This window comes from Loxodonta africana, chromosome 1, assembly GCF_030014295.1.
Source record: "Loxodonta africana isolate mLoxAfr1 chromosome 1, mLoxAfr1.hap2, whole genome shotgun sequence".
Taxonomy (NCBI): domain Eukaryota; kingdom Metazoa; phylum Chordata; class Mammalia; order Proboscidea; family Elephantidae; genus Loxodonta; species Loxodonta africana.
The window spans coordinates 184,238,912-184,482,132 of NC_087342.1; the positions used below are offsets into that span (position 1 = coordinate 184,238,912).

At 38.8% G+C, this 243,221-nt stretch overlaps 1 protein-coding gene across 2 annotated transcripts; it reads right to left on the reverse strand.

The window, feature by feature from the left end:
* Window positions 1–16,916: 16,916 nt before the first annotated feature.
* On the reverse strand, window positions 16,917–154,348 carry FAM184A (family with sequence similarity 184 member A). Of its 2 annotated transcripts, XM_003404248.3 has the most exons (18): window positions 154,093–154,348; window positions 96,111–96,965; window positions 91,944–92,079; window positions 89,902–90,083; window positions 87,420–87,617; window positions 78,460–78,582; window positions 67,315–67,476; window positions 64,292–64,413; window positions 63,675–63,825; window positions 47,616–47,828; window positions 45,374–45,527; window positions 37,797–37,924; window positions 35,987–36,171; window positions 35,389–35,535; window positions 28,662–28,779; window positions 21,621–21,725; window positions 18,909–19,111; window positions 16,917–17,259 (listed from the first exon to the last, which is right to left on the reverse strand). In XM_003404248.3, the coding sequence occupies exons 1-18, from the start codon at window positions 154,258–154,260 to the stop codon at window positions 17,178–17,180; spliced, it is 3,432 nt and encodes a 1,143-aa protein (XP_003404296.2). In that variant the 5' UTR covers window positions 154,261–154,348; the 3' UTR covers window positions 16,917–17,177. The 2 variants fall into 2 exon arrangements, with proteins under 2 accessions (XP_003404296.2, XP_010594120.3); XM_010595818.3 differs by lacking the exon at window positions 35,389–35,535.
* Between the last annotated feature and the right edge of the window lie 88,873 nt (window positions 154,349–243,221).

The following is a 243,221-nucleotide window of genomic DNA, read 5'->3' on the forward strand; positions in this document are numbered from 1 at the left end:
TTCTCACTCAGTTTGTGGGATTTGGTAGACTTGCAGTTAGCTGTAAGCCTTACATATTATAGGTGTAGCTATAAAACTAACTCAACTTTCTTCATGTTCAATTCCAAATTCTTGATGAGAGAATCTGATTTATCCTGTTAGAGCTCTGTGCTAGCTGATCTTCGGTCCAGTCAGCTACAGCTAGGTCATCCATGTCATGTAGTTAAACATGACTGCCAGGTGCCCAGCCCCAATCATTAAGGACAATTTTTGTGTGTGTGTGTGTATTGGGGGGAGGTGTTTAAAGAAAACAAAAGTGTTACTCATCAGCTGGACAGTTACCTACCTGTTAACTCTGAGGAGCTCAAAAATGTCTAATTTTGTGGAGTCTACACACACAACCTACTCATTCAATATTGGGGCCTGGAACTTTTCCTGCCTTAACTCATTTTATTAGCCATCTAAAATCGAGTGAACTACCAGGTGAAGACCTTTTATTACTACCCATTTAAAAAAAACCCCATTGCCGTCAAGCCAATTCTGACTCATAGCGACCCTATAGGACAGAGTGGAGCTGCCCCATAGAGTTTCCAAGGAGCACCTGGCAGATTCAAACTGCTGACCCTTTGGTTAGCAGCTGTAGCACTTCGCCACTACGTCACCAGGGTTTTCCTTTTGTTACAAGAACACTTTAAAGCCTGTTCTGACTGCTGGGCTGTTCTTTGTGGATACATCAACCTGATGCGTGCCTAGCTGCCATAGCAAATAGAAGAATGAATCTCCCTTATTTGCTGATAATGTTTTCAGAAACAATGGTCATGATCCTAAATTTTTAATAACGTTTTAAGATAAATTAAAATTTTTAATTAGTAGAGAAAATGGCTCCACATCAACTACAAATATATTTTGAATAGTAACTGGCACGTAAGAGTTATTCAGCGATGGTATTAACTGAAAAATAAAACCAGTGACTCTTCCAAAATACACATTGGGTTTATAGCAATGCTGCACAGAAGTTGAATTTTAGTTTTCCGGAAGGACATCTTGCAGCTAGCTCATACACCAGGAAGTTTTGGGGCTCTAAACAGATGCTTCAGGGGCGCATGAGTGAGGCTTTTTGGCCATGGTGGGGCGTATCAATAGCTTCTTTAAAAATGTTCCAGCAAAATTATTTCAGCTTTGTTTTATGAAATCCAGTAAAGAGTGATTTAAAAAACTAAAATAGACTCAGTTAAAAGCAGCTTTCTGAGGGAAATTTTCATTTTGCTTGAGATGAAATCAAAGGATACTAACAGGTTATCTTAGATCTCAGGATTCCAAATCTATGATTTTTGAAGTAGTATGGTCTATCAGAAATATAAAATAGTAGCATTTCAAGTCTTGTCATTAGTAACATGTTGGATTATAACCTCTAGTAGCCGAAAACCAAGCCAGAGCGGTAGTATTTAGGGAAAGCTGTCCAAGAGAATTTTCGCTTCTCTCACAATCCTCAGTTCTATCCTTGGATCAGGTTAGACCACTGACAGCAATAAGGTTAGATCACACTACCCAGAAACTTTTTGCAGAATTTCTTTCACTGAGTTATTCTTAAATGCTGTAATCCCCCCTTTTGTCAAAGGTTGCTTCAAGAAAATAGCTTTGTGAAATTCACCCCAGCTTTTGTTGTAAAATTGAGAATACCATTCACTGCGTCATCCAAATGTCTGTTATAAAGTTCTATATGAGGAACTCCTTTTAAAATCCAGAGTTAAGAAAGTTTATTCTCTTCTCCAAATGCTCTTTTCTGAAAGAATCACGTATATACATATATACTTATATAAATATATGTAAATTGAATGGCAATGAATTTAGAGTTTAATAGTACATGTGTATGTGGAACTACACATATGTGCATGTACATAAACACATGTATGCACATACATGGAAACCCTGGTCACGTAGTGGTTAAGTGCTACGGCTGCTAACCAAAGGGTCAGCAGTTCGAATCCACCAGGCACTCCTTGGAAACTCTATGGGGCAGTTCTACTCTGTCCTATAGGATCGTTATGAGTTGGAATCAACTCAGTGGCACTGGGTTTGGTTTCTTTGGTTTATGCACATACACAGATATACACACAGCAGCAGTTTCTCTTCTAAAGATATAAATTTATTTCATTTGATTCATGTAATGACCAAGTAGGTGTTGAGCATTGTACTAGAAGGGAAAGACACTAGGATAAATTACATGGTGTAATTGACTTCAAAATCATTTGGGGAGACAAAACAAGTCTTTGCTCCCATCTTACCTATTAACGAGGCAAACCCTGACCATTCTGTTTAACACTGCAGCATTCCCATCTATCTTACCCCCTGCACTCCTGATCTGTCTTACCCTTTTTTTTTTCCATGGCACTTATCACTCTAATATTCAATATAATTTACTTATTATATTTATGTTTTATTGCCTGTTTCTCCTGCTTCTAAGATAAACTCCATGATGACAAGGATATTTTTCTGTTTTGTTCAATGACGTATTTATCCCACCCACCTTAAACAATGCCCGGCACATAGTAGGCACCCAATATTTGTTGAATGGGAATAATTGTAATACAGAAGCAATGAGTGCACCAAGAAAAGAATGTCTAATTCACTGTGAAGGCATGGAAAGAGCCTCACAGAGATGCCACTAGGTGGCAACAGAAAGATGTTTAGGCACAAGCCCAAAGACGTCAGAGATGAGAAGTGTAAATGCCTTAGTAACACTAAAAGTAGAATCCATAAGGTGCTCTGTACGTGACATTCTCCTAGTGTGATGGTTAGTTTTATGTGTCAACTTGACTAGGCTAGACTACCCTGCTAGTCAATTAAATACTAATCAAAATGTTGCTGTGAAGGTTTTTGTAGACATGGCAAACATCTACCATCAGTTGACTTTAATAAATAGATCATTCTTGATAGTATGGGTGGTCCTCATCCAAACAGTTGAAAGGTCCTAAGAGCAAAACTGAGGTTTCCCGAGGCAGAAAAAAATTCTGCCCCAAGACTGCAGCATCAGCTCTTGCCCGAGAGTTTCCAGCCTGCTGGCCTGCCCTATAGATTTCAGACTTGCCAACCCCCACAATCACATAAGCCAATTCCTTAAAATAAACCTCTATCTTATATCTTCTTCCTGCTAATTCTGTTTCTCTGGAGAACCCTGATACACCTAGTGTCTGAAGCAATCTTAAGTCATTCTCCATCTCCCTGACTGTACTTCCAGCATCTTCTGTTCAGATACTGAGATTTAAACATATGCCGTGGTACCAAATAGTAGAACAATCATGCAACAAATAGTACGTAGAAAAAAGCAAAAGAGATGAATCTTAACATAGCAATGATTTCACCTTACATCATTTGTAAATATAGCAATTTATGTTACAATTTAAATGTGTTTATCAATAAAAATGCAATTTTGTATTTTTTTTAAGACAAGCTTTAGCAAAGAAAACACTAATTTCTGGTTTTGTGGCAAAATTTTTAGCAAATTTTAATATAAGGCTGCAATGATTTGCCATTATTTCCTCTGAAAGTTAAGGGTTGCATATGTTGTATCAAACATAGTAAACAAGCTGTTTAATTTATAGGCTATGGATTCATTTAAAACTGGTTTTAATGGAAGATAATTAAAACTCTTCGTTTATAATGTTAGGCTACGTTAGAATTAGACATTTCATATGTGCAATAGCCTGACGAGTTGAGCCAGGCTATTGCACATATGAAATGTCTAATTCTAACGTAGCCTAACATTATAAACGAAGAGTTTTAATTATCTTCCATTAAAACCAGTTTTAAATGATTCCATAGCCTATAAATTAAACAGCTTGTTTACTATGTTTGATACAATATATGCAACCCTTAACTTTCAGAGGAAATATTGGCAAATCATTGCAGCCTTATATTAAAATTTCCTAAAAATTTTGCCATAAAACCAGAAATACAAAATATTATTTTTATTAATAATAAACAGCATTTAAATTGTAATATAAATTGCTATATTTACAAATAATCTGGCTTTACTTAATTTATAGGAAACCCTGCTGGTGTACTGGTTAAGTGCTGCAGCTGCTAACCAAAGGGTCAGCAGTTCAAATCCACCAGGCGCTCCTTGGAAACTCTATGGGGCAGTTCTACTCTGTCTATAGGGTCGCTATGAGTTGGAATCGACTTGATGGCACTGGGTATTGGAGTATATTTTTACTCCTACAGAGTTTTAACTAATAAAAGTAAACTAAAATTGTTAAATATAGCTACATCCAGGAGATTATGAAGATATTACTAGGATTACCAGAAGTGGTCAATATGTGGTAATCTTCCAAACTGAAATTAATAGGGTGTGATCCATTATCTCAGTGGGGTCCTGTGACAAAGAATGTTAGAACATTTGTAAGATCGTAAAAGGAAAAATTATATCATTATTTTCAAAGAACATTTTTATTCCAAATTGTTGATCTTGATAGAATATGTTCTCTTTAAAAAACAACGCTTTGCCATCAAGTCGATTCCGACTCATAGCAACTGCGGTACAATTAATTAGTTTTGTATGTGGAAACCCTGGTGGTGTAGTGGCTAAGTGCTACGGCTGCTAACCAAAGGGTCGGCAGTTCGAATCTAGCAGGCGTTCCTTGGAAGCCCAGTGGGGCAGTTCTGCCCTGTCCAGTAGGGTCACTGTGAGTTAGAATTGACTCAACACCAACGGGTTTGGTTTTTTTTTTTGGTTTGGTGGCCTTTCTAGCCATGGACTTGTAACTCCCACCCAGGTGATTATGTGATAGGGTAATTGTGGCCTCCTGAGGGGACTGGTCAGTTTTGCCTTAAAAGAGCCGATTTCAGAGCAGAGGGGAGCCCACCACCACCACCACAGAAGAAGAGATCCCAGCAGCAGACACCTGGCAGCAGGAGATGGTGTGATGGCCTTCCTAGCCCACAGAGAAAGCTGAGAGCCTTTGGGCAGAGACTGAGTGCCACGGAGAGGCTATCCTGAGGGAAGAGCTGTATCCTGAGTGTTCCTGAGTCTGAATTGTAACTGTTTCTTCCCTAATAAACCCCATAGTTGTCAATATGGTCTGTGTGTTCTGTGTGGCCATTGCAATGAATTATCGAACCCAGTAGAGAGTGTTGTGGGAGGGACAGTTGGTGTCTGAACTGGTAAAGATGGCACACAGGAGGCTTGTCTGGCCTCCGCCTCATGGAGTCAGCCTTGTGCTGTTGATCTTGGTTCTCTTTCCCCTTTGTGGGGTTGGAGGAAATCAGATACCTCCCCCACACTGTTCTTACAGCCACCCTATAGAACAGAGTAGAACCATCCATAGGGTTTCTAAGGAGTGGCTGGTTGATTTGAACTGCCGACCATTACTGGATAACAGCTGAATGTGTAACCACTGCACCACCAAGTCTCCATTTTCTCTATAAGATTTATGAACAGAAATAAATTAATATTTAAGAGACTTCATATGGAAAATTTTTAGCTGGGCCCAAAGAAAGATACTGTCCTCAAAATATTTTCATATGCATTTATAGTCAATACATTTCTGGAATCTAAAAACTACTAAACCAGTTAGTGACATATTACCAAGTATCTAATTTGTATTCTTTCTGACAGAACTTTTCCATATGGGTCTGTGAACATGAAGTTATAAAATTCAACATTACAAAATTTTCCTTTTCCATTTCCTAGTCCACATCAGAGCCCTGGGGGCACAGTCGTTAAGAGCTACTGCGTGCTATGGCAGTAGCAAAAGGCGGGCAGTTCAAACCCACCAGCTGCTCCTTGGAAATCCTATGGAGCAGTTCTACTCTGTCTTATAGGGTTGCTATGAGTCAGGATCAACTCAATGGTAACAGGTTTGGTTTTGTTTTAGTCTACATTAATAGTCTCTACAATATGATGAAAGACACAGCAAAATAAGCCAGTCATGGATCAGCTGTTGAAGTACTGTCTCTGCTCTAGCTCTAGGACAGAGAGCCATATATGCAAAGAGAATATTCCTTATGATTCTCCTTAGACCCATCTCTTTCACCCCAGTTAAAAGATCACTGGGAAAAAAAGTCATGTGTTAGAAACTTACTGTTTGATGATGATGAAAGATCTTAAGGTGGATATTTTAAGATATGATGTTAATGACGACAATAGCAGTGTTTTAACCATAACTACATATGATTGGGTATGAAGGAGATGACGGAATGGGATAATAAACATTTTGGCCTACATGTAAAAATCAATTTGATATCTTACCTAAGGATAAGGCAATAAATAGTATTTGTCCACGATGGTTTTATTTCCAAAATCCCAGTGTACAGTTAATTACGGTGTTGATAATGATAAATAGCATTTGTCATCACTGTATGACAGTAGTTTATACCTTTCTTAAAACGTTTCAAAAACTATTGCGTATTATCTTCACAGGAAGACAGTGCAGGAGCTAGCATTTCATTATACAGCCCAGGAGGCAGAGTCTAAGATACTCGTTGGTGGCAGAGCCAGTGGAGCCTCATAGTTAGTGAGCTTCCAATTCACTGGAGATATAAATGCCACCAACTCACACCAATTCTACATCTTCTCTTTATCCCCTCATCTCCATTCCCATTAACAGTTCTTCAGTCCTCATCTGAACCAATTCAATAAATCCATAACTGGTCTTTCCAAAGTCAGGCCCTCCTCTCTTCTGAACCACTCTATAAAGAGTCAACATAGTGATTTTTTCTGAATTTTAAATCTAATCATGCTATTACGTGCTTAAAATTCTAGAGGATCAAATGTAATTCCTCAGTAGGCATAATGGAAAGAACACAAGTTTTAGCTCTTAGTTGTATGATTTGGGGGGTGGGGGGAGAGTACTCAGCTTCACCTGAGTTCATTTTGAAGGGTTTAAAATATTACTATTAAAGTGTCTGATACAAGGTCAGTTCTCAAGAAATGGATGCTTTTGTTCTTATGCCATCTTCTCCAGCCCTTCATACACCTTAAACATTAGTCCTGTGGTATCACGCACAGTTCTCTGGATGCAGCTGGACTGTTCTTTCTTGACTCCTGTTTCAGCTTGTGCTTGAAATACCCTTACCCCTGGTCTGTCTGGTTAGTTCCGACTCTCTTTAATAGTGTACATAGGCATCACTTCCCATGTCAAGCTTATATCTGCCACCATATATCTGATAAGGGTTTAGTTTAACGTATACAACATATAAAGAACTAAAACTCAACAACAAAAAGACAAGCAACACAATCAAATAACAGACAATACGCTTGAAGAGACATTTCTCCAAAGATAATACAGATGGCCACTACATACATGAAAAGATGCTCAACGTCATTAATTGCTGTTGTTCTTGTTAGGTATTGTTGACTCAGTTCCAACTTAAAGCGAAGTTATGTACAAGAGAATGGAAACACTGCCCAGTCCTGTACCATCCTCACAATTGTTTTTATACTCATTGTTGCAGCCACTCTGTCCATTCATCTTGTTGAGGGTCTTCAGCTGTTTCTTCTCATTTTGACTCATGCCACATCAACAAATGAAGGTCCTGAAAGCTTCATCCCATCCATGTCATTAAGGTCGACTGTACTTTGAATGGGCAGCTATTCCCAGTCATATTTTGAGTGTCTTCCAACCTGAGGGGCTCATCTTCCAGCACTATATCAGATAATGTTCCTCTGCTATCCATAAGGTATTCACTGGCCAGTTTTTTCAGAAGTAGACCACTAGGTCCTTCTAGTCTGTCTTGAGTCTGGAAACTCCGCTGAAACCTGTCCACTCTGGGTGACTCTGCTGGTATTTGAAATACTGGTGGCACAGCTTCCAGCATCACAGCAACATGCAAGCCACCACAGTACAACAAACTGAGAGACAAGTGGTGGCATTAATCATTAGGGAAATGCAAATCAATGGACCAGTGGAACCACAATGATATACCATTAGGGGGTGGTTATTATCAGAAAAATGGAAAATGTCAAGGGTTGGCGAGGATGTGAAGAGATTGGAACCCTCATCCATTGCTGATGGGATTGTAAAATGGTGCAACCACTGTGGAAAACAGGTAGTTCCTCAAAAAGTTAAAGAATTACCATATGAGCCAGCAATCCCATTCCTAGGTGTCCATCAACAGATGAATGGATAAACTAAATGTGGCCTATTTATACAGTCAAATATTATCCAACCATAAAGAGAAATGAAGTTCTGACACATGCTGTGACATGGATGAGCCCTGAAAACATTATGCTGAGTAAAATAAATCAGACACAAAAAAGCATTGTATGATTCCACTTATATGAAATATCTAGAATAGATAAACACCCTCATCCAGTTTTATTTGTAGTTACCAGGGGCAATGAGAGAAGGAAAGGAGGAATTCTTGCTTACAAGGCACTGAGTTTCTATTAAGGGTGATGAACGATTTGGAAATGGATAGTGATGATGGTTGCACAATATGGAAATGGAAAATGTTTTGTTATATACATTTTACCACAATTAAAAACAAAACAAAGGAAAACTGAAATGAATAGTCAAATGCATAGAGATAAAGGTTAATTAGTGGCTGGAAGCCAACTGTCACATCTTTCTCCCGTGGAGAGGCTGTTGGGTTCGAACCACCAAACTTTCGGTTAGCAGTTGAGAGCTCAAATCACTGTGCCACCATGGCTCTTTGGTAAATACATAGAGATGAAATTTAATTAGTGGTTACCAGGGATAAGTTGGAGGGGAGGAATCGGGAGTTATTACTTAAGGGGTATGAGTTTCCCTTGAGGGTGATGACAAAACTTGGATAGTGGTGATGGTTGCACAACAGAGTAAATGAATTCAATGTCACTGAACTGTACACAGAAGAAATAATTGAAATGGCAAATGTTTTGTTATATGTATTTTGCCACAAAAAGTTGGCCTGTAATATTATTATAATCATTCATATATCATGTAGTTGCATTTATTTAGTGCACCCAGATACTTCCAAAGTTTACATTACTGAATTGACTAAACTGGACGCTCTTAGAAATGGAGGCAGTCTTTCAAGCCACTGAATACAATATAACAGCCTGCCAAGATGGACTGAAAGCATAAAGGAATAAAAGATCTCAACAACATGTAATACTGAGGAGGCAGGGCTAAGTCGGCAGAGTAGTCAGACACTTCTTGTGGTCCCTCTTAAACCAAACACCTGAAAAAAACAAGTGAACTGATTATATATGACAGTCTGGGGGCCCTGAACATCAAAGGCAAATTTGAGAAGTCAGACTGAGCAGCAGGGGGAGGGAGAAATGGTTCAGAAGCAATGAAGAGTTGCCAGACCTGACTTGGTATGAACTGGTGCCCCACAGGCCGGATCCACTGGCGTGAGTGTGCTGAGGTGAGCAGTGGTGTTTGGGACACATTTTCCACATCAGGAGAGACTGAGCGGTGTACAGTCCACTCATGCCTCCAGTATCAGCAAAAGGTGGTGCTCAATTGGCAAAAGATAAGTACATGTGTCTAATCTACCATGCAGATCAAAAAACATGACCTTGGGAAAAAGCGCTCTTCTATTTACCTGGTCCCTCCCCACTCTCCACTAGGTCCCGAGCTGGCTTCAGTGATAGCCAGTTTCCCTGGTCTGAAAGTAGGACCTGTCGCACGCCCTGAGCCATTCTCCTGGCCTCAGAGAAGGAACAAATTAACAAACAGGGAAAAATAATCTGCCAGCTCCCCTGAGCCGGGAACTCAGGGCAGAAATAGCTCCTTTGCCTATGCATAGGTATAAGGGGCTCATGGCCTTTGAATGCCTTTCACCCCTGCAGAGACCTGTGTGGGCTCATTTCAACAGCGTAGGCCCTCATTAGCACAACAGGGTATATACCTGAAATCTAACTTCAATTATTTCAGCTATGCGGTGGAGAGGCAGGTTTGTGAAGTTTGACACCGCTCTGCCTATTTAGCAGGGCCCTCACCTACCCACATCAGGGGCTTGAGGACTGGTGGCTCCACCCATGCAATGTAGCCACCCGTGACAAGTGTCCAAGGATAGGGGTGCCTCCCAGTCCTAATACTAATAGCATTAGGTGCCCACAGTATGACTTAAAATCCACACACCTAAGCGCTTGAGGAAACATGGACACACTTTCCTCAGAGACACTCCGGGGTGGTTGTCATCCCTCTGGCTTGCTCAGCACGTGACTGTCTACTGCAACCAGATGCCTGTGCCTATACCAATCACCCCTGCTTGTCTAGGACTGTAGGTGAGAGCCTGTACCACACACTTGGTGACCAACTACCTGAACACCTAAGCTTAATCCATACAAGAAAAGTAAATGGACACCTGGGCTCATCCACCTAGTAACAGATCTAACCATCTGGTGACAGGACATTAGAGCTTCAAAGTCACCAATAATCAAACTAGCTAACTCAAGCAGCCTATTCAGGCATATCAAAACAAAAAAGGAGGAGCTGGGACACAGTAAGCAAACATAAAATAAATAAATACAATAACTTATTGATGACTTGGAGACAATGGTCAATATCAAATCACATAAAGAGGCAAACCATGATGACTTCAGTAGGCTCTCAAAACAAAGACTCAAGAAATCTTCCAGATGAAGAGAACTTCCTGGAATTGCCAGGGGTAGAATACAGAAGATTAATATACAGAACTCTTCAAGAGATCAAGAAGATCAGGCAAAATGCAGAACAAGCCAAAGAACACAAAGACAGAGCATTAGAGCAACTTAACCAGATTAGACAAGAGCATAATGTCAAATTTAATAGGCTGCAAAAATCCAAAGAGAGACAACAAACAGAAATTCAGAAGATTAACAAAACTTCAGAATTAGACAACTCAATAGAAAGTCATATATGCAGAATTAAGGAAATGGACATCACAATTAGTGAGACTGAAGATAAAGCACTTGAAACCAACATATTAGATGAAAAATCAGATAAAAGAATTAAAAAAAAAAATGAAGAAACCCTAAGAATTCTGTGGGACTGTTATCAAGAGGAATAACCTGAGTGACTGGAGTACCAAAATGGGGGGATAACAAAAAATACAGGGGGAGTTGTTGGCACAAAACTTCCCTGATATTGTGAAAGATGAGAAGATATTTATCCAAGATGCTCACTGAACCCCACACAAGGTAGATCCCAAATGAAAGCACCAAGACATATTAGAATCAAACTTGCCAAAATCAAAGAGAGAATTTTAAGAGCAGCTAGGGATAAACGAAAAGTCACCTACAAAGGAGAGTCAGTAAGACTAAGCTTGGACTACTCAGCAGAACCCATGCAGGCAAGAAGGCAACGGGATGACATACATAAAGATATAAAGCCTTGAAGGAAAAAGATTGTCAGCCAAAAATTATATATCCAGCAAAACTGTCTCTCAAATATGAAGGTGAAATTAGGACATTTCCAGATAAACACAAGTTTAGGGAATTTGTAAAAACCAAGCCAAAATTACAAGAAATACTAAAGTGAGTACTCTGGTTAGAAAATCAGCAACATCAGATAAGAACCCAAGACTAGAACACAGGACAGAACAACCAGGTATCAACCTAGACAGGGAAATCACAAAAATAAAGCTAAAACACTCAAAACAGGGAAATAGATGTCACTGTGTAAAATCTGACAACATTAAAACAAACAAAAACAGGAACTAAAAAATGTAGTCATAGATCTTTCATATGGAGAAGAAGTCAAGGCGATATAAAGAACATTCTCCAGAACAGACCACATATTAAGCCACAAAGCAAGCCTTAACAGAATCCAAAACATCAAAATTTTACAAAGTATGTTTTCTGATCATAAAGCCATAAAAATAGAAATCGATAACAGAAAAAGCAATGAAAAAAATCAAACACACGGAAACTGTCTTAGTCATCTAGTACTGCTGTAACAAATATCACAAGTGGATGGTTTTAACAAAGAGAAGTTTATTCTCTCACAGTCCACTAGACTAGGAGTCTGAATTCAGGGCGCCGGCTCCAGGCGAAAGCTTTCTCTCCCTGTCGATTCTAGAGGAAGGTCCTTGTCATCACTCTTCCCTTGGTCTGGAAGCATCGCAGTACAGCAACCTCAGGTCCAAAGGACATGCTTTGCTCCCGGCACTGCTTTCTTGGTAGTATGATGTCTCCCTGTCTCTCTGCTAGCTTCTCTCTTTTATACCTCAAAAGAGATTGGTTTAAGACACTACCTAATCTGATAGATCTCATCAATATAACTGCCACTAATCCATCTTATTACATCATAGTGATAGGATTTACAACATATAGGGAAATCAAATCAGAAGATAAAACTGTAAACAAACAAGGGAATCATGTTGACAGATATTTTTTGAGAGCACAATTCAACCTATGACAGAAACTGAACAACATCTTGCTCAAAAATTACTGGGTTATAGAAGAAATTAAGGATGGATTAAAGAAATTAAAAGAATCAAATGAGAATGAAAACACTTCCTACCAGAACCTTTGGGACAGCAAAAGCAGTGCTCAGAGGTCAATTTATAGCAATAAAAGCACACATCCAAAAAGAAGAAGGTGCCAAAATCAAAGAATTATCCCTACAACTCAAACAAATAGAAAGAGAGCAGCAAAAGAAGCCTTCAGACACCAGAAGAAAGTAAATAATAAAAATTAGAGCAGAATTAAATGAAACAGAGAACAGAAAAACAACTGAAAGCGTTAACAAGCCCAAAAGCTGGTTCTTTGAAAAGATCAACAAAATCAGTAAACCACTGGCTAAACTGACAAAAGAAAAACAGAAGGGGAAGCAAATAACCCGAACAAGAAATGAGATGGGCAATATCCCAACAGACCCAACTGAAATTAAAAGAACCATAACAGAATACCATGAAAAATTGTACTCTAACAAACTTGAAAACCTAGAGGAAATGGATAAATTTCTAGAAATTCACTTATGTAAACTAACACAAACAGAGGTAAAACAACTAAATAAACCTGTAACAAAAGAAGAGATTGAAAAGGTAATTAAAAAACTCCCAACAAAATAAAAACCCTGGCCCTGACACCTTCACTGGAGAATGCTACCAAACTTTCAGAGAAGAGTTAACACCACTACTACCAAAGGTATTTCAGAGCACAGAAAAGGATGGAATACTCCCAAACTCATTCTATGAAGCCAGCATAACCCTTATAACAAAACCAGGTAAAGACACCACAAAAAAAGAAAATTATAGACCAATATAAAATTCTAGCCTATAGAATTCAATAACATATCAAAAAAAATTTCACCATGACCAAGTGGGATTCATATCAGGTGTGCAGGGATGGTTTAACATTAGAAAAACAATCAATACAATCCATCACATAAATAAAACAAAAGGTGAGAACCACAGGATCTTATCAACTGATGCAGAGAAGGCTTTTTCATCAAGTCCAACACCCATTCATGATAAAAACTCTCAGCAAAATAGGAATAAAGGAAAATTCCTAAACATTATACAGTCCATTTATACAAAGCCAACAGCCAACATCATCCCAAATAGAGCATTATCCTTGAGAACAGGAACCAGACAAGGATGCCCTTTATCACCACTCTTATTCAACACTGTGCTAGAGGTCCTAGCCAGAGGAATTAGGATGGAAAAGGAAATAAAGGGCATCCAAATTGGTAAGGGAGAAGTAAAAGTAATCTCTTTTTGCAGATGATATGATCTTATACACAGAAAACCCTAAAGAATCTACAAGAAAACTATTGAAACTAATAGAAGATTTCAGCAAAATATCAGGATACAAGATAAACATACAAAAATCAGTTGGATTCCTCTACACCAGCAGAGAGAGCATCGAAGACAAAATCACCAAATCAATTCCATTTACAATAGCTCCTAAGAAGAAAAAATACTTAGGAATAAATCTAACCACAGAGGTAAAAGACCTATTCAAAGAAAACTACAAGACACCACTGAAAGAAATCAAAAGACACCTACATAAGTGGAAAAACATACCTTGCTCATGGATAGGAAGACTCAACATTGTGAAAATGTCTATTCTACCCAAAGCAATCTACAGATACAATGCAATCCTGATCCAAATTCCAATGGCATTTTTTAATGAGATGGAGAAACAAATCACCAACTTCATATGGAAAGGGAAGAGGCCCTGGATAAGTAAAGCATTACTGAAAAAGGAGAACAAAGTGGGAGGCCTTGCACTACCTGATTTTAGAACATATTATACTGCCATTTTTTTATGGTAGTCAAAACAGCCTGGTACTGATACAACAACAGATACATAGACCAATGGAACAGAGTTAAGAATCCAGACATAAATTCATCCACTTATGAGCAGCTGATATTTGACAAAGGCCCAAAGTCCATTAATTGAGGAAAAGACAGTCTCTGTAATAAATGGTGCTGACATAACTGGATATCCATCTGCAAAAAAAAAAAAAAAGAAAAAAGAAAGAAATAAGACCTATACCTCACACCATGTATAAAAACTAACTCAAAATGGATCAAAGACCTAAATATAAAATCTAAAACAGTAAAGATCATGGAAGAAAAAATAGGGACAACACTAGGAACTCTAACACTTGGCATAAACAGTATATAAAACATTACTAACAATGCACAATCACTACAAGACAAACTAGAAAACTGGGAGCTCCTAAAAATCAAACACCTATGCTCATCCAAAGATTTTACAAAAAGAGCAAATAAGACAAACTACACACTGGGAAAAAACTGTTGGCTACGACAAATCCGATCAGCATCTAATCTGTAAAATCTACAAGATACTGCAAAACCTCAACAACAAAAACACAACTAACCTATTTAAAAAAATGGGCAGCGGATATGAACAGGCACTTCACCAAAGAAGACATTCAGGCAGCTAACAGACACATGAGGAAATGCTCATGATCGTTACCCACTAGAGAAATGCAAATCAAAACTACAATGAGATACCATCTCACCCCAAGAAGGCTGGCATTAATCCAAAAAATACAAAATAATAAATGTTGGAGAGGTTGTGGAGAGACTGGAACACTTACAGGCTGTTAGTGGGAATGTAAAATGGTACAACCACTTTGGAAATCGATTTGGCGCTTCCTTATAAAGCTAGAAATAGAACTACCAAAAAAAACAAAACAAAAAAAATCCAGCAATCCCACTCCTTGGAATATATCCTAGAGAATTAAAAGCCCTCATACGAATAGATATTTGCACGCCCATGTTCCGGCACTGGTTTTTTTTTTTTTTTAATGTGCATTGCACCAGTGTTTACAATATCAAAAAGATGGAAACAACCAAGGTGCCCATCAACGGATGAGGAATGGATAAATTATAGTATATTCACACAATGGAATACTACGAAATGATAAAGAACAATGATGAATCTGTGAAACACAACATGGATGAATCTGGATGGCATTATGCTAAGCGAAATTAGTCAGTCGCAAAAGGACAAATAGTGGGTGAGACCACTATTATAAGAACTTAAGAAAAGGTTTAAATACAGAAGAAAACGTTGATAGTTACAAGGGTGGGGAAGGAAGGAGAAGGGTACTCACTAACTAGATAGTAAATAAGAATTATTTTATGAGAAGGGTAGGACAACACAGCATACAGGGAAAGTTGGAACAACTGGACTAAACCAAAAGCTATGAAATTTCCTGAATACAACCTAACATTTTGAGGGATAGAGTAGCAGGGGTGGGGGTCTGGGAACCATGGTTTCAGGGGACCTCTAGGTCAACTGCCATAACAAAATGTATGAAGAAGACGTTCTGCATCCCACTTTGGTGAGTGGTGTCTGGGGTCTTAAAAGCTAGCAAGAAGCCATCTAAGATGCATCAATTGGTCTCAACCCACCTGGAACAAAGGAGAATGAAGAACACCAAAGACATAAGGAAAATATAAGCCCAAGAGACAGAAAGGGCCACATAAACCAAAGACTCCATCAGCTTGAGACTGGAAGAGCTAGATGGTGGCTGGCTACCGCCACCGACTGCCTTGACAGGGAACACAACGGAGAATCCCTGATGGAGTAGGAGAAAAGTGGGATGCAATCCTCAAATTCTAGTAAAAAGACCAGATTTAATGGTCTGACTGAGACTGGAAGGGCCCCAGAGATCACGGCCCCTGGACTCTCTGTTAGCCCAGAACTAAAACCATTCCCAAACCCAACTCTTCAGACAAAGATTAGACTGGACTATGAGACATAAAATGATACTGGCGAGGAGTGTGCTTCTTAGCTCAAGTAGACACATGAGAGTATGTGGCCAGCTCCTGTCCTGAGGTAAGATGAGAAGGCAGAGGGGGACAGAAGCTAGTTGAATGGACACGGGAAGAGAGGTGGAGAGGAGGAGTGTGCTGTCACATTGTAGGGAAAGCAACTAGGGTCACATAACAATGTGTGTATAAGTTTTTGTATGACAAACTGACTTGAATTGTATGCTTTCACTTAAAGCACAATAAAAAAAGATAAATATTGATTAGTTGTCTATGTTCATATATCTACTAAATTGCCTGTTTAGAAAACTGATAAACTGGCTTTTAAGACAAATGAAAATAGAGTTGACTTTCTCTTTAGCCAGTCATTGTTGACCATAAAGCATAATATTAATAATAGAAACCAACTGAACTAGAAGTTCTAGATCCTCAAGCCTCAGAAACAATACTTGAGAAACCTATAAGTCAGAAGTATTTTATATACTTCAAAGTCTACTATTTACACAAGTGCTTTCATTCTGGCCTTGCAAATTTAGAGAACCCAGTTTAAAGTTATACATGGTAACAGAAGAAACCAACAGATAATTTCCCTATCCTGATTTTTTTGTGCGTGATTATCGAAGTCAAATAATTTGATATTATATGATTATTATGCAGTAAAGCTTTTTGGCAAGTGTTACCTGAAATTAAAAGGTATTTAAAACTTAAAAAAAAAAAAAAAAAGAAAACTTACTAGGGAAAAATGAAAAGCACCATTGTTTGCTCTAACAAAATTTATTATGCAGTAATTACAAAGGTTAAAGACTTTTCCATCTCAAATAAAAATAACTGCTATAATTACACACATAATATAGTACCTAATGGAGTACTTCCAATAAATATCACAAGAAATACAGTGCATTTTCAAATTAGAGACAAATACTTTCTCATTCACAGTGTTTGACACAGGAAAGCCTGTTGATGTAATGATTTGTATAAGGTCATGCTCTTAGCATCGGTCCACACAGAGCTGTGGCAAGACAATTCCTTCAGAATGTGAAGTACCGGGCAAACCACTCCTGGCGTTGGGGATCTGGAGAAGGTACCGGGGAAGCTTCACTCTGAGGAGGACTGAATTCATAAAGAGAGAGACATGTAACCCAGCATTAAGGTGTTTTGCAAAGTGAAGGTAAAAGCACCTAAAACATCAGTGTAGACTACCACAACTGGTCCTCAGTTTAGAAGCTGTGTTTTAAAATACTTGCTATCTCCTCTAGAGTTGTTTCTCCACTCCATGAGACCATGAGAGTGCATCAGCAGCTCAGATGAAGTCAGTTAAGGAGGAGCCACATAACCATAATTACAAAAATAAAAATAAAAAAACAATTGAGAAAAATAATGTCAACTTCTCTGAGTAGAAGAACTGAGGAGGAATTGTGGAGAATAAGAGAGAATAAGATAAGGTTCCTCTATAGTAGTACCTTTTCCCTTTCAATTAATTAAACTTTCAGAATCTGATACAAGCATTTGATCTTACAGATACACCCTTAAATATAGCTGAACTAAGTAACTAAACCAAGATATAATATTTTTTTTAGGTATAGTATTTTTACTGTATGCATACTTAGGTTAAACTTTCATAATTCCATAACAAATACTCTAGGGGAAAAAGGGTGCATTAAAAATCCAGTTTCCCTCTCCATCTTCAAAGTTATATAATTTATACTTATCTTAGTTATAACTAAAGATTCTTTGGGTTATTTGAGAAAACAAAAGGATCCCTACCGTCTTTGGGGGAAATTACAAGGCACGCAACATGTGTAATGGAAACTCCAGTAGTCATGTTTCTTGAGCTCATGCACATGCATCTTACTGATACCTGAACATACTCATGCACAAGGAAAAATAAGCAACACAAAATATTTAGCAGCAGACACGTTTAAAGGTGCATTTGAGTATTTTTCAATCTTTTTTTTTTTTTTTAACTTTTTCAAATAATAATTTCAAAGAATTATGTTGAACACTTTGCCAAAAAACAGACTGTCTACATGTTAAGACTTGCTAGTGACACTGCTGGGGTTTAGTAAGTTAAAAAAAAAAAAATTAAATTAAAGCAGCAAAAAGCCAGTAAACAGTATGATGAGCATAAAATGGCAGTACTTTCTGACTTTAATGGTTATCCAATTGCATTTCTTTAGAAATTCACTTGTGAATATACTTAACTCTGAGGTAACAAAACTGGTCTGTTGATTAAGAAATATTATCATATTTCTAAATTTACTTTTTTGCTTAAGTATTTCATTAAGTTCCCAGAGTTTACATATACTTTATTTTGGCATTAAGTATATATATTTATAAATAAGACTAGTAAGCAAGAAAGGGAAAAAATGAACATATATAACATAGGAAACATAAATAAAACCCCCTTAATAAATAAAAAATATATTTTAAAATTCTACAAGGATTCTTAATAAAAAATTATTGATAATACTAAATATGAAGCAACTTCTCACAAATATTAAAATTCTAAGCATATAAATTACATTAGCACCTCCTGAAGCATTTAGAAAACTGGTGACTAGTAATTAGAAAAAATCTTTTCAATACAGTCAAAAAAGGAGTTCTCTAGAGAGATCATAAATATATACTGAAAATATTTCACAGTAATATTTCTTTTCCTATGCTGTTCTTAGAGTAGTGGGTTTCTGCAAATGTAAGAAGGTAAATTTCTCAAGTTAAAAAAGGAAAAGAAAAAAAATCATTGGTGAGGCGGGGCTCACCTCAAAAATGTCTTGGGCTCTTTGGCTGGCACTGGCTGTGGAAGTGGTTTGCTGCTGTTGAACTCAATATCGTGGACTGGAGAATTAGGAATGGGATCCAGGCGATTAGGATGTCCATTGCCCACTCCACCAGATTCCAGAGCACTTAGATTGGGAACACTCACAAACCTGTTTGTTGGTGATTTATCATTCTTCTTCTTTTGCTGCATTAAAAATAATAAGTGTAAGGATAGTAGTCCTTGCGTAAGGACACATGAGAAAATAGGCAGAGTAGAAGATATAAATTTGCCATGGGAAAACTTTGGAAGCTTTTGTAAGTTGGAATGTTGAAATTAACCAGTGTTACCCAACGTGTGGTCTGGGGATCCTTGGAGATGTTCTTTATCTACATGGAATCCTCATAGCCAGACATGCTGCCAGGAGAGGAAGAATGAGGAAGAAACGTTGAGGAGTGGTTCATGGGGAGGGGAAGAGGAGGTGTAAAGAATGCCAAGGAGTAAAAGATATTGGGAGGTCTTGCAGGTGCCACGAGGTTAAATTGATTTAGGCTAAAATTAGAAGAAGGGAACAGTTAAAAATAATTTTAAAAGAGAGGTCCATGAGCTTTAGCCATCTGTCAAAGGGAGGAAGTCCTTGCCTAGGGGGGGAAAAAAAAGGGAATAAGAAAATGCTTGGCAATCTAGTTTGACACAAATCTCACATTTCTACTTAAGATATGAAGCTGATTTGGAGACCTAAGTTGGTTTTAAATTCACTGTACCATCTTTCTGAAAAGCGAAAATTAAATATGCAAAATTCAGTCTAATTTCTCAATCAACTGGTAATATTAATTTGGTCACAAATTTTTTTAAAAAACTTAAAGGTTACAAAACAAAAATGATCAATGTTTTGTGACTGGCCATGAGATAGTTGCCTTTCAAATTAAAAGAGATGAGAAGAAGAATATATTTACAGATTACCCAAATCTACCAGCTTCCAAATCATTAAACTAAGCCTCAAAGTTAAGTATTTTATGGGTGCCTCTAGAACCAATGAGCACCATCTTGCTCTGCTGAATAAAAGTTAACAAGTTTTAAAATATTTTGAATACTCTCATCTTCTGCTAATTAAATGTATGGTAATAAAATTTCTGAAATAATTTTTATCAAATGCTTCCAGAGTTTGAAAAAAAAATGCATTTAAGTGACAGTTCTTTACTTATAAAGTAGTATCTGATTATCTAGACATCTTTCTCTATGTCATATTCTATGAATGATGGAGTCTCTGACAAGGAGCCTATTGTAGTATAATTGAAAAAAGGAAGAACTGTCTTCTCCATAGCCATTTGTGAAAACTGAAGTCACTATTAGGAGTCAAAAGTAGATTGAAAGTTCTTGCAAATTGCATTTTCTTTTTCTAGTTATCAGAGGGCATAATTAAACCTATTTAAGATTTCTATTTTAAGTAGTCAAAGTATTGACGGTAAAATTCTAGTAATGATATCATAGCTAAATATTGCATTTCAATAGAATAAATAATAAAGGAAAGGAAAATATTTCTAGTAAATCTTGTTTGAACATGTCTCATAATTTTGCTTTATAACTGAAAGCTTATTTCACCCTAATGATACTTATGAATTTATAAACAGAAATTAACTATATTCATTCATTCATCAATTACTTATTGACAGCCTTCTATGTGCCACGTAGTATGTTCAGTTATGGAAATACAGCTATATGGTCCCCTACTTTAAAAAAACCCACTGCTGTCAAGTCATTCTATTTTACAAAACATTTAAGTTTAAGGTCTGGAACACTTTAACTTGTGAAGGAAGGATAGAGTCAGAGTTCTTAAGAAAGTTCTATAAGTGTTAAAGAAAAGTTTAAATACGTTTCCAGCTGAGTACCTAAGAGAAATTAGGAATGATGTGCAACTTAATAAAATTTGGATCAGATATTATTTATGCTGCTATTAATTTCTGCCAAAAGATATATAATTCCAGTGTGGCTAATATATACAGTTATTATTTATTCTTTATTATGTACTTTATTTCCTAAGATAATTCATGGTGGCTTATAGAAAATATGATGAAATTTTCTAACTGAGCAAATATCTGAATACCCAGTATATGCAAAGCACTAGTTTGGGAGCCATGGGGAGCTGGGGTACAAAGACATGTAAGACTTAGCCATGTCCATTTCATTTGTCTGCAAGGCAGAGAGTAATAAAGTTAAGTATCAGAATGGGACATATTCGATTTTAATTGTCAAGAAAGGTCAGAAGACTGAGAAGTAAAATCCTTCTCTGAAGATTGGTAGGGAACAAAATAACACATTCAACCCAAGGTCCACTGAGATCAGAGGGCTTCAATTAGAGATAGCAATTGGGTATCCAGGGCTTGAGTGACTTTTTGGACCCCATAAAGAATTCTGACTCCAAAGGAAGCAATTAGCTTAAGGTGATTTAGAAGTTTAGTTTTCTTTAGACATAGGAAAGACAAAATGGTAAAACTAAGGTTTCATAATATTAATATTATTTTAAGGAGTATAAATTATTAATAAATATATAAAATGATTAGTCTGATTCTGCAAATAAATACATAAAAATTCATACAATTTATTGTTAAATTAAAAAAAAAAAGGAAGCTTTGTCTTCTGCTACTTTAAATATTTTCTTACATTTTAAATCAAGTTTAAACCAATTCTCTATTTTCACAGTGTTTCCAGCACATACCTTTGTCAGTGGATTAATAACACCAACAGTAGGACTTGAGTTAAACACTTTGTTGAAGTTAGTTTCTCGATTGACTAATTCCAGCTGATAAAATTTATTATCCTCCTAAGCAAAAGAATTTCAAACATCTTTTAAACATTTTTGATTGGCTATTTAAAAAACTTAATTTATAAATGTCGTTTCGTAAAAAAATTTAATATAAAACATATATGAACATGCCTATACCTTCTTAAAAAATTTCCAGACCTGGTTGCTGATGTGTTAAATAGATTGCTGGTGGGTAAGTTTTCAACACCTTTCAAACCCTATACCCCAGGGTCTTTTCTCTACCCTCCAGCCTCTCTTCCTCCTAGACCGGATCTGTTTTATTTGGTCCCATCTCTTCCACAGGGCTGGTTGTACAGTTTGAGCAGGCCCAACTTGCACTCATGGAACTATGTGCATGGCTGAGGAAAAAGACGCTATTCTTATCCTGGGGTGCTGGAGATGGATTTGAGTATATGTGATCTCTCTGAGACATCAATGTTTTATACCATTGGGAACTATAGAGCAGAGAAAAAGAATGGGCCACATAGAGATAAAACATTCACCTTTTGCCTTCACAAACAAAATAATTAAACTAACCTGACTGAAGGAAGGCCATAAGCAGTATGTGTGAGAATGCAGTGCTGTGTTCAATAAAACTAGATTCTTCATCCCTCACCTAGTTACCACTTACTGCCACCCAGTAAGTCATTAACCTCAGAGTCCACAGAATCAGGGGGTCAGCAGGATACAGTAGAAAAAGAATAAATGGGCTCTGGTGTGGGACGACGCCTGGCGAGATTCCTGGTGCTGTTATTGTTACTTTAGAAAATCACACCTCTCTTTTAAGTCTAACACTTACCGAAACTAACTCAACAGCACCTAACAACAACTTATCACATTGTGAGGATAAAATACAATTATATCTGTAACACCTACTTAGTAAGAACTTGAAAATCAATAGCTATTTCTATGAATTATAGCTAAAACACATTTATCATGTTTGCTAATTTCATGTGTAAAATATACAGCAGTTTTCCATGAATCTACTGCTATCAGCAAGAGGCCCTGGTGGCACAATGGTTAATCACTTGGCTGCTTACTGAAAGGTTGGTGATTCAAGCCCACGCAGTTGCTCCTCGGGAGAAAGACCTGGCTGGGGATCTGCACCTGCAAAGATTGTTGTTCTCATGTTGTTAGGTGCCACCGAGTCAGTTCCAATTCACAGCAACCCCGTGTACAACAGAAAGAAACACTGCCCAGTCCTGCGCCATCCTCATAATTGTTGTTATGCTTTAGCTCACTGTTGCAGCCACTACGTCAATCCATCTCGTTGAAGGTCTTCCTCTTTTTCACTGACTGTCTATTTTACCAAGCCTGATGTCCTTCTCTAGGGACTGGTCACTACTGATAACATGTCCAAAGTCTGTGAGACAAAATCTCACCATCCTTGCTTCTAAGGACCATTCTGGCTGTACTTCCTCGAAGACAGATTTGTTTGTTCCTCTGGCAGTCCATTGTATATTCAATAGTCTTCACCAACACCATAATTCAAAGGCATCGGTTCTTCTTCAGTCTTCCTTATTCATTGTCCAGCTTTTGCATGCATATGAGGCGACTGAAAACACTACGGCTTGGGTCAGGCACACCTTAGTCCTTAAAGTGACGTCTTTGCTTTTTAACACTTCAAAGAAGTCTTTTGCAGCAGATTTGCCGAATGCAATGCATAGTTTGATTTCTTGACTGCTGCTTCCATGGGCATTGACAGTGGATCCAAGTAAAATGAAATCCTTGACAACTTCAATCTCTTCTCCACTGATCATGATGCTGCTTATTGGTCCAACTGTGAAGAATTTTGTTTTATGTTAGGGTATAATCCATACTGAAGGCTTTGATCTTCATCAGTAAGTACTTTGAGTCCCCTTCACTTTGAGAAAGCAAGGTTGTGTCATCTGCATATGGCACGTTGTTAATGAGTCTTCCTTTAATCCTGATGCCACATTCTTCTTCATATAGTCCAGCTTCTCGGCTTATTTGCACAGCATACGCATTGAATACACATGGTGAAAGGATACAACCTTGACTGACATTTCTCCTGATTTTAAACCACTCAGTATCCCCTCATTCTGTTGGAACAACTGCATCTTGGTCTATGTATAGGTTCCTCATGAGCACAATTAAGTGTTCTGGAATTCTCATTCTTCGCAGTGTTATCTGTAATTTGTTATGATCCACACAGTTGAATGCCTTTGCATAGTCAATAAAACACAGGTAAACATCTTTCTGGTATTCTCTGCTTTCAGCCAGGATCTACCTGACATTAGCAATGATATCTCTGGCTCCATGTCCTCTTCTGCATCTGGCTTGAATTTCTGGCAGTTTCCTGTCGATGAACTGCTGCAACCACTTTTGAATGGTCTTCAGCAAAATTTATGTGTGTGTGATATTAATGATATTGTTCCATAATTTCTGCATTCTGTTGGATCACCTCTCTTTAAAATGGGCACAAATATGGATCTCTTCCAGCATGTTGGCCAGGTAGCTGTCTTCTAAATTTCTTGGCATAGACGAGTGAGCACTTCCAGTGCTGCATCTGTTTGTTGAAACATCTCGGTGTTGTCAATTCCTGGAGCCTTGTTTTCTACCAGTGCCTTCAGTGCAGCTTGCACTTCTTCCTTCCTTACCATTGGTTCTTGATCATATGCTACCTCCTGAAATGGTTGAACATTGGCAAATTCTTTTTCTTATAGTGACTCCGTAAGTACTTTCCATCTTCTTTTGATGCTTCCTGTGTCGTTTAGTATTTTCCCTGTAGAATCCCTTAATATTGCAACTTGAGGCTTGAATTTTTTCTTCAGTTCTTTCAGCTTGAAAAATGCTGAATGTGTTCCCCCCCCCTTTTTTTTTGCACATTATAATACTTTGTCTCTTTGAGCCGCCTTTGAAATCTTCTGTTCAGCTCTTTTACTTCGTCATTTCTTCCTTTCACTTTAGCAAGCTTCAGAGTCTCTTCTGATACTCATTTTGGCCTTTTCTTTCTTTCCTTTCTTTTCAATGACCTCTTGGTTTCTTTATGCATGATGTCCTTGAAGTCATTCCACAACTCATCTGGTCTTTGGTCATTAAGTGTTCAATGTGTCAAATCTATTCTAGAGATGGTCTCTAAATTCAGGTGGGATATATTCAAGGTCGTACTTTGGCTCCTGTGGACTCGTTCTAATTTTTTTCAGCATCAACTTGAACTTGTACATGAGTAATTGACGGTCTGTTCCAGAGTCGGCCCCCTGGCCTTGTTCTTCTGGTGCCTGACGGTTTCTTTTGTTGCTCACTTTCTATTTGTTTAAGTTGTAGGGATAATTCTTTTATTTTGGTCCTTTCTTCTTTTTGTATGCGTGCATTTATTGATATAAATTGACCTCTGAGCACTGCTTTCGCTGTGTCCCAGAGGTTCTGATAGGAAGTGTTTTCATTCTTGTTGGATTCTATGAATTTCTTTATTCCATCCTTGATGTCTTCTATAACCCAGTCATTTTTTAGCAGGGTATTGTTGTTTCCAGGTGTTTGATTTATTTTCCCTGCTTTTTCTATTATTGATTTCTACTTTTATGGCCTTATAATCAGAGAAGATGCTTTGTAATATTTTGATGTTTTGGATCCTGCTAAGGCTTGCTTTGTGACCTAATATGTGGTCTATTCTACAGAATGTTCCATGTGTGTTGGAAAAGAAAGTATACTTGGCTCCCGTTGGGTGGAGTGTTCTATATATGTCTGTGAGGTCAAGTTGGTTGATCATGGCATTTAGATTTCCCATGTCTTTACTGAGCTTCTTTCTGGATGTTCTGTCCTTCACCAAAAGTGGTGTGTTCAAGTCTCCTACTATAATTGTGGCACTGTCAATCTCACTTTTCAATGCTGTTCGTTTTATGTATCTTGCAGCCCTGTCATTGGGTGCATAAATATTTAATATGGTTATATCCTCCTAGTATATTGTCCCTTTAATCATTATATAGTGTCCTTCCTTGTCCTTTGTGGTAGATTTAACTTTAAAGTCTATTTTGTTAGAAATTAATATTGCCACTCCTGCTCTTGTTTGATTGTTGTTTGCGTGATATATTTTTTCCCATCCTTTGAGTTTTAGTTTGTGTGTCTGACTCTAAGGTGTGTCTCTTGTAGGCAGCATATAGATGGATCGAGTTTTTTTTATCCATTCTGCCACTCTGTCTCTTTACTGGTACATTTAGTCTATTTACATTAATTATGGATAGATATGAGTTTAGTGCTGTCATTTTGATGTCTTTTTTTGTGTGTTGTTGACAGTTTCTTTTTCCCACTTAATTTTTTGTGCTGAGTAGTTTATATATTGTGTTTTCCTCTTAGTTGTTTTATTTGATTTTGTTTCTGCTGAATGTCTATTTTTTTCTTGTGTTTTATTTTGATGAGTAAGATTATTAGTCTCCTTTGTGGTTATCTTAACATTTACCCATATTTTTCTAGGTTTAAACCAAAGTTTTATTTCTTTATATTGCCTTTAATGTTATCTTCTTTTTCATAAAGACATCGCTTTTTCCCTGTTTTGAGCGGTTTTTTTTATCTTGATTTATTTTTGTGATTTCCCTATCTGGGTTGACATCTGATTGCTCTGTCCAGTGTTCTAGTCTTGGGTTGATATCTGATATTATTAATTTTCTAGAGAGAGAACTCCCTTTAGTGTTTCTTGTAGTTTTGGTTTGTTTTTAATGAATTCCTTGAAATTCTGTTTATCTGGAAATGTCCTAATTTCACCTTCATATTCGAGAGGCAGTTTTGCTGGATATATGATTTTTGTCTGGCAATTTTTTTTTCCTTCAAAGCTTTATAGAAGTCATCCCACTGCCTTCTTGCCTGCATGGTTTCTGCTGAGTAATCCGAGTTTATTCTTATTGACTCTCCTTTGTAGGTGACTTTTTATTTATCCCTAGCTGCTCTTAAAATTCTCTATCTTTAGTTTTGGCAAGTTTGATTATAATATGTCTTGGTGACTTTCTTTTAAGATCTACCTTATGGGGAGTTCAATGAGCATCTTGGATAGATATATTCTCATCTTTCACGATATTAGGGAAGTTTTCTGCCAACAAATCTTCAACAATTTTCTCCATATTTTCTGTTATACCTCCTTGTTCTGGTACTCCAATCACTTGTAGGTTCTTTCTCTTGATAAGAGTCCCACATGATTCTTAGGGTTTCATTTTTAAAAATTATTTTATCTGATTTTTCTTCAAATATATTGGTGCCAAGTACTTTATCTTCAAGTTCACCAATTCTGCCTTCCACTTGCTCAATTCTGCTCCTCTTTCTGTTGTCTAATTCTGTAATTTTATTGTTAATCTTCTGAATTTCTGATTGCTGTCTCTCTGTGGATTCTTGCAGCTTATTAAATTTTTCATTATATTCTTGAATAATCTTTTTAATTTTTCAACTGCTTTATCTGTGTGTTCCTTTGCTTGTTCTGCGTATTGCCTGATCTCCTTCCTGATGTCTTGAAGAGTTCTGAATATTAATCTTTTGTATTCTGTATCTGGTAATTCCAGGAAGGCACCTTCATCCAGAAGATCCCTTGATTCTTTGTTTTGAGACCTTGTTGAAACGATCATGGTCTGCTTCTTTATGTGATTTGATACTGACCGTTGTCTCTGTGCCTTCTGTAAGTTTTCATATTTGTTTATGTTTGCTTACTATAGCCTAGCTTCTTGCTTTGTTTTGTTTTGATATGTCCAAATAGGTTGCTTGAGTTAGCTAGCTTATTTCTGCCTTTGAAGCTCTAATGCCCTGTCACCAGATGGCTAGAGCTGTTACCAGGTATATGAGGCTAGGAGTCCATTCACTTTTCATGTATGGCTTCAGCTCAGGTGTCCAGGTAGTTGGTCATCCCCTGGGATTGTTTTAACTGCTAATATTGAGGTTTTCCCATAAAGATTAAAGCCTAGAAAACCCTATGAGCAGATCTACTCCATCACATGGGGATGCTATAAATCGAAAATCGATTCAACAGCCCCTAACAACAACAACAGCTGCTATCAGCTAGAGCAATCTGTGAGGTCTGTACTCGCAATGCCTAGAAAACTGCGTAGTTAGTCGTTGAGGCAGCACATTATCTCTCCAACACCTGCTTCTGGGTTCTACCTATGGACCCCTATCTACTACCTGTTTCTCTTGACACAAATTTCTAGCCCCAGACAACAGGCTGGCTTTCCTAAAGGCTAAAAGAGATACATTAAGAAGAAAATAAAATATTGTTCTTAGGCTCTCTTTGCATACTAATTTCCAAAATTTTTAGTTGAAGAGATAACACATAGATTGATTAGCACTGCATTTCTAGTTTTACTGTGAAAGATTCCTATTTGTTAGTGGTAGTAAGAGGCAATGTTTTAATTACTGGTCAAAATGTATAATTTTAGAAGGCTGAAATATTTTATGAATTTCAAAAACTTCCCAGAGTCCTTAACATCTCAATGTGAATTGAGAATCCCTAAGAGAGAGCCTACTGGTTGTCTTAGGCTAGATCGTGGAACTCCTTTTCCATGGAGTATCTCTTAGTGTAAGTATTCTATGGAATATGTGTCACGAAATTAACCTGATTAACCCAGAAGTTACATTGCACGGATGTGTTGACTCTCCCTTCCTGTCCAATTCTAATTCTACATTAAAATATGTACACATACGCACACATGTACTATAATAGTGTATTAGCCATATATTGGCAGTAACATGTTATTGAACATTTGATGTATTAAAATGACATTTTTTTAAAAGAAAAATACAGAAAAAGCAGCACATACACTCCCCTTACCCTAATATTAAATTTAAAAAATTTAGATTACTTTACAGGCAATCTTATTCTCATTCATAAACATTTTAATAAATTTCAATCATAATGCACATTTCGTAATTTGTGTTTCATTTAACATTACTTAAAAATATTTTCCCAATCAACAGTCTTTTGGTTACTAACACGGTTACACCCAAAACAAGGTATCTTACAATTAGCTTCTTTATGACCTGGTCTCTCTCTGTAAGCATGGCTTTTAGTTCTGTAATCATCTGTATATCTTCCGCTTTTGATTCTCTTTGTAGATATTTTTCTTCCATTTCTTCTAGTCTAAAAACAAGAAAACCTTTAATTCTTTGATATGGCTCAGACATGTTCTTTTGCAATGTCTATGTTTTCAAATTAATCCAGTTGAAAACACACATTTAAAACAAATTTTTTTTTCTTGAAACCTTTATGCATAATGAATGATGTGATTGTGTTATTAAAAGGCTTTTCAGGAGTTGATGAAAGCTATTTGTTTAAAAGAACTCACTCATTTTAAGTCATTTAAGAGTATTTGGATATGAGGTGAGGGCTCTGCACAAACTGAATGGGATATGGTTTGATCCTAGAAATGCAGGCTCACTATTAGGCGCACTTACCACGAATACAATATTGTGTGATGACACAAGGTTTGGTAACATATATAAAAGGGAAAGGACAAGATACAGAGGAAAGGGGAACAAGGAACACATATATACAACATCATTCTTTTGTGGTTTATGAGAAATGTAGCTTAGAGATTCTATATTATCAGCCAATACATATAAACTGTAAAAAAGGTTCTTTAGGTAAGGGAAGAATTATATTCCCATGCAGGTCTGTTCTGTCCAGAACGAGATAGTAATTGTACTGAATGCCACCAAAGACTCTAGAATAGAGGTCACTTTTATGAGGAAAGGCAATGCTGTAGAATCTAAAGATATAAGACAGACCAAAGATGATGCAAATGGAAAGTGCTGGCTGTGTTTGGGGAAAAAAAGGGCACTTTCAACATAGTTTTAGAGAATTAAATAATTAGAATATTTTTTAAATCTTACGGTTGTCAGAATATAAAGGATAGAACTTAAGTTCAATAAAATTACGACCAATAAATATTCACAGATGGATTCATTTACTCAACAAATATTAAATAGCTCCAATGGGATTATCTTTTAGGAATCAGTGATTCTTGTCCCTGCCACCACATCCCAAGATCAAGATCACCACATCAAGATCCCTGTGTATTTTAGTACATACCAAAAGCCTGTTGCTATTGAGTTGATTTCAACTCATAGTAAACCTACAGGACAGGGTAGAACTGCTGCTCCATAGTGTTTCCAAGGCTGTAAATCTTTACAGAAGGAGACTGCCACATCTTTCTCCCACAGAGAGGATAGTGGGGTCCAACTGCCAGCCTGTCAGTTAGCAGCCGAGCACTTAACCACTGTGCCACCAGGGCTCCATTTTTAGTACCTTAAAAAAAAAAACCCAGTGCCGTCGAGCGACCCTATAGGAGAGAGTAGAACTGCCCCATAGAGTTTCCAAGGAGTGCCTGGTGGATTCGAACTCCCGACCCTTTAGTTAGCAGCCGAGCACTTAACCACTGTGCCATCAGGGCTCCATTTTTAGTACCTTAAAACACACTAAATCAACTCAGTCTAAGGGATTTAGAGATAATTAATTTGGCTTCCTACCCAGCCCCGTGGCTAGAGTTCTAACCTGGGGGTGGGAGGGTTTGCAGCAATAAAGTGTGGGGTTAGGAAATGATTATCTCAGATCATCTGGAACTTTGTCAGTTAAGGGTGAAGTCAGTTGTGCAGTGTGTAAGTCACTGTCTTTAATTGTCCTTTAATGACAATGGGAATTCAGTGAAAAAATGTTGTGATTCACTAAGTTTACAATAATGTGACCTTGTTTTTTATCAAGTTATGGCAGGGTTCATTCTTTATGTATTCTGTTGGCGAAGGCTTTAGGAAGGTTGAAAATAACTGATCTAGACAAGGAAAAGGATATTTGGGTTTTATACTCAGAGTAGCCACAAGATGTCACTGCAGCACTTTCTTCATCATTAAAGCAAAGTACAAGATTCTGAATTGCAAAAAACTAATTTTAGTTTTATTTAAAGCTATTTATAGTGATGAATTGTTATCAGTTTAACCCTCTTCATAAAATATCTTTACTGAAATAAACAAAAAATACTCAAAAAAAAAAAAAAAAAAAAAGCCTGGATAATAAAGGGAAAAAAGAATTGATTAAACTGAGAAAACGATCCATACAAACAAATGGGAAAGCATTAAAGGAGAGAACAAATAAGCAGTAGGAAATACATTAAACTTGCAAATATATGTCCAAAATCATTAGACCTTCAAAATTCTGAAAAGAAGAAAGCACGGTACCATTCTAAGATCTATTTAAAGCCAACGTTAGTCAGTATTTTCCCACGCAGGCATTGCTTCCTCAAGACCAGGTGTGAATGACTGGTGATAGAAGAGACAATTTTAAGTTCCTTCTCCTTTAACCTTTATGATCACAAGAAGGAGAAAGTCTCAGTTCACTTCTAAAAATGGTCTCAGTAAAATGGGCTTTTTACTCTATTTCACAAAACACAGGCAAGCCTTAGCCATCAATGCTAGCTAGAATCTAATACCCTTGTTTTATTTTCACAGAATTTATATTTGTGTAATTATTTTTTAGCTTCTGTTTAGATAAAGCTTTTCATTAGTGATAATGGTTTTATTTAGTGATATAAAATGTTCCTGTTAAAATTTTAAGTTAAATGAATTCATTTAAAAATATAAGAAAATATTATAGGTTGCCAGAAATGACAGAATTCCCAATGGTCACATGAAATCAAACCAAACCCATTGCTGTCAAGTTGATTCTGACTCATAGAGTAGAACTACCCCATTAGGTTTTCAAGCCTGTAATGTTTTATTGGAACAGACTGTCACATCTTTCTTCCACAGAGCAGGTGGAGGGTCTGAACCTCTGACCTTTTGGTTACAGCTAAGTGCTTAACTATTATGCTACCAGAGCTCCTGTGTTTTCATATAAACCAAAAAAAAAAAAAAAAAAAAAAAAAACCAAACCCACTACCGTCGTGTTGATTCCAACTCATAGAGACCCTCTGCAACTAGGGTTCCCAAGGGTTCCCAAGGAGTACCTGGTGGACTCACACTGCAGACCTTTTGGTTAGCAGTCGAACTCTTAACCACTATGCCACCAGAGTTTCTGGGTGGTCATACAGGAATGATTAAAGTCTAAAAACACTGCCTTGAGTGGACCACATAAGTTTTATTCAAAACACAGATTTCCACTGAAAGTAATGCCAAGATAGTACAGAAAGGAGAGCACATAAAATTACTAATTAGAGTCACTCTTGGATTCTCATCATGCGTGCATGCCCTAATTGTTTTTGTTTCATTTTTTTTTACATTGAGGATATGTAGGTCAATGTCTATGGTTCATAGATAACACAGACATAAGATATAAATGCCTAAAAATTCAACCTGTATAAAAAACTTTCCAAATTAATAGCCACTCCCATTCTGATTTTTAAAACAAATAACTGATTTAAAAAAAAAAAAAATCAGTGAATCAAGATTGCAGAGCCAAACAACAGTCTTATCAGGCACACATATATTTTAGAACTTTCATTTTATAAAGATAAAAAACTATTATACCACCCTTCTCTATAGCCTTAAGGAAATATAGTAACTGAAGAATCTGAGTGTTAAACTTTGTTATCCCACAAAGTATGAGCTCAGACTCTGATGTGAATTACTGATACCTGCCCTACTCAGTGTCAAAGTTTTGACAACAGGAGTACTACTTCCTTACCTCACAAAACTATAAAAATAACCTAGCTGGTAAATTATTGTGGTTTTGTTGATAAAATAACTTGAACAACTTTTAATTTTAAGGTGGAGGAGTGGTTCAATTGGGAGTTACTCACTTATTTAAAGTAAAAAAGAGTACAATATTTCGCTGAAGAAATTTTTTTTGTTCTAGTATAGTGGTGAGTTAATGTAAAGTGAGCCTAAAACAGTAACAATCTCTGAACCACCATAATAAAGATCTGTCCTAAACCCAAGTTCTATGTATGTTTTCATTTAGCTTTGCCATTCTTTTAACTATACAATGAAGCATTCAGATATAATCAAAAAGCGCATTCTCTGCTTTTTAAAAAATAAAAACCATGACATTTTTATTAAATCTAAGGTTTTTACTAAGACACTGTATCACTGAGGAAAATCAAATTTCTGTACAACTATCTAAAAATCTAAGACTTTAATACCCAGCAGTAGAGAAGAAGATTTCTAATAATGATTCCATAATAGATACAGAACTCATCACCATTTCTACAATGCTTAGATGGTGCTTTCCATCATTTAAATTTGTTGCCCACTCTCTTCCCTGGGGAACCCTGGTGGCCCAGTTGTTAAGAGCTGTGGCTGCTAAAGAAAAGGCTAGCAGTTAGAATCCACCAACTGCTCCTTGGAAACCCTATGGGGCAGTTCTACTTTGTCCTCAGGGTCCCTATGAGTCGAAATCGACTGGATAGCAGTGGGTTTTTTCTTTTTTTTGGTTCTCTTCCCTGGAGTCTCTGACTCCTCAAAGCTTGGACAAAGCAGAAGCAAGACGCTTCCACACTAACTATAGGATGACAGCAGATTTCCAGTGGAACAAAAAATACAGCTGGTTAGCACGGACCCTGGTCAAAGTGTAAAATGAATGGTACATCTAGAAAAGCAGATAAAATATTTTACTTACCACTAATACTAAATCTTCAATTATTAAAAATGGTCATGACATAGGAAAGTTAAAAGTTGTTAATTCACTACTTATGGAAAATCCACAATATGCAAAAACATATAAAACAGCATAAAGTAAAAGCAAAGACGCAGCCTTTATTCTTTGTAAATTAACATTCTTAAGGAGACAGGACACACAGACAGACAGAGGTTATTCTTTTTGTGTGTGTGTGAGCATGTTTTTTCAGAGTATGAAGTGATGGTTTCTTGATTTGGGGTAGGGTGACACAAAATAAAAGAAGCATGCCAAAAAGGAAGATATGGGGATGCCGGGACTTTTGCCTCTATCTGATAAATAATAATGGTGAGGCCAGGAGAAGTAATAGCCAAGCACTGAGGTTTACTTGTACCCGAGTTTTGCAAAATTCCTGTCATTATGAGATCTTCTACAAGGCAGATACCTGAGCCCTTATTGTGGCTCAAAAGGATTAAAAATTACCTTCAATAATAGCAAACACCAAAGTCACTGTGACTAGAAGAAATGATGCCATGAGTCTCCTTATCATTCCAAGGATAACTTCACAAAGTGGTAAATATTATAGGAAATGCTCATAAAATTCATTCAGAAAATATTTATTAAGTGCCTACTAATGTGAAGATTCTGATAAGTGCTATATGGTCATCAAAAAGAGCACCTCACCTCAGAGGCCACTAAAGTGAATGCCAACCACTGGTGGTAGTCTGATTTCTACTTCTGCTTAAGCGAATGTAAGTGGGTGCACACGCACACGTGTAACAATATTTACTGTGAGACTAAGTTAAATAGATGAAATGTGAGATGTTTTTAGACTGGAGGAAGGTTATTAGGTACTCTTGATACAGAAGGTTATTTTAGCCATAAAGAACATTAGAGAAGATCCTAAAGGAAACAGAAAAGTCAGCTTGGTTGATACAAAGGCAGTAAACAGGGCATTGGGTAGCCGATGGATGATGTAGAATAAGGTACAGTGGAGCTAAAGAATATAAGTTTAACTTTAAAACAGAAAGTTATGAGATTAAGCACTAACTGTGACCTTATCGGAAACCCTGCTGGTGTAGTGGTTAAGTGCTATGGCTGCTAACCAAGAGGTCGGCAGTTCAAATCCGCCAGGTGCTCCTTGGAAACTCTATGGGGCAGTTCTACTCTGTCCTGTGGGGTCGGTATGAGTCGGAATCGACTCGACGGCAGTGGGTTTGGTTTTTGGTGACCTTACTGAAGTATATGGAGATATGGATATATATGTGTGTATATATATAAATACTTTTATCTTTATGAGTAGTTTTTTAAATTGATTGGAAGAGGGAAGACTGAAGGTGAAAAACTATCAGCAAGAGCTTAGAGTAGATAATTCTGACAAAATGAAGCTGGATTAGGGTTTGAGCCACAGAGATGAACCAAATGCTAGCTAGCACCATCGGCTATAGCAGTTTCTTTTAGTGTCTTAGGAAAGGAATAATCAAAGATTTCGATTTTAGCAATATTGGAATTACTATGTATGAGCAGTAACTTTATTTGTAGTCTTTTTCCTTTATTGGTTTTTTTAAATCATAAAACAATGAAATGTTTGCTGTAAGAATAATTCAAACAGTACCTAAGTGGGGTGTATACAAAAGGAAAAGCCTTTGTTCTTCTTCTCCCCTAATACCTCCCAATCTGCCCCCTAACGGGTAATGACTATTATTAAAATTTAATTTTTATTTTCTAAGATCTTTTGATATTTCTGTAAAATACATATTAATAGTGTGTTTATGTATGTGTATAGCATCATAATTTTCCTGTTGTTCACAATATGCTCTTTAATGTAACATTACATAATGGACAACTTGTAAGTTCTCTCCACTGTACTGAATAGTTAATGATGCTGGGAGACATTCTTAGGTAAGTATTGTCTTAGTAGAGCTGCAGGAGCAGCTGATAAAAAACATTCAACTGTCTTGCAGATTTATCCTAACTAAAGAACGTATCACACTATAATTACCACCTGCAATACAGCACTTAAGTTTTCTTTTTAAAGTATCATTAAATTGGAATAAAAAAAGTAGCTAGTGTGAGGTTAGACACAGTGCTCCTCAGTTTATGAATTACCTGCATATGAATTTTCTGTAATACAACATGACTTACGACACTTGTAAAGCTGCATTTATTTCCTTGAGTAGCTCGTTAGTCTTATTAAAATCTGCCCGCATGATATTTTTCTCTCTGAGGTGGTCTGCTGTCATGACATCCAGCTCTTTTTCAAGTCTCTTGTTTAAATCTTGTTCATGCAACCTGTTTAATTTATTTTTAGTTAAGAAAATGTTATTTGGAAGTCAAGTTTTCAAAACTTTCTATATTCTACCAGATTTGAAATGGTTTTAGGTACAATACATAGAAAATTAATGGAACTAGCCTAAATTGAGCTACTTATGTTCCTCTAATCTTCTAGCTTGTTAAAGTTGTCTCCTTTAATGTTTTTTATTTTATAAAAATAACATTTAAAAAAGGTTTTAGTATATTATATACAATTTTCAAAGTTAGCAAATACATACATATCATCCAAAACATAAACACTCCATCTATGTTCTGGATTATAACATAGTCAAATAAAGTAAAAAGTGGTCTTCAACATCTTAACTAGAAGGGAAGTCTAGTCATAAAAACAGGCATGTATTGCTAAATATCACGAGAACAATCTTTTAGATAACACTGCATACTTCTTCTGTTGTAATTAATACGTTACCTCATCTGTTGGTTAGATTCGCTTCGTATTCTGAGTACTTCCTTCCCCTTAAATTCCAATTCTTTCGTTAGGGCGTTTATATTCTCATGAAGGTGCTGTACCTCCGAATCCAAATCGGAGATGTGACGATCTCTGTGCCTTAATTCCTCTTGGAGGTCTGTTATTCTGCACATGTGCTCCTGACTCTGTAAAATACAAACATTTCTTAAAAGTTTTCTACGTATCTGCTTTCTGTGTCTATTTGAGGGAGAATAAATGACAGACCTGAATGTCAAATGTACCCATTCTGACATTGCTGCAAAGCAAACTGCTGAAACCAGATAACCTCAAGGTCTCTCTCCTCTTTCCATACATTTAAGAAGTATTTTTATGGAGACATAGCTCCAATAATGTCAGGGCAAAAAAGGGACCCAAAAGATGATAAAAGCACGTTTCCCTCATTTTACAGATGAGGAAACCAATACCCTAAAAGATGATTTGCCCAAGAATGATATATAATCAGTGGCAAAGCTGAGGTTAGAACACATGGCTCTTATATACTCAGTAAGTTATATATGGTTTTATAGCAAGATGTTGGCACCACTGTCTTTTAAAATCTAAAAGAACCTGCATCGTCAGAGGTCCTTCAAGCAAACACATACATACACACACACACTCTCTCCCCCTCTCTCTCTCCATGCCTTAGAAAGCAGATTCTATCTGCTCAAGGATGCTTCGGCAGTTATCTTATCTGGCAGATAAGCTCCCTTCCATTTTCCTAGAAGTCACTGTTCCACAAGTTTTGCAGGTCTAGACATTGTCAATTTCAGTGTAAGCCTAGCTGGAAGTAAGTGTAACTTGGTAACAAGGTGGCTCGCTTAAAACTTCCTAGCAATGAAGAGAAAACTTGGGTTGGCTGCTGAATATCGGTGAAGACTAACAAAGTGAAGGTCACAGATCTAATAAACTAATAATTAATAGCCTTTCCTGGTGGTGTAGCAGTTAAACACTTGTCTGCTAACCAAAAGGCTGGCAGTTCAAATCCACCAGCCGCTGCTTGGAAACCCTAGGGGATAGTTCTACTCTGTCCTACAGGGCCGCTATGAGTTGGAACTAACTCAACAGTAACAGGTTTTTTTTTTTTCCCTGCGCTATGCCAAAAAATATACATAGCATACATTCACACATTCAGAAAATATACACAGCATACATTCACACATTCAAGATTACAAACTACCTAATTAAAGGAAAGTATACTTGGTCGAAGAGCAGAGTTTAAAAAGTATGAATGGATAGTAACTGTGCTAGGGTTATATGGAAATAGAACTTATCCTTTTTCTTCTTGAGGACCTGCTTCTTCTAAAGCTGTGCTATCCAGTACGGCTCTTTAAATCTAAGTTTAAATTAATTACAATTGAAAATTCAGTGCCCTCATTTGAACTAGCCATATATGGCCCATATGGCTAGTGACTACCATAGTGGATTTAGGATGGGTTCATCATCATGAAAAGTTCTACTGGGCAACAACGCTTTTATAGTATTCTGCCCTCAAACTTCACAATATGTGTATTTTATTGTTCACTTTCCCAAGATGAAGTAAAACTCAAAATATTCAATTAAAAGTTCATAAGATAAAATGTAATTTCATGACCAATATATACTAAGGTCAAATCACTTATTTCTCTTAAAAATAAACTCTCCAATAAAGACAGTAAATGATAACTAGTAAAAGCACAGCACTAGTTATTACAAAATAAATTTTTGGAAAATTGTGAACATTCAATTTATTCACATTGAAGAAATCTTCACAGAACAGAATGTTCTCATTTACCTGCCTTCTGCTGATGTCTACGCTTCTCTCTAGTTCCATTTTGGCAGCTGCCAATTCTTGATGATGACTATGCCGTAACAAATCAATCGCAGCTGCATGTTGATGGTTTAATTCTGAGCGTAAGGAAGCTGGTAGCCAAGAAATAAGAGAGGTTTAGTGTATTTCGAAATATTATCGATATTTCAGATAAAAATTATAAAAGTCACAGATTATTATTACTTTAAATAAGGGCATCTATATATGCCTACTAAGGTATTATCTACCATATGTCTGTCAGTTTGTTTTACTATGGTTGCTTACATGTTGCTATGATGCTGGAAGCTATGCCACTGGTATTTCAAATACCAGCAGAGCCACCCCATGGTGGACAGGTTCTAGTGGAGCTTTCAGACTAAGACATACTAGGAAGAAAGGCTTGACAATCCACTGCTGAAAATTAGCCAATGAAAACCATATGGATCACAACAGAGTACTGTTCTATATAGTGCTAGAAGATCAGCCTGCTAGGTTGGAAGGCACTCAAAATACACAGTGGCTACAACAATGGACTTGAGCATACCAGCAATAATGAGGATGACATGGGACTGGGCAACGTTTCATTCTGTTGTACACAAGGTCGCCATGAGTCAGAGCTGACTTGATGGCAACTAACAACAACAGCTTTAACAAAGCAGACTTCAGAACAAAGAAAATTACCAGCGATAGAGAGCAACATTCTATAATCACAAAAGGGTCAATCCCTCAAGAATACATAGCAATTGTAAATATATATGCACCAAACAATACAGCTGCAAAATACACAAAGCAAAAACTGACAGAAAATAGTTGGAGGCGTTAACATTCTGCTTTCAACAACTGACATAAGATCTATACAGAAAATCATCAAGGATATAGCAGAATTCAACAACATTAACCAAAAGGATCAAATCAACATTTATAGAAAACTCCAACCAACAATAGCAGAATATGCATACTTTTCAAGTGCCCATGGAACATGTACCAAATAGATCACAGGGTTGACCCTAAAATAAACTTCAACAAATTTTAAATAATTGAAATCACAGGGTGTATTCTCCAACCACAATGGAATCAAACTAGAAATCAATAATAGAATGACAACAAACAAATTTCCAAACACTTGCAGGTAATTAACACACTTCTAAATAATCCATGGGTCAAAGGAAATTAAAAAAAAATACACTAAATAACAAAAATGAAAGTACATCATAATTTGTGGAATACAGAAAAGGCCGTGCTGCAAGAGAAATTTATAGCACTAAAAGCATCCATTAGAAAAAAGAAAAAAGTCTCAAGTCAATAATCTAAGCTCTTATCTCAATAATTTGGAAAATGAACAACCAAAAGCCAAAGCAAGCAGAATGAAGGAATTCATGAAATTTTAAACACAGTAGAGAAAATCAGTGAAACAAACAGTTGGTCCTTTGAAAACACCAATAAAATTGACAAGTTTATGACAAAAAAAGAGGAAGACACAAAATACTAGTATCAGGAATGAAATGAGGTCCATAACTACAGACCCTGCAGACATCAAAAGGATAGTAAGAAAATACTATGAACAACTATGCCTACATACATTTGACAACACAAACTAGCATAACTCATCCCATATTAAATAATTGGAATAGCCTCACAGCTATTAAGGAAAATGAATTAAGAATTTAAAACTCCTAAAAAGAAATCTCCAAGCCCAGACGGTTTCATGAGAGAATTCTACCATACATTTATAGAAGAATTAACACAAATTATACAGAATCTCTTGCAGAAAATAGAAAAGTGAACACTTTCCAATTCATTTTTTAAGCACACTAAACAAAGAGAACACAGCAAAAGAAAACTACAGACCAATATTACTAATGAATATAGACACAAAAATCCTTAACAAAATATTAGTAAATACAATTTATTAATATACAAAAAGAATTTTACATATGATCAAGTGGGGTTTATTCTAGAAGGGATATAAGGTTGGTTCAATATTAAAAAAACAATGTAACCCACCATGTTAACAGGCTAAAAAAGAAAAATCACATGATCTTATCAATCAATACTGAAAAAGCATTTGACAAAATTCAACAACAAAAACTCTTAGAAAAATAGGAATAGAGGGGAACTTCTTCAACTTGATAAAAGAGCATTTACAAAAACCTAAAGCTAACCTTATACTGGAAAACCTGATGCGTAGCAGTTAAGAGTTCAGCTGCTAACCAAATGGTTGGCAGTTTGAAACCACCAGTCGCTCCTTGGAAACCCTGTGGGGCAGTTCTACTCTGTCCTATAGGGTTGCTATGAGTTGGAATCAACTTGATGGTAATGGGTTTGGTTTGGTTTTGGTTTTTAACCTTATACTTAATGAGGAAAGACAGAATGCTTTCCAATTAAGATCAGGAGGAAGGCAACAATATTCACTCTCCCACGCTTATTAAAACAGTGCTGAAAGTTCTAGCCAGTGCAACAAGAAAAGGAAATAAGTGGCATTACAGATTCAAAAAAAAAAAAAAAGGAACTCTCCCTATTTGCAGATGCCACCACTCATCTGTCAGTTTGCCATACTGTGGTGGCTTGTGCGTTGATGTGATGCTGGAAGCTATGCCATCAGTATTTCATATGCCACTGGGATCACCCAGTGAAGACAGGTTTTAGCAGAGCTTCCAGATTATGACTGGGAAGAAGGATCTAGCGATTTACTTCTGAAAAAACTGGCCAGTGAAAACCTCATGAATAGCAGTGGGGCACCGATATAGTGTGAGAAGATGAGCCCCTCAGGTTGGAAGGCACACAAAATACAACTGGGGAAGAGCTGCCTCCTAAAAGTAGAGTCAACTTTAATGATGTGGATGGAGTAAAGCTTTCAGGACCATCATTCGCTCATGTGGCATGACTCAAAATGAGATGAAACAACTGTAAACATCGTTAATAATTGGAATGTAGGAATCTAGGAAAATGGGCAGTCATCAAAAATGACACAGAATGCTTGAAGGCCAATATCCTAGGCATTAGTGAGCTGAAATGGACCAGTATTGGCCATACTGAATCAGACAATTACGTCGTCTGCTATGCTAGGAATGACAAATTGAAGAGGAATGGTGTCACATTCACTGTCAATAAGAACATTTCAGGATCCATCCTGGAGTACAACACTGTTAGTGATAGGATAATATCTATATGCCTACAAGGAAGACCAGTGAATACGACTATTCAAATTTACACACCAACCACAAATGCCAAAGATGGAGAAATTGAAGATTTTTCATCAACTTCTGCAGTCTAAAATTGATCAAACGTGCAATCAAGATGCAATGATAATTACTGGTGATTAGAATGTGAAAGCTGGCAACAAAAAGAAGGATCAGTAGTTACAAAATATGGTCTTGGTGGCAAACGATGCCGGAGATCACATGATAGAATTTTGCAAGGCCAACAATTTATTCACTGGAAACACCTTTTCAAGAACATAAACAGCAACTATACACACAGACCTTGCTGGATGGTGTACACAAGAATCAAATCGACTACCTCTGTGGAAAGAGACAGTGAAAAAGCTCAATATCATCAGTCAGAACAAGGCCGGGGCAGACTGCAGAAGAGACCATTAATTGCTTATAATCAAGTTCAAGCTGAAGCTGAGGAAAATCAAAACAAACCCCCGAGACTCTAAATATGTTCTTGAGCATACCCTACCTGAATTTGGAGAAAATATCAAGAATAGATTTGACCCATTGAACACCAGTGACCGAAGACCAAACCAGTTGTGGGATGACGTCAAGGACATCATACATGGAGAAACCGAAAGGTCATTAAAAAGACAGGAAACAAAAGACCAAAATGGATGTCAGAAGACACTCTGTAACTTGCTCTTGAAAGTAGAGTAGCTAAAGCTAATGGAAGAAATGACGTAAAAGAGTCGAACAGAAGATTTCAAAGGGCAGCTTGAGAAAACAAAGTAAAGCATTACAATGAAATGTGCAAAAACCTGGAGTTAGAAAACCAAAAGGAAAGAACTCGCTCAGCATTTCTCAAGCTGAAAGAACTAAAGAAAAAATTCAAGCCTCAAGTTACAATACTGAAGGATTATACGAATAAATACTGAACAATGCAGGAAACATCAAATGAAGATGGAAGGAATATACTGAGTCACTGTACCAAAAAGAATTGGCCGACATTCAACCATTTTAGAAGGTAACGTATGATCAAAAACCAATGGTGCTGAAGGAAAAAGTCCAAGCTGCACTGAGGGCATTGGCACAAAACGAGGCTCCAAGAACTGATGGAACACCAACTGAGATGTTTCAACAAATGGATGCAGGGCTGGAAGAGCTCACTTATCTATGCCAAGAAATTTGGAAGACAGTTACCAGGCCAACATACTATAAGGGATTCATATTTGTGCCCATTCCAAAGAAAGGTGATCCAATAGAAGCAGGAATTATCAAACAATATCATTAATATCACATACAAGGAAAATTTTGCTGAAGATCATTCAAAAATAGTTGCAGCAGTACATCGACAAGGAGCTACCAGAAATTCAAGCTGGATTCAGAAGAGGACGTGGAATGAGGGATATCACTGCTGAGGTCAGATGACTCTTGGCTGAAAGCAGAGAATACCAGAAAGATGTTTACCTGTGTTTTAATGACTATGCAAAGGCATTCGACTGTGTGGATCACAACAAATTATGGGTAACATTGAGAAGAATGGGAATTCTAGAACACTTAATTGTGCTCATGAGGAACCTGTACATAGACCAACATAGACCAATAGGCAGTTGTTCGAACAGAAAAAGGAGATACTGTGTGGTTTAAAATCAGGAAAGATGTGCATCGACGTTGTATCCTTTCACCACACTTATTCAATCTGTATGCTGAGCAAATAATCTGAGACGCTGAACTGTATGAAGGAGAATGCAGCATCAGGATTGGAGGAAGACTTATTAACAACTTGCAATATGCAGATGACACAACATTGCCTGCTGAAAGCGAAGAGGACTTGAGGCACTTACTGATGAAGATCAAAGACTACAGCCTTCAGTATGGATTACACCTTAACAAAAAGAAAACAAATATCCTCACAACTGGACCAATAAGCAACATCATGATAAAAGGAGAAAAGATTGAAGTTTTCGAGGATTTCATTTTACCTGGATCCACAAACAACATCCATGAAACAGCAGTCAAGAAATCAAATGACATATCGCATTGGGGAAATCTGCTGCAAAAGACCTCTTTAAAGTGTTAGAAAGCAAAGATGTCATTTTGAGGACTAAGGTCTCCCTGACCCAAGCCATGGTATTTTCAGTCACCTTGTATGCACGCAAAAGCTGGACAACGAATAAGGAAGACCAAAGAAGAATTGATGCCTTTGAATTACGGTGTTGACAAAGACTACCACAGGATGCCAAAAGAACAAACAAATTTGTCTCGGAAGAAGTACAGACAGAACGCTCCTTAGAATGGAGGAAGGCTAGATTTCATCTTATGTACTTTGAACATGTTATCAGGAGGAACCAGTCCCTGGCAAAGGACATCACACTTGGTAAGTAGAGGGTCAGTGAAGAAAGGGGAAGATCCTCAATGAGAGGGATTGACACAGTGGCTGCAACAATGGGCTCAAACACAGAAATGATTATGAGGATGGTGCAGGACCAGACAGAGTTTTGTTTTGTTATATACACGTTCACTGTGACTTGAAACTGACTCAATGGCACCTAACAACAATTTGCAGATAACATAATTATCTACATAGAAAATCCCAAGGAATCTACAAAAAAAGCCTAGACCTAATAAATGAGTTTAGAACAGTCACAGAATATAAGATAAATATACCAAAATCAATTGTATTTCTATATACTAGCAATGAATACATGGACACTGAAATTAAAAATACAATACCCTTTATGACCACTCAAAAAGAGAGAGAAACGTTTAGATGTAAATCTAATAAAATATGTACAGGATTAGATGCTGAAAACTACACAATGCTGATTAAAGAAATCAAAGATCTAAATAAATGGAGAGACAGATCATTTTCATGGACTGGAAGACTCAACAGAGTAAAGATGTCAACTCTCCCCCTATGTGATATATAGGTTTAATGCAATTCTCCATATCTCCAGATATAGAAAAGATTCTTCTAAAATTTATATGGAAAGGCAAAGGAATTAGACTAGCTAAAACAATCTGCAAAAGAAGAATAAATTGGAAGGAATCAGTCTACTTGATCTCAAGATTTATTATACAGCTATAGACCGTGTGGTATTGGTGGAGAGAAAGACACATAGATCAATGAAACACAAGAGGAGCAAACTCAGAAACAGAGTTCGAATAGAAATAGAAATATGCCCAACTGATTTTGACAAAGGTCCAAAGGCAATTCAGTGAAGGAAATACATCTTTTTCAAGTGGTGCTAGAGCAAATGGATATCCATAAACAAAAAAAAGAACTTTAACCTAAGTCTCCCACCTTATACAAAATTTAACTCAAAATTAAACCCAAATGTAAAATGTAAAAATATAAAACCTTTAGAAAAAAACAGAGGAGATCTTCAGAATCTAGTTCCAGGCAAAGAGTTCACCTTGGAACATCCACACCATGGAATACTACTCAGCAACAAAAAGGTACCAACTACTGGTACATCCAATAACCTAGATGAAGCTCTAGAGAATTATGCTGAGTGAAAAAAATCAATCCCAAAAGGTTATATATTGTATGATTCCATTTATTTAAAATTTTTTAAAATGACAAAATTATAGAAATGGACAACAGATTAGTGGTTGCTAGCAATTAAAGGAGGAGAGGAGGGGGAAGTGGGTATTGCCGTAAGAGGGTAACATGATGGATCTTTGCGGTGATCCAAGTGTTCTGTATCTTGGCTGGATAACTGCTGATACCCTAGTTTTGATATTGTACCATAGATTTGGAGATGTTATCATTGGGGAACTCTGTGTAAAGTGTACATGGGATCTCTGCATTATTTCTTACAACTACATGTAAATCCACAATAATCTCAAAATAAACATTTTAAATTAAAAAATGACAAAAAAGTCCTTCTGCCAACAAAGAGGTGATTAAACCATGTTTCAATGGATTGAAGAACAGCTCCAACGCTTGGTTTGGCTTTACCTCTCCTCACACAGCTGTGGAAACGGTATACTCCCCTTTGGCCACAGCCCTATAAAGGCCATCTCACGTGTGACTATCAGCTACTGGAGTGCAAATACAAAGCAACAGTTCATTTTTAATTCCTTTTCCTTACCACAATCTCTAGCACATAATAGCTATTCCACAAATCTTTGATAAATGTTTGCAGACATTTGATGACAGAAGTATCACTGGATGTTGCTTATACAGCCCAAAGCCAGAGTATAGAAAAAGATGAACAGAACTCACTGTATCGTTTGTGCTCTACCCATTCTACTTCACCATGTAGCTTTAAATAAAACATGCAACATATATCCACTTTGAAGCTTTAAAACTTAAAAATAACACTTGGTGAATCTGTTGAACTTTAAATGGAAGACTATACAAATAAATATGGCAAGATTATAATCCTTCCAAAATACCAAGCATAGCCTTTCCTTCATCTTCTAATTCAAACCGGAGAGTCTGCAGTTCCTGTTCCATTTCTATCCTGAAGCCCTCCATTGACTCTCTGTGTGCATCTTTTAATGACTGAAGCTCTGCAGAATGTTTCTGTTGTAAATGATTTTCAAGAGCCTAGAACAGGAGAAACAAATTCAAATTATTATGCTAGAATATAGGAAGGAAAATGCAAACAAAATAGAAAATAGTTACTAAGATGCATTTTTATAAGAAATACTAGGCATTTTGAGTTCATTTTTAAGAATATTAGATATAAGATAATCACCATTAGAAAATAAATTAGACTCACTTCAGTAGCACAGAATAAACTAATCATAATGAAACCAGTTTGAGTCAACGTATTTTGTTTGAATTGAAATACAGACCCTTTACCTAAGGCAGCTGTCACACAAAGTCATTTTCTAAAGCTGCTAAGGGGAGTAAACTATCTAAAATTAATGACTAATTCCTTCGTGTACAAAGACTTAGTCGTAGCAAAGAGGAGGAGGAGGAGGACATTAACAAGAAAGGATTTATTTTAGATCAGGAAAAGAGAGATGAAAGCTTTTATAACTCCAGCCATATCAAATATTTTGTAGCTATTTTCCACAGTCATTCTTTGCCCCTGCACATGTGAACAGAAACAAAAGCTCTGTGAGTAGGTAATGGGAAAAGTAAACTACAGTTTTATATGTGATCCGCTTAAACACCTAACCAGAGAGAACAGACTACATGTGGCTCAGACTAAGAGAAGCTATGTAGTCACAGGATTAAAAAGAGAGCCCAGAGTACTTAAAGGCTGACTTTGCCAGCAAGGTGTTTTTAAAAATATAATCTATAACATGGAGAAAGATATACTGTAATTCTGGCTTTATTTCTTTAAACACTACTCTAGAGGGCTGTTTTTTCAAACCTGTATTTAGCTATTTAAGTTCACTGTTTTAAAAGCGTTTTATTTCTGAAAAATAAAGCTCTGGTTTCCTTGAAAATAGGTAAATAAAGGACTTTAAGTTTAGACCCTGTTGCTGAGGCAGGTTGTCTACAAAGCGACAGTATGGTAAAATTGCAGGTTCTGATTTCTTGTGAAGAACAATTTATTTAAGTTCCACAAAAGATTAAATGTGCAAAACTACTGACATAAGAGCTTATGTGTTACTCTGATTCATGAACAGTATCCAATGGGTACATTATTTAGCACTGTAAGCATGCCTAATTTTTAACCAAAGGAACTTCCTTGACTTTCTGGACAAGATCAACAGAACATAACTTATTGCACAGGCAAGTTAATCATTTTAAAAAGAACATGCCTTTATTTTAAAAAATAATTTCTTCGTAATATTCCATTTGTTAAAATAGTACCTGCACCTAAGTAAAGGATTAAGGAACACCCTAAATCAGTAAAGACTATACATGGTCAAAACTGTGTTTTTCTATTAGCTCTTTATTGTAATTATAAGATCCTTGGAAGAAATTTAAAAAAAAGTATTAAGACATGAACTACGCCAAAATTTATCACACTAAGTTTATATCAAGCTAACATTTTAACTAGAACTGAGTATGGGGAGATTTGGGCATATGATTAATCCAATTTATTTAAGTATCTTCTGACTGGGTTGTTTATGTCATTATTCTTTATAGCCTTTGGGACTGTATATAAGGGACTATACTATTTTTAAACGTTTCTAATTTAATTTCATTGTGAATTTCATACATAGGATAAACAAGTGTATGAGGAAAAATCTATTCTAAAATAGAAATCTATAAATATATATATATATTCCTTGGATATATAGTTTCTGTAGATCAAGCCTGAAAGAGAAAAATTAAAAATTTGATAAGATATTAAATGATTAGAGTGGTGATAGGTCAGTAGAACCATGTTAAAAGATTTAACTGAATTTATTTCATGACTGTAACCATCTATAAACCAAAACCAAACCAAGGGCTCCATAACCATCTATATGACAAGCCAAATAGTGTATTAGTTTCTTCACTAATTTGGAGTTATGGTAGGAAACAAAACGTTGGCCTTAGTCTAATCTGTCTGCTGCAGTATTAATTAGTGTACATATTCCATCACTATCAGCCCTACCAGAATCCACATCTGGAAAAACACATTTAAATAAAGCAATATATAATTTACTTTTTAGCGAAAAACGAGTTCTTAAGAATTTTCAAGACTGATTATTGGGCTGTTGGAATACATATGAACATTAAACTTACTCTTTGTTCCTTTTCCTTTTCTTCTTCCATAGTTTGGAATGCAAGGACATGCGCCTCTTTTAAGGACTTATGTCTTTGCTGGTGTTGCTCTTCTAATTCTTCAAGCTCTTGTGTAAGCCGTTGTCGTTCTTGTGTAAACTGGGCTTGCAGTTGCTGCAAAGAAGTCTGAGACTGGGAAAGCTGCATCTCCAGATTCTGTTTCAGCAAGGAAATCTACGCCACAGAATGGTACACAATGAAGAATAAATACAAGGCATATTTCACAAACTGCCAATCTAAGGGAAAAAAGCATTTCAAAGATATTAACTAAAGTAAAATAATTGTCTTAAGTAAATTTCCACTTAAAATGTTTTACAGTAGCATAAAAATCTAAACATCAGGTATCAGAACTTTTAATTCTATTTTTTAGTTGGGTTAAGTTTGTAGACTCTCTAAAGAAAACTGCAGCCCACATTTAGAAATACAATGAACACTTATATTGCATGGCAATAAAAATTCATGATATGCAATATAAACAGAAGACAACTAATGGTATTTGTTAGGTTACAGTCATGTCAAGTAGATAGTATGAAAAGTTAAACTGCTTGTTTGTGAGGTACTAAACAGGAGTTGTTAAGACTGTGAGCTCTGAGTTAAGATCCTGGCTTGGTCCCTGCTAGTGCCAACAGCTCTCTGGGCTGTGGTGACAACTAAGTGTGTTATTACACATAGTTCACTTAGAACAGTGCCTGGCACAGAGTAGACATTCAATAAATGTTAGCTAAGATTATCTAAAAGATGTGTCAGCTCATAATTTAGAATCCTTGTATAAAAGATTTTTATTTCTGAATTTTATTTCAAAAGGACCTGCAAACCATTCAGCTTTTTTAAAAATCAGAAACACCCCACAATCCTCTAGTTTTAACTTTATAACAACATCAGATGCTTTATTATGGAAAATTGATTTGTCATTCCTTTTGAATACAGACAGCATCATTCTTAATTTGCCTGCACCGTTTCTGGATGTTTTAACATACTTAAAATGATGTCTTTGTAGAAGTAAAGGTATAAAACATGTGTATATGTATATACAATATATGTTCATATACACATTTGATGAAATCATTTCATTCAATCTATTTCTATTTTCATTTAAAGGATATTGTAACTTGTCGCTCTATACTCCAACCATGTTTTAATAGAAGTTTGAAGCTGAGAACTTGGGACAAAAAGTTGTAAAATGTGTTCCATTAAGAAACTTAAGATACTATGTATATCTATATGCAAGTAAAACTTTTTTGAGGCCAAGAAAGCCAATGAAAAGAGGAAACTTTAAAGTGAGTTTCTTCAAGTGGGAAAAGACTTTCTTTTGACTTCTTTGGTTGTTCAGAAGAAGATGACGGGCTGCCTCACATGTCTCACAAAGAAAGATACCTGGTAAAGAAAGAGGAAGGCTAGGGAATCACCAGAGATGCAATATAAAGAAGGAGGAAAGAACTGTTCACTAGAAGATGAGAAAGGTCAGAAGCCAGGAGCTTTCTCCCTTTTAAACAGCAGGAAACAATCACAGAATGCAGGCACAAAGTGAGCTCAGGGTAAATGATTAGCTGTCTGGAATGGTTTAGGACAAAGTTATAAATTACGGTTAGTGGTTAACACATGCCTTCATGGAAACAGTCAAGCCCTGATAAGAAATGACACAACTGATGTCTTAATATATTTCCAAAGGAGGGACTCTACCTGCTGAAAGTGATATGAATTCCACTTATTAATTTCTACAGAAAACTAATAAGGTTTCCAAGATTATGTTTTATGTTTAGAGCCCAGATAGAACTGCCAATGCTCTGACTCCAGGCAATGCAACTTCCCACACTCTAAATGGTAGCAGTACTCATATTTACAGACTGACATAAACCCTGCAGGAGTAAAAATTGCATGAGAATGTCACAGCAACAGCCAGGGTCATACTTGTATGGAACATGAAGCCCAAGACAAATTACACATCATGTGACTTCTCACCATTTTACAGAAAGAAAATCAGATTGAAATTAATATTAAAGACAGCCCTGAAAGGAAAAAAAAATCATAAAAGGGTAACAGGCAATAAAAATATGTGCCTGCCAACATTGATATGTAATTGGTAGAGTAATTTTCTTCCTATCCAGCTGGTTCAACCCTGGTACTAGTTCCAGCATGGAAATTACTTTGTCTCTAGTAACAACTTGTTAAAACATATATGGAAAGTTAGGGAAAGGGTGTATTACATGTAGAATAATGACTGATATTGTCCAAGCTATTACTTGGTACGTAAGTGAGACTGAAATTCACGTAGAATTCTTTGGTCACCAAACTGTCTGCCCTGGTTGTTATGGATTGAACTGCATCCTCTAAAAAGATATGTTGAAGTCCTAATCCCTTTACTTCTGAGTGTGATTTTGTTTGGAAATAGAGCTTTCTTTGGTTATCAGTTAAACTAAATGAAGTCATACTGGAGTAGAGTGGGTCCTAATCCTAATCCTTTCTGAGTGATGTTTCACAAAAACGGAGAACAGACATGGAGGGAAAATGGCACACAAAGGGGAAGATACCATGTAAGGATCCATCCCCAAGCCAAGAAATGCCTGTGGCTACCATGAGGCTGAAGGAGGCAGGGAAGGCTCTTCCCCTAGAGAAAGCGCAGTCCTGCTGACGCCCTGAATTCAGACTTTTAGCCTTCAGAACTGTTTAAGACAATAAATCCCTGTTCTTAAAAGCTACTCACTTTGTGGTATTTTGTTATGACAGCTCTAGAAGTTATGATATATCTGTATCCACCCAAAAAAGAAGGGGTATCTTTTTCTGATTTGCATAAAGGCATCATATGGGGTAGCAGTGGCCCTGGATCTTGATTGAGCACGCACTTAGTAAGAAGCTAATCAGTTCACGGTAGTGAACTTATATTCTGCAATACCCACAACATTCAAAAGTTTACCACATCAGAAGGTCTCCCCATGTGTTAAATCGAATATGTGATTCACACTTAAACTACTTAAGGATGATAGTCATGAAGAAATAAAAATACAAGGAATGAAAGGAGTACCAAAGCCATATAATTGTTATACATTTACTTTCGGACCTCTCCAGCTTAAGTAAAAAACACTTAAATATTTTACATCATAATATACGTTACCTTGAAAGAACTCCAAAATAATATTTTGCTTCTTAGGATATATGGTTAATCTCTGCATCTTTACTCACGAAATTAATAAGAACTATATGCAAAAGACACCATCATGCAATTGAGTGTTCAAATCTTTTATTTGCACATTTTGTATAAGAATTCTGAATTTTGAAAGCACACCAAAATAATAGCAAGGCTATCTAAAAACTTTGGATTCATGCTCAAGACAGTAAAATGAACTATATGCAGAAAGCCTTTATCATGCAATGTAGCATCAAAACTTATTTGTTCTTTTTATAAATAAATTAGTAGAATTGCATTAAATTATCAGCCTTTATTCAGCATGAAGATTATACAGCACTTTAAAAGACAGAAATAATGAGCAAAGTGATGCAAAATGAACTAATACTTCAGAGCTAAAATTTAAACAGCTGACTTTAATATACTCTATGTAAATACTTATTAATATAAAACTTCATTAATTCAAAACAAAAGAGAACAAAGATGGGCTTTGCATTAAATGGTCTGGACAACTTCGGTCAGTACTTTTATTACAGAACTATGGAGTATCTAGAATAGCATTTATTGAGTAGATAAGGGCGAAACTGTAGTTGCTTCAAATAACATAGTACTTCAAATTATGCAGTATATATAGTATTCGTTTCAAAAACACTCATTACAATTAAAAAACGTTTAATGCCTTTTTGTTTGTTTTAAATAAACCAAAGAGAATCCTTATTTCAAAAAAGGTTTAATTCTCATTTTTAATTACCATATCAATTTAAATATGAACTGTATAATATATTCTGCTGATAAATAGGTAAGAGATTACTTTGTAAACAATTTTAAGGCCAACTGTACTGGCTGTAACTGCTACAATCTGATCTCTACCACTGAAAATACTGTTGTCTCATTTAAAAGAAAAATAAAGTTTATAAAACTTTCAAAAAGAAAAAGCTAAAACTAAAAATATATGGATATATTTTTTGAAGAACGAAAAGCTTTACCTATGTCCTATAGAGCAGTTTCACATGGATTCTGTTACTGAAAATATCTCCATAGTGGGGCTATAGAAGAAATTCCTCAAAACAGAACCTTAAACATTAAATCTGAGGTACTGGATGTGATAGGATGTCAACATGGACCATGTCATAGTAATCACGCACATCTGACCTACATCCTTTGGCTTTTGATCCCATCAACATTGGCATATTTTTCCTCCAAAAATATCACTCTCCTTATAGAAATAAAAGAATACTGAAAGTATACAAACAAAGCATGCCTTGAGATGATAAATGTCATCTCTGGTTCTCAAATCTGGCTGTGTATCAGAATCATCTCCCGAGGTTGGAACTGGGCTCAGGTAGCATAATATATCTTTATTCCCAATTACCAAAGCTGTACGTGTTCATTGTGGACAACTTAAACGTACACAGGAGTATATAAAATAAAAAGGAAAAGTCTCCTTCATTCCCTTTCCTTGCCAAATCCCAATCCCTAAAAGAACCTGTGTCAATGCCTTATATTCTCTCTTGAAATAATTGCCTGTCTTGTTTCCTTTAGTTTTTTTTTTTCTACAACATGTACAAATGGCTGGACAATTTTTGCCAAATATAGAGAGTACATCTGTCATGATTTGATGAAATACAGGCTACGTCTTATACACAAAAGTTGCTTGGGAGCTGCAAGACATGCCTCAAAGAGACCAATACTTACCGTCCAGAGTAGCTGAAACAGGGACCCACGAGCCTCCTGATCCTGACATTCCATATGTATCACAGAGAGGAATAAACATCATTTCAAAGGTAAAACTGTAAGGGTAGGTGCTCTGACCTGTAGGTGCTGATGTGTGATGGACTGGTTTCTCACATACCCAATCTATGTAGCTTCCTCTAAGACAAATATATCCAAGTATTTATTTAATGACATTTAATGAATCTCCCATTGAGGAAGCCAATTAGTTCATGTTTTATAGTTTTGTTTTCCTTCAAAAATGGTCTTTATAGAGTACATATATTCACAATATTTAGATATTCCCATTCTTTTTAACGGCTACTTAGAATTCCCATGGCAGGGACTGTTCCTTGCCTCCCCAACAGACATTCTTCCCCTTTCCCTTTTCCCAAACCAGTCACTGTCAAATGGATTCTGACTTGTAGCAAACCTACAGGACAGAGTAGAACTGCCCCAAAGAGTTTCCAAGGCTTTAATCTTTACAAAAGCAGACTGCCACATCTTTGTCCTGGTGAGTTCGAACTGCTGACCTTTCGGTTAGCAGCCAAGCGCTTAACCAATGCACCACCAGGGCTCTTTCCCTTTTTCCCAGTTAGCCAAATTCTGAGTTTGTTCAGGGACTGCATAGAAAGTCCTTATGCTTAATGTAGGCAGCCCCCTCTTCTAGCACCATGCAATTAATTACAATTGGGATAAGAAAGTCATAGTAATCTAATTCTAAGGGCATGTGACTCCATTTTAGTTAACAACGCCTAAAAAAGAAAAAAAAAAATTGTGGGAAACCTTTGGGAAAGATTCTATTTCCTGATAAAAGCAAAAAAAAAAAAAAATGCTTAAAGAGAGCGTCCTACATTGAGCACACCACCACTCACTGTTCAAGAGGACAATAGCTGGAGGTGGGGCAGCCATCTTGCAGCTATAACATGACAAACCTAAGGTCAAAAGCTAACACAGAGGATGGCAAAACAGAAAGGGCCTGAGTACTTACTAACAAATAACACTGTTAAACTGTTGCACTGAATCTGGAACTACCTATTTCTAGAATTCTTGACATGTAATATAATTAAATATCTTGACTGCTTAAGCCACTATTAACTGGCTCTTATGGGTTTTTGGTTTTGATGCTGCTTATAGCCAAATGCATCCTAACAGACATAACTCCTTATTACAAATATTACAAAAAACTTGTTTGAACACGCACCTGTGTGAATATATCAAAAAGCTGGTTACATCTGAAATCTGTAAAATCATAGATGGTTTTAATGCACAGTCACAGTTGAGAACCACTGCCCTATACCAGGACAAATTGTTGGAATTCATAACCCTAAAGAAGCTATAATATTTATTCCAAAATATATAGTTATCTTAAAGGCTATGTCTAGAGAAGTCTTTGAAGCCCTGGCCTTTTATTTGTCCTCAGTTCGTTTCATGAGATCAGAGGAAACCAAATACACTGGTATTTTCTTCAAGTAATATTATCTACTGCCTTCCCTGTTGTGGCTTTTATCTATTTATCAAGATATTGGTGAAGAATTTATCAACGTGCTTCTGTGACTATATATTTAAAGGCAGACAGCAAACAAGTGAGTTTTCTGAAGAAGACGGTATGCAAACCATGGCTTTTCAAACACAGTTTGCTTTTTGGGCTAAGAGTTTGCGTCTGAGAGGGTACACTTTTGTAAATGCAAGAAAACTAGTTAGAAAAAAAATAAGATGTGTAAATATAATTTTGTAATTGGATAAATGGTAATTATGGAACTGTGCTGAACCAGAATACTTAACAATTCTGACGACAAGAAAGGTCAACGTGAATTATTAGGAAGCCTAAATTGTATAATATTCAGTTCAAGGCATTCGAGCATATAAAGCAACATTAAAAATTGCTAACCAAGGCTTAATAGAGGATATGGGAGAATTAGCCTTAATAAAACATTAAGGAAAATTTATTAATATATCAACAACTTATGTACATGCTCATGTAAAATCTTTGAAGGTACTCAAATATTTTAATTATTTTTCTATTGACTTTTTCTATTTTGCTATTTTTGAAAAGTCTAGCTAAGAAAAATAAAGTTAAGCTTGTAAAATTATGACCATTCTGAAATAATTCTGAAGTTTTCATAGTTTTCTGGTATTTACTAAGACTCATAAACTGAGTTTATCAACTAAGAACCACAATAGTGTCTACTTAATGTCTTTAAGATATGTGTGAAATATGTTTCTAAGTATATTCTAATTCTTAAATTAAAAAATTAGAAAGCTATACAAAGTACAGATACATACACAGGACTTTTTTTTTTTTTTTAAAGAACAAGAGGCTATATAAAGGAAAACTTCCCAAGCACTGAACTCTTACATGGAAGGCAGGGGCTAAGGCTATGTGAAGGCAGTGGGTGGAGCCCTCAGCCTGCTGCACAGGACACTCTAACAAGGTCATATTTTGTTTTGGCATTACAAAAGAAAAATAACTGTTGATTTCATTATATCTTACCAACTTATTTTCTTTGTAGGAGAAGAATCAAGGTATTCCCACTCTAGTTACTAATTGAGTTAACCTCAATAAGGTTATTTTTATTTTAATGAATACCTTTTCATTTAGAACTATTGTGGAAAAAGTGGCTATGCTGTCACAAGCATTTTGAAGTACAATTCAAAATACTTAATTGTACTTGAAGATACTTAATTTTGACAATACCTGTTGCCATCGATTCCGATTCATAGCAACCCTATAGGACAGAGTAGAACTGCCCCACTGAGTTTCCAAGGAGCACCTGGTGGATCTGAACTACCAACCTTTTGATTAGCAGCCATAGCTCTTAACCACTGTACACCCAGGGTTTCCAGTTTTGACAACAGTCATATGTTATCTGGGTTCCTATTTCTATCCCAATAGCACACGTAGCCAAATGTCTGGATTGATATGGCTGTCATGCTGAAATTCTTACCATATCCTAACCTGAAACTGTTAAGAAGGATTTCTAAATGCAGCCTTCTTTCACCAATGTTGAGATAAATATTTTTGTTGCTTATGTTTAAATGTATTAAAGAAAATACTAGGTATATTTCTAGTTATTTTTTATGTTGAAAGGAAAGCTAAATATGAAAGGTAGGTATATTTTTTCTTTTCTTGTAGAGTAGAAAGAAATTAGGGAGGTATGAGGAAACAGTTTCACTCTAGAAGTAACAAAATCTCACAGGACCTCTCCAGACTCAAAGCTTTGAATCCTCTAGGACAGGGGTCGGCAAACTACAATCTGTTTTTGTAAATTAAGTTTTATTGGAACATAGCCTCGCACATCCGTTTACATATTGTCTGGCTACTTTCACAGAGCTGAGTAGTTGCAACAGAGGTTGTATGGCTCACAAAGCCAAGAGTATTTACTCTCTGACGCTTTACAAAAAAAGTTTGCCAACCTCTGCCCTACGATATCAAGAAACATATTCAAAGATGTTCTATTCTCTGTCCTTTTAAAGAATCAGTTGGGTACGGATTTCATGTGGAAAAAAAACTCATTTTTTCTCTTCATATACAAAGAAAAAAATTTTTAATGAGTGCCAAAATGAAATATTTTGAAATTTAAGTTCTGCATACTTCCGTGTACATACATAAAAACAGCTTTACCAATTCTTATGAAAGGGATTTATTCCATATGTCTTTATTTTTTAATAGTTATAACATTAAAATGTAAAATATGTTCTGAATCTCATGAACCTTCATTAACTACCTAATTCTTTTTTAAAAAGTCTATTGTTACTATTTTTTCAAGAAAATAAACTAGTTTGACAAAGGAAGAAATACATTTTTACATTCAACTTTTATTATAGTTAACTTGTTAATAGTTTTTCAAAAATATTAACTATCTTTCACAGTAAACATTACAATACTGAAATTTATGTTTGAGATATAAAATCTTGCTTGGCTTTATAAAAAGTATATGCTTACTAGTACAATGTGGTAGATGTATGCACATACACAGATGAATGGCTGAAGGTTAGAAGCTTTAATTAACCACATACAAAACATTTCTTATTGACTGCCAAAGTGGTATTTTTTTGTTAATATCACAAATTAAAGCTTTAAAGCAGTGATGTTGTTTATGCAAAATCAAAAGTGCAACATGCCCTTGCGTACAAACTGTAAGTGCAGCTCACTTACATTGTTGATAGATTTATGCAAAGCTTCACCCAGAGAGTGCCGCTATGAAGAAAAGATCACAGGAATAAAGGGAAACATTCAGAAATCAACTAAGTGAAAGAAAGAGGGATAAAAAGGGAGAGTAAAACACAGAACGTTAATTATAATATGCTTAAGAAAAAATAAGTTGAAAACAGTTCTGAGAAAGAAATTAGACAAACAGAAATTTAAGACACATAGTGTAAGTTCTACGTAGTCCCTTAAAACAGTTCGTGGTCTGTTAGACTTACCTATGAAAAACACCAAGGACTAGTACAGACAAGTCAGAGTTCAGTTTAAAAAATGATTACTGAAGGACCTAGAGGGATATTATTGTTCTAGATTCCTCCCAGAAATCTATAATATCATGCTCCAAAGCACTGTGCCAAGTAGGACTGAGGTAGGTTCGTGGAGGATTTCTCTTCAGAAAGAGATACAAGCAGATGAGAACAGCAACAATAACTTGACTGACTATAAGTGATGGGCCAGAAACAAATATGAGCTAGTCACTGAAATATGTGAAAGTTTAATAATATTCTGGTTTTGTACTCAGAAGGAAGAAAGAAGGGATACCTTCATATCCTTTTAATCTTATTTTCTAGGATATATTTGATAAACTTATGGTCTGAGTTCAGTTTTCAGAAGCTCATTGAAATTTCTAGCAATAAACCACTGGAAAAAAACATACATACACGCCCCAAATAAAAAAGGATAACATGCGATTTCATTTTCAATAGCCTCACTCTTTCATCTTCTAAAAATACATAATCCTTTTTTTAGTTTATATTACTAATTCAAAGAGAAAATAGTTTTAATTTGGACACTGATCAAATTCTTAGACAGAACATAATTACCTTTTTTTGTTGTTGCATCAGTGTGATTATTCCCTTGAAATTATAAACTAAAGCTAGTTTTCATTTGGGAAATAATTCTTTACTAGTAACACAAACTAACATATTCTAGGATATAATGTTTAATAGGGTGAAAAAATAAGTTGAGAAAAAATAACTTCCTTCCTACTTGGTTATTCCATAAAATCTTGATCTAAATTTCTCATACTTTTATATGAATTACATTAATTTTATTTTTACTTTTTCTTTATTCTTTTTAATATTCGTATTCTTTTATACTGAGACAAGTAACTTCTTCAGACTTCACAAAACTTAAGAAAATCTGAGGGACTTCTTTTAGTTATAGTTTTTTATTTTTTACCTCTTTTGTGTCTCAGAACTGATGTCCTAGAAGTTAATCTAAAATGTATGGTATTTACTTAAGAAGTAAATCTTATTTTTGACTCTTCATGTTATTTAAGATTCCTGAGCTAGTCAACAAATTAGACTTGAATGTTTAGAATCTAAACTCATATAGCTGCTAACTCTGTCAACATTCAGTTGCAGGCCATGGAAATATCTAAACCAAATGGCATGGCTATGACCTGGCTACGGCAATCAGTAAAGGAACAACTAGTGCTGCTGGGTGGCAATATCATTATTGGTTTATACATAAATGATGAAATAAGGTTTATCTTTTCATTCAAAAATGTTTATTGGAATAATATGATATGCCAAGAAAATTATAATTGCTGAGAATGGAATAAGATAGTAAAACAAAATAAATAAAAAGTTAGTAAGATTAAATATCGTGATAACAAAAAGGTTGCTGTGATAGAATGTGCTGGGGATGATACTGGGATAATGGTAAAGAAAGGTCTTTTGGAAGAAATGACATTTAAACCGGAACATCAATGAAGAAGCCACGCACAAAATGATCTTGGGGAAGAGTGTTCCAGGCAAATGGATCAGCTAGCATAAAGGCCCTGAAGTGGAAGGAAGTGAGCAGGGATGGTGGGAGAAGGGGGCTGTATATGAGAGAGAAGAGGCTGAAATGGGATGAAAACATCAGCAGGGGCCAGACCACTTAGGGTCTTGTAGGACAACGAAGGAGTCAAAATAAGAGCCTCAATTCAATGGAGTACCCTGGGAGAATTTTAAGCAGGGGAATGACTAGATGTGATTTACACCATAAAAGATCATTTTGAATATTGTGGGAAAAGTGAAATTGGGGAGGCTAAATAGGAGGCTAATATAGTGGTGGTTTGGAATAGTGTTTATTAGAGGAGATGGCAGTAGATGAAGCCAGGGTATGTTTTAGAGGTGGAATCAACAAGACTGAGTGACAGATAATAAAAGAAGTAAAGGAAGGAGAGAAATCAAGAATGACTCTCCAGTTTTTGTCTTAAGCAACACACAATGCCAAGAAGTGAAGATGTGGGGATGAGTGATAACAAATGGGAATCAAGATTTCTGAGCCAGACATACTAAGTTTGAAATGTGCATTAGCCATCCAAAGGAATGTGAGTTCAGAATAAGAGGTCGGGGTAGAGATATAACTTTGAAAGTTATTGGCATATTTAAACCACAAGAGTGAGTGACATTCCTAAGTGAGTGCTTGAAGGAAGACTGGATGAACTACAAATTTATGTATAAATATTACTTGGCAAGCATTTTATAAGGGCAAGATCCATGTTAACAACAAAAAAATGATGCACATTCAATTTGTTTTTAAAGTATCTCAAGCTTCTCGTTAATTTTCAAGATAAGTGAAAAGGATCTCAAACTGATTGAGAGTACTCAGAGACTTCACAGAAAACTTGCTGAATGTGGTTCAGAATTTCTATTCTTGAAGGATGAATATAAGGCTTTCAGAAAAGTGAGGAAAGAAGAAAACTGAAAATAAAAGAGTTACTGTGCTTAAAAAAATTTCAGAGTTTTATACATATAAAAAAAACTATGCTCTCAGGAGTTTTCTCATTGTTGTAAATTTTACTTTATTCATTTAGACAACAGAACAAGGTTTTACATGTTTGCAATCTGTAAACATATTGCTGTATAAATTCACAAAACTGTAAGCTCTTAGAGGATCCCAGAGTTCAGAATGGATTTCCAATGTCTGTACCATGTATTTTCCTGCTCTCCTCATTTCTAGGGGGAGGATTCAGAACCTCCAGGATCACCTTCATTGATCTACCATCTCTGCACAGGGTTTCTGCCAAACTCTTTGCCAGAGTTAGCTTGGGAAGAGATGATTTTTCTTGGTCTCTTCCCACTCCTCAGAATCCACTTGAATCTATTCTTCCATTAAAAGGTAGTGTTACTCACTTAGAAAAGTAAGGACTTAAGAAAAAGTATACAAAATCTGATGGAAGTATCATGGTTTTTTCCCCCCTCATAGGGGACTGGGTCAGAATTGACTCGATGGCAACAGTTTTTTTTTTTTTTTGGATAGGTAGAAATACAATTTCTAAAGAAACAGAATTCCTTCCTAACATAAAAGAAAGTTTGTATATTTAAAGCTAAGAGATGGAGCCAGCAGAATGAGTACTAAGCTTTAATGCCAAGTTTGCCCAATACTTTTGTGGTTTAGATAGTATAGACCAGTGTTGCCCAATAGAATTGAGAGCACGAATATGAGCTCAGTGTGCAATCTTACACTTAATAGCCATATTAAAAAATTAAAAAGAAAAAGGTAAAATTATTTTTAGTAATATATTTAACCAAATATATCCAAAGTATTATCATTTCAGTATGTAATTAATATTAAAAAAAAAAAAAAAAAAAAAACTAGTGTGAGATTTTATATTCTTTTTTCAAAACCTATGTTTATGAAACTCAATGTATATTTTAGGCTTACATTTCAATCTGGACAAGTCTGAATGACCTGTCTCTTGATTTTCTTAGTCCAATGCCCTGAGTGAAGCTGAATAAATAAATCATCAATATTGGGCCTCAAATAAAATATGCCCTGAAAAATGTAAAATAAAGGAATATATAATGGGAATTTAGGATTAAAAATAGAAAACAGACAACAGAGGACTCTATATAATTACTTTCCTGTAGACAGAGCTGAAGAATAAGAATGTAGTTCTTTTTCTTTAAAGGAATTTACATGTACACATTGATTAGCCCAGAGAGAATAATTAACCTTGGACTAAAGTATAATTAACGGACAGAAAACTAGAACATGATAAAATATTATAAAAAAAACTAAAAGATAGGAAATTGATTCTGAATCAATTCAGAGTACAGAAAGAAAACACTCATTTTTTAAAAATTTCATGAAGTTAAAAAGTCTGATTCAAGGAAAGTGAAAATCTTGTTTTTCTATGCCCATTTTTAGATAAATAGGCCATAAGAGTTGGTTTAAATCAAATGTAACTTTGAGAGTTTAAACTCACATGAAAGAAATTATTTTATTTTATTACCTCACATAGAATGAAACACAGGTAACCTAAGGCACAAAAATATTCATATTCAGCTCACTCAGAAATAGTTAAATACAGATAGAAATAGTTAAATACAGGTCCTCTGTTACTTTTCATAGTATGTGTTCTGCCTAAACCCTAGCTGTTCCAATTCTCTTCACCACTCTGACTCCTTTAATATCACCAAGCCCAAGTCAGGCCTGTTCTCCCTAAGTGCTGAGGGGTGCTGACAGTGCTAGAGCCAAAAGGCACTGATCAGGAACAAGAGCAGTGAGTAGAGCAAATGGCTGTAGGGGTTAGAGATGGGGGTGGAGATTGTGAGGAACTATAGCAGGGTCAGGCTAGTAGAAAGTGGTAGAGTAGACTTCAGAGCACAGGCTCCAAGAACCCATCCAAAAGAGTCAAGAGAACAAGATCCAAAGGGCCAGGAAGAAGGAGGTTCTTTGTCCAGAAGGAAGTTCCATTTAAAAAGACCACTAGTTCTTCCATTTGTCTGTCAGTTTGTTGTACTATGGAGGCTTGAGTGTTGCTATGATGCTGGGAGGTATGCTACCAGTATTTCAAATACCAGCAGCATGGTAGACAGGTTTCTGCGGAGCTGCCAAACTAGGATAGGCTAGAAAGGAAGGCCTGAAGATCTACTTCTGAAAATTAGTCAGTGAAAATCCTACAGATCACAGAATATTATCTGAGGCTTAGATTCGCTTACTTTGGATGAATCATTAGAAGGGACTGATCATTAGAGAAGGGGATCATATTTGGTAAAAGGGACAGCCAACAAAGATAAGGGAAATCCTCAGTGAGACAGACTAATGCAATGGCAGCAACAATGGAGTCAAACATACCAACGATCATGAACATGGTGGAGGACTGGGCAATGTTTTCATTGTGTTATACATGGAGTCACCCTGAGTTGGAGCAGACTGGACAGCAATTAACAATAGCAGCAAAGTTCTGCTATTTTTGTCATCTCTTATGTCTGGAAAGAGTTAAACCTTGAGGACATAATACTTTCACTTTAATGAGGAATCCTTTTGTTCACTCATTTTCTTAACTTTCTATAGGCATAAACAATCCAGAAGTGCAACAACTATTTGCCAGTTTATGTATGGTAATGTGTTTGACTTACATTTTTTTTAGAGGTGAGGAGAAACAAAGCCACTGAAGTCTTGGAAATGGCCTGATAGAATTTAGGCAACACAACTGGTTAATGATTGATCTACTTTGAAAACTGGTTAAAAAAATTCTCTCCATAAAGCTGGCAAGACTTGGAGCTAATATGTAATACAGCCTTTTATGATACACAGAGCCACAAATGCAAAATATGTCCTCTCAGGGATGAATTTTGCAGAACAGACACCAAAAGAAGCATCAGACAAGCGCGGATGAAATCTGACAACTTAATACAAGGGAGATGAAATTAAAAAAATGAATAAAATAATTTAACAGAAAATAGGTGGGAGAAGTAATGGACCATCTTTACCATGCCAACAAAACAAAACAAAACAAAAAAAATGCCAAACCCAGCCAAAAAATGCCTGTGTCCAACACTTTCTGGTTGCAAAACAGGGCTGACTTTCATTGATGTTTTTAATTTTTATTATAGAACTGAACTAATTCTTTAAGATTTAATTCTTAAGATTAATTCTTAATATTTAACTAAATTAAATCTTCCCAGGTAGAGACCATGATATAGGAACAGGGTAACAGAAGTACCACTCTACAAAGTGAAATCTGTCCTCCTGGGCCCCGGCATAGGACTGTAAAATAAGCGTTCAGAAGGTAACTAATAAGCAATGCTAAGGTGGTCCAACTTTTAGGGAGAGCTGTTTCCTGGTTTTTATTTTTATGTCTGAGTTTCCAAGATTTCAAATTTATTTACAAAATATTCCCTATTCAATGTAACATTATAAATTATCATGAAATACCCATACACAAATTGGCCCTAAGTGTTCTTGAAAGTCACTGCATGTATGTATCTATGTAATAATTTATCTTACAAAACGCCTATTCTGTTGATTTGAAATTCATCATGATCACAAATAGAAAGATAACAGCGGATTTCTAGCACTGAATTACTAAGCTGCTCCTTGTCCAAGTATCACACTTGCCTATCAACTGGTGACTCATGTAGTCAGTCCTATATAATTACTGGCTCTGCAGGAGAATGTTAAGAATTCATAAATTTAGAAGATGTGTAAATGAGCGAAAATGTGAAAACTCTTTTAATTATAGCTGTAAATGTTGTGGAAATAAGGAGCATGGCATCTGAAGACAGACTTAGGAATACCATCACTTTTCATTTATGTTAGTCTTTCCAAGGGGCTAAAAAGGCATTCTGAAGTTTAACAGGCTATATCCCGTTGGTAACAAAAAAGTAAATTCATCACTTTGGGTAAATGGTTTAAGGCAATCATTTACATTTAGTAAATTTTATCTTCCGTTGCACAGTGTCTAATGGCTTGAAAAAAGGTTTTGTGCTTTCAAAAAATAGTTGTTTCCAGTTTAAAATCTCTAATGTGATCAGTTCAAATACTAAACTATAAATTCACAGCATTTAGGCCTGTATATTTAACATAATTACTTAGCACAATGTTTCATAAGTTTATCAATGTCCCTTTGACATTTTTTCATTTTAAGTTTACGCCTCTAAAAAATAACAAAATACAGTAAATATTCCCCTAGCTACAAGGTATCAAGGAAAATGAGCCTTCATAATGTAAAAAAAAAAATGTACATACTATTAATTACCTGGTTTAAGAGATCTTCTACTTTCTTCTGCCATGAATCCTTGGCTGCATTTTTCTCTCGCTCTTTTAATTGCAAAAGTTGAGACATTGCTGACTTCTTATCCTCTTCATGTTGAAGTCTTAACTCTTCACGAAGTTTAGAACACTCTTGTCTAAAATTAAAAAAAAAAAATGCCTTTACTTTGTAAACGTATAAATATTCTTCTCAATAACTGTAGTACAGTTGTTCACAGGTTTTCTAAGTGCATAATCTTCCCCAAAGTTCAGTGAGATAGAATAAAGACAGATAATTTTACAGTTAAGGGCTGTAAGATAAGTTGGTAACTTATCCAAGATCATTGATTCATCAATTCATCAATGGCAGAATAGGGACTAGAACAACTCTTCTGACTCAGGTTAGTACTCTGCCTATTTATATGCAAAGAAATGGAATCAGAAAAAAGGTAAATTTGTATTCTAGCAGAAAAAAAAGAATTGATTTCTCTGCATTTAGTCCAGAAAAATTCACTTAAAATGCAGCTACTATATCTTTAACAATATGAGGATATAATCCATATAACAAAAAACATTTTGTGCACATCTGTATTGATAAGACTAGTGACAGAGGAAAAAGCATACCTAAGGTTTTCAGTCCATTTGATTTCTAAGTCATGGGCCATTTTGTCCACTCTGAGCTTCTCTTCTTCCTTCATGGCAGCAAGTGCTTCTTCATGTTGTTGCCTTTCGTGTTCTAGCTCACCCTGAAGAATAGAAACTTTTCAGTGAAGACTAGTCTTCAAAAAGCAAAGTCACTAGAATAGGCAAATTCATAGAGACAAAGTATAGCAGAGGTTACTAGGATCTGGGGACTGGGGTGAACGGAGGCTATTACTCAATGTGTACAGGGTTTTGTTGTGGGTGCTGAAAAAGTTTTGGAAACAGTGGTGATGGCTGTTCAACATTGTGAATGTGGCTAATGGCACTGAATTGTACATTTAAAAATGGTTAAAATGGCAAATTCTATGTTATACATATTTTACAAAACATAAAACAAACAAACAAAAAAGTCACTGCTGGGTATTTCGAGTAAGCGGAGTGCCTTCATTATAACTTTTATATTCTTACAGCACAAAAATTGATAGTGCTATCAATGTCAATTACTCAAGATTTTCTGACAATAAAATATATAGAACTCATATATATTTTAAATGTCTCTGTCCAGACTATATTTTATTAATGTTTATAATTTCACAAATTATTTTAAATAGTTTAAAATCTGCAAAATCAGTCATCTTAACCTTCCATATCATGAATATCTAATAACAGATTGATAATTATCTTCATATATATACACACAGGAGCCCTGGTGGCACAGCGGTTAAGCATTTGACTACTAACCAAAAGGTCAACAGTTTAAATCTACCAGTTGCTCCTTTGAAACCCTATGGGGCAGTTCTACACTGTCCTATGGGGTCACTATGAGTTGGAATTGACTCAATGGCAATGGGTTTTTGTTTGATACATATACATACTGCACAGACATATATGTTATTCAAATCCACATTAAAAAGTATGTTATTTATTAAAAAAATAGGTTGCTGTTTTACTTTGTTGAGATTTTCCTATTGCCAGTAAGGCTCAAGGATTATAGCTGTACCCCACTGACATGATTAAAACAATTATCAGGAATTTTTATCATACAACTTTAATCCAGTGTTCCATGTGCAGTGTTATGATAATATATGATAAGATATATATGAAATCTCTGTAGATTAGCACAGATCAAGTGGCTCTCTGATGCCTGGGGCTGGAGGTGACCTGTTTGGACAACACTGGCAGCCATGGTCTGTGCTAACAGTGTAGCTGCTCTCAGAGCACAAGGCAGAAGAGAAACAGGTGATGGTCGATCCTCCATCCCCCTGTTACCACAACCCCCGTTTCTGGAGCACCCACTAACAGCCTGTGGTGCAGCATTTATTGAGGGGCATAGCCACACTGATGGGAGAGAAGCAAGCCAATGTTAAAACTGCCCACCTGGCTATTAAGCAGTAGTACTGAAAATTAAATTCAGCCATCTTGGCCAACCGTGCTTTTCACTGTTAATCTGCCTCTAGAACCATTCTATGCACTAAAGGTTGCATTAAATGTAGTATAATTAGTTTACTGTTTAAACAAGTATTTATCGTACCAAATGCAAAGCACTTAGTAGACACTCCAGTAGGGGTAGGGGGAAACGGGTAAAAGAAAAACACTTGCTCTTAAGACGCTTACACAAAGATGTAATAAACCATGACGCAGCCATATTTTCTCAATTAAAACTGTTCAGCCGAACAGAAAAGAAACAGTTGGTAGGATTTTCCTTAACATTTTTACTGTTTTCTAGTGTTGATAGAAGAACAAGGTAAACATGAGAAAGGGCCTTAAAGAAATGAAACTGAATCCATAATCCTAATTTTCAGTGCCAGGACAGTGTAAAGAGGCAACGAGTGTAAAATGCCCTGAAGGCAGGAACTGGGTATACAGCAAGGCGAGTGACTCAGAACATCATGTATCATGTAAAAACAGTCTACCTTCAACTAGCATTCAGCAGAAATATTTCAACTGCTTTTAATTTTTAAATACATTTTTATTATCATAAAACAGATATCCATCATCTTCCTGTTGACTTTTGACAATGGAAAAAACACTTGTTCATACAGTTTTGCCATACAGTTCAGCTTTACACCCCAGAATGATACCACTGAGGTTATAGTCAATGTATCTGGCATCACATAATCGAGTATATCAAGTTGTATTATATTAGCTCTAAATTCAAACCTATTCCTTGTTATCTGTTAACAGTCATATGACATAGCAAGCCAAAGGAAAAGAATTAAGTAGGATAAGATAATCTTCTATTTTGTCACAGAATTCAAAACAGAACATAATTATCATTCAATATACACAGAATATAATTATACCTTAGATAAAATGTAAATAGAATTACAGATGCACTGTATACAAGGTCCGTTCACTAAAGTGCCCTGATTTGCATGCTTTTGAAATGCCACCAATTCTAAGCTTCAAAAATAAAATTTGAAATATTATTAATAAAGGGCAACATTAACTAAGTGCTTACTATTTTGCTAAGTACTGCTGTAAATAGTTTACCACATTCAATTATTACAATTGCCACATGAAATAGTATTAACCACACCCCACCCATTTTGCAGGTCAGGAAACACAGGCTTAGAAAGGCTAAGCAACTTGCCCAAAATTACCCACTAAGAGATGGATTCAGAATTCACACCCGTGCAACCTGACTTCAGAGCCCACATTCTAAATCACTAAGAACCAGATTTCCCAACTTCTATTTCTCTCCCTGCAAATCCCCTGGCTCCTATCTCTTTGTTTTATGGATTCATTTCTCCACTAGCTAAAAAAGGCAGTCTGAATTTTGTTCCACTTCATGAGAATGGAAGGGGAAAGGCAGGGCCTTTTTGAAATTTGTAGATCACAGAGAATCACTTAGTTGCTATACATGCACATTCCAACTTTTACCAGTAAAAGAAGCATGCATACTATTATATACAATATGACGTTTATAATAAGCTTTAAACAAAGCAGTTAAATTATATTTTTCCTTTAATGATGTTTAGATTACAGTAGGATTATATAATTACCTCAACATTTAATAAAGCATCTTTGGTCTCCTTTAGCCTGCCTTTAGTCAAGTCAAGCTCATTTTGAAGCCTTTCCTGGGAGTCCTGAAGACTAGCAATGAGTCCTTCTGCAGAGCCAAGACCTTGTTCACTCTGCCTTACCAGGTCTTGCAGATGGTCAACCTGCAAGTAAATAGAGTACCTTTAACACAGCTCATTGTAATAGACTAGCAAACAGTCACGTTTGTCTTCTTAGTTTCTTCTTTAGTTGTAATTTTCCTTAATAGTTGTTTCTTGATGAATGTGGAAGAAGCACTCACAAAATCATAAGATCTGTCATCTGCTGTGTTTTTGAAAAGACCTCCATATTTATGATTTCCCTTTCTCCTGACAACTGTATAAAGATATGGATTATACCTCCACCTCCTGGTTTTAACAAACGTCTGGTTCTACCATATAATCAAATACCTATAAAAGGAATTGAAGCAAGATAAAGATTATATCAAAGACTGAAGAAAATATTTTTTAACAAAAATATTTTAAAAACTGCTTTTAAAAATTGAATCACATATTCCATTTGAGTCCAGAGTTCCTGCTATTTAAAAAGATGATCAGCTTAGGTCGATACTGATAAGCAGGTAAATGTATCAAACAAAAATAAGTTGGGATCTCTGTGTTTTTATATAAGATTCATTTTATATAATTCTTATGAGTTGAATTTGTATAATCTTAAAATTAGGAAATAATAGATAATTTGTTAAACAGTTTCCTATCCTCAAATTATGAGAACTAAAGTCTATAAATGAAATAGTTTAAATTATCTAGGAAAATGCCAAGAAGTAAAAAATCTCATTTTTATAGAACAGCCAAGCCCATGAAATTCCACAAAAATGAACCCTGATAATTTAAAAAACAATACCTGAATATTTCTCACTGTAAATATAGCTATCACAAAGAAAACAATGAACATTCTCTAACTTCCTTTCCAACTCACAATTCCCTCCCCAGGTGCAAAGCCTTCCTGTCCCGTTTCCACGCATGTATGTGCTGATAGACGTATCTGCAGAACAAGTGTGGGGATGCCAGTGTTTTATCTTTAGTGTCTTTAAAGGGATGCGAATCTCATAAATGAGCTGGGGAACTTCCCATTGTCTTCTGTGCTCTGAAATCTTTTCATGCCACAAAATTAAGTCCTTCTTGAAAGTTTGGTAGATTTGGTCCATTAAATCCTCTGGGCCTGGTATCTCTCTAGATACATGTTGGATTACTTCATGGTTTTAACTAGCTTGGTCAGGTTTTTCAACTACACTGAGTCATCTTAGAAATTTTTACCTTTTTATACAATGACATCTTTTTCCAAATTTTAAAAACTTACTGGCATATTTGTACATAATATGCACCTGTAATGTTTTAAAATTTTCTGTCGCTGTCTTTATTTCCCTTTCTCTACTTCATATATTGCTTACACATACCTTCTCCACTTTTAGTACTGATCTGACATGCCATAAGTGTATATTACAGTGGTGAATGAATGTAAGGAAAGCAACTGTAATACAGTTGAAAGACTACTGAATTTAGCAGAAAATCTCATTTCAAGTCCTAGGTTTTTACTGTAAAGTAGTAATAATATCTACTTCACAGTGACCACAATTAAGCCAGAATTAAATTCAAGGACAAATGGGAAAGGATTCTTTAGAAAGCAACATGCAAACATTATGTACCAATCAATAACAAAGGAACAATGATGGAATCTGTCAGCACAGAATCTTCTCCCACAGAAAACTTTCAAGTGAATAAGAGTAATGTACACAAATGCAATACTGTACCTGAAAAAACTTATAAAGAACAGTATATTCTAGTTACTAAATAATTAAAAGAGTCTGTTGAAGAAACTAAGAATATAATTAAGAGACAGAATTAGTATGTAGTACACAGTATATAGGCAAAATTTTATTATAGAATATAATAAAATATCAAAAGCAAATAAGTAATTAACATAACTGAATAAAGTTTGTATTCTAAAATATAATAAAAGTTGGTATGTGTGGAAAATATCTGTTGGTTGTCTCCCAATATCCAAATCTCCTTTTGGCATATGGGAACCCTACTTCCCTATCAGTTCATGTGGTCTTGCAACAACACAAACTTCAGGATGCAGTACCTGATCAAAACATAAGCCAGTAAGATCGTCTCATTCTACTGGCCATAGGGATTTTGGTTCAGTTTCAAGCATGTGATTTAAGCTTATCTATTGAAAAAAAAAAAAAAAATTTTTTTTTTATTCACAGTAATCTCAGGGCTCTTAAAGGGGCTTCATAAAAAATCTTCTTCCAGCTGCACATATACATGAGAGAATGTATGGCTGAAGAATGAAGTCACCACAAAGACAGCAAATCTAACTCAAGAGAAATTGAGTTCCAGTGTCATCAATTTCAGCACTGAATCTAGTCATGCCCAGTGCTAATACTACCCTTAGACTTTCTAGTCAGATGAGGCAATACATTTTCTTCTTCCTGAAGCCGGTATGAGCTGGGATTTTTGTCATTTGCAATAGAGATCAATACTCAGATTCCTCTTCATAATGACCAAAGAACAGCAGTGTGCACACCAAGAGAATACAGTAAGCAGAAGCATCCTCCCTGGAGTATCTATTCACATTAGTGCTTCTCTAATCCATTCGCCTTACAACAGCCAGAGTCGTTTTTTTTTTTTTTAATACAAATGTGGAAGGGAGGGTAAGCCCTGTCCACCAAGGAAATATCCACACAGTCACACTTAGCATCTTCCAACTGCTTCCTGTTGCCCTCAGGATAACATCCAAAATCTTTCACAGGGCTTATAGGGCCCCCATGGCATGACCCCTGCCTAACCCTCCAGTCTCACTCAGCCTGTCACTTCTTCTCCTTGGGCTTTACACTCATTGGGCAGAAGAGTAGCACACTAGTTAAGAACTGAGTCCTGAAATCACATTGCCTGGAATGGAATCCTGGCTTTATACATTATGTGACTTGGGCAAGTTATGTTACTTTTCTGAGTAGCAGTAACTAGGGTAATAATAGTATCTACTGCATAGGGGTGTTGGGAGGATTAAAGGAGAGTCCACTACAAAGGAGAGACTGTAACAAACAATGCCTGGGGCACAGTAAGCACTAAGTAGATATTATTGTTTTGCTATCACGCTGCATCCATATTGGCATTCCTATAATTCTATAAATTTCTCTTGCCTCAGGACCTTTTCATAAGCTTGCCTCAGTTTATTCTTCTTGCAAGCCCTAGTAATCACTTATTTATCACATTTTTGCAATACGCGTCAGACTTGTAATTGCTTGTGTCCATGTCTTTCCATGAAAGTAGGGACCACGTCTGATTTATTCTTCATTGCAACCACAATACCTAACACAGCGATTTGGTGTCTAGTCAACAACAACAACAACAAAAAAAAAACAAACCCACTGACCCATTGCCATTGAGTCGATCTGACTCATAGCGATCGTACAGGACAGAGTAGAACTTTCCCATAGGTTTCCAACGAGTGGCTGGCTAGTGGATTCAAACTGCAGACCTTTGGTCAGCAGCCGTAGGTCGCCACGGCTCACTTACTAGCCACTCAATATTTATTAAATAAATGAATGAACCAATTAATCACAGGAAAAGTTTATATATGCTTACTAGCAATCAGAAATAAAATCTCTTTAACTTTTCAATGTGTAAGTATTAAACTCCTGGAAGAAATCCTCAATGCCTTTACTTTCTTGACCTTTTATTGTACGAGGGCAGCTGCCAGGCCATATGGCACCTCTAAGCAGAAAGAAGCAATCCCCCTGGGGTGGGAGCAGCCCCAGGGCATGGAAAGGGGAGCAGGTGATGCCTCTGTGTGAATTAGAAAGACACTCTCCTCTCTCTGGGCAAACAGAGACCTGTGAAAATTTGTTTCTAAATTTCTTCTGTTATAAAGAGTACTAAATTTTTGTCAAAAATCCTTAATTATTTGCTCAGGTTAAATACTCAGAAATGAAACTGCAGAGTTGAAGGGCCCGCCCATCTTTAAGGGTTTTGATACATGCTGCAAGATTTCTTTTCAGGAAAATTATACGATTTTATATTCCCATCAGCAGCTTATGAGTGTTTACTTCTTACCCTTATATCAACACTGCATGGTCTCATTCAATTTTTATCACTGTTAATTTTATGGTAGTAGAAATGGCATTTTGTTGATTTCATTTCAAGTTCTTAAATTATAGTGAAGTTTTTTTTTTATGTTCTCCCTTAGCCTATTTTTTTAAAAAAGGTAATTTTCCTACCATTTTTAAGCACACTTAAAGTGTTCAAGAGGTTAACGCTTTGTTAGTTCTACAATTTGCCAATCACCTCATCCCAGTTTTTCTTCTCATGACTTTATCATGTGTTTTGATACATATAAGTTTTAGCTTTAACTATACAGATATTCTGTGTTTTTAATCTATGATTTTGGTGCTTTGTTTCAAAAAGCCTTCTTCATCCTAAGATTTGTCACCTATGTTTTCACATTTTAATTATATTCAAATTCATGATTTCATGCTACATTTCAATCCTTAATGCACCTGGACCTTTTTTGTTATGAGGTTGAAGAAAGGATCTAATTTTATTTTTCCCCCTCCTTTCCATTCACACGTCATCTTAGAAGAACAGTGTCCCTCCCTTATTAATGACATTAAACCTATTAACTCTAGCTTTCATAGTACTTTTCTATAGAAATTGTAGAAAGATCTTCACAGAACTCTTGATTTCAAAACCTAGTGCCCTCTTTTCAGATCTCATACCCTCTGGCTTCTAAGCATTGCATGACATTGTGAGGTATTTCTACCCTCTTGAAAGTATCTGCTTTCATGGTTTTCTGATAGCCATTAACCCTGTTCTCTTGCTTCTGATTTCCCCTTAATCACTTTCCCTAGCTCTATTAACACTGGTGCTCCTCTTTGTTACCAGTTCTTTTCATCATCTCTGCCTGGGTGAGCTCCTCTACTTACATGGCTTCAGTGACTAGCCAATCAATTTTTAGCTCCAAGTCTGAATTTTCTACTTAGTTTCAGCCTAAAAGAATTGCAATCACCTTAAAGTCAGCATATCCAAACAACTTCATTCTTGCCGGTCCAATATACTTTTCCTCTTACAATTCCAATTTTCCAAAAGTGGCATCATTATCTGCCTAAACACCTGAGCTACATACCTGAGTCACTTTCCACTACCTACCATATCAAGCCCTGTAAATTCTATTTTTGAATAATCCTCTCCACTCTTAGGTTCACTTCCCTAGGCAGAACTCAGATCATTTCTTGCCTGGAAGGACAGCATCTTAAGTCAGCTATCTACCTCTAATCACCACCCTCCTCTCCCCATAATTATCCTTCAGCTGTACTAGAGTTCTCTAAGAAGATCATCTGATTATGTGATGTCTCCACTGATACCACTCTATCATAAGGATAAAGTCCAGTCTTTGGCATGGCACAAGAATCTCTCACCGCTTGGCTTCAACCTTCCTTTCTATCACATCTCTCAACAAGCCCCACGTGTATCCTGTGGTCTAGTGCAGTAGTTCTCAACCAAAGTCATTTTTGCCCCCAGGGGACATTTGTTAATTTCTGGGGCCACTCTGGGCTGTCATAACTGGGAGAGGAGTACACTACTGGTATGTAGTAGATAGAGGCCACGGATGCTACTAAATAGCCTACAGTGCACAGGACACCACAAAGAATGATCTGGTACAAAAATTACAATAGTGCTGAAGTTGAGAAACCACGATGTAGCAACACTGTACTTGTTCATGGTTCACCAAAACATTGTAACTTTTATACCAGTATGACTGTATGTTTTTTCTCATACCCATATTATCTTCCATCATTCCTATATCTGGCAAATTTATACCCACCTTTCAAAGAGCATCTCCCATACCATGTTTTTTTCATCTCCAAAGTCACATTCTCCAGAGCCTTTTTTTAGCCCTTATAGTCAGCGAATCACTCCCTGCACCAGGCTCTAAAAATACATTGTATTTATTACTGAATCATAATCACTTGAGACTATAAGTTCCTGGACATTTTGTGAAGGTTTCCCCACCACCTAGAAGACATGCAGTCAATAAATATTTCCTAAATCATTAAAAAACAACAACAACAATAAAAACAACTATTACTGATGTTACTAGAATCTAATTCCAATTTTTCTGGAGACCAATGTAGTAATAACTAGCACTAGCTATAAAATTATTCCTATCCTTTGGCCCAGTGATTCCATTTTCAGCAATAGCTAGACGAAATGAAAAAAAAATTTTAAATGAACAAAAGTGTTTACAGACCTGATAACTTATTCATTTATCAGTAAAAACAAGACTCTGTTGAATAAGGTTGAACAGGAGACCTCATTAATATTCCAGCTCTTCAGCGTCTCAAGGCCAGTGGCTGAAATATGCCTTAGCTAGTTACTGATCAGGACAGAGAACCAGACTTAGAAAGGCCCCATCTTGCTATTAATCAGACTGTAGGCTTTGTGTGACAACACCCCCAAATAAGAAGGGTCATGTGCCTTAAAGATATCACTATTTATAACAATAAAAAATTAATTAAATGCTCAACAAAGAAAATGTTTAAGCAACTCTGGCAAAATATATGATGGAACACTATGTGAATATTTAAAATGTCTAATAAGTAGTTAATAAGTGGAAATGTTTATATGAAATAAAGTCATGTAAAACAAGTACAAAAAAATTTGTAAGTACAGATTATAATTACATTAAAATATATAAATACATTTAATGTCATTAGAGAATAAGGAATGTGGAAATATTCTTTATGTTCTTAAGTTGTTTCTATTTTTGTAAAACGACTTAAGTTTATAAAAAGCAACACTCAGAAGTTTTAGCACCTACCAGTCAGTGACTCTGGATGACATATATTATAGATATCATAAGACAAAGCTGAGAAAAAACTGAATCATTGTTTTTTTTAATCATGTAATAGATATGTATCATGCAATATGATACCCTGTTAAGTGAATGTTGATACACCCTCTATAGGAGCCAAAGAAATAAACTGTTATCATCTTGCACTAGGTAGAATTCTAAGATGATCTTTACTGTCCCTCTCCCTTACACGGTCCCCTCCTTTTAAGTGGGGTGAGATTTGTGCATATGATTGGGCATCACATCCATAGTTAAGTTATATAGCAAAAGGGATCTTGTAGATGTAATCAAGGTCCCTAAGCAATTCACTTTAAGGATCCCTCTACAGGGTGGCAATGAGTAGGAACCAACTGGACAGCACCTAACAACAACAAAAAGCAGTTCACTTTAAGTTAATCAAAACGGAGATTATCTGGGATGGGCCTGACCTAATCAGAGAAATTCAAAAGTAGCAGAAGTTTTCCTTTTAGCTTTGAAGGACTAAACTGCAATGTTATGAGAGAAGGGGATCAAAAAGCAAAATTTGAGGGGAGCATGTAGGAGCTAAAAAACAGTCCCCAGCTGTCTTAGTTATCTAGTGCTGCCATAACAGAAATACCACAAGTGGATGGCTTTAACAAAGAGCAATTTATTTTCTCACAGTCTAGTAGGTTACAAGTCCAAATTCAGGGTGTCAGCTCCAGAGGAAGGGTTTGTCTCTCTGTCAGCTCTGGATGAATGCTTCCCCTGGTCGAGGAGCTTCTCAGACACAGGGACCCCATGTTCAAAGGATGTGCTCTGCTCCTGGTGCTGCTTTCTTGGTGGTATGAGGTCTCCAACTCTCTGCTTGCTTCCCTTTCATCAACATGAGAGATAAAAGGGGGTGCAGGCCACACACCCCAGGGAAATTCGGTTTACCATGGTTTGGGGGGTGACCTGAGTGATGGTGGTGTTACAATCCCACCCTAATCCTCTCAACATAAAATTACAATCACAAAATGGAGGACAACCATACAATACTGGGAATCATGACCTAACCAAGTTTATGTACACATTTTTCAGGGGACGTAATTCAATCCATGACATCGGCTAACAGCTAACTAGAAAACGAGACCTCAGTAATGCAAGAAAATTAATTCTCCCAACAACCAAAGAAACTGGAAGAGGGCACCTAGCCTCACAAGACTGCAGCTTCGGCCTACTGAGACTCTGAGCAGAGGACTGAGATAACCCATACCTGGACTCCTGATCCACGGAAGCTGTGAGATTAAAAAAAAATGTGGTTTTTAAGCTGCTAAATTTTGAGGTAATTTGTTATATAGTAGTAGAAAACTATACACTTGTTTATAGGAACTTGACTTAGTTTTCAATGACAAATTTTATTCATTCAACAAGTATTTCATTTACAAATACTTATCTTCTACCACGTGTCAGCATTGTACCAAGTGTGATATAACATTTTATCATAAACAAATTCAAACGATTTTCATTTTAACAAAATAATGAGTTATACATGTGTATAAAATCTTATGTCTAGAAGAAAACGTACAGCTTAAATGTTATAAGAACATTTACAAAAAAAAAAAGGTCAGATCTATTGTCTATTCAGCCTAGTATTTTATCTTTGAAGGTGGCTCCAGATAACATTTTATAGGATAGGATGGTTATCCTATACCAGAGACTTTGGAAGTACTAGCTTCCTTTAATATTCTATTTTGATTCTGACATTCATGAATTAATCACCTATTTCCATAGTTGACCTATTTATATTTTTAATTTGTATCACAAGGATATCAAGATCCATCAACTTATGAAGATAGTGTATTCTTTAATCTTTTTTAAAACAATCACTTATTTCTTTATGAAATACTCCTGTCTTTTTATAGATTTATCTACCATTCAGCCAATAAATGTAAATGGACTAAACTCTCCACTTAAAAGGCAAAGATTTCAGACTGGATATATATTTTTTATAATACAGCTATACGCACTTTGCAACAGAAACACTTAAGCATACCCAACTACACATAAGCATAAGGATGCAGAAAAACTAAAATTCACTGATGAAAACAACATAACAGCCACTTCAAACTAAAAGAAAGCTGGTGTAGCTATACAATATCAAACAACAAGACTAAGCCAAAAAGGGTGATTTACTAAGCAGCTAAAACAATTCTGTATGTATATCCACATAACAAATTCTCTAAATACACAAAGCAAAAACGGACAGAATAGAAGAGAAACAAATCCACCATCATAGCATCAGTGTTTAGTTACTGATAAACAGATTAGAGTCAGAAAGATACAGAAGAGTTTAAAATCTTAATCTAATGGACAGCCATACAGACTACAATACATAAGATAATGGGATACACCCTGAACAACAAAGTTCTTTCATGTGCTAGGTCACAAAGCTAGTCTAAGTTTCACAGATTTTTTCATGCAAACCACAATTTCTAACCATAATGCAATTAAGTTAAAAAAATAATTTCAATCTTACACAACTTTTCCAGAAAACAGAAAAGGAAATATGCCCCACTTCATTTTACAAGGCTAGAATAACCTTGATTCCAAATCAAGAAAAAAGATGGTATGAGAAAGGAAAGGAAAAGTACAAAACAATCTTACTCAAACTTAGGCTCAAAAATCCTGAAACAAATATTAGTAAACCAAATCCAGCATTATATTAAAAAAAAGATAGTTTATCATGACTAATTTGAACTATTCTAGAAATTCAAGGTTAATTTTTAACATTAGAAAATCGGTTACTAAATGGTATCATATGAACAAAATTAAAGAAAAAAAAATCTCAAATAGATGCAGAAAAATAAACACCCATTCATCATTTTTTTTTTTTTTTTCCTGACTAGGAAGTTAGGATTAAAGAGAATTTCCTAAACTTGACAAAGGGCATTTTTAAAACAGAACAAAACTGTACTGAAGCACTGAAATCCTTCCCTTTAAGAATGTTTTTTATCTCTGGAGGTTCTAGTCGGCAAAATAGGACAAGAAAAAGAATGCTCAAGGCTGAAGGAAAGAGGTACATACAATAAAACGGTTCGTTCAGATTCTTAAAGAGCCGTTCTAAAGGGGTACCAAACATTATCAGAGTGCTAAAAGATAATTGAAAATGTAGCCAGAAAAAAAAAAATTACATATTTATTAGAACTCTTCTCAGTGAGAGCACAGTTATGTTGGTTAGAGGAATGCATGGATAAGCTATTTGGAATTGAGAATGGAACCCTGGAGGGCCTGTGGGAGAAACACAGATAGTCACTTAACTGCCTTCTAATGACAGAAAAAAAAAAAATTTTTTTTTTTTTTTGACAGTGGGATACAGTAAAGACAAGGATCATGTTTTGCTGAGAGAGGTGTGCAAATTTAGAGCCAGTGCTAAATTATCTCGGATAATAGAAGAGAGGCTGAGTTAATACCAATAACAATCTTTCTTTTCTATGATTCCCACATGTAGTGCTTGGTATTGTCTCTGATTAAGTGTTGAAAAATAATTAAAGAATACTGGTGCAAAATATTAGCCTGCCCAGGGGCACTCATGTGTTTTGGTGTGGTTTCCAGTGAGCAGAAGCAGAGTGGTGAGAAAGCAGGACTTAAAGCTCTTGGGGAAGATGACGCTGGTGAGGTAGAAACAGCTGATAAGGTGAGAAGTGTCAAGACACTATCACTCCACAAGTCATGTGACAGAGGAATCAGAACAAAAGGAAAACGGGACAGTTGCAAGGCTGTTCTGAGGCAGACTAAACAACGGCAAAAGAGAGAAGAGGATGGAACAGATAATATTATGATTTTAAAATATTTTTACTTTTTTTTTACTATATTCTATTCTTAGCCTTTTCTTTTCCATGCTAAACAATACTGTTTTCATAACAATTTAAAAATTATTTTTGATAACACTATCTAGGACTACAAAGTTTCTCTTTTCTTTTTTTTTAAACTGAGATACAGTATAGAGAATACTAAGCTAATATTTTACAAAAGGGTAAAGAAATTTTTGTTTCCTTTCTTGTAAGGTGGTGTTCTGATTTGTTTTGCTTTTCCCCACAAGAACCATAGGTCTGTTTTTTGGTGGGCCATAACCAATGGACAGTTCAAAATTCAGTATCAATTAAAGCATTTTAGATTATTTTTACTCTAAATGTTACCTTCACTGAGGCTCACCTACCTATACATTGCCACCAGAATAAAATATTATCATTAACGTGTAACATAGATGATAGGCCTAAAAGGATTCTTGCCTCTTGATTGGCTGTATTCAGCTTGTCCTCCAGTTCTTCCTTCAGGTTTTCTAGCTTTTGTTGAAGCTGATTTTTATCTTCTTCCAGGTTTACTTTCTCCTTTTTATATTGTTCCTCCAATTCCTTAGGAAAAGAAATTAAAAAAAATTACAAAACTGAAATATCACATATTTGGGAGACTCAAAGAAAAGGAAAAAGATTATTCTCCTTTATACTTCGATACTTTGCACTTCAAATTGGTCCTACGCTGATGTAACATCAGAGTTAACAGTGATTCTAATTGGTCCTAGTAGCTTTGATTCCATTATCCTCAATCACTTAAGGTACAGAGGTTACCCAATATTTTTAAATGATGAGAATATTTTACTAGTCTAGATCAATTTATAGACAAAAACAGAAATCTGCAATATAAATAATTTGGTAAGATAAAAAAATTCTAACTACCTCTTGAATTCAGAATCTTTTTTAGTTAAATAAATAAATAAATAAATAAATAAATAAATAAATAAATAAATAAATTGTTACACAAACTAAGGACACGTGCCCTAAAACTCCTACCAAGGGCTTGGTGACTCAATCTTTTAAGTGATTAAGCCTATGACTAATGGATCCATTCAACCACTAAAGCAAAAATCCTGTCAGCTTGGGCTGAAAGGGAGACAGACAGTACAAAATGAAGGAAAGCTGCCTGCCTTCTGGAATTCTACAGGCAGGAAATGTGCCAATGGAGCAACATGGTTCCAAATATCTTTTGACCTCCAAGAAAAGAAAAGAACCACCACTGGAGTAGTTTAGAGATCAGCAGAACTGTTGGAAGGAGCATAGAAAGCAGGGTTGCCTCGGTTTCAGAGGGTGGAGCCACGGCCTCCGAGGTTTCAAAGGTGGAATCATGGCCTCCTAGGTTTCAAACAATGAGCCACGACCTCCTTGGTTTCAAAGAGTCAGATGTCCACCAACTAGATTCCAGAGTGTGGGGCTGCCGTTCAGGTGGGCCAAGAGAATGCAGCCACTGCCCAAAGCTGAGGAGGCAGAGCTGTCATACCCAAGAGGTAGAACTGAGCCTTGCAGGGCTAAGGGGGTACAGTCATCACTAGGATAGACTAGAAGAATGGGGCCAACCAAAGGCAAAGGAGCAGAGTTGTCAGCCCAGTGGGCCTGGAAGGCAGGGCTGAAACCCAGGGCCAAGGAGCCTCCACCCAGAATCCAGAGAGTATGGCCAAGTTCCTGAGTCCAGAGGGCAGGGCTATTGCCCAGATGGTTCTGGATAACAGAAGACTATTTTCAAGCCTTTAGAGCTAATGTAATTTGTTCTGCTGGATTTTGGACTTGCTTGGTACCCGTTATTCCTTCTTTCCCTCCAATTTCTCCCATTTGTAATAGAAATGCCCAACTCGTGCCTGTTCCATCACTGTACTTTGGAAGCAGATACTTCATATTCTAGATTTCACAGGTTCACAGATGAAGAGGAATTTTGCCCCAGGATGGAATACGCCTAAAAGTCTCACCCATATTTGATTTAGATGGTTCAGAAGATGAGACTTGGGGCATGGAATTGATTTAAGACTTTTGGGATGATGCGATGGGGTAAATGTGTTTTGCATGTGGGAAGGATATGAATTTTGGGGTGCCAAAGGGTAGAATTTTATGGATTGAATTGTGTCCTCCAAAAATATTTACTGTGAATCCTAACCCCTATCCCATAAAACCACTGCCACTGAGTCAATTCTGACTCATGGCGACCCTACAAGACAAAGTAGAACTGCTCCGTAGGTTTTCCAAGGAGGAGCTGGTAGATTGGAACTGCTGACCTTTTGGTTAGCAGCTGAGCTCTTAACCACTGTGCCACCAGGGCTCTCTACCCCGTATACCTGTGCTTATAATCACATTTGGCAATGGATTTTCTTTGTTATTTAATAAGGCAGTATTAGTGCAGTGCGTGTCTTAAGTCAATCTCTTCTGAAACATAAAAGAGTAGATTGGACACAGAGAAGCAAGTAGAGATAGGGGAAGACAGATGCCAGGCTACAGGAAGATTACCAAGGAAACAAGGAGCAAAAGCTGAAAAGAGACAAAGACCTTCCCCCAGAGCCTATGGACAGAGAAGACCAGCACTCTGAATTTGGATTTCTAGCCTCCTAAACTATGAGAAAATACATTTCTATTTTATTACAACCACCAACTTGTGGTATTTCTATTATAGCAGCACTAGACAACTAAGACAGCAAGTACAAAACTAAGGCATCTGAAGAGTAAAAGAAGTAAAATTGATACTTATTAAAGAGCATCTACTATTTGCCAGGCAAATTACTTAATAACAAAACCACAAAGACAATAAAACATGGTACTGCCTTCAATAAGCTCATGGTATCAAGTAATTACAGTGTAATTAAAACTAGAGGGAGTACACCAATGTTCACTACAGCACTATTCACAATACCCAGAAGGTGGAAACAACTTAAATGCCCATCGGCAGATGAATGGATAAACAAAATGTGGTACACACAGTCCCCAAGTTACAAATGTCTGACTTACGTACAACCTGGAGTTATGAACCAATCCATGTGAAGTCTATTATTTTATAAATTCCAGGTACATACAATGGTTCATAATAACAAACAGGTGCTACTTTGAGATGCTCATCAAAACACTATTCTTATTACTGTATTATTATGTTAAATATGTTTTAGTGTATCTAGAAGTGTTTCCTTAATGTTTTTATGCATAGAAATGTACACTATATACTATATACTAAGACAAACATTTGAGTAACTGACATTACATATGAACTATACCTAACTGTTCTGAATTATGCACAAATTCAACTTAAAGACAGATTTAGGAATGGAATTCTTTTGTAATCCAGGGACTGCTTGTACATAAATACAATGGGATACTACTCATCCAGTAGGAGAAATGAAATCTTGATACATGCTACAGTATGGAGGAAGCCTGAAGACACTATGCTGAGCAAAATAAGCCAATCAAAAGGTCAAATACTTATGATCTCACATAAAAAATACAAGAGAAGGCAAATGTAAAGAGACCAAAGTTTATTGGTGGTCACCAGCAGCTGGAGAGAGGGGGAAAAAAGAAGTTAACGGTGATGGAAAAATCACCTTGATAAACGGTAAGGCTGCACAGCCAATTATCGTAATAGCTGTCAATAAGTTACACACCTATAAAAAGTTGAATTGGCAAAAGTGTGATGGATATATTTATAACAACAACAAAAAAAAAAGAGCAGCTGCTGAGGCTGTTTATGTACAACCAAAACACCTCACGGGATTTGGTTCCTTGGTTTGGAGGTTTAGGGTCAGGGTTTCATGGGACATCCCAGTTAACTGGCCTAATAATGTGTTTAGTGCTTCTGTTGTCTCCTAGTTCATTGCTTACAGCCGGAGGTCTTAAAAGCTTGGACGACCTATGCAAGGCCTAAGCCAAAAAAAAAAAAAAACAAAAAACCCGAAGCCCAGTGCCATCAAGTCGATTCTGACTTATAGCAACCCTATAGGACAGAACAGAACTGCCCCATAGAGTTTCCAAGGAGCACCTGGCAGATTCAAACTGCCAACCCTTTGGTTAGCAGCAGTAGCAATTAACCACTACGCCACCAGGGTTTCCAATGCAAGGCACAAGAACTGGTCTCTATTCACCTGGAGAAACAGAGGATCAAAGAGTCAGGAATAGGAGGAGGAGATGGAATGGCTAGCTAATTGCCTCCAGGAACAACTGCCTCCTTTTTTCATGAGACCAAGAGAACTGGATGGTGCCCAGCTACAATTACTGAACATTTTGATCAAAGATTCCATAGAAGAATCCTGATCAAAATGGGCAAAATGCCAAACGGAATTTCAAATTCACATAGGCTTCAGACTTTCTGGATCCACAGAGAGTAGATGAATCCCTGAAACTATTTCCCTGAGATAATATTTAAACCTTAAATCAATAATATCCTGAAGTCTTCTTAAAAGCGAATAATAGTTCTGCAAAACTATTAAAAAAAAGGTCTGCCTTAAGCATTATGCTCTTTTAAGAACTGTCTATATGGGATCAAACTGACAAAAGATTAGATAGGAAAGATCAGATAGGAACCTTAGGCGGCACAGTTCATGTTAATGGAGAAAGAACAACTTAGAAAAGGTGGGTGAGAATGGCTGCACAACTTGAAGAATGTAATCAATGTCACTAAATTGTACATGTAGAAATTTGAATTGATATATGTTTTGCTGTATATATTCTCAACAATAACAACAAAATAAATAAAATTTAGAAAAAAAATGTAGAATCCAGATTTTCTGCTGCCATGGAGGTTGGACAAACCCCTGAAACTACTTCCCTGAGATAATCTTTAAGCCTTAAACCAGAAACAATGCCGAAGCGTTCTCAAAACCAAACAATAGTTTAGCTTAACTAGTAAAAGTTGTCTGTTTTGAGCACCAAACTCTTTTAAGATCTATGTATATGGAATCATATCAACAACAGCAATTCTAAAGATTAGATAGGAAACTTAGGGGGCAATGAGTTTATGTTAACGGGGAGGAACAATTCAGGAAAGGAGGGTGAGAATGGTTGAAATACTCAAAGAATATAATCAATGTCACTGAATTGTACATGTAGAAATTATTGGTGTTTTTTCTACTGTGTATATTCTCAACAACAAAAATAAAGTAACTTATTAAAAAAAAATGGGCTCAAACACAGCAACAATTGTGAGGATGGCGCAGGACCAGGCAGTGTTTTGTTTTGTTGTATATAGGGCTGCTATGAGTTGGAACTGACTCAATGGCACCTAACAACACACACACACATACAAACTAGAGAAGTCACTGTTCAGGGAGCACTGAGCTTCTGTTAAAGGTGATGGAAAAATTTAGAGAGTGATGATGGTTATACAACATGATGAATGTAATTCATGTCACTGAATTATACACATAGAAAGCGTTAAAATGGCAAATGTTTTGCTATCTATATTTTACCACCAAAAAAAAGACTAGACATATGTGTGGAGTACAGGAGTATATGGATGGGGAACTGATGAACTCTAGCTTGGTGGGAAAACTTTTACAGAGAAATTAATTCCTGACTATGGTTTGAAAGCATGAACCAGTAAGAAAAGGCAGAGGAACAAGGGGGAATAATAACATGCTAGGCAGAGGAAAATAAATGTGCAAAAAACCACAAAGGTACAAAACAGCATGGTATGTTACAAGTAGTTCAGTATTTCTATATTGTAAAGTGAAAAACGCAATAAATAGGGTTCTATGTCAGAGGTCCCCATGACTATCCTCAATTCAATGATTTGCTAGGAAGACTCACAGGATTCAGCATATAGTTGTATACTCATGGCTGTGACTTATCACATCAAAAGGATAAAAAGCACAATCAACAAAGGGAAAAGGCACATGGAGTGAAGCCTGCAGGAAACCAGGCACAAGCTTTCAAGCATCCTCTCACACAGGTGCACTTAATTCGTCCAGCAACGAGTTCTGACACCTGTGAAACATCTAGGAGGAAAGCTCATTAGAGGCTCAGTGCCCAGGTTTCTTTTATTAAAGGATGGTCATGTAGACACCCTCTGCCCACCATGTAACAAATTGCTAGGCTCCCAGGAGGAAAGCAGGTGTTCAGCATAAATCACATTGTTTACATAAACGCACAGTGAGCCATTCTTATCAGGACACAGTGGGAACGCTCCTGAAATCCAAGTTCCCAGATGCCAGCCAACAGCCCATCTTGCAAGCAGGACTTTTTAAGGATGGCAGTTTCAGGGCTCTATGTTAACCCTTTTCTGCACAGATTCTCTGTATATCACTTTCTGTTGGGGTGAAGTTAGATAAAAATATAAAATTTTTTGATAACTAGTGAATAAAGAATGGAGCATCACCTTTAGCTAACTGTTCTTTAAAAGATAATTTGACAGTAGAGAAAGACTATTCTGGAAGGAGGCTGGTTTTAGGTTAGGTTCACACATGAACTAGATAGGCAAGAGAGAAATGAAGCAACAAGTGATAAACAAGTTATTTTAATAAAAGAGAAAGGTACAGATAAGGCTGTCATAAGAGATTTCGACTGTGTTCACATAAAGAAAATGTGATGTCATCTATCGTTCAGCAACTGTGTTTTAAAGAAAGATTGTAAGAAATGTAGGTGGCTTAAGGAAGGCTTTTAGGTGGCTCAGACGTTAAGATTTAATAAGGTGAGAAAATGATAAGGAAGAGGCAAAAATAATATTGATGAAAGATGCTTTGATAGTAGCACTCAGAACTTAATGCAGAGGTATAAAGGCTAAAGGCAGGACACCTGCAATTTAAATATTCCATTAAGAGAAGTCAAGGCTTAGGTGAAAAAAGGATGTGGAAACAAAAAATAACAAAAGATAGATATGAAAATGAGGTTACAGGAGCAGCAGACAGTTGCCACTAAATACTTTATGATAAAACCTTGAACACTTGGCACATACATACATCCAGAATCCGTAAGTGCACACATGTGTGCACGCGGGTGCACACGCATGTGCACACACACACACACAATTAAAGCAGTACAAACCAATTTTGGTCTTGTGATAATGAGCTGGCAAGGAGAAAACTGCAACCACAACCCTGAGAATAACATATCATTAAGTTTTGTCTCTACTGTGTAAACATACAATAATAAACTTAGATAGAAACAACACTCCAACAGAAGTGTTATTTAACTTTTTTTTTTATTAAGTTTAGGTCTTAAGTATTTTTTCCAGCTACCTGTGTTACAAAAGGAAGGGACAATGAGGCTGAAGATCTCAATTCACATCCCACCTCTTCTGCTTACTAGTTTGTAGCCCTGATTAGAGATCATTTAGGTTTTCTAAGCCTATCTCAGAGGAGCACTGGTAGTACACAGTGGTTAAGTGCTCAGATGCTAGCTCAAAGGTAGGCAGTTCAAACCCACCAGCCACTCCACTAGATAAAGTCTACTTCTGTAAAGATTTATAGACTTGAAAATCCTATGGGGAGTTCTACTCTGCCCTACAGGGTCGCTGAGTCAGAACCAACTTAATAGCAACAGATTTGGTTTGGTTAAACCTATTTCATCATCTGTTTTGTTGTCAGGTGTCCCTGAGTCGATTTTTGATTCATAGTGGCCCCACGCGACAGAGTAGCACTGTCCCATAGGGTTTTCTAGGCTATAATCTTTTTTTAAAATAATTTTTATTGTGCTTTAAGTGAAAGTTCACAAATCAAGTCAGTCTCTCACATAAAAACTTACATACACCTTGCTACATACTCCCAATTACTCTCCCCCCTAATGAGACAGCCCGCTCTCTCCCTCCACTCTCTCTTTTCGTGTCCATTTCACCAGCTTCTAACCCCCTCCATCCTCTCATTTCTCCTCCAGGCAGGAGATGCCAACATAGTCTCAAGTGTCCACCTGATCCAAGAAGCTCACTCCTCACCAGCATTCCTCTCTAACCCACTGTCCAGTCCAATCCATGTCTGAAGAGTTGGCTTAGGGAATGGTTCCTGTCCTGGGCTAACAGAAGGTCTGGGGGCCATGACCTCCAGGGTCCTTCCAGTCTCTGTCAGAACATTAAGTCTGGTCTTTTTATGAGAATTTGCTCTCCTGCTCCCTCAGGGATTCTCTGTTGTGTTCCCTGTCAGGGCAGTCATTGGTTGTAGCCGGGCACCATCTAGTTCTTCTGGTCTCAGGATGATGTAGTCTCTGGTTCATGTGGCCCTTTCTTTCTCTTGGGCTTGTAATTACCTTGTGTCTTGGTGTTCTTCATTCTCCTTTGATCCAGGTGAGTTGAGACCAATTGATGCATCTTAGATGGCTGCTTGCCAGCATTTAAGACTCCAGACGTCTAGGCTTTAATCTTTACCGGAGCAATTTCCAGGTCTTTCTCCCACAGAGACGCTGGGTGGGTTTGAACCACCAACCTTTCAGTTAGCAACTAAGCACTCAACCGTTGTGCCACCAGGGCTCCTCATCTATACAATAAAAATCATACTATCCTCCCAGTTGCAAGAATTAAGGAATATATAAGAAAGTTCTTTGGAAACTGTAAATCACTATTATATAAACTGTTATAATTTTTTTTTTTAATAACAAATATCATTACTAAATTTATAAATGGTGTGGTGGTTAAATACCTTGGGATATGATATCTGGGACTTAAGTTCAAGGTTTGACTGATTCTTAACTAGCTGCATATGCTTGAACCAGTTATTTAACCTTCCTTGACTCCATCTCGTTACTAAAATGGATATATCAAACCAATAGCAGTGTTAGGTCTAAATAAAAAATACATGTAAAACATTATTGTACTGTCTGGCACATAGTAAAAAATACTGATTTTTATTTATTACGACATACTAGGACAAATCTGGACACTTAACACTTCATTTTACTTAATTCTCACTGTAATATTATAAAATGGATCTTATCTTCATCTGTCAGAAGAGGAGCCTGAGGAATAGCTTTCAGGTCCAAGATTAACAGCTAGTAAGCAAAGTGCTCAGTGTAAGGCCCACGTCTGCTAGACACTTCACTTTTGCCAACTTGTCTCTCACGTATTACTATCAGCAAGCTGGTTACTTAACTGAGGAACAGCAACAACAAAAACCCAAACCATTTAAACCATTTTCACAGAGAATGAAAGTGTGTGCAGGAGAATACGTGCTTCATCTAGCTCCGGCTTCCTGAGGAGCACGCCTACCATTGTCTCATGAAGAGACAGCTCAAGATAAACGAAGTGTTTCCATTTTGGCTTATACAAAGTAGGAATGTCTCACCTCAATTCAATAAGCTACAGCCCATATCAAGAACTTTCATGTATGTTACTCTGTGGACACACAATGATTACAAGACAGCAGCTCTCAAACTGAAGGAAACCATGACTCCACATTATAAGTCACTCCTGATGATTACAAAAAAACCCACTAATTTACAGTACAATGTTAAGCTGCATGTTTACTCACCATTTGCAGTTTCTTCTTATCCTTAATTGCATTACTGTGGACAGCCTCAATTGCCATATGGTGCTTCCAAGCTAATTCTTCCAAAGTCTTAGAGTGGGCCTCATTTAATTGCGCCACCTCCTCTTCCAACCTATTTTGCAGCTTTTTAAGCTCTGTTTCATAATATTCTTGCTGAGTTTTCTTTGCTTCATTTACTTTCTAAAATTAAAACAAAGTCCAATAATTGGCACCTGCTTTTTAAATTACTGCCCTTATTATTTTGCATACCCAGTTAATATGTAACCCTGAATGAATACAGTGCTTTGGGATCTAGCCTATGAGACACGAGAATACATTATTGTTGTTTTCAGAATGTGACAGAGTGGCAGAGGCAAAATGAATTAATTTTGAAAAAAGAGATGAAATAGACTGTTATCAGGTTAGAACCCAATGTGTGTACATCTTCAAGCTTAAGAAAGGCTTCCTAAATGTCAAAAAAAAAAAACAAAAAAAACAAAGTAGTATATAAAATGGCTTATCAATTCACCCACTCAAATGATACTATTCACTACAATTTATTGAGTGCCAATTTTGTACCTTTTAAGTATTTACAGTCTAGTGATGAAAACCATAATCAAAAGACAGTTTTGAAAGAGTTTTAAGTTCTAGGAAAGGGGCATACATTTTGTGTTGTGACAGCACACAGGAAGAGGCCAAACCTGGGTAGAATGGAAAAGGGTGTGTGTGTGTGTGTGTGTGTGACACTGAACTGATGAGACAATCCCTCATTTAATTCTCACAAGTATTCTTTAGGGTTGTTCATTTGTAAACCAAGGATTAGAAAATATTAATGAGAAAATGTCAAACCTAGGTGTTGTCAAAAGCCTGCCTTTATAATCATTTAACTAACTTCCAGCATTCTGAAAAATGAAAAGTAGTTAACTTGGTGACAAAGTGTAGGGAACTGGGTGACAGTACGTTCCAGGTAAGCAGTTTGGACAGAACATAGGATAAAAAAAGGCTGCGAGTGGCAGGAGGCGAGGCTCAGAAGTAGGCAGAAGTCAAATGATTAGAAGAGGCCTTCCATGTCTTGCTAAGGACTTGATTTTCTTTTGAAGGGAATGAGAAATCACAGGAATTTATGTAAGTGACATATTTTTTAAAACATTCATCTTGGCAGCAGGGTAATGTGCTCTCACTGGAGAACAGAGAGAGCAGTTAGGAGGTTGCGGCTATAATCCAGGCAAGAAACAAGCACCAAAACCTAGAACCTGTGAATGGGTAAGAAGAGGAGAGGGTGGAACAAAATTATATTAAGGGAGCAGAACCAATAGTACTTGGTAACAGATAAGAGGGGGGTAAGGAAATAATAACCAAGAACGACTCTCAGGTTTCTGGCTTAGCAACTAGACAGACTGTGGTGCCACTGGATGAAATAAGAAGGAAATATAGCACTTCTAAAGAGAGAGAGTTCTGGGCATGCTAATATGACACATTTGTAAAAAACGTAAGTGGTGGTATCTAGTAGGAAGTTGGATATATGAGACTCAAGTTCAGGGAAAAGAATCTGGCATAGACCTACAGATTTGGAAGTGATAGCTGAACTAGTGGTAGTTGATGTTACTAGAACAGATGATGTGTGAAATGAGATGAAAACCCTGGGGAATACCAATGCTAAGGGTACAGATGGAGGAGGAAAGTTCACAAAGCAGACTGCAAGGCCAGACAGGTAGGAGGAAATGCCAACAGAAGTGAGACAGTCCAGAATTAGTGTATCGTACGTACCACAATTAGGTAAGTCCAGCAAAAAGGATGTCACTGGTGGCTGAGGCAAAAGTGGACTCTGTAGATTGCATTTGTTGGGCAGTAAATGGGACATAAGTAAGGAGCTAGGAGAACAGACGTTTTTTAACATATTTAGTTGTTAAGGGGAAGAGAAAGGGTGTTCAAAACTTCCACTTCGAGTTGTGGGCCTCTTAAAAACTGGAATATTCAGCAATTATTCTATAAATGATATGTCTTATTATTTGTTGAATCTACAAAGTCAATATGTTGGTATATGGATTTTCAGAGCTTGATGCTCATCACCCCTTTCAGTTTTATAAAAATGTCCTAGGTGCACAGGCAATTAACGTATTTCATTAATAGGAAAACAAATGTGATTAACCACGAATGTACACGCCACTGAAATAAGAGTTTATTCAGTTCCTGGCTTGAAATATAAATATTAAATTTTTATAATTGTTATTCATATATTTTGAACATATACACAATATAAGATAGTCCAGCCTTATACTTTTTTTTCCCTCAAAATAAAAACAAAAAAACAACTACTAGAGTAAGAAATGTGCTGTCACTGCACAGTGGGAGCAAACTCATCAAACACTTCAAATCTGAAAAAGCAGAAAAACGAATTTTTTCTTCCTTTCCTTTTTTTTTTTTTGGTGGGGGGTGGGGTTGGAGGGAGGCCGGCATGGTGGAAGTGTCTTGTATTGCTTTTTACCTTCTCCAGTTCCACAATCTGCTGCTTCTGCTCTTCATCCAGACTCTGAGTTTTGCTTTGCAAAAAAGCTCTTTCCTCTTCAAGCTGAGATAATCTCTCGTTGGCCCTTGATTTTTCTGATTCCAGATCTTTAATTGTAACTTCCTGGGTCATTTGTGTTGCTTGAAGCATTCCTATATGACCTATTCCCCAAAAAGAAAATCCGTTCATTTAAGAAATATGTTGCATTGTGGTACAAAACAATTATACTTAAAAAAAAAAAAAATACTTAGAGACACAATTATACTCAATAAATAAGTAAAATAAATGGTCTGCATGAAGAAACAATTCTTTGGTGACCTCACCATATAACATAGGAATACTCACCCTAGGAACACTGCCTATACAAGTAGAAAAACTCAAATCAGAAAATCCATTTTCACATCACTTCCATTGCTCCCTGTGCCCAGAACCCTCCCATTCGGTCTTGTTTTGTTTTTAAGATTGCTATACAAGCTGAAGTAGAAGTAACTTTTGAGGAGTGAATATAAAGTCTCCTGGGAGAAAAACAAGGTAAGAGACAAGGCACTGACTAATGACTACGGAGCCAAAAAGGAATAATTTGTTCTTTCCTAATCTATTCTTTCCAATTCATAGAGACCCTAAAGGACAGAGTAGAACTGCCCCATAGTGTTTCCAAGGAGTGTCTGGTGGATTTAAACTGCCAACCTCTTGGTTAGCAGCCTAGCTCTTATCCATTTTTGTTTTTGGTATGGGTTAATCTCTTCTTTTTTCAAATTCTAACATAAAGAGGAAGAAATATGTATCCAGGGAATAAAGGTGATTGAAACTGGATTGTTTTAGACAAGAGACCTGATAAGAGTAACAGATAAGGACCATAAGTTATGAAAGAATAAAACGAATAACAAAAGCAAACAGAAAGAGGGAAGGGAGGAGTGATGAAGAAAAAGAGACTGAGAGACCCAGAGAGATGAAAAGATCTTACAGAAAGCATACTTCAGGGCACTGGTTCTCATAATGTAGTTCCTCAATCAGAAGCATCAGGGTAACCTGGAAACTGTAGTTAGAAATGCAAATTCTCATCCTGCCTGAGAACTACTCAATCAGAAACTCTGAGGATGGGAAGCAACAATTAGTATTTTTACAAGCCCTACAGGTGATTCTGATGCAGCTAAAGTTTGAGAACCACTACTTTAGGGAAGGAGTCTCTAGTGGTGCAAATGGTTAAGTGCTCAACTACTAGTTAAAAGGTTGACGGTTTGAACCCACCCATAGGTACCTTGGAAGACAGTCCTGGTAATCTGCTTCCGAAAGGTTATAGCTTTAAAAACTCTATGGAGCAGTTCTACTCTGCACACATGGGATCGCCACGAGTTGGAATAAACTTGAGGCAATTAACAACAACTTAAAAAAAAAAAAAAACCATTGATGGAGTGTCCATTCTGACTCATGGGGAAGGGAAATCTAAGATTCAGTGATGAGCCAATAAAAATCAGATGATACCCTCAAACAATCAGTTCAAATAGCTTCACCTGGCACACCAGAACCTCAACAAAATGTGACTTCAGAACTGACATGAGTCACATACCTCCCCTAGTAAGGACTAAGTAGTTAGCATATCAGTCAATCAGGATAGACAACTCAACTTTAGTATGCAAAAATACCCTTAAGAATCAGCTCAATGAAATGAGGCGCTGCAATTTACATATAGCTCCCTGATTTAAATACTTTAAAATTTATGACTTAAAGGACAAAGTCTTAGAGTGCTTTATTTCCCAATTACTGACTAATTTATTGGCAAATTTACCTGTCGGCTCTTAATTTTTCTATTTAAAAAATTAATATATTTTTATATTAAAAATAAAAATAATTTATTATTTACTCATGCTATGATAAATCACAAAGATATCAGAATCCTTTAAAATATTTAAAGTCTAAATTATTTAAAAATATGAGAAGAAAAGATGAATTTTGTCTTGAGTTGGCAAATTCAATTATTGGTCTTAGCTGAGGAATATACCAAAAACTGTGGTCAGACATACTAGCTTTGAGGACAAGATCTGAAGCTTGCTGTTGTAAACGTTCCCTGGCAGCAGCTAGCTCACTTTCCACTTCCTTGTGCTTGCTTAATAAGGCCATTTCTCCCTCCTTGGTATCATCAAGCTGTTTTTGAAGAACCTAAGAAAAATCAAATAGCCATTATTAATATGCAAGAAGGTAAACAATTCATTTAAATTGCAATCATCAGTTGGAGCAAAATGGTGGCATAAGCAGCCGAACCCCCACAACTAGTATAGAAGAAAACCAAATATTGAAAAAAATTGATAATATTAGAACTGTAGACATCAAATAAAAGACTGAAGGACCAAAGGGAATATTGAATCAAGTAAAAGGTAACATACTGGCTACAGGGAAACAGAGGTTCAGAAAGCACCCTCAACCGACTCGCCTCATGGTATGGCCATCTTGTGGCAGTGGCAAGCAGTGCAGAGTGCAGTGAGGCACAGAATTTGCAAATAGCCAGGCCTCAGTGATGGCAACATGGGCAGGGAAGCCTAAGAAAGCAGATCTAAGAAGCAGCACCTTGGTACACTGCAAGCCTGGGACTGTGTGGGCCTCAGGCCGGGAGAAGCATGCAGCACATAGTGAGATCTGGAGTTTGCAAACCGCCAGTTCCTGGTGAAGGCACTGTGGACAGAGAGGCTTGAGAATGTGTACCTAAGAAAGGACACCTTGATAACTCACTCCCCAAGACGGTAATGTGACCTGAAATGCGGCTCAATTTCTCTGCAACAATTATAGAAAAAAACCCGGCAAAGTAGCACCAACAAGGAGATACAAATGCAAATGTTAAACCCTGAAAACGAATCCGAAAGTTAAACCAACAAGTCATGTACTGAAGGAGGAACAACAAGCAGTTGACAAAAGAAACCTACACAGAAACCAATTTTGGGGAATAAAAAAATCCAAAATTCAGAATTACCTCAACAAAGCATTCAAATGCTTCAGCTTCAACAAAAAATTGGAAGGCATACAAGAAATCAAGAAAAGATGGCTCAAGTCAAAGAGCAGCACAAACAAGCAGAAATCGCTTCCATGGATGTAAGGATAATAGAAAAAATACAGAACTTTCAAACAACAAATTTAAATATGCTCAAAGATCTCAAAATCACACGGATAAATTAATGCAGATCTCAAAACAATATGAGAAGCTTAATAAAGAGATAGAAAACATAAAAAAGAAACAAATACCGGAATTAAGGAACAAAATAATACAACTGGAAAACGCAAGGCAGGGATACAATAGGGTCAAGCAGACAAAAGAAAGGGTACGTGATTTACAAGACAAATCAACTGGCATTGTTGAATCCTAAGAGATATATATAAAAAAAGAGATACAGGGGGGTAAATACACAAAGAAAACTGAACAAAGCCAAATGGAATTGTGGCACACCATCAAGAGAACCAATGTACATATTATGGGAATTCCAGAAGGTGAGGAAAAAAATAAAGGAACAGAAGGAATATTTGAGGAAATTGTGGCAGAAAACTTCCTAGACACAGGTAGGAAAATGAAACTGCAAATCCAGGAAGCTTGTGGAACTCCAAATACAGGGACTCTAAAGGGGCCTTCACCAAGACACATTATAATCAAACTCCTGAAGACCAAAGACAAGACTCTTGAAAGCAGAAAAACACAAAATAACATATAAAACCAAAAACCAAACCCAGTGCCGTCAAGTCGATTCCGACTCATAGCAACCCTCACTACGAGTCGGAATCGACTCAACGGCAGTGTGTTTTAAATAACATATAAAAGGGGTCCTCAAAATGAATTCAATGGCAGCGAGTTTGGTTTGGTTTTGGTTTCAATAAGTTTAAATGCTGACTTCTCCACAGAAACCCTGGAGGCCAGTAGGCAATGCAAAGATAACATACAAAGTACTGAAAGAATTGTCAATTAAAAATTCTTTATCCAGCAAAACTATCCTTTAAAAACGAAGGTGAATTCAAGACATGCCCAGATAAGCAAACACTGTGGGAATTTGTTACCAAGAGACCTGCCTTGCAAGGACTGCTAAAGGGTGTCCTTCAAGTGGTAAGGAAGGAACATCAGACAGCTATACGATCTAGTACACACAGGAGAAAATTTAAAAAATAAAGGAGAGACTGCCAATAAAGGTAATGGCATAGGCATATAAAAGGCCTGTTGCAGGGTATTTTCAGTGGGTAAATTTAGTTGTTACGTGCTACAAGCCTTATATCAAATGTATAAGAAATAAGTACAAAGTTATCCTAACAGACCTGAATGTATGATGTGAAAAGTGATATAATAACAGAGATGGGGGGGAAGGAGCAGAGAATTAGGATTATAATTTAGGTATTTACTTGCTGTTTGTGTATTATTTGCTATTTGTCTAAGTGTTGGTATCAAGGTTAAATATTTGTTGTAAATGTAGGCTTTCAAATGTAATTTCACGGTAATCACTAGAAAATACTTCAAAAATATACACGGAAGGTAGGAAGAAAGAAACCAAATAGACTCATCAGAAGAAAGCAATTTAACACAAATAAAGATAAAATTATAAAAAAGGTAGGACAAAGAAATTATAAGACACACACACACAAATAAGTAACAAATGACAGAAGTAAATTCTTCCTTATCAATAATTACCTTAAATGTAAATGGATTAAATTCTCCATGCAAAAGGCAGAGAGTACCAGAATGGACAAGAAAACATAAGCTATGTACAAGAGACACATCTTAGGTCCAAGGATGCCAAAGGACTAACAGTGAAAGGGTGGAAAAGAACATTCCATGCAAATAGTAACCAAAAGAGAACAGGAGTGGCCATATTGGTTTCAGATAAAATAGATGTTAAATCAAAATCTGTTATAAGAGATGAAGAAGGACATCATATACTAGTAAAAGGAATAATCCAGCAAGAAAATATAACAATCATAAATACATATGTACCCAACATCAATGAACCAAAATATATAAAGCAAATACTGACAGAACAGAACTGGAAGGAGCTAAAAATTCCTCAATAATAGTAGGAGACTTAAATATACCACTGTGAACACTGAACCAAACTTTCAGAAAGAAGATCAGTAAAGGCATTAAGTACTTGAAAAATACCACGTATAAATCACATCTAGCAGACATATATATAGACCTGTCCAAACAATACACATTTTTTTTAGTGCACATGAGACATTCTCCAGGATAAGCCTTGACAAGTTTTAAAAGACTGAAATGATACAAAGTATCTTCTCCAACCACAAAAGAAAAATACTAGAAATTAATAATACAAAGAATGTAGATTACATATAAATATGTAGAAACTAAGTCACACAGTATAAACCAAGTTTATCTAGTTTTTAATCTCTAACTATTGATGACAGAACATGATTATTATAAATCATGATCCAATCATAAAAGGCTATTTATGCTTTCTAATCCATTCTAATACTACACAGGTATTAAAAACAAACTATAAAATTTTCTATGCCAATAAAACAAAACTTGTAGAGACTTTTTGGCTCTTTTTCAGACTTGTGCTATATACCACTATTTATTTCAGGTTTGTAAGACAATCTTAACTTCCTGTTCAGCAGTGAAATAGCATCTGATGGGCAGACAATTATTATTGAGAGAAAGAAAAACATAATTAAAACCTAAGCCCAATATTTTAACTGTCCCAAACCACTTACGGAAAAAAACATGTTATTTTAATAAAATCTCTTCATAAACAAGCAGCAAGATTTTATCTTCTGGGGATGTTAATATCTGAAATTCTAGTATGAAATAATATCTACAACCCATTGGATCGAGTCAATTCTGACTCATAGTGACCCTATAGGGTAGACTAGAACTGCCCCACAGGGTTTCCAGGGAGCACCTGGTAGATTGAAACTGCCGACCTATTGTTTAGCAGCTATAGTCTTAACCACTACGCCACCAGGGTTTCCATAATAGCTATAAAGGGTAATATAAATGATTGTTTCAGTGATTTTCTCACAAAAGGAAAAGCAGGAAAAAATAGAAAAAAAAAATGTTTAAAGCAGTCTGAATGAAAAGCTGATCCTAAGCCAGCCAGACTCCTCTTCAGTCTACAAAATTAATGTATTTAAAGAAGAAAACTGGGGGGGGGGGGGGGGGGCAGGAAGGAATCTATGTGTTGAATGTAATAGTCTTTACTTACCTGAACATTGTTCTCTGCTGTCGCAAGTGCCATCTGTAGCTTTTGGCATTTGTCATGAAGACTTCCAGCTTCATCCTGTACCATCTGTAATTCTGTCTTTAATTTTCCTATGGTTTTTCGTAAAATTGCTTCTTGTGCCTGAAATTCTTTTCTAAGATTGGTTTCCTTTTCTTTGCTAGCTTGTAGGCTTTCTGCTGTAAAAAGTTGTGACCTTTTCAACGTATCGAGCTCATGTTCGTAAAAAGACTGGGCTTTATTCAACTTGCCTTCATAATCCTCAATTAGTTTTTTCCGCTCAAGTCTTAGCTCTTCAAGTGTTTTGTTTAAGGCCTCCACCTCCATTCTGTGTAGCTCCTCTGCCTTCTCCTGCCCTTTATTTACCGAGGCACTATGATCCTGTTTAGACTTCAACAGCTCTTGGATCTCCCGTCTGTGAGCAGTTCGTAAATCTTCCAGTGCCAATCGTTTATCTTTTTCAAACTGTACTTGGAGTTGTCCAAAGCTCTGTAACTTTTCCTCAAATTTCTTTCTAATCTCTTCAACTTCTCTAGACATGGTTACTATGCGTTGGACGTGCTGGGCTTCCGCACAAAGCTGCATGTCCTCCACTCTCTGCTTATAAGCTTCAAATTCTGTCAAAGCCTGCTGCTTCATTTTTATGTGATCTTCTAATGAAGCTTCCAAAGCTTGAATTTTTCTCTTAAGGTCTAACTCCTCTGTTACCTTGCTTTTATACTGCAATATTTTTTCTCTTGTTTCTGCAAGAATTTGTTGGATTTCTTCTTCATGAGCATCTTTGAGAGCTTGCACTGCAGATTCATGCTCATCATTTTTAGTGTTCAAAGCATATATTACCTGCATGGTTTAAAAAAAAAAGTGGAAGAATTGAATAAACCACATTCTTTTCTAACGTGAAGTTAATTCTTTTATTTGGATTGGTATTTTTCTATGCACGTAACACTGGCTAGAGTAAATGTTAAATAATGAAACTTCATGCAATTGCTTTTGGAATCACAGGTTGATTTGCTCAGCAAATTTTTAGCATAGCACAATCTTAAGAAGGTTTGCATTTGAAGAATTTTTAATTGTGACTTTAAAACATTCAAAATACCTACCTAAACTAACACATTCAGAAGTAGAACAACTAAATAGACCCATAACAAAAAAAGAGATTGAAACGGTAAGCAAAAAACTCCCAACAAAAAAAAGCCCTGGCCCGGACGGCTTCACTGCAGAGTTCTACCAAACTTTCAGAGAAGAGTTAACCCCACTACTACTGAAGGTATTTCAAAGCATAGAAAATGACGGAATACTACCCAACTCATTCTATGAAGCCACCATCTCCCTGATACCAAAACCAGGTAAAGACATTACAAAAAAAGAAAATTACAGACCTATATCCCTCATGAACATTGATGCAAAAATCCTCAACAAAATTCTAGTCAATAGAATACAACAACATATCAAAAAAATAATTCACCCTGATCAAGTGGGATTTATACCAGGTATGCAAGGCTGGTTTAATATCAGAAAAACCATTAATGTAATCCATCACATAAATAAAACAAAAGACAAAAACCACATGATCTTATCAATTGATGCAGAAAAGGCATTTGACAAAGTCCAACACCCATTTATGATAAAAACTCTCACCAAAATAGGAATTGAAGGAAAATTCCTCAACATAATAAAGGGCATCTATGCAAAGCCAACAGCCAATATCACTCTAAATGGAGAGAACCTGAGAGCATTTCCCTTGAGAACGGGAACCAGACAAGGATGCCCTTTATCACCGCTCTTATTCAACATCGTGCTAGAAGTCCTAGCCAGGGCAATTAGGCTAGACAAAGAAATAAAAGGCATCTGGATTGGCAAGGAGGAAGTAAAATTATCGCTATTTGCAGATGACATGATCTTATACACAGAAAAACCTAAGGAATCCTCCAGAAAACTACTGAAACTAATAGAAGAGTTTGGCAGAGTCTCAGGTTATAAAATAAACATACAAAAATCACTTGGATTCCTCTACATCAACAAAAAGAACACCGAAGAGGAAATAACCAAATCAATACCATTCACAGTAGCCCCCAAGAAGATAAAATACTTAGGAATAAATCTTACCAAGGATGTAAAAGACCTATACAAAGAAAACTACAAAGCTCTACTACAAGAAATTCAAAAGGACATACTTAAGTGGAAAAACATACCTTGCTCATGGATAGGAAGACTTAACATGGTAAAAATGTCTATTCTACCAAAAGCCATCTATACATACAGTGCACTTCCGATCCAAATTCCAGTGTCATTTTTTAAGGGGATAGAGAAACAAATCACCAATTTCATATGGAAGGGAAAGAAGCCTCGGATAAGCAAAGCATTACTGAAAAAGAAGAAGAAAGTGGGAGGCCTCACTCTACCTGACTTCAGAAGCTATTATACAGCCACAGTAGTCAAAACAGCCTGGTACTGGTACAACAACAGGCACATAGACCAATGGAACAGAATTGAGAACCCAGATATAAATCCAACCACATATGAGCAGCTGATATTTGACAAAGGCCCAGTGTCAGTTAATTGGGGAAAAGATAGTCTTTTTAACAAATGGTGCTGGCATAACTGGATATCCATTTGCAAAAGAATGAAACAGGACCCATACCTCACACCATGCACAAAAACTAACTCCAAGTGGATCAAAGACTAAAACGATAAAGATCATGGAAGAAAAAATAGGGACAACTCTAGGAGCCCTAATACAAGGCATAAACAGAATACAAAACATTACCAAAAATGATGAAGAGAAACCCGATAACTGGCAGCTCCTAAAAATCAAACACCTATGCTCATCTAAAGACTTCACCAAAAGAGTAAAAAGACCACCTACAGACTGGGAAAGAATTTTCAGTTATGACATCTCCGACCAGCGCCTGATCTCTAAAATCTACATGATTCTGTCAAAACTCAACCACAAAAAGACAAACAACCCAATCAAGAAGTGGGCAAAGGATATGAACACACACTTCACTAAAGAAGATATTCAGGCAGCTAACAGATACATGAGAAAATGCTCTCGATCATTAGCCATTAGAGAAATGCAAATTAAAACTCCGATGAGATTCCATCTCACTCCAACAAGGCTGGCATTAGTCCAAAAAACACAAAATAATAAATGTTGGAGAGGCTGCAGAGAGATTGCAACTCTTATACACTGCTGGTGGGAATGTAAAATGGTACAACCACTTTGGAAATCTATCTGGCGTTATCTTAAACAGTTAGAAATAGAACTACCATACAACCCAGAAATCCCACTCCTCGGAATATACCCTAGAGATACAAGAGCCTTCACACAAACAGATATATGCATACCCATGTTTATTGCAGCTCTGTTTACAATAGCAAAAAGCGGGAAGCAACCAAGGTGTCCATCTACGGATGAACGGGTAAATAAATTGTGGTATATTCACACAATGGAATACTACGCATCGATAAAGAACAGTGACGAAATCTGTGAAACATTTTATAACATGGAGGAACCTGGAAGGCATTATGCTGAGCGAAATTAGTCAGAGGCAAAAAGACAAATATTGTATAAGACCGCTATTATAAGATCTTGAGAAATAGTAAAAACTGAGAAGAACACATACTTTTGTGGTTATGAGGGGGGGGAGGGAGGGAGGAAGGGAGAGGGTTTTTTTATTGATTAATTAGTAGATAAGAACTGCTTTAGGTGAAGGGAAAGACAACACTCAATACATGGAAGGTCAGCTCAATTGGACTGGACCAAAAGCAAAGAAGTTTCCAGGATAAAATGAATGCTTCAAAGGTCAGCGGAGCAAGGGCGGGGGTTTGGGGACCATGGTTTAAGGGGACTTCTAAGTCAATTGGCAAAATAATTCTATTAGGAAAACATTCTGCATCCCACTTTCAAATGTGGCGTCTGGGGTCTTAAATGCTAACAAGCGGCCATCTAAGATGCATCAATTGGTCTCAACCCACCTGGAGCAAAGGAGAATGAAGAACACCAAGATCACACGACAACTAAGAGCCCAAGAGACAGAAAGGGCCACATGAACTAGAGACCTACATCATCCTGAGACCAGAAGAACTAGTTGGTGCCCGGCCACAATCGATGACTGCCCTGACAGGGAGCACAACAGAGAACCCCTGAGGGAGCAGGAGATCAGTGGGATGCAGACCCCAAATTCTCATAAAAAGACCATACTTAATGGTCTGACTGAGACTAGAGGAATCCCGGCGGCCATGGTCCCCAGACCTTCTGTTGGCACAGGACAGGAACCATCCCTGAAGACAACTCATCAGACATGAAAGGAACTGGACAGTGGAGGGGAGAGAGATGCTGATGAAGAGTGAGCTAATTATATCAGGTGGACACTTGAGATTGTGTTGGCATCCCATGTCTGGAGGGGGGATGGGAGGATAGAGAGAGTGGGAAGCTGGCAAAATTGTCACAAAAGGAGAGACTGGAAGGGCTGACTCATTAGGGGGAGAGCAAGAGGGAGTACGGAGTAAGATGTATGTAAACTTATATGTGACAGACTGACTTGATTTGTAAACGTTCACTTGAAGCTCGTTAAAAAAAAAAAAAAACATTCAAAATAGTGTTCCACTACAAATGAGACAGTGAGGAGGAAAGGGACAAAGGAGGTAACCTGGCCTAAGAGAAAGGAGATCTCCATGGGACCAGTCTAGCTCACTTGGGGGAAAAGCCTTATAGTAGTCTTTAATCTACACTGATGTCCTTGAAGTAAGAAAGATTTTGCACAAGTGGAAACTCTAGGCCCTAAGTCTCCCCAAAGGTCCTCTTTCATCTATTTAACATCCTGTACCTTTTAAATTTTGAAATTTTCTTTCTAATTCCCCCTATAACCTGTTTTTAAAGCTGATACTCTTCTCTCCTAAGTTCCTAGTGGTTTCCATACAAAATCAAATTAATAATTTTCTGCTCACATATCAAATGCTGTAGTTTTACTTACTGCCTCATTGTCCTTCTGCCTTCACGCAAGTCTAATTTCTAGAGCCAGGGTATTCCAGACAGGGGTCTTTATTTTCATTTTATTCCTTGGGTTTTAATGATTCCATTGAGATTTCCCCAACCTTAGCTCCAAATTACAAAATATTCCCTGTACAATAATGCTCCCGTTCTTCTGAGACATTCCTTGATACCCAACAACACACCTCTTTGTCAAACAGTACAATATTCATTACTGTTACTTAACGCTTAGAGATGTGCCCGTTTTCTTTCTCCTGCAGTAAAAAGGAAGAAATGCTAGGGTACGGAACCCTATACAATCGAACAATCCAAAGGCTAAAAGTCAGCATCCTGGAGCTTTGCTCATTTTAATGTGATCTTTCATTGGCTTTAGAAATGAATTCCAGCACCAGAGTCCAGAAAGTGAGATTAAGACGCAAAAGTGTTGCCGTTATAGTTGTTCACGTGGCCTGAAGCAATCGAGACAAGCTGCCTAGCTCTCCAAACATCCCTGGTAATTCCAGATCCTACTTGCTAAATGCAGGCTGACAGCCTCTAGGTCTACAGCTGCACTTGCAGGAGGAATACACAATGCAGGTCTATCATACTGCAGGGATTTCACTCTCTATATACAGGGCTTTGTTTTCCAGACCCAGCAGATGCAATCATACCAAAGGCATACAGATTGAGAAATGGCAACAACCCATCTGTCTTGCCACAGCTACCCCTTTTCCTGAGAGGTCTACAAAGAGAATATGTGCACAGAGGGAAATAAATGCTTCTTCACTGTCTGTCTCTTTCTCTCTAACCCCAATTCCAAATTTCAATTTATGTCTCCAACAAGTTAACACAGATTCCATGGAGGACTCCTTTTATCTAGACTAGGGGCAAGCTTAAAGCTTAAAGGTAGCCTTAACCCAAGAAAGTTGAGTGGTTTCATTTTCCCTTCCCTGGGAGCCATACCAGGCTACCATGACAATGGTGAGAAAAGACTGAAGGGGCACTAAGGAAAAAAAAGCCAACCAGCCAGAGAGAAGTCCATTTGTCACAGTACCTAAGGCAGAGCTGGTCTAAGCCACAGGCCTAAGGCTGTCCCAGAGCAGGTCAGCACACATCCCCCACTTTACTAAGCACATGGGAGAAGAGATTATCCAAAGAAATGGAATCCCAAGACAGAAACAAGGCACACTGTTAGTACTTTGCTCCAGGACATGATCTTGAAAAGAATAAGTTCATGGTGGATTCTGTATGTTTGGGGATGAAAAGGAAGAGGGCTCTAGTATTTAATTTCCCTTCAGTCTTTGAAGAGTCAGCACAAGATCTGCCTCCTCTAAGAAGCCTTCCAAGACCACCCAAATCCATGGGAGTCTATTTTTTCTTTATTTCCACCACCTCAATTACCTTACCATCCACTTACTCCTGAAACTCAGTAAATGTTTGATTAATTAAATTTGGGAATGGATTTTATAACAAGATTGAAAATGTGAAGATGTTATAATAAGGCCTAATAAAAGAAGTTGATGGTATAAAAACACAGTAGCACACAAATATGTAAATAAAAGAAGAAAGAAAGTATTAAATTAGAAAGAATAGGATTTAAGCAAAGTAAAATATCCAATAGATAATAGGAAAATACTATGGTGAGGAGCTCTATTTTACTTTAAATTCGAATCCAGAGGTCAGTAAACTACAGCGTGGCTGCTGCTTGTCTTTGTAAATAAAGTTTTATTGGAGACAGCGACACCCATTTGTTTATTCACTGTCTATGACTGTGAGGATAGGCAGTGTTTTGTTCTGTCAGACCCGACTTGACAGCACCTGAAAACAACTTTCCCACTACAACAGCAGAGCTGAGTTGTTGCTGATTTCTACTCATAGCAACCCTACGTACAACAGAACGAAACACTGCGCAGTCCTGCGCCATCCTCACAATCCTTGTTATGCCTAAGCCCATTTTGTTGCTGCTACTGTGTCAATCCATCTCGCTAAGGGTCTTCCTCTTTTTTGCTGACCCTCTACTTTACCAAGCATGGTGTCCTTCTCCAGGGACTGAACCCTGGAGAGCTGAGTAGCTGTGGAAAATACCTGCTCTAATCTATACAGACAAGCCATTTTCTCAGCCAAACTTGGCAGGGAGGAAAAAAAAAAAGAATGAAAGTACTGAATTTGTACTAGTTTTATTTACTCTCTACTAATGTACACAGTTCAGAATATAAGCAACATCACAAATTTCCTAACATTTTAGATCTGAAAAGGACACTGGACATTATCTACTGCCACAGGGTTGCAATGAAGAGAACTCTTGGGTTCAAATTCTGTTCCTTCACTTTCTAGCTGTGAGACCTTGGGCAAGTTAACCTCTTTGCGCCTCAGTTTCCTAATTTATAAAATGAGGATAATAATGATAGGGTCTACTGCAGAAGGTGGTTGTGAGAATTAAATGATTTATACATGTAAAGCACTTGGAACAGCCTGACATATAGTATCCAATAACAGTAGTATCATCATCATCTTCATATTAGCACAATGAAATAAATAAGACATAGGATGTTAATACTATATCCAAGGTCATATTATAGCAACAAGTAGTAGAATTAAGACCACAACCTAGGTCTTCAGTTTCGGCCCAAAGCTCTTTCCATTACAGCTCATACATTGAGAAAACAAATGATTATGATTCTGGAAGCATATTACATTAAAAAAAAAAAACAGTCATATTGATCATATATTAGTATCTCCCCGTCTAAAACTGTTATAACAAATTTCTATAAACTTAAGAAAAATAAAAGGATGCCAAGTATAATAACAAAGTAATAGTGCTCTCATAAATGATCACCTGAAACATATCAGCATTAAATTATTTTTTAATGAGAATGCTACACGAATTTTCAAGTTGACCTTAACTGTTATAAACCAAAAAAAAAAAAAAACCAAACCTAGTGCCATCGAGTCAATTCCGACTCATAGCGACCCTATACGACAGAGAAGAACTGCCCCGTAGAGTTTCCAAGGAGCACCTGGCAGATTCGAACTGCCGACCCTTTGGTTCGCAGCTGTAGCACTTGACCACTATACCACCAGGGTTTCCTACCTGGTACAGTATTCTTTAATTGTTCACTTTGTACGTAAGTATAAAGGTACCATGTCTTAGTATCTTTCTCTGACTCATTACTATTTTTCAGAGCAAGTAATATAAAAACTTCCATTCTCATTGCTGTCAAGTTGACTCCGACTCATAGCAACCCTATAGGACACAGTAGAACTTCCGCATGGAGTTTCCAAGGAGCACCTGGTAGATTCGAATTGCCAGCTTTTCGGTTAGCAGCCGTAGCTCTTAACCACTATACCACCAGGGTTTCCATAAAAACTCCCAATGTTCTACGAATACATAGAAGACATGACTTGAAGTAGCAGTACTAACTTTAACTAAGGATTTTTGACGTTAGGTAAAATCACTTCTCTAAGCTTGAAATTTCTCAAATATATAGAGATCATATTTATTCTACCTCATCATATCATTATTATAAGATCAACCTATCACTGAAATTTTTAAAAATTGTCTTATAAAGATATTTTGAAAAACACAAAGCATTGAAAAATGGTAAGCCTTCCTGGTTGTTGGTTGTTATCATTTATTTATGGAGAGAATTGAGACTAAATTTTTTTTAAAAAACTTCAGTAAGTGATCATGTTGTTAGGTGCTGTCGAGTCGGTTCCAACCCATAGCGGCCCCACACACAACAGAATGAAATGCTACCCAGTCCTGCGCCATCTTCACAATTGTTCCTACACACGAGCCCATTGTTGCAGCCACTGTGCTAATCCGTATCATCATCTGCCTGAGAATGCTGACTCAAAATGACCAACACTAAGATGATGTTGTTATGTCACTGAGTCGATTTCAATTCATAGTGATCCCATGGGACAAAGCTGAATGGCCCTACAGGGTTTCCTAGCCTATAATCTTTAGGAGAGAAGACTGCCAGGTCTTTTTCCTCCAGAGCCACTGGTGGGTTTGAACTGCTGACCTTCTTCAGTTAGCAGCCACGAACTTAATCACTGTGCCACCAGGGCTCACCTGAGTGATCATAACCATTCATAAAATTGATAATTATTTTCCCATGAGAAAAGGAAACTCTCTAAAGTCTCTTTTCATAAACTATTTTAAAAGATATTAAGAGGCATTTGCAATTTTTCTAGAACTATTAACATTTAAGAATGGGATAGTACAATCAACTGAACAATTTTATGCAATTTCATAGTTCCATTTTCTACTAAACCAAAAACCCATTGCCATCGAGTTGATTTCAACTCATAGATACCCTATAGGACAGAGTAGAACTGCCATATAGAGTTTCCAATGCTCTAAATTTTTACAGAAGCAGACTGCCATATCTTTCTCCCAATTTTATACTAATAATGTATAATTTAAATATTCCATCATAAATAAGAATAAGTAATTTTTTTCTATGAAGATCTTCTGATAATCTTACCCAACAGATAGATAAAATGAAAACTATTCTAGATCCTCATTTTAAAAGTGCTACTTACATAAAAATAAGTCATTTCTGAAACAGTTTTCACTGTTGCTAATATAGAAATACGTTCCAACTAAAATCTAACTCGTTAGTAATTAAGTAAATTCACTGAAAAGTATGTCATGTTAACTTAAAATATTTTAATTGGACCGCAATTGTTGCATGTTATACTATCAGGCTTAATCCAGGCAAATCTAAATCTGACGGTACATTCATTTGATGTAATACCATGAAACCACTAAAAAGCACATCTCATTTAGAAGAGTACTTCATGATATAAGGAAAAGCTTGTAATATAATGCAAGCACACAATGTTATACACAATAAGATACAATTTCACAGGGGAAAAAGAGGTGAGTATGCATGTTGTGCAGATACTTATTTAAAAGTGTGTAAAGAAATAAACCAAGTTTTAAGTGGGTCATTTAGTATTTCCAAACCTTCCATAATAAACATATGTTACTGTTATAACCAGAAAATAATGAGCCATTTTCACAAATCAACATTAAAAGTGCTAAAAGAATGAATCAATACTCAAAATGCCTTGCCTTTAGAAAAACTTAAGAGTGAGAATGGAAAAGGATAATTAAAGAACCATTTTTTAATTACCGAGATGGAGAAGGAGGGAGGGGAGGAAGGACAGATGAAGAGAAAAGAAGATGGAGGAGAAGGGCGGGAAAGAGGATTCACCAACAGTGTACCTAAGTACTGCATGAGGCACGAGGGGTTTACAAAGTGATAAAGGAGCAATCGTGATTCAATAAAATTTTCTAAAGATCTGGTACATTTTAAACAAAGGAAAGATATGTTTTTATTACTCAACCCTCGGTTCTTGTGGTTGAACTAGTCACCAAAAGTTACTTGGACCTTAAAATATGGAAGTTAAAAGAATAATGTAAAATCTCTCAAACTTCTTTTCAAAAGCGGTGGGTTATTGACCTCTGCAGTGTAACATCTGTTCTATCTGTTCTATAGCAATAACATAGACCAGTGCTCTGTGCCTCAATTCATATTCAACAACACTTCCGAACCAGCCCTGTAAGTAAAAATTTCACTAATTATCAAAAGTAATCACACAAGTTATCAAATATTACTGATGAGCTCTAAGTAGCTTACTGAAGGAATCTTAGGTTTCCACAAACTGGTTCACCTTTTAGGGCCTGAATATTAGCACCACACTCTAATATGTTACCCTTACATTAATAAAATCTGTTCTTAAGCTATTTGTCCTTTAGAGGAGATGGAATTTCACAAATCCATCCATATTTCTTAACTATTCTACTTATGATCAATGATCAATAGCATGCATTTATGCCACCTAGATTACCTGGACTTCAAGGTTAATCATTACTGTGTAAGAAAAGAAGCTAAAGGGCTACAGTCCCAAGTAGTTCCACGCTAGGAAAACAAGTGGACAAAATGAAAAAAAAAAAAAAATAGGTCACAGATGAGCTAGTATCATAAAGAAAAAAAGCAAGACGCAAACTCACAGAACATTATTTAGTGTAAAATGAATGTCAGAAAGTAAAAATCCCCAGCTCTTTCAAGCACCAAGCATACAGGGTACATGCATGCATGCGTACACACAGACACACATACACACTTTCCTTTTTCTGAGCCATTTGAAAATGAGTTGCAAATATCAGGACTCATCACCCCTAAATAGTTTAGTATGTGTTTCCTAAGAACAAAGAAAAATTTAACGTACTAGAATATTATCTAATATACAGTTCAAGTTTGTCCATTTATTCCCATAGTAAAATTTATAGTAGCTTTTCTTTTTCAGTACAGAACCAAACAAGCATCTGCATAGTCATATGAATTCAGTGTCCTTTAAAAAACTTTTCTAGTATTATATCAAGTTCCTCTGCGTGAAAATTTTAGGTTGTGTTTTCTCTATTCATCCTGACTACTTGTGTATAAAACCAAAACCAAACCTGCTGGCATTGAGTCAATTCCAACTCACAGCAACCCTACAGGACAGAGTAGAACTACCCCAGAGGGTTTCCAAGGAGCAGCTGGCAGACTGGAACTGCTGACCTTTTGGTTAGTAGCCAAGCTCTTAACCACTGACTCACCAGGGCTCTGTCTACTTGTCTGCTTGTATAGATACATTATGAGGGTACATTTACCAGCCAGCTTTTCCTATACTAGGAGGCCTGGTGGAACAGTTGTTAAGTGATTGGCTGCTAATAAAAACGTTGGCAATTCAAACTTACCAGCTGCTCAGTTGGAGAAAGATGTGGCAGTCCGCTTCCATAAAGATTTACAGCCTTGGAAACCCTATGGAGCAGTTCTACTCTTTCCTATAGAGTTGCTATGAGTCAGAACTAACTCAAGGCAGTGGGTTTTGGGGTTTTTTTTTTTTCCCCCTATATTACCCTTCCCTCCACCTTCTTCAAACCCAGTGTCCTGTTTTTGATGTCCTGCCCAGTTTAAAGCCATTAAGAAATAAGGAAAAAAAGAAAATGAATTTGATGTTATCATTTATAAAAGGTTTAGTCCCCACGAAAAACCATACTATTTAGGTGTGGAAAGTGCTCCAGGGGGAACTGTTTGAGTAACAGTAACAGAGGTCCCTGTGGGATACCTGTCCTTTCTTTTCCCAAATGGGGTTTGTAAGCCAAAGGCCAGACTTGAACTGCTCATGACGATGGAGGAATCATCTTAAGAGGCTGTGAGAGTGGTGGAGAAACCAAGCAACTGGCAAATTTGAAATTTAAAGGGGACTTCAACAGTGTTTTACAATATGATGTGAAATGTAGACCCTTTTAGCCTACAGTCTCACCAAATGTTCAGCCACGTAGTCATTTTCCATTAGTGACTAGAGAGCCGGACCTACTAAGGTGATGCACTGCGGATCTGGAGCTCAAGGGGAGCAGAATGGGAATAAGCGCTATCCACACAGAGGAGTTCAGTTCTGAAAAGGAATTACTTCCATTTTTTTAAATTCTTGCTCCAGTTTCTTTTGTTTTAAATTAGGAAGGAAAATCAAAAAACAAAGGCTGCTCTCATACATTATGTAATCAAATTAATTCCAGCAATAGACTGGTATCCAAATGAAACATTTAAGAGACAGTTAACAAAAAAACGAAAAAAAAGAAAAAGTTCATTTGGACTTACTGAAGCCGAGAGCACTACAAAATCCTAATTTTAAAAGAACTTTAAAATCCAATTGCTTTGAGAAATGATTACCTTTAAGGATATATCTATTCTCTACATGTTTTTATAATTATTGTTGGGAAAATCTTTAAAAAATATATTTATAAAGTCCAATAATGCTGAAGGTAATTTCCTCCATGGTAATGTAGAATACATCTGTTTCCCCAAAAGATTTAACTTGATTTCTGAAACAGCAAATAGAGGTCTTAAAATAAGGCTATTATTCAGGGTCCATGCAATGGAATCTGCTACCAAACCGTACACTACCAAAAAAATCAAACAACAAACTTTTAGTAAATGCCTACCATGTGTTTATCACTTTTTTATATGCATTCTGGCAAAGTATAAATGATGTGGTTTAATCTTAACAGAACTGCTCAAAATAAAATAATGGCAAATGATTTCAGATATTACATATTTTGCATCAAGTTGTAGAGTACTGAAATACTGCATACAGCTCGAGAACTTTTCATGAGAGAGAACTAGATGAAGACTGTAGTAACTAGAAAGACTTGTTTTAAGGGCAAACGCAGTTCTGGATAACTGTAAGGAAAGCAACTTGAGTTAAGGCATAAGAAGAGTCCGGGTGTGTGGCATGGCCAGGTAACCCCAAAGGGGGAACCAAAAAAAAAAAAAACAGTTGCCATCCAGTCAAGTCCGACTCATAGTGCCCCTACAGGACACAGAAGAACTGCCCCATAGGGTTGACAAAGAGTGATTGTTGGATTCAAACTGCTGACCTTTTGGATAGCTCTTAACCACTGTGCCACCAGGGCTCCCCAAAGAGGGAAAGCCAGTAAAAAATTAAAAGTTCCTGGTGATTACGAATATTAGAACCCACCTCCTGGAATTCTTATAAAGATAACCTAATATGGTTATCAAAGCATCTACTCTAATGCCTGGCACATTACAGGTCTTCAAAAAACGGCAGTTAACACATCTGGAAACTCTGGTGGCATAGTGATTAAGAGCTGCGGCTGCTAACAAAAAGACCAGCAGTTCTAATTCACCAGGCGCTCCCTGAAAACCCTATGGAGTAGTTCTACTCTGTCCTACAGGGTCGCTATGAGTCGGAACTGACTCAAGGGAAATGGGTTTGTTTTGTTTTTTATCGGGTATCCACCTCCTGAAATGATTGAACGTTGACCAGTTTTTGTTTTTTTTTTTTAGTACAGGGACTCTTGTGTATTCTTTCCATCTCCTTTTGATGCTTCCTGAGTTGTTCTGTATTTTGCCCGAAGAATCCTTTATTACAGCTACAGGCATGAATTTTTTTTCAGTTCTTTCAGCTTGAGAAATGCTGACCATGTTCTTCCCTTTTAGTTTTCTAACTCCAGGTCTTTGCACACATGTCATTATAATACTTTACTCTGTCTTCTCGAGCCGCCCTTTGAAATCTTCTGTTCAGCTGTTTTACTTCCATCATTTTTTCCGTTCACTTTAGCTACTCTATATTCAAGAGCAAGTTTCAGAGTTACTTCTGACATCCCCCATTTAGGTCTTTTCTTTCTTTCCTGTCTTTTTAATGGCCTCTTGCTTTCTTCATGTATGATGTCCTTGATGACATTCCACAACTTGTCTGGTCTTCAGTCATTAGTGTTCAACATGTCAAATCTATTCTTGAGATGGTCTCTAAATTCAGGTGGGATATACTAGAGGTCGTACTTTGGCTCTTGCAAACTTGTTCTAATTTTCTTCAACTTAAAATTGCATATGAATAATTGATGATGTGTTCCACAGTTGGCCCCTGGTCTTGTTCTGGCTGATGAAATTGAGCTTTTCATCATCTCTTTGCACGGATGTAGTCAATCTGATTCCTTCGATTTCCATCCAGTAAGGGCCATGTGTACAGTTGCCATTTATGTTGTTGAAAAAGGTATTTGCAACGAAGAAGTCGTTGGTTTTACAAAATTCTATCATGCTATCTTGGGCATCATTTCTATCACCAAACCCAAAAAAGCCAAACCCATGGCCATTGAGTTGATTCCGATTCATAGTGACCCTAAAGGACAGAGTAGAAATGCCCCATAGAGTTTCCAAGGAGCACCTGGTGGATTTGAACTGCTGACCTTTTGGTTGGCAGCTGCAGCACTTAACCACTATGCCACCAGGGTTTCCCCCCTTCTATTACCAAGGTCCTATTTTCCAACTATCAATCCTTCTTTTTTCTAACTTTCATATTCCAATCACCGTGATTATCAATGCATCCTGATTGCATGTTGATCAATTTCAGACTGTAGAAGTTGGTAAAAATCTTCAATTTCCTCATCTTTAGCCTTAGCAGTTGGTATGTAAATTTGAATCATAGTCATATTAGCTGGTCTTCCTTGCAGGCATATGGATATTATCCTATCACCTAGAGTGTTGTACTTCAGGATAGATCTTGAAATGTTCTTTTTGACGATGAATGCAACCTCATTCCTCTTCAATCTGTCATTCCCGGCATAAAAGACCATGATTGGCTGATTCAAAATGGCCAATACCAGTCCATTTTAGCTCACTGGCTTACTAGCCTGTAAGAGAACCAATTTCTTTGTTAAAGCCATCCACTTGTGGTATTTTTGTTATGGCAGTACTAGATGACTAAGACAAGCATTTATACCGCAAAATACAGATTGGGAAAATACATAAATATTTTATAACTGTGCTTTTTTTTTTCTCTGCATCCTTGCCAATATTAGTGATGTGCCTAGGATGCCTTCCCTTTATCATACCTAGTTATCAAAAACCTATTTATCCTAACAATGTAATCGATAAGGGTTATTGAATGCATACACACGTGTAAAAACTCTACAATTTAACAAAAAGACAAATAACCCAATCAAAAAATGGGCAAAGGTCATTAGCCATCCAAAGAGGATATTCAAAGGGCCAACAAACACATGAAACGATGCTCAAGGTCATTAGCCATCAAAGAAATGCAAATCGAAACCACAAAGAGGTATCATTTCACTCCCACTAGGATGGCTAAGATTAAAAAAAAAGAAAAGAAAAGAAAATAACAAATGTTGGTGAGGATGTTGGGAAACGGTTATCCATTGCTGATGGGAATGCAAAATGGTACAGCTGTTGTGAAAAACTGTGGTGGTTCCTCAAAAGCCTAAAAACGGAACTACGATATGACCCAGCAATTGCACTCCTAGGTGTATACCCTAGGGATTTAATAGAAATGACACAAACATACATATGCACACCTATGTTCACTGCAACACTATTCACAATAGCAAAAAGATGGAAACAACCTAAATGGCCACCAACGGATGAATGGATAAGCAAAATGTGGTACATACATACAATGCAATACTACTTGGCCATGAAGAAAAATAAGTCCCCAAAACATATTGCAACATGGATGAACTTGGAGAACATTATGCTAAGCGAAATAAGTCAATCACAAAAAGTCAAATACTTGTAATCTCACTTTTATGAAATGACGAGAATAGGTAAATGTAGAGACCAATGCTTACTGCTGCATACCAGGGCAGGACTGTAGGGGGATGGGGCGGGAAGAACATTATCTAGGTAGTAGACACTTATTTTTTATGTTGATGGGAAATGTGGCACCAAATGTGGGTGGTGTTTGCACAGTCTGACTAATGTAACTGATGTCAATAAGCTGTATACAAGAAAAAGGATGAAGCGGCAAATACTGTTATATATGGAGCCCTGGTGGCATAGTGGTTAAGAGATTGGCTGCTAACCAAGAGGTCGGCAGTTTGAATCTACTAGTCACTCATTGAAAACTCGATGAGGCAGTTCTACTCTGTCCTATAGAATGGCTATGAGTCGGAATTGACTAGACAGCCACAGGTACATGTAATTTTGTAACATAACAACTCAAAAAGGGGGGGGGCTGCAGATGCTGATACTAATTAGACATAACCAATTACTTCACAGGGTTACTTCTCTTGGTTTGAAGACTTAGGGTCATGGTTTCATGGGACAATCCAGTCAATTGGCATAATAAATTTCTTAAAGTTTATGTTCTATGTCCCAGTATGGTCAGTAGCAGCTAGGGTCTTAACAGCTTATGAGTGACTCTCTAAGATACAATTATCGGTCTCTACTCACCTGGAACAAAAGAAAGAAAAGGAAACCTAAGGATCAGAGAAGGATCTGGATAGGACTATCTCCATGAATCACTGCCTCCTCTACTTTGAGACCAGAAAAACTAGATGGGCGCCTAGCTACCACTACCAAACGTTCTGATCAGGCACACAATAGATGGATTCTGACAGAAAGGGAGGGGAAAAAAAACCCAAAAAACTTCAAATTCTTAAAGGATCCAGGCTTACTAGACCTACTGTGGCTATAGAATCCCAAAGACTATTGCCTTGAGCTACTCTTTAAACCTTGAACAAAAACTATTCCCTGAAGTCACCTTTAAAGTAAGTAACAGTTTAACTTATTTAACATTATATAACACATTTTATCTCCATAACCAAAAAGAATAAAGCAGTTGCCATTGAGTTGATTCTGACCCTATGTATGTCAGGGTAGAGCTGCACTCCATAGAGTTTTCACAAGCTGTGATCTTTCAGAAATAGACTGGCAGGCCTTTCTTCTGAGGTACCTCTAGGTGTACTCAAACCACCAACCTTTCAGTTAGTAGCCAAGTACTTAAGCATTTGTGTCACATAGGGCCTCTATATGTCATTTTTGTGTATCCTGTATTTGGTATCTTTGTAATAACTGGATATTTAAGATAACCTTATATGTAAACACGTATTGAGAAGTATTAGTGAACTGTCAACTAACATTTTTATTCATGCCTTAGAAGTTTCTATGACAGATAAACAAAAAAGGAGAAGAATAAGATATTTCAAAGATCCTATGCTGTTGAAACAGGACGGAGAGTAAAGGGCCAGGAAAAGGGAAGATGAAGCTAGTCTAACATTCCAGTAGTGACTGATACCTTCTTTTTGGTAGGCCTAAACAGGGAGCTGATTCTTCCCTGTCTTTGACTTATTTGCCTCTGACTTTGAGAAGCAATACATCAAAAGCATGAATTCCATGTGCCACACACAGGTGACTGAAACCATCATGACTGCTTCCAGTATTTGGGAAAGGCCATATTAGACCCCAACTCTGCTCTTATATGCCCTGGTACTATGCCTCTGATTGGCCAGAAATGCAGAATAGATCTTAAGAAGAGCAACTCCTACTACAACTGTTACCTAGTACATCACAGGATCCAGAAAACTATAGAATCTTTATTGGTAAGAACACCTTGCCACTGGACTGAAAGGTGGGGTAAGAATGGCAGGGCTATACTGTGTTGTCTTGTCTGATCACTGGTGAGCCGGACTGAACTGTGTCCTCGAAAAATGTGTCAACTTGCTTAGGCCATGATTCCCAGTATTGTGTGGCTGTCTGCCATTTTGTCATTGATATAATTTTCCTACATGCTGTAAATCCTAATTTCTGCCTGTGGTTAATAAAGCAAGACTGGATTATGTTGAAGAGGATTAGGGTGGGATTTAACATCCTCGCTCAGGTCACATCCCTGATCCAATGTAAAAGCAGATTCCCTGGGGCGTGGCCTGCACCATCTTTTACCTTACAAGAGACAAAAGGAAAGGGAGAGAGCAGAGAAGGGGGAACCTCATACCACCAAGAAAGCAGCTCCAGGAGCAAAGCGCATCCTTTGGACCCTGAGTTCCTGCACAGAGAAGCTCCTAGTCCAGGGGAAGACGGATGACAAGGACCTTCCTCCGGAGCCAACAGAGAAAGCCTTCTCCTGGAGCTGATGCTCTGAATTTGGACTTTTAGCCTACTAGACCGTGAGAAAATAAACTTCTCTTTGTTAAAGCCATCCATCTGTGGTATTTCTGTTATAGCAGTACTAAATGACTAAGATAACCAGGCATAAATAAACAGGCTCTGGTTGGAATTTGAATGGTGGTTAAAATTTAGTTAGGTGAGTTAGATAGGATTGGAATAAGGTTATTCTATGCAACACATACAAGTGCTACAGAATCTGGATGACTTCGTGAGATACTTATCCATCTGAGTCCCAGGTTCCCAAATACCAGTATCTATGCATGACTCAGGCCCTGAGCTGGGATGCAGATCTTTGGGCAGTAGGAAGTAAGACTCCCTGACTGTCTCCTGAAGCATGACTGCAGTCTCTCAGGAAGTAGCCTCTACTATATTGGCCTTTGACTGGCCAATGTTCTCGAAGTCACATATTTCCTTCTAATCTTTAACATTACTTACCTAACTAGCCCAAGCATAATCAAGAACTTAAAATAATTTTAATGATCTTTTTTTTTTTTTTTTTTAATAAGACACCTATATTCCAATTTTCTCCTCTGGATAAAAAAAAAAATTTTTTTTTTTTTTCAGACACCTATTTTCTAATTTTCTTTTCATTTCTTCCTTCCACACCTAAATATGCTGTTAAAGAATCAAAATAAAGAAATGTTATCACGTAAGAATTCTTCCTTCGACTCTTTCCCACATGCCCCACACCCAAGCCATTAGCGGGTCCTATCAGTTCTACCTCAAAAATATGTCATGAATCTCCTCACATCATCTCCACTGAAGCACCCTAGGGCTAGCCACCATCCCTGGCTCTAGGGCCTGGACTACTACAGTGGTCTCCTAACTGATCTCCCCACCTCCACTCATGTGCAGCAATACATTCTTCACTCAGTAGTCAAAGTGATCTTCTCAAAATATAAAATATAACATAACAGTTGCTTACAACTTTCCAAAGGTTTCCCATCATACACACACACACGGAAAAAAAAGCCGAACTCCTTTTTATGACCTTCAAAGTTGCATCTGATCTGGCCCCCTACTCCTGACCCAAGCCTGAACCCATTTTCACCAAATGTATCCAAAAATGTATCACTGGCAAAACTGAAAAAGAAGCCCTGGCCATGATTAAAGCACTTGGCTGCTAACCAAAAGTTCAGCAGTTCAAACCCACCAGCTCCATAGGAGAAAGGTGTGGCAGTCTGCTTCTGTAAAGATTTACCACTTTCGAAACCCTATGGGGCAGTTCTACTCTGTCCTACAGGGTCACTATGAGTTGGAATCGACTCAAGGGTAGTGGATGGGAGAGACTGACAGGAAGTAGCCCTAGCTGAGAGAGACCACGTATCACACACAGACAGAGACTTTGCACAGAACTCATGGGGAATTTGAATTTTTATATATTGAATTTTCTTAAAGGAAGGTGTCATGGATTGAATTGAGTCCCCGAAAAACATGTCAACTTGGCTAGGTCATGACTCCCTGTATTGTGTGATTTTCCTCCATTTTGTCATCTGATATGATTTTCTTATGTGTTGTAAATCGTATCTCTACAATGTAATAAGATGGATTAGCAGGAGTTATATTGATGAGATCTACAAGATTAGATTGTGTTTTAAGCCAATCCCTTTTGAGATATAAAAGAAAGAAGCAAGGAGAGATACTTGGGGACCTCATACTACCAAGAAAGAGCAGGAGTACACATCCTTTGGATCTGGGGTCCCTGCGCAGAGAAGCTCCCAGTCTAGGGGAAGACTGATGACGAAGATCTTCCTCCAGAGCTGACAAAGACAAGGCAAGAGACAAGAGCTGACTGAAGGATTATTCGGGAGGTCATAGCAAGGGAATCTGGTGGCTGATGGAAAGTGGGAGTGGAAAGGTGTTCAGTCTGTCGATGACGTTATGTACCTCTACAGATTTCATTCTATCTTCAACCAGGGTTTATCTCTTATCTCTTATAAGTCCCAGAGAACTTGTATAACACCTACAAGTGAGATTACTTGCATGCCCCTTGGAATGGGATATACTTCAGGAGCTTTTGACTCCCAGCTCTGTTCTTAGATCCTGTTTTCCCAGAAAAGCATCACACTACACTTCTCTGTGACAGTTTGGGGCTAATTGTGCTTAGCCATTTTTCTGCCTCAATGACCAAGGGGTTGGTTATCACACCCCCACTAATAACTTTTTATCGCTATAGCAGGCATTCCTAATTTGAAATAGGGATGGGGGGTAGTATAAGAATCACCAAATGGCCTTTTAAAACACAACACATTCATTCCCCCTCCCCCATTCTGATGGCCACCTACACAACCACCAACAGGGAGTGACTGAGGGGAGAAAAGATTGAGAACCACCTACAAAGATAAGGGCCTATAAAATTAATCCAGTAATTAAAAGAAGAAATCCTATGCCAACTTACAAGAATATAAATTCTAAAATGTAACAGTAGTATCCCAAATAGAATTCTAAGAGAAGTTACTCTGTGTTTTTGAAATACTTTTTTTTGTTGTTTGCTATGGTGATAAACATTTTCAGGTCTCAATCCACTTCTCAGCAGGCAACTACAAACAGTTTAATGAGATGAATATTATTATGCTCTCCCTACTGAGAAAATATCAGTGCCATTCTGAAAGGATTTGAGGTTAAGAAAGGTAATGAAGTTCTGGGAAAGAACTTCAAAGTTATCAATATTCAAATCTTTAGAGAAAAAAATCCTCATATTTAACAATCAAAAACCGTATTTCATTTTCTACTATCCCATCTCTTTTTATATAGAAAACTTCAAAGAAAATATTGAGAGAAAGGGAAACCTAAGGCAAATGAATAACTAAAATACAAATAAAGCACATTAACTTGGCAATTATATACAATAATTCAGAATTTCTAGTGTGGCACAGGAGACAGACTTTAGGAAATCACTATTTTCATTTTAACATTTATACACTTACCTTAATGTTCATTAAAAAAATGAACATGTAGTCCATCAAATCTGTGAAGTCGTGTATCACTGCCTAGGACAAGATTAAAGTAGGCACAGGCATTCACACAGACTTCTTGCCTCACAGGCTCTGTACGTAGGCACATCCTTATGTTTTGAGTCTTGACTTCATTCTTTTTTTTTAATAACAGCTTTGTTGAGATAAAATTCACATACCAAAAAATTCACCTTTTTAAAATGCACAATTCAGTGGTTTTCAGTAGATTTAAAAGGTTGTACAACCATCACTGCTATCTAGTTCTAGAACATATTCATTCTTCCAAAAAGAAATTCCATAACCACTAGAAGCTCCCCTATTCTCCCATCTTTCTAGCCCCTGTAGGCTAATCCATTTTCTATCTCTACAGATTTGCCTACTCTGGGTGTTTTATATAAATGGAATCATACAACATGTGGCCTTTTGTTTATGCCTTCTTTTACTTAGCATAATATTTTTGAGGTTCATCCATGTCAGAGCATGCATCATTATTTTTTATGGCTGAATAATATTGCATTGTTGTAATTGTTGTTAGGTGCCATTGAGTCAGTTACAACTCAAAGGGATCCTATGTACAACAGGACAAAACACTTCCCGATCCTGGGCCATCCTCACAATCCTTGCTATGCTTGAGCCCACTGCTGCAGCCACTGTGTCAATCCATCTTGTTGAGGGTCCTCCTCTCTTTCGTTGACCTTCTACTTTAGCAAGCATGACGTCCTTCTCTAGGGACTGGTCCCTCCTGATAACATGTCCAAAGTACATAAGAAAGCATCCTGGCTGTACTTCTTCCAGGACAGATCTGTTCATTCTTCTGGCAGTTCACGGTATATTCAATATTCTTCGCCAATACCCTAATTCAAAGGCATCAATTCTTCTTCAGTCTTCCTTGTTCACTGTCCAGGTTTCAAATACATACGATGTGACGAAAACACCATGGCTTGGGTCAGGCACATCTTAGTCCTTAAAGTGACGTCTTTGCTTTCTAACACTTTAAAGAGGTCTTTTGCAGCAGATTTGCCTAATGCTATGTGTCTGCTGATTTCTTGACTGCTGTTTCCATGGGTGCTGATTGTGGATTCAAGTAAAATGAAATCCTTGACAAATTTCATCTTCCCTCCCGTTTATCGTGATGTTGCTTACTGGTCCAGTTGTGAGGATTTTTGTTTTCTTTATGTTGACATATAATCCATAATGAAGGCTGTGGTCTTTAATCTTCATCAGTAAGTGCTTCGAGTCTTCTTCCCTTTCAGCAAGCAAGGCTGTGTCATCTACATATTGTAGGTTGTTAATGAGTCTTCTTCCAATCCTGATGCCCTGTTCTTCTTCATACAGTCCAGCTTCTTGGATTATTTGCTCAGCATACAGATTGATTAAGTATGGTGAAAGAATACAAGCCTGACTCACACCTTTCTTAACTTTAAACCATGCATTATTCCCTTGTTCTGTTTGAACAACTGCCTCTTAGTACAGGTTCCACACGAGCACAAGTAACTGTTCTGGAATTCCCATTCTTCACAATGTTATCCATGATTTGTTATGATCCACATAGTCCAATGCCTTAGCATAGTCAATAAAACACAGATAAACATCTTTCTGGTATTCTCTGCTTTCAGCCATGATCTATCTGACATCAGCTATGACATCCCTCATTCCATGTCCTCTTCTGAATCTGGCTTGAATTTCTGGTAGTTCCTTGTTGATGTACTGCTGCTACCACTTTTGAATGATCCTCAGCAAAATTTTACTAGTGTGTGGTATTAGCGATATTGTTCGATAATTCCACATTCTGTTGGATCACCTTTCTTTGGAATGGATAGAAATAAGGATTTCTTCCAGTCAGTTGGCCAACTGTCTTCCAAATTTCTTGGCAGAGACAAATAAGTGCTTCCAGTGCTACATCCATCTGTTGAAACATTTGAATTGGTATTCCATCAATTCCTGGAGCCTTGTTTTTTGCCAATGCCTTCAGTGCAGCTTGGACCTCTTCCTTCAGTAATATTGGTTCTTTATCATACGTTACTTCCTGAAATGGCTGAATATCAACCAATTCTTTTTGGTAAGTGACTGTATTCCTTCCATCTTCTTTTGATGCTTCCTATGTCGTTCAATATTTTCCCGGTAGAATCCTTCACTACTGCAACTCAAGGCTTGAATTTTTTCTTCAGTTCTTTCAGCTTCAGAAATACCAGCATGTTCTTCCCTTTCAGTTTTCTATCTCCAGGTCTTTGCACATTTCATTATAACACTTTACTCTGTCTTCTCAAGCTGCCCTGTGGTATTTTCTGTTCAGCTCTTCTACTTCATCATTTCTTTCATTTGCTTTAGCTACTCTGTGTTCAAGAACAAGTTTCAGAGTCTCTTCTGACATCCATTTTGGTCTTATCTTTCTTTCCTGTCTTTTAATACCCTCTTGCTTTCTTCATGTATGATCTCCTTGATGATATTCCACAACTCATCTGGTCTTTGTTCATTAGTGTCTAATGCAGCAAATCTATTCTTGAGATGGTCTCTAAATTCAGGTGGGATATACTCAAGGTCGTCCTTTGGCTCTCATGGACTTGTTCTAATTTACATCAACTTGCATATGAGCAATCGATAGTCTGTTCCATAGTCGGCCCCTGGCCTTGTTCTAACTGATGATATTAAACTTTTCCTTACCTCTTTCCACAGACGTAGTCCATTTGATTCCTGTGTATTCCATTTGGTGTGGTCCATGTGCATAGTCACCGTTTATGTTGTTAAAGAAAAGGTATCTGCAATGAAGTTGTCAGTCTTGCAAAATTCTATCACATGAGCTCTAGTGTCATTTCTATCACCAAGGCCATATTTTCCAACTACCAATCCTCCTTCTTTGTTTCTAACTTTCCCACTCTAATAGCCGGTAATTTTCAATGCATCTTGATTCCACGTTTGATCAATTTTGGACTGCAGAGGTTGGTAAAAATCTTCAATTTCTTCACATTTAGCCTTACTGGTTCAGTTAATAGTTGAGCAATAGTCAAATTAACTGGTCTTCTTTGTAGGCATATGAATATTATCCCATCACTGACAGCGTCATACCTCAGGACAGATCTTGAAATGTTCTTTTTGACAATCAATGGGACACCATTCCTCCTCTACTTGTTATTCCTGGCATAGTAGACCATAAGACTGTTTTAAAATGGCCGATGCCAGGCAATTTCAGCTCACTAATGCTTATTTTTTTTTTTTTTTAATGCCTAGGATATTGATGTTTATGTGTTTCATTTCATTTTTGGCGATTTCCAATTCTCCTAGATTCATATTTCATACATTCCATGTTCCAATATTACTGGATGCTTGCAGCTGTTTCTTCTCATTTTGAGTCATGACATATCAACAAATGAAGGTCCCAAAAGCTCGACTCCATCCATGTCATTAAGGTTTGAGAAGGAAGCTCTTCCCCAGTCGTCTTTTGAGTACCTTCCACCCTGAAGGACTCATCTTCTGGCACTATACCTAACGATGTTTCACTGCTATTCATAAGGTTTTCACTGCCAATTTTTTCAGAAGTAGATTTCCAGGTCCTGCTTCCTAGTCTGTCTTAGTCTGGATGCTTAGCTGAACCTGTCCACCAACGGTGACTCTGCTCGTATTTGATATATCAGTGGAAAAGCTTCCCGTATCACAGCAACACACAAGCCACCATGGTACGACAAAAATGACAGACACGTGGTGGTATTGCATTGTATGGATATACTATATTTTGTTTACCTATTCGTCAACTGATGGATATTTGGGTTGATTCCATTTTTTGGCTATTATGAATAATGCCGCTATGAACATTTGTGTACGAGTTTTTGTGCGGACATATGTTTTTAATACTCTTGGTTATAAACCTAAAAATGAATTGTTGGGTCATGTGGTAACTGCATGTTTACTCTTTTGAGGGATTACCAAGCTGTTTTTCAAAGTGGCTGCACCATTTTACAATTCCACTTGCAACATATGAGGGCCCCAACTTCTCCACATTCTCACCAACACTTGTTTATCTTTTTTATTATAGCCATCTTAGTGGGTGTGAAATGGTATCTCGTTGTGGTTTGAATTTGCATTTCCCTTTTAATGGCTAGTGAGGGTAACCTAAGTCTTTGAAAGTACGCATTCTGAATACAGTATGCAAGTCTACGTTCTATACACGATGCATAATGCTGGTGTAAAATCTCATATGCTGAATTTCTGTGAACACTGCAACATGCTTTTTAGCCCTCTGCTACTCTCAGCAGTGGGTGTAGGTTATTATGGGCTCTTTCCAGCCTCGTCAACCCCTACCTTGGTTGTTGTTATTAGGTGCCGTTGAGTCGGTTCTGACTCATAGTGACCCTATGTACAACAGAACAAAACACTGCCTGGGTCCTGTGCCATCCTCACAATTATTGGTATGCTTAAGCCCATTGTTGCACCCACTGTCAGTCCATCTTTTTGAGGGTCCTCCTCTTTTTTGCTGATCCTCTACTTTATCAAGCATGATGTCCTTCTCCAGGGACTGATCTCTCCTGGTAACATGTCCAAAGTATGTGAGATATGTCTTGGTTACACCTCCCCAAAAGCTATGCCCCTGCTCTCTTCCTTCTCCTACAAAGCCTGCAGTCTCCACTTCTTCTCTGAGGTCTGGCCTTTATTATGTCCTTCCTCCTATCCTGACAGCCCATATTCAGCTTTCCCTACACAGCTCTGCTTCACCAGAGCAGCCTGTCACCTCTGCCTCTTCTCCTCAGTTCCTTTTCTGCTCCCTGTCTCACATTCCACATCTTCAAAGTCCTTCTAATTTTTCCACATACCAAATCATACCTCCCCTTGAACCTAGACTCCCCTATGACCTTAGGGTTCTCTCCATGTCCCTTCCTCCTAATACTCCTTGGGCTACAAGCCCTGCAGGCCTAGTCCTTCATCTCCTCTTTCTCCCTGGCCCCATTAAATTTTATCCCATTCTCTTTCTCCTTTTTCCAGTTGAAGACTCACTATAGTCTGGACCCTGTTTGTCATTTGATTTGTAAGTGAGGAAAAACAATGATTGAAGAAAATCTTTTCTAATTGATGTGTTTAAGCCCTGGAACTCTCCTATCCCACAAACAAATAAGCAAACAAGCAACACAGATGCAGAGGAAATTAGATTTGATGTGAACAATAAGTAGAAAATGAGTAATTCTCAGGGATTGCATTTATTAATAGTTCCATAGCACCAAGCACGGTAACTTGAAATAGAGACAGTATGAAAGACAGGGGCTTTGCAGAAATAAGGCCTCCATTCTTGGGGAAAAAAAAATGAAAAGGAAAATCTAAAAGATACTTGAACAGAAAAACAAAAACCACTGAAAAGGAAAAGGAGAGAAAAGACAAAAATTTAATTACAAAGTTTCAGTCTAAAAGATTGAGTTTAAGGTAGGGCCAGAGACAAATGCTAGAACTGAGAAAGGAACCTAGGTTTTTTTTTGTTGTTGTTTATTTCTTTATCCTTTGGCATGAGGGAGATGTCTGATGGAGAAGATGATTAATTCAATTTTGGACATGTGGCATTTAAGGTGATGGCAAACATCCAAGTACAGATGACAATTTAAAAGATGAAATGGGCAGAAGCTTCCTAAAATTAATTTAGGGCTCTACCATCCCACAGCAACATTTTATGCTCGCCAGAACATATTTCTGGTCTTACCCAAGGGCATCATTTGGCATCAGGCATCAAATTAGCTGGCCACTAAATCACGGTTCTCTCACGTAGTTTATCAGCTCCATCACAAAAATCTTTCAATATATCCAAAGACGAAAGCCATTACATATAATCTACTAGAAACGTCCTTATTTCTTTGTTAGGAACTTCCTTCCTTTCTAAAGTGATGTGAATTTGGGCACTCACAACATTCCAAGCTATATATTGTGTTAAAATGAAGCTAAGAGGCAAAAATAAGAACTCAATTATCACAAATATTCAGTATCAAATACTGTTTAACCCTTCAGACCCCCATGGATGGGACTATGTCCTATACAAGCCCAGTCTAGTGGGCACTCAACAGTGTGGAAAATATTTGGGTTTCTTCCTTCCTATCCAAGCACTACTTACATCATCATCTGCCCCTTTCTCAAAGGAGATAAGAAAAATAGAAATAAAAGCTTAATTTGACTGAGAAATTTCTTCCACAGTATAGTTAAAAATTAATGCAGCACAACTCAAAACCAAGACTGCTACCCAAATGTACACATATACACCATGACTACTGAAGTAAATATCCAAATATTCAAAGTAATTTCCAATGGCCTTGAAATTATGGTTCTTTTTCTTATCGTCCCAACAGACAGTAAAAGACTGGCAAGTGGCTGAGCAATGACAATACCCAAAGCGCACACTAATATATAGTGTAAGTTCTAACTTTCTGCTACGTTTATAATGATGTCTTCCTTATTACCATATATCTAAGGCCGCTTTTGTTGTACCTGAGTATGGGATCAAGGGAAAGTATCTCTGCTAGTCTGGAGAGCCTATATTTGTGTTTAAAAGGGCAGGGGAGAGTACTTTCCTAATAACATATTTAAGGTTATCAGCTGTCAAGCGAAATGAGCAAAGAGAATTAATAAGACTCAAACTATAATATTTTATTTTACACATTCCTTTAATAAATGAAATATTTTGTCACACACACACTCAGCAATCTACCTTATTAATTCTATAACGGATCTTTCAAAAATCTGACATTATATCTAAAATACATTAAGTATTTACTCTCTTAAAAGTTTATAGCTAATCACTGTAAAAAGTTGTAAATAAGGATTAATTTTTTTCTCTTTTCCAGAAAGTCTTCTGTTGTGGCAGATTTGCCAAATATGACCACAGTATTTCTCCAACCCCACATGCTCTTCCCCAATGTGACCTTGCCACTTCCTCATCAAGAAGTGGAGTCTAATTTCCTTCCTCTCAAGTCTAGGCTTACCTTAATAACACGATTGTCACCTACGGAATGTGGCAAAAGTGATACCGAATGACTTCTGAGCTAGGTCAGCAGAAGGCTTGCAGCTTTTTTCTCAGTCTCTTAGAGTACTCAGCCTACAGAGGCCACCACGCTGTGAAAAGCCCAAGCTACATGGAAAGGCCTGTGTGAGTCCTCTGGTCAACTGACCCAGCAGAGGCCAGACCTTGAATCACCCCAGTCCAGGCGCCAGGTCTGTGCATGGAGAAGTCATCTGGGAAACAGATCCTCCAAATTTGGCTATTTCAACTCCCAACTGATAGACTCATACCCAGCTATTTGAGTCTTCCCATCAGAGGCCCCAGACATTGTGGAGCAAAGACAAACATCCCCACTGTTTCTTCTCTGAATCCCTGACCTAAGAATTCATGATGATAAAATAGTGGTTGTTGCTTACACAAGATTTTGGGGTGGTGTGAAAAGTAGCAATAGATAACCAGAGCAGCAATAGATACTGGAGTGTATGAGCTGAATAACACAGCCGCCTCCATTTGATGACAACCATATTTCATTTTTCTTCTCCTTACTGAAATTCTTATTCCCAAATAATCTTAGGGGGGCCAATGATAAATGTTCACTGTTAATTTCCCCATTCATTTTGATAGTTTAACTTTAGAAATTATCATACCCAACAAAACCATTTTCTACGGTTTGACTGCCAGCTTAATTGTTTTAAAAGCTTCTTTCTCAATAGCCTCTCCACTCATTGGAATTATTTCGGTATTTTCATCCTTTTATTCCAATCTATGTTTGAATTAGGTCATGACTAAAAACATAATTACTTGAAGTGAGATGCTGTGCACCCAGCTACAACCATGATAAGTAAACATCTTGTCAGGTGTAAGAACTATTCAGCACTTATCGTAAACAAAGCATATACCAGAACTTCAGGTGTTTATCCCTATAAATGTTTCATTGATGAGAGCTGGCTATATCAAATGTATATATCTACTCTCATCTATAAGCATGATTTTTCCAGAAAAGCACATTTTAATGTTTTAAACAAAAAAATCACTCTTGTTTGACACATAAACACTTCAAACTATATTACTTTTATAAATGTAGTCTATTTTACAACTTGCTACTACACTTAATAGTTATAAATTGGTCACTCAAAAATCACAGTGTAAGAAATCAAGCTCTTCATTTTCCTGATAGAGCTTCACTTTCTTTATGAGCTTTTATAATTACCTGGCAGAGAAAAGCTTAAAGTGTTGCTTCTAAGTGTTTCGTCACTTCTAGATTCAAGTTTAGATTTTTCAAAAGGTACTCAATTAAAATCAGGTATTATCATCTCAGTCACAATTCAAAGCTTCCTCCTAAAACTCTTTCCATCTAAGGATTTCCTCTTCCTGTGTCACTTCTCTTTCACCCTGCTCAGCTGTGCCCTTCCAGATGTGGCTTCATGGGGATTCTGCTTTTTTTTTATTGCCACATATTAAAAGAGAACAAGCTGTACATCTGGTCAATGTGATTCTCTTGCTGGCTCTGAAAGGTGTGGTGGTAAAACACAAAGCAAGGCAGCTGAGGGTACCAGGAAGACAATGGATGAGGAAATAACCGAAGCAGTCTAGGACAGCTAGAGAATGAAGTGAATACAGGAAGGACTGATGAATAGGAAGAAAATGAAGGGACCAAAGGACCACAGGGACTTGAGAATGGGTAAAATTTGAAAAAGAGCTGAAAGTTTAAGAAGTTCATTCATGTAATCAACAAATATATGCAGAGTACCTTCCATGTGGTTGTTCTGGAGTTTAAGATTCAGAGTATAAGTAGCCTGAGTACAGGCAGAGATCACACAAATTGAGAAGGTCAAGAAATGTGAGGTGAGGATGTTAGATGTGCCATCCACATGGACAATGGCTGTCCGCTGAGAGTGAAAAGCAACAAGGTATGCAGGCTGAAGAGCCTAGGCCTCAAGATAAGGGTCAAGGAGTAATGGTTTACAAGTTGCAATGGGAACTAGAAGATATTACCTCCAGAGCCTCTGGTTGATGAAATATGTGAAAATGAGCAGTGGTCACCTGTAAAGGCTGCAGAGAAAGCAGTATCCTGGGGAAAGAGCCAGGTTTTCAATTAAAGTAGAGGAGATAGAATATTTTATGAAGAGCTATGACTACAGAGAACTTTGTTCAATACGGAATAAGAGTTTCAGAAAGCAACTAGAAAGACCTAACAGATCTCCAGGAAGAAGAAACACACAACTGCCTGACAATAAGCTAGATGACCAGAAGCCTGCCAATCTTTGGAGCCAGGGTCCAGGGAGACAGAGATGGGCAAGATGAAATGAGCTGGCTTGAAGGTGCCAAGAGGTTTTACCATTTTGAACCTAGCATCTGGGCTTTTTGCATAGGATTCCATATATATTGGAGAAAAGATGTCTAGGTTAGACTCCTTCTTACAAAGTGTATAAATCTGAGAAAATTATTTAAAACATCTCCAAGCCTCAGTCTCTTTTTCTGCAAAATGAAGTGAATAATATTAACTTCAAGAAGTTATGATTAAGCAAGATAATATATGTAAAGTGCTTAGTACAGGGCTTGATACACAGTAGTGCTCACTATGCTCTTTGGTTTAATTTTTATTGTTGTTAATTGATAGGATTTTCTCAAGAAATTGTAACCAGGTACACATGGCACAAGATTGGTTAGTTCTGCTGACTCCCACCTTGTGGTAAAAGCAGCTGTGGTTGGTTGAGGAAATGAAAGGACTCAGAACATTCATACTAAGCTGGCCAGAGCTTCACTCAGGTAAAACATTAGAGTGGTATCAAATACCTGTTTCATAGTTATTTTCAATTTTATACATCTGTTAGGCTGCAACCTCCTGAAGAACAAGCTCTTTGATTTAATTTTTGTGTCCCCCCCCACAGTACCTAGTATTTATTAGGTACTCAAATGCCTACTGAGTGACTATCCCTATGGGCAAAAGGTAAAACAAGCAAAGTTCTACACCTCAGAGATGTTAATTCTAGACGCTGTTTAATACAATATCTCTTTTTATTACATAACTTCTCTGCTAGCTGTCTAAAGTGTCATTTTTAGATTTAAGATAAACAACAAATAAGTAGCAACCTAAAAAAAATTCCGTATGCCTAATAAAATGGGAGAATAATGGTATTTTTATTACTATTCTCATTTTTTCAATAGCAAAATACACAAAAACTTTGTATAAATGAATATCAAATATATTAGAAAAGACAATTTGTGCAAGTAAATTCACGTAAATACATTACATTTTGCTTTAAAATTTTATTCTATTATTTAATATTTGTTGAATACTTATAATTTGGTAGTTGCTATTTAAAAAAAAAAAACTTAAGCATAATGAGACTCTGCATTCTAAGACCATATGTGTATGAACGCAGAACAGACTACACGTTAAATTCCAGCATCCATTCTTATCCCCTGGTTCCTCTCATCATCGTCCTCTCTCTCTTATTATACCTTGGATGTGGAATCCTTGTGCCAGTATTTAAAAAACAAACAAGAAACAAAACCAACTCCCTATACCCCTAGCCAATTCAAGGAAACCCCTTTCTGCCCCATTACCTGCTAAAGCCTGGCTCTCAGCCAACAACAGATTCTCTTCCAACAGAAGCTATACTTTATCTTGCACCTAACTCATTATGAGATCTGAAACTGTTTTTGGCATTCACCTAGTTGCCCCATGCTGCCTTCTGAGAAAGGCAACATGGCACAGTAAGACAAACCAAGGTTCAAATCCTGACTCTTCCAGCAGCATGGCTTAACCTCTATAACATACGACTTCTCCACGAGAACACAGGATCAACCTCTTGGGGCTGCAATAAGAATTAAACAGTGATAATAGCATACAGTGATTGCTCAAAATGGTATTTATCTTTATTATTCTAAATCATTCTTCTTCCACCACAATGAAGAATGTCTCCTGCTTTATGGCTCGTCCTCTTATTCAGCTTTATCACTTGATCTGCCTCATCATACTAAGCTGGCCTCTAGGTTACTGCCCGTATTCAATGTAGATTTAGACATAAGACTTACAAACATCCCTCTTATCCCAACCCTGCTATTATCTTTGGAGATTTCAAAAATGCATGTACAATTCAAAATACCAGACTTACAGTCTTTGGGACTCCTAACTCTAATAACCTTTAGTCCCCTATAAATTTTAAATGAATAATTTCTCTTAGAAGGATCAGCACCAAGGTGGTTCCCATGAGGTGGAAGCTAAAAATGCCCCAAATGTCCACCTTTTCCAAACTGCTGTACCATTCCCTCATCTATAACATCAACTACTCTTCCTCCCCTCAGTACTCTCCCTCCCATCTTTGGGTTCCATAATTCATTGCAACATCTCACAGAATTCATGAACTGTCAAGGACATGGCTCATGTGGTCCTAGAGGCTGGCAAGTTCCAAATGTGTGAGTAAGCATCAGGCTGGAGGTTTCTCCTGATTCATGTGGTTGCTGGAGCTGACAAACTGAAATCGGCAGGTCAGATGACAAGCTGCTGGTTCACAAGGCTGTGGAAGCTGGCAAATCAGGTCAGATGATAGGTTGCTAGCTTACAGGTCTGTGGAAGCTGGCATATTCCACAACTGGCAGGTCAGATGGCAGGCTGCTGGCTCATATTCCAAGAACTGGAGGTCAGATGATAATGAGCCAGATGCAAGATCCAGAGCAAGAGAGAGAACTTTGCCAGAGCATTCATATGTATATATTAGATGCAAACATTATCCTAAAGGAAACTCCCCTTACTTGAGCAAGGCAGTGTAAGAATCTGACTTGAACAAGGGTGGTAAGCGTGGTGACTGGGGTAAAGGTGGTGACTTGAGTCACACCCTCTGGTAAAGTAGTGACTCAAGATACACCCCACCCTAATCCTGCCTCATTGACATAATGGACAACTCACTCCCAAATGGGACCATTATCACAGGTAGAGAGGCTAGGATTCACAACACATCACAAAATGGAGGATAATTACATCAGATCATAAAATGGAGGATGACTACATCATTATTTAACTGCCAAACCACTGAAAATCATGGCCCAGCTAAGTTGACACATAACCTTAACCACCACAGTTTCCATATACCTTATTTGCATTAGCACCAAGCTGTCCAGTTCCCTTGGTGGGCCACAAGTACTTTTTTTTTTTTGGACAGTCTCATCCAATCATTGTGTGGGAGTCACAAAGACTATGGCCAAAAGGGCCATATTACATAATTCACTGCACTGCAGTCCATCCCCTGGCTCTTCTAGCCATTGCCCCTTTCATCTTTGAAGGATTAACTTCCCCTCTCAATCATTTCACCAGTCCACAACAGTCATTAACAATTAGTCCTTCAGTAAGGCAAAAGAGTCCTGAGGATGAGGTTACTTAGGCACCAGCCATTCAGGTCTGCTGCAGGTATCCATCTGTTCTGGTCAGGTTCTCCAAAAGTCATCTTGGCTTCACCCTTTCTGGCCTCTGATAAAATTTAGCTGAGAGAAGATTATTCCCTTGCTGAGTCTCTGTCGAAGTATCACCATAATGTTAGATTTTCCCTGTTGTATAACCCATTTATTCATTCCTTTACTTTCAGCTATTATTTCTCCTACTGTAAAAATGGCATGGGGGCGTTGTGTGACCTCCTCTCTCTTCACAAGGGGGAAGGAGAATCAAGATCAACAGCCCAAGGCTGATTCCTATGAGGCCGAGGTCAGACATGCTGCCTCTCTCCATCATCTTTACTAATTCTGACACCAGCCATCCCTCCCACAGCACTCTCTACTTCTCTGCTGGATTCAATAAGTCACTTCAATGGACACACAGAATGCACAGACAATACGATTATGGGATTTATTAGGGAAGTAACAGGTTACAATTCAGGCTCAGGGACACTCAAGATACAGTTCTTCCATCAGGATAGCCTCTTTTCAGCTGTGTCTACAAGCATGCCCTTCTCTGGCCCCTTGGCCTCTGTCCTGCTACACAAGTGTTACAAAGCTCTTTTAGCTCTGCTGGTAAGTATCCAAAGGTACCTCACTCCACCAGTAAGCCTCAGCCCAAAGGCGCTCAGCTCTAGCTCTGTGGGTCAGCAAACCAACTCCACCAAGTGTACGGAGGCACCCTATACCTCCAGCGAGCCTCCTGCCAAAAGACACTCAGTTTTTTCACTCTGGGGGCCAGGAAGCCCACCACACTGTCTCCTGCTGGTCTCTCCTGCCACCATTTCTCTGCCACTGTGTCTCGCCATCTTCAGTATTATAGCGCTCTCTCTCTCTCTCTGTCTCCTGGTTCCAGGAGCTTCTCAGCACAGGGATCCTGGGTCCAAAGGACACATTCCGCTCTTGACTCTCCTTCTTTGGTAGTGGTGGGATCCTCTCTTTCCTGCCTCTGGGATGGCTCATTTCAAGCAGAGCGGAATGGCGAAACTGACTAATCCTCTTGGTGGACCACAATTACCCTATCTGCACAGTACCATCCAATCACTTAGTGGGGAGTTACAAGACCATGGCAAGAAAAGCCACACAAAAGCAATCCATCACACTGCAGCTTCCTTTCATTTGTCATTTATTTTTAGCCAAACTTTTCCACCTTGGGAAGGGACATCAGGTTCAGCAGCTGTGCCAGTCCAGATTGCTGGTAGCAAGACCAGTCTAGCAAGTGCCTCCCCCTCAGTCCGTTCCAATTCATGCTGGGTATGGTTACATACGTACAACACTAGTAGGCTATCTCAACTACTAGGCAATATGGCAGTTTTCACTGTCAACCAGTTTTGCCAGATGTGGGAAAGGTACAATCCACCCCATCAGGTCCTTGGGAATTCTGGTGTACAAGTTCAGGGGTATAGTTACAGTCTCCTGCTTAGGAATTACCTCAGCTTCCAGGATTCACAGCTACATCCCTGGTCCTGGAACCACAGCATCCAGCAGGAAAAAAGGAATTTTTGGTGATGTGGCGAAAAGCTGTACAGTGGCACCAGTGTCCTCCCTCATCCCCCTCTTCCCCAGATCCCTCAGAGTAGTATAGAAATCTGTCCAACAATGATCTTCCTTTTGCCCCCTCCTCATGTTGAGGGAGAGCACACATTCACTTGTGAAGGTATGTGAGCCAGCCCTACATGGCTTTATCTCCCCCCTCCCATTTTAGATAACAAATGTTTCAATTGCTCATTCCAGTTCTCTATCAAGCCGTTACTCTGAGGGTGGTATACAACATGGTACGTCCATTTAATATGTTTCTTGGTCCACTGCTGCACCCCGTGCACTGTAAAGTGTGTTCCTTGGTCTGATGAAATACAACTTGGTGGCCCAAACTGCTACAGTATCTTTTGTTCCAATCCCTTAATGGTGTTTTTGGCATCTGCAAGATCAATCACTGAGTACCAGTCTCCTTTGGTCTGCTATATTCTCTGTACCGTTTATACCATGTCTGGAACAGCTGAAGCCACAGGTGGCACTACTTTATTTAGGCCTCGATAGTCTACTGTCAGCTTCCGTGAGTCATCTGCCTTTTTCAGGGACCACACAGGGCTGTTGTACACAGAATTTGTTGGCCCCAACACTCCACCATTTAGCATGTCTTTAATCAAAGCAATAATCTCCTTTTGTCACCAGGTATCCTATACTATTTCAAATTAATAACCTGAGTGGGTTCGGGCAATTCTAATGGTTCTTGTTTAGCATGTCCAATCAATACTGGCCTAAGGGCAGATATACGTGCCTTCGGTTTTACAATATCAAGTAGAGGGAGTGTTCCCCCATTAGACATATGCACACTAATAATACATTCAGGTAATAGAGATACAACTACTTCATACAAGATCTGTTTAAATCTTCCAATTCCCACCCAAACTTTCACCTTAGTCCCATCAACTGTTGCATCCCCATACCCCACCCCCAAGTCTAACTTTGGGTCCCTTCAAGATTTTACTGACAGGTTTTTTGATTACAGTACATTGGGCTCCTGTGCCCAGAAGCCCACACATATGCATATGGCCTCCGGTCCCCTGCTGGGAGCTGGACCAGAAGACCCTGGCCCCTTTGTCAATCCTTACCTTGATCAACTAGCTGAGCGTCTGCTTCAAATCATCCCAGGTGGGACTTCCCATTATTAAATTCCTCCACACTGGGGTGAAAAGAATGAACTTGTCTAGGCCTCTTTAACGTTGAGGAACCAGCAGAGTTTCCGTTGGTCCACCCAACCTCCTGTAGTAAGTACAGCATTAGAATCTTTGTCACAACTCCATCAATATCTGCTATATGCATCCCATTTTATTGTGTTTTAGGTGAAAGTTTACATAGCAAATTAGGTTCCCATTTAACAACTTTTATACAACTTGTTCCATGATACTGGTTATGTTTTTCACAATGTATCAATATTCTCATTATTTCCATTCTTTTTCTTCTGTTTCCATTAACCTAGATACCCTGCCCCTCCTTAGCTTCTCATCTTTGTTTTAGGGTAAAAGTTGACTGTTTGGTCTCATACAGCTGATTATTTAAGGGAGCACAGTATTCATGGGTGACAGTTTATTTTATAAGCCAATCTACTGTTTGGATGAAAGGTGACCGCTGGGAGTGGCCTCAGTTCCAAATTCAAAGAGTATCTTAGGGCAATAATCTTGGGGGTTTCTCTGGTCTCTAACAGTCCAGTAAGTCTGGCCTTTCTTAGGAATTTGTGTTTCATTCTACATTTTTCTCCCTTTCTGCCCAGGACCTTCTACTATGTCCCTAGTCAGAATGGTCGGTAGTGGTAGCAGTTTGCATCACACTACAAACATCCTGAAGAATATACCTTAGATCTTGTCATAGTTTATTCCACCTCAGAAGTCTCATGCCACAATTTCTTGCCATCATCCCTCTACCTCTGGCCATTATCTACATATGTAGCAATAGCCCTTTCAATTTCTAACTTTTCTCTTAATGTATTAGCCCCATCCATGCCTTACCTCCTTCCCTTTGCAGCAGCATGCAACTAAAGGTTGTTGTTGTTAGGTGCTGTCAAGTCAGTTTCAACTCAGAGTGACCCTATCTACAACAGAATGAAAACACTGCCTGGTCCTGTGCCATCCTCACAATCACTGTTATGCTTGAGCCCACTGTTGCAGCCACTGTGTCAATCCATTTCAAGGATTTTTCTCTTTTTCTCAGGCCCTCTACTTTATCAAGCATAATGTCCTTCTCCAGGGACTGATCCCTCCTGCTAATACGTCCAAACTATATGAGCTATAGTCTCACCATCCCTGCTTCTAAGGAGCATGCTGGTTGTACTTCTTCCAAGACAGTCAGATTTGACCTTCTAACTAAAGGTAAATTAACTAAAAGCTCCTCTCTGAAACCCCAGTTCTTCTATACAGATTCAGGCAAAACTTGGGTTCTAGATTAATGCTATAATAACCTGCCTTCTTCTACCCCATGTATGGTGTACAATAGGACTGCATAGGCTTTGCAGAAAACTGCAAACATTCAAATTAATACCAAATACTTCTAAAGACCTTCTGGAACAACCATGTCTTACTGATCTTTTTATCTGTCTTTGGTCAGCTCTTTTTCTTCCTTCCCTCACAACTATTCTAAATGGCTTTTTACTCCACTTAAGTCCCCAGCCAACTACTCATGATTTTAATCACCACTTGTGTGTTAATGACTTCTAAATCTTTATTTCTAGCATTGGTATCTCCTTTGGGTTAAGATACATATCCAAATACTTACTACATATTTGTACCTGAATGAACATGGTCATCTCAAACTCTGAACTCATTATGTCCTATCACTGTGGTTCTCTCTTGGGGTGGTCAACACCCAAAATGGCCTTCAGTGATCTCTGACTCCTGGTATTCAAACTTTGTGTAGTCTCCTCCTCTGCCGTACCAAGATTGGTCTATGTGACCAAAAGAACACAGCAAAAGTGATACGTTATTCCAAGATTGCACAATTATGCTATGGAAACACTGCGGGTTTCCTCTCTCGGCTTAGATCACTTGCTATGGAGAAGCCCACACAGTGAAGAACTGAAGCCTCCTGCTAACAATCATGTGCGTGAACTCAAAGGTAGAATCTCCAGCTTCAGTCAGTTTTCAGAGACTACAGCCCAGGCCAACAGTTTGTCTACAACCTCATGAAAAACCCTAAGCCAGAACCACCCTGCTAAGCAACATTTGGATTCCTGAACCTCAGAAATTGTGTGAGATAGTGTTAAGCTGCTAAATTTGAGGATAACTTGTTACACAGCAATAGATAATACATGGCCTTCTTTTATTCCTATTGCAGTTGACATCAATATCCATTTAGTCTTCATTCATTCACTTAACAAATATATAAGTACCTACTATGTGACAGATATCTGTCATCCCCAATCATTACAAAATCCATTACAAGTTTATCTCAAATCTCCTTTCTCTCTCTACCACCACAGTCCTAATTCAGGCCCTTATCATTTCCCAATCAACTTCCTTGATTCCCATCTGTCCTTGTCAAGAATGATCTATTTAACACATGGAGAAGCTGCATGTATATGAGAGTTAAAGTGGCAGAACCAAGAGAAAGTTCTCTCAAGAATCGAATGACCCTAGTATCTTTGTAGACAAATAACTTAAGCTTGATAGTCTTTAGATAGTGTCAGTAATATAGAAAGCAGTTTGTGACCCAATGTGTACAGAGGAAGAAGGAGACAATTGTGGACAGTTCAGAGAGACAACATGATGTAGTGCAGAAATAATGAGTGATCAGACAAAATTGGATTATATGATTTTGTAGAGAGCCATATATGCCCATGTATTAATTTTCCATTGCTGCTTAACAATTTACCACAAACTTAGTGGCTTAAAACAACACACTGTATTTTTTTATCTTACTGTCCTGGAGGTCAGAAGCCTTAAATGGGTCTCACTGGGCTAAAATCAAGGAGTTGGAAGGGTTGTGTTCCTTCTGGAGGCTTTTGGAGAGAATCCATTTTCTTGCTTTTTCCAGCTTCTAGAAGCCACCTGTATTCCTTGGCTTGTGGCAGCACCCCTTCCATCTTCAAAGCCAGCAATGGCTAATCAAGTCTTTCTCACATCACATCACTCTGACACTGACTCTCGAGCCTCCCTCTTTCACTTATAAGGATCCTTGTGATTACACTGGCCCCATCTGATGATCCTTAACTTTATCACACCTGCAAAGTCCCTTCTGCCATGTAAGGCAACATATTCACAGGTTCTGGGGATTAGGATGTTGACATCTTGGGAGGGGAAGCATTATTCTGCCTGCCTGAGTTCCATGATTTTCCCCAGTAATGCTCTGCAACCCAGAAACAAAAATAGCGAAAACAAGTAACAGGACTGAACACTAACATGAGGCAAAAGGTTAAAGATACCTAGGCTCCTAGAGAGACCAATATTGAAGTGACAGATTTGACTTGGAACCCTGGTGGCACAATGATTTAAGAGTTCGGCTGCTAAGCAAAATGTTGGCAGTTCGAATCCATCAGCCACTCCTTGGCAACTCTATAGGGCAGTTCTACTCTGTCCTATAGGGTTGTTAAGAGTCAGAATCAACTCTACGGCAACGGGAAAGGCTTGGCTTTAGATCAAACTCTTATTTATTCTAGGCCAGTTAACTTTTTTAACTCCCTCATTTATAGGGAGTTACACCTATTTGAGTACACCTACTGAAGCTTTTATATTAGTATTTTCTGACAATCACCAGGGGATTGGGACAAGAAAGTACGGACAGGTATGAACACACTCTACTATTAAAAGCACTGAAAATGCACATTGTTCTAGGTCATTTAAGGAAATCACGTCAGGTGAGAAACCAATAAGCTTAACTGCCCAAGAGAGAGTATATATTTTAATGAATAGGTTTATAGAAGGTTCTTTTTTTTTTTGCATAAGGTTAATGCAGAAAGATCCAACCAAATGTGCTGTAGCCTTAGAGAACAAAAGATTTCTAGTTATCTTTAGTTACTTAGACAAAGGCTTTATTTAACAAAACCAACTCCCACATTGACAGTTTGTGCTGGGAACAAAAGAGCTGCAAACATATTTAAGCAAATGATGAATATACAAGATAAAAACTTTATTATAATTGAAATAACATATTTTTAAAGCTTTCACTCCATGCTGTGGAATAATTTATACCTTTTACTGACCTAAGGCAATGTGAAAGATTCAAGTTTCAGATTATGAGAATTACACTTAACACACAACGAGAGAATGTGACTGCAATTTTATCCCATGCTTATGATTATGGGGTGCTGCTAGGAGAATGGCAACTCACACAAAAGGTGACTATTCCTGCCCCCACGATCCCACCCACTCCTCTCCCATCTGAGGGTGTTTAGGGAGATAATAAGAGTCAAAGTCACACTTATATGAGGGTGTTTGGGGTGGTAATAAGAGTCATAGTCACACAGGCCCACGACAACAGCTGAGAAACCAAAGCAGGGGCTAAGTAAAAAACAAAGGCAAAGTTCTGTATCCATTTTTAGATACTGTATGTGCTGCTTAACCTTTACTTTTGATAGCTGTGGTCCTTTATAATGTAGAATTTTATCTCCATCAATAGAGAAAATATATACAAGAAACACGCTTGATTGTTAGAGACTATGTCAAGAGAGGCTGGACCAAGGGGAACAGGCCTATGGAGAGGGTAAGAATTGGCATTTATTGGCCTGCTCTCCTGAGTTACCTCATGCAATCTTTACGATAATTCTGTGTAGTAGGCTTTGTTATTCTCATTTTGCAGATAAGGATACTGAGGCTCTGAGAGGTTAAAACACTAAGCCCACACACTAGTAAGAGGTGAAACTGAAATTCAAACTGGTGTCTTTTTTTTCTGTAATATAGTCAAATCTTTACTATTCCCTTTGTAGATGATCCATGGTAGCTTTATTTAATGATTTGTTAATTTTGGTGTGCATCTTTAAATAAAAAAAGAACATATCCCTTGTTATGGATTTTGTCCCTCAAAAATATGTCAACTTGGCTAGGCCATGATTCCCAGTACTGTGTGATTGCCCACCACTTTGTCCTCTGATGTAATTTTCCTATGTGCTGTAAATCCTATCTCTGTGATGTTAATGAAATCAGATTAGAGGCAGTTATGTTAATGAGGAAGGACTCAATCTACAAGATTAGGCTTTGTCTTAAATCAATCCTTTTTGGGGGTATAAAAGAAAGAGGTCAGTAGAGAGACAGGAGGACTCCATACCACCAAGAACAAGAGCCAGGAGAATAGCACGCCCTTTGGACGCAGGGTCCCTGCGTTGAGAAGCTCCTGGACTGGGGGGAAGATTGATGGCAGAGAGAAAAAGCCTTCCCCTAGAGTTGGCACCCTGAATTTGGACTTCTAGCCACCTAGACTGTGAGACAATAAATTCTGTTTATTAAAGCCATCCACTTGTAGCATTTCTGTGATAGCAGCACTAGGTAACTAAGATATCCCTGTATACCTAGAATAATATCAATATCACATTTAACACAATTAATAATAATCCCTTAATATCATCTAATATGTCCATACTCAAATTTCCTTGGCCACTCTTATTTTTTATTATAATATTTTACTGTGTTTTTGGTGAAAATTTACACAGCAAATTAGGTTTCTATTTAACAATTTCTATACATTTTGTTCAGTGACATTGGTTACATTTTTCACAATGTATCAACACCCTCACTATTTCCCTTCTGGCTGTTCTGTTTCCATTCATCTTGCTTCCCTGCCTTCCCTTTATCTTTCTCACCTTTGTTTTAGGGTAAATGTTGACCATTCGGCCTGATATAGATTTTTTTAAAGGGGCATAGTACTCACAGGTAATACTATTTTATGAGCCAATCTGTTATTTAGCTGAAAGGTGACCTCTGGGTATGGTTTCAATACAAAGTAAAAGGTATCTCAGGGCAGTAGTCTCGGGGTTCCTCTAGACTCTACCAGTAAGTCTGGCTTTTTTTTTTTTTTTTTTTAAAGAATTTGACTTTGTTCTACATTTTTCTTCCATTCTATCTGCGACCATCTATTGTGCCCATTGTCAGGACAGTCAGTAGTGGTGGCCAAGCACCATCTAGTTATTCCGGTCTCAGGATAGATGAGGGCATGGCTTCTGCAGGCTATTAGTCCTCTAGACTAGTTTTTTCTTTTGAGTCTTTGGTTTCCTTCTTTCTCTTCTGCTTCAAATGAGTAGAGATCAATAGTTGTACCTTAGATGGCTGCTCGCAAGCTTTTAAGACCCCAGACCCTACTCATCAAACTAGGATACAGAATATAAAGGTTATGACTTATGTTATGCCAACTGACTGAATTATCCCACGAGACTATGGTTCTAAGCCTCCAAATCCAGTAAACCAATCCTACACGGTGTTTGATTATGTCTAGGAAGCACCTATAACTGCACCCCTTATGTGCTTTATTATATATGAATATATATGCAGCACAGATAGAAAAATACGCCTACATACATATACACACATATGGTTCCTGTAATGTAACCACACCCACATTTTTTGTTATTGCTATTGTTGTTACTGTGTATGTTACAGCATTTACCAAAAACGTCCTTTATTCTTGTGTACTTCTTAATGTCATCATTTACCTTAGTCAAGTCATGCACACTTCACTCACATTCGGTATTGCCTTTCCCATCACCAAAAATAACAAGCGTCTACTATCTAAAGAGTGACAACCGCTGCCTTCCCTCCCATCCCTGGTAATCACCGATGAATACTTTTCTGCATATACACCTATTCTTGTCTTCTTATAACAGTCCGATATATATAATATTTGTTCTTTTATGATTGCTTTATTTCACTAGAATAACGTTCTCCAGATTCATCTACATTATAATACATTTTGAGAACTCATCATTATTCTTTACAGCTGAATAGTATCCAATTGTATGTCTGTACAACATAACGTTTATCCATTTACCAGCTGACGAGACCTTAGGCTGTTCCCATCTTTTTATTATTGTGAATAATTCTGCAATGAACAGAGGTGTGTCCGACTGGCATCCTTCTAACTCACTGAACCACATCTTTTGACCTATTTAGCAGGCACTGCTTCCTGACTGGCCCATGTGGGGTCTAGGAATATGGCTCTCTCGCCTGCCCATGAGACACCTAAACCTTACACAGATCCATTAACTCCTGATCATAAGATTGAAATTTCTCTTTAATTTCTGCTGCCTCTAGCCCCTAGCCAAATCTGTTACAGATATTTGTAACCAGACAACGTGTCAACTGAGGCAGCATTATTCTTGAAAACCTTATTAAAAACGAAGCTGAACGGCATTAGTACAGCTCGTTTATCTAGGAAAATCAGTTATGTAAATTCTACCCCAAATAAATAAGCCAAATAGAAAAGCTTCCCATAATTATATATTTAAAGTTGCCAAATTAATCTTATTAATATGCTCACCTACTTTATTCCCGTTTTTCATATCATGCTTGGTAAAGTACAAGGTGAGCGGAAAAGAGGAAGACCCTCAACAGGATAGACTGACACAGTGGCTGCAACAATGGGCTCAAGCATAACGACTGTAAGGATGGCGCAGGACCGGGCAGTGTTTTGTTCTGTTGTGCATAAGGTTGCTATGAGTTGGAACCGACTCGACCGCACCTAACGAGAACAACTTTATTCTGGTCAAGTTTTCTAAAAAGTCTATTGGCAAAAATGAGGAAAACATATAGTCCAAAAATGGGATGGTAAATTATTAGTATTAAATATCTTTCATGTACTGGGCATTCAACAAAAGTTTACCAGGTAAACACATGGACCTACATGCTCTATTTTAGTTATATCTAAATATATCTTTTTTTCCTATTCTGAGTAGACCAACATTAAACACATACACATATCTCACCACAAATACACAGCTTTCCCCTAAATTACATGTACATTGTTTATACAGTGTTTCACTAGGCAAAATATCTATGAATAAGAATACTATTGAGTATTTTGATTATGAAATGTTTTCTGAAAGAAATGAGATTCTGTTAAGACTGCTTGAAGAGGAAAAAGATGAGAAATGCAAATACATGTGAACACAGGTATCTATTCAGCAAAATAAACTAAATCAGCCCAACCAGAAAATTCAAATGTCTGGAATTTGTGTGTATTCAAACCTTGCACTTCATTTTGTAAGAAATGGAGACAGGGCAAATAAATAAGGAAATAACAATTTATAGAAATCAAATTTTAGCTTTTGCCATAAGATTAAAATAGATTTGGCCTAATCTCCTTTACTTATGCTAATGACTATAACAATGATCTGCAGGTGATGAAGGGCTCCAATGTTGTTTATGAATGTATGAGTCCTCAGACGGCACAAACAGTTAAGTGCTCAACTACTAGCTAAAAAGGTTGGGCTGTGAATGCGCCCAGAGGTACCTTGGAAGACAGGCCTGGCAATCTGCTACTGAAAGGTCACAGCCTGGAAAACCCTATGGAGCAGTTCAACTTTGCATACAGCGGTAGCCATGAGTTGGAATTTACTCCACAGTAACTTACAACAATAACAACATGGTTTAAATCTATTATTTTGGAAGGTGGAAAATTATTAATCTCATGGTAACTTCTGGTTGGAGGCCCTGGCTAGTGCAAATGGTTAACACGCTGGGCTGCTAAGTGAAAGGAGACCCAGAGGCTTCTCAGAAGAAAGACATGGCAAGCTACTTACAAAAACCAACCATTAAAAACCCTACAGACACCACAAAGGATAGGGAAGGACACTATATAATGGTTAAAGGAACAATATACCAAGAGGACATAACCATATTAAATATTTACGGACCCAATGACAGGGCTTCAAGATGCATAAAACAAACCAACAGCACTGAAAAGTGAAATAGACAGCTCCACAATAACAGTAGGAGACTTCAACGCTCCACTTTCGGTGAAGGACAGGACATCCAGAAAGAACCTCAATAAAGACATGGAAGATCTAAATGCCACAATCAAGCAACTTGACCTCATAGACATATACAGAACACTCCACCCAACAGCAGCCAAGTGGAACATTCTTTAGAATAGACCACATATTAGGTCATAAAGCAACCCTTAGCAGAAATGAAAACATGGAAATATTACAAAGCATCTTCTCTGACCATACAGCCATGAAAGTAGAAATCAATAACAGAAAAAGCGGGGAAAATAAATTAAACACTTAGAAACTGAACAACACCTTGCTCAAAAACTACTGGGTTAGAGAGAAAGTAAGGACAGAATAAAGAAATTCATAGGATCCAGTGAGAATGAAAACACTTCCTATCAGGACCTTTGGGACACAGCTAACACAGTGCTGAGAGGTCAATTTATAGCAATAAATGCACACATCCAAAAAGAAGAAAGGGCTAAAACCAAAGAATTATCCATAAAACTTGGACAAAGAGAGCAACAAAAGAAACCCTCAGATACAAGAAAGCAAATAATAAAAATTAGAGCAGAATTAAATGAAATAGAAAACAGAAAAAAAATTAAAAAGAGTTAACAAGACCAAAAACTAATTTGGAAAAATTAACAAAATTGATAAATCATTGGCCAAACCAACAAAAGAAAAACAGGAGAGGAAGCAAATAGGCCGTAAAAGAAATGAGATGGGTGATATCACAACAGACCCAACTGAAATGAAAAGAATCATATCAGATTACTATGAAAAAGTGGTACTCCAACAAATTTAAAAACATAGAAGAAATGCACAAATTTCTAGAAAGAGGCTACCTACCTAAACTAACACAAACAGAGGTAGAACAACTAAATGAACCCACAACAAAAGAAGAGCTTGAAAAGGTCATTAAAAAACTTCCAACAGAAAAAAAAGCCCTGGCCCTGACAGCTTCACTGGAGAACTCTACTAAACTTTCAGAGAAGAGTTAACACCATTACTACTAAAGGTATTTCAGAGTAGAGAAAAAGATGAAATACTCCCAAACTCATTCTATGAAGCCAGCATATCCCTGATACCAAAACCAGGTAAAGACACCACAAAAAAAGAAAATTACAGACCCATATCCCTCATGAACTTAGACACAAAAATCCTCAACAAAATTCTAGCCAACAGAATTCAACAATATATCAAAAAAATAATTCACCATGACCAAGTGGGATTCGTACCAGGTACGCAGGGATGGTTCAACATCAGAAAAACAACCAAAGGAATCCATCATAGAAATAAAACAAAGACAAGAACCATATGATCTTATCAACTGATGCAGAAGAGGCATTTGACAAAGTCCAATGCCCATTCATGATAAAAAAAAAAAAAAAACTCTCAGCAAAATAGGAATAGAAGAAAAATTCCTCAACACAATAAAGAGCATTTATACAAAACCAACAGCCAACATCATCCTAAATGGAGAGACTCTGAAAGCATTCCCCTTGAGAACATGAACCAGGCAAAGATGCCCTTTATCACCACTCTTTTCCAACACTGTGTTGGAGGTCCCAGCCAGAGCAATTAGGCTAGATAAAGAAATAAAGGGTATCCAAATTGGTAAGGAAGAAGTAAAAATATTTCTATTTGCAGATAACATGATCTTATACACAGGAAACCCTAAAGAATCCTCAAGAAAACTACTGAAACTAATAGATTTCGGCAAAGTATCAGGATACACGATAAACATACAAAAATCAGCTGGATTCCTCTATACCAACAAACAGAACATCAAAGAGGAAATCACCAAATCAATATCTCCAAAAAAGGGGTGAGGACGCCAATTCTGACAGACTTTGTTAATAAGTCCTTCTCATTCGTAAGTGGCCTGCAGGATAGAAACTTTCTGTGGTAAAAAAAATAAGTATGGTATTAGGAATTTTCATTATTCACATCAGTCTAATTTCATGGCATAATGTTCAAGTTTATCTGGATGCTCATAGGTAATAGCAGTTTTTTAAAATATCATAATATCAATTAAAAGGACAAAATAATGGTAGTTTACCCAATACTTCCTCAACCTCCATTTCTTTCTCTTGCCATTCAGAAGCTAGGAGGTTTTACAGACCCAGCTTACTCTTCCCTCTCATCTCAAATTCGAGAAATAAAAATTTTTTAACTACCCATAATTCTAAGAGTTAAAGTACACAGAATTTACTTATGAATTCAATTAAACTGAACAGATTACTTCAATCACATATTCCTGGTGAATCTTCATGCTTTACATCACTTATTAAGAGATTAGCAATTAGAACATAGCAAAGAGTCTTGTAAACAAAAAAAAAAAGAGAGAGAGAGAATGAGACTGATAAGAACTGAAAAACTTCCAACTTACTCCTTCAGGAATGGGGTCTAAGCAACAAACCAATTCAGAAAGCCAGCATTTAAGGAAAAATGTTTAAAATAATGACAGAAGTAACTTTCACACCAAGTACTCACTAAATCAATGTAATTAAAAAATTTTAAGTGTGGAATGACTCAAGTTGTTACTCAAAACAGGAAAATATTATGACATTTAACTAAGAATACCAAAAACAAAACAAAATAAAACAAAACAAAACTCCATTACAAATTTACCAAAGCCACAGCTACAAACTATATAACAAACTATACAACCTATAAATCCCAAAGGTTCTTCAATATATAGGAGGGGAATGCTGGTTTCACTCTCATCAAAAGTCTGTGACTCACAACTGGACTAAAACAAAAGCAAAGCACTTTCCTGAATACAACCAAATGCTTTGAAGGCCACAATAGCAGGGACAGGGTTTTGGTGATCATGGTTTCAGGGGACACCTAGGTCAATTGGCATAACAAAATGTATGAAGAAAACGTTCTGCACCCCACTTTGGTGAGTGGTGTCTGGGGTCTAAAAAGCTAACAAGCAGCCATCTAAAATGCATCAACTGGTCTCAACCCACCTGGAGCAAAAGAAAATGAAGAACACCAAAGACTCAGGAAAAATATGAGCCCAAGAGAAAGAAAAGGCCACATAAACCAGAGATTCCATCAGCCTGAGACCAGAAGAACTACAATGGTACTCGGCTACCACTGATGACTGCCCTGACAAGGAGCAGAACAGAGAATCCCTGAGGGAGCAGGAGAGCAGTGGGATGCAGATCTCAAATTCTCATAACAAGCCCAGATTTAATGGTCTGACTGAGACTGGAGGGACCCCAGAGGACATGGCCCCCGGACCTCTTGTTAGCCCAAGACTGGAACCATTCCTGAAGCCAACTCTTCAGACATGGATTGAACTGGACTATAAGATAGAAAATGATACCGGTAAGAAATGAGCTTCTTGGCTCCAGTAAACACATGAAACTATGTAGGCAACTCCGGTCTGGAGGCGAGAGGAGAAGGCAGAGGGGGACAGGAGCTGGTTGAATGGGCACGGGGAATACAGTGTGGAGAGAAGGAATGTGCTGTCTCATTAGGGGAAGAGCAGCTAGGAGTACGTACCAAGGTGTGTATAACTTTCTGTACGAGACTGACTTGATTTGTAAGCTTTCACTTAAAGCACAATTTTAAAAAAAAGTCTCTGATTCAGATGGTAAGTAAAACATAGTTTCAACATGGACAAAAACACAACTCTTAGGAAGTGAATGGTAACATTAGTGAGAAAGAAGGCAGACAAGGGAAAAGAGACCTGTTAGTGTAGCTGTCTCTCTCCTAGATCAATCCAGAGACCTGGGTTGGAGTCCAGACTCTGCCAGTGACAAGCTGTGTAATCATCAAATGAACTCGGACCTCTGCTTCTATACCTATAAAAACGAGAGGCTTAGGCTGGTCAGAAACTAAGGTTCCTTCCAGCTCTAAACCTTTTTACTCTAAAGGAAACCCCCACAGAGTAGCTAGTCCAAAGGCCTACTGGACCACATGAACCACAGCCTACATGACCCCAATATCAGAACACCTGGATGGTGCCTGGCTATCACTATCAACCACTCTGACTGGAATTACTACACAGGATCCCAGACAGAGTGGGAGAAAAATGTTGAACAAAAACTCAAATTCACAAAAAAGACCAGACTTACTGGTCTGACAAAGACTGGAGGAACCTCTGAGACTCTGGCCCTAAGACTCTCTTCTGACCTGGAACTGAAGCCATTCCCGGAGACCACCTTTCAGTCAACCAATAGACAGGCCCCCAAAATAAACAATAATACCCAAGAGGAACGCTTTCCTTAGAACAATCAATTATAGGAGATCAAAAGGACAACATTTGCCTAAAAGCAAAGCTGAGAAGGCAGGAAAGGGTAGAAAAGCTGGATGAAATGAAACTGGGAACCCAGGGCAGAAATACAGAGAATGCAGACACGTTGAAGGGAATGCAACCAATATCATGGAATACTTTATGCACAAACTATTGAATGGGAAACTAATTTGCTCTGTAAACTTTTACCTAAAGCACAATAAAAAATTAAATAAAGGAAACCCCTACATAAGTTTTCTGACAATTAATTAATAGAATATCATGCTTCTGTACCCGTTACTAAAATACATGAAACTAATTCAAACCACTGAACTATGACTAAAAAGTTACATCCAAGCTAGTGCATAATAGAAAGGCAAAGCTGCAACGTCAGAAAGGAGATTAAAAAAACATGGTGCATTTGGTATATGCTAAGCTGAAACACAGCTAGCCAACTGTTAAGTTTTTTGAGACTACTAACAATTCTAGTTAAAAAGCCCAAATAATAACCAAAACTGAATATTATGAAAGGGTATCTAGGTATTCAAACAAACCAATTAGTAAAAAGTCAGTTGTCACATTTAATGCAGAGAAAACCACGCGATGATTGTCTGAAAATTTCAGTGGCTTTGGTATTATATGAATGTATTTTGATTCTGGGTACAGAAAAAGCAGAGCTAGTATTAGTGATTGATAATAAGACTATTATATATTTGCCAGGCAACTGGTGTACCAATTACATCCAAACAGTATAACTGAAATGACAAATAGCATTTATAGTTCAGACAAAGTATATTACATTTTTATATCAAAAATGAAAGTATCTTATGAAATAATATAGCTTTTTAAAGCAACCAATAAACATTTAAATGTTTAATAGTAATTTAACTCAGTTGAAATGATCTATTAAGCCAGAAGAGTACCAGACACAATTTCTCAAAAATATTTCCTTCTACTGTATAACAAAGTTACCACCAGTTTAGTGATGCTAAACACAGAGAACACAAAGAAACTACTTTCTACTCTTAGCAACCTTATACTATAGTTATGTCTGTAAGTGATAACTGGATTTAACTATATCAAAAGCTCCATCAACTAAAGAGGCATTTGATGAGCAGCTAACCTAACAGGATAGTAAAAAGGGAGTTTCTACTGATAACCAACGAGAACAGAAATGACATTCCAAATCAAGTGCCAGATCATTCTCAAAATTTCAAAGGCGGCAGTCCAAAGAGGAGCGTTAAGGTGTGTTGCCTTCTACTCCAACACTAGTGAGAGGGTCTTTGAGATTACAGAGGAGGGTTAACAAGTGCTCTTCCCTCCAAGGGTGGAGGCTGGATATGGATGTTAAAGCCTAGGGAAAGAGGTTTTGACGGAACAAGTTAAAGAGCTTGATACGTGCCCCGTGCATTTTGTTGAAGAACATACTGAACTGGCATTTGATTCATCAGTGAGAAATCTACAGAATGAGATGCAGGCTGAAGTGGCAATCAAAGAATAGATGGCTGAATTAGGACCACTTTCAGAATGAGTCTGGGACAGAAGGAGTGTTTCCTATGGAGGACAAAGGGGTCCTGTGAGAGAGAGACAGAGCAAGCCAGTGTTGAGTACCATGGACTCATCTAAGAAGGCTACCTGCAGCTTGAATAGACCTCAGTAAAATGAAAATGAAGGTGCTGCGAGATCCTAGAAGCTGAGGAAGCAACTAGCCAGAATACAGTAAGAATTCTCTGTCAAGGAACTTGAGATAAGAAATTTCAAACGATGGAGCTAGAAATAGGAGACCCACAAGTGAAAGAATGAGCTTTACACGTCTGCTAAATCAGAAGCAGAGGTTTGGGGACCATGGTTTCAGGGGACATCTAGGTCAACTGGCATAATAAAAACTTTTAAGAAAACATTCTACATCCCATTTTGGAGACTGGTGTCTGGGGTCTTAAACGCTAGCAAGCAGCAACAATAGGTCTCAACCCACCTGGAGCAAAGGAGAATGAAAAACACCAAACACACAAGGTAAGTATGAGCCCAGGAGTCAGAATGGGCCACATAAATCAAAGACTACATCATCCTGAGACCAGAAGAACTAGATGGTACCCAGCTACAACCAATGACTGCCATGACAGGGAGCACAACAGAGAATCCCTGAAAGAGCAGGAGAGCGGTGGGATGCAGACCCCCAACTCTAGTAAAAAGACCAGACTTAATGGTCTGACTGAGACCAGAGGGACCCCAGAGGTCATGGTCCCCAGACCTTCTGTTAGCCCAAGACAGGAACCATTCTCAAAGCCAACTCTTCAGGCAGGGATCAGACTGGACTACAAGACTGAAAATGATACTGGTGAGAAGTGGGCTTCTTGGATCAAGGAGACACATGAGACTATCTGGGCAGCTCCTGTCTGGAGGGGAGAGGCGAAGGCCGAGGGGGAGAGAAGCTGGCTGAATGGACATGGAAACACAGGGTGGAGAGAAGGAGTGTGCTATTTCATTGAGGGGAGAGCAACCAGGAGTATATAAAGCAAGGCGTATTTAAGGTTTTACATGAGAGACTGACTTGATTTGTAAACTTTCACTTAAAGCACAATAAAAATTAAAAAAAAAAAAAATCTGCTAAGTCTACAAAGGAGCCCTGGTGGCAAAGTAGTGAAGAACTCGGCTGCTAGCTGCTAACCAAAAGTCTACAAAAGCAATTAAGTTACATTACCATGCACTAATCAAATAAAAGTTCACTGTTCCTCTTTCCTCTCTTGCCTTCTTCCTTGTCCAACTCTGGAAAAATCAGAAACCAGGACTGACAAAACAAAGGAGGAGAAAAGGAAAAGCTAGGCAAGAAGAAAAAAACTCCCCTTTCCCCAACAAGAGGTTTCCCTCTTGTAATTAGCAAAGGTGGAGAGTGGGGGTGGGCGTAGAAGTTTCATCTTTAAATCAGGTTTGGTCTGGAGTTTTTGTTTGTACTGGGCATTTTAATTAACAAATTGAGACTTTGTAGGGTTATTGAAGGATGATCTGTATTATCCAAGGGAAACCAGAAAAGTCAAGTTCATCCACAGGCAGGAGATGAACCAGCTTCAGAGTAAACTAAAAGGGACAGTGAAGGACAAAAATAAAACTGTTTTATAGTTACATTCTACAAGTCCTGCTTTTCAAACTTACCTCACCTTACCAGTTGCTGGAAGTCAGCATAACGGACAGTACAGAAGTACACAGGTGTGATCTTACAAAACATTCTCAGCCTGCCCTCAGATAACAATTCCAAAAATGTACCACATGACTCAAGAATCTAGTATTAATTCTAAAAAATTGGCATGAGCGACTTAAATAAGACAGACTTCCTTTAAAAACCAAAGACTGTATCTTGCTCCCTGCAGTATCTCTAACACTTAGCAAAGTATCACATACATGTTGTTGCTGTTGGGTGCTGTCAAGTCGGTTCCGACTCATAGCGACCCTATGCACAACAGAATGAAACACTGTCCGGTCCCGCACCATCCTTAAAATCATTGTTATGCTTGAGCTCATTGTTGCAGACACTGTGTCAATCCACCTTGTTGAGGGTCTTCCTCTTTTCCACTGACCCTGTACCCTGCCAAGCATGATGTCCTTCTCCAGGGACTGATCCCTCCTGACAACATGTCCAAAGTATGTAAGATGCAGTCCTGCCATCCTTGCTTCTAAGGAGCATTCTGGTTGTACTTCTTCTAAGACAGATTTGTTCATTCTTTTGGCAGTCCATGGTATATCCAGTATTCTTTGCCAACACCACAATTCAAAGGCGTCAACTCTTCTTCGGTCTTCCTTATTCATTGTCCAGCTTTCACATGCATATGATGCGATTGAAAATACCACGACTTGGGTCAGGCGCACCTGAGTCTTCAGAGTGACATCTTTGCTCTTCAACACTTTGAAGAGGTCCTTTGCAGCAGATTTGCCCAATGCTATGTGTCTTTTCATTTCTTGACTGCTGCTTCCATGGCTGTTGATTGTGGATCCAAGTAAAATGAAATCCTTGACAACTTCAATCTTTTCTCCGTTTATCATGATGTTGTTCATTGGTCCAGTTGTGAGGATTTTTGTTTTCTTTATGTTGAGGTGTAATCCATGCTGAAGGCTGTGGTCTTTGATCTTCATTAGTAAGTGCTTCAAGTCCTCTTCACTTTCAGCAAGCAAGGTTGTATCATCTGCATAACGCAGGTTGTTAATGAGCCTTCCTCCAATCTTGATGCCCCGTTCTTCTTCATACAGTCCAGCTAGTCCAAGCTGGACCACATACATAAAAGGTGCTTAAAGAGCTGCTGTCTCCTTAGGAGAAGGTTGCTATGTTAGGCTCTTAGGAAATAGAATCTGAACAAATAAGTCTACAGCCGAGACTACTTTTTAGTCAGTTAAAAATATATTGAACCTTGCTGTTGTGTGCCGTCAAGTCTATTCTGACTCATAACAACCCTCTAGGACAGAGTAGAACTGCCCCATAGGGTTTCCTAGGCTGTAATCTTTATGAGAACAGATCACCAGGTCTTTTCTCTCCTGGGGCAGCTGGTGTGTTCAAACCACCGACCTACTGGTTAGCAGCAAAGCACTGACTATTGTATCACCAGGGCTCCTGTATTGAGCCTTCAAAACCCAAAACCAAACCCACTGCTGTCAAGACAACTCCAACTCATACCGACCCTAAAGGCCAGAGTAGAACTGCCCCATATGGTTTCCAGGGCTTTATGGAAGCAGACTGCCACATCTTTCTCCCGTGCAACAGCTGGTGGGTTCGAACTGCCAACCCTTGGGTTAGCGACAAAGCACTTAATCACTGTGCCACCAAGGCTCCTACACTGAGCCTTACCATGTGCAAACTTATGGAATACTTTCATGCTTATCTTTTTTTGTACCTAGTCAAATCTCTGGAAAATGCATAATCTATTTTCAGTACTCTATTAAAAAAAAAAAAAATTTTTTTATTACAATGAAGAATAAATGTGAAAACTTCAAACTTTGATATTCAAAACAGAAGAAAAATTACTACATACATTTTTAATGAGCTTTACAGGAAACCCTCAAAAGAAATACCGTGTAATGCTATTAAATACAGAATGGTTTATTTTCAAAAGACAGTATTTCTTAAAGAGATTATTCAGTATTTGTTGGCATATAACGTTTCTTTTCGGTAACAGCTCCACTTATTAAGAACCTACTATGTGCCTTAATAAGGAGCTCTAGTGGTGCAAGTGGTTAAGCCTTCAGCTGCTAATCAAAAGGTCAATGGTTCAAATCCACCCGCCGTTCCACAGGAGAAAGATGTGGCAGTCTACTTCTGTAGTGATTACAGCCTCTATGGGGCAGTTCTACTCAGCCCCACAGGGTTGCTATGAGTCCAAATAGACTCAGAGGCAACAGGGTTTTTGTTTTTTTTTAATGTGCCTCTACAATCCTCCAAGTTAGATATCATCATCCCTATTTTAAAGATTAGAAAACTGAGGCTCTGAAGTTAGACTTGTTCAAGGTGACACTACTAGTACGTGGTAGAGCTGGAGTTTAAACTCAAGACAGCGTGTCAGATTCCCAGGGCATGATCTTATATTGTTAACTATAGTGCCGCCAAGAGTTGAGTTCTACTGATTCGCTTCCAAAAGAGAAATAAAACCCTATTTTAATGGCTAACTTTATAAAGTCTAATTTTAAAATATAAGCTATTATCAACTTCCAACCCATAGTTCTATTAACATCCCTCTGCTAATATGAATTTATTAATAAGCTCTTCATGGGTGAAATATTCTATATAACAGATACTTGTAAAGTTTCTAACAATTGATATAGTACTCATGATGCCACTCTTATTGTATAGTAATTATTTACAATAAATGTACGTAACTGTAAAATTTGACAGTTTCCAAAATAGTGCATAAAGGAAGCAGGTTGTGTTGTATGTTTTCAGGAACTAAAGGGTATTGACTGCAACAGAGACCTGATTATCAGACTGCTTCATTCTCAGGCTTTATCTCAGTAACACAGGCAAGAGATAGGGGTGGGAGAGATCCTAGATACTTCAGTAGAAGTCAGAAGTTCTCAATCTAGGATGATTTATCTCCCAGTGAACATTTGGTATCATCACCACTGTGAGGGGGCAGATGCTACTGGCATTTAGTGGGTAGCAACAGGGAGGCTGCTAAACACCATATTATACACAGGACACTCCCCACCTCCCACAACAAAGAATTACCCAGTCGAAAATGTCAACAGTGCCAAGGTTGAGAAACCCTAGTATAAAGGATTAAATGTTTCTGGCACTTAGCAGAGGGAGTGGCTAGGGTGTTTAGAGACAGTAACTACAAACACTAAATCAGAAAGAGAGTCCAACTAACACTCAGTAAAGATTAGATGCAGCACTCAAGCAGTGATAAGGGCACTGCCATGGGAGCAGCCTCCCGTCTCCTTAGATTTCAGGTGCGTAGTGTAAAGAGAGAAAGTGAGAGCAACTTCTCAATACTCCTACCTTTCCCAGTTTTGCTGAATTTTTTTTTTCTCATAAAAAAACAGGGACTGGAAAAAGCATAAATAAAAAGAAAGTTTAATGAGAAGAAGAGAAACAGCTTTTCTCAAGGTACTCAGTTCCATTACCAATATATTCATTCTATTACTTACAGCAGGACTATAGAGAGTGACAATCTAAAATAAGGACAATGGATGTTGTGACACATCATACGAGAAACTCAGAATGAATAAACATTCACGTGCTTCATTCTGGACATCAGTATTCTGAAGACCAAACACTACTTCAGGAAGCCTGGCTTTTATCCCCCAAAGACCTTCCTTTCTCTGAATCTAGGGGACTCTCTGTCACAAGAGGAAACAGTAAAAACTAAATACGCAGCAACCTCTGAGATGGTGCTGACATAAAATAAAAGCAATAACCTTCACAAAATGTCATTTTGCTTTGCATAATTGAGTTTTTTTTATTGTGCTTTAGGTGAAAATTTACAGCTCAAATTAATTTCTCATTCAAAAATTTATACACATATTGTTTGGTGATGTTGGGTGCAATTCCCACAATGTGATGGCATGCTCCCCCTTCCTACCCCAGTTTCCCTATGTCCATTTGTCTAGTTCCTATCCCTTCCTGCCTTTTTATCCTGCTTTTGGACAGGAACTGCTCATTTGGTCTCATATATTTGACTGACATAAGAAACACGTTCCTCATGTGTGTTATTTTTTGTTTAATAGGCCTGCCTCATCTTTGTCTGAAAAGCAGGCTTCAGGAATGGCTTCAGTTCTGCGTTAGCAGAGTGCCTGGGGGTCATAGTTTTGGGGGTTCCTCCAGTCTCTGTCAGACCAGTAGGTCTGGTCTTTGTATGTGAATTTGAATTCTGTTCTATGTTTTTCTTCCGCTTTGTCCGGGACTCTCTGTTGTGATCCCTGTCAAGGCGGTCGTCTGTGGTAGCTGGGCACCACATATAATTGAGTTTTACTGTTATGGACCTGTGCTTCTTCCTTTGCTCCTCGCTTAAATTTTTTTACCCTTTTTTCATCCCTTTGTTCACCCCCATTTCCTTCCTTTCCTCTCTTCCAACTCTAATGCCCTACTTTACTGTTCTTAAAAGTGCCAACTGGTAACGGGGTTATATAATGAGAATTTTGGAGTTGGAAGAGAGGCCTTTGGAGATTATCAAGTTGTAAATCTTCACAACACCCATCTCTCTTACACATACCACCACTCCTAACAAGTGGTCAGCAGACTCCTCATCCCTACCCACTTTCAGAAACCACAAATCACTTCTCACTTAATGAGCATTGCTACACACCTAGTGAGATCTAGACATAGCAATATAATTGGCCTGAACTGCTCTTGCTTCATAGATATCAACCCTTTCTCATTTACTAAATTAGAGAAAAAAAGCTCAGTGGTTTAGGTACCATCCTAAATTACAGTTGGTCAAATTTACAGGACATACGTTCACTGAAAATTATCTTTTGATAAACTGAAATATTTAACTAAAAGCAGACAGTGTGATTCATCTAATAAGCCTTGACATTTTGTCAGATGAGGAATGACTCATTACATTCCCAAAATGGTCCGCAAGGTATGTTCTACCCTCCTACATTCCTCAGAAAGTTTCTTCTCCCCTTAACTACGTAGCCCATAAAAGAAACTGATTAATTCAGAGGATTTCGGGCCATACTAGGTAAATACGGTAACGGACTTCACACAGTGTAGCGTAACGCCTCACGGAGGCTTGGCTGATAGATGCATGAAAGCCAAAGTAAAATGATTATTATAAATTATTATAGATTAAAGAATGTAAATCCTACTTTGTTCGGTGCTAGGTGCAAGTCACATAAACTCTGCCGTGCCGCTGAGCTATCCAGTTTTAATTACCATCGCCAGCGTTCCACCTAAGTTTGGACGGTTCTAGGAGGTAAGTCTCCGGCTGCTGCTTCCCCCTAGGAGCCCCCCTTTAACCCTCCCGGTACTCAGGGCGCGCCGCCTCCCCGCGGTCCTGGCCCCGCGCCGCGCCCCTTACCTTAGTGAGCTGAGCGATTTTCTTGCTCATTTTCAGGTGCAGGTCCTGGGTGTAGTCCATGCAGTGCCCCGGCTGGTGCGCGGCCGCCGGCGGGGGCGCGAATTTGGCCGCTCCGGCCGCTGAGCCGCCGTAATAGTGCTGCTGCCAGCTCATACCCGGGGTCGCCATCTTCTCGACAGACCCCGGCCGGGGGAACCTGTCCCCGCGCTCGGGGGACGGCCCGCGGAGCAACGGCGTCTGAGAGGCAAGAGCCGGGGCGGCTGCTTCCACACCCGACACTCGGCGCCTGTCAGCTTTCCCCGCAGGCGCCCTCCGGTCCGCGACCCCTCGGCCGCCCCCTTCCAGAGACAGGGCGGCCCCGCCAACCCGAGGCCGCGGGCGACACCTGCGCTGGGCAGACGCCCGGGGTCCGGCGGCGGCGGCTGCCCGGACCAGGCCCGCTCTCGCCCTCCTCAGACCCCGCCTGGCGGGGTCGTCGTGGGTAGCGTGGCCGCGAGGGTCCCGCTCGCACGCGGCAGTAAGGATCCGGCGAGACGGCCGCCGCCGGGGCTGCGGAGGGAGGAGGAGAGGGGGCGGGCTGCAGCGGCGGGAGGCGGGGACACGGAGGAGGACGCGGGAGCCGCGGAGCCACCGTTACCAGGGCGCGCAGCCCGCGGGGCGCGCGGGGCCCGCGACGTCATTTCCCCGCAGCCAAGCCCCGCCCCGCGCCTCCGCCGCGGACCCGCAGCCCCAAGGCACTGGCGGGTGCTTAAGCACGACGCACGCTCTGCCCCTCCGCCTGTGCCTCCCGCTGCTTCGGCGACACCGAGCCCAGCCCGGCCAGCGTGCCGCGCGTGCGGTCTTATGTAAAAAAAAACCGCTGGAGAAGATGGGACCCTGGTCACCTTCGGTTTACAGAGCGTGTGCGGATTTACAGAGCATTTCCACGTGCTTCATCGCGTGCGCGGGACCCCATTCAGCTCCCTCCCAGCGGTGGCCTCGGCTCCAGAGACGTGGGTATTGAAGTAGCCAGGGGTCCGATAACCCTTGTCCTGAGCCTTCCTTTTACACGCACGCATATATGATTGTGTGTATGTGTGGAGGGAGCACACCTATTCAGTCAGTTGGTACAGCGCTGAACCCCTGCTTTTCACCAGTCTGGTGGAGCCCAAGGCAATTATAAATGAAATCGAGTTGGCTGAGACTCAAAACGGGTAGGATTGGAGTAAACGTAAAGGGACAAAAACAAAATGGAACAAGATGTCAGCCCTTTAAGGATTTGGAGCTGGCCAAAATTTGTCATTATTTGTGTATTTTCATCTTCCTAAATATGTTATTTCCTCCTGACTTTCTCCTAACATCACTACTCCTGCAGGTCGAATGATATTTTTAAAACTTGTGTCCTGTCTTGAAATAAAGAGTCGTTTGAGGACAGTCCTAACACAAACTTAACAGTTTTTCAGAACAGAATTTCCCCATTTTATAATATGTGGTCTCATTAGAATGCAAGTAACCATCATGTGAATCCAAGAATATTAAATCCATTGAGGGCCAAATTAACATAATAAAATGTTTGAATGTGACAGAATCTAAATCAGCAAGGTAAACATTGAATAGGATTCTGAAAGGTTGGAATTCCAGAAAGGAAGACTAAAATTGGCTACATCTTTTCCCAAATGCTGGATACTCAGCCCCACTCTCACAGACTTTCCAGAAAAAAAGTAGTCTTGTTCCAAGGTTCTGAATGGAGCAGATGGCCAGAGACAAATATTATGCAAATTTTGCTTCCTTCTTAAGCACGAATGATTAAATGAAATTAAAGAGAATTGGGAACTAGTGTAATTTCATCAAATTTTAGGCGTGGAAGATTCATAATCCTTTTAGAACTCTCATGTCCTTTACATCCTAAATAGAAATGTACACTAAAAAGGCTTACTATGGTGCAGGAGGCTTTTATAGCCAAGTCTTGCTGGGGCAAAGAAGGTGTTTTTGTTTTTGTCACTATGACATAGTGGAAAGAGTATTGCACTGGAAATAAGGAGACTGATGTGTAGCCGGAGCTGAGTCACTGAACCTGTTCACCCCTTAAGTGCCTCTGTAAAGAGAATGTTATCAGTCCCTTCTGGCTCTAACTTGGAAGTTAGAGGTTGCAAAACTGGGCCACTGAGTGGTTCACTATGAACCCCATCACTTGGGTTCCTGCTATCACTACATGGCATAGCCCAAGAGGAATCTTTTCCTAAATACAATGCTCAAAAGACACCTAGTGTCATTCCATGAATTTAATAGGTCATCTGATATAGAATTCTATTTAATGACAAACAACATAAAGAATAATATAGTACACCCATAATCCCATCACCCAGGATCTTACTTTAAAAAAAAAATCCAGTAGAGGAAGCATGCGATAGGACAGGAAAAAAGAGAAGCTAGTTGGCAACTGGTGGCACAGTGGTTAAGTGTTTGGCTGCTAACCAAAAGGGTCGGCAGTTCGGATCCATTAGCTGCTCCTTGGAAACCCTATGGGGCAGTTCTACTCTGACCTAGTAGGGTTGCTGAATCGGAATTGATTCAACAGCAATGGTTGGTTTTAGTTAGGCAAGAAATCTTTATTTAGTACCTATTCCTCATGAAATTGTTTATGCAGAAATATTTATTGAATGTATACTATGTGCCAGGCATTGTGGTAGGTGCTGTGGCAGCAGTTATGACTAAGAATCAGTCTCTGTCCTCAAGAGTTAGCAGTCTAGTGCAGGAGACAGGCAAGTAAAGAATAAGATGCAGTGCAGTGTGGCAAGTGTTAAAGGAACTCACAAAGAGGGGCACTTATCCTAGCTTTGCAGTGCTAGAGAAGGCTTCACACACACACACACACAGAGTAAATGCCTGAATTGACTCTTAAAGGATGTTTTTTTCTGATAAAAGGGGCTATGGAAGATGTCCTTGCTTTGAGGATAGCAAAGACAGAGCCTGGAGATGAGAGAGAGCATGACCAGTTTAGTGTACTGTAAGTGGTATAATATAGCTGAAGTAAAGAGCTGGAGTGGGTTGTCAAAATACGAGGTAGAGTGAGTATCAAGACCACTTGTAGGGGTGGAGGGGGTACTTAATAAGGGAGCTAGTTTATTTCTAGGGCGATGATGAGCCACTGAAAGGCTTTAGGCAGGTTAATGAAATAATCAGATTTGCATTTTAGAGACACAATTCTGGTGAAGGTGTAGAAACTTTATAGACAACTTTATAGACAAGGAGACAAGTTAGGAGGCTATTGTACTTATTCAGGTGAAAGAGAATGCACTGCTGAACTAAAATATGGCTGTGAGAATAGAAAGACGTGAATGGATATGAGACCTCCAGAAAGTAAAACATTGTGGCTGAGGAGGCCAGAGCAGCCAAGGACTCCACCTGAGAAAGGGATGATAGGAGAAGGACAGGTTGGGGGAAGATGATAAATTCAGTTAGAACTTGTTACATTTGCAATACCAGTGGAACATCTAAGCTCAGAAGTCCAGTTGCAGTTGAATAGGTGAAGAAATACAGTAATCAAATTTGAATATGACAGGAGATCAGAAACGATCAATATATGAAAAGTAGGCTGGCATCTGTGGCATCCTAGAACTTAGATTGAGGCATTGGACCTAAGATGACTATATCTGAGCAGTGAGCTCACAGTAAGGCAGAGTTTTGGGACAGCAGAAGTAGAAGATCATGCAGGGGAACAGTCACTGAGAGCAGGTAGAGGAATGAGTTAAAAGTAAAAAAGAATTATTGGCTATTAGAGAACAGAATTCCAAGTTCAGACCTCTCATTTTGGACATATTGAAGATCAGAGAGGTTGAGTTAATTGCCCCAAATTTAAAACCACTTAGTAATAGAGCTAAAATTATAACCTAGATATTTTAAACCCCTTTTCTTTCTGGTTTACCAAACAATAGTTTAAAGCCATTTGTAGGAGGCTCTATTCAGATATTATTTGACTAAAAATTCCCTATACTAGTACTTTCATATTTTGATATTTTAATTATGATTCCATATTTATATTTGGAATGCTGTCACGCAGGCACTCAAATCCCTCATGAAGGTTTAACAGTCATTTTCTACTGAAGGTCATGGTTAGATATAGAAGACACTCTGGATATGAGGTTTGAAAGAAGGAAGCGGTCAGGAAATGTTCTTCTTTCTCCTTTATTCTTTTCCCCTTCTTCTCATTTGGGCCAGAAGAGTCATAGAGATCAAATCAGACAGACCATTGAGGATAGCATTAAATATCTACAAAACGTCTTGACAGATGGAATTAATGAGGTGACCTTCGAGGTACTTTCCAGCTCTCTTCTCTGCATCCTATTGTTATGCCTCTTGTTGTTGTCAGGTGCCATCGAGTTGGTTCTGACTCATAGTGACCCTATGTACAGTAGAACAAAACACTGTCTGATCCTGTGCCATCCTCCTAATACTTGTTATGCTTGAGCCCATCATTGCAGCCACTGTGTCAGTCCATCTCATTGGCAGTCTTCCTCTTTTTGATGGCCCTCTACTTCACTAAACATGACATCCTCCAGGGACTGGTCCCTCCTGATAACATGTCCAAAGTACATCAAATGAAGTCTTGCTGTCCTCGCTTCCAAGGGGCATTCTGGCTGTACTTCTTCCAAGACAGATTTGTTTGTTCTTCTGGTAGTCCATGGTATATTCAATATTCTTTGCCAACACCCTAATTCAAAGACATCAGTTCTTCTTTGGACTCTTTATTCATTGTCCAGGTTTTCATATACATATACATATGAGGTGATTGAAAACACCATCACTTGGGTCAGGTGCACCTTAGTCCTCATGGTGACACCTTTGCTTTTTAACACTTTAAAGACGTGTTTTGCAGCACATTTCCCCAATGCAGTATGTCACTTGATTTCTGACTGCTGCTTCCATGGGTGTTGATTGTGGATCCAAGTAAAATGAGGTCCTTGACAACCTCAATCTTTTCTACATTTTTCATGATTTTGCTAATTGGTCCATTTGTGAGTTTTTTTTTTTTTTTTTTAATGTTTCGGTGCAGTCCATACAGAAGGCTGTAGTCTTTGATCTTCATCAGTAAGTGCTTTAAGTCCTCTTCACTTTCAGCAAGCAAGGTTGTGTCATCTATATATTGTAGGTTGTTAATGAGTCTTCTTCCAATCCTGATGCCCTGTTCTTCTTCATACAGTCCAGCCTCATGGATTATCTGCTCAGCATACAGGTTAAATAAGTATGGTGAAAGGATACAACCTTGACACACACCTTTCCTGACTTTAAACCACACAGTATCCCCTTGCTCTGTTCAAAAGACTGCCTCTTGGTCTATGTACAGGTTCCACATGACCACAATTATATGTTCTGGGATTCCTATTCTTTGCAATGTTATCCGTAATTTGTTTTGATCCAAACAGTCAAATGCCTTAGCATAGTCAATAAAACACATGTAAACATCTTTCTGGAATTCCCTGCTTTCAGCCATGATCCATCTCACATCAGTAATGATATCCCTGGTTCCACATCCTCTTCTGAATCTGGCTTGCATTTCTGGCAGTTCCCTGTTGATGCACTGCTGCAACTGCTTTTGAATGATTTTCAGCATAATTTTACTTGTCTTTTATATTAATGATATTATTCGACAGTTTTTACATTCTGTTAGATCACCTTTCTTTGAAACGGGCACAAATACAGATCTCTCCCACTCAGTTGGCTAGGTAGCTGTCCTCCAAATTTCTTGGCATAGACAAGTGAGCACCACCAACACTGCATCCGTTTGTTGAAACATCTCAATTGGTATTCCACCAATTCCTGGAGCACTATTTTTCAGCAATACTTTCAGTGCAGCTTGGACTTCTTCCTTCAGTACCGTTGGCTCTTGATCATCTCTTGAGATGGTTGAACATTGACCAGTTCTTTTTGGTACAGTGACTCTGTGTATTCCTTCCATCTTATTTTGATGCTTCCTGTGTCATTCAGTATTTTCCCTGTGGAATTCTTCAACATTGCGACTCGAGCTTGAATTTTTTCTTCAGTTCTTTAAGCTTGAGAAATGCCTATCGTGTTCTACCTGTTATGCCTGTTAGAAACATTCAATACTTGAGTGAAAGTTAATCTGAGGCCATGCAAAAGGCTTAATAACGTAAGAGAGTCACAGAACAAGCACCTGGATTCCAGTGGAATCAATAAACACACTAATTTTGTGTAAGTCTTCACACAAACTCAGGAAATATTTTGCATTAAGCATTTTCCATGACTTCAGAAGAAACTCAGTTCTGTCACATAAATCAATTGAAAATGATACTGAATATCTTCTACAATGCTTGATGCAAGATAAGTAATGTTTCCAATTTTTAGTTAACTTCCCCTTCTCCGTCACAATTATCATTAGCTTTTCCTGTGTTAACAAAGTCAACCCTTTCTCTAAACATCTCTATCAACCAGCAGCCAGTTGGCTTATCTATTGACTTTGTTTGGATTCCTTCAAAGCAAAGACTGAGTTGGGTAGTTTACTTGGTAGGTGATCTTGGGAAACAGAAGTAGGAAAAGCAGTCAAAGGAGACATTATTGAGCTGGCTACCATTTTGGTCAACTGGGACTCAGTCCCACTAGGGACCCTCTGAGGAACTATGTAGAAAGCATCTGAGAATTATCCCTCCCCAGGACAGAAGGCTGAAGCATTTATCCACTGACTACCTTCACTAAGCTAGAACCGTGGTGGAGCAGTGGTTAAAGAGCTTGTTTGCTGATCAGAAGTTCAGCAGTTCAAATCCACCAGCCACTGCTTGGAAATACATCATTCAGTTGATTGCTTAGTGGAAGACCCAGATCTTCAGCCTTGAGGAGTGGAAGCCCTTGGTTGACGTGCCCTTATCAGGCCGAGGTTGCAATAATTTTTCACTCAGTGCTATCACCAGTTATGGAAGACAAGAAATCCCAGTGAATTTTCAAAAAAAATTCTACTGGAGTTGATTCTGACTCATAGCTCTGTAGGGGGAAATCCCCATAGGGTCGCTATGAGTCAGAATCGACTTGACAGCAACAGATTTTGTTTTGGTTACCTTCTCTAAGAGTTGCTTTCAGGGAAATCAGCTCCCCTGTATGCCTGGACATTCAGTGTCAGCTTGGTGGACTTTTGTGGCTCTGGAGAAAGCTGTGAGTCAGGAAGGCAAAGAGATGCAGCAGGCTCTTGTCATGAGCACAGGAGCTGTCCAACACCATTGTAGCTGAAATCAGAGGAAGCTTCACGGGATACTGAAACTATTTGCTACAGTCTATCTCTTGTACCTTTCAGATCCACTTGTGCTGTGTATAAAGTCCAGCTGCAAATTCTAAAAAGGATTCAAGAAAAGTTGACTCTTGCTGCAGCTTTTCCATAGGTCATAATTGATATTCATCAGGTCCCTTTCCCCCACCCTTGGTAAGAAATTCAGTTGATTGCTTGGTGGAATCACCCAGATCTTCTAGATTTCCCCCACCTTTGGTGAGAAATTTAGTTGATTGCTTGGTGGAAGACCCAGATCTTCATTCTTGAGGAGTCTAAGCCCTTGGTTGACTTGCCCTTATCAGGCTGAGGTTGCTGTAATTTTTCATTCAGTGCTATCACCAGTCATGGAAGATGAGGAATCCCAAGGAATTTTTAAATTTTTTTTATTATAATAAAATATATATAACAAAAATTTTGCTATTGTAACCATTTTAAAGTGTACAATTCAGTGACATTAATTACATTCACCATATTGTACAACCATCACCACTGTACATTCCCTCCCCCAAAATTCTCATCACCCCAAGTAGAAACTCAGTACCTCTTAGGAAATACCCTCATCCTCTTATAACTTCTAATGAACTTTTTGCCTGTATGTATCTCCCTGCTCTATATATTTTATATAAGTGGGATCATACAATATTTGTCCTTTTGTGTCTGACGCATTTCACTTAGCGTAATATTTCCCAGGTTCATCTATGTCACAGCATGTATCAGACCCTGTGAATCTTCTGAGATCTGGACAGGTTGTTCAACGCTGAACATGGAAAGTGTTCCCTAGCCATAAACTATTTCCTCTTCAGCCTTATATTCCATTCATGCTTTTCAATTTCACAGCATCAAATCTATTCCCATAGATCTTTCACTTGTTTCTGTCAGTATTAGCCAGATTCTATAATTCTTCCAGTGATTTATTTCTTACCATAGAAGAAACTGTACCTCCCCAGTTAGAATATGCTAAGATCCAACTCTCATTATCATTCTGGGAGCAATTAGAGAAGTTAGTGAAGGGGATCCCAAAGAGGACAAACATTATCTTGGCAAGACATGTTTTCATCCTCTCTGAGCAAGAGAAGACTGTTGTTCTCTAGCAAGGGGAAGGAGACTCACTTCTTTAGCCTAAATAATTCAAGAGCATCCAGGGTTCCAGGTCCTCATACATTTCCCACAGATGTATTCATTCCAAGTCTTAGAGTCCCACTCTTTCCCTATCAAAGCTGTGACTTTAGCATAAAAGATCTTTAACATAGGAGATCTGCATGTTCAGTTTCCTTTACCATTCTGCCACCACTATGATTAAATTCTAAGCCTGATTTTTAGCACAGTCTGTCTTTTTGCTACAGGGTCTCTTTATTTGCTGCAATAGAGGACTTCTGACTTTCGCAGAATACTTTCAGGTGATAGCTGGCTGAACTAAACTTGTCTTTGTTTTTTGTTAAAGATTTCTTCAAGACTTTTAAGGCAGTTAACAAAAGCTAGCCAATTTCATTACTCTTATAATTACCATTGCCCTTTTTCATTCCACCGTTAGACGTATTGTGTAAGCAAAGTTTCCCCTTCCACCACACCCTGTCCACCAAAATTGAGGGTCTTAGTATCTATGCCAGAGGTTATCGACACCACAATTACTAGCAGCAGTGGAATTTTGGTTTCCACCTGACTGCTGAATAAACCACTTCCAGAATACCATCCTGAGGGTCTGCTCTCTGTGGCTGCATCTGGAATTTATTGTCTTAGTTTGGGTTCCCCCAACAGCAGAGCCTGAGGTAAGGACTTGGGCTTTGGTAACTTATTTGCAAAATGACTCCAGAAGGTAGGAGGGATGGAGTGAACTTACAGAGAGAAGAGAAGTCTGACTACCACTGTGGGCAACTGGGACTCAGTTCTTCTGAGGATCCTCTGAGAAGCCAGGTAGAATGCACCTCAGAATTGTTCCTCCAAAGAATAGGATGCTGAAGCATTTATCCCCTGGGAGTTTCCCTGGGGGCATTTCTTCCCTATACTTTGGGCCTGCCTTGCACACAGGCTATATAAGCTCCTGCTGCTTCAGAGAAAGACCTGGGAAGGAAAGTCAGAGAGATAAGAGGGCACTTGAGGTGTGAGTCTGTCAGCATGCATGGGAAGTCCACTACAGCTGCAGAAAATCAAAGATGGGCTGAGGGGACGCAGCACAGGGTGCAACTAGCATCTGCTACATCGTCAGAGCCAGTTCCATACACCAGTAAAAGGTCTCCTCAGCTCCTTGAATTAAATCTCCCCATGTCTTCCTTGTTAAGTGTCCTAATTTATAAGCCCTATCCATTCTTACCAGGAGCCCTGGTGGCACAGTGGTTAAGTGCTTAACTGCTAACCAAAAGGAAAGATCAGTGGTTTGAACTCAACAGCCGCTCCATGAGAGAAAGATAAGGCAGTCTGTTTCTGTAAAGATTTACAGCCCTGGAAATCCTATGGGCAGTTGTACTCTGTCCTGTTGGGTCACTTTGAGTTGGAATCGACTTGATGGCAGTTGGTTTGGGTTGGATCCATTCTGCAAAACAACAAAACAACAAACCCAGTGCCATTGAGTCAATTGCGACTCATAGAGACCCTATAGGACAGAGTAGAACTGCCCCCATAGAGTTTCCAGGGAGCGCCTGGCAGATTCAAACTGCCAACCCTTTGGTTAGCAGCCATAGCACTTAACCACTACACCACCAGGGTTGATCCATTCTTACCAGGATAATATTTGTCTCTTCAAAGGCACTAAGAAACAATTCATGCATGTTTACAGAGCTAGTGCTGAAATCAGGAAAGATCCTATCAATTGGAGTTGTGTCATTTCATCTTAGATGTTTTTTTGCACCTGTGTTAAGTTATTAGAAGAGGAGCTATAAGCAAACTGTCAGTTGTCCAGTCTTTTGGTTCTGGCTCCAATATGGTGTTCAGGAGATAGAATTTTGCTTTACCTTTCACAGTACTCTCTGGGACGGCTCTTTAACAAACAAACAAACAAAAAAAAAAAAAACCCAGTGCCATCGAGTCGATTCCAACTCATAGCGACCCTGTCGGACAGAATAGAACTGCCCCGTAGAGTTTCCAAGGAGCGCCTGGCAGATTCGAACTGCCAAATCCACTACACCTCCAGGGTTTGGATATTAAAATATCCAGCTGAGAAATAAAATCTTTGTATTTTCCAAACTTCCGGTCTGTTTTCCATCCTTCCAGAGAAGGATAAGCCAAATAGTATTCCTATCATTTGCTTGAATACAGCTCTGTGTTCTCCCACCCCCAAACACACACACACGCTCCTCTCAGGCCCAGGTTGGTCCCTGGAATTGGTAAAAATGGCCTTGGTCTCCAGGCAGTGCATCCAGGTTCAGAACTTAGAGGCAAAGCAGTGCAGTTCTGCTTGAGGCTCGCTCTCTTTTCCCACTTGAAAGTTGTTATTATGTTTCCCTGGAGGATTAGAAATGGGGCTAAGAAGGAGGAATTCAGGGAGTGTAAAGGGTAGGGGTCAGAAAAGGCAACACTGAGAAAAGTCCAGATTTAGAAAAATGACATCTAAAAGAATATTGGGGTCGGAACAATGATGACATTGTCTTCCATCATTTCCATCTAGTGGTTGAAGCTGTTCTCTTTCACCTCTGCCTCATGACTGGTTTTATTCACAACTTGAAAAGTGCTACTTTCTTTTTTAAAAATGTTTATTCACTTAGGTAAAGGAGCTGAGCTTTCAATTCTCCACCTCTTTTCCTGTTCCTTCTTCCTGTCCTACTCTCTAATTTCTCATGCTCCCTTTATAAAACGAACAGTTAAAAGCAAAGACTGAAGTAAAATGTAAACTATCCCAAATGGAAACCTGTAAAGCTAGTCTTACATGTCAACACAACTGATTATGAAAAGATGAAAAAACTCAGAAGTCTTAGTTTGGATTTTACCCAAAAGCAGACCCTGAGACAAAAATTTGGGTATAGAAGTTTATTTGGGTGGTGATACCAGAAACATAGCAAGGGAGAATTGAAATGAAATGGGGAATAGAGGGAGAGTAGGCAGGAAAGGAGCCCTGGTAGCTCAGTGGTTAAGAGATAGCGGCTAACCAAAAGGTCGGCAGTTCAAGTACACTAGCTGCTCCTTGAAAACCCTGTGGGGCAGTTCTACCCTGTCTTTTATGGTTGCTGTAAGTTGGAATTGACTCCACGGCAATAGGTTTTTCTTTTTAAGGCAAAAAAGGGTGTGTTGTTATTGTGCAGGTTGCCGCCACAAGCAACTGGGGTTCAGTACCACTGTGCATCTTCTGAGAGACTATAAAATGTCCCCCAAGGGACAAGGATAGGGGCATATTTACTCATCAATATCTGCCCAGTATTGATTGAGGCTTATTCCAGGATTGCGGGGGGAGGTTAACTCCCCGGGAGCCCTCAGGCAGAAAGACACAGATGCTTAGGGAAGAAGCCGCAGTGGTTAGCAAATTGACTACCCAAACCACAGCTGACCTCTAGGGCAGACTAAGGGGGATATGAGCAGGGCACAGACATCAGACAGCTGCATGTTTTTATCTGAATAAAGTCATCTGCTAATTTAGCTTTTTTCCTTTTTGTACTGGCCAATTGCTTTAGTTTTGTTAAAACATTAAACACACCTTTCTGTAGCCTTATTATGTCATGTAAGCTTTATGATAATACTAAAAAACAAAAATCCAGTGCCTTCGAGTCAATTCCGACTCATAGCAACCCTGTAGGACAGAGTAAAACTGCCCCATAGTGTTTCCAAGGAGCCAGGTGATGATAATACTAATACCCAATAATGTCTCCTGTTTCTCACAGTGCACTTTCGTATCAATTATCTCAATCTCGAAACAGTCTTTGAGAAGAGCATTATTAGCCTTAATTTACTATAAAGAGCTGAGACCCAGGTAAGTTAAATACCGCCTATAATGTCATAAAGTAAGTTGTTGATGCTCAAATTTGGTTCTTTTAATTCTAAACTTGGTGTTTTCCCCACCATACTCTATTTGCTTTCTATAATAACACAAATATTTTGAGTGTGGGCATGGGGTGTAATATGCTAATCACACCAAAATATTAAATACAAATCTTGTTAACATTCTTATGTGACTGTCTTGTACTCATATCTTTAGCTAGTACACAGAGGATACGTAATAGAAGACAAGGAACCACCATAGAGGCAAAAAATAATTTTAAAGAATTAAGGGTATAAATCCATTATAGATAGAGGAAGACTAGGAAGAAACTGAACAATATTCTCTCATAGAATGGGAGTTAGAGCAGGGCACGGGAAGGAGCAGATAGTTTTCTTTGCGACATCAGAAGACTGATACTTTAATTTTCAGTGAAGAGTGAATTTGGTTATAAATGTAAGGTACCAGCCACTTAGGATTTGCTGTAGTCCAAGGGTAGTAGAACTCTTAATTCCCCGCTAGTGTTATTAACAAATAGGGGAGAGAATTGCTGGAATGACAATTGTTGAGGGGGAGAGCTGGATTTAGTAGGTGACAATGCCATCTCTATGTTCTTAAGATGGTTGTGCCTTGCGTACACTGATTGTCCCTGAGGCAATGTTGAGAAGGTGTATAAACAATACACACATAGACTGGCCTCTGGAAGTATATAACCTAAAGGATTTCTCCGTTGTACAGCTGGATTACTGAAAACACCACTATCACCTTAGATTGGAAATGCTTAATACATCTTTACACTCAATATTGAACATGATAGTGTATTTCATAAAACACAGAACACAGATGGGTTGGATCTCGTCTGTGAGAAGTTAGAGGGAGCTGGTTCCTTAGGATAAGAAGCAATGTTTGTCTTTTTTTTTTTTTTAATCTGAGGTCATTGGGAAGAAATACCCGTGAAATTGTCATAAAGACCAAAAGACTTGAGAAACGAGGCCTGTCCTAAAGTAATCTGTGTTTGGAATTGAACTTACAAAGTAAAAGGAAGAATTATAGCAAAAAAGAGCTTCAGTGTGTGTCAGATAAACAGAGTTATTACTCTGGAGAAAATCTCGACTTGGAAAATACCAATAAGAAAAGGAAGTGAATATCAAATTCAGAGAAGATCAACATGAGCTTTAAAGGCAGTTTAAAATCAACAGACCTGCCAGGAAATATTGGAAAGAGAATGTAGCAGGCATTGCTGTCTTCCTACATAAGATCCAGTTCCCCATTATTCCCTCTTAACAGGACCCCAGTTTTGTTCAAATACCTGTCTTTCCTGCATGTGATTCCAGAGTAATACGCAGCTCATGGGTCAGTGTGAATTGGTCTGAGTCAATTATGGTATTCCTATTCCCCTGGGTGGTGCAAATGGTTAAAGCATTCGGTTGCTAACCAAAAGATTGGTGGTTTAAGTCCACCCAACCAGCAAGGCCTGACTATTTCCGAAAAATCAGCCACTGGAAAACCCTATGGATCAGTGTTCTACTCTGACACACATGGGGTTGCCATGAGTTGGAATCGACTGTTTTTTGTTCGTTTCGTTGGTTTAGTTTTTTAATTCTCCTGCCAGGAATTGGTTTGTGAGCAGGTAGGCTAGGCTAGGGACCTGGTCTTTACCATGTGGAATGAGAAGAGGACTGGTGAGAGCATCTGGGTAAGATTCCCTGAGTTGAGACAGCCCTCCTCCTGCCTCTGGTCATTGCCGTATATGTATGTAATGCATGGAACTGCTACACCCATCTTGTTACCAGGCTGAGCCCGAAGCTAGGAACTGATGATGGTAGAATGGAGCTCCTGAAGAAGCTGGGTCCCTGATGACACATGTGAGTAGCTGCATCAACCACCTGAAGCCTACTTACTGAATAGCCCAGGACTTTCTGATATATGACTTTATAAATTTTATGATTTTCAAGGCCAATTTGGCCTAGAAATCTTTGTAACTTGTAGCCAGAGAGACCTTAACTGATGTAAGAGGGAAGATGGTGGTGGTAGGCTGGGAGGTCTACCGTGCCATCTCCTATGTCTGTGCTGTGTAGGTCTCTCCTTCCTTGGTGGTGGTGGGCTCTTCTCTTTGCTCTGGAATTTTAAGGCAAAACTAACCAATCCCCTTGCTGGGCCACAATTACCATATCACATAGTTCTGCCCAGTCATATGGGTGGGAGTTATAAGACCATGGCTAGAAAGGCCACACAAAAGTAATCAGTTGCACTGCATATGTTTTTTAAAATGAGGATGTTTAGTTTTAAATTTGCAAATATTCAAAATATTATAGTAGTGGAAAGGAGGAGAATATTGGCTTACGGGTTGTGGAATCTTTCGAATGGGAACCTAACTGATTTGAGGGCAAGGATGATGTCTGAGGGCCCAGTATAGTGCCTGACACATAAGGGTAGATCTGTAATGACTTGACAAGTAAATAATCTGAAAAACTGGGAAGTGGATTCCAAATAGTATGAATCAGAAGGTATACCTACACAGGTCCCAAGAATGGGATTTTAACTGTGTGAAAACTCACCACAACCTCGATAAGACATGTTGATAGTATGTACTCTGGATATGTGATTAAATAACTCCAGTCTAATCATGACAAAAACAATACAAATCCCGGTAGAGGGACATTCTATAAAACACCTCACTAGTACTCCTCAAAACTCTCAAGATACCAAAAACAAAGGAAGTCTGGGGGAAAAAAAAAGAGCCTAACAAGCTATGATGACTGACCGTAATGTTGTATCCTAGACAGGATGCCAGGATAGGAAAAAGGACATTAGGTAAGAATTAAGGAGAGCTTAATAAAGTACCAAAAACGAAAACCAAACCCACTGCTACTGAGTCGATTCTGACTCACAGAGACCCTATAGGACAGAGTAGAACTGCCCCCATAGGGTATCCAAGGCTGTAAATCTTTACAGAAGCAGACTGCCACATCAAACTGCTGACAATTCAGTACGCAGCCGAGTGCTTACCACTGGACCACCAGGACTCTTAATAAAATAGAGAGTTTAGTTAATAATAATTGGTACAGTCATTATAACAAATACACCATACGGATATAAGGTGTTAATAATAGGGGAAACTGGGTGCATGGTATATGGAAGCCATCTTTGCAATTTTTTTAAACTGTCTTTGCGATTTTCCTGTAATTCTAAAACTGTTTTAAAAAAAAAGTTTAAGAAAAAAGTATATGAACTACAAATAGTTACAACACTGATATATTCAACTTCCTGCTGTTTACTGTTTTCCAGTAATCTCACATCTAATACAAACCTGTTTTTGCCCTTCCAAAAATAGAAATACACTTAAAAGCCATGTGAGCATCACAGAAATTCATTATAATCTATACTTAGACAGCAAATATTATGTATTTTTATTGCCAAGGTGCATAGTAGGTTAGTTGACAATTTAAATTAATTACTTATGTGTAACCTAAGCCTAACCTAAATAAACCAGTCATAAACACAGCCAAATGGGTGTTACCAGTTCTGTAATCAAACAAATTCTCTGCGTCCAAACACATGAGCGTGCAAGGTCAGAGAATTGTCTGAGATTTTTGGCATGCTTTTTATAAACTCTCATTTTGTGAAGTGGATACTACCAGGAAGAGAAATGCTATTAAAAAATCAAATTGAGTTATTTAAAAAAGAGAATGTATGAAATGATAATTTGTGCAGCTATGACTCAGAGTGGGACCTTTTGTCTTCTTATCTGTTTTCACAGTCTCATAATTTTGAAATAAAGTAAGCCAAGTACTGGCGATGCCATTAGTTTTTTTTTTTTTTTTTAATTATTTAACTTTTATAATTAGAGGTCATGTGAATTATTTGCAGGAAACTCCCTAAATGTACATAATTGCTTGGCTCTCACTTTCATTTTGAGATTAATTTACCAGATAGACTTTGGTAAATTACTTAACCTCTCAGTGTCTCAATTTTCTCACCTCTAAAAGGAACTAATAATCATCTGATATGCTGCAAAGTTGTCATGATGGTAAGTAGAATAATAGGCATGTATTTGATAAGTAAGGTATATTTCAGAGTATTAAAAGGTCTTTGAAAATAGAAGCATTCACTGAAAAAAAAAATCTCTGAGAAGTTATAGGGAATGAGAAAGATACCATAAGAAGAGAGACTGGTAAATGGAATTTGTTCAAAAATGAGAAAAAAGCATATATATTTCTTAGACTAACTTATCCAGGTTACTCATTTTGTGGAATATTTCTGTAGGCCATATATGCCTTTCACAGCTCTCCTGGGAATATTAAATTTGGGTGTAAATCTATTATCCTAAAGTTACGAAGAAAGTTAATTAATAGAAAATACCACTTAACATATTAAACATCAAGAGTATAAACTACATTTGGAAAGAAATAATTTCTGCATGATCTGTCTACCAAGCCCAGTGAGTAATCTCTTTCACTGCAGAAGTTGGTAAAAATCTTCAGTTTCCTCATCTTTGGCATTAGTGGTTGGTGAGTAAATTTGAATAATACTCATATTACCTGGCCTTTCTTGTAGGCATATGGATATTAATCCTATCACTGACAGTGTTGTACTTCAGGATAGATCTTGAAATTTTTTTTTTTTTTTTTTGGCCCTGAATACAAAACCATTCTTCAATTTGTAATTGCTGGTGTAGTAGACCATGTGATTGTCTGATTTAAAATGGCCAATAAGAGTCCATTTCAGCTCACTAATGTATAGGATATTGATCTTTATGTGTTCCATTTCATTTTAGATGACTTCCTGTTTTCCTAGATTCATACTTCCTACATTCCACTTTCCAATTATTAATGAAAGTTTGCAGCTGATTATTCCCATTTTGAGTTGTGCCGCATTGGTAAATGAAGGACCCAAAAGCTTTATTCCATTCATGTTGTTAAGGTCAACTGTACTTTGAGGAGGCAGCTCTTCCTCAGTCATATTTTGAGTGCCTTCCAACTTGAGGGGCTCATCTTCCAGCACTATATCAGACACTGGTCCACTACTATCATAAGGTTTTCACTGGCCAGTTTTTTTCAGAAGTAGACCACAAGGTGCTTCTTCCTAGTCTTAGTTTGGAAGCTCTACTGAAATCTGTCCACCAAGGGTGACCCTGCTGATATTTGAAATACCGGTGGCAAAGTTTCCAGCATCACAGCAACATGCAAGCCACCACAGTACACCAATCTGACAGATGCACCAACCACTCATACCGAAAATGAGGAAATTGAAGATTTTTACCAAATTCTGCAGTTTGAAGTTAATCAAATATGCAGTCAAGATGCATTGATAATTACTGGTGGTTGGAATGCAAAAGTTGGAAAAAAGAAGGATCAGTAGTTGGAAAATATGGCCTTAGTGATAGAGATCAAATGATAGAATTTTGCCAGACCAACAACTTCTTCACTGCAAACACCTTTTTCAACAACATAAATGATGGCTATACACGTGAATATCACCAGATGGAAAACACAGAAATCAAATCTAATACATTTGTGGAAAGAGACAATAGAGAAGCTAAATATCATCAGTCAGAATAAGGCCAGGGGTCAACTATGGAACAGACCATCAATTACTCATATGCAAGTTCAAGTTGAAGCTGAAGAAAATTAAAACAAGTCCAAAGAGCCAAAATACAACCTTGAGAATATCCTACCTGAATTTGGAGACCATCTCAAGAAAATATTTGACTCATTGGACACTAATGGCCAAAGACCAGAAGAGTTGTGGGATGGCATGAAGGACATCATACATGAAGAAAGCAAAAGGTCATTTAAAAAACAAAGAAAAGACCAAAATGGGTGTCAGAAAAAACTCAGAAACATGCTCTTGAACGTAGAGTAACTAAGACAGATAGAAGAAATGATGAAGTAAACGAGATGAATAGAAAAATTCAGAGTGTCTTGAGAAGACACGGTATTATAATGATATGTTCAAAGACCTGGAGTTAGAAAGCCAAAAGGGAAGAACACACTCAGCATTTCTCAAGCTGAACTGAAGAAAAAATTCAAGCCTTGAGTTACAATTTTGAAGGTATCTATGGGCAAAATATTGAACAACACAGTAACCATCCAAAGAATATTGAAGGAATACAGAGTCACTGCACTAAAAAGAATTGGTCAACGTTCAGCCATTTCAAGAGGTGGCTTATGATCAAGAACCAATGGTACTGAAGGAAGAAGTCCAAGCTGTACTGAAGGAATTGGCAAAAAACAAGCCTCCAGGAATTGATGGAATATCAATTGTGATGTTTCAACAAACAAATGAAACACTGGAAGCACTCATTCATCTATGCCAAGAAATTTGGGAGACAGCTACCTGGTCAACCAACTGGAAAAGATCCATATTTGTGTCCATTCCAAAGAAAGGTGATCTAACAAAATGCAGAAATTATCAAACATCATTAATATCATATGCAAGTAAAATTATGCTGAAGATAAACTAAGAATGGTTGCCACAGTACATTGACAGAAAACTGCCATAAGTGCAAGCTGGATTCAGAAGAGGACGTGGAACAAGGGATATCATTGCTGACGTCAGATGGATCCTGGCTGAAACCATAGAATACCAGAAAGATGTTTACCTGTGCTTTATTGATTATGCAAAGGTCTTCATCTTTGTAGATCACAACAAATCACGGATAACATTGCAAAGAATAGGAATTCTAGAACACTTAATTGTGCTCATGAGGAATCTGTACATAGACCAAGAGGCAGTCATCTGAACAGAACAAGAGGGTACTGTGTGGTTTAAAATCAGAAGAGGTGTGTATCAGGGTTGTAGCCTTTAACCATATTGTTCAGTTTGTATGCCGAGCAAGTAATCTGAGAAACTGGAGTATCTGAAGAAGAATATGGCATCAGGATTTGTGGAAAACTCATTGACAATCTGTGATATGGAGATGGCATAACCTTGCTTGCTGAAAGTGAAGATAACTTGAAGCACTTACGGATGAAGATAAAAGACCACAGCCTTCAGTATGGATTACACCTCAACATAAAGAAAACAAAAGTCCTCACAACTGGACCAATAAGCAGCATCATGATAAATAGAGAAAATATTGACGTTGTCAAGGATTTCATTTTACTTGGATCCACAATCAATGCCCATGGAAGCAGCAGTTAGGAAATCAAATTTGGTGTAAAAGAACTCTTTAAAGTGTTGAAAAGCAAAGATGTCACTTTGAGAACTGAGGGGCACCTGACCCAAGCCATGGTGTTTTCAATCACCTCATATGCATGCAAAACCTGGACAATGAATAAGGAAGACAAAAAAGAACTGATGCCTTTGGATTATGGTATTGGTAAAGAATACTGAAAATACCATGGACTGCCAGAGAGCGAACAAGTCTGTCTTGGAGACATACAGCAGGGTGTTCCTTAGAAGCAAGGACGGTGAGACTTGTCTCACACTTTCTACATGTTATCAGGAGGGACCAGTCCCTGGAGAAGGACATCATGCTTGGTAGAGAGTCAGCGAAAAAGAGGAAGACCCTCAATGAGGTGGATTGACACAGTAGCTACAACAATGGGCTCCAATATAGCAATGATTGTGAGGATGGCACAAGACCAGGCAGTGTTTTGTTCTGTTGTACATAGGGTTGCTATGAGTTGGAATCAACCTGCTGGCACCTACCAACAGCAACAAAAACCTCTTTCACAGCTGCATATGTTTATGCTCCTAGTGCCTTAGTTATCTAGTGCTGCTATAACAAAAATACCACAAATGGGTGGCTTTAACAAAGAGAAGTTTATTTTCTCACAGTAAAGTAGGCTAAAAGTCCAAATTCTGGGTGTCAGCTCCAGGGGAAGGCTTTCTGTCTCTGTCAGCCTTCTCACCAATCTTCCTCCAGACTAGGAGCTTCTCTGCACTCTGCTCCGGCACTGCTTTCTTGGTGGTATGAGGTCCCCAACTCTCTGCTTGCTTACCTTTCCTTTTCATCTCTTGAGAGATAAAAGGTGGTGGAGGTCACACCCCAGGGAAACTCCCCTTATATTAGATCAGGAATGTGACCTGGGTAAGGGTGTTACAATCCCACCCTAATCCTCTTTAACATAAAATTACAATCACAAAATGGAGGACAACCACACAATACTGGGAATAATGGCCCAGCCAAATTGAAACAAACATTTTGGGGGGCACGTAGTTCAATCCTTGACACCTAGGTTACCATGGGATTGTTAAATTTTTGGATATATATATTTATTAGTGAGTGTCCCTGGTGGTGCAGTGGTTAAGCACTAGAACCCACTAGCTGCTCCATAGGAATAGATGTGATGATCTGCTTCTGTAAAGATTACAGCCTTGGAAGCCCTATGGGACAGTTCTACTCTGTCTTATAGGGTTGCTATGAGTCAAAATAGACTGGATGGCATGGAATTTTTAATGAGTATTAATATTACCCTAAATGTGAGCGTAAGGTTTCTGGGGGCAAAGCAGATTCTCATTTAAACCCATTGTCATGGGGTCTACTCGTAGTGACCCTATAGGAGAGAATAGAACTGCTCCACAGGGTTTCCAAGGCTGTAATCTTTATGGAAGCAAACTGCCACATCTTCTTCCCCCCCACTTTCCCCTTCTTCCTCTGCTCCACCACCATCCCATGGAGCAAAGCAGCTGGTGAGTTCAAACCACTGACCTTTCGGTTAGCTGCCAAGCACCTAACCAATTCTCCAAAAGGACTTCTTAGATTATTATTTACTTACAGGAAATGGCTACGCCAGTTCCTTTGCCCAAATTCTTATCCCTAGGGCAGCATGAGGAGAGCAATATTAGATGTCATTCTACACATTTCAGAGTTGTACTGAGGGTGAAGAACTGCAAAATATAAATCTGGGTGTTTATTTAAGTGGTATCGAGGGTCCCTAAGACCACCCCAGGTTATATTGTGAGCATATATAACTATGCTCACAATTATGATTTATTACAGCAAAAAGACACAAAGCAAAATCAGCAAAGAGAAAAGGCTCATGGGATGAAGTCTGGGAGAAACAAGATGCAAGTTTCCAAAGTCCTCTCCCTGTGGAGTCACACAGGACACAATTAATTGCCCAGCAAGTAGTTGTGACAACACATGTGAAATGTTACCAACCAGGGAAACTCATTAGAGACTCAGTGCCCTGGGTTTTTACTAGGGACTCATCACATAGGCATGCCTTGGCTGCCACATTCCCAGAAGGAAAGCAGGTGTTTATTGTTTGTAGAAACAGTTTATGCACAGTGAGTCACACTCTTAATCAGTTAGAGGCGTGGGAACTCTCCTGAAATCCAAGTTCCCAGACTCCAGCCGAGGGCCAACCCTATAAGCAGGCCTTTTTAAGGATAAGCAGTCTCAGGTCGGGTATGTTAACTCTTTTCTGCACAATAGAGAAGGGTAGGATATTGCCTCTCCCCTCCTGAAAGGAGGATACAAAAATCTTTGCTTCTGGAGAAGGATCTTAGGTTTTCACTCTTAACTTTTGAAGTGTAAGTAGATCTCTCCAAGGAGAAGACAAGACTAGTGTTTCCACAAAAGGTGTTATAGCAATTAAAGCTGCCACAAATGCCTTCAGCTAATGTGAAATGGAAAGCTCTCCGTCACTGCAGGATATAAGGAGAAATTGGAAGGTCATTTTTCAAAGGATGTCAGAGCTGGAATTTGTAATTAGAAAGGATGTTTGAATAGAGAATTTCTAAATTCCCTTGGTATTAGTTATCCAATACTGCTTTAACAAAAATACCACAAATGGCTGGCTTTAAAGAACAGGTATCTATTTTCTCACAGTTTTGGAGGCTAAAAGTCCAGATCAGGTCTCAGCATTATGGATTCCTTCCTTGTCAGAATCAAACCCACTCCGTCTGTGGAAAGAGACGATGGAGAGATTCAATACCATCAGTGAGAACAAGGCCAGGGGCCCACTGTGGAAGAGACCATCAATTGCTCATGTGCAACTTCAAGTTGAAGTTAAAGAAAATTTTATAAAGTCCAGGAGAACCAAAGTACAACCTTGAGCATACCCCACCTGAATTTAGAGACCATCTCAAGAGTAGTTTTGATGCATTAAACACTGATGACCAAAGACCAGATGAATTATGGGATTACATCAAGGATATCATACATGAAGAAAGGAAGAGGTCATCAAAAAGACAGGAAAGTAAGAAAAGACCAAAGTGGATGTCAGAAGAGACTCTGAAAGTTACTCTTGAACATGGAGTACCTAAAATGAAAGGAAGAAATGATGAAGTAGAAGAGCTGAACAGAAGATTTCAAAATTCAAGCCAGATTCAGAAGAGGATGTGGAACCAGGGATATCATTGCTGATGTCAGATGGATCTTGGCTGAAAGCAGAGATATACCAGAAAGATATTTTATTGTGTTTTATTGACTATGAAAGGGCATCCGACTGTGTAGATCATAACAAATTATGGATAACATTTTGAAGAATGAGATTTCCAGAACACTTAGCTGTGCTCATGCAGAACCTGTACATAGACCAGGACGCAGTTGTTCAAACAGAGCAAGGGGATACTGCATGGTTTAAAATCAGGAAAGTTTTGTGTCAGGGTTATATCATCTCACCATACTTATTCAATCTGTATGCTGAGTAAGAAATCGGAAAAGCTGGACTATATGAAGAAGAACGCGGCATCAGGATTGGAGGAAGATGCAATATGCAGATGACACAACCTTGCTTGCTGAAAGTGAAGAGGACTTTAAGCACTTACTGATGAAGATCAAAGACTATAGCCTTCAACATGGATTACCTTAACGTAAAGAAAACAGAAATCCTCACAACTCGACCAATAAGCAACATTATGATAAATGGAGAAAAGATTGAAGTTGTCAGGGACTTCATTTTACTTGGATCTGCAATCAATGCCCATGGAAGAGCAGTCAAAAAATCAAACAGCATATTGCATTGGGCGAATGTGCTGCAAAAGACCTCTTTAAGTGTTAAAAAGCAAAGATGTCACTTTGATGACTAAGGTGCGCCTGATCCAAGCCATGGTATTTTCAATTACCTCATATGCATGCAAAAGCTGGACAATGAATAAGAAAGAATGAAGAAGAATTGATGCATTTGAATTTTGGTGTTAGTGAAGAATACTGAATATAGCATGGACTGCCAGAAGAACAAACAAATCTGTCTTGGAAGAAGTACAGCCAGAATGTTCCTTAGAAGAGAGGATAGTGAAACTTTGTTTCACATACTTTGGCCGTGTTTTAGGAGGGACCAGTCCCTAGAGAAGGATATCATGCTTGATAAAGTAATGGGTCATCAAAAAAGAGGATAGCTCTTGACGAGATGGATTGACACAGTGGCTGCAACAATAGGCTCAAACAGCAACGATTGTGAGGATGGCATAGGATCAGACAGTGTTTCGTTTGGTTGAACATAGGGTCACTTTGAGTCAGAATCGCCTTGATGGCACCTAACAACAATAACATGGTAATCCAGGTGTTCCTTGGTTCCTTGCCTTGTAGAAGATCCTCACATGGCATCTATCTTCCCCCCATGTGCTTGCTTCTGTGTCTACACTGCTGTTTTTATAACTCAGAAGTAATTAGGTTTAGAACACACTCTACACTGACATGGCCTCACTAACATAAGAAAACCCTATTTCCAAATTGGATTACACCCACAGGTATGGGGTTAGGATTCTAACACATATCTTAGGGGGACACAATTCAATGCATAACACCCTTCTTTTGAGCCTGTGATATAAATAAAAGGTGTATGATTTCCTCTGCTATTAGTATTCTGAAAAAATTTAAGATATACTGGCTAGGTAGCATTTTCTTTACCAATATCAGCTAAATTGGAATAAAAGATCAACCAGTCAATCCCCTGCTTAGCCAGGTTTCCCCAAGAACCCTGAGTCTCCAGAGAGCAGATTCGCGATTTGTGAGGGTAAGGCCCAGGAATCTGTGCTTTAACAAGCTTTCCACAGAATTCTTACGTGCTTTAAATTTGGGAAACATTAACTAGTAGTAGTATTTATTTTTGGAGTAGGATTCTTGCATGGTTGCCATGGCATTCCTTTTCTTCTTCTTTGTGATTAATGTGGGCAGCTAATCCAGGCCTTCTGATGCCTCTGATATAAAAAAAAAAAAAAAAAATTTTTTTAGGGTAGGTGAATTCCCCTCGAAGACTGTCTTAGTCATCTAGTGCTGCTATAACAGATACACCACAAGTAGATGGCTTTAAGAAACAGAGGTTTATTCTCTCAGAGTTCAGGAGGCTAGAAGTCCAAATTCAGGATTCTAGCTCCAGAGGAAGGCTTTCTCTTTCTGTAGGCTCTGGGGGAACGTCCTTGTCATCAGTCTTTCCCTGGTCTAGGAGTTTCTTAACTCAGTGACCCCAGGTCCAAAGAACATGCTCTGCTGCTGGCTCTTTTTGCTTGCTTGATGGTAATGAGGTTCCCATCTCTCTGCTTTCTTCTCTTTCCTTTTTTTTTTTTTAAGAGAAAACGTGATGCAGGCCACACCCCAGAGAATATTGCACCCCACCCTAATCCTCTTTAACGTAACCTAATCTTGCCTCATTAACCACAGGCAGAGATTAGGATTTACAACTGACAAATTGAACCCTTTGATGAGTAGGGACTCCCACGTTCATGAGGATTTTTTGTGAGAAATATTGGGAAACTCAGCTCTGCTTTTATTATTTAAAAAAGTCATTCTTCACTGTTATTTCCATTCCTGAATGGCATTCCTTCATTTATCTAAAAAAACCAAAACCAAATCCATTGCCATCGAGTCCATTCCAACTCATTGCAGCCCTTTAGGACAGATTAGAACTGCCTCATAGGGTTTTCAAGGAAAGCCTGGTGGATTTGAACTGCCGACCTCTTGGTTTGCAGCTGTAGCTCTTAACCGCTACGCTCACTGCCAGGCTCTTCCCATTTATCTAAAGGCCTACTAATTTATTATTTTAAATGTTGCAACTGTCTGCCTTAGCAAATTATCTTTAGATCCACATCTGATTAACAACAAAAACAAAAAAACAATGAAGGGGAAGAACCTGTATCAGGAAAGCAAAACTTTTCATACCCAGCAGACTTGCACTTATATCTCAAAAACAGAACTGTGTCACATGGTCACCTGTGGCTGCAAGCGAGGTGAGGAAATGAAGCTTTTTTAATTGAGCACACTGTGCCTGTAATCGAAATTGGGGTGTTTTATTAGTAGGGAATATGGTGAGAAGGGTTTTGGTTTGATGGTGAGAAGGATACTGAGTAGATGACTAGCAGAGTCTGTCACATAGAAAAGCCAGAAGCAATTCAGTTATGAATGATTCAAACCTATTTTTAGACTTCCAAGATGTAGCAAGTGGAACATATTGTATGTGTGGCTGGCTGAGGCTTTTTTAGAAAAGGCTGCTGAAAGCTCTGAGCAGAATGTCAAGGCCTCAAATACTGATACAGAAAGCCATTGACTTTTCTTTTAAATTTCACAGATAAAATACCCCTTATTAGTTAAACCCCAAAAAACTCTTCAGATATTCTTTACATGGAGCATAGGCGACCTAGAGAGAAATGTTGATTCTACTCTCAGTTTGACAGGGTAAAATTTAACACAAAAAAGCAATGCTGTTTTGTAACCATTGTATCTAGTTTGTGGATGTTTGCTGCCACCTGCAGTTTAAACTTGGTATTCACGCTTGACGTTACCTGTAGTTGAAGCATAATGACCTGGTTAGTGAAAAGGAAGAAAATTGCTGTAAAATCATTCTCTCATTGCTGCAGCTAGGCTTACCCAAAATTGTCAGGGAAGTAAATAAGCTGATTCTGAAGAACATAAAAACTGGGATGTACTCTAACTTACATTATCGTGCAGTGATATATTGGCACCAAGTCTTTTGGGTTTCCCCCACTCTCTGAAAAAGAGGTTCCTTGCCTGTTGCTGGACAGACTGACATGTTCTCAGCACCATGCAAATGGTTGTGGCAGTGTCCGGGATGCAGGAATTAGGTCGTCTACAAAAAGGATGTAGGAGGCTCAGCAGCAGGGAAGGAAGTGTAATTTGCACAATTCACACTTCTCTAAAAAAGCGATTTCGTGGTACGTGGAGTTGAATATTTTCATTACAAGAAATAGTTTTTGGACTGTTTAACAACCCTAGAGAAATTAACAAATTCATTTTCATGGTCTTTGGGTAGTTTTTGAACATAGCAAAATAGCATGGCCGTGAACGTAACATATATAGTATGTTAAGTGTTTAAAACTATATAATCCCTGGATTTTCTTTATTCTGGAATGAAAGGATATGGGAACTTCCTATGTCCATTAAATGACATAGGAAGTGTTTCTGAATGGTCGTATTTCCAATTGAACATGTCATATATAATGACGTCCACCCAGGTTATGTTTAAATCATTTGAAAAATCTTTAAGATAATATTTTTAGCTTTGTGGTCATTGAAAGTGTTCTGGCCTCTAGAGTAAACCAGTCTCCTGATGCCTTTTTTCCTTTCAGTTTAACTGGTTTCCACTCCAGCACTTAGATTCAGACCCCCAGCAGCCATTACCCTCTGGCCCTGAAGCATGTGTGACCCACCTGACGCGAGTCACGCTGAAGAGAAACAGCGTTTTATTCTTTAGGAAAATGAACACAATCCATTTTCATTACGAGAGGTAGTCAGACTATCTTTTAAAAGGAAATCTGTGTAGAGAAGATGGAAACTGAATTGAGAAAGACATTTAAAATATCAGAAAAGATGAACCAGGATATCCATGGAAAGCTTGTCTGTGTGGAATAGAGAGTGACTTCTGCAAAGAAAAGCAACAGAATTACCAACTGCCTGAAAGAGTGTTTAAAATACATATTTCCTTACGCTAAGTGCTAAGTGGGACTGTTGATCCCAAGTATTTAATAGCCGTAGTTATACCATGTTGCTATCATCTCTCTCACTCATGGAAGACTTTAGTTTACAGTTCAGTGTTGCCCTACACCTGGGGCTGACAGATTTAGCAAAAAAAACCCCAGAGATGCTCAATTAAATGTGATTTTCAGATAAACAACAAGTAAGTTTGTGTTTGATAATGCTTGCTACACCCTTGCTCCCTCGTCAGTTTCAGTGATTTCAGTATCCACGTGGCCTCTCTAGCATTGAACTCCTACCTTCTAATGATCTTTCTGCTACACTAGGGTAACACTCTAAATCAGAAACTTCCCCAACACTGAATCTCAGTTTCAAATATGCACTTTCTAGTTCATGTGCTCTAGAACAAGGGTTGGCAAAATATGGCCTGCAGGTTAAATGTGGCACAATGACTGTTTGTACAGCCCATGAGCTGAGAACAGCTTTTACGTTTTTAAAGAGTTGTAAAATAAAGAAGAATATGCAACAGAGACTATGTGGACTGCAAAGTCCAAAATCTTTACTCTCTAGCACTTTATAGAAAAAGGGTGCTGATCCCTGTACTAGAATCATCTCCGTTGCAACTCTGACCTCACTGAGATCTCTAATCCATAGATCTCCCTTCTTTCTCAATATCTTTCAGTCCTCTCCTAGCTTCACTCTTCTCTCTGTCCAGCTTGGGTTCCCTGCCCTTCGTCCACTATCATTCTTATTTATCCCTACCTCAGTCAAGGTGAATCTAAGTCCACCTTCTTTGTACCTGCACCTCGGTGGCTGAATTTTGCTCGACAAAAATCAGAAAACCAGGCTGACAGGGATGACACGATCATAAGCCTCATGTAGATGCCCAACATGGTCCAGCAATTCTATCAAAAACAAAAACCAAATCCGTTGCCGTCTAGTCAATTCCAACTCATGGCAACCCTACAGGACACAGTAGAACTGCCCTATAGGGTTTCCAAGGTTGTAAACATTATGGAAGCACAGTGCCACATCTTTCCCTCATGGAGCAACTGGTGGGTTTGAACCACCGACCTATGGGTTAGCAGCCCAGTCCTTACCCACTGTACCACCAGGGCTCCTTCTAGCAATTCTATCACTTTTCACTAATGAATGGACATTCCTACATTCTGAGGTCACCATTTCATTGCTTGTCTTTTCTTCAGTGCTCCTCCAGCTACTGCCCTTTCCTCTGTCATTTCAAAGCAAAACTTTTCAGTACAGCTATCTATGTTCATCACAAAATGATTCTTGATTTTTGGCAATAAATCTATTCCTCTCTGTCTTAGCTAGAATTCTGGAAAAAATAGAGATCGTGACTAGGTTTAGTGCTAATGCTTATTTGAGAAGTGCAATATCTGGGGCAGTGAGAAGATAGAAAAGGAAAGTGAGGCAGGAAGGAATGGAAGCAATGCAAGGTGCTATGTTATCGCCCTGGTCACTGCAAAGAAGTGGGCCAGCTTGGCCATGTGGGGCATTTTGGAAAGACTGAATGGAAAAATCACTCTTGGGGAATGTCCCTCATGGGGAGAAGGAAAGAGGGAAATTATCTTCTTGGCTTTCTCCCAGCTCCTTTCTCACAGTGGAGATAGTAAAAGCATTTCTGTGGAGTCCAGAGTGGCAGAAAGACCCAGAGACCCTGGGTGTGAGATTGATTTGCCAGTCTCCATGACAGAACAGTGTCAGCCTAATTGGTGACTGGGATAGAACACAATGTCAGAAGGCCCAGAAGGCAGGTAAGCCTGAAAGGATCTGTCAAGTTGCATAAGATATACCAGATACGCTCTCCCAGGTTTCCCCTTTTCAGTAAATCCACTCCTTATCCAACATATTTTTTTCCAGCAGGAAACCTAAGATGCTTCCTTGATGATTTCTGTTCTTTCACTGGCCTCATTCAATAAATCTGCATTACTGTCAGCTGTCTCTCCAAAATATAGCCTGGGTCCATTCTCCAGCTCCCCTGACAGCACATCACCTATACTTCTGCAGTAGCTTCCTAACTTGTCTTTTGGTTTCCTTTATTTATTTATTTATTTTTAACTTTCATAATCCATGCTCCATATAACAACCAAAGTTTTCTTTCAAAAAGTAAATCAGATTACATCAAATCTGTCAATGGCTTTGATATTATTTAGAATATAATCCAAGTATGTCACCGTGTACTGTGATTAAAACACTATTTATTGAGTCTTTCCTCTGTGGTAGACATGGTTCTTAAACACTTGGGTACAAAAGCAAACAGAACAGAGAAAAATCCCTGCCTTACAGAGCTTATATCCTGGTGACAGGAAAAAATTAATCAACAATGAATTTTATAGTAGGTTCAGAAGTGATAAGGGTAATGATAAAAATAAAAAGTACAGTAGGGTTGGAAGATTTTGGAATCATGGGGAAATGAGTGGCAATTTAAAAAGGGTGGTTAGGTTTGGGCTTAATGAGAAGGTGACATTAATGAATTTTAAAGGAGGTGAGAGTTTGCTGTGCAGAAATCTGGGGGAAAGCATCCAGGCAACACAAATCTTGAAGGCAGGAATGCCTTTAAAATACCAGCAAGGAGGCCAGTGTGGCTAAAGCATGAGTGAGGTCAGTGAGTAACTGGGACCAGTTATTATTATTATTAAGTAGGCCAATATGGGGACTTTTGCTTTAAAAAAAAATTTTTTTTTTATTGTACTTTAGATGAAGATTTACAGAACAAACTAGTTTCTCATTAAACAGTCAGTACACACATTGTTCTATGACATTGGTTAACAACCCCACAACATGTCAATACTCTCCATTTTCAGCCTTGCATTCTCTATTACCAACTTTGCACTTTGGCTTTTTCTCTGAGAAAAGTGGAAAGCCACTGCAGTGATTTGAGCAGATGAGTACCATGATGTGACTTATATTTTTAAAGGATTGTAGCAGTCAGCAAGTGTAAAAGCAGGGACACCTAGTAGGAGGCGGTTATGGGTTATGTCGTGTCCTCTCAAAAGACCTGTGAATATGACCTTATTTGGAAATAGGGTTATTGCCAATATAATTAGTTAACATGAGGTCATACTGGAGTAGGGTGGGCTGTACTCATTATTGAATGAGGCCAGTGTCCTTATACAGTGAGGAAAAGCGACATAGACACAGACAGACACTCAGGGAAGACGGCATGTGAAGACAGAGGTAGAGACTAGTTGTGCTGCCATAAGCAAGGAATTCCTGGTGCTGTTAGAAAGCAGGAAAGGCAAGAAAAAATCCTCCCCAAGAGCCTCCAGAGAGAGCATGGCCCTCGGACGTTCTGAATTCAGACTTCCAGTCTACAGAATTGTGAGGGAGTACATTTCTGTTGTTTTAAGGTATCCAGTTTGTGGTACTTAGTTACCACAGCCCTAGGAAACTAATACAGATGTTATAGCAGTAATACAGTAATACAGATGATGGTAGCAGGCAATGGTGGAGTGGTGAGATGTGTCTGATCCTGGATGATACATTCGGAAAGTAGACATAACAGCGTTTCTTGGTGGAGTGGATGAGGGGTATGAGAGAAACAGAGGAGTGAAGGATGACGCCAAGGAATTGGAAGAATGGAGTTGCCATCCACTGAGATGGACGAGGCTGGAGATGGACTAGGCTTGGGGAAGCAGAGACAGTGACAGTGAGCAAGGAGTTAAAGTTACTGAAAAATAAGGATAAATGAGCCAGAGTTTGGTAGATGACAGTTTCAGTGACAGATATCAGACTATACCAATTGCTGAGGAGTCAGTTCTGACTAACAGGGACCCCATGTGTGTCAGAGCACAGCTGTGTTCCATCGGGTTGTCGGAGGCTGATTTTTTGGGTGTTGATCCTCAGGCCTTTCTTCTGAAGCACTTCTGAGTGGACTTGAACCGCCAACTTTTTGGTTAGCAGTCAAGTGTGTTAACCATTTGCACCACCCAGGGACTCCATAGTAACAGGTAGTTGGTGATATAATATGATGACATGAAATTTAAAGTGCGGGGGTGTCTAGGTGGAGGGAGGAAAATTGGTGTGAAAACACCAGTAAGAACCTCTGCCCACCTCCAAGTCATATGGTCTGTGGGGTGTGGGAGAAACAAGCCACTGCTTGAAAAAGGTGCAGGGAAGGCAGTATCTTCAGGTGAGAGTCAAAATTCCACTATAGCAAGAAAATGAAGAGAACTATTCAAAGAAGGGGTTGAGGTTTTGGGAAATTTTGCTGATGAGGGACTGTGAATCCCAGAGGGCTCTGTAGAAGGATTTCAGGAACTAGTGAGGGATGAGAGCGGGGAAAAAAAAGACAAGATGTACAGAGCCTTGTGGGGATTGTTGTGTGCCATTGAGTCAATTCCAACTCATAGCAACCCAACAGGACAGACAGTGAGTCCTGGTGGTGCAATGGTTAAGAGCTCTATTGTTAACAAAAAGGTTGGCAGTTCAAATCCACCAGCCACTCCTTGGAAACCTAATGGGGTAGTTCTACTCTGTTTCATAGGTTCGCTGTGTGTTAGAATTGAACTCTACGGTAATAGGTATATATGGTATAGTATAGGACAAAGTAGAACTGCCCTATAGGGTTTCCAAGGAGTGGCTGGTAGATTCAAACTGCTGACCTTTTGGTTAGTAGTCATAGCTCTTAACCACTGCACCGTCAGGGTCCAGTTAAGTGCTCAGTTAAGTAACTACTGAATAAATAAAACTCAACCAGGACAACAAGAACCCAAAGGTGGAAGGAGTATTTTTTTTAAAAAGACATGAAGCAGTTAACTGCCCATCTTAACTTCAGCATGTCAGTTCTGTAAAACAAAAACAAACAAACCAAACCCGAAACACTGTTGGTGTAGTGGTTAAGAGCTATGGCTGCTGACAAAAAGGTCGGCAGTTCAAATCCACCAGGCATTCCTTGGAAACCGTATGGGGCAGTTCTACTTTCCCCTATAGGGTCGCTATGAGCCAGTTCTGTAAAGTGAATATTAAAACCTGCCACCTTTGGGAGGAAGGGGCAGCAACCCAGAAAAGAAGACGGTTTATCATTATGCTGGCTTACTGGTTCCTCTGGTCCTTGGCTGGAAAAGCCACCCTCCAGAGCACCACAGAGCAAAAAGTGGAGACCTCAGCCCCTGAGGGTAACATCAATTGCCCGTGGCCTCCCTGTCTTGTTTCCCTTTATTGACTTAAGAATGTCTTGGTGATGGCTGCAAAGAATTACAGATGTGAAACTTGTTTGGACTGTGAAAGTAATAGTGAAGTAGTTTTTGGTTCTGATCAAAACAATTAGAAGCTAAAAGGAAGAAGAAAATTTTCTACTTAGCTTAAATGTACTCCTCAGCTGAGGGATCTCGCTCATGGAAAAAATGCAACAGAATTAAAAACAAAACCAAAATAAAACAAGTTATACAAATCATTCTCTACTCCCCTCTCATTAATTCTCCAACATTAAAAAGTAAGGATATATGAATATAACGGAATATTACAGATCACTTAAAATTTATAAATATGTAGATTTTATATAAACACGGAATAAGACATGATGTGCTGTGTGAAAATAGTAGAAGATACATTCATATATACACTGTAATTTCTAATGTGAAAATATGTATTCATATGAATAAGAGTTAAAGCAACATGCAAAATGAAAATAGTTATGTTGGAGTGGCAGATTCAGGAATCTTTTTTTTTTTTTTTTTTAGTGTTCTTTTATAGCATTATATTTTTAAACTGAAAAATTTAAATTCCTTTAAGAGCCCATATGTAGAGGGGCAGTGTTATGAACACTGTTCTTTCTTATGGAAACATTCCCTCACGGATACTAAGGGACAACTGTAATGCCTGAAATTGAGTGACCTAGGAAACTAATAACCATCTGGCAGTTTGCCGTACTGTCATGGCTTGTGTGTTAACTGTGATGCTGGAAGCTATGTAACCGGTATTTCAAATACCAGCAGAATCACCCATGGTGGACAGTTTCCAGCGAAGTTTCCAGGCTAAGACAGACTAGGAAGAAGGACCTGGAAGTCTCCTTCTGAAAAAACTGGCCAGTGAACACCTTATGAATAGCAGTGGAACATTGACTGGTATAGTGCCGGATGATGAGCCCCTCAAGTTGGAAGGCACTCAAAATATGACTGGGGAAGAGCTGCCTCCTCAAAGTAAAGTCGACCTTAATGATGTGGATGGAATAAAACTTTCTGGACCTTCATTTGCTGATGTGGCACAACTCAAAATGAGAAGAAACAGCTGCAAATACCCATTAATAATCGAAACATGGAATGTACGAAGTATGAATCTAGAAAAATTAGAAGTCATTAAAAAATGAAATGAACCACATAAAGACTGATATCCTAGGCATTAGTGAGCTGAAATGGGCTGGTATTGGCCATTGTGAATCAGACAATCATTTAGTCTACTATGCTGGGAATGACAAATTGAAGAGAAATGGCATCACATTCATCATCAAAAAGAACATTTTAAGATCTATCCTGAAGTATAATGCTGTCAGTAATAGGATAATATCCATATGCCTACAAGGAAGACCAGTAACATGACTATTATTCAAATTTATGTACCAACCACTAATGCCAAAGATGAAGAAATTGAAGATTTATACCAACTTCTACAGTCTGAAATTGATCAAACATGCAATCAGGATACATTGATAATTACCAGTGGTTGCAGTGTGAAGGTTGGAAACAAAGAAGCACTGGTTGTTGGAAAATTTACAGCCTTGGTGATAGAAATGATGCTGGAGATTGCATGATAGAATTTTGAAAAACCAACAACTTCTTCATTGCAAATATCTTTTTTCGGCAATATAAACAGTGGCTATACATGCGGACCTCACCAGATGGAATACACAGCAATCAAATCGACTACATCTGTGGAAGGAGAAGATGGAAAAGCTCAATATCATCAGAATGAGGCCAAGGGCTAACTGCGGAACAGACCATCAATTAATTGCTCCTAAAAAAAAAAAAATTTTTTTTCTTTTTATGCAAGTTCAACTTGAAGCTGAAGAAAATTAGAACAAGTCCACAAGAGACAAAATATGACCTCAAGGATACCAAAACCCAAACCCACTGTAGTCGAGTCGATTCTGACTCATAGCGACCCTATGGGACAGAGTAGAACTGCTCCATAGAGTTTCCAAGGAGTGCCTGGTGGATCCGAACTGTCGACCTTTGGTTAGCAGCTGTAGCACTTAACCACTACACCACCAGGGTTTCCACCTTTAGTATGTCCCACCTGAATTTAGAGACCGTCTCCAGAATAGATTTGATGTATTAAATACTAACGACCAAAGACCAGATGAGTTTTGGGATGACATCAAGGATACTATGAATGAAGAAAGCAAAATGTCATTAAAAAGACAGGAAAGAGAAAAAAGACAAAAACTTGTGTCAGAAGAGACTCTGAAACTTGTTCTTGAATCTAGAGTAGCTAAAGGGAAAGGAAGAAATGATGAAGTAAAAGAACTGAACAGAAGATTTCAAAGGGCAGTTTGAGAAAACAAAGTAAATTGTTTTAATGAAATGTGCAAAGACCTGGAGTTAGAAAACCAAAAGGGAAGGATACACTCAGCATTTCTCAAGCTGAAAGAAATGAAGAAAAAATTCAAGCCTCAAGTTTCAATACTGAAGGATTCTATGGGGAAAATATTGAACGATGCAGAAAGTATCAAAAGAAGATGGAAGGAATACAGAGTCACTGTACCATAAAGAATTGGTCAATGTTCAACCATTTCAGGAGGTAGCATACGATCAAGAACAAATGGTACTGAAGGAAGAAGCCCAAGGTGCACTGAAGGCAAAAAACAAGGCTCCAGGAATTGACGGAATACCAGTTGAGTTTTTTCCATAAATGGATGCAGAGCTGGAGGTGCTCACTTGTCTATGTTAAGAAATTTGGAAGACAGCTACCTGGCCAACTGACTGGAAGAAATCCGTATTTGGGCCCATTCAATAGAATGTGGAAATTATCGAACAATACCATTAATACCACACACAAGTGGAATTTTGCTGAAGGTAATGCAAAAGCGGTTGCAGCAGTACCTCAGCAGGGAACTGCCAAAAGTTCTACCTGGATTCCGAAGAGGCGATCGAGCAAGGGATATCATTGCTAATGTCAAATGGATCATGGCTGAAAGCAGAGAATATTAGAAGGATGTTTACCTGTGTTTTATTGACTATGCAAATGCATTTGACTATGAATCATGACAAAGTATGGATAACATTGTGAAGAATGGGAATTCCAGAATACTTTATTGTGGTTATGAGGAACATGTATGTAGACAAAGAGGCAGTAGTTTGACCAAAACAAGGGGATACTTCATGGTTTAAAGTCAAGAAAGGTGTATGCCAAGGTTGTATCCTTTTACCATACTTATTCAATCCGTATGCTGAGTAAATAACCTGAGAAGCTGGACTATATGAAGAAGAAGGGGGCATCAGGATTGGAGGAAGACTCATTATCAGTGTACAATCTGTAGGTGACACAACATTGCTTGCTGAAAGTGAAGAGGACTTGAAGCACTTACTCATGAAGATCAAAGACTACAGCCTCAGTGTCGATTACACCTCAACATAAAGAAAATAAAAATCCTCACAACTGGACCAATAAGGAACATCATGATCAACGGAGAAAAGATTGAAGTTGTGAAGGATTTCATTTTACTTGGATCTATAATCGATGTCCATGGGAGCAATGGTCAGGAAATGAAACGACATGTTACACTGGGAAAATCTGCTGCAAAAGATCTCTTTAAAGTGTTGAAAAGTGAAGATGTCACTTTGAGGACTAAGGCGCACCTGATCCAAGCCATGGTATTTAGTTTTATAGGCACAGGAAAACTGGACAATGAATAAGGTAGACCAAAGAAGAATTGACGCCTTTGAATTACGGCTTTGGTCAAGAATATTGGCTATACTATACACTGCCAGAAGAACAAACAAATCTGTCTTGGAAGAAGTACAGCCAGAATGTTTCTTAGAAGCAAGGATGGCAAGATTTCATCTCACATACTTTGAACATATTATCGGCAGAGCCAGTCCCTAGAGGAGGACATCATGCTTGGTAAAGTAGAAGATCAGCTAAGAAGAGGAAGACCTCAACTAATTGAAATTGACACAATGGCTGCAACAATGGGCTCAAACATAGCAAATATTGTGAGGATGGCGCAGGACCGGGCAGCGTTTCGTTCTGTTATAGTTAGGTTACCTGTGAGAACCAACTTGACGGCAACTAACAACTAACAACAACAGGAAGTTAACAGAACCAATGACAGCAGTTAATCTGAAGTGACACACTTATTTATTAATTTTTCAGCAGCACTAACATTCTAGTGCAGACTTCTATGACATTGCTATTGGTTGAGTGATTATTTGGTATTAAAGTGTAAATTAACCCATCAGCTCTATCACTTACACCTGACTTCATGCTAAATCGATTAGAAGGCTAAGTGGAGTGAGAATGAGAGACATGCAAAGTAATTTCTCAACAAAGCATGAAGATATGAACTGTAAATGAAAGAGAAACCTGCCATACTCTGCTTTGCCAAGGAAAGTGATGTGGTACTTAACAGAATTTGGCTCTATTTATAATCCTTTCTAAGTAGATTATTTGTCACTGTTTAATGCAGCTCTTTTCTAAAATAGTGAATTAATTGACCCTTTACCTAGGCATGCTACTGGTCTTTGTGTGGGGGGATGAGCATCTCTATGGAAGCACCAGAGGACAGGCCTCCCTGTGCTGGACCTTCGAGCCTCAGTGGCCAGAAGGAAATGGGAAAAGGCCTCCTAAGGGCATGTCTTGCATAAAGAAGGCTTCTAGAATTCTGGCATCACTGGCCTAACGAGAGCAAGCTCCCTTTTTCAACCTCTGCTGTTTAGGTTGGCAAATTGATTACTTCTCACACTATTCTCAGTTTGTACTGATGTATTGGCCATGGAATCTTCGGAGAGAGGAGCATTAGGAAATAAATATGGGCAAAGCTATTTTTTTTTAACTCTAGGGAAATATATTCAGAAGCTTTTGTTTCTTCCCTACTTTATTTTTAATTTGCCATATCTAAGTCACCCATTTGCTGATTTGAGGCTACATTACCGTGTTAATACGCAGGTTTAGACAAATATTCAGACAGAAATGTTTTTATAAACTACACCCCCAAATACTACTTTTTACATCCCAAAAATATACTATCAATTGCTATTTATGGAACCTGATATTACTGGTTAAAAGTAAAATCTCCCTTGAAAATTCCCATTTTATTTCTTTTTTAAATTTAAAAATCTTCTTGGTTATTCCTAGTCGTAGTGAATCAATGTTTATGGTCTTAAAGATGACAGCCAAATACATTTTTCAATACAAAGCATTTTTATTTTTCCCTTTCATTTGCTTTAATTATCTGGCCTATAACAAATTTCAGCAGGGCACTAGGTTTTTTGGGACTATTACTCCAATTCTTAGCCACTGCACTGAAGAAATCTCATATATGTTAACTGTGCAAAGACCTTTACAATATCAGAGTTCATCTTAGAGGTTCAACAACTTTTATCGACCAACAGTATTTCATGGAATTTTTAGAATTAAGTTTTCCTGTTGAAACTTATGACGGTATCTCAAATTTTTAAATCAAGGCAATAATTATTATAACTAGTCCATTGGCTTTAATTTGATGCCAGTAATTATACTAATAATAATTGAGAAATCCACATTTATTTATGTAATTTTACCTGGGGGCGTAAAAGCCTTCTCATCCTTTATTAAAAAGATGATGGTTTTATATGCTATTAAAATGAGTCATGCTGAAATCATTGCTTACAAGGGGTTCATCTAAATGATAATGGGTATAAAAAGTAAGTCCCACCCTGGTAGTAGAGATCTTTTTTTTTTCATCTGGCAAATGTTATAGTACTTGAAAAGACAGTTAAAGTCATGAACAAACTAATAATACAATTAGAAGATCAAATAAAGCATGCCCTTGGTGGTTTATTTATTTTACATCTTTAAAGTAGTTTTGGTAACAATTATTAATGTGTATACTCAGAATAGATACAACCTCAGAACCTTAGAGTATAGCAGCTGCTTCTAGCATTCTTGGGGTTACATATCTGATGAATGATATGTAACCCCAAGAATGATGAACTCTTTGCCCCAAGAAAATGCACGTGTGCTTACTAATCATTCCTTATAAATATGGTTGTACCTTAATATTCAGGCATTTTAACTCATATCCAGACCATAGCTTCTGTTAATAGATTTCTTTAGGATAAGCTCTCAGAAAATTTGTATACAAGCCTGGACTCAGTGACCTGGCTTTATTAATTAACCAATCAACAATTGTATGGGTAACAATTATTGTGTGACCATCTTTAAGCAAGTCTAATAATATGAAATTTTTTTTTCTTCAAATTTATGCTCTTACATTCATTGAAGAGTTACTTATAAACCTAGATGAACACACCAGTTGCTTAACGTTGTTAGGGATTTTGCATTTTCTGGAATATGATGTACCCACAATTGGCTAAATACTTTCGAATTTCCAGAAGAGCTTATCTAATTCCATTCTGTTGTGCATAGGACTGCCATGACAGGCTGACTAGATGGGCAGCCAACAATTCCACAATGAATCATAGGTCAACTTCTGTGAGGGGGAGCTTTCAGAGTGTTGCCTCAGGGAATTGGTATGGAGGAAGTAGCAAGCCATCAAGTGGGATACTTTTCCCAGTAGCAGTCCCATCCAGGGGGAGTTTGACAGTGGAAGTTAGGATGCAAATGTGAAGAAAGAACTTCTGAGTAGTGTGGTCAAGGTCCCAACAGGAAATAGATGGCACATTCAAATTAGGATAATGGTGGAAGAGGTTCACTTACAAAAGGGATAATCGCTAAACATGGATCAGTGTAGGGACACTGCTGATAGTGCAGGAACCTGGAGCTACAAACAGTAGGATTGTCATTACCCTGAAGTCTGAAGAGCCAGTAGAAAGGAGAGGTTATCAGAAGCTAGAAGGGGAAAGAATGGCAGAGAGCAGGTCACCTTCTGTAAGGACACAGCCACCTTGGGTGGCCTCACAGGGAAGGGTCAGGGGAATAAGTACCTCTACTCTCCTCTCACCCTGTAGTCTCTTGCTGGGCTCTCTTTTGGCAGGAACCCAACTAGATTCCATACAGGTCAGCCTCCTGGGGCAGAAAGTGGTGTAGGAAAGGGTGGAGGGTGGATCTTCAGGCAAAAGGAAGATATCCAGCACATGGGGAAGGTCCTTTCAGACAATCCTCAACTCTGGATGGCATATTTAAGGGTGGCATTCATAGATATTTTGCAGAAACAGTTCCCGTCATTAATAGAGGGTTTTCACTTTGGAAGAGCATTCTGCTTCCTGAAGATTCCAAATTTTGTGGATTTGTGGCATAACAATTAGTAACAGAAATGGGGAATTAGAAATACAGTCGATAAAAATCAGTGCACTATATAGCTAGAGAAAAAAATGTAATGAATATATTGAATTCAAAACAAAGATGTGATGGTCAAATGTAAAAAGGTGTGATCAGTGTAGGACAAAATAATGGAGCAGTGGCTAATGTATAATTTGCACTACAAAGGAGGAGATGGGTCAGTGACCCTGGTTTGGACAAGAACTGGACAAGGACAGTGTCAGTGGACATGGAGAGAAGCAGGCAGATTTTTAAAAGATTCGGAAAGTAGAATCAACAGCATAGTGGTTGGTTGGTTGGTTGATTGGACGCAAGGGGTGAGTTGTGTATCTCCAATTACAGGACCTAAAGGATTAAATATGGCTGCATGTAATTTAATTCAGAGTTGTCCCTCTTATGCTGTTTAACCTGTGTCTTGTCCATTCATAAGAGCTTTAGGATGCAACAAGACAGCAAGGTGCACAGGAATAAGCACGGAAGATGTTAATTCTGGGGCTGTGTTTCCCTATCTGCTCTATGAGGGGGCTGAATTAGAAACCTCAAAGACTGATTCTAGGGGCTGACCCTTCCTGAACTCATGGAAGCCAGTCAGAGGCACTGGACTCACCTCAGTTTTTTTCCAGGCGGCCTGTGTTACTGAGTGCATTAACTCTTTCATGACTCCCAAGTGCAGTGCACATTTGGAAAAACTTTTGCACTACTCCAGCCCCAGGAGTAATACAAAGGTAGTAGTTGAAGACTGCTAATGCCTGTAAAATTCTACTAGATAGGTGTCTTCAGAATTTGCCCAACAGGTCACATGACAAGGTTATCTAATGTGTTCACATGGGGTATTCAACCATATTCAATTTCCCTTTAATTTCTCCTTTCTCAGTAGAAGATGCATTAAGTATAGTGAATGATATAAATTCAACATAAAATGTACTAAGTTCTAATATTTCATTTTTCTCTGTCCTCAGGAATCTCGGTGGGGACCCGGGGCTGAACAGAGACACCTGAACACAAATGGCAGTGGTTGCTGTTGAGAAAATTCTGCTTGTGCCAACCCTGTGGGCTCCCCCATCAAAACCAGCCAGGAAGCAAAGATGGTCAGGCTTTTTCACTGTGCTGGAATGCATGTTACCTTTTTCTAAAGGTGTCTCTTAATTTGTCTTTATGTACATTTTAGTTTAATGTCACCTGTGGGTGGGAATGGGGAGGGTAGAATGTGGTTCACCTGGTACTCATCCTGAGGTCCCATCATGCTCCAATATTGTTAGTTGCTGTCCAGTCGATTCCGACTCATGGTGACCCCATGTGTGCAGGGTTGAACTGCTCCATGGGGTTTTCAGGGCTGTGACCTTTCGATCACCAGGCATGTCTCCTGAGATGCCTCTGGGTGGGTTCAAACTGCCAACCTTTTGGCTAGTAGTTGAGCGCTTGTTTGTCCACCCAGGGACTTCTATGATGCTCCAGTAATGGCTCAAATTGTAGAAAGTGCATTTTATTTTAGGCCACGAGAGGGAATCAGAGGGATTCAGGCTTTAGAGCCAGCGCGGCTCATCTAAGCTTCTCAATGTTGTCTGTATTAGAGAAATTCCCAGGGGTTCTCAAAACATGAGGCTGGTTGTCAGAATCATTTCAGGAACTTAAAAAATATGTAAGTTTTGGGGCCCTTCCTTAGATCCACAAAAATCAGAATCTTTAGGGGTGAGGCCTGGGAATCTCTATTTTAAGGCTTGGGGGAATCCCTGCCTTTGCCAAAATATGCTGGGCTATATAAACTTAAAACCAGGAATAAGGGCAGGAACGCACTGAGTGTTCTGCAGAATACACAGCAGGGTGTAAGATCAGAGGCTCCCAGGAATTTAAACATAAACTGAAAGAGGTGAAACACCTGGAGATTGTCAATATTTGGATATGAGTCATGTATTTTTCCAATTAAACAATTTCAATGGCTAAATAGAATCCACATGATTTACTTAGAGCTGAGAAAAATCTGAACACTACCATCAGAGGAAGACTTCTCGCTCCAGAAATGAAATTTTAGGAAGCCTCCAAATTAAGTAACTATATATTGCTTCTGCAATAAGCATCTCATGAAAAACAGACGGATTTCTGTGGATCTTATAACCAAGGAATAGAAATAAATGCCCTAAATCCGATTACCGTCAGACACAGATGTTTCCATTGTATCAAACACTTTCTGGCAAACTGACCTAAAGACACAAGCTGCTTAAAGAATTACAGGAAGAAAAGAGGGCACAGGGCTCCTCATAGGAGAGGATTTCAATCCTTTCACATTAAAACTGCTTCAAATAAAATGAAGGTAATCTTAATCTTACTGATTTATAGGAAATCCAAATGATACGAAATGAATTAGCAATCTAGTTTAAGAAACACTGGACTGCTTGCCCCATGGAGGAGCCAGAGTCTGCTGGCTCTGTGGGAATTCACAAATGGGTTTGTTTATATTAATACCAATAGCCAGAATCCTTATTTTTGTAACAGGTCTTTGAAAACCCTGACTTGAATTCCAGACGAAAGCCCAGAATGCTGTCCTGCCCCTACACTATGAGGGTAGTGTGTTTGTATTTGCTGATGCCCAGGCATTTCCTAAACCAAAGGTGAAAGGGAACACCCTCTGACTTACTTACTTCATGTGAAGACAAAGATTCTGAACGCTGGCCAGACTTGAAATGTTTCTTCTAAAAGACTGTTCTGGATTAATTAACTAAAACATAGTTTGGGGAAAAAAAAAAGTTTCAGTGCCCAACAGGTCAAACAACCCCTCGCCCTCCCCCCGCCAAAAAAACCCAAACCCATTGCCATGGAGTCGATTCTGACTCATAGTGACCCTATAGGACAGAGTAGAACTGCCCCATAGAGTTTCCAAGGAGTGCCTGGCGGATTTCAGCTGCTGCCTTTTTGTTTAGCAGCCCTAACACTTAACCACTACACCACTAGGGTTTCCACCCAAGCAACAGACCCTGATAAATGTGGAAAGAGGATTCCACTCTTAAAGCTTTTGCCTGTGGAATCAGGACAGACTGGTAGCAGTCTTTGAAGTCTTCATTGTTCTTTCTTCAAAGGTTTAATTACTGCATATGGAGGGCGCTCAGACACCTTTTTTTTTTTTAAATTGTGATGAAATCTAACAAAATAGTTGCCGTTTTAATCACTTTTATGTGTACAATTGAGGGACTTTAATTACAGTCACCGTATTGTACAACTATCACCACTATCCATTTCCAATTTTTTTTATCTCCCTTAATAGAAACTCAGGGAGCCCTGATGGCGCAAGTTAAGTGCTAGGCTGCTAACTGAAAGGTTAGCGGTTGGAACCCACCCAGCCACACTGCATGAGAAAGATCTGGCGGTCTCCTTCTGTAAAGATTATAGCCAAGGGAACCCAACAGGGCAGTTCTACTCTGTCATATGGGGACACTGAGTCTAAAATCTATTTGATGGTACCTAACAACACAGACCTTAGCACCCCTTATGCAACTGGGCCACCCACTTCTTCCCTCTCACCTCCCCTGGTAACCTCTAATAAGCTTTGGTCTCTATGCATTTGCCTATTTTGGATATTTCATATAAGTGGGACCACATACACTTTTATAATCTAAGCTACTCGATCATAAAATACAGTCTTGTATTGTGTTTTATGCTATAGATGCATTTCCACACAGAAAAACAATACAGTGAGTATTGGGAACTGTAGGTAAATCTATTCTTTTTTATTCTACAAATGGCATTTGGAAGGGAGGTTATGTGAGAAAGAACGACATAGTAGTTTACACATGACTCTTCAAGTAAAGCATGCAAGTGAGCAGAATTCCATTTCTAGCTAACTTGATTATATTTTCTTCTATATAACCAACTTTCACTTTGAGAATAAAGTTAAAAAAAAGTTTTTTCCCCATAAACACATTTCTTTATTTATTTTTTGTTTCTTGGCATTTCTGAAATAACAAATGCCAAGTTCCTGAAGGTTTCAATGATATTGAGTATCAGAATGTATATCATTTCTCTCATAACACAGAATAAACCTACAGGAAGCCTCTGTTAGCTAGTCCCTAATAACTGCAGAGTCAGCTTCAGTCTCTTGCCTGCCCCTTTCTGTAAGTGTTTTTCTCCTATCAACCTATGGTAGAAAATGCAATAAATTTGCAATGAGGTAGTTGGCTGCAAACCCTATTAACCTCTGCTGGGCTGGCTTGAAGAAACCCTGGTGGCATAGTGGCTAAGTGCTACAGCTGCTAACCATAGGGTCGGCAGTTCAGATCCACCAGGTGCTCCTTGGAAACTCTATGGGGCAGTTCTACTCTGTCCTATAGGGTCGCTTTGAGTTGGAATCAACTTGACAGCACTGGGTTTTTTGGGGGGCTTTTTTTTTTTTTGGCTACGGGCCAGAGCTCTCGTTTGGGGTTCTGATACCGCTCCAACCCTACGAGATCATTAAAACACCTGCCCAGATTTGGCTCAATAACTCTTGCACTCCAAACGTACATTTTTGAAGAGAAAATAATTAATGCTAATCGTAAATGCCATTTTTCATTCATTTGCAAATTTCTTCTTTCTTACTTAATCGATCTCGATTCCCTCATGCTTAGCTACTCCCTACTGCCCTTACTCTGCCTATCAGACCTATAAGAAACATTTCTAATGGATTACAGCTCCATTTTCATTTGAATAGGGATGTAGCACTATATTCCTTTGTAACACAGTGCTCTAAGTAGTCACTACCAGTTGTTGAATGTTGGCACTTACGGTGAAATCTATTCACTACCCTGCTTTTAAGTTATGCCTTTCACAAACATTAGATTTCAATTAACTTTTCCCTTGGTGGTAAGAAGCTTAGAGGATGGGTTGAACTGGGACCCAGATGTTCACATAATGCTCCCTTCATTTTAATCAACATTTACAGTTGAAAATATCAGGGGACAAAAAGCCAAATCAGGCAATAAAGACAGAATTTGGTCATAAATATTACTGGTCTAAGACTTCTTGCTGAGTTGAAGAACTGGGTCATAGTAAATCTCTTTCATTTTATTTGTGTATACTTAATTGTGGATATTTTTGTATGAGTAATAAGTGGTAATCTCATCAGAGATTTGAGAATTAGTAAATTCTCCGGAGAAAGTACGTGTTCAGAGGAGCAAGTCTGGCAAAAAGTTTGGCACTTAAGAAAATGCTAGTAATTGTTGCTGCCAACTACATTCTACAGCACTGTTCCTACATAGGCTTTTTCGTGTGAGTTTGTAGTTTCTTCTGGATCGTGTTATTAATTTATCCTGAATTACCTTAATTAATTAAAAAAATGTTAGAAAGATCATTTATATTTCCACATCTGATAGTGTGGTTGTTAGCTGTCATGGAGCCAGACCCATAGCTTATGGCAAACCCATAAACAACAGAAGGGCAGATTTTCAGAAGTAGATTAACAGGGAGATTGCCAGGCCTTTCTTGCTAGTTCCACCTTAGTTTGGAAGCTCTGCTGAAACCTGTTCAGTATCATAGCAACACACAAGTCTCCACTGACAGATGGGTGGTAACTGCGTACTAAGTACATTGGCTGGGAATTGAGCCCACGTCTCCCGCATGGAAGGTGAGAATTCTACCACTGACCCACCAGTGCCCCCATGGTAGTGTGGTGTAATAGGTGAGTTATCAAGAATTACTTTCCTATTCGAAACACTAAAATCTTAGGTAAATAGTTTTTTTTTTAATTTTAACTAAGAGTTTTTAAACATAAACTTTTAATTTTAGAATAGTTTTAAATGTACCGAAAAATTGTGAAGATAGCATAGAGTTCCCACAGTCCCACATCCAGTTTCCCCTACTATTATCATCTTACATTAAGATGGTGCATGTCACAATTGAGAGGAAGAAGATCCTACCACCACCAAAGAAGCACAGCCAGGAGCGGAGAGCTCGTCATTTGGACCAGAATCCCTGTGCTGAGAAGCTCCTGGAAGCAGGAGACTGAGAGAGACAGCAAGCTGTAACCCAGAAGTTGGTGAGAAGCAGTGGCAGGAGAGACCCAGCAGCAGAGACCCTGCAGGAGACAGTGCAGTGGGCTTCCTGGCCCATGGAGAGAGAAAGCTGAGTGCCTTTGGGGAGAGGCCTAGGGCCAGGAAGAGACGTGCTTGACAGCACAGTTGGGAAGAGGCTGTCCTGATGGAAGAACTGTATCCTGAGTGTTCCTGAGCCTGAATTGTAACTGTTACTTCCCTAACAAACCCCATAATCATGAGTATGGTCTGTGAGTTTTGTGTGGCCATTGCAATGAATTATCAAACCCAGCAGAGAAGTAGAGAGTGCTGTGCCAGGGACGGTTGGTATCAGCATTAGTAAAGATGGCAGAGAGAGGAGGCTTGTCTGGCCTCCACCTCATGGGAGTCAGCCTTGTGCTGCTGATCTTGGTTCTTCTTCCCCCTTATTGGGTTGAAGGAGGTGAGACATTGCCTCCATGCCATTTTTAAAGCAACTAACAACAACAACAAAGATGTATATAACACAGTTGTCAATTCAATGTTTTTCATGTGTATCATTTAGTGATATCAATTATATTAATCATGTGCAACCATCACCAATAATTGTTGCCAAATTTTTCACCATCATAAGCAGAAGCTCACTGCTTCCTAAACAATGACTCCCTCTTTCCCTCTCCCTCCTGCCCCTGATAACCACTAATAAAACTTCAGTCTCTATACCTCTGCTAAATCTAGATATTCCATATAAATGGGATCATACAATATTTGTCTTTTTTGTGATTGTCTTATTTCACTCAGCAAGTTTCTAAGATTCATCCATGTAGCATGTATCAGGACTTCATTTCTTTTTATGACAGTAATATTCCATTGTCTGTATATACCACATTTTGTTTATCCATTCATCAGTTGATGGACTTTTAGGTTGTTTCCACCTTTGGTTATCGTGGATAGTGCTTCAGTGAACATTGGTGTACATGTCTGTTTGGTTGCTGCTTTCAAGTCTCTTAGTTTTATATTCAGGAGTGAAATTGCTGAGTCATATGGTAGTTTTATGTTTAACCTTTTGAGGAACCATCAAACTGTTTTGCACAGCAGCCGTACCATATAATATTTCCACCAGTAATAGATAAAGGTTCCAATTTCTTCATGTCCTCACCAACACTTGTTTTTTGCTTAGGTAAATAGTTTTCAAAGTTTTTCTTTCTTTCTTTCTTTCTTTTAATGCTCAGGTAATTTAGCATGGAAGTAAGGAAATTAAATCTTCCAAACAGAAGTGAAAGCCAGAACTCTGGAAGGATGTTGTTGTTGTGTGCCACTGAGTCAATTCTAACTCACAGGGACACTATAGGACAGAGCAGAACTGCCCGATAGGGTTTCCTAAGCTGTAATCTTTACAGGAGCAAATCACCAGGTCTTTTCTGACATGGAGCCACTGGTAGGTTTGAACCACTGGCCTTTCAATTGGCAGCTGAGTGCTTAACCATTATACCACCAGTGACCCTTCTCTGGAAGGTAAGCAGATTTAAACTGATCTTCACTGTGAGTGTGTCTGTGAAACCTTGGAGATCTTGAGATTCTGCAGATCAATGCATAGAGTATGGGGACAGGAGATGAAGCCTAGGGCCTGCTCCAAGTAAAAATTAATCTGAAACATTCATATAAAACTGAGATCCCCAAAGAGTTACACTTCTCAGACTCAGGGCAAAGAAGAACTAAAACCCCATATACAGAAGGAACAGCAAGGACACTGGTCCATCTGGACCTTGGCACTGATGTAATGCTCCCGGTTGGTGGTCCCATAGATGACTGGCAGAAATGAATACAAATCTTCTCTGGGAAGACTCAGGCTCCAAGCAAATAGACGTGGAGAGAGTTGCCACTAAATATACTGACACATTCCTTGGGGAGAAGGAAATTCTCAAGTATGTACCTTGGGGAGAAGAAAAATTATCCCAGTTGGAAGATCAAAGAATTAAGAAGAAGTGGGGAGCAAAAATATTGATAAAAATATGTGGATAAATACAAAGACACGTTGACTATATATAAAAAAACCAATAATAATACCCCTGAAGTCTTCTTGGAAACCCTGGTGGCATAGTGGTTAAGTGCTACAGCTGCTAACCAAAGGGTCGGCAGTTCGAATCTGCCAGGCGCTCTTTGGAAACTCTATGGGGCAGTTCTACTCTGGCGTATAGGGTCACTATGAATCTACTCGATGGCACTGGTTTGGGAAGTTTTCTTAAAACCAAACAGTAGTTTAGCTTAAGTAATAAAGAATGTCTGTCTTGAGCATTGTGCTCTTTCAAGATCTATCCATATGGGAACAAATTGACAACATCAACTCGAAAGATTAAATAGAAAACTTTGGGGGCAGTAAGTTTATGCTAAAGAACGGGAAAGGAACGACTCAGAAAAGAGTGAGAATGGTTGTATAACTGGAAGAATGTAATCAATGTCACTGAATTGTACATGTAGAAATGGTTGAATTGGTGTCTGTTTTGCTGTGTATATTCTCAACAACAAAACAAATAAAATTTTAAAAAGAAAGAAAAAACCAATAATGATGATAATGTTTTATTTGTGGGGGAAAAACAACGTAGAACTAAAATATTAGAAACTAGAGGTAGGAAAAAGTAAGGAGTTAAAAGATTTCTAAGGCTCTTACACTATTCAGAGGGGGAGAAGATATTCATTAAGTTTAAGTATTTATGTTAAAATAGCTTGGGTTGCCATTGTTGTTGTTGTTAGTTGCGATTGAGTTGACACCTACTCATGGTGACCCCATGTATGCAGAGTAGAACTGTCCCATAGGGTTTTCAAGGCTGTGACCTTTTAGAAGCAGATTGCTAGGCCTGTCTTCTGAGGCACCTCTGGGTGAGTTCAATCCACCAAACTTTCAGGTAGTAGTCGAATACTTAGCCCATTTGTGCCACCCAGGGACTTCATTAAAAGGTGAGAAATAGTATGACTTCCAAGTAAATACAGGGGAAAATGAAATGGGAAAAACAAGTCTTAATTAATCTAAAAGAAGGCAAGAAGTTTTTTTTTTTTTTCTTAAAGGCAAAACAGAAAGTAACACAAAAAACACGTGATAGAGTGCTAGAAGTAAATCCAACATATAAATAATTACAATAATCATCAGGCACTCTTTGGAAACCCTGTGGGGCAATTCTACTTTGTCCTGTAGGGTCACTGTGATTCAGAATTGACTCGATGGCAACGGGTTTTGGGTTTTTATATGTCATAAAAGTTAAATTCATCTGGATGATAACGTTGCTATTAGGTGCCATTCAGCCAGTTCTGACTCATAATGACCCTATGTACAGCACAACATAACACTGCTTGGCTCTATGCCATCCTCACAATCCTTGCTATGCTTGAGCCATTGTTGCAGCCACTGTGTCAGTCCATCTCGTTGAGGGTCTTCCTCTTTTTTGCTGACCCTCTGCTTTACTAAGCATGATGCCCATTTCCAGGGACTGGTCCCTCCTGATAACATGTTCAAAGTACGTGAGAGGAAGTCTCACTATCCTTGCTTCTAAGGAGCATTCTGGCTATACTTCTTTCAAGACAGATTTGCTCGTTCTTCTGACAGTCCGTGGTATACTCAATATTCTTTGCCAACGCCATAATTCAAAGGCGTCAATTCTCTTTGGTCTTCCTTATTCATTGTCCAGCTTTCCCGTGCATATGAGGCAATTGAAAATACCATGGTTTGGGTCAGGTGCATCTTAGTTCTCAAAGTGACATCTTCACCTTTTAACACTTAAAAAACGTCTTTTGTAGCAGATTTGCCCAATGCAATATGTTTGATTTCTTGATTGCTGCTTCCATGGGCTTTGCTTGTGGATCCAAGTAAATTGAAATCTTTGACAACTCCTATCTTTTCTCTGTTTATCATGATGTTGCTTATGGGTTCAGCCGTGAGGATTTTTATTTTCTTTATGTTGAAGTGTAATCCATACCGAAGGCTGTGTGGTCTTTGATCTTCATCAGTAGGTGCTTCAAGTCCTCTTTGCTTTCCGTAAGCAAGATTGTGTCATCTGCATATCGCTGATTGGTAATAAGCCTTCCTCCAATCCTGGTGCCATATTCCTTTTCATATAGTCCAGCTTCTCAGATTTCTGTTCAGAGTATAGATTGAATAATTACGATGAAAGAATACAGCTGTGATGCACAACTTTCCTGATTTTCAACCATACAGTAGTCCCTTGTTCTGTTTGAATGACTGCCTGTTGGTCTATGTACAGGTTCCTCATGAGCACAATTCAGTGTTCTGGAATTCCCATTCTTCCCAATGTTACCCATAATTTGTTATGATCCACACAGTCAAATGCCTTTGCACAGTGAAAAAAATACAGTTTTTTAAACATCTCTCTGGTATTCTCTGCTTTCAGCCAGAATCCATCTGACATCAACGGTGATATCCCTCTTTCCATATCCTCTTCTGAATCTGGCTTGAATTTCTGGCAGTTCCCTGTCCATGTACGGCTGCAACCATTTTTTAATTATCTTTAGCGAAATTTTACTCGTGTGTGATATTAATGATATTGTTCAATAATTTCTTCATTCTGTTGTATCACCTTTCTTTGGAAAGGGCACAAATGTGGGTCTTTTACAGTCAGTTGGCCAGGTAGTTGTCTTCCAAATTTCTTGGCATAGACAAGTGAGTGCTTCCAGCGTTGCATTCGTTTGTTGAAACATCACAATTGGTATTCCATCAACTCCTGGAGTTTTGCCAAAGCCTTCAGTTTGGATTTCTTCCTTCAGTACCATCAGTTCTTGATCATATGCTACCTCCTGAAATGGCTGAGCTTCTACCAAATCTTTGTGGTACAGTGACTCTGTATTCCTTCCATCTTCTTTTGATGCTTTCTGTGTCATTCAATATTTTGCTCATAGAATCCTTCAATATTGGAACTCGAGGCTTGAATTTTTTCTTCAGTTCTTTCAGCTTGATAAATGCTGAGTTTAGAAACCTTTTGGTTTTCTATCTCCAGGTCTTTGCACCCTTCTCAAGCCACCTTTGAAATCTTCTGTTCGGCTCTTTAATTTCATCATTTTTTCCATTCACTTTAACTACTCTACTTTTAAGAGCAAGTTTCAGAGTCTCTTCTGACATCCATTTTGATCTTTTCTTTCTCTTCTGCCTTTTTAATGACCTCTTGCTTTCTTCATGTATGATGTCCTTTATGTCATCCCAGAACTTGTCTGATCTTTGGCCATTTGTGTTCAATGCATCAGTCTATTTTTGAGACGGTCTCTAAATTCAGGTGGGATATATTCAAGGTTGTACTTTGGTTCTTCTGGTCTTGTTTTAATTTTCTTCAGCTTCAACTTGAACTTATGTAGGAACAATTGATGGTTTGTTGCACAGTTGACCCTGGCCTTATTCTGACTGAATAAATTGAACTTCTCCATCATCTCTTTGCACCTTTGTGAGTCAATTTGATTCCTGTGTATTCCTTCCAGCGAGGCCTACGTGTATAATCACCATTTATGTTGCTGAAAAATGTATTTGGAATGAGTAAGTCGTTGGTCTTGCAAAATTCTATCATGCAGTCTCCGGCATCATTTTTATCACCTAAGCCGTACTTTCCAGCTACCAATCCTTCTTCTCTGTTTCCAACTTTTGCATTCCAATTACCCATAATGATCAATGCATCTTGATCACATGTTTGATCAATTTCAGACTGCAGAAGTTGGTAAAAATCTTTAATTTCTTCATGATATAACAAGTCAAAACTTGAATCCACACAGTAAAGTCTCAAAATATATAAATAAAAATGGGTATAACTATAAAGATAAATTGGTAAATCCACAAGTTTAGTGAAAGATATTAAATGCCTCTCATATAAATGATAGATAAGGTAGACAAAATATCTGCAGGGATACAGAAGATTTCAAGATCAAAATCAACAAATTTAATACCTCAAATTATAATACACACATTTTTGAAGCACTCAGGAAACATTTTTGAAATTTGATAGTGTGCTATGTCACAACCAGAGTTTCCATATCTACCTTGTATAAAGCCACTTTAAATGAAAGGTCTGGCATCGTATAGATCACTTTATCTGTGATTCAACTAAATTAGAAATCATCAAACAAACATAACTGGGAAAATCCTATACATTTAGATATTAAAAAAAAAAAATACTTCCAAGGGTCAAAAGTAAAAAAAAAAACAACACAGAAATTAGAACTATTAAGATTTGAGCAATATTAAAACTAACCAAAACCAAACCAAACCAAACCCACTGTCATTGAGTTGATTCTCATAGCTACTCTATACAACAGATTAGAACTGACCCATAGGGTTTCCAAGCCTGTAAATCTTTACAGGAGCAGACTATCACATCTTTCCCTTGGAGAGTGGCTGGTGGGTTTGGACAAGGTTTCAAGTTTAAGTAGCCTAGCGCTTAACCGCTGTGCCACCCCAAAACCCACTGCTATCAAGTCGATTCCAACTCATAGTGACCCTGTAGGATAGAGTAGAACTGCCCCATAGGGTTTCCAAGGCTGTAATCTTTACAGAGTCAAACTACCACACCTTTCTCCCCTGGAGAGGACTGTGGGTTCGAACCGCTGACCTTTTGGTTAGCAGGCTAACACTAAACCAGTGCACCACCAGGGTTCCTTACTGTGCCACCAAGGCTCCTAATATTAAAAGTACTACCCATCAAATTTTGGGGGATACAAATAAAGTGATACTTAGAGAAAACTTACCCACATTTTAGTTAGCAGCCTAGCACTTAAACAGTGTACCAGCAGCATTCCTTACTGTGCCACCAGGGCCCCTAATATTAAAAGCACTACCCATCAAATTTTGGGGGATACAAATAAAGTGATATTTACAGAAAACTTACATTAGAAAAGAAAAAGGCTTAAAATTAGTGAGTTAAGTATCTAAAGTTAGAAAAAGAACAGGAGAATAAACACAAAGAATGTAAAAAGAAGAAAATAATGAAATGTGAGCAGAAAATAAGTAGGAAAAAAAATAGGATCAGCATAGTCTAAAGTTGTTTCTTTGAAAAGACTAATAAGGTAGCAAACCTCTGGAAAAAATAAGAAAAAAGGTAAAGTCTGATCAAATAATATCATGAGTGAAAAGAGAGACATAACTATAGATGTCACAGGTTCATTATGAAAAAAATACCAGTTTTAAACCTACGTGAAATGGATACATTCTTATAAAATACAATTTGTTAAGTCAGACTCAAGAAGTGAAGAATCTGAATAGTCCTATAACCATTAAAGAAATGAAATTAGTAGTTAAAAATCTTTGCACAAAGAAATTAAGATCTCTAGATAATTGCTATCTTACTCAAACTCTTTCAGAGGATAGAAAATAATACTCCCCAATTTATAAGAATGGCTGCTAGGAGACAAGAATGATTGAGGACCATCTTGGATGCCACAGCTACCACTGTATACATAACAGATATGTAAAAATTAGAGTCCATCACTCCCTGTCATGAAAAGGGCATTCATTCACATTAGTATCCCATGGGAAAAACTTACAGGCAAAAGAGTCATCATGTTGTGTGAATCCCCCATCATTTTGCTACCCCTTTGGGGAAAGAGAGAAAGGCACCGGGGCCATTAAACCATGTTATCTCTTCTCAATCCAAGGATATGGATGAGAGGGCCCTGAACAATACAAGACAGGTCTTCCCCATAAAGGACGATGGGGAAGAAACAGTACCTGACGGAGCAGTGACCTGAACCAGGAAAAAAAAACCAAACACCTAACTCCATGGTAACTTCAATTGAGGCCCATTAACTAGTACAAAAACAACCGCATAAACCATTGTTTAGACTCCTCTGCAGGTAGGCATGTTGTTTTCCCTATGTGGTAAAATTAGATAGCAGGGTATACAAACACCCAATCCTCACTATTTTGCACTGGACCTCTATCCGGGGTGACTTTTGATTCTTTGCTGTCTGTGGTGAGATTCCTGGTGCTGATCTCTGTTTGTAAGTTCCCAAATAAAGCCTTGTCTAATCAACCTAGCTTTTACTGCCTTTTTTTTTTTTTGAAACTGACTTGTGCCCCTCAGAGCCAAACCTGCTGCTGGTCTCGTGGGGTGCCACAATGGAGCTATAGAAACTCTATCTCCTGCTTGTGGGAACACAAATTGGTACAGCCATGATAAAAACATTTTCTTTTTTGTAGTAGAGTTGAACTTATGCATGCTGTAATCCTGCAGTTCCATTCATGATATGTACCAAAAGATTCTCTTATACATGTGCAGTGGAAAACATGTTCATAGCAGCCTTATTCTTAAGATCAAAAATCCATAGACAACAGTAGAATGGATAAACAAATTGTGATATACTTATAAAGTGGAATACTATACAGTAAAGAAAAGTGAATGAGCCACAGGTACATGCATCAGCCTTAGGTAGCTAGTTAGGTGCTGTCGAGTCAGTTCCAACCCATAGCTACCCTATGTACAACAAAAGGAAACACTGCCCAGACCTGGGCCATCCTCATAGTCGTTGCTATGTTTGAGCCCATTGTTGCAGCCCCTGGGTCAATCCATCTTGTTGAGGGTCAGTCGTAGGTAATCTATCTAAATCTAAGAAACAATGTTGAATGAAAGATGCAAGTCACAAAGGAATAAAACCAAAAACCAAAACCAAACCCAGCGCTGTCGAGTCGATTCCGACTCATAGCGACCCTATAGGACAGGGTAGAACTGCCCCATAGAGTTTCCAAGGAATGCCTGGCGGATTTGAACTGCTGACCCTTTGGTTAACAGCCATAGCACTTAACCACTACGCCACCAGGGTTTCCTCACAAAGGAATGCATACAATATATTCCTTAGAGATCCATACATACGAGATAGAGCCATAAACAAAAGCAGAAGAACGACCAGTACAAAGGATGGTAGTTACTTCTGTGGGAGCAGGATTTGGAATTAATTGGAGAGGAGACCACAGAGGTTCTAAGAAGCTGGTATTGTTCTATTTTTCAAACACCATGGGAGTTTGTTATTATTCTTTAAACTCTACAGATAACATTTTACATAGTTCTTTTATGAGAATGATATACTTCATAATAAAAAATTGAAGATAAATGTGTTCTAAAAAACCACATAATTTAAAATGTCAGGGCTGTTTCAGTGAGCAAACAAATTGTTCTTAAATATTTATCATTATGCATCAAGCATTCACCCGTCCTCTACTCATCCCTGTCAAAATAGGAAAGCATGAATGTACCAAGTCTGGGAAAGAGAGCTGAGTTTCCTCAATTGACAAATTTACCACCAAAGCCATAGGTTCATTCCTGGTGATACTTGCCCTCAGAGCTCCCTCTGATTCAGTGTCTCGCTCCAGAGCTCTGATGTGGATTTTTGGGAAAGAGCTAAAATAGCCTGAGAATACTAAGCTCAAATTCAAATTTCTTGCAAAAGAAAAATTAGGAATTTGATTTAAATTGATCCACTTACCAAATTCTCTTTTTTGGGTCTGTGACATCAATGTCATTTTAATATTAAAATATATATTACCCTATTTATTCACTTCATTGTTCTGCAAACGTTTCAGGCTAGAAATCTCATTAGCTCCATTGTTACCTACATGGCCTTAAATATTGGAGCTCTCCTGTTCATAAAAAATCTGCAGAAAGAATATTTCCAAAAATATAGTACATTTTTTTCTAATGCATATAAAAGTCATTAAACTTTTAAAAAATAAAATTCTTGGCAAATCATACACAACTTTCAATAATGTATATGTATTTTAATTGCATAATAATATCAAAATAATCATTAATATTAAAAAAAGATCAGCACCACATATTTGATAGACTAGTGTATCAATCAGAATTCTTTGGCTACAAGCAACCAAAACCAAATCTAACTGATTCAAGCTATAAAAGAATTTATTGGAATGATATGGCATGTTTCAATGAAGTACAAGAAGCAATGAGCAACAAGACTTAGGAAAGGGCAGGAATTAGGGTAGCTCTAGGAATCTAAACAGTGGAACTTATTGGACAGTATTTTCTCATAGATACTATCATTAAAGTTTACCACCCATCTGTCAGTTTGTTGTATTGTGATAGATTGTGTGTTGCTATGATGCTAGAAGCTGAGACATTGATATCTGTCAGTTTGTGGTATTGTGGTAGCTTGTGTGTTGCTATGGTACTGGAATCTTTGCCACCAGTATTTCAAATACCAGCAGGGTCACTCTTGGTGGAAGGTTTCAGCAGCACTTCCAGACCAGGAAGAAGGACCTGACAGTCTACTTCTGAAAAAATGGGCCAGTGAACACCTTATGAATAGCAGTGGAACATTGTCTGATATAGTGCCGGAAGATGAGCCCCTCAGGTTGGAAGGCACTCGAAAGATGACTGGGGAAGAGCTGCCTCCTCAAAGTAGAGTCAACCTTAATGACGTAGACAGAATAAAGCTTTTAGGACCTTCATTTGCTGAGGTGATGAGAAGAAACAGCTGCAAACATCCATTCATAATCAGAACATGGAATGCACAAAGTATGAATCCAGGAAAATTGGAAGTCATCAGAAATAAAATGGGATGCATAAACATCGATATTCTTGGCATTGGTGAGCCGAAATGGACTGGTATTGGCCATTTTGAATCAGACCATCATATGGTCTACAATGCTGGGAATGACAAAGTGAAGAGGAACGGTGTTGCTTTCATCGTCAAAAAGAACATTTCAAGATCCATGCCGAAGTTGATAAACCAAAAAACCAAACCCGTTGCCATTGAGTTGATTCCGACTCATAGTGACCCTAATAGGACAGAGTAGAACTTCCCTGTAGAGTTTCCAAGGAGGACCTGGTGGATTCGAAGTGCTGACTTTTTGGTTAGCAGCTGTAGCACTTAAACAGTATGCCACCAGGGTTTCCGCTGAACTGATAGACAGGGTAATACTCAGATGCCTACGAGGAAGACTAGTTAATACAGCTATTATTCAAATTTATGCACCAACAACTAAGGCCAAAGATGAAGAAGTCGAAGATTTTTACCAACTTCTGCAGTCTGAAATGGATCAAACATGCACTCAAGATGCATTGTAATTACAAAGAAGAAAGACTGGTAGTTGGAAAATATGATCTTGGTGATAGAAATGATGCATGATAGAATTTTGGAGGACCAACGACTCCTTCATTGCAAATATATACATATTTTTAACAACATAAATGGTGACTATATACATGAACCTCATCAGATGGCATACACAGAAATCAAATCAACTACATCTGTGGAAAGAGATGATGAAAAAGCTCAATATCATCAATCAGAACAAGGTTAGGTGCTTCTGTGGAACAGACCATCAACTGTTCATATGCAAGTTCAAGCTGAAATTGAAGAAAATTAGAACAAGTCCACAAGAGCCAAAAAATAACCTTGAGTACATCCCACCTGAATTTAGAGACCATCTCAAGAATAGAATTGATGCATTAAACACTAATGACCAAAGGCCAGATGAGTTGCAGAATGACATCAAGAACATCATACATGAAGAAAGCAAGAGGTCATTAAAAACGACAGGAAAGAAAGAAAAGATCAAAATGGATGTCAGAAGAGACTCTTATACTTGCTCTTGAAAGTAGATAAAGCAAAAGAAAAAAATGATGAAGTAAAAGAGCTGAACAGAAGATTTCAAATAGCCGTTTGAGAAGACAAAGTATTATAATGAAATGTGCAAAGATCTGGAGATAGAAAACCAAAAGGAAGAACGCGCTTGGCACCTCTCAAGCTGGAAGAACTGGAGAAAAAATTCAAGCCTCGAGTTGCATTATTCAACCATTTCAGGAGGTTGCATATGATCAAGAATTAATGGTGCTGAAGGAAGAAATCCAAGCTGCACTGAAGACATTGTTGAAAAACGAGGCTGTAGGAATTGACGGAATACCAGTTGAGACGTTTCAGCAAGTGGGTGCAGAGCTGGAAGTGCTCACTTGTCTATGTCAAGAAATTTGGAAAACAGTTACTTGGCCAACTGACTGGAAGAGATCCATATTTGTGCCCATTCCAAAGAAAGGTGATGCAGCAGAATGAGGAAATTATTGAACAATATCATTAATATCACACGCAAGTAAAATTTTGCTGAAGGTCATTCAAAAGCCGTTATAGCAGTGCATCGACAGGGAACTACCAGAAATTCAAGCCAGATTCAGAAGAGAACATGGAACCAGGGATATCATTGCTGGCATCAGATGGATCATGGCTGAAGGCAGAGAATACCTGTGTTTTATTGACTATGCAAAGGCATTTAACTGTTTGGCCCATAACAAATTATGGATAACATTGGAAGAATGGGAATTCCAGAACACTTAATTTTGCTCATGAGAAAACTATACTTAGATCAAGAGGCAGTCATTCAAACAGAACAAGGGAGTACGGAGAAGTTTAAAGTCAAGAAAGATGTGCAATTAGGATTTTATCCTTTCACAAAACTTATTCAATCTCTATGCTGAGCAAAAATCCGGGAAGCTCCACTATATGAAGAACTCGGCATTGGTTTTGAAGGAAGGCTCATTAAGAGTGTGCAATATGCAGATGACACAACCTTCCTTGCTGAAAATGAAGAGAACTTGAAGCACTTACTGATGAAGATCAAAGACCATAGCCTTCAGTATAGGTTACACCTCAACATAAAGAAATCTAAAATCCTTGCAACTGGACTGATAAACAACATCATGATAAAAAGAGAAAATACTGAATTTGTCAAGGATTTCATTTTACTTGGATACAAAATCAATGCCCTTTGAAGCAGCAGTCAAGAAATCAAAGGATGCATTGCACTGGGCAAATTTGCTGCAAAAGACCTCTTTTTAAAAGCAAACATGACACTTTGAGGACTAAGGTGCCCCTGACCCAAGCCATAGTGTTTTCAGTCACCTCATATGCATGTGAAAACTGGACAATGAATAAGGAAGACTGAAGAACTGATGCCTTTGAGTTATGGTGTTGGCAAAGAATATTGAATATATCATGGACTGCTGGAAGAATGAACAAACCTGTCTCAGAAGAAGTACAACCAGAATATTCATTAGAATCGGGGATGACGAAACTTCATCTCACATACTTTGGACATATTATCGGGAGGGACCAATCCCTGGAGAAGGACATCATGCTTGGTAAAGAGAGAGTCACTGAAAAGGAGGAAGACCCTCAATGAGATGGTTTAACACAGTGGCTGAAACAATGGATTCAAATATAACAATGATTGTGAGGATGGCACAGGACCAGGCCATATTTCATCGTGTTGTATATAGAGTTGGTATGAGTCGGAACCGACTCAATGGCACCTAACAGCAACGACAACATGCCACTGATATTTCAAATATTGGCAGGGTTGCCCATGGTGGACAGGTTTCAATGGAGCTTCTAGGCTAAGATAGATTAGGAAGAAAGGCCTGGTGATTTACTTCCAAAAAAAAAAAATTAGCCAATGAAAATCTTATGGGTCACAACAGAACATTGTCTAGGCTGGCTTGCTTTGGACATGTCATCAGGAGGGATCAGTCTCTGGAGGAGGACATTATTTTTCATGAAGGAGAAGACCAGCGAGGGTAAGGGAGACCCTTAGCGAAATGGGTTGTCATAATATCTGCAGTGATGAATATGCTGGCAATCTATAATCAACTCCCATGGAAACAGCAATGTTTCACTCTGTTGTACATCAGAGTTAACTCAATGGTGGCTAGCTGTCTGTCTATCTGTCTAATCATCAAAATAAATTAGCTTCAATTTTTTTTTCAGTTCTATGTCATTGTTCTCAACTTTCAAGTCTCTGTTACAGTCTGGCCAGGCGTGGACCATGTGATCACTTCTTGGCAAGAGCGCTGTGATAATTAATAGGGACGGGGTTGGGAAGAGGTGCAGTATTTTCCAAAGGAAAACCAAGGTGCTGTTCACTGAAGATGAGGGCATTGACGTTGGGCCAGCAGAAGAGCAGATATTCATATAACTCTTTAGAAGAAATTAATTTTGCTGTAATCCTCTTATCCAAATTCAGTGTACAATTTAAATTAATGCAACACTTGGGCGCCAACAGTGGGGCTCACGATTTGCTAACTCACCTTGGATAGTCTTCTCGTCCTCATGTGCAAATATGATTGCAAAGCCCAGCAAGCGAGTGCCAGTTGTTTCCTGAGTGATATGTCAAGGATTTGTCAGGCTCTGTAGAGTTTATTGCTGTTGGCAGCCCTGCCTCCCCTCCTCCTGGACTGAAAGACACTGTGCTCCAAGCCAGAGGCCCCATCTCAGATGTCTGCGTGCCAGCCTGGCTTCTCTGAGCCTATTACTTTTCTGCAGTTCAGCTCTACAGCAGTCACAGCTTTAATGTTGGTAGTATTTCCTCTTCATTTTTCAGACACCCCAACAGGAATTATTTAGAGAGGCCACGTGGAAGGTGGAACGCTATGGAAGTCAGAACACCTGTGTACTATTCCTAGTTCCTGAACTTACACAAGCTGTGTGACCTCAGGGGAATCACTTAACCTTCAACAAGTTTCACTTATGCCACAAATGTTTATTGCTTTTTTTACAAGTTTTGTGCTAGGTGTTGAGAACTCAGCGACACATGCTATGAAGGCAAAGTTCAGGGTGCTGTGAGAGCATACTGTGAGGATGAGGAAGCCTTGTCTGGTGGTGTAGGTTGCAGAAAGCTTGTCTGAGGAAATGACTTTTGATCAAAGAAATGAAGGCTGAGCAGGAGTTACTTGGAGAAATGGTGAGGGCAGGGCCGGGGAGGAAACACATTCAAGACACAGGCCCTGAGATAGGAGAGGCTTGACCCATTAAACTTGTGGTCGGATTGAAGAGAGGCTGGGGGTGATTTGAGATGAGTACGGGCAGGGACATGCCAGCTGTCAGGCCCTCTCAAAGATTTTGTATCTGTCTCAAGACCTGAGGTAGGAGTAGGGGAGTGACGTGCTCAGATATGTATTTTAAAAAGATTATTTGGACTAGAATATGGAGGAACTTTGGAGAAGGGTGGAGCCGGCTGTGGCTAGGTCAGTGAAGCGGCCAGGGAGGGCAGTGGTTTGGGATAGGGTGGGGACAGTAGAGAGAATAAACATGTTAGTCATTTTAAACAAAGGTTACTATGCCTGCAGATTGTATTACAGCTATCTGACTAGGCTGGAATGTTGTTTGCTGATTAATGCTTTCGAAAATATTTACTGAGCAATTACTCTGGGCCAGACATTTTTGTAGGTACTGAGAAAACAGCAGTGAACAAAGGAGACTCCTCCTTCTTATTTCTAGTAAAATGGTTTACATTCTAGTGGAGCTGTTGTCAGATCAAATGAGACATGTAAACTACCCAACTGTGAATGGTTACTTTGGGATCTTTAGTTCCTTAATTTCTAGAGAACACTGTTTTTCAAATTTCTTCCTGTATTAGTTGTTTACTATTGCTGCTATAACAAATTATCACAAACTTTGTGGCTTAACACAACACAATATTATCATCTTACAGTTCTAAAGGTCAGAAGTTTGAAATGGGTCTCCCTGGGCTAAAATCAAGATGTCGGCAGGTCTGTGTTCCTTCTGGAGGCTCTCGGGAGAATTTTTCCTTGCCTTTTCCAATTTATAGAGGCTGCCTGCATTCCTGGCTCATGACTCCCTTCTGTCTTCAAAGCCGGCAGTGACTGGTCTAGTCTTTCTCACATTGAATCAGCCTGACTCTGATTCTCCTGCTTGCCTCTTTTACTTATAAGGATACTTGCGATTACACTTGGGCCACCCAGATAATCCAGGATAATCTCTTCCTCTCAAGATTCTTAATCAATCACACCTGCAAACCCCCTTTTGCCATGTATGGTAACATATTTAAAGGGCCTGGGGATTAGGATGTGGACGTTTTAAGCCAAAAAACCAAATCTGTTGCCCTTGAGTCAATTCTGACTCATGGTGACCCCATGTGTTACAGAGTGGAACTGCTCCATATGGTTTTTTTGGGCTGTAATCTTTATGGAAACACATCACCAGGCTTTTTTTCCAAGGCACCTCTGGTGGGTTTGAATCACCAATCTTTTGGTTAGTAGTCATGCACTTAACCATCACTCCACACAGGAACTCCTGGAACATATTTACCAAAAACAACAACAAAAAATAACACACTAAACCTGTTGCCATCAAGTTGATTCTGACTCATAGCAATTCTATAGGACAGAGTAGAATTGCCCCATAGGGTTTCCAAGGCTGTAGTCTTTATAGGAGCAGGCTACCATATCTTTCTCTGCAGAGCAGCTGGTGGGTTCGAACTGCCAGCCTTTTGGTTAGCAGCCTAGTGCTTAACTACGGTAATGCTAGGGATCTTTGGGACATCTTTAACAAAACACCCCTCTCTCCCCTAAAAAACTTGTAGCCATTGAGTCAATTCTGACTTGTAGCGACCCTATAGGTTGGAGTAGAACTGCTCCACAGGTTTCCAAGGCTGTAATCGTTGCGGAAGTTGACTGCCGCAGCTTTCTCCTGAAGAGCAGCCAGTGGGTTGAAACCACCAACCTTTCTGTTAGCAGCTGAGCACTCAACCACTGCACCGCTAGGGCTCTTTGGGATACCTGTGGGGGGCATTATTCTGCCTACCACTTCCCCAGTGCAGCTTTAGTATATCTAAATCATGAAATGCAATGACTTTTTTTCATCTCTCCTTTCAGTTTTGCTCTCAGTGTGTTACTGAGCAGTAAAGTGACTAAAAGTCAGAGACAGCCACAGTTAAATCAGTCTCTTTGCTTTGTGTCTAAGACATTTCAAGAGAATCCCAGAGAGCTTTCTCTTTATTAGAGAGTCAAGTGTCAAAACCCCAGGCCTTTTCCCGGAGCTTCTGGGGAGAAGAGCTCAGCAGGTTGTTTCTGTTATCACAGCTGACTCACTGTTCTCTGAATATTCCAGCCAGTATCTGGAAATCTTTAACTGTGAGTGCTCTGTAGAGCAAGATTTCCTACCTACAGACTTACTAGTGGGAAAAAAAATTAGACGCTTTAAAGAATATCCCCTGACACATTTTATAGCACAGAGAGAGGAAAAAGATTCAGGTGAATAAGAGAAGATATGCACCTTGTTTCAATTGCTTAGAGTATCGCACTTTCCCACAGCGCTACTATTAAGGCATGAAGAAAAATGCCACTGGGGATATTTAGTGACCCATTTATAACCAAATTAATTGACATTTCATCTTCAGAGACCAGACTGCAAGTTTTGAAATAAACCTCTCCTGTGGCCCCTCAGAGCAGCTCTGAAAAGGAAACAAAGGGTTGTGTTCAAGTTCTCTTTTTCCCTTCAGGCAAATGACTAGATTTCTTTCTAGATTCCAGGCAAGAAACTACTGGCTCAATAACAGCAAGAAAAATATTAACCTTTCAGGTGCACATATTTGTGAGGTGCACGTGAAGTCCATGGCTACTGTAAATGTTGGTGTCCACTCTTCAGCTTTGAAGTAGCTGCACTTTGCTGGAATTGCCAAAGTCAGTGTGGACACCAAGACTTTGTAAGCATCAGCACATGGGGACTGGCAGTGGGAGTGTTTAAAAAGTGGATGAAAGTGAGGTTGAAAGGTAGCTTGAATACTAGAGTGTTCAAGAAGACGAGACCAGTGTCTTAGTTACCTTGTGCTCCTATAACAGAAATACCACAAGTGGATGGCTTTAACAAAGAGAAATTTATTCTCTCACAGTCTAGGAGACTAGAAGTCCAAATTCAGGGTGCCAGCTCCAGGGAAAGGCATTCTCTATCTGTTGGTTCTGGGGGATGGTCCTTGTCATCAATCTTCCCCAGTCAAGGAGCTTCTCAGCACAGATACCCCAGGTCCAAAGGACGTGCTATTCTATTGGCTCTTGTTTCTTGGTGGTATGAGGTCCCCATGTCTCTCTGCTCTCTTCTGTCTTCTATATTTAAAAGAGATTGGCTTAAGACACATCCTAGTCTTGTAGATTAAGTCCTTCCTCATAAGCATAACTGCTTCTAATCCTGCCTCATTAATGTCATTGAGGTAGGATCCAACACATAGGGAAATCACATCAGATGACAAAATGGTGGACAATCACACAATACTAGGAATCATGGCCTAGCCAAGTTGACACATATTTTGGGGGAACAAAATTCAATCCATGATAACCAGTATCTGGGAGAGGAAGATGTTGCAATGTGACCCTCTGAGTTGCCTCAGGTGTGATAAGGAAAGAGTGGTGACAATGTAAGGGTATGCCGAGAAAGGGGGCTGTCTCAGTCATCTAGCACTGCTGTAACAGAAATACTGTAAGTGGTTGGCTTTAACAAACGGAAATTTATTCTCTCACAGTGTAGGAGGACAGAAGTCCAAATTTAGGGTGCCAGCTCCAGGGGAAGGCTTTCTCTCTCTGGTGGCTCTTAGGAAAGGCCTTTTGTCGTCTATCTTCCCCTGGTCTAGGAGCTTCTCAGTGCAGGGACCCTGGGTCCAAAGTATGTGCACGCTCCTGGCTTTTCTTGCTTGATGGTAATGAGGTCCCCCTGTCTCTCTGCTCACTTCTCTCTTTTATATCTCAAAAGAGATTGACTCAAGGTATAATCTAATCTAGTAGATTGAGTCCTGCCTCACTAACATAACTGCCTCGTAGGATTTACAACACATAGAAAAATCACTTCAGATAACAAAATGGTGGACAATCATACAATACTGGGAATCGTGGCCTAGCCAAGTTGACACACATTTTGGGGGGACACAATTCAATCCATAACAGGGACTGTCTTTATTGTTTGCCATTTCCTACGCTAGTGGGTCTTGAGGTCAGATTTGCTTCTTCAGTGAAAATGATTCTTCATTTTCCCTGACCTCATGAGAGGGTCTCTGGGAGAAGCAGCCATACCAGCTGGATGGGCCTCACCTGTGAAGGGCAAGTGCACAAGAGGTACCCAATATGCAATATCCACTTTCCTGGACTCAGCAGGGCATTTCTTTTTTCCTTTCTCAGTCATTTTCAGAATGCTGCTCTCTGTTTTCTTTCAATCCTTGTAATCAGCATCATCTCATCCGTACCTTTCAGCTGCTGGCAACTCAATGCCTGCCACCTCATTCTTTGCCTTATTTCTTGGTTGCTGCAGTCTCAAGGGCAACTGAAGAAAAACAGAGGCTGCTGCTGCTGCCGCCAGAAATGGAGACTGTCCTTCCCCACACCCCAAGCAGGAAAATTGGTGAAAGGGAGATGAGAGAAGCTCTCTCCCTTTCAGAATCCTGGCATCAAAACCCCGCGAGGATTTACACGCAGTACTTTACTGTGCTTTGCGGTCTACAGCAAACGTCTTTTCTATTAAAGCTAGGATTGATTCACTAGGTAATAAATGAAAGAGTCTTCTTAGGGGTTTCCAGCAAAATTACTTGTGCTATTAGTAGCATTAAGCAGACTTTTAGAACTGGAATTAAGCCACTCTGAAGCTCTGTCTGCCAGGATGCGTGGAACCTCGGGCTACTTTATGTGGTCATGAGTCGGTGACAAGGACAGAGGAGAATGTGTCTTTAGTTCCTTCTTATATTTGTTCATATTAGGAATTGCCCCTTAAGTTTTTCACTAGAAAGCTAAAGCTTATGAGACTAACTGGTAGACACAGAAAACATAACGTGACTTTTAAACTCTGACTTTGCCTTAGGCTTTAGCTACCTGCCTAGTCAAATTGCCTTGTGGTGATCTTAAAGCAAAGCTGCCGCTATAAATAGAGCATGAAGTGGCCCTGCCTAAGCCTCTGAGAAGTCTGTGTCACCCTGCTTGTCAGTTTTCTAGTTGCCACAGATCAACAATTGAGGGCACAGTTGGCACCACCTGAACCTCCTGGTTACTGTGCCGCTGAGTTGTTAAACGGGGGAAGATAAGGTGAGTCCTTTGACTATACATGTTTAAAAGTACCCTCTCAGGGGCCCGTCGTTTCATATCCTGGAAAGAGACTGTGTGAGAGATAATCAGTACTGAGGGATAACCAGTAGCACTTTTTTAATAGATGGGCTCAGAAAAATTTAAGCAAAATCTTATTTTAAATTTCAGTATTATTACTATTGTCATTGTAGTTTTCTCCTTAAAGGAATCACATAACAAATCCTTTTTAAACATGAATAATCACCCCTTAACTTTTATCTCTTCTAGAAATGCTGATTTTCACGTTAGAAAATGGTAATACCTCTAGACTACAGGCGAATGAGTAATTAAACCATTTAGCAGCAATATAAAGTATTGAGAGTTAATAATTTCTATTTCTACTACCAGTAAATCCATTTTGTGTGTCCCAGCTTAAAGAACATTATGTAGGTATGGGTGAACATCTGAAGAAAATAAATCAGTTAGGCAGCGGGGCCTCTCTGGAGTGCAGTATTTATGGATGTGGTGACTGTTGAATGGGCTTGGGAAGGTCGCGGTGACCTCGCAGCCCTGATGGACTCATTTCCCAACAATGTCCCAGGCACACTGTTTCTGGTATCCTCTGGGAAAAGGGGTAACACAAAGCAGCAGAGGGCATGTTCTTCAGAGACCAAAAGCAACAAAAAATCAAAAGCTTAAGGAGGCAGACTTGATCTAGTACACACTCAATGTCTTTCCTCCTCTCTAGGTAGGATGGAAACTATATTGATCACTCAACAACATACGGCAAGTGCGGTCCAGCTGGGACTGAACCAAAAATAAACCAATCCCAGTGCCGTCGAGTCCATTCGTACTAATAGTGACCCAACAGGACAGAGTAGAACTGCACCATAGAGTTTCCAAGGAGCACCTGGCAGATTCAAACTGCCGACCTTTTGGTTAGCAGTCATATCACTTAACCACTGTGCCACCAGGGTTTCCTTGGACTGAGGGGTACTCAACAAACAAGAATGAACACTGTAAACTAAACAGCAGAGGGAGCAGGAAGTTCTTCCATTCAGAAGACACAAGCTAAATGTCAGCCCAACAGTAGCCGTTACTCCCACCCAGTAGATGCTTCAGCCTCTACAAAATGCATCTAATCCTCACAGAAATCCTAGAGGATATGTGTTATGATATTTCCACTTTATAGGAGAAAACCCCAGGTTTCAGAGATGTTAAGGAACTTGCTCAAGATTACACAGCGAGGAAAATGTTAGCATGGAGACTTAAACCCCAGATCTGTGATTTCCAATCCTAGGCTCTTCCCCTCACGTGAGCTTGCTTGATGGGATGCCTGGAGAAGTTGCACTTTTCTGCTCAGAAAATCAACTAATCTATACATCTGGAAACATTTGGTGTGGAGGTGAGTGAAAAAAGAAATATGGATTGGGCTTGCTGAGATAACAGGATTGCTATCCCGTCTTAGCTATGAGAAAGCAGCCAGATGGAACAGCCTGGTCTCCTCACTCAAGAATATATTGTTTCTACCTACCTGGGACATGCACTCTGTGGAAACATCCAAAGAAGGGAGTTGGTCTGCCTTATTCCAAGGGCCTGGGATCCCACAGTTCTGACAGGGGCCAGTGTGCCCTTCACACCAGCACACACACTCTGCCAGTTATTCCAAACTGCTGTTAGAGGTAGATTGGGTCAGGTGTTTAGCATCTACCCGCGAGATTTTCAGTGCTCTGTTCTTCTTTTGGAAACTCTGGTGGCTTAGTGGTTAAGTGCTATTACTGCTAACCAAAAAGGTTGGCAGTTTGAATCCACCAGGTGCTCCTTGGAAACTCTATGGGGCAGTTTGTCCTATAGGGTCGCTGTGAGTTGGAATTGACTTGAGGGCAACAGGTTTGGTTTTGATTTTTTTTGGTTCTTCTCTCAAAAGCCTAGGAGAGCACACCTTTTTTTTGTTAGATCTTATTGGGTGCCTTTGAGGTGACTCTGACTGATAGTGAGCCCACGTGACAGAGTAGAACAACCTCACAGGTATTCCTAAGCTGAAATCTTTACAGGAGCACTTCCACTAGACTTTGTGACCTTGACACATATCACAGTCTGATTTGTTTGAAGTTTACAGGTCATTCCACTGAGAGTTTAAGGAGTGCAAAGGGGCATCACAGATATATAAGCATCATAATGTTATGTGGGTGTGGTGGTTATTCTCCATCGGGCCTTCCAGAATCCATTCTCCTCCCTTCTTTGCTGACCGCCCTCTAAAGATGGCATGTTCTAGGATCCTCTTCCAATTGGGCTCAGCCCTGGAAGGGTAGTGGCAGGAGACAGGCAGGAAAGAGGAAAATACATTCATGATAGGTGTTCTCTCTGCTCCCTCCCTGCTGGCTCTGAGGCTATATTCATCTAACTAAAACCAGGGCTCCTGTGGTGGGGTGAGGGATGGGTGGACTCTCAAGACTGCTACCTCTCCCAGGGTTCCAGCAACAGCTTCCTCCCCTTGGCCTTTACACTGAGGGAATGTAACATCCCTGGGTGCTTCATTATCTTTTGTTGGCTTTTCTAATTCTTTGTGGGCCACCTCTGTAAATAGTTGTATCATTAAACTCTTCAATTCACTTTTGGGTACCAGCTGATTCCTACTGGGACCCTTACTGATAACAGTAAGCCCCAGGAGGAAAAAAAAAAAAAATTTCATGGAGAACCAAGTGGCTGGGAAAGGACCAAATCAAAAAACTCATTGCCACAGAGTCAACTCTGACTCATAGCAACCCTATAGGACAGAGTAGAACTACTCCATAGGGTTTCCAAGGAGCAGCTGGTAGATTCCAATTGTCAGCCTCTTGGTTAGCAGCTGAGCTCTTAACCACTGTTGCCACCAGGGGGCCAGGAAAGAATAGGTTATGTTAAAAAAAAAAAAAAAAAGTTGTAGTTAAAAGTTTTCTGGCTAGCTGAATTGGGTTTTTAACATGAGGGGTTCGGCGGCTCCACTGACTTGATCCTGAGGCTCTTTATTTTTCATAGCCTGCCTATCTTTCAAGTCACCCACTGTATATTCTGGCCACTATCCCTGTCCATAGATAAAATGTGAATGTTTTGAGGACCAGCTATTAACAGGAGCTACACACTGGTGACAGTCCAAAAGGATGATAACAACAATAATAATAGTGACAGTAATAGTAACAGTTAATATTTATTATTTATCATGTCCCCCATGTGTCTGTCAGTTTGTCTTACTGTGAGTGTTTGTGTGTTGTGATGCCAGAAGGGTCACTCATGATGGACAGGTTTCAACCGAGCTTCCAGACTAAAACAGACTAGGAAGAAGGACCCAGCAGTCTACTTCTGAAAAGAATTAGCCAGTGAAAACCTTATGAATAGCAGTAAACATTGTCTGATATAGTGTCAGAAGATGAGCCCCTTAGGTTGGAAGGCACTTAAAAGACAACTGGGGAAGAGCGGCCCCCTCTAACAAGAGGTGACCTTAATGATGTGGATGGAGTCAAGCTTTCAGGACCTTCATTTGCTGATGTGGCATGACTCGAAATGAGAAGAAACAGCTGGAAACATCCATTAATAATCAGAACATGAAATGTATGAAGTATGAATCTAGGAAAATTGGAAATCATCAAAAATGAAATGGAACACATAACGATCAAAAATATCCTAGGCTTTAGTGAGCTGAAATGGACTGTTATTGATCATTTCAAATCAGACAATCATATGATGTACTATGCTAGGAATAGTATTGCATTCATCGTCAAAAAGAACGTTGCAAGATCTATCCTGAAGTACAATGCTGTCAGTGATAGGATAATATCCATATGCCTACAAGGAATACCAGTTAATACAACCATTATTCAAATTTATACTCCAACCACTAAGGCCAAAGATCAAGAAATTGAAGATTTCTACTAACATCTGCAGTCTGAAATTGATCAAACATGAAACCAGGATGCATTGATAATTACTGGTGGTTGGAATATGAAAGTTGGAAACAAACAAGAAGGATAAGTAGTTGGAAAATATGGCCTTGGTGATAGAAACAACGCTGGAGATTGCATACTAGAATTTTGCAAGACCAACAACTTCTTCATTGCAAGTACCTTTTTTCATCAATGTAAATGGCAACTATACACATGGACCTGGCCAGATGGCATATGCAGGAATCAAATCAACTACATCTGTAGACAGAGACAATAGAAAAGCTCAATATCATCAGTCAGAACAAGGGCAGGGGCAGACTGAGAATCAGACTATCAATTAATCATATGCAAGTTCATGTTGAAACTGAAGAAAATTAGAACAAAAGAGCCAAAGTACGACCTTGAGTATGTTCTTGTTGTTAGGTGCTGTCTAGTCGGTTCTGACTCATAGCGACCCTATGCACAACAGAACGAAACACTGCCCGGTCCTGAGCCATCCTTACAATCATTGTTATGCTTGAGCTCATTGTTGCAGCTACTGTGCCAATCCACCTCATTTAGGGTCTTCCTCTTTTCTGCTGACCCTGTACTCTGCCAAGCATGATGTCCTTCTCCAGGGACTGAACTCTCCTGAGAACATATCCGAAGTATGTAAGACGTAGTTTCGCCATTCTTGCCTTTAAGGAGCATTCTGGCTGTGCTTCTTCTAAGACAGATTTGTTTGTTCTTTTGGCAGTCCATGGTGTATTCAATATTCTTTGCCAACACCACAATTCAAAGGCGTCAGTTCTTCGGTCTTCCTTATTCATTGTCCAGTTTTCAAAGCATATGATCTGATTGAAAATACCATGCCTTGGGTCAGGCTCACCTTAGTTTTCAAGGTGACACCTTTACTCTTCAACACTTTGAAGAAGTCCTTTGCAGCAGATTTACCCAATGCAATGCATCTTTTGATTTCTTGACTGCTGCTTCCATGGCTGTGGATTGTGGCTCCAAGTAAAATGAAATCCTTGACAACTTCAATCTTTTCTCTGTTTATCATGCTGTTTTTCATTGGTCCAGTTGTGAGGATTTTCGCTTTTTTTATGTTGAGGTGCACCTCAACATACCTTGAGTATATCCCATTTGAATTCAGAGACCATCACAAGAATAGATTTGATGCACTGAACACTAATGACTGAAGACCAGACGAATTGTGGAATGACATGAAGGCCATCATGCATGAAGAAAACAAGAAGTCATTACAAAGACAGGAGAGAAAGAAAAGACCTAAATGAATGTCAGAAGAGGCTCTGGAACTTGCTCTTGAACGTTGAGTAGCTAAGGCAAAAGGAAAAAATGATAAAGTAAAAGAGCTGAACTGAATATTTCAAAGGGCAGCACGAGAAGACAAAATAAAGTATTATGATGACATGTGCAAAGACCTGGAGATAGAAAATCAAAAAAGAAGAACACACTCAGCATTTCTCAAGCTGAAAGAACTGAAGAAAAAATTCAAGCCTCGAATTGCAATACTGAAGGATTCTGCAGGGAAAATATTAAACGATGCAGGAAGCATCAAAAGAAAATGGAAGGATACAGAGTCACTATACCAAAAAGAATTGGCCAATATTGAACCATTTCAGGAGGTAACATATGATCAGGAACCAATGGTACTGAAGGAAGTCCAAGCTGCTTTGAAGGCAGTGGTGAAAAACAAGGCTTCAGGAATTGACGGAATACTAACTGAGATGTTTCAACAAATAGATGCTAGAGCTGGAAGTGCTCACTTATCTGTGCCAAGAAATTTGGAAGACAGCTACCTGGCCAACTGACTAGAAAAGATCCATATTTATGCCTATTCCCAAGAAAGGTGATCCAACTGAATGCAGAAATTATCAAACAATATCATTAATACCACAAGCAAGCAAAATGTTGCTGAAGATCATTCCAAATTGGTTGCAGCAGCATAGCACAAGGAACTGCAGAAATTCAAGCCAGATTTAGAAGAGGATGTGGAACCAGGGATATCACTGCCGATATCAGATGGATCCTGGGTGAAAGCAGAGAATACCGGAAAGATGTTTACCTGTGTTTTATTGACTATGCTAAGGCATTCGACTGGGTGGATCATTACAAATTATGGATAACATTGCTGAGAATGGGAATTCCAGAACACTTCATTGTGTTCATGAAGGACCTTTACATAGATCAAGAGGCAGTCATTTGAACAGAAGGGGATACTGCATGGTTTAAAGTCAGGAAAAGGGTGCATAAGGATTGTATTCTTTCTCCATACCTATTCAATCTGTATACTGAGCAAATAATCTGAGAAGGTAGGCTATATGATGAACGAGGTATCAGGACAGCAGGAAGACTCATTAACAACCTGTGTTATTCAAATGACACAACCTTGCTTACTGAAAGTGAAGAGGACTTGAAGAACTTACCGATGAAGATCAAAGACCACCGTCTTCAGTATGGATTACATCTCAACATAAAGAAAACAAAAACCCTCAGAATGGGACCAATAAGCAACATCATGATAAATGGAGAAAAGGTTGAAGTTGTTAAGGATTTCATTTTACTTGGGTCCACAATCAACATTCATGGAAACAGCAGTCAAGAAATCAAAAGACACATTGCATTGGGCAAATCTGCTGCAAAAGTCCTCTTTAAAGTGTTGAAAAGCAAAGATACCACCTTGAGAACTAAAGTGCGCCTGACCTAAGCCATAGTGTTTTCAGTTGCCTCATATGTGCGGGAAAGCTGGACAATGAATAAGGAAGACAGAAGAAGACTCGATGCCTTTGAATTGTGGCATTGGAAAAGAATATTGAATATACCATGGACTGCCAAAAGAAGAAACAAATCTATCTGGGAAGAAGTATATCCAGAATACTCTTTAGAAGCAAGGATGGTGAGTCTGCGTCTCACATACTTTGGACATATGATCCAGAAGGATCAGTCCCTGGAGAAGGACATCATGCTTGGTAAAGTAGAGGATCAACGAAAAAGAGGAACACCCTCAACGAGATGGATTGACAAGGTGCCTGCAACAATGGGCTCAAGCATAGCAACAACTGTAAGGATGGTGCAGGACCGGGCAGTGCTTCATTCTGTTGTGCATGGGGTCGCTATAAGTCAGAATTGACTTGACTGCACCCAACAGCAACAACATTTATCACGTACCAGGCATTATGCTAAATCTTTTGTGTATCATCTCATTGAACCCTCACAGTGGCTCCATGATTAAACCCTATTTTACAGATGTGGAAATAAAAACTTAGAGAGGCTAGATATTTGCTCAAGAGTTTACAGCTAGAATTTGAACCCAGGCAATCTGACTCCAGAGTCTGAGATCTTAACATCTGCATGAGTATTTCCCCAAATATGGCCCTAGTAGTGCTGGTGGAAGAGATCACTTCAAGGCAGTGTATGGGCACCCGTTACCCGTTGCCATCCAGTTGATTCTGACTCATAGTGACCCTATAAAACAGAGTAGAACTACCCCATAGGGTTTCCAAGGTTGTAAATCCCTACGGAAGCAGACTGCCACATCTTTCTCCCGCAGAGAAGGTGGTGGGTTTAAACCATCGACCTTCCAGTTAGCAGCTGAATGCTTAACCACTGTGCCACCAGGGTGCCTCGATGTATGGGTAAAGAGTTTTTTTTTTTTTAATTAGTTATGTGTTTATTTTCAGGATAACCTATTTATGACAACTAATATTGGTTTTCTATTTTCAATAGTGATGAAATTTCCCTTTCAAAATAAATTTGATAAAAAAGAGTAAATGTTAATAAAATAAAGACATGTTAGGCTGAATACGGACAGGGCCAAAATTATGACCGAAGTTTGGGGAATACTCTACCACTCCACACTGTCCCTCAGTGAGCCCCAGTTATCCATACAGAACAAGATTCTACTAGAAACTTAAAAATTTATAATATCTACCCATCTGCTCCCAAATGCCTTTCTTGGTTAACTCACACATATTTTGCCTGTTTCCAAAGACTGTTTATAACTGTCAGTTTTGCATCAATAGAGTTTCTGTGCCACGAATTGTCTCATATGGGGTTGATAAATAAGGGAATAAGGTCAGTATAACATGGCAGTAGCGTTGGCTCAGTTGAGGGGCTTTGTAATAGTGGGAGTAGAGTTATAACCAGCAACAGGAAAGGAAAATTTCTCAGGAATCTTTTGCACAGATTGGAGACTAATATGCTCTGATTGAATGAAACAGGAGTGCCTCCCTCCCAGTGATGTGCACCCGCAGCTTTATATTTGCAGCACCCCTGTCCTTTCCAAATGATGGCCACTGCATTTCTAGGAAGTCAAATATAGTTCGTCACCAGCAGAGGACCAGGGTCCCAGTTCCTGATCAGAGGGACCAAGGTGAAGATGCCCAGTGGGCAATAGAAGGCCCTGCTTTAAGTTCCTTACCTTCTGCCCACAAAATGTGCCACCCCATTACCACCACCACCAACACCACATCTTTCTCTTAAACTTAAAGCTTTTCCCAGTTTCTCATCCAGTCCTAAGGTAACAAACAATCAAGCCACTTCAGCCACATATTAGTGGCCAGGACAGGGTTTAGCATGGGTCATCTTTGCTGTTGATCTGAGCCAAGATACATCCCAGCACTGATCATTAGGATTCCAAGGTTTCCTACATCCTATCCCCTCTAAGACTTGAGTCTGGCTGAGGCTGGGTGGGTGAGGACCTTTACCAATTACAAGTCCTTATTGTTTATTTGACTGAAGATGAGGCATCCCAGTATTGACCACTTGCTCCTAAACTGACCCTTGATCCTGACTCCTCAGAACCCTGCTATCCTCCTACCCCCATCACCTTAACACCTTGCCTGATGATGAGACTCCAGGCACCAGTTATCCTGTGTGGACATGATTCCCCTCCTCTGCTGGGGAGAAGAGTGTGGCAAGCAGTGTGTGAGCTGGAGCACTTTGCTGAGGAGTATGCAGGCAGGGCTTGGCTGCACTCTGTGCTCTCTCCTGAATGAGGTGTACGGCTTTCTTTAAGAGCTAGTGACCAGGCAAGACTGAAACTGAGTTTTAGCTGCAGTCCCTACTTTATGTCCCAGTCCCACCCACCCCAGGAGGATGGGAGCCTAGCCTTCCTTTTGCCAATCCCTCCTTCTCAAGGATTAAAGTCTTGCTTTTTGAACCTGACCCACTAGTTATGTCTCTAATCCCCTGTGGATACATTTCCTCTTTGTTAGCCGCCAGACTATATGGCTAAGTTTGGCTACCTGGATTCGTCTTGTCCCATCCCTGCTCTGCCACCAGGAAGCCCCTCAGCTCTTTTTTTCCTCCCCCATCCCCCAGCGCTCACACTACTGATGCTAATATAAGATGTGTTACTAGCAAGCAATGTTCTCACAAGCCACTCATCATGGTGCTAACTGAGCCATTCAGTCACCCTGCCATGCTTGGCTCTAGCAGAGCAAAATGAGAAGTGACCACATGATGGCACTACAAAGCCACCAATGCTCTCAGAGAGTTAGCAAACTACGAAGCTCCGGAGAGTCAAGATCTGTATTGCTCTGTTTTTGTGAAGTCGGAAAACTGAAAACCAGTAATGGTCAACAACCCTGAGAAATTCTTAATATTGTCTTGCCAAGGATTCCTCACAATTAATGGCCATTTGTGCCTGACACTTGCCAAACACCAGCTATTCTTCCTTGGCACACACCCCACTGCCCAAGGCCCTCTTTTCTTTGCACTCAACACACACATATTTCTGTCTTCAATAGTCTGCCAGTTGCTATGAACACAAAAATAGACACACAGAGATTTAAGAAGGATTGAAATGTCTTACCTGAGCATGAGTGAAGTGATTTCTCCTTTTGTTTTGGTCCATCATTATGCTAAATAAACAGAGGCCTTTCCCTTTTCCACATACATATCTGGGCAAATCATCCACACAAAGGAAAACTGCTTATTTATAGAAAAAAAAAAAAATCCCTGGGCCACCCTGGGTGATTAGTCAAGACATATTTACATAGTCCAGGCAGCGTTGCTCAGGTAATCACACAAACACTGTGATATTTCCCTACACCCTTCCTGGCTGATTCAAATTCTTTTGAGTTGAAGTTTGCTTTTTGCTTGTTTTTAAAGCCAGAGCATTGGCGAGATTGACTTGGAAGTCATGGTTTTTAATATGACCGAAGGAGAGCCTGCTGTTGCCCAAGCTCTGTGTGAACAGCAGCATAGCACAGCAGGGGAAATACATCTTCAGGGTCAAACAGAGGGAGATCTGACTGCTGACTCTACCCTGGCTTGTTTTGTGACCTCGGGCAAATTGTCTCAACTTCTTTGATCTTCAGTTGGCTTATCTGTGAAAAGAATATTTAATCTTCAAAGTTATTTTAGAGTTCCTGGGTGCCACAAATGGTAAGACCTCAACTACTAGCCGAAAGTTTGGAGGTTCAAATCCACCCAGTGTCTCTCTGGAAGACAGACCTGGTGATCTGCTTCTGAAAGGTCGAAGCCTTGAAAACCCTATGGAATACTTCTACTCTGTACACATGGAGTCGTGGTGAGTCGGAATCTACTTGGCCAGCAACTAACAACAACAATGGTATTTCTGTGGGAGTTCCTGGGTGGTACAAAGCGTTAACATGCTGGTTGCTAACCGAAAGGTTTGAGGTTTGAGTCCACCTAGAGGCCTCTTGGAAGCAAGGCCTGGCAATCCACTTCTGAAAAATCTGCTATCGAAAACCCTATGGAACATAGTTCTACTCTGACACACGTGGGGTCGCCATGACTTGGAATCGACTTGACAGCTACTGGTTTGGTTTAGTATCTCTGTGAGTAGATTTGATCATCACAGGGCACCAGCCCTGGCCAAGCAACCGAAACATCAGGAATGTTCCCTCTGTTCCTTGGGAAGCTCTGTGTGGCAGTTTGGAGCACAGTCTCTTGAGTCAAACGGTCTGCACCCAAACTCTGTTTCTGCCATTTGTACAGTAGAGGAATTCAGGAAAAGTAATCAGAGCTTTCCAAACCTTAGTGTTCCGGTTTCCAATGGTGATAATCATAGCCCCTGCCTTATGAAGTGAGTGTGAGCTTTGAGTGAGATAATGCACAGATGCCCACAACGCAGTGCTAGGCATCTACCTAGTAAGCATTCAGTAAATATGAGGTATTGTTGCTTTTGGCATTGGCCAGTGAGATCTCTTACCTCTTCTAGTCAGAGTTCCTTTGCACGGGAATATTCCCAGCTGTTTTTTCTTGTTCATTGTGATGCTTACCCATGTGCAGAAAGGAATATATAAACACAGATTTCAATCAAACTGCTGTTTACATATTTAAAAGAATTTAAACACCTTGAGCAGTGCACCACTAAATAGAAAGCCCAGTGTATAGAAATGGTTTTGCACAAGGTGCAGATGGAACCAGACGACACTCGTGATTAAATTGCAAGGCATTCTGGCAGGTGTCAGCCTCGTTGCTAGCACAAGACAAACCAGGAGTACTAAGGGAGGGATGCAGCCTCCTGATTTGCTATTCAGGCATTTTCAGGGAGGGGGAGTTCACCTTATGCAAAGCATAAGATGCACAGCAGGGCTCCTTGGTGTCTGCTTTCTCCCCACTTGTTCTGTGACAGTACAAACAAGGCAGTTTTATTCTCATTACTTGATATGAACTGTCTTGCTGATAACAACCATGCAGCAGTCTTGTGGAACCAATCCGGCCTGTGACTTGCTTTTGGTTTTTGGTATCCAAACTCTCTCTAAACCAGCAGAATCTCTATAGCCACCCACACAGCAGATAGCCTAGCACAGCTCCTGACTCACAGAAGGTGTTTGCTATGGATTAAATTTTGTCTCCTGAAAATATGTGTTGGAATCCTAGCCCTTATACCTGTGGATAGATTCCTGGGTGGTACAGTTTGCTCTCGACTACTAACGTAAAGCTTGTTGGTTCGAACCCACCCAGGGGCTCTGTGGAAGAAAGGCCTTGTAACCTGCTTTTGTAAAAATTACAGCCAAGGAAACCCTACAGAGCAGTTCTACTCTGTATCACATGGGGTCACCATCAGTCAGGATGAACTTGATGGCAATGGATACTCGCCAGTATACCTACAGATGTAATCCTGTTTGGGGGTAGAGTTTTCTTTGTTATATCAATGAGCCATATCACTGTAGGTGTGTTCTAAATCTAGTCACTTCTGAGTTATAAAAAGAACAGGTTAGACACAGGAGCAAGTACAAATAGGGGGAGAGAGATGCCATGTGAAGATCACCGAAGAACCAACAAACACCAGGCTACAGAAGCTGAGACTGGATCTTCCCCCAGAGCTGAGAGAGAGAGAGAAAGAAACTTCCCCTAGAGCTGGTACCCTGAAAACTGTGAGCCCCTGAGGATGGTGCAGGACTGGGCAGTGTTTCTTTCTGTTGTACGTAGGGTCGCTGTGAGTCAGAACTGACTCGATGGCACCTAACAACAACAACAAACTGTGAGAAAATAAATTTCTGTTTTTTACAGTCCCCCATTTGTGGTATTTCTGTTATAGCAGCACTAAGAAACGAAGACTGTTCAGTCAGCATTTGTTGCAAGAATAAATGAACTACCAGATAAATACGTAATTTACTAATATTTGAGTCTGGGATTTATAGATCATTGGGGTACCTTCACAGGAAAAGACACTTTTAAATCTTGGGGTAGAAAGCACTGGTGGGCTTTCGTAATTAAGAAATTAAAATTACAAGCATTTCCATCCTCTCACACATGCTGTGTGCAAACAATCCCCAGAAATGAATTGTCTGGAGTATTTTATTTCTTAATTAATCTAGTTTGCTATTTGGCGTAAATAGGATGATGTTCGGGCTGAATGAAAAAGCAGGAAAGTTTAGGGGATACAATCCAAGGAGGAGTTTCAACTCCCTCCGCATCTGCTGCTCTATTTTGTTTTAAATTAGATTTTAAAAATAATTTAATTTTTCATTCAAAACTGCTCACCTCTCCCCCATCCCTTTCTCTTTCCTTCCAGCAGCTGGTTGTCCTGCTGGTGTTACTGTCCTTCCTAGGAGATCAAATCCTACTTTCTGCATCATCTCACAATTTTTTTCCTATCATTTTTCCATCCTTTAGCTAGACAGGTAGGGTTTAAGTAAGAAGTATACGACATCAGTTGACAGGATCAGGTTTATTGGTATATGAAAAAGACGAAGGTCCCGCTCACTGATGTTAGAAATCCCCCTAGACGCTTTAGTTCTTTCAATTAAACGCATCACCTTTTTTTAAGCTTTTAATATTCAGGGCTAACCCAACTGAATGCAGCTCCACCCATCTTCATTTTAGTTTCCACATCTGGGAAGCTGAGATGCAGCACTGGCCTATTTAACAGGGCTATTGTTGGAGAAGGACGTCATGCTTGGTAAAGAAGAGCGTCAGCGAAAAAGAGGAAGAGCCTCAAGAAGATGGAATGACACAGAGGCTGCAACAATGGGCTCAAACATAGCAATGATTGTCAAGATGGCGAAGAACCAGGCAGAGTTTTGTTCTGTTGTACGTAGTGTCACTAAGAGTTAGAACCAACTCGATGGCACCTAACAACAACGACAACAACTTTTGTAAATCAGAATCCCTGGGTGGCGCAACCTGTTCAACTCTTGGCTACTAGCTGAAAGTTTGATGGTTCAAACCCACCCAGAGGTGTCTCAGGAGACAGGCCTGGCGATTTGCTTCCGAAAGGTCATAGCCTTGAAAACCCTATGAAGCTGATCTTCTCTGCACACATGGGGTCGTCATGAGTCAGAAAGGCAACTAACAACAACGTTGGAAATCACATTTCTATGTATTTATTAATACTCAGCTTCCCACCGAACAAGATTTTCATCTGCTGACCACATGAACCATGTAAAAGAAAATAATGGTAAAATAAAATGAAAGAATGAGGAACAAGGAAATCACACACAATAGTAGAAAGTTAAGACTAGGTTAAGAAAAACCGGTTGGCGTGAATAGGGGTTTAGGTGTTGGCTACATAGTTCTGTTTTGAATAGGACTCTGAGATTCTTGAAAGTTACAAGGTCAGTTACATGGTTTTCATGACCAGAGAGAAGAGTGAGGCAGCTAAGAGATGACGTATGGAAACTGAATGTCCTCAGCCCCACAAGCATGTAGGTGCAATGAGGTGACATTTTCACTAATAGTCTGCTTTCCCTCAACTCCTAGCCCCTGCTGGTTAATCTTAGCCCCTTGGCCTTCGTTTATTGCTGTCCTCCATTTTCCTGCATCTTCACTTCCCCCAGTTAAGGCTTACAAGCAGCAACAGTGGCAACAATCACAAACAAGAACAATTTCCTGTAGGCATCAATTTGTGCAAACATACGTGGGCAGAGAGTAGTCACCAGTCTCTAGCTAATTCCGTGAAGGCAGATTCTGGATCCTTCTTAGGCTCAGCTGGGCTCTTACCGTTACAAGAAATTTCCTATGGAAAAAAGCAAAACCAAACCTGTTCCTGTAGAGTTAATTCCAACTCCTGGTGACCTCATGTTCAATAGAGTAGAACTGCTCCATAGGATTTTCTTGGCTATAATCTTTACAGAAGCAGATCGCTGCCAACGTTTAGGTTAGTAGTCGAGAGCAAACTTTTTGCACCATCCAGGGACCTCCTATGGGAAGTGCTACACAAATGTAGGATTTTATCAGTGTGTCACCTAGGACATTTAAAAGGTAAAAAGAAGAGATGGAGATTGAAGACAAATGTTGGTCCCTTCCCTAAATCTGAGCTTTTTTTTTTTTTTTTTTAAATCCTAATGTCCTTAGTGTTCTTGATAAACAAAGGTGGCATTCTCCTCTGTTTAGTAGTGGGGTGGGTATGGATATGGAGAACTCGTGTTTTTTGGTTTTTTTTTTAATTAAATAAAGACTTTAAAGTTGCTTATTATTAACACAGTTGAAACCCCTTGCATAGGAGGATAATGGAATACTTAGAGATCTAATATAGTGGACGCTGGTGGTTCAGTGGTAGAATTCTAATCTACCACTGAATTGAGAGAGGGTTCAATTCCTGGCCAATGTGCTTCATGTGCAGCTACCACCTGTATGTCAGTGGAGGTTTGTGAATTGTTGTGATGCTAAACAGACTTTATGGAGCTTCCAGGCTGATATAGACTAGGAAGAAAGGCCTGGCAATCTTCCAAAAATCAGTTAATAAAAACCCTATGGATCACAATGGCCCAACCCAAAACTGATCATGGGTTGGCACAGGACCCCTCAGTGTTTTGTTTTGTTATGCATGGGGTTGTCATAAGTCAGGGGCAACTAGGAGGCAGCTAACAACAACAACAACAAGGGAGTTAATATAAGCCAAAGGAAAAAAAACCATGAGGAGCTTACCTGCATTATGGCCGGGAACTAAGCTCCTGACCTATGAATAGTCCCCATTATGCCATCTTCCTTTCCGTACCCTGATGTACCTCAGTACAGATGAACCCTCAAGCCAAAAATCATCATTTTTTTATAAAATTAATTTGTCTGTCTCTCTCTCTGGACTGTGGTGTTGCTTGAGAGAAGTGATTTTGTCTTTTACCCCAGTATCACCAATTCTAGGAGGTTCTTAGGTCCAAGAGGGCAGGGAATCTATTTTGTGCCTTTCTGTAACCCCACTTCAGTTTATGATAAATATTTGTTGAGTACATAAATGAATTATCTGGCAGATTGTAGGCACTTAATACATGTTTGTTCAATTAATGAATTGTACATGGAAGTTAATCATGTTTTCATGCAGTAGGGGAAATAACTCTTTTGAGGAACATTAAAAAAAAAAAAAGTAGTGACTGTCTTATCCTCTTAAAATCGCTAGTTCTCTCCGATTATACCAGTAATACAGGTTCCTTGCAGGAAATCTGTAAAACACAGAAGTAGACAAAGAAGAAAAAAGGAATGATACAGAATCCTACTTCCAAATGAGAACTGTCAACATAACTCCACTTACACTGCGTCCACTTTTTTTTATCCTCTTTTTTAACTTAATCAGGAATGTTTTCCCATATGATTTAATTTTGGGGTAGTGGAGAGTAATGTCCTTTTCAATAACTATGAAATATTCTGATTTATTAATGCACTAATCTTATTTAGTCATTTCTCTTACAACTTACAACACGTTGCCGTTGAGTTGATTCCGACTCAGTGACCTTGTAGGACCAAGTATACAGCATAGGGTTTCCAAGAAGCAGCTGGTGGATTTGCACTGCTCACCTTTTGGTTAGCAGTTGAGCTCTTAACCACTGCGCCACTGGTTAATTTTGATTTTTCACTGTTATAATAATATTGCAAAGAAAAATCTGAATATAAATTTATTCATATTTTTCATTGTGTACTTAGAATAGATTTCTAAAAATTTTCCTGTTCTCCTAAATTGTTCAGGGCAGCATATTTGAGTAAATGCTGGCAATTTCTGGCTTTCATTATTGACCCTGGATAAAAGGCCATGGATAAAGGTCAACAATCACTACTAGCCATTAGTTTGTCAATTGTCCTTTTATTTTATTTTATTTAAGATAGTGGCCCAATAACTTCCCCTTCTCTAGCCTTGTGACCACCTCTTGAATTGCATCTTTCCCAGCCAAGCTCACAATGCCCCTCAGAGAAGTTCTGGGTACTCTGGACATTTCCATGACAGCTGAAAATGGGTTGTGAAAAAGCGGAGATTGATCGGGTCCATTCAGGAGTGTGCTCTTTAGGTGGAAAGGATAAAAGGTAAGTGCATTTTTATGATATCTTTCAGTCATCCTGAACAACTGTAGACCTAACCAACCCCCCGAGTTTATGCTCTTTGTATCCTGGACTCTAATACAAACTCAAGGACATGCTGATGCTATAAACAGTGTGGGGCAGTACATTGCCCTTTCCTCTTTCTGCCTAAAATACCTCATTAGAAGAGGAGATGAGTATTCTTCAGCCCCAAAAATTGTATAAGAAATGTCAGCGTCTGGAGCTGGAAGGACAGCATATGTTTATGGTTTGGCTGGAGGTAGTCCTTGCATGGGTAGGACAAAAATGGCTACCAATTTTAAACTGGGCTAAATAGAAATTGATACGGGGCTAAAGGCATTGAACTGCTTATGGTCACTAGCTCTGCACCACTGAGGCAACTGTGTAAATCCCTTCCATCAGGAGCCTATGCTCTCCATCTGCAACTGGGATAGAAGCTGAGAGTGACCTGCCTAGCAAGCCACAACTGGTGGAGCAAGAGGAGGTCATGTGGCTCACAGGTGGGTCAGAATGTCAGGTGCCCAGGGCCGGATTACCCAATAAGCAAGGTACACACGAGCCCAATTGTGCTTCCCACCAATCTGCAGTGCACAATTTTACCGATTCCCTGCCACATCAAAGATGAGGTAAAACTCATGTGAAGTTGCTCACACGGATTAGCAAGTAAATACAATTAAGCCTATGTGTATCTTGCTCAATGCAAGCCAGTGCATACTGTGCTTACTGGTTAATCCACCCCTGCAAGCGCTCATTTCTACTTTTGGCAGTTTTATGGGATACTGAGCTATTGGCTGATTCAGAAGAAACCCTTAGAGAGTCAGTGGCATTGGAATTATACCAAGGAAGGCTGCATATCCCAGGCATAAGAGGGCACAGAGGCAAGGACAGGGTCAGATGGGCTGTAGAGTGAGGGTGCAGTTTTAACTGTTAGTTAATATGTCCAAGTGTGTTGCCAACTAGTTCATTCTGCTACTCTGATTTTTTGTTTGTTTGTTTTAGAATAGAAGGAACACTTTGTCTAGAAATAGATGACAGACAGGACTAAAACAGGCATTTATTAATTAACAGCGTGAACTTTAAATAAGTGATACACACAACAGTAGACAAAACACTGTGGTTAAAAAAAAAATCACATGGCCAACAACCCTTGCCAATATATTTTTACAAGGCTGTTAAATACTGCCAACACTCTGCAACATTAAGCCAAATTACTCCGGAATATCTTGGTACATAGTAGAGCACCATGTTTTTGTGAAAGACTAGAGATACCAGGGGAATGATCCATTTAGCCAGTATATGTGTCAGTGTGTACCAGGCCCTCACTGCAGCCACTTGCCCCTCTGTACCTTGGATGGGATGTGAGGATAGAGTAAGTCTGAGTAGGACTTCTTACTTGGGAGGTCGGGAAACCAAGATCTGGCATTTGTCTTTTAAAATCCTTAATATATTTCATAACTAGAGTTATGAACTTCTCCCAGCCTAGCCTTTGCCTCAGTGTGTATTACCCTATAACGTGCCAGTGATCTTTTCCAAGAGCCCATTTCTGCACTGGCTGGAGCTCAGCTTGCAAGAGCCTAGAGCAGCTTCCCTTAGATCATTGACTTCAAAGCACGCTCTGTGTCCAGCTTTTACCAAATCCTCAGTGCACTCATGGCCAGGCCAGGTCTACCTGCCTTAATAGATGCTACCCTGGCCAGTGCTGCTTCCCACCTCTCCCAGGGGACTTGTTTCCTGCCTTACTGACCAGCGCCAGTTGCCATCAAGTTGTTGCACACCATAAAGTTTTCAGTGGCTGATTTTTCAGAAGTAGTTTGCCAGGGCTTTCTTCTGAGATGCCTCTGGGTGGACAGGAGCCTCTAACCTTTCAGTTTGCAGCAGGGTGTGTTAACCATTCGTGCCATTCAGGGACTCCTGCCTTACTGAAACCCCTCTTAATTTCTGGACATTTAATCAAATTGCATAATTAGTAAAGTTAGGCTTAGTTTGTACTTCAGTACAAGCAGATGCAGAGGCCTGGCAGTTTGGCTAAGATTTGAGTGGTACATAGAACAGAATAGGGCTGAGATTTTGCTGACTGGGCAGACGGTTTCTTAACCCAACCTTTTCCAGAGATTCTCTAAACACTTGGCTCCCACCTTGTTGCATAGTGCATGATCTCCCACACTGCTAATGGAGGTGGGCGTATGGGTACACGGTGAAGGCTTGGAAAATTACTGGAGTATAGTAACTACACAGCTCATCAATATAAGCTTATAACCCAGGTCATGTAGCACAGGGTAAGTATGCCACAACTATTTACTGAAGGGAGAAATCAATAATTTTAACCATGGATACCAATGTAAGTCAGAGAAAGAAAACATTTTTTTATACTAGGAAATGTAGATCACTAGTTCTTTTCCCAAGGAGCTCTGGTGGCACAACGGGTAAGTGCTTGGCTGCTAACCGAAAGGTTGGTAGTTCAACTCACCCAGTGACTCTGCAGGAGAAAGACCTGGTCATCTGTTTCTGTAAAGATTACAGTCTAGAAAACCCTCTGGGGCTTTCCGTCTTCTCTGTCACATGGGGTCACTATGATTCAAAAATCAACTCAATGGCACCCAATAACAACAGTCCTTTTCCTATCAGCAATTCCCCTCTCCATGCCAACCACCACCCTTGGAAGGGAGGACAATATGGAATGTATAATGGGAATACATTTACTTTTTCATTTCATCCCCTGCAGTTTTTCTGTTATTAAAACTAAGGCACAAAGCCCAGAGTAGTGAAGAAAGATTTGGCCTAAGGGAAGTACTTGCCAGATGGGACAGTGAAAGGAGAATGCTCTTTCTGTAGTGGGTAGGTATAAAAATGAGAGAGACCATGAAGCGAAAGACAGGGAGTCCAATATGAGTGTCCTGACCACTGTTAAAAAAAAAAAAAAAAAAAATTTTTTTTTTTGGGACCACTGTTTAGGCAAGGGGTTGCCACAGCCAGAAGAGTGGACTCTGTCAACCAGGAACGGACTCTGGAGTCCCTCCTCACTTCTCCTATCTCTTGACCCAACTTAGCTATTCCCTGTCATGAAATGTGTCCTGACCCACTGTGGTTGGAACCTGAAAATGCAAAATAAAAGAACAAAAATGATTGGTGCCAAAAAAATGCAGTCTGTGCTTGCCATCTGTGAGTTTTCAGTGTGATATTGCTTCCAACCTTCCCTCCAGAGGCGGCTGACATTGTTTTCATATGTAGAGCTTCTGATATCCTGGCAGCCTTTTTTGACTGCCAGAAATAGAGTATCCAGGTCGCAAAGCTTCCCTAGAGATCTGATCCACTCAAGAAGAACATTCTCTGTGGCTGCCCACTCACTGGGACCTGAGCAGCATTTGTTCCTGGTGATGAATTGAGCGTGTGACGCACTGTCAGGAGGCAGCCTTATGCATGATGTGAAGCTGAGAGGGCTGTGCAGCAGCTCTTTCATCAACATTGGCCCAACACATGAAAACTTCAATGACCCCGTATTTCTTAACAGTTTCTTAATGGAGAAGTCTAAACCTTTTTTCCTTTCTTTCAACACCCTACCTTGCTTGGCCCTACCCTGCCTATGCAACTTGTTTTGCACTTGTCCTCAACATCCCTTCCTCAGTCTGGTGGCCCTGCAGGCCTCATTCTGAAATTCCTCATCTTCCATGGAATCTTCCAGGTCTTCTGTCTCCCCTCTTTTCTAATCACTGGTGGCATTTATCACAGGGTTGGTATTAATTATATACTCTCTCCCAAAGCTCACGCTGGTCTCTCTTATCAGATTTGTCTCCCTCAACTCATTTAAAAATACGATAAACAGAAACGAAGTTATATATGCCATGGATGAAACTTGAAAACATTATACTGAGTGAAATAAGTCGCTCACAAAAAGACAAATATTGTGTGATCTCGCTAATATGAAACACTTAGACAGGCGAATGTATAGAAATCAGAGCTAAACAGTGGTTACCAGGGGCGAGAGGGAAGGGGAAAAAGGAGAGCCTTTGTTTAGCACTGAGTTTCTGTTTATGGGAATGGAAAATATGACAACGGATGTTGGTGATGAATGCACAACATGATTGATATAATTGGCTTCATTGAATTGTACAAGTGAAAAATGTTGAATTGGCAAATACTGTGTTACCTATATTTTTACAAAACAGTAGAAAGAAAAGAAATGGGGATGGCACAATGAGAGAAATGACTCATTGAAAATTCAGGTGTTTTTTTGTTCTTCCTGAAGACCAGGACATTCTGTCACCCCACAGAATAATAATAATGTTAAAACCCAAAACCTAGTGCTGTCGAGTCGACTCCTACTCTTAGTGACCCTACAGGACAGAGTAGAACTACCCCATAATAATGTTAACACTGTAATAAAATAATTAAGTAAGATAAAATTTGAGTTAAAAAAATGCACTAAGGTCAAGGTTGTTGCCAAATTTTTCTCTCTGAAGCCTCATCTTGTTAAACAAACAAGGGCGAAACTTTCCCTGAGTTTCAGGAATTGGGTCTCTGACCTGGAACTGAACACTTTTAGCTGTCAAACAGGGAGGGAGGGACCAGGTAGCTGGTTCTCAGAAGGGGAAGAGAAATGGGGTAGCTGCTGACTGACAACTAGCGCTAAGAATTTCTGGAACTCATTACATGCAAGCTCAGCAGGTCCTGGGACGGCCACTGGTGCTCATGCCCCTCCCTCTCCTTCCTCATCTTCTCTTCTCCCTCAAGGCCGTACTTGGTGTTCATTCCGACCTGAGGTCAGGGCTGCAAAAGAAACCACAACCTACCACCCTGCTGACAAGGAATCCACATCACTTCATTGATGGGGCCCCTGGGTACAAAGAATCTGTGTGAAGGACAGAGGCATTTTTCATAAGAAATCGTGCTTTTGGAAGTGTCTGGCTGCAGTAGGCTTCCATTCAAGAGCCTGCACTTCTGCTGAGGGAGCAAAAGGAGGCTTCTCCCTCCTGGTGTCCACATTTCACTTCCTCTCATTGCCCGTAGGGAGAGATGGGTAAAGACCCAGTCAGAGCAGATGCAACTAGTTTCCCCTACTCCAAGGAGGACCAGAGAGGGCCAGCCCTCCAGATTCTCTGGAGCTAAGCATCCTTCTACTGGGAAGGCCTCCCATTTTCTCTCTGTCCCATCTCCAGTGGGCCCTCCTCCTTCCCAAGAACCTGCTGGTCCACATTCACTTCTGTCCTCAAAGAAGAAAGTGAGAAACTCTTAGTTGTACCCAGTGGCACACAACTAGGAGAGTCCATGCCACTCTGTGCAGAAGGATTTATCCCCTTACCACAGTTTTGGACATGGCCAAACATGAGGATGGAGAGTGAGAGGAGACAGGGAAGGGAAGGGACACTCCTTGTGAATAAAAGCTCCCTGTCTCGAACTCTTCCCCTTGACATTGAGTATCTAGGTCATGCAGTCTCTACCCATTGCCAGAGGGACTGCTGCGAGCTTGGAATGCTGGCTGGGACCTGTTGAAAAACGGGATGGTGAAAAATGAGTTTGAATTTTTCTGAAAAATCTTTAAACATCTATTTTAAAATGCTTGTACTCTGATTTTTATTGTTGGGCACAGTCCCAGTTGCCCAGCCCTAATTTGGGCTCATTTTTACTAGTTTCACCATCTGGGGTGAAAGAGATGGAAAGAAAAACCACTGACATTTATGGAGGCTGCACTGTGTGTGATGCCAAGCTCTTCACTCCTGTTATCATATACCCACAACCTTGAGCAGAAGACACTTTTATATACAACATACCCACGAGGAAATAAGGGTCTAGAGGAGGTGACTTGCTCCTGATGATGGTCTCCAAGTCCCCCTCCTGCAGTCCTTTCCCCTCAATCTTGCTCTTCCTTGTCCTCTCCACTCCCGCCCCCTAGTCTCCTCGCTGTTTCTCCACCTTCCATGACCCATTATATCTTAGTCCTTTGCTCTAACCAGTCCCTCTGCCTAGAACACTCTTCCCAACAACTGGATGTGCTGGATATCTCAACAACTGCTTGGCTAATTCTTTAAACCCTTCACGCCTTTGCTTCAATCTTCCTTTCTCAATGAGTCCCACCCTGACCTTCAATTTTAGTACTACAACATGTGCAGCATCCACCCCTGCACCCCTGCTTGTCGTACCTGTTCCACTTTTAAACTTTTCTGTAGTTCTTATCGTCTAACATTTTTATAATTTACTTATTTATACCATTTATTTTCATCTTCTGCTAGAATGTATGCTTCACAGGAGCAGGGGACGTGTTCTGTTTTGTCTACTGGTGTCTCCCAAGTGCTTGGAATGGTGACTAGCACATAGCAGACACTCAATAAATATTTGATGAATGAATTTAATGAAAGGCCACCCTAGCCTAGACTTAGTAAGAGGCAGAGCCTATCATAGAACCCCAAGGCCCATCCTGGTAAAGAGCATATTGCTGGCTGCTCAAGACATGCTTAGTGGTTTAGATTTCCCCATCAGGCTGTTCCCTCATAGCAGAGATACCAGAATTATGTCTGTGAACATAGAGCCTTGCCTTATTTTTCCTGAGTGACAGGTTTGCTCCATGGTTGCACTTGCTGCTGACATCCTGCACGATCAGACAAGGTGGCACACTCCTGGTCCATGGGAGTGTCCCAAATGAACCCTCTCTGAAAAGAGCAGAAGCTGTTGGGTCCATGCTGGGTGATCCAGACACATGCTTGAGATCTTGCCAAGTTAGGCACCTATCATATCCTGAGCTGGCTCCAGGGCTTAGCTTGGAGGACTCGCTCTCTAGAAAATGATGGATGGAAACAACTGAAGCTTGTAAGGCATGAGCTGGAGGTGTCAGAGCAGGACAGAGCCTGAGAAGATGTGAGAAGCTGGTGGAACAGGGAACCCTGCTTTCTGGGCAGGAATGCAACTGTGTCCTTGAGGGTAGGGCTGGTGCAATGGTTTGGTCGGTTTATTTTTAATTAGGGCTCAGGGATGAAGGTGCTTTATTGTGAAGGGAACTCTGTATCATGAGAAAAGAATTAGGCCACCTTGGGTCCACCAGCTTTAAGGATGGAAACATTTTGCAGTTCACCTCTATTTCAGCCCTATTCTCCCACTCAACTGATTCTTTGACTTGTTAGACTTGTGGTTCTGGTTTCTGTTTTATTTTTCTTGTTTTTGTTTGTGTTATTAGCTGGCCTTGTTTATGTTGACATTAAGGACATAATTTTTATTGTAATCTCAGTAGCTTGGTAATACAAGGTCCAACATCGTATGGATGTTGGGTGAAAGGGAACATCATCTTT

What these genes read in the sequence shown, in the direction of transcription:
- FAM184A (XM_003404248.3), bottom strand. Translation starts at nt 154,260, where the DNA reads ATGGCGACCCCGGGTATGAGCTGGCAGCAGCACTATTACGGCGGCTCA. An exon ending in AAATCGCTCAGCTCACTAAG is followed by an intron (nt 96,966 to 154,092) that starts GTAAGGGGCGCG and finishes TAAACCATGCAG; the next exon opens with GTAATATATGCTTTGAACAC. An exon ending in TGAATACAGCCAATCAAGAG is followed by an intron (nt 67,477 to 78,459) that starts GCAAGAATCCTT and finishes ATTTACTTGCAG; the next exon opens with GTTGACCATCTGCAAGACCT.